Here is a 255965-nt window from a genome sequence, read left to right on the forward strand (position 1 = left end):
GTTCACAAGTTCTCTATGTATGATGTGGAGTATGATATGAAGTTGAAAGTTCAGATTTAATCACATAGCTTGGCCACTGAGCACAGATGTCATTTCAACATCTAGTTTCGATTTACATTTGGTTGAGTTGTCAACTAACATGAATTCAGCGTGAAATCAACAAAACATTTCACCATGTCATTGGATTTAGGTAAAAAGTTGTGAAAAAAATGCCCTTATGTTGTTGACTTTTTGCAAATCCAATCAGTTTTACATGTTGATTCATAGCCTGGTCCCATAGATTAAAATCCAAGACACTCAAATTAGTATGATATGTTAGGTTTGGTACGGTTAAATAAGACAGATTGTTACTTATGGCAAACACGTAAGTAGGGTTTTTGGTCGGGGTGGATGGGTTGGCGTAGAATGAGAACATCTAGCAACCCAAAGGTTGCAAGTTTGAATCTCATCACAGACAACTTTAGTATCTGAGCTAATTAGCAACTTTTCAACTACTTAATACTTTTTAGCTACTTTGCAACTACTTAGCATGTTAGCTAACCCTTCCCCTAACCCGAAACTTAAACCTAACTCCTAAACTTAACCCTAACCCTTAACCTAGATAACGTTAGCCAGCTAGCTAACATTAGGCACCTAGCTAGAATTCATAACATGACATAGGTTTTCAAAATTCGTAACATATAATACGTTTTCATGATTCGTAACATATGTTTTGCAAATTCGTAACATATAATATGAATTGTAATTCGTAACATATATGAAATGGGTGTTGAACATCCACAAATTAATATATACTATATGATACGTAACCAATCATACTAAATGGAGTGTTTCAGTTTTACATACAGTTGTTGTAGAGACAAATCACCAATTTGCCTTTGCTCTTAAAGAGCCACTGAACACGCCGATTGGCACGTGTGTTTTTCTGTTGCTCATTAGAAAAACAAGATTTCAGTCTTCGAGGTGTGTTTCCTGACCGATTTCCATGTTTGGTTAATGATGTTTGTCCCCCATGATAAACTGTAGATGCGGAAGCCTATTTCACTTCCTCAAAATCCCCAGAATGAATCTAAGATAACTCAAGAAATCTGTATTTATGTAAAATATACACTGGGAGTCAGGATGCAGTAGGTGAGTTTAATAAAGAAACGATGTTGATGAGCAAACATGAGCAGCGTACAGAAAGAGAGAAAACAATATTACATAATGACTGATGTCAACTGAGGGATAAATAAAGCGGGAGTAATCACAGTGTAAATGATGACCAGGTGTGCTTAATGATTGGGAACAGGTGTGCGTAATAATAGTTGCCAGGGCTGATGGTTAGTAGAACGGCGACTTCGAGCGCCGGAGGGAGGGAGCATGAGTCGGCGTGACAATTTAATTTGTACATTTTTGCCGAGGATGTTTTAGTTGAGCAATTTTACATCTAACTAAGGTGTTTGGTGCAGTATTTCTCAAGTAAAAAAAAAAATGCACAACGTGTTATCTTATGTAAACGTAGCTGCTGGGCAGGTCTGTCTCACTGTCTATGCTATTGGATAGAGAGCAATCACCGCAGCTGTTCACCACATGTTAGTGGGTCAATCAAAACCCAACCGTCATTTACCTGTTGTGACGCACAGGATGTTCCAAATTCCATTTTAGACGAGACTGACTTTATGACCAAAAGTATCCTATTTACACTAGTCAATTTTGACACTAGAATAACTGCTTCTGACTCATATGGATGCCACATAGACATTTTTCAAAAGGATTCATTGCTTTTTAAAGGCAGTCTCTCTTTAAGGGCACAAATGGGTACAAGTCTTACGAAATAGGCCTAGTAGCTGTTTATGTGGTTCAGGGTGGATTAAACTGAATGCCCCCACATTATATAATTCTCGCTACTTTTTCTGAGTAGTCCATGTAGAGTGTGGATTTGGGAAAACTTTAGTAATGTCAGACTGATTTAGACATCTGCCTTTTGTGTCCACACTGTGGCATACCGTGCCTTCAGAAAGTATTCATACCCCATGACTTATTCCACATTTTGTTGTGTAACAGCCTGAATTATAAATATATTAATTATGTATTTTTCTCCACCCATCTACACACTATACCACATTATCACAAAGTGAAACTATGATTTTAGAAATGTTTGCTAATTTATTGAAAATGAAATACTGAAATATCTCATTTATATAAGTATTCACACCCCTGAGTCAATACTTTGTATAAGCACCTTTGGCAGCGATTAGAGCTGTGAGTCTTTCTTGGTAAGTCTCTAAGAGCTTTCTACACCTGGATTGAGCAACATTTTCCCATTATTTTTTAAAAAATTATTCAACCTCTGTCAAATTGGTTATTGATCATTGCTAGACAACCATTTTCAGGTCTTGCCATATATTTTCAATTAGATTTAAGTCAAAACTGTAACTCAGCCACTCAGGAACATTCACTTTCTTCTTGGTAAGCAACTCAAGTGTTTAGGTGTGGTTTATTGGTTTAGGTTATTGTGCTGCTGAAAGGTGAATTCATCTCCCAGTGTCTGGTGGAAAGCAGAATGAACCATATTTTCCTCGGCGACATTGCCTGTGCTTAGCTCCATTCTGTTTATTTATTATCCTGAAAAACTCCCCAGTCCTTAACGATTACAAGCATACCCATAACATGATGCAGCCACCACTATGCTTGAAACTATGGAGAGTGGTACTCAGGGATGTGTTGAATTGGATTTGCCCCAAACATAACACTTTGTATTCAGGACAAAAAGTGAATTGCTTTGCCACATTTCTTGCAGTATTACTTTAGAGCCTTGTTGAAAACAGGATGCATGTTTTGGAATATTTGTATTCTGTACAGGCTTCCTTCTTTTCACAACGTCAATTGGTTTAGTATGGTGGAGTAACCACAATGTTGTTGATCCATGCTCAGTTTTCTCCTATCACACCCATTAAAGTCTAACTGTTTTAAAGTCACCATTGGCCTCATGGTGAAATCCTTGAGCGGTTTCCTTCCTCTCCGGCAACTGAGTTAGAAAGGACGTCTGTATCTTTGTAGTGACTGAGTGTATTGATACACTATAGAAAGTGTAATGAATAACTTCCCAAGTGAACCAGACTAAAAAGATAATACAAGCAACAATACAGTACACAGCAGTAGCTTTAAATAAATGTCAACTCATCTCCTACATGGAGTTAGTTTAGAACACCTGTGCCTTTCTTTTTTTTTGGTAAGATTTTATGAAATGTTTTGAAACAATACAAACATCAACTACATCACACCTGCCCAGACCAACATGCTCACACCCTCAGCATCACTCTCCGGCAACATGGCCTCCAACTGCACTATTTTGTTTTTTGCCATCGACATGACTCTGCCATTGTGCTGTTGAATTTGTAAAATTTGTCTCTTGTATAATTAATTCTATACATTAGTTAATAGTGGATTAAGTGCACATTTTCATTTACTGTAATTTCGTTAGCTATGTTCCAACATTCCCTCCATCTTGTGCTAATATTAGTTGCTTATAAGTCTTGGTTCCAATAGTTTATATTTTTTTCTAAGAGATTGTCAGTTGGATAGGCTCTCTGCAAGGTTTTATATATCTTACCTATCATATGAATATCCTTTTCTGACTCAAATAGGATTCCCTCAAGATTGCTCTGATGTATAAAAAAAAAGATTTCAAATTGAAATTTCGTGATATAAAACGTTTAAGTTACATGTACTTGAAAATATCTACATTGGTCAATTCAAAATTGCTTTTTAATGCTGTCATGGAAATACATTTATTTCCTATAACCAAGTCATTTACGGTTTCTATGCCTTTAGTTTTTCCATGTGGACCAATTTATTGGTGAATTCTGAAAAGCTATCCAAGGATTCTTCTATACGGTTGTGTTTTTTGGGAGTGATATTGTTACTTGTAGAATACGCTACGTTTTCTTCCATGTTTTTTTTCCTTAACTATGAAGAGGGTAATGTTCTTAGCTTTGTCCTTTGAAAATAGATACATGAAAAGATTTTGGGGATGAGCAGGTGCATCTTCAATATGCAGGCGCATCTTCCTCTTTAGCACATTTAACAATATAAGGCAAGTAAAAGCCTCAGCGAGTTGATACAATTCCAAGTCTGGAAGGTTAAAACCACCCTAAAGGGAGACTTTTGTTTATATTCTATGAGTTTTATTTGCCCATATAAAGTCTGTTGTGACCGAGTATACTTTCTGGGGAATTGGTATTACCTAGAATACGTACTAAAACTTTGGGAGCCATGCCATTCTGAAGAGGTGTATTCTACACTCTTAGAAAAAAAGGTGATATCTACAACCTAAAAGGGTACTTCGGCTGTCCCCATAGGAGAATCCTTTGAATAACCCTGTTTGGTTCCAGGTAAAACCCTTTTGGGTTCAATGTAGAACCCTTTCCACAGATGGTTCTAAATTGAACCCAAAGGGTCCTACCTGGAACCAAACAGGGTTCTCCTATGGAGACAGCTGAAGAACCCATTTGAAACCTTTTTTTCTTAGAGTGCTTTCAATTATGCAATATCTACTTTCCAGTTGACTCTAAGCATAAACAAAAATATTCCTTCCAGTCATTTTCAAAGAGAGAAAAGGTAAATTATTTTTCATCTAAATTAACACAGCAATTATATCCAGTTATTGTAATACTGTAACACATTTTACTGTACTATGTACTCTAGATAAATGAATGTTTAGACACAGTTTAGAATAATCATCATCAGATTAACAGTAGTCTAAATGTTGTCAAAGGCTGGTTTGTGTATGTCAACCATTTTTAAAACCTGAGTCTGTATCTAAACTGGATGTCTCTGGTTGGATGCATGGACCCAAAGCCCCAGCGCTTGGTGTCAATATCAGGTATCTTTTCATCTGGGTTCTTGAGCTCAAAGTCAAAGTATGTGAGCATGAGGAAGACAAACTGCTTCAGCTCGTTGGTGGCGAAGAAGCGTCCTGGGCACATAGTGATCCCAGCACCCCATGGCATGTTGTAGTATTTAATTTTTTTCCCACCTTTGTAAAAGTCAGTCTTTTTGCTCCCCTCTGCGGTCAGGAAGCGATCATATTTGTAGGTGAGTGGGTCGGGGTGGACCTCCGGGTCCATCTGGACAGCAGTGTAAGGAAACAGGGCTACTCTGTCTCCTTCTCTGATGTGGTACTCGTTTCCGTCGGCCATCTTGAGGGACATGTCCTGGAGCACGGCCCTGGTGAGGACGGGGGCGGAGGTGAGGCGGAGTGTCTCCTCCACGGCGCTGTCCAGGATGGGCGTCTTTTGCAGCATGTCCTGGGTCAGGTTGATGAAAGGGCCTTCGGGCTTCACCTCCTGGCCCGTCTCCTTCAGCACCTCCTCCACTTCCCCCTGCACGGCCCTCATGGCGTCTGGATTCTTCATGAGGTAGAAGAGGAGCCAGAAGGCAGCAGGGCCTGTGTTGCCCTGTGAGGCCCAAAGGAGAAGAAACATGTACCTGTCCTGCATGAAGTCTTCCATACCGTGCTCCTCCCTCTCCTGCTGCTGCTCACGCACCCAGACACTGATGTTCTCCTTGGTCTTCACCTTCTGCACTGACAGCATGTTCCAGAACAGCCGCTTCAGCCTCTCCGCCTCTCTCTTCTCCCCTGGAAGCAGGACCCCATAGGCCAGATTGGGGAAGAGCTGGTCATACTTACGGAACTCAAGGAAGAGCTCTTGGGACTCCACTCTGTCGACTTCTCTGGCTTTCTCCATGCTCCCTGTGGATTTTGGTGTCTCATTACCGAACAGAGCCAGGTAACCTGCCCGGAAGACAATGTTGTAGCTGTAGCTGAACAGACCGTCCTCATTCCAGGTCATATGGTTATTATCCCCTGTCCCTACACTGTGCAGCATCAGATTCTGTAGGTTGCTCATCATAGCCTGTGTCATGACTACTAAACCGTCCCCCATCAGGTGCTTGTTGCTGGACATCTGAGGAAACCTGTGGTCGGAGTGGTAACCAAACACTTTCTGCACCAGATGCTGTGCAAACTTGCTGAAGTCCAGTTTGGTGCGGGCCTCCTTCACAACCATCCCAAAGGACCTAGGGTCCATAAGGAATGTGAAGTAGAATCCTCCCAGCTGCACGGTGAAAATATCCCCATGCTTCCCCTTCATCCTCTCCAGGAACTTTGCTGTGTCCCTGCGGAACTCAAGGACATGGCCCAGCCAGGGGATGGGGCCCCGGTCCAGGGGGGGTTCCCCGGGTCGACGCTGCCTGACAGCCCCCAGGAGGTAGAAGCCCCCCAGGACAGAGGCTAGCAGAGCCAGAAGGATCAGCAGCAGAAAGCCCATGGTCCTTTCTTCTTTGTTCTCACACAGACAATCTGAGCCCCGGCTAGATTTCGTTTTTTTTATGGCGTGTCAGCAGTTAATGACTAACTCGATTGCACAATAACCAGAAACCACCGACAAACGGTACAGAACAGTCTTTGGTGTTTCCAGTTTAAACAAATGTTAATACGTATAAAGGTCAGAAAAATTCCAATAATTAATTTCATATTACAGGAAGTGCTAAATATTTTGTCATTTAGAGTCTGTATGTTTCATAATCTGGAGAAGACAGCCCAGAACAGAATGCAATGGAGAGGAATCGTCGATGGCCTATACTCCCAAAGTAGAAACAGTAGCAAAGTAGAAAAGTAGCTTCATAGTACATTCCGATCTCTATTTTGGGTGTGATGAAAGTAAAAATATAGCATATTCTTTTTTTCTCTCAACAATGTTAGGCCTAGTAGCTGTTTATGTCGTTCAGAGTGGATTAGACATAGCCACCAAATGATGTAATTCTAGCTACTTTCACCTCCTGAGCAGTCCATGTAGAGTGTGCATTTGAAAGCACCTTTAGTAACCTCAGACTGATTTTGACATTTTCCCTTTGTGTCCACATGATGGCCTATGACATTTGCAGGAGTATACATCACCCTTTTATGTGCACAGTAGCATTGCATACCACAAAGCTTCCTTCTATTTAGCTTACTAGTTTAGCTTTTGGGGAGCTGCTGAATCTTGGGGACGCTTCAACCCCAAATAACCACAGACAGTCTCTACCAAAGCATTGAATTGTCATTGAATTTACGTCTGTGCCCAGTTGAGATACACTAACTATATTGACAATAATACCTATTTCAGACAGAAGATGTGGTATAGTATGTGATTTTTGAATGACTACCACGTCTCTGTACCCCAAACATACAATTATCTGTAAGGCTCCTTAATCAAGAAGTGAATTTCTCTAGCACAGATTTAACCACAAAGTCCAGAGAGGTTTTCCAATGCCTAACAAACAAGGGCAATGATTGGTAGATTTGTAAAAAATAAAAAGTGAGTATGGTGAATTATTAATTAGGCTTTGGATGGTGTATACAAAGCTACAGGCGTCATTCCTAACTCAGTTGCCTAGTTACAGTTTTGACTTATATCTGCTTGAAAATCTACTTGAACATGTCTGTCTAGCAATGATCAACAACCAACTTGACAGAGCTTGAAGCATTTTTTAAATTATTAATCACATTAAATAAATAATAATCTCCCGAAATGACTTTGGCAAAGCAACAAAATAACTAGGGCTTTACAATTATGTTTTATTTAGTGAAATATTACATCTGTTTGGATTTCTTGCAGTCTATAAAAAAAAATGTAATTCAAGTTCTCATTAGTTAAAAAAAATGTTTTAAAAAACTTTTCCATTTTGACATTACAGAGTATGTTGTGTAGATTGTTGACAAAAAAATGACAATTATATCCATTTTAACCCCACTTTGTAATACAACAAAAAGTGGAAAAAGTGAAGGGTTGTCAATACTTTCTAAAGATACTTTACATGGGTCGTTCCACGAAAAGAGTGCCTTTTGCGTCCCTTTGATATGTTAAGTAGAAATTGTGCACCAAAATTGAATTTGAAAAGCCTGTTATATTACATGAAGTGCCCTTTAATATAGACCACATTGAGAATTCAATAAATCTGTTTTTAATATGAATAAAGACTTGCTAAAGTGCCAAATTTCCGCATGTCCCTCCTTAACCCCCAAAACTTAAAAAAGAAATGTAATCATCATTTTAAATCCCTAGTTATTTTGTTGTATTGACAAAGTCATTTCAGAATATTATTATTTATTTCATGTGATTAGTGAATCATTTACATCTTTCGCTCATTTTAAGTTCAACCCTGTTACATGAACTGAACCCTATTTAACATGGTGAAACTATTCCTTTAAATATTTATTTAGTCAAATAGTAGTGTAAAAGCTGGTGAGTTGGTAAATACTCTTTTTGACCATTTTCTGGTGTTTTGTGGTGGAAACTAAGTGGGTCTAGCTTAACATGTCAACCCTGTTATCTCTCGATTAACCTAACATAGCAGCCTGAGCGGCGTTTCTTTCTTTCTGGTCCTGACGAGAAAAAAATACTGTCTGGGGAGGTTCTCTTCTGCACTGTTGAACCAATCCAGTAAATGTGGAGGAGTTAAGATGGAGTGTCACCTTGTTAATGTTCAAAAGCGTAAGTCGCATCACAGGCTCTCTTTCTATTTCCCCTGAAAACCAGATGCAGGAGGGTGCCCATAGACAAGCAATTTTTTTAATTAAAGGCCCAGTGCAGTTAAAAACCTGATTTCCCGGTGTTTTTTATATATTTCCAAACTATGAGGTTGGAATAAGACCCGATACCTGTATTTTGGTTACAGGGTCTAAAAATGCAGGCTTCATGACTAGGACTCGAGGTAGGATTTAATATGCCATGTTTTCTTACCCCCTACCCCTTTCAGATATACAAAAACGCAGGTTCAAAAAAAGGTGGTATGGTAAAAAAAAAGTTGGATTTTTGTCTGTGTATGAAAGGGGTATAACACTTATACCACAACCAAGGCTTTATAAGGATATTTTATTATATTTGACAGGAGGAAAAACACAAAGATTCAATGCTTGACATTACAATGTTATAAAAACAGTAATGATTATTATAGTACAGGGTCAGAATATGAGTGAATCAGACTAAAAAGATAATAAAAGCAAGAATACAGTACACACAGTAGCTTTAAATACATGTAAATTCATCTCCTACATGGAATTGGTTTTGAACATCTGTGTGTTTCTTTTTTTGTTGTTGTAAGATTTTATGATAATTTTTTTAACAATACAAAATATACACATACAAATGACAACATCACACAAAAATCAACCGCATCACACCTGCCCTGACCCACATGCTCACCACCCAGCATCACTCTCCGGCAACATGGCCTCCAACTGCACCATTTTGTTTCTCTCCATTGCCCACACACTTTCAACATTTAGATAAGAAAGCATTTGACATTTCCATTGTGTTAAGGATGGAGGATTGGTTGATTTCAAGTTAAGTATATATTTTTTCAAGAAGATTGACAAGAAAAGTATTGTCCAACGCATTGGGTATTTCCAGTGGTGGAAAAAGTACCCAATTGTCATACTTCAGTAAAAGTAAAGATACCTTAATAGAAAATGACTCAAGTAAATGTGAAAGTTACCCAGGAAAAAATACTACTTGAGTAAAAGTCTAAAAGTATTTCATTTTAAATATACTTAAGTACCAAAAGTAAAAATATCTAATATTTCAAATACCTTATATTAAGCCAACCAGATGGCACCATTTTCTTTTTTTTATTCACAGATAGCCAGGAGATCACTCCAACACTGAGACATCACAAACGAAGCATGTGTGTTTAGTGAATGTGTCCGATCAGAGGCAGTAGGAAGGACCAGGGATGTTGGACCATTTTCATGTGTGTGAATTGGACCATTTTCCTGTCCTGCTAAGTATTCAAAATGTAACAAGTACTTTTGGTTGTCAGTAGTACTTTAAAATATTTGTATTTAAGTACTTTACATCACTGGGTATCTCACTGCACCCTCATATGCCATGTCTTTATAATACGCGGAAAGACGGATTAAAAGTAAATGTACATTGTAATACTTCCTATAACTTTTGGACGTTATAACATTCCCAGAAAGCATGGATCATTGAGTCATTGTTAGTTTTACAATTAAGGCATGATTATGCCATTGTGCTGTAGAATTTGTGAATTTTGTCTCTTGTATAATGCATTCTAAACATTAGTTTATACTGAATTAAGCGTACATTTTCATTAACTGTAATTTTGTTAGCTATGTTCCAACATTCCCTCCATCTTGTGCCAATATCAGTTCCTTTTAAGTCTTGGATCCAATAGTTTAGATTTTCTTTCTCAGAGATTGTCAGTTGGATAGGCTCTCTGCAAGGTTTTATATAGCTTTCCTATCATATGAAACTCATTTTCTCACTCAAATAGGATTCCCTCAAGATTGCTCTGATGCCCAAAAGATTTGAAATATACATTTTGTGAAAAAAACTTTTAAGTTGCATGTATTTGAAAATATCTACCTTGGTCAATCTAAAATTGCTTTTTAATGCAGTCATGGAAATAAATGAATTTCCTATTATCAAGTAATTTACGGTTTCAATCCCTGAAATTTTCCATGTGGACCAATTTATCTGTAAATTCAGAAAAGCTACCAAGGATTGTGTTTTTAGGGAGTGATATTGTTTCTTGAAGAATATGTCTCCAACACATCTGCTACATGTTTCTAATACTATCTGCAAACCATTTCCTCATGACTCATCACTCAAAAATATGATATAGTACCTGATTTCAAAATTCAAATGTAATATTTCCAGCTGATGGCAAAATTAGTAGATAATTAGTAGATAATTTTGCCTCTGAAAAAACAAAACAATTATATGCTGTTATTTTAATACTGTACCACTTGTTGCTGTACTATGTACTCTAGATACATTTATGTTTAGGCACAAGATAGTTTATAATAATCAAAATCGGATTAACAGCTCGTGAGATGGAAGTTTACACTCAAAGCGTTGTCAAAGGCTGGTTTGTCAGTCACTCAGTTTTAAAACCTAAGTCTGTATCTAAACTGGATGTCTCTGGTTGGCTGCATGGACCCAAAGCCCCAACGTTTGGTGTCAATATCAGGTATCTTTTCATTTGGGTTCTTGAGCTCAAAGTCAAAGTATGTGAGCATGAGGAAGACAAACTGCTTCAGCTCGTTGGTGGCGAAGAAGCGTCCTGGGCACATAGTGATCCCAGCACCCCATGGCATGTTGTAGTATTTAATTTTTTTCCCACCTTTGTAAAAGTCAGTCTTTTTGCCCCCCTCTGCGGTCAGGAAGCGGTCATACTTATAGGTGAGTGGGTCGGGGTGGACCTCTGGGTCCATCTGGACGGCAGTGTAAGGAAACAGGGCTACTCTGTCTCCTTCTCTGATGCGGTACTCGCTTCCGTCGGACATCTTGAGGGACATGTCCTGGAGCACGGCCCTGGTGAGGACGGGGGCGGTGGTGAGGCGGAGGGTCTCCTCCACGGCGCTGTCCAGGATGGGCGTCTTTTGCAGCATGTCCCGGGTCAGATCGATAAAGGGGCCTTTGTGCCTCCCCTCCTGGCCTGTCTCCTTCAGCACCTCCTCCACCTCCTTCTTCACGGCCCCCATTGCGTCTGGGTGCTTCATGAGGTAGAGGAGGAGCCAGAAGGCAGAAGGGCCTGTGTTGCCCTGTGAGGCCCAGAGGAGAAGAAACATGTACCTGTCCTGCATGAAGTCCTCCATGCCGTGCTCCTCCCTCTCCTGCTGCTGCTCACGCACCCAGACACTGATGTTCTCCTTGGTCTTCACCTTCTGCACTGACAGCATGTTCCAGAACAGCCGCTTCAGCCTCTCCGCCTCTCTCTTCTCCCCTGGAAGCAGGACCCCATAGGCCAGATCGGGGAAGAGCTGGTCATACTTACGGAACTCAAGGAAGAGCTTTTGGGACTCCACTCTGTCGACCTCTCTGGCTTTCTCCATGCTCCCTGTGGATTTTGGTGTCTCATTACCGAACAGAGCCAGGTAACCTGCCCTGAAGACAATGTTGTAGCTGTAGCTGAACAGACCGTCCTCATTCCAGGTCATATGGTTATTATCCCCTGTCCCTACACTGTGCAGCATCAGATTCTGTAGGTTGCTCATCATAGCCTGTGTCATGACCACTAAACCGTCCCCCATCAGGTGCTTGTTGCTGGACATCTGAGGAAACCTATGGTCGGAGTGATAACTGAACACTCTCTGAACCAGCTTTTCTGCAAACTTGCTGAAGTCCAGTTTGGTGCGGGCCTCCTTCACAATTGTCCCGAAGGACCGAGGGTCCATAAGGAATGTGAAGTAGAATCCTCCCAGCTGCACAGTGAAAATATCCCCATGCTTCCTCTTCATCCTCTCCAGGAACTTTGCTGTATCCCTGCGGAACTCAAGGACGTGGCCCAGCCAGGGAATGGGGCCCCGGTCCAAGGGGGGTTCCCCTGGTCGACACCACCTGAAGGCCCCCAGGAGGTAGAGTCCCCCCAAGACAGAGGCTAACAGAGCCAGAAGGATCGGCAGCAGAAAGCCCATTGTCCTTTCCTCTTTGTTCTTTCAGAGCACATCTGCGCCACAGCTGAAGTGTATTTTGTGTTTTCAATACCCATGACTCATGCTCCTCCCCAATTCTATTCACAGTGAGAGTGCCATTAGTATTCTAAGCACTAAGAACTTATACAGACTCAGTAAGGATGTAAGCATTGTTTGGTTTTTTGACACTTCATTTTATAGCACAAAATGCTCATATATGTTGCACTTTCCCATGAAACTTTAATAGAACATTAATATCTTATATTGTATGTTTGGTGTGACACTGATGGAATATTCTCCTATCCCTCTAAACAGGACACAGGAATGTTCTTGCAATGTTCCTATGAAACATGTCTAGAATATTAATATCAAGGAAAAGCATTGTTTATACATAGCTCTGCCTCAAGCATATGTATTTAGATGGCTCAGGGCCAGGACCATGCAGGTTTCAGCTGGTTTCAGTCAGGAGACTACAGAGAGATTTTGAGATTTTGAAAACTTAATAGATCACATGTGCAGAGAGAACTTCTCTCAGATTTGTAATAGTGTTGCATTTTGGGCCTTTATGCTGTATCATACCATAAAGAGCAGTGGAGCCAGCCCCAAAACAAGATAATTGAGAAGAGAGGTAAGATTGAAGAAGACATGCGCATACCCAAGATATACCCAAGATATACCCAAGTCCTCCTGAATCCCTAACAAGGCATGAGTGCAAAAATAAAACAATAACCCCAAAATGGTCATGCCATCTATTTGCAACTATTTAAAGCTTTGATGAAATCTGATGATTTTATGGACAGAGGCATACAACTATAATGGCCATGCTCCTTTAAACCATTCATCATTCATATAGACTTTTGTTGTTTCTATGTTTCTTCATTGTGACTAGAAGTGACTTTTCGTAGCAGATTAGGAGAGCATTATAGCTAACTATTTTCCTAACCTTAACCTAATTCTCCTAACCGGCTACATGAATTATTCTAACCTGCTGCATAAGTTTTCCTAACATGCTACGTTAATTCTTCTAACCTGCTGCGTAAGTTCTCCTAACCTGCTACATTAATTATTCTAACCTGCTATGTTAATTCTTCTAACCTCCTGTGTAAGTTCTCCTAACCTGCAACGAAAAACTCACTTCTGGTCTTAGTTGTATACTACCTAGTCAGAACCATGTTTCTCAACCTACGACTTTTGTAACATTCAAACCTTGTTGTGTAGGCTACAGTTCTCTACATCCGTTGTTGTTTTACTGTACCTTTGTATTCTCTTTCGACCTCGTTCCCACAAAACGTTCAAAAGAAAACCACACAAACATTCTGAGCGATGTGTAACTTGAGTCACTGACAAAACACACCAGCCTCTCTGCAACTAACCCCCACGCCCTTCCTCCTCCTAAAATCAAAAGGAATTCAGAAAAAAAAAGAAAGTCGGCTTCCACCTTTTGTCTCAGGGATTATGGAACAGATCCTGCTTTACAGAATTGTGGGTTTGCATCTTTTCTTAGTAGGAGCTTGGCTGTGAATCCTTTGGCCGTTCCCATCTGATTACTGAAAACTGTCATATTTCTTCAGCAAGTGTTTCAGTGTTTGGTCTGTGCCTTTTTCTCTAAGCTGGGAAATGTTAATTATGCATTTTCAAGTCATACCAGTTATATTTTATTTTGGACAGCCATTCCCTGACAAATAATGGGGGAATAGTTCCAGGCACTACATACTGCTGCTCTTTTTGCTCTTCATAGCTCACTCTGATCTGCAAAACCACCATTGGGATCAATCTCTCTCTTGAGTATGTCTTCAGCAACACATTTGTTTTCTTCAGCTTGATAACCTTAAAATGCTCATTGTAGACAGTTATAGACACTGCAGATCCTGTGTCAAGCTCCATTTTGAGGATTGTGCCTTTGTTTTCTGGTGCCGCCCATATTATGCTATTGCTGGGAGAAGTCACTGGTCGTGTCCGAATACCCATACCTGCGTTTTAAATAGTAGGCCATTTGAGTATGCGAAAACATTATGTTTAATAACGCTCTAAACACTAGGCTTTTATCCTATTTAAAAAGTACTAAAGATAGAAACATAATTTGGTTCCATTTAAACATATTTATTAGTAAAACCAAAATGTTGTAACATACAGTTGAAGTCGGAAGTTTACATACACTTAGGTTGGGGTCATTAAAACTCGTTGTTCAACCACTCCACAAATTTCTTGTTAATTAACAAACTATAGTTTTGGCAAGTCGGTTAGGACATCTACTTTGTGCGTGTTACCCTTCCAATGAGCTTATCATATAAACTGCAATGCGAAAAGTACGGTTTACTTCACTTTTAATCATGTCAGCACGGGTAACAGTCGTTTACAGTCTTTCTTTAGTTTTTCATTCTTACTCTCCCCAATTCACTTAAACTATATTTCTTTATTTCCCATGGGCTTCACCAGAGTACCCCCTAGTGGTTGGAATAAAACTGTATTAAGCCCCTTACAACACCCCCCTGTGTTGTCCCAAACATTTCACTGTCCTCAAAACAAACAGAGGATGTAAGTACTGGTAATGAGAACAACAGAGAAAACTGGCCTAACAGCCATATAACTATCTAGACATGTCCAGTCTGCCTTTATAGGCAAAGATGCAACCCCCACTAAACATTATCACACTGTGATTAGTAAAGGTAAACTAGAAAATATATACACATCAGAACATCTCTAGTTGGTATCCTGATAAGAGCTTGGCAGCCCTAATGTGTTATAGGTTAGAATGTCTCTGGGCCTCCTCTGCCGGGCTGAACGGCGGGGCAAGGTCATGGGTGACCCCAATGAATCAGTGTCCACTTCATCATGAGATGATTGAGTCTCTGAGCCCTCAGCTGTTTCCATATTTACCCCTGTCCTCTCCAGGCTCTCTCTGAGGACTGGCTGGCACTTCTTCACAGTGAAGTTTCTATCAGTCTGACCCCATTCCTCACTATTATCTGATACTAGCTGTGTGCTAATCTGTCTGCTCTCTTCATCCCTGCGTGGCCTATTGATGAATACTGGATAAGAATCCTCATCTGAGCTCTCAGACTCAGCGCTCTCCTCATTTTGCAGCTTTTGCTGGGGTGGTTCCCTTCTCCACAGACCTCTACTGAAGTGTTTCAACAGGTTCCTCAAATGGTAGGGAATTACATGACATGAGCATATTGCGATGCAGAACCCGGGCCCTGCCTGTACCCATCTCGGGTTTGACCTCATAGACAGGGCTGTCATCACCTTTCCTGGTTACCACCACATGTATTTGGTCCTCCCAGTGTGATCTTAGCTTTCCCGGCCCCCCACGTTCTGACATGTTCCTCATCAGTCCACGATCTCCTGAGACCAGAACCAAACTAATTTTCTTCCGATCGTAGTAGGCTTTTCCCTTTGCTGTTGATTTCTCCATGTTTCTACTGGCGATGTTATAGGCTTCCGCCATCTATTGCTGCCACTTCTTAGCATAATCCTGGTATGATTTCTCCTGTTCCTTTATCTGTAACCCAAAGACAAGGTCAACAGGTAGCAGTGGAGCCCTTCCAGATGGCAGGAAATATGGTGAGAACCCAGTAGCATCACTGGTGGTACAATTATATGCATGAATGATCTTGTTCAGATAATCACCCCAGTTGGCCTTTTTCTCTTCATCTAGTGTGCGCAACATTGACAACAGTGTACGGTTAAATCTCTCCACCGGATTCCCCTGTGGATGATATGGAGAGGTTCTGGAATTGGCTATTCCCGTACAGTTCTGCAAGGCTCTGAATAACTGATTTTCAAACTCTCTTCCCTGATCATGATGGATTTTTGACACAAAGCCAAACTTTGGGAAAAAAATCACTGAAAAGCTTTTTTGCTGCAGTTTTCCTTTACTTATTTCTGGTGGGGTAGGCTTTTGCAAATTTTGTAAAGTTATCTAAAATAACTCAAATGTACTCGTAGCCCCCTCTGCTTTTCTCCAAATGCAAATAGTCAATTGAAATCATCTGGAAAGGAGCTGTAGCTCAAACATGCTGCATTGGGGCCCTAGTTATTACACTGGGTTTCTTTTGTTTGATACACTTTGTTGATAAAGTGTTCAATGTCATGTTGCATGCGCGGCCAATAAAAGCGTTCCAGTGCTAAGTTCAACACTCTTTCTGTTCCTAGATGGGCCATTTCAGTGTGTAAGTACTTGTAGATCAGTGTTCTATACTGACTTGGTACGACAACTTGTGTCCTTTTTGCTGTTTTCCTTTGTAATAATCCATCTGGTGAAACATGGAGCCTGTTCCACTCTTGCAATAACTGTTTGACTTTGTATGACTCTTGTTGACATTCTGTTGGTTTAGGCTTAGTCCTTTGACTTTTCAGTTCCAAGATTCTCGATACAGCTGCATCGTTTATTAACTAAGCCTGCATGATATTGTGTGTAGACAGTCGGTCTGTAACTGTTCCCCCCCCACAATGACAGCTCAACCTTGCACTGATGGCCTTAGTGTGACCGCGGATATCCACATTACACAGTCATTCTGTTGTGTCTGAACATTATTGAGTGTAGCTTTTACCATCTCAAGTGAGTGTTTCTCTGTGCATTCTTCCATGTAATGTTCAGCATGCAAAGGAGAGCGTGACAGAAAGTCTGCGTCAGTGTTTACCTTTCCAGGACGATACTTCAGTGTGAGATTAAAGTCAGACAGCTCTGCCACCCAGCGATGACCGGTGGCATTCAGTCTTGCTGTAGAACAACCCAAAACACCCCCTGTCACGCCCTGACCTACTCTACTATAGAAAATGACATCTTACTAGGGTCAGAACGTGACAGTACCCCCCCCCAAAAGTGCAGACCCCGAATGCAACAAACAAAACCCAACAAAACAACCACAAAACACAAAGGGAGGGTAGGGGGGGTGACAAAAGTCTGGAGGTTCTGGGCTGCGGGCTGCCGCTGGAGGTTCTGGGCTGCGGGACGCCGCTAAAGACTCCGGGCTGGGGAGCGTCGCTGGAGGCTCCGGACTGGGGAGCGTCGCTGGAGGCTCCGGACTGGGGAGCGTCGCTGGAGGCTCCGGATGGAAAAGCGTCGCCGGAGGCTCTGGACTGGGAAGCGTCATAATAGGTTCCGGACTAGTGACCGTTGCTGCTGGCTCCATGCCATGGATCATCTCTACAGGTTACGCGCCAAGGATGATCACTGGAGGCTTCTTACCATGAATTATCTCTACAGGTGCCAGGCCATGGATTATTCCTACAGGCTTCGTGCCATGGTTTATCCCTACAGGCTCCGGACCATTTATAATCCCTCCAGGCTTTTTGCCAAGGATTACTTCTTCAGGTTCCGGGCCAGGGATTACCTCTTCAGGCTTCGTGCCATGGAATATCCCTACAGGCTCTGGGCCATGGATCATCACTAGAAGGCTTAGTGCCATGGATCATCTCTACAGGCGTCGGACCATCAATTATCACTGGAGGCTTTGTACGTGGAGCAGGAACCGGTCTCACCGGACTGGGGAGACGCACTGAGGACCGAGTGCTCAAAGCAGGCACCGGCCGTACTGGTTTATGGATGCGCACTGGAGGGAGAGTGCGAAGAACAGGCACAGGACATACTGGATTCTGGAGGCGCACTGGAGGGAGAGCGCGAGGAGCAGGCACAGGACGTACTGGATTCTGGAGGAGCGCTGGAGGGAGAGCGCGAGGAGCAGGCACAGGACGTACTGTGCTATGGAGGCGCACTGGAGAGAGAGTGCGAGAGGCAGGCACATGCTCACCACAAAAAGCACGGGGAATTGGCTCAGGTCCCAGTCCTGGCCCAGCCAAACTACCCTTGTGCCCCCCCCAAAAAAGGTTTTTGGGGCTGCCTCTCATTCTTCCCAGGTAGGCTCCGATATCGCTTGATTACCTGTCCCCAAGTCCAGTCTCTCCTCTCAATCCACTCCTGATGTGACCAGGTGTCCATTTCTGCCCGGGCACGACGCTTGATCCAATCATGGTGGGTAGTTCTGTAACGTGGGTCGTATAAAGGGGACCAAGGCGCAGCGTGTAGAGTGCTCATATTTACTTTTAATGAATATACTTAAACAAAACGACCGACAACAGTTCCGTCCGGTGACATACACTAAACAGAAAACAACTACCCACAAACCCAGGAAGAAAAACCCCTACTTAAATATGATCTCTAATTAGAGGCAACGAGGATCAGCTGCCTCCAATTAGAGATCAACCCAAACAATCCCAACATAGAAATAGAAAAACTAGAACTTAAACATAGAAATAGAAAACATAGAACAACCCAAAACACCCGCTGTCACGCCTTGACCTCCCTCTACTATAGAAAATGACATCTTACTAGGGTCAGGACGTGACACTCACGTTTGTTGGTGGCCTGTTTACCAGTTCTTGCACTGCTACAATTTCTTTAACATACATTCTGTAACCCTCAGCAGAAATTATTTTTCCTAAATAACGGACCTCATTCTTGAATAGGTCACACTTATCAGCTCTGAGTTTAATACCCCATTTATTTTGCTGCCTGAGTACCTGATGGATATCTTCCACATGTTGTTCGAATGACTCACTAAAAATAAGAACGTCATCCAAATATGGTATAAAGATTCTATCTCTTATCGCCTCTAAACTTTCCTCCATGCTTCGTTGGAAGGCAGAGGGACTGTTTGATAAGCCAAAGGGAATTCTATTCCATTCATATAAGGCCCAAGGGGTGCTGAAGGCAGTGTATTTTCTGGACTACTCTCCCACAAAGCCTTGGTAATATGCCTTTCCTTGATCTAAAACTGTAAACCATGAGTTTCCTCCCAAACCATCAAGAATTTCCTGTATACGGGGTATGGGATGACTGTCCAGAACAGTCTTCTGGTTCAATCCCCTGTAATCAACACAAAGTCTTAAACTCCCATCCTTTTTCCGTACGCAGACCAGATGTAATGAGTATGATGAAGTTGACTTCCTGATGAAGTTTTTGTTCAGGAGCCCCTGAAGGTGGCTTTTCACCTCAGCATACAAGGGGCGTGGCACACCGTTGTATCTCTTTGCCACTGGTATGTTATCAGTCAATGTTATCTCCATTTTGAGATTTTCAATACACCCTATGTCCATGCCATCTTTGGCGAAAACAGCTGATTCCTCTCGGAGCATCCGTTTGACTAATTCTTGTTGTTCTTGGCTCAAATGCTGAACCTCTACGGGTGGGTCCCACCACTCTATGTGACCGTAGTCAGGGCCAGGCTCCGGGGGGGATCTGTCATGAACCTGTGCTACAGTAACCTTTTCTCCACTGGGCACAGGAACCAGGTGACACGCTACTACTCTCTGTAATGTCCCTATCACTGTTTGTCTTGGTAAGGTAATGTCATGTTTGGTGGTATTCACTACTGCAATGTCAACTTTTTGAGATGGCCATTTTGATGTTTTCCCGACCTGACTTTGTAGGTCCAGGCCACAGATCACTCTCACGTCCGGTTCAAATAACACAATTTCATAATTGAAGGGGGCCTCTCTTGGGATACAGGGATGAATCCATTTTGTTTGTCCACCTGGAATGACAACGTCACGCCTGCCTGCTGTAAGCAAGCATTCCTCCGTGTACTCTGAGTGCTGAAGCAGATTGAGTAGAGTCTTTGCCTTTCCCTGTCCTAGCTTAAGTGCACTTCTAAGCATCTTTACTGTATACATCAGCTCTGAGGGCTCCTTGTTACTTTTTGTTTTAACTATTTCTTCAATTACATTAAACCCAATGATTGGTTTCTCCAGGCTTTCATTTGTGACTAATATCGGAATCCTCAACTGTTTTCCTGCAATGACCTCAGCTTTGGGATCAAGCAAACCTAAGAAAATGTCCATCCAAATTCCAAGGGAATTTCAGTGCCATTGGCTGCCCTCAGATCCAGTTTCTCTGTATTGCCCATGATTTCTGCCAGTGGTCTAATTTGTGTGCATGGCAAATTACGTTTTCTCCATTCCTCACTTACGATGGATACCTGAGCCCCTTTGTCCCATAGTGCTAGGGTCTTTACCCTCTCCATATAACACCACACTTGACATGTTTTACCAATGAGCTGTGCTATATTACAATGTCCTGTGGTAGCTGGGGAAGTTGGCCCCCACTCTCCCTGTGTCATGGGACCAGGGGAGTTGTGTTCAGTCTTGCGGGCAGTCTTACATGTAGGTTGGTGCTGTTTCCAATAATCCTGTTGGCACACTTTGGAACAATAGGCAGCTTTATGACACAATGAACACAACTTCAACTCTGAGATTCTCTCTACCTTTGCACTGCAGCCACTGCAACACTGGATGGAACTAAATGTATCGGAGATCACTCCTCGTTCCATGGTTGTGACCCCCAGGCGTTTCCCGATGGATGTGCGTTGCCCCTGATTCTACATCCTACTGCCCAATGGCTATCACTGCCACATTTGTAGCAATGATAGCAAGTCTGTTGACCAGTCTCATAACAACTTTTGCATTTTCTAATCTCCCTGTTGGTTGGACTTGGTTTTCTGTTGGAGCGATTCCTAACTGAACAGTCACCCTGGCCCTGCACTGACTGTACTAATGAGGCAACCTGACAGGTCAGTTCTTTGATTGCTTCATTGCTCGCATCAATTTTACTCAGGAGAGGATTATATTTATTTTGTTTTCGGACTGTGGTCTGTGAGGGCTCTGCCTGTGCACATTCCTCTCCGCTATCCTCCCTCTGTACTGCGTTCACTCGTGTGGGTGTGAATTTACGTGAAATCCTGGCCTTTTGCATGCATTTTCTCAAGCAACGGTTCATCACTAGTGTTAATATTCTGGAGATGCACTCTCATCTCTGCCCTGACATTATCATTTGTTAATCCTGTAATAATGGCCTGCAGGCATTGACTCCTGACTAACTCTGTGTCATATTTCAGTCCTGATTGGGCACGAGCTGAGGCTGATAACACTTTCTGTCTCAGGTCAAAGACTTGGACTAGAAAGTCCAAGGCAGACTCTCCCGGCTCTTGTGTTGCTTTAGTCAACTTGTGATACAGTTCAGTAGCATCCTTCTCTGCATAATGTGTCCTCAAGATTTGCCTTAGTGTGTAGATTGTCATGTCTGTTTTTCCCTCCAGATAACTCCTCATCTTAAGCCCTGGGCTCACAGCTCTGATTACTGCTTCTATGATTTCTAATTCATGGTACCCTTTTCTCCATCCATTTTCAATCTGATGTTCTAGGCTGCTGAAGCTGAGCTTTATCTTTTTGATTCTGATCTCCTATCTGTCCATGGATTTTAAAGTCTTTAAAACTGAACATACTCACTCCATTCTCTCTCTGTGGCGGGTGCCTTTCTGGAGCTGAGACCACTCTGCTGCTGTGCTGAGGAGCCCCTCCCTCTTCTTTTCGTTCTGCCACAGCTCCCGTCTCTTCGCTGGGTTCGCTGTCCACCTGCATTGTTAGCGCCGACTGGCTGGGACTTGTAGGCAGACTTTTAACAGTGTCCGATATTCCTTTGATTTCGTCTTTCAGTTGAAGCAGCCAAGACATTCCCTCATCCTCTGATTCCATTAAATCCTCCTTCTCACTGTTAGGTATGCGTAACTGGCTGTAATGGAGTCAGGCGCAGGAGAGCAGAAGATGGGTAGCCAAAGGAGCCTTTTATTTCGGCGAACAAACACACGGCACTAAGAACACTAAACACAAGATGGGTTGACATAACCCAACACAAACCAGTCTAGCGTGTACATACACGAAACCACAAACAATTCCACACAAAGACATGGGGGGGAACAGAGGGTTAAATACACAACACTTAAATGAGGGAAATGAGAATCAGGTATGTAGGAAAACAAGACAAAACAAATGGAAAATGAAAAGTGGATCGACGATGGCTAGAAGACCGGTGACACCGACCGCCGAACGCCGCCCAAAAAGGAGAGGAACCGACTTCGGTGGAAGTCGTGACACTCACAGTAATCTTCCATCAATTTGTGCCGCATAGCGCGATGGCTCTTTTACTTCAGAGTCATCTACATCTCCTATTCCACAACGTACACACAAGTGCCGCAAATTGTCCTCAGTTAAAGTCCATAAACTCTGTTCGATTTCATCCAACAACGTTTCCCTCTCTCGACTCATATTGTCCTACTCACGTGGCAATAACGACAATGCAGGCAATGGCAAGATAGCTGCAATCCGTTAGGTGATTAGCCTGCTAATGTTAGCTAGCTAGCTACTCTCCCAATGTCTCTCACTCGTTGTCCATTCCAGGAATATGGGCCGGTGCTCACATGAAAATAAATCTCAGAATTTGTTACCCTTCCAATGAGCTTTTCAAATATAAACTACAACGCGAAAAGTACGGTTTACTTCACTTTTAATTGTGTCAGCACAGGTAACATGTTTACAGTCTTTCTTTAGTTTTTCATTCTTACTCTCCCCAATTCACTTAAACTATATTTCTTTATTTCCCATGGGCTTCACCAGTGGCTGGAATACAACTGTATTAAGCCCCTTACACATAACACAAGTAATTTTTCCAACAATTGTTTACAGACAGATTATTTCACTTAAAATCCACTGTATCACAATTCCAGTGGGTCAGAAAATTACATACATTAAATTGACTGTGCCTTTAAACAGCTTGGAAAATTCCAGAAACCGATGTCATGGCTTTAGAAGCTTCTGATAGGCTAATTGACATCATTTGAGTCAATTGGAGGTGTACCTGTGGATGTATTTCAAGGCCTACCTTCAAACAGTGACTCTTTGCTTGACATCATGGGAAAATGAAAAGAAATCAGCCAAGACCTCAGAAAAGAAATTGTTGACCTCAATTTCCAAATGCCTGAAGGTACCACGTTCATCTATACAAACAATAGTACGCAAGTATAAACACCATGGGACCACGCAGCCGTCATACCGCTCAGGAAGGAGACGCGTTCTGTCTCCTAGAGATGAACGTACTTTGGTGAGAAAAGTGCAAATAAATCACTGAACAACAGCAAAGGACCTTGTGAAGATTCTGGAGGAAACAGGTACAAAAGTATCTATATCCACAGTAAAACGAGTCCTATATCGACATAACCTGAAAGGCCGCTCAGCAAGGAAGAAGCCACTGCTCCAAAACCGCCATAAAAAAGCCAGACTATGGTTTGCAACTGCACATGGGGACAAAGATCGTATTTTTGGGAGAAATATCCTCTGGTCTGATGAAACAGAAATAGAACTGTTTGGCCATAATGACCATCGTTATGTTTGGAGGAGAAAGGGGGAGCCTTGCAAGCCGAAGACACCATCCCAATCGTGAAGCACGGGGGTGGCAGCATCATGTTGTGGGGGTGTTTTGCTGCAGGAGGGACATCAGTCAGGAAGTTAAAGCTTGGTCGCAAATGGGTCTTCCAAATGGACAATGACTCCAAGCATACTTCCAAAGTTGGGGCAAAATGGCTTAAGTACAACAAAGTCAAGGTATTGGAGTGGCCATCACAAAGCCCTGACCTCAATCCCATAAAACATTTGTGGCCAGAACTGAAAAAGCGTGTGGGAGCAAGGAATCCTACAAACCTGACTCAGTTACACCAGCTCTGTCAGAAGAAATGGGCAAAAATTCACCCAATTTATTGTAGGAAGCTTTGTGGAAGGCTACACGAAACATTTGATCCAAGTTAAACAATTTAAAGGCAATGCTACCAAATACTAATTGAGTGTATGTAAACTTCTGACCCACTGGGAATGTGATGAAATAAAAAAACACTGAAATAAATCATTCTCTCTACTATTATTCTGACATTTCACATCCTTAAAATATAGTGCTGATCCTATCTGACCTAAGACAGGGAATTTTTACTAGGATTAAATGTCAGGAATTGTGAAAAACTGAGTTTAAATGTATTTGGCTAAGGTGTATGTAAACCTCCGACTTCAACTGTATATAAATTAAATCGTATAGCCTAGTACACACAGCAACATTTTTCAAATGTTCAAAAAAGCTTTTGCACAGAAAAACTTTGATAGTCGGGAGCATAGCAAATTCAGAACTTGTTCCTAACTGACTTGCCTAGTTAAATAAAGGTTAAATAAAAAATATGGTATTGTATGGTATAGGTGGAATGTGATAGTCTACCTATAGACAGCCCACATGACCCACTTAACCCCCAAAACTTTTTTCCAAGTTTTCACCATTATTTTAAATCACTAGTTTTTTTGTTATATTGGCAAAGTCATTTCGGAAGATTATTATTTATTTCATGTGATTAGTGAATCATTTACGTCTTTTGCTAATTTTAAGTTCAACCCTGTTACATGAACTGTACTCTCTACTTAACATGGTGAAACTATTCCTTTAAAATATCTAAGAAAAAAACATTGAATAGCCAAATAGTAGTTTAAAAGACGGATTAAAAGTAAATGTACATTGTAATACTTCTGACAGTTAACTTTCAAACTCCTCCTATAACTTTAGAACTTTATAACATTTCCGAAAGGCATGGATCATTGACTCATTGTTAGTGCCCTTGACCCTGAGCCCGCCTGCCGACCCGTACCTTTGCCCCACCTCTGGATTATTGACCTCTGCCTACCCTGACCCTGAGCCTGCCTGCCGTCTGGTACCGTTGCCCCACCTCTGGTTTTCTGACCCCTGCCTGCCTTTACCTGTCTATTGCCTGCCCCTGTTGGATTATTTAACCATTGTTAATTCGATGTTGTCTGCATCTGGGTCTTACCTTCATACCTGATAGTACGACCTGGCCATGACTGACCCAGCAGACCCGGGCCAGCTGCGCAACACCATCTCCTCCCAAGGAGCCTCCATTAGTAGGCACAAGGAATTTCTTCGTGGTCTTATGGAGGGGGTCAAAACGTTGGCTGAGCATCATGACCGGACATTAGACATGCTGCTGGAGCAATTCTGCGGGTTGTCTGTGGGAAGCCTGCCACAGTGGTAACCACACCACCCCTCAGTAACTCACCAGTTAGCAGCGCTGCCCCACCGGCCACTCCACCTTGACTCCCTCATTGCTTTGACCATCCACATCGATGGGCGATTGTGGGAACGACAGATGGAGAGAAAATTCGATTTCGCTCACATGTCCAGGGATTCCACCTTGCCTCCGAGTCATCCCAGAAGTCTTCGACAGTCCCATTGACTAGAGCACCCAAGGTTTCTCGACCTTCCTCAAGAGTCACCGAAGACGGCCGAGGCACTGTTTCCCGAGCCTATGCAACTAGGCAGGGCTGGGCCAGCAGAACGGCAACACAGGATCAACACAAGGTGCTGTCTGTATTGCGGGACTTTTGGTCATTTCGTGTCGTCTTGCCCGGTAAAAGTCCAGGCTCACCGGTAGGAGCGAGTACTCTGGTGGGCCATATGGAGAACTTTTCTGTTTTCCTTACCCGCACCCCTTTTCATGACAATCTGCTGTGGGGAAACCAGTCCAAATCTCTCCGGGTCCTCATCTGGGGCCGATGAGAGCTTTTTGGATGCCACACTGGCTTCCGAGCTGAACATCCCCATTCAGCCTCTCTCCATTCCCATGGATGTTAGAGCACTGGACGGACGCTCTATAGATCGGGTCACCCATAACACCACTCCCATCAACCTACGTATGTCAGGGAATCACAGCGAGACAATTCAATTCCTGCTCATCAAGTCCCCCCAGATTCCCATGGTTTTGGGATTCTCCTGGCGCCAGTGACACAATCCACTCATCAACTGGTCTACGGGTGCTCTCATGGTCCGTTCTGCCATGCCCATTGTCTGAAGTTGGTGCATCCTGCCCCGGTTGTCTTCCTGGGGGCTTGGAAGTTGCTCCGGACCTCTCCATCATTCCCGCGGAGTACCAGGACCACCGGGAGGTGTCCGGGGCCTGCAAATCTGGGGCCACCTGGCTTCCGCCGCACCGCCCCTATGACTGCGGGATTGACCTTCTCCCCAGCACCACGCTGCCCCAGGGACGTCTGTACTCTCTGTTGGGACCAGAGACCAAGGCTATGGAGACCTACATTGGGGACTCCTTAGCTACAGGATTTATCCGTCCCTCTTCCTCTCCCACGGGCGCAGGGTTCTTCTTCATGGAGAAAAATGAAAAGACCCTGCACCCGTGATTGACTACCGGGGACTCAATGACATTACTGTGAAGAACCGTTATCCTCTACCACTCATTTCCTCGGCCTTCGAGCCGCTCCAGAGGGCCACTATTTTCTCCAAGCTGGATCTACGAAACGCCTACCACCTGGTGCGGATACGAGAGGGGGACGAGTGGAAGATCGCCTTCAACACGGCCTGCGGCCACTACGAATATCTGGTCATGCCCTTTGGCCTCACCAACGCCCCTGCCGTGTTCCAGGCTCTGGTGAATGATGTTCTCCGCGACATCCTCGTCTTCTCCCGCTCCCCCCAAGAACACGTGCTCCACGTCCGACAGGTTCTCCAGCGCCTTCTGTGGAACCAGTTGTTTGTTCACCCTGACCCTTCCTGTCAGTTTGTGTCTGAGTGGGGGCTGTCCTGTCCCAACACTCTGCCCTGGCCCATAAGCCAGATAACCGGGCACAGATAACCAGATGTTTGTGCCTGACACTATCCGCTACACGGTCCTGGAGTGGGCCCATTTCTCCAGGCTTGCCTGTCACCCGGGCTCTCGTCGGACCCTGGCCTTCGTGCAACAACTCTTTTTGTGGCCTACATGGTTCCAGATGTTGTCGCCTTTGTCGCTGCCTGCACGGTCTGCGCACAGAACAAGACTCCTCGGCAAGCTCCGGCTGGTCTTCTCCAACCACTGCCTGTCCCTCACCGTCCCTGGTCCCACATATCCCTGGATTTCGTCACGGGTCTCCCCCCGTCTGAGGGCAACACTGCCATCCTGACTGTGGTCGACCGGTTTTCCAAAGCCGCCCACTTCATTCCTCTCCCCAAACTACCCTTGACCAAGGAGACAGAGCAGCTTATGGTGCAGCACGTCTTCCGGATCCACGGACTCCCGGTGGACATGGTCTCATTTTGGCACACTTTTCCAAAATGCATTAGAAGAGGTGGACTTCGAGCGATAGCCCTAGATCTCTTGAAGTAGCTAAACAACAAAACTAAGGCGCCATAATTGGGAAGATGCCCAACGCTTCTGCAGTGTTGTTCAAATGTAGGCTAAGTAGTTTTTGTTCTCTTCAAAATTAGCACAGGTATTGCGTCGTAGGCCACATTTTTGAAAACAGAAGTATTTTAAATGTATTTTAATCTAAAGTGGATTTCTGTTTTAACGAACTACATTTATCAATGTCACGCCCTGACCTTAGAGAGCCTTTTTATTTCTCTATTTGGTTAGGTCAGGGTGTGATTTGGGTGGGAATTCTAGTTTTTCTATTTCTTTGTTTGCCGGGTATGGTTCCCAATCAGAGGCAGCTGTCTATCGTTGTCTCTGATTGGGGATCATATTTAGGCAGCCTTTTTCCCACCTTAGTTTGTGGGATCTTGATTTTGTATAGCTGCTGTATAGCCTGCAGAACTTTACGTTCGTTTTTGTATTTTGTTGTTTTGTCGGTGGTCATTTTAATAAAAGTAAAATGTTCGCCTACCACGCTGCACCTTGGTCCGATCATTCTAACGAACGTAACAATCAATCTGACTCCATTATTATGTGAATAAATGCAACAGGCCCTATGCGTCTCTGGAGGATCTAGCAAGATAGCGAATCATTGCATCACCAACTCAGTATGAGTCGCCAGCTAATCCTGGCGACCAATGTTCTACCATTCATTTATTGAGGCAAGCAGCTCAGGGTTGTCAAGTTGGTACCCAAGCATGTACTGTGTATAGAATAATTAACAATTATCAAATTGTAGGCATATAGTCAATCAAATAATTACTCTTTAAAATGAGGAATGCATTTACTCAATTCAACTAACAGAATGTATTAGTCCAAAAATAATTGACACTCAAACAATTAGTGTACATGAAATGCATGATACATCACAGAATAACACAGGGTTTATTCATATTTGTTAGTTTTTTTTCTATTTTGTTTTAGTAGGTTATTCACGGGTTAAAAAGGATGCACCTTAAAGGGCATCTATTGTCTGAATTTCGGTTGAGCACATGTTAGTTCTCCTGATAAGAAATGTACTGAAAAATGCAATGTCAACTTGGTATAGAGAATGTTTTAAATGTTTTAAAACAATGAGTCTGAAGTAAAGGGAAATAACAGACTCACTTAATGGTTTTGAATTACCTCTGTTCTGACTTTCTGATGAGGTCTGATCACCCTCAATTTAAATGTAATATGTAAACACTGATAATTGGAAAGAAGTTTATAATATAATATTTCTAATTGTGATTCGGACCTCGAGAAGGAGAGAGAGCGCCGCCCCTGAATAGTGTATTTTACAATTGCTTGAATTCCCTTATGGGAATAATTCAAATTGTATTTGTTATTCTGATTACTTTATTTTTAATTTAGCCGACAGTGTTGTTGTTTTTTGGATGCATGAATCACGGTGTCCAAAGGGGGAATGGTAAGTGCTTGTAATGGTAAGTGCTTGTAGAATAGAATGGTATGCACCCAAATTTACCATGATCGCCGCACAAATCTGTGCCCAATGTCTAATTGGTCAAGAACACAACGCAGGAAAGCAAGTACCGACCTCTTTGTCAAGCCTACTAGTCCACTGGGGCCCTTTTCTAAATATGCAAAATATGTTCTCATAGCCTTGTTTTCAATGCGTTAACTGTATTCGAGCTGTTCACTCACAGGTCTCTGCTGCCCAAACTCCCCCAGACGACCGTCCCCATCACAATCTCTAGCCTGGAGATTGGGTAATGGTCAGGAGGCACGACAGAGGTAATAACCCTTTGAAACCCATGTGGAAAGGACCACATCAGATCGCTCTCATCACCCCAACGGCAGTAAAGTGCTAAGGGAAAGACACCTGGATCCACAGCTCCCACTGTAAGCAGGTAGCAGAACCAGAAGAAGATGTTACAACGTATACTCCTACAACCCAGTAGGGAAATTATGCTTACCCTGGGACCTCCTACAACCCAGTAAGGGCACTCTGCTTACCCTGGGACTCGCAGTCATTGTGGCTGTGGGCATCGTCTGGGTGGTAGCAGACTCCGAGCAAGAGGAGGGTGAATGTGCTAGTAACCTCTCTGCTCCAATGAGGCCTGGCTTCCACAGGAGGAAGGCCAGAATTAGATGACACCGCCAACCTGAACCAGGACTCTGATGACCCCACCGACCTGAAGAGGAGAAAAAGAGGACATGAACATTATGGGGTTTTCCCCGGGTCAAACACTTTCTTACAATAAGCTAGTAATGTCTCTGTACTACAGAATGTATCAGATTGTTGGGGTTGTGGATTGTTACCAGACAGTGCTGAGACTATGCCATTATTAGCTATACCCCTTGGGGCTTATGGAATATTGATGTGGACCAAAGCTGGTAACCTTTGTGGTGGCTAATTTCTGCATTACCAAATGAGGAGAGTTACAAACACACCAGTCCGAGTTAACTACATCTTTAATAATTAAGATTCTTTTGCAAAAGCACTTGACCTTCAATGATGCCATTGAAAAAGGTGACTACACCTTCAATACAAAGAGCTTTTATACTCATGAATCCACCCCTTCAACGTACATTGACGAACCACAGATAGTTAGGAACGGTTCACAAAGAAAGACTGTTTACTTTAGAGAGGAGTATCTACAGCCAGATAGCATTCGCTATAAATTATCGTTCAGTTTGGTCCCTAATGACGAGATTCTAATCTCGTCCCTGGTACTTCATAGAACAAAAACACAATTTCATCCAATGGCATATATCAATTGTCAACTCTAGATACTCCCATCCCAAGCAAACCCCCTCTTGACCCCACTCCTGGACAGGCTCACTGGGGGGAGTGGCCTGCGCACAGACATTGTGGAGACAAATAATTGGATCCCCATTAATCACGCCATCCCTTCACATGGTTTAAGAATAGGTAAAGACACTCACATACGAAGACAATATTTCATTCTGTCCTCCTCTCTTGCTGATATTCTGCATAGCAACAGAGACATGTAGAAAACAAGTCTGACCTCTCCCCTCTCTGGGCCCCAAGTGACTGAGCCCCAGCTAAGGGAAACGTGCAACTGAAAGACACCAGTGTCCAAAGGAAACTTTATAATGACAAAAATCTCACAGAAGCATATTATACTAATAAAACATCTTAATTATCTATGTTACCAAACTAATTCTGATTCATCCACCACACCTTACAGACAGGAAGCTTGACTGGGTGGAGGATAGGGTGTTTTATATGAGAAGATTTTATTTTAATAAATCCCAACTCACTGCCCAAGCAACCCATCACCCTGGCCTACTCTCCCCCTGGTTATTTGTGTTATATAGCAAACATTACCCTGCTCTTACTGTTGAAAAATGTAACATTCCACCCTAACATGTCGTTGGGAATGGCATGACAACTGTTCTTGATTCCATTCGAGAAGTAGCCCATGTAGAAATAATGGAGAATGCTACTACCACTGCTTTGGAAGCGATGACTGCTGAACTATTTGCTACACATACCATGGTCTTACAAAATAGATTGGCTTTGGATATGCTCCTAGCGGATAGGGGGGTTGTGCAGTGGTGGGGGCAGAGTGTTACCACTGTTTCACCCTTTAATGGGGATCCAAATTACCCTAATGGATATGATAGTACCTGCTTCCCTCGAAATGACCCCGATCCCTATGAACCTCCCTTTTCCCTGCATTGTTATTATTAAATGACCTTTTCAGAGTTTCACGCAGACCACCCTTTTCTGTGTAAAATGCCAATTTCTCTGAAACCAAAAGGTTTTCAATTCTGTCTGACAACTCTCAGATATGTCATGTATGGTGATGCCCATAGTTTTCATGGCATCAAAGGGGGAATTGTGGTGGCAGAATTTGGGGTGAGCAGATGTAACTTCTCAAGGGATATGTTCTGTGTTGTACTGTGATGTTATGCCTTTCATAGACTCCTGTTATGTCTTCACCCTAACACAAGGCCATTGTGTTCCGGAACTGTTGAATTGAAAGAACTGTTGTGTAAACAATATGATTATATTATCACCTCTCACTATATAAGGGACAAGTAACCATTTCTTCCTTGAGTTCTTCCCCGTGAAATCAGTGGTGGATCTCCTCTGCAGCTGCTCATATTAAAGATTTTTCTATTATATCATTAAATAGTCTCTGCCTTAATCTTTGGATCGAATTTTCCACAACAGACTGTAAACTACATCAAACCACATCCACTGCACACATGCCTTTTCACAAAACTATGTGAAGATATGGGATCAGAGCATGACAATGTTCTACTTCACACCGAGGCTTGGTGGTTATGGAGGGGGAGTGTAGGAAAGATTTTTTGCATTGAGAGAGGAACTGTTGTCATTCACAATGGATATAAAAAAAACAGACTTGGTTGACTTTTTTGTAATGAAAATAAAAAGGTCTCCTTGCCGATGTAACAGACATATTTGGAAAACTGAACGAACTGAACGCAAGCATGCAGGGGAAATTCAAAAACACTCTACAGATGAGTGACCGAATCAGTAGATTCTGAGGAAATAATTCTTATTGGAGAGAGAGAGTCTTTCAAAAGTGAACCATGCACCCCTTCCCTAAGCTGTGCATGTTTCTAACAGAAAACAGCATCAGTAAGTGTCCCACACGTGTGATGACTGTACTTGCTGGTTGCATGCGGCACTGTGGCAGGATGACTGCTTCTACTCAAACGCAGTGGTGAAAGCGTTGCTGAGAGCACATTGGCTATCGACCAGCCTATAGAGTAAGGCGTGGGTCTTGATGGCTTGGGAGCTTCTTCGAAGGAATATTCATGTTCGCTGCGTCACAAGCTTGCTATCTCTCAGGTTACCATGACAAGTATCATAACAACATGGTCAAAGTTGAATGTATCTTGTTCCATCCCAGCAAAAGCAATGGGGATATAAAAATCGAATGCCTTTCACGCAACATGCCTTTCACGCTTTTATTTTGAAATGTTTTTTACCCTCTACCCATTTCAGATATACAAAAAATATTTTATTAAAATGCAGGCATGGTCAATTAGTGGGATTTTGGTCTGTGTATGAAAGGGATATAAGTAAGTAGCTTTTGGGCTAGATTCAATCCGTAGTGCTGGAAGATCCGTGTTAAAATGTAAAGGGTTATTTCGATTTAGCTGACATTTGCATCGTTTGCCGGTGAAAGCAGTCTCCGGAAATGCCAGAATTTTGCCTTTAAATTTCAATCCCGCAATTGTGCTGATCTTCCACCCCCCTGGATTCAACAGCCTGGTTTCATAAAGTAGATGTAACATAGTAAACGTGTTTGTAACGCCAGGGTTGTGGGTTCGATTGCCACGGGGGACCAGTACGGGGGGAAAAAATGTATGAAATGTATGCATTCACTACTGTAAGTCGCTCTGGATAAGAGCGTCTGTTAAATGACTTAAATGTAAATGTAAACAACCCTACTCCTCGGCCAGAGCGTCAGCGAAACACTATGAATTTACTGATGGTCAATCTGACAACACTGAATTTACAAACGCCCAGAGCACACTGAGCACACTCTGGCACTCCAGACTGAATTGACATACCTACCTGCCTTACAGTACATTAATATCTCTATTTTGATTGTGATAAAAGTAAAAATATAGTTTCAATTTTTATTTTACGTCAGAGGTCAGTGATAAAGATCTAATGATTAGAATATTGTGTATGGTAAGCTGTTCTATTTCATCTTCTGAGCATTTAATTGGCCTGTAAAAGTGAACTCTTTAATAAGGCACGTGTCGAACTCATTCCATGGAGGTCAGAGTGTGTGCGGGTTTTCGCTCCACCCTTGTACTTGATTGCTGAATTAAGGTCACTAATTAGTAAGGGACTCCCCTCACCTGGTTGTCTAGGTCTTAATTGAAAGGAAAAAACAAAGACCCGCAGACACTCTGCCCTCCGTGGAATGAGTTTGACATCCCTGCTTTCGTGGAATGAGTTTGACGTCCCTGCTATGTTTCATCTAAAAGATAAGAGTATTGTGAAATACTGTCTGCTATCCTTCTAAAGGGCAACTAACTCTAGGCCACTGACATCAACTTTCAGGTGGTGCACAAGAATAAACAATTCATGACACATTGATGGATGTTCTGGATATTTGTTAATACCGTCTCTAATACCACAATGTCTTTCTGAACCTCACAAACATCAGTGCGGTAACGATGTAGAGGATTTGATTTGGCGTTGAAATGTAGACACAGGAAAAGTAACAAAGTCAAAATATTTTGGATCTAAAAACAGTAATTTGGGAAAAGTTGAAGACACACCCTTCAAGTTTACATTTCACTACAGTGTACGTATTGGATGTGTGAAAGTCCATGGGCTTGATTACTGTAGGGCAGCAACCTACTACAGTACTAAGCACATACTATCTCTTATCTTGTCACTGAGGAGCCTAGAAACACATTTTTAAAATGATCTGTGTACTACAGGATAACGGTGTTAACCTCTCTTGCCTCATGCCGCCCCCATCTGGCCAATTAATAGTAGTATGCATTTGTTCTATATACCACCACTGACCATTAGTCAGTGGGCATTCCGAGTCTTTCCTTCAAAATGCTTAAAAGTCAGCCTAGAAACATGAATATTTTTCAAATATCCAATGGAAAGCCCAAAAGGTAGGCTACCGTTAGGACAGATCGTGAAGCGCACGTTCAAATACATTTTTACCTGGCCAAGTTATTAGATTATTATTATTAGATTTTTTTTAACGTATTGAACTAGATTGATGTGCTTTTCTCACAATTTATTGTTTCTGCAGTGTGGATTTACACTCTTTGGATAATCATTTTGTAAGTAATAGCAGTATGCAAAGAAGGGAGCCAAATGAATGGCTCTTTCACAGATGCAATTCAGTTCCCCACACCAAAAAGATCTGTTCAAAAAGAGCTGTTCGTTCGCAAACGACCCATCACTACTGACCATACATTCTTCTTGACAAAGGGGTCGCAGTAAAATGGTCCATGTTGTTTGCCTATTGGCAGTCTTCTAGGGGGTATTTTTAAGTAGTCCAATCTGTCTGAGTCTACTTATCAATGATTGTGTCCTGTTGTGGCAAGAATTAGAGTGGAAAGTTTGATCGGTCAAAGATGTTTCCTGTTTAATGGGGAAACAAACAAAAATGTTGACTACTTTAATACACATAAGTGAATTTGTCCCAATACTTTAGTTCCCATAAAATTGGGGGACTATGTATAAAAAGTGCTGTAATTTCTAAACGGTTCACACGATATGGATGAAGATATGCACTTTAACCTCATAGTCATTGTATAATTTCAAATTTCCCCACAATTGTCATTGTCCCAATACTTTTGGAGCTCACTGTATATGTTATCATCAAGAAGAATAAACCACTTTCTTGTATGATGTATTAGAGTAGACGTAACTCTGGGGAAAAAAGAGTTTCTGAAATCCTAAAACCCATTATTAAATGTGCTATTCTTGCAAAGCAAACCTGCTTTTGAGTAAGCACTATGATAAAGTCAGCATTTAGTCTGTAGTTATTAGGCATTCCTCCGTTTCCTGGTATTTGTCATAATCTTTTCCTATTCTTATTCCCCTGTTTAAAGCAGCAAAGTAGCCTATTAGTATCATTTATGTAAAATCATAACTGGGATTGTAACTGTTTAAATGGAAACACTATAGCGTGCAGCTCACAGATATTACAGCATTTGTTGAACTGATGTTTTTTTTGCCATCATGTACACTTTGTAGCCTTTTACCGCTGAGGTAGGCTACCATCCCCCGCATCAGGCTGACCCAAATGTCCGTTGGCAGAGGCCATGTCACACCTCTGTGTTACGGACCAGGTTGCCAGGGAACTCAGTCAGCTGAGCTGGTCAGCCAAGGAAAAGTAAAAGCTGAGGAAAAGCCTCCATCCTGGACTTCCTTAACGTGTGTTAGTGCATCACTAACCATACGACCACTTACACTATCACTTTGACGACTACCATCAGTCCAATTTCTATCGCTGTGTGTGAGTGTGCCTGTCTGTCTTGAGTGTGGAATAAAGCACGTTCGGTACATTTGTCTCCTAATGGTCATTATCCGCGTTCTAACAGAGGCGCTGGGACAGTTGTACCTATATATTAAAGCAGCACCTCTATCAGAGTCCACCACCAGTTGGTGGCTCTCTTTTTCATTAGGCCTAGTGTAAATCTCATATCTGGTTGTAATTTTGGCCCTATATCCCTTAAAGCCACTCTAAATCTTCTTGCAAACATCTGAGTTAATCTGAATTCACATTTTAGTTAGGTTTGAACTCAATAGACTTCACTCATATAGAGGCTTATGAAATGTTACTTAATTGACTGCTATAGCCTATCTATATAGACCTCTAATCGTAAAACGTTATTTATGGATAGGAAACAGCCTAGAAATAGATATTACAGAATATTATAGCATGAAATCAAATCTAATTTTATTTGTCACATGGTTCACAGACAACAGGTATAGACTAACATTGAAATGCTTACTGTTAATGAACCAAGTGTGTCTGTCTGTTGGTCAGTTCCATCTATGTAGAATATATAGGTCTAGTATAGATAGGTGAGTTGAATAAAATAATCAGATTCATGAAAATCCATTCATATCATCAGATCCGAATCGAGTGACTCTGGTACATTCTGTTCGGTCCTTGCTAGCAGATATCCTTTGGACATTCAACTCTGACATCACTGAAGATGACATTTAAAATGGTTAAGGTTAGTTAAGGGTTATGGTTAAGGTTAGAGTTTAGGGTATGGACATCCCAAGGATCTTTTATAGCACTAACCCTTTATGTTCCAGCAAGCAGTGCATGCCCATAGAGATAGTTAGAGGACTAATATTTATATCTGTGCCATTATAGCACCTGTGACAGCATGCGGAGCTCCATTGAGGCTAGAATCCATAGGAATCCCCACCCAATTGACGACTTTGACTACTTCGACATGGTGGAAGCATGGTGGAAGCCCTCAATGGCGCTGCCCCTGCTATAACAGCCTTTTGGCCACTCCTTATCCCAGTCTGCTGTTCCCACATGCTTCAAGAGGGCCACCATTGTTCCTGTTCCCAAGAAAGCTAAGGTAACTGAGCTAAATGACTACCGCCCCGTAGCACTCACTTCCGTCATCATGAAGTGCTTTGAGAGACTAGTCAAGGACCATATCACCTCCACCCTACCTGACACCCTAGACCCACTCCAATTTGCTTACCGCCCCAATACGTCCACAGACGACTCAATCCCAATCACACTGCAAACTGCCCTAACCCATCTGGACAAGAGGAATACCTATGTAAGAATGCTGTTCATCGACTACAGCTCAGCATTTAACACCATAGTACCCTTCAAACTCGTCATTAAGCTCGAGACCCTGGGTTTCGACCCCGCCCTGTGCAACTGGGTCCTGGACTTCCTGATGGGCCGCCCCCAGGTGATGAGGGTAGGTAACAACATCTCCACCCACTGATCCTCAACACTGGGGCCCCACAAGGGTGCGTTTTCAGCCCTCTCCTGTACTCCCTGTTCACCCATGACTGCGTGGCCATGCACGCCTCCAACTCAATCATCAAGTTTGCAAACGACACTACAGTGGTAGGCTTGATTACCAACAACAACGAGACGGCCTACAGGGAGGAGGTGAGGGCCCTCGGAGTGTGGTGTCAGGAAAATAACCTCACACTCAATGTCAATAAAACAAAGGAGATGATCGTGGACTTCAGGAAACAGCAGAGGGAGCAGCCCCCTATCCACATCGATGGGACAGTAGTGGAGAAGGTGGAAAGTTTTAAGTTCCTTGGCGTACACATCACAGACAAACTGAAACGGTCCACCCACACAGACAGCGTGGTGAGGAAGGCACAGCAGCGCCTCTTCAACCTCAGGAGGCTGAAGAAATTTGGCTTGTCACCAAAAACACTCAAACTTTTACAGATGCACAATCGAGAGCATCCTGTCGGGCTGTGTCCCCGCCTGGTATGGCAACTGCTCCGCCCACAACCGTAAGGCTCTCCAGAGGGTAGTGAGGTCTGCACAACGCATCACCGGGGGAAAACTACCTGCCTTCCAGGACACCTACACCACCCGATGTCACAGGAAGGCCAAAAATATCATCAAGGACAACAACCATCCGAGCGACTGCCTGTCCACCCTGGTATCATCCAGAAGGCGAGGTCAATACAGGTGCATCAAAGCGGGGACCGAGAGACTGAAAAACAGCTTCTATCTCAAGGCCATCAGACTGTTAAACAGCCATCACTAACATTGAGTGGCTGCTGCCAACATACTGACTCAAAAATGTATGGAATAAATGTATCACTAGCCACTTTAAACAATGCCATTTTATATAATGTTTACATACCCTACATTACTCATCTCATATGTATATACTGTACTCTATACCATCTATTGCATCTTGCCTATGCCGTTCGGCCATCACTCATTAATATATTTTTATGTACATATTCTTATTCATTCCTTTACAATTGTTAGGTTAGATTACTTGTTAGATATTACTGCATAGTCGGAACTAGAAGCACAAGCATTTCGCTACACTCGCATTAACATCTGCTAACCATGTGTATGTGATGAATAAAATTTGATTTGATAAGAATTGTTAAATTGCTGCAATCTCCGATATATTTTCTAATGTAAAGATGACGTCAAGGTTTCACTGTACTTTCCAATACAATGTAATGCTTTAGTAGAAGAAGTGTCGGAGTCAGGCGCAGGACACATGGATGAGTATAAACAATAACGTGTTTACTAAAATCATAATCAAACTTCTTCCACATCCAAATACAGGGTTAGGAGAAAACACCTCCAACAATCACAAAACAGGAAACAATCACGGACAAGACAAACAGGGAAGCCAGAGGGTTAAATAATGAACATAATCAGGGAATCAAAAACAGGTGTGAATAATAAAGACAAAAGCAAACGAACAGGGAAACATAGATCGATGGCAACTAGTAAGCCGGTGACGTCGACCGCCGAATGCCACCCGAACAAGAAGAGGGGCCGACTTCGGTGGAAGTCGTGACGCAGCGCGCCAACACCGGCCTCGGGGATGACTCGGGGGATGGGGAACAGGGCGATCCGGACGGAAGCGGTGAAACTCCTGGATTAACGATGGGTCCAGGATGTCCTCCGCCGGTACCCAGCTTCGCTCCTCCGGGCCGTACCCCTCCCAATCCACGAGGTACTGAAGGCCCCTCGCCCGACGTCTGGAGTCCATAATGGCTCGTACTGTATACGCCGGGGCCCCCTCGATGTCCAGAGGGGGTGGAGGAACACACATGGAACGAGGGGTTAATATGATAATCAGGGGGGAGTTGTAACCTATAACAAACCTCGTTCAATCTCCTCAGGACTTTGAATGGCCCCACAAACCGCGGACCCAGCTTCCGGCAGGGCAGGTGAAGGGGCAGGTGAAGGGTCAAGAGCCAGACCCGAGCCTCACTGCGGTGGCTGTCGGCACTCGCCTTTTGCCGCCTGATGGCTCGTTGTAGTCGGACATGGGCAGCGTTCCATGTCTCCTCCGAGTACTAAGTACTCCTCCGAGTACTAAGTCAGGTTTTTCCACCAAGTACTAAGTCATGTTTTGCAGAGGGGTCAAATACTTATTTCCCTCATTAAAATGCAAATCATTTTATAACATTTTTGACATGCGTTTTTCTGGATTTTTTTTGTCTCTCACTGTTCAAATAAACCTAACATTGAAATTATAGACTGATAATTTCTTTGTCAGTGGGAAAACGTACAAGAATCAGCAGGGGATCAAATAGTTTTTTCCCTCACTGTACTTCGGAAAGTAATCAGACCCCTTGACTTTTTCTACATTTTGTTACGTTACAGCCTTATTCTATTTTTTTTATATCTCAGCAATCTACACACAATACCCCATAATGACAAATCGAAACGTATTAAAAATAAAAAACAGATATTATTATTTCCATAAGTATTCAGCCCCTTTTTTCGAGCTCTGGTGCAACCAGTTTCCATTGATCATCCTTGTTTCTACAACTTCATTGGAGTCTAAATTCAATTGAAGATTTGGAACATTAAAAATCCGAGATCGGGGGGAAAAGAAACTGCAGCATTGAAGGTCCCCATGAATACAGTGGCCTCCATCATTTTTAAATGGAAGATGTTTGAAACCATCAAGACTCTTCCTAGAGCTGGCCGCCTGGTCAAACTGAGCAATCGAGGAAGAAGGGCCTAGGTCAGGGAGGTGACCAAGAACCTGATGATTCACTCTGACAGAGCTCTAGAGTTCCTCTGTGGAGATGGGAGAACCTTCCAGAAGGACAACCATCTCTGCAGCACTCCACCAATCAGGCCTTTATGGTAGAGTGGCCAGACGGTAAAAAGCAAATGACAGCCCGCTTGGAGTTTTCCAAAAGGCACCTAAAGACTTTCAGACCATGAGAAACAAGATTCTCTGGTCTGATGAAATCAAGATTGAACTCTTGACCTGAATTCCAAGCGTCACGAAACCTAGCACCATCCCTACGGTGAAGCATGGTGGTGGCAGCATCCTGTTCCAGAGTGCTCAGAACCTCAGAGTGGGGCTAAGGTTCATCTTCCAAAAAGACAACGACACTAAGCACACAGCCAAGACATCGCAGGAGTGGCTTCGGGTCAAGTCTCTGAATGTCTTTGAGTGGCCCAGTCAGAGACCGGACTTGAACACGATCGAACATCTCTGGAGAGACCTGAAAATACCTGTATAGCAACGCTCCCCATCCAACCTGACAGCGCTTGAAAGAATCTGCAGAGAATAATATATTTTTGTGTCTACACACATTACCTTTTTTGTGGAATGTATCCACATTTTGATCGGATGTGGTTGGAATGGTGTATAACGTTACAACCACCAATTTACAGACCCATGCAAAATAATAATATTTTGGCACAGTGTTGCGGGGTTTGTGGCAAAATACACTATATATTCAAAAGTATGTGGACACCACTTCAAATTAGTGGATTCAGCTTTTTCAGCCAAATCTGTTGCTGAAAGGTGTATAAAATCGAGCACACAGCCATGCAATCTCCATAGACAAATATTGACCACTCAGTGACTTTTCAACGTGGCACCATTATAGGATGCCACCTTTCCAACAAGTCGGTTAGTCAAATTTCTGCCCTGCTAGAGCTGCCCGGTCAACTGAAAGTGATGTTATTGTCAAGAGGAAATGTCTAGGATCAACAATGGCTCAGCTGTGAAGTGGTAGGCCACACAAGCTCACAGAACGAGACTGCCAAGTGCTGAAGCACGTAACGTGTAAAAATCGTCGGTCCTCGGTTTCAACACTCACTACCCAGTTCCAAACTGCCTCTGGAAGTAACATTAGCACAACAACTGTTCGTCGGGAGCTTCATGAAATGGGTTTCCATGACCAAGCAGCCGCACACAAGCCTAAAGATCATCATGACCGATGCCAAGCGTCGGCTGGAGTGGTGTAAATCTTGCTGCCATTGGACTCTTGAGTAGTGGAAACGCGTTCTCTGGGGTGATGAATCAAGCTTCACTATCTGGTAATCCGACGGACAAATCTGAGTTAGGTGGATGCCAGGAGAACGCTACCTACCCTAATGCATAGTGTCGACTGTAAAGTTTGGTGGAGGAGGAATAATGGTCTGGGGCTGTTTTTCATGATTCGGGCTCGGCCCCTTAGTTCCAGTGAAGGGGAATCATAACACTACAGCATACAATAACATTCTAGACAATTCTGTGCTTCCAACTTTGTGGCAACAGTTTGGGGAAGGCCCTTTCCTGTTTTAGCATGACAATTCCCTGTGCACACAGTGAGGTCCATACAGAAATGGTTTGTCGAGATCGGTGTGGAAGAACTTGACTGGCCTGCACAGAGCCCTGACCTCAACCCCATCGAACACTTTTGGGATGAATTGGAACGCCGACTGCGAGCCAGGCCTTATCGCCCAACATGAGTGCCCGACCTTACTAATTTCTCTTGTGGCTTAATCGAAGCAAGTCCCCGCAGCAATGTTTTAACATCTCGTGGAATGCCTTCGCAGAAGAGTGGAGGCTATATTATCAGCAAAGGGGGGGACCAACTCCATATTAATAACCATGATTTTGGAATGAGATGTTCGACGAGCAGGTGTCCACATACTTCTGGTCATGTAGTTTATGCCCTAAAACAGATTTGGCCACTCATCAAATCAGATTGTATTTGCCACCGAATACAACAGGTGCAGACCTTACCATAAACTGCTTTCTTACAAGCCCTTAACCAACAATGCAGTTTTAAGAAAAATAAGAGTTAAGAAAAATATTTACTGAACAAACTAAAGTAAAAAAAAAAAAGAGCAACAATAAAATAACAATAAGGAGGAAATATACAGGGGGCACCGGTACCGAGTCAATGTGAGGAGGTATAGGTTAGTTGAGATAATTAAGGTAATATGTAGGTAGGGGTAAAGTGATAGGCTAAATCTCCACTGAAGTTGCTTACCAAGAAGACAGTGAGAGGCTGAGTTACAGTTTTGACTTAAATCTACTTGAAAATCTATGGCAAGACCTGCAAATGGTTGTCTAGCAATGATCAACAACTAATTTGACAGAGCTTGAATAACTTTGAAAAGAATAATGGGCAAATGTTGCTCAATCCAGGTGTGGAAAGCTCTTAGAGATTTACCAAGAAAGACTCACAGCTGTAATGGCTGTCAAAGGTGCTTCTACAAAGTATTGACTCAATGGTGTGAATACTTATGTAAATGAGATATTTCTGTATTTCATTTTCAATAAATGTGTTAATATTTCTAAAAACATGTTTTCAATTACTCATTATGGTGTAGTAGACTTGCATGTGTCACCGCTTGCGTTCTCCCCACCTCCATGCTCCCCCCACCTGTTGCGCGGTGCGTGCCTCCAAGGAGGAACACGTTGCCATGGATACACTAGCGTTCGATCGGACGAGGAAGTGTACCAATACCAAAACAGCTCTACACACGTTTCGTGAACTGTGACATGTCAAGCTTATAACCACAGATATCGCAATTGTTCAGCAACCTGTGTATTGTTATGTTGTAGCTCAACACAGAACGTTGTTACGAAGGTGAGTTTAAACTATTCATTTAAATTTCCTGCCTGTTATAACAGCTAACGTTAGCTAGCTAAGTTAGCTAAACTAACGTTAGTTAGCTAACCTTAATAACGTCCTTAGCCAACGCCGAGCTATCTTAAAATATGATGCTAGTGAGGTTTAAAACCTCTGAGACTAGGCCTAAGCATACTTTACACGAAGTGAGTTGTTAATTACTCAAACATATTTTGTTTGGATGTAGGTCTAGTGTCTTGTAACCATAACCACCCCACCCCTCCTCTCTCCACCAAGTTACAGTTTATACAACCGTTGTAGACCGCGGTAAAATTTGTTTTAGGATATTCGGTGAATATTAGGTTTTCTCTCATCAATAACAATTGAACAAAGCATGCCATGGCTATAAGATGGTATGTTCTGAATCGGCTGGATGGAGAAATATCCACACCTTTATTATTATTTTTGTAATAATACGATTTCGGATTTCAATCTTCAAAGTGTACAAAGTGTGCCGTGGCTATTAAAATGACATGTTCAGAATCAGGGAAGGATGGACAAAAATCAAAAGCTTTATTTAGGTAGATTTATTTATCTTCCTTTTTTTTAGCTTTCAATCTTCAATAGCTCTTACACAAAGGGAGAGATTGTTATGTGCCATGTGTATTTCATTTTCTTTTTATAATACATTTGCAAAAATCTCTAAAAACCTGTTTTCGCTTTGTCATTATGGGGTATTGTGTGTAAATTGATGAGCAAAACAGTTAATTCAATCAATTTCAGAATAAGGCTGTAACATGTTGAAAAGGGGAAGGGGTTTGAATACTTTCCGAATGCACTGTATACTTTTCTTAGTCATGGCACGCTTTGTGTAAGAGCTATTGAACATAAAAAATAAATACAAATGCAATTTCTAGAGAGAAAAAAAGCAAAGGAGCTTTGTCCGTCCTCCCCCCATTCTGAATATATCATTGTCATAGTCATGGCATGCTTTGTGTAAGAGCTATTGAAGATTGAAAGCTACAAATAATAATAAAAAAATACATTTCAACCAAAACAAAGCTGTGGATTTTTCTCTCCATCCACCCCTGATTCAGAATCTACCATCTTCATAGTCATGGCATGCTTGATTCAAAAGCTATTGACGAGAGAAAACCGAATATCTACAGGATATCCAATATAAAACAAATTTTACCTTGATCTGTTCTAGCTCCTGTTTGTGTTTCATGGAAATTAGCATGTAACTGTAACCTTACACATTGACATTTCAAATTCAGGTCTATCTCAACTGTACCTGCCTGTGTAACTACCATGTAAATACATATCATTAAGAATGCATTACATAATTTAAATGGCCCCCAAAATAACAGTGTTAGTTAGCTAACTACCCTTTTTTGTTCTGTCAGCCAAATTAAGTGTTAACATTTATTTTCAACACCAAGGGACTGCAATTTCTGGGTTGGACCTTTCTGTACAACATGGAAGAAGATGATGGACTAAAGGATAACCTTCGTCTACAGTTCCAGGCTCTGCAGGAGCAGCATGAGAAGCGTCTCCAAAGACTAGAGAAACAGAAGAAGGAGCAGAAGGCCACTGAGATCCAGGACAATCTGAACCTGTCCCAGCTAGACATTCATCACACGGATGATTGTAGTAAAAAGTGAGCTCTTTGAAATATTATTAGGTTAGGTCTATATTATTAAAGTTAGACAACGTTTCCTCCCCCAATACAGCCTAACATTATGCTTACCGTAGGCATTGTAGCATTATGAATTAGTTATATGTACCTATCTCATTATTACCCAAATGGATTAGTGTTTGGAGCAATTGTTTTGGACAAAGGCGTTCATTAGCTTTGAAATAGCAATTGTAGCAATATGCAAGTTGTGGGTCTTTAGGGGAGAACTTTCATAAACCTAAATATGACTGTGTTGTTATTGTCGTTTGTAATTGGAGGAAATTTATCATCCTCCATATTAAAATGTTGACTTTAATGGGTTTTTAATCCCCACAGACTGTTACAGAATGAAAATGAACAGTTGCAGGACCAGGTGAGGGAGCTGAGGGATGAAAATGGCCGACTATTCAAACTAGTGAGCGAGAAAGACTTTGAGATTAAACATCTGAAGAAGAAGAGGGAGGAAGACAGGCTGGCTTTAGCAGGTATTGTACAGTATATGAAAAAACTTGAATGAACAAATCATCTTTTGGGTTGATAAGCATTGGATTTGACTACATTCTGAGTAAAATTATGATATATGTTGTTGTCTTTGTTTTATTCTTACTTTCAGAGCTCCATTTGACTTTGGGAATGTTGTCTAAAGTGGCATGTGTCCTTTTTTATTGATTTTATGACTATCTTGTCCAAGGCACATCTGGCTTGGCGGGTGATGCGGCAGCTACCAAGATTGTTGAGCTTTCTAAGAGGAATCGAGAGTGTGCTTCTGAAATGGAACGAGAAAAAGTTAAAGCAAAACAAACTAGCAACAGAGTGAAACAGCTTGAGAAAGAGGTAAATGGGATGTTTAAAGAACTTATCATTTCACATTGCTATAACAAAGAATCAGCAACTGTAACAAACCCGAATTCCATCTCATATCCAGTCTGTCAATTGACAATGACATTTGGATACAAAATCCCAATTTTATACATAAATGCCCGAGACTTTCCACTTCTTGACCCAATTGGCCATTTGTCAGCGGTATTGCTTTATAGACTGATGATGTAAGCTCTTGACTGGATGGGTAAGTAATTAAAATAATTGCAATTATGCTAAATCCTCTAGCTCCAGGCTGCTTTGTTGCTTAGTCCTCCTGGGAAGAAAATGGATGTAAAGCCACAAGACATGAGGTCATCCCAGGACTTCCAGGAGGTAATTAGTCTTAATGACTGATCATCATTTTTAAGCCGTGAACAAATATGAGCCAATACTCAAGGGAACTCTGCCACATATGCTTATGTTGTTGTAGCAGGTTAGGAAAAACTTTTATACATGTTTATTCTAAGCAAACCTGGCAAATTGAATTTGTGTCAATATTGTGACTTTTCAATGACAGCTATGACTGTGTTCCTCTCACCAATAGAACAGTCCAGTGGTAAAATCTCTACAGGAAAAACTATCTGCTGCCCAATTCAAGATGACAGAATATCGAAACCAGATTCAAGCTGTCAAGCAGGAATTGAAAATAGCTCAGAAGGTCCGTATACAGCCGTTTGTTAAAAGTTCAAACATTTCAAAGGTTATGGCATACTATTCCAGGCATGTTTTTGTTCCTACTGTAGGTGTTATCCAGTGAGGTAGGAGAGGAAGTCAGCATCCAGCAGCTACTGACCAGCCCAGGTAACTGGAGAGGTCGCTCCCAGCAGATACTGGCTCTCCAGATTCGGGTGAGCTGACTGCCTGCTGTCATTGGAAGAACTTTCGAGGCACAGAATATTGATCACACAATAAGCTGTTAAAATACATACAAGGTGATTTGTTGACTGCAATGTTGCCATCTTAATGTTTCTCTGTTGTTTTTTTGTCCCCAGGTTCGGGACCTGGAGCAGCAGCTGAGCCAATCAGCTCAGAGGAAGCAGCCGTCATTCGTCACCGTGGAAGAGGAGCTACTGTGGAGCGGGGCCCTGCAGAAAACACCCCCCCAGGACAGGAACCTCACCTACATTCGCAATATGGAGAGGGAGAAGAGAGAAACTCTGGAGGTAGGAAGAGCCGGACTTGATTGACAATTGATTGACAGTTCAATCAAACCTGCATTGTGGTATTCACACAGTAGCTCTTTTGAGATTTTGAGGTTTAATTGAACTCCAGCCTTAGTTATGCTTCTCTCCTCCTGGCATGTGTGGTTAGAGGATGACTGGGGACTATGATTCCCTCATGAAGGACCACAATGATGTGAAGAAGAAGCTGGAGGGCTCCAAGGCCAGAAACAAAAACCTGAGCACTGAGGTGAAATCACTGAAGGCCCAGATCTCCACCCTGCTGGACAAAGGAAAGCATGATGATGAGCTGGTGGATGCCTTACTGGTATGTTAGCAGACCTCGGTTCAAATAGTTTTCTTTGAACTGCTTTGAGCGTTTGATTGAGCCTGTCTCAAGTGCCAGATGGGCATGGTTTGCACTTTTGCGACTTTTCCATTCTATAGATAAGTTTCAAATACTAGTATGAACCCATGTACTGTATATTGGTATATCATATTAGAACTTTGAGGGCATCATGGGAAGAACTTCAACCTGAGTTAAGCGCTAAATGGAACATAATTGCCTTTTTATGCACTTTTCGCTCTACGCATATTCTGACCTTGAACTTAAACATGAGAATAGCATGCTATTCACCCGCTATTCGTTTGGTGGTGGAGATCAAAGAAATGAAGGTGTGGCGGAGGTGTGTCTTCTGATACTGATACAGATACGATATTCTGATCTTGACTTAATTCCCTCATAATTCAACCGCATTTACGCGCGATGAAACAATGAATAAGGTCGCGCAACAATGAATAAGGTCGCGCAACCAAGTGGAACAACATCTACTTTCTTTTTTCTGATAGAAATAACACCATCCTCCACGCGTTGTGGTTTACAAATTGATAAAAGGTAGGTAAATGAGTAAGCCGTTTGGCTAAGGCGATTGTAAATATAAATGACAATTGTTTTAGATCCTTATGATCGCTGGAGACCAGTCATATGGCAGCAAACTGAAGCATATCAACATATCACCTTTTCCACAGTGAAGTTTATGAAATGCTGGCTTTATAACTTGCAAGGATGACATTTGGAGACCCAGTCTATAGGCTTCTGTAGCCATACAGTATAGCGCCAAACCTACCTATTTGATTTCTAGAATGTTTTAATTATATGCCCAGACTTTTCACTGTATTTTTTTAATTTTCACTGTATTTTTTCCTTTTTGTATCATGTTAAATATCACCAACTATTTGTAGCCACCGTCAGTTATACCCAAATACTATTATTATATACATTTATAACTGTCACTTTGGTGTTAGTATCCTTACATTTGCATCATTCCATTACATCGTTAGTTTACCTTTCTTTCCTCTTGTCACGTTCGTGTGGTTGATCCTGAGGATCTCTAGCAATAGTGGGTCATATTAGGCTAACGCATAACAAGCAATAATTTGGGACATGTAGCCTATTTGAATAATTATGGAACGCACACCATGCGTAGCAGTTTAAACCTGGACCCTGGCGCACGGTTCACGACAACTGTACCATTGTCATCACAGTCCTCTGATTAGTGATTATTATGGTAGATTTATAGGACTACTGTTCAACCCCTATTGTACACTTTTTTCACCTTCCAATATTTCATGGATTGAACAATGAAATATGGCAATTTCAAGGTGAATCAAACCACCATTTTTTTATTCACCAACATATTTTGTGACTAAAGGCTCTCCAACCCTGTTTTTAAAAAATTATTCATAAATACTTTCCTAACCCTAAATAATATACACGATCAGAGTATTTTTACATCTAAAAAGGAGATATGTATTTTCATGGTTTTCTTTCATTGATCACTTATATTCTGAACCGTTCTCTCTTTATCTACTTCCCCAGAGTCAGGTGAACTCGTGGACACCATTTTTATGTTTCTGTGTGCAGTTTGAAGGGAGTTGCTAACTAGCGCTAGTGCAATTGCTAACTAGTGTTAGCACAATGACTGGAAGTTTATGGTATCTGACACTGGGGAAGTAGATATATTTGCCAAAATCCCAAAGGATCCCATGTTTTCAAGTTCTCATAACATTGTCTCAGATGGATTACATCTTCACTCATCGTATTGATTTATAATTGAACGAGTCCCTGCATACAAATAACTTGGTATTTGGATTGACACTGATTTATCGTTTGAAAAACATAGAAGGACCTTGTTAGATTTACATTTTTTTTTTTACATTTTTTACAGAAACAGACCTTGTCTCTCACTAGTCAGCAGGAAGCAGTCAACCTTTCTACATGTTCTTGATTATGATGATTCTATTTATAAAAGTGCAGTTGCCTTTTTCATAGCACCCTTCGTTTTATCACAGGAGTGTTTTTTTACTCTTTACTGTATTCTTTACTAAAAGGTTGGCTGGACCTCTTTGAAGTCCCGTAGATCACATCATTACTCTCTTTTTGTTTACAAAGCCCTGCTCCACAAGCTTCCGACTTACCTAACTTCACTATTAAGATTTAAAATGACAAGTTATCAAACCCGTTTACAGGGTTGGTTAAGTCTGGAGACTCCTTTGGTGTCTGCAGAGTTAGGTAAGTCAGCCTTTAGTTTTCTTTATTCCACATGTTTGGAATGATCACCAAAATACATTTCAAATAGATGTCTTAGTGTCCTAGGTCAGTTCAGGCAGGGGACGTATGATTTTTATAATAAAGAATGTGTTTGTTTTAGTTGACTGTGTTTTATGTATATTGTGTATATGTATGTTTGTCTGTGCAATATGTGTTGTGCTGTATTTTATTTTGTTTTATATTGTATTTTATTTTTGATGTATTTTATTAAATATACAGGGCTCCCTTGTAAAAGAGACACTGGTCTCAATGGTGACTACCTGATGATTAAATATAGGTAAATAAATAATACTGTAGACCTACTGCATTTGCCAACGTCAAATACATATACATATCACAGAATAATCAGTTTGATGCATCAGTTACTCTTAGTTAGTAATATGCTGATGCTTCTCTTCACTTACCAACACATACAGTAGTACACATAAGTTTCTAGAGTGAAGTGTCCCTTGACATGTCCTCCCCTAACCCTGTCCCCTTAATCCTGTCCCCCTAATCCTGTCTCCCTCTTCACCTGTCCCCTGCCCCCTCTCCTGCCCCTGTCCCCCTGTCTGTCCTGTCGTGAGTACCGTAGAAGCAGCAGAGCCAGCTGCAGGAGGTGCTGGGTAGGCTGAGCCAACAGGATGCGCAGACCAAGGAGAGCCAGCAGAACCTGGGGCAGCAGCTGAGCAGCGAGGCCCAGAGACACACATCCCTCATCCAGCAGCTCAAACACATGGTCTCCGAGAGGGAGGCCAAAGTGAAAGAGCTGGAAGACGAGATACAGCAACTGTCCTTTAAGGTAAACTGACTGTGATTCTGCAAGGAGATAAAAATACTTCTAGTGATGTCATTGCTATTGACTGAGAGTTTTGGCTTCAGCGCTTTGGGCTAGTTCCATTTATTTCCAGTCGCTACCAATTTAGAAAAATGTAGCAATGATGCTTTATGGTAGCATTCTTTCAAATGCAACTGAACGATGGAATTCAGGACTGGAATTTAAACAGAATGGATTTTGTAAATGTGTTGCAGAGAGAGGAAGGCGGTCAATTAGGCCCAAAGACTACCACTGGCAGTTTCTGGCCTTTGACAGCAGGGGGAGACAGCAGTAAGAGGATTAGCTCAGCCCGGTATGTGTGCAAGTGGGAGTCATAAATATAAGATAATCTTGTGTCATAAATGTCAAATATTATAGTACATTCATGAATATATCACTCATCTACCTTGCCTACAAATTATTCAATTATCAGTTGATAGTGTCATTGATTGTGCAATGACTATATTGATATATTATTTATCTAAATGTATGTTTTTTTTTTTATCTCTCATATAGTTCAGTATCTAAACTTGGACATAAACTAGTGGAGTCAGCAGCTGGGGTCAGTTTAGAGGTCAGGTAAGTCTTAGCCTCCATAACATCTGGTACAAATCATCTGATCTTTTTAACTGTTATTCGATGTACAGTAAAACCTGTTTGTGGTGGACTACACCTACTGATACAATTTACCACTATCTCAGAGATGCAGGCGCTCCTTCGTGTTGTCAGAACTGTTCAGAGGAGGTGAGGTACCTGAAGGCAGAGTGTACAGAGTTTCGGACCCTTTGTGAGGCTGCCTGTGTGGAGAGAGATAGGCTCTTAGAGCTAGTCAAGCTCCAGCAATCCAGGTATTACATACATCAACTACCAATGGATTTAATTTCTGCAACACAAATTTCCGGGTGTATTGTGTACATTACATTAGTTTAGTTTCTTTTCCTGTCCTTTACTAAATCATATGGGTGGGTGTTTAGATTGCTAATATTGGGTGTGTGCCTTTTGTAATTTTTTTTATTTATTACTGATTTCAAACCATTGCATGAGTGTTTTCTCTCAACCTCTCTGTTAACCTTTGTGTTTATACATCTTTCCGGCATGGAAATGTAAGCCTCCTTACTTTGTAATGACCAGATTACAGTACCTGATGGGAATTTTCATGATGATCATGCAGTTTTTAAACATAATACCGCAATCATGACTACCTCGGTTGGCAGAAATAAAAGTACAGGCCTTGTTACTGGCTTCACTTTTCAGATATATAAAAAGAACACAGCATTTTAAAATTGGCAGGTTTTTGTTTTTGGTATGAATGGGATATAGTAGTAAGAGACTGGGCTGGTGTGTTTGATGTGACAGGGAGGGGGAAGGGATGCAGAGGTGCCTAGGGGCAGAGCAAAAATTCCAAGGAGAACGCAGAAGGGCCGTAGCCCTAGAGCAGCAGCTAGAAAAAGCAAAGCTGGATCTGGGCAAAGGATTGACTCCCAGAAAAACTAGCAACAAGGGCACTGGAGGTAAGTCTCAGGGTAGGCACACTGGTCTATAACAGTAACACAGTGACAAGACTGAGAATGGGATTTATATTGATCCATAACTGCTATTTCTGTCTTATTTTTGTTGTTATTTTTTTTCTACCATCCCAGGAGCCTCGTCTAGTGGGAGACAGAGGGAATCATCATCCCCTCGAAGCCCTCCTGACCTTTCCAGGGAGGCCCAAGTCATTGAACTAAGTACACAGTGAGTCTGACTTAATGTTTTTTTGTCTTCTGTTCTGTCTCTCCTGGAACTCCTGGTGGGGGACTCTGTCTGTTACAGTCTGGAGATACAAACTGTCAATCTATGTTCAATTCTAATAAGATTGAAAGTCTTCAGTGAGATCACACACAAGAATAGAGAATATAACATACTAGAAACTCACAGAATACTGAGTATGACATACTAGAAATATTGTACATGTACTGTAAAAGCCAAAATGGGGTGTCAGATACATTGTGCATGTATACATTGGAGTTTTACTTTCTATGAAGATTGAGAACAGCTCGAAAAATGCAGAGGGTATTCATACATTACAAACTCCTAAATGACTGAAGCACACAACCATGTTGACGTGTTGTTGTGTGTTTCTCTCCCTCTGTCCCCCAGGCTGGCGGTGCTGCAGGGGGAGAACGAGGCTCTGAGGGCTGAGCTGAGGAGCACTCTCCAGGCCAAGGCTGAGGACCTGCAGCTCTGCAGTGACATGATGAACCAAGTCAAGCACGTCTTTCTGCAGGCGCTGCGACAACACAAGCAGGACAGAGACACAAACCAGTAGAATTAGTTAGCTAGCTGTATTAAAGGCCCTGGCTGCTGAACCTGCTGGACTTGAACCATGTCCCCAAAAAACCTTAAGTTCCTCTTGTCCAGTCATATCAACTCTGAGGAAGGACAGGAATGGAGCAGGCCTGTCTGCTTCAGCAATACAATGTAATTACTGGTTCTTGGTTTCCTGACTGCTTCCTGCTAACTCTGTTGACCAGGAAAAAACAAAAACCTGCTTTGACTGCCCCCATGTAGTGACTATGAGCAAGCCAATCAAAGCCAACTTGGCACCTGCGGACCAAAAGGTTTATCAACTTTGACATGAACATGTCACACAGTGTCTCCTACTGTTGATTGCATGACTGGTCAGCGCATATGGAATGTGTCTGCATTATTTGATGTGTATGCATGGACCATAGGTGTTTTTCTTTTCTAAATGTCACTGTCATATCAAAATAGTGTCGTCGTCTTAGCACCTGTGTTTGTAAGATATAGTATAGAGGGCCGCAGTGTGTTTGTAAGATATAGCATAGAGGGCCGCAGTGTGTTTTTAATAAGATATAGCATAGAGGGCCGCAGTGTGTTTGTAAGATATAGCATAGAGGGCCGCAGTGTGTTTGTAAGATATAGCATAGAGGGCCGCAGTGTGTTTGTAAGATATAGCATAGAGGGCCGCAGTGTGTTTGTAAGATATAGTATAGAGGGCCGCAGTGTGTTTGTAAGATATAGTATAGAGGGCCGCAGTGTGTTTGTAAGATATAGTATAGAGGGCCGCAGTGTGTTTGTAAGATATAGTATAGAGGGCCGCAGTGTGTTTGTAAGATATAGTATAGAGGGCCGCAGTGTGTTTGTAAGATATAGTATAGAGGGCCGCAGTGTGTTTGCTTTCCACTAATAGAGTCATCAACATGTGACAATGAAATATAACTTCTTTTTTTTCACCGTCACAGCTAAGATGCTAATGTTTAGTTTGGGCTCTATTCAATCCATAGCGCTGAAGATCTGCTTCATAACACATTGATAATTAAAGGCAATGTTCCTTAACATTCATGGTAAACGCTGCATATCAAATCACATTTTATTTGCCACATATGCCAAATACAACAGGTGTAGGTAGACCTTATCGTGAAATGCTTACTTACAATCCCTTAACCAACAATGCAGTTCAAGAAATAGATTTAAGAAAATATTTAGTAAGTAAACTAAAGTAAAAAAAATGAAATACAATCAAAAAGTAACATAAGAAAATTACATAACAATAATGAGGCTATATACAGGGGTACCGATACCGAATCAATGTGCGGGGGTACAGGTTAGTCGAGGTAATTTGTAAAGTGACTATGCATACATAATAAACAGCATGTAGGAGCAGTGTAAAAACAAAGAGTGGGGTCAATGTAAATAGTCCGGGTAGCCATTTAATTAATTGTTCAGCAGTCTTATGGCTTGGTGGTAGAAGCTATTTTGATCCTAGACTTGGCGCTCTGGTACTGCTTGCCGTGCGGTAGCAGAGAGAACAGTCTATGACTTGGGTGACTGGAGTCTTACACAATTTTTTTATGTCGGCTCAATCTGAAATGACCTTTACATTTCAACATGGATCCTCCGAGATACTTGTATCCAGGCTACAGTATCACACATAAATATTTAACAGCCCCAAACCAAATAGTAAATAAAGTAAAGTCCCTCAATAGTTCAACATTATTCAAAGCTATCGTGGCTAATCACTTCTGACTTAAAACCAGATGTGGGGGAATAGTGGTTGAAAACGAATGCAGACTTTAAGCTACACAAACTCCCCACTCTGCCACTCTATTCTGTCGGTTCCTTGGAGCGTGTTCCCAATGCTTACTGTATATACAGTGATCTCCAAAACTATTGGGACAGTGACACATTTTTTGTTGTTTTGGATCTGTACTCCAGCACTTTGGATTTGAAATGATACCATGAGGTTAAAGTGCAGACTCAGCTTTAATTTCGAGGGTATTTTCATCCATATCGGGTGAACCGTTGGAAGTTACAGCACTTTTTGTACATAGTCCCCACATTTTAGGGAACCAAAAGTATTGGGTCAAATTCAATTACATGTGTATTCAAGTAGTCAAAAGTTTAGTATTTGGTCCCATATTCCTAGCACGCAATGATTACATCAAGCTTGTGACTCTACAACCGTGTTGGATGCATTTGCTGTTTGTTTTGGTTGTGTTTCAGATTATTTTGTGTCTAATAGAAATTAATGATAAATAATGTATTGTGTCATTTTGGAGTCACATTTATTGTAAATAATAATAGAATGTAGTTCTAAACACTTCTACATGAATGTGGATGCTGCCTTGGTTACGGATAGTCCTGAATGAATCGTGAATAATGATGAGTGAGAAAGTTCACCCTATAAACGGTTCACCCGATATGAATGAAAATACCCTCAAATTAAACCTAACAGTCTGCACTTTAACCTCATCGTCATTGTATCATTTCAAATCCTAAAGTGCTGGAGTACAGAGCCAAAACAACAAAAAATGTGTCACTGTCCCAATACTTTTGGAGCTCACTGTATATATAATATATGACCTGTGCATCTCATTCCACTAGTGGATTCCAAAAAGCTGTCTACTGGACTGTGTATCCTTGTGGGAGTGGCCCCTACCCCTAACCTAACATCCGAGTTATTTTCTTACTATGTTAGCCAAAAGGATTTCAGCAGAACCCCCTGCTCCCCCTCTACTCTCCCTCCCTCCACCCCTCCACATCACGCTTAATTTAAACCCATGGCTGAGTTAGTGTGCTGCTTGAAATACCACACTATTTCTCCCAGAACCCTGTGGGAGATTGGCGGGTCCCGGCTGGACTGAGCGAAAGAGAGAAAAAGTGCCACAAGACAAAAATATCAGACTTTGGGACGTGATGAAGAAAGCCTTTATACTGCGAGAAACAAAAAACTGCTTGTGTTGCAATGCACACCTCCTAGGATTGAAGGTGAGGCACTCTCTCTATGTAGTGTTCTACTACCAGAGTTTTAGTTAGCTGTGACTTTGACTAGGTAAGACAGCAAACGTCTTTACTTGCTACTTTTGGCTCTCACTGCAACGGTGCTGGTTTTGTATAAAATAAACTTCACAGCTTTTGTTGATAGAGCAAATAGTTGTTATATCCAATAAATGCATCACAACAATACAGAAACATCCTCAAACGATGCTACTACTCAGTGGATGATGTGAGCATTCTGACTATTCCTCAATAACCAATTTACATTTGACACTTGGGCTGTACCAAACATGCATGATCATGTTTGGAATCCCTTTTGAAGTCAATCTGCACAAATTAAACCATAATTTCCTCTAAAGTTATTGCTCACTTCAGTTAGTGACTGACAGCTCATATAAGCTGCTAAGGAATACAATTATATATAATATTAAATTGTATTCATATGCAACTTAAATGAGCTGTCAGTCACTCCTGTGTCACCAAGGAATAAACAAACCCCCGTGTAGCCTTAGTATTAATATGCCTATTCCTGATGACTTTAGAAATTAAAGGGGTGTCATCACTTTCAAATAAATTACATTTAAACCAAACAGTTTTTATATTGTTGTATGAAAGTTGGATTACGCAGAAAGGTGTAGATTTATTCCAAAATACCCAATAACCCACCAAGCCAAACACAAACTTGTGTAAACACAGCAGTACATAAACAGGCTGACCTATTTGTCATTCCAGGTTTCAATGACTCCTTTCTCCATCCTTCTCCTCAGAGGTATTCCCCCTCGTTCTGGACCAGTGCTACCTCCAGACCATTGACTGCATCCAGAAACTAAAGTCAACAACCCAAGCTGTGAACGCAGAGGTTAAAGTTAGCCGTCAGTATTTGAGGGATACTGTGTATGTGTGTGTGTGAACATTTCTCTAGGCCCTGAAAACGAACGGACAGTATGTGTGCCCCTCTATGAGTCCATTCATTCCCACTGTAGCAACTTTCTCAAACACACTGCTTCAGCTGACTCCTAATCTGTTCATTTACAGTAAGTAGGGAGGAAAGCAAGCCAAGGCCGTGGTTTTACAACAAAGGTGTAGGCTACACTGTAACAGAAAACGAATTTATACGGTAATGTTAGGTATTATCAACAGCGAAAATAACTAACGTTTTACTGCAGCATGCTGTAAATTATGGTGCATTGTGGGGAAATTGTTGTATTTCGAATGGTGCTGCAATTCCACCCCACAGAATACAGTACTGTACCTTATCTTTGGAGTGGCAAAACCCTTTTGACCACTAGTGGGTGCATGGTATTGTTGATTCTGGCTCATTAATATATTTTAAGGTGTGCCTTGTAAGACAATATATTTGTTGCACCCGTGAGTGAGAATGCTGTACCAATTTAATTTGTGTGGTTATAGTGCCCCTTCAATTTAAAATGTATAGATGGGTTAGCTGACAATGTGAAGGGTCCCAATTTACATTCGGTGCATGTCACTAGATGGCAGTATGGTCAATTCTGTTTCCATTTTCGACCCCTGATGAAATGAGGTTGACAATGAATTATCATTTAATTAACATTTTATCTGATTTCACTACAGACAAAATATATTAATTTGTGCAGCTTTATTTTCTATACAAAACAATTATCCCTTCCGTTGTCACTTTTTATTCATAACCTCCCACTGGGCAAGATGGCAATTCAGCAACTATTCCACGTTGGTTCAATGTAATTGCATTGAAATTACGTGGAAACAACATTGATTCCACCAGTGTGTACCCAGTGGGCTTTGTGTTCCAGACTAATCTTTTGACATGTACATGCACTGCTTTAATTTCCAGGAAGAACACATTTCTCAAAAATAATCAAAGATTAGATGTTTTCTCAGCATTCACCTAATGGCAAACCTGCCAGCCTACAAATAAACATATTTATTCTGAAAATGAATGGAAGCACAACATTTTGTGTGATTTACCAATTTGGTCAAATTGTCATTGGGCACACACCTTGTCAGCTAAAAACCAACTCTATCATAGTAGCCTGTGACAGAAGCTACTATCATAGTAATCTTTATGGAAAATGTAACCTATTTCACCTTTCACTGAGCAGACTCCACACACGTTATTACCAATAATCTCACTCATGTCAAAGTGGCATGTACTTTTCATGGCTGATGATTTAAGGATGATCAAGCTGCCTGGAAGTCTGAATCACTGACTTCTTTATGTCTGACACAGGAATTGCCATAGCCACTGACGCAGAAGTCCTTTTTACCCCAGTTGATGTCTGAAAGCAGCCAAGAGTCATCTCTTATCAAGTTAAGCTGGGTAGATGGGAATCAGGCCTAACGACCGTTTTCGCTCAACTCCTCCGCACACCGCTCCATGGCACCACACCGACAGATGTCTGGCGGATATGATCGGTGTTGTGTTATATCACGGTGCCATGGTAAAACAGATACAGGGGGTATTGTTTATGACAGGAAGAGTAGCATTGAGGGAATACTCTCTTTTACGTTTAGATTTGAGTCATTTAGCAGAAGATATTACCCAAAGCAGTGGTTCCCAAACTTTTTATAGCCCCGAACCCCTTCATACATTCAACCTCCAGATGCGTACCCCCTCTAGCACCAGGGTCAGCGCACTCTCAAATGTTGTTTTTTGCCATCATTGTAAGCCTGCCACACACACACACTATACGATACATTTATTAAACATAAGAATGAGTGTGAATTTTTGTCACAACCCGGCTCGTGGGAAGTGACAAAGAGCTCTTATACGACCAGGGCACAAATAATAATATAATAATAATCAACAATTTTGCTCTTTATTTAGCTATCTTACATATAAAACCTTATTTGTATATCAAAAATGGTGAATAACTCACCACAGGTTAATGAAAAGTGTGTGCTTGAAAGGAGGCACATAACTCTGCAATGTTGGGTTGTATTAGAGAGAGTCTCAGTCTTAAATCATTTTACACACACAGTCTGTGCCTGTATTTAGTTTTCATGCTAGTGAGGGCCGAGAATCCACTCTCACATAGGTACGTTGTTGCAAAGGGCATCAGTGTCTTAACAGCGCGATTTGCCAAGGCAAGAAGCTCTGAGCGCAGCCCTATCCAGAAATCTGGTAGTGGCTTCTGATTAAATTAAATTTTCACAGAACTGCTTGTTGCAATTTCGATGAGGCTCTCTTGTTCAGATATCGATAAGTGGACTGGAGACATGGCATGAAAGGGATAACGAATCCAGTTGTTTCTGTCATCCGTTTCGGGAATGTATCTGCGTAATTGCGCACCCAACTCACTCAGGTGCTTTGCTATATCACATTTGACATTGTCTGTAAGCTTGAGTTCATTTGCACACAAAAAACCCCAGTGTGTTGTCCTTGTTGACACAGACAGAAAAGAGCTCCAACTTCTTAATCATAGCCTCAATTTTGTCCTGCACATTGAATATAGTTGCGGAGAGTTCCTGTAATCCTAGATTCAGATCATTCAGGTGACAAAAAACATCACCCAGATAGGCCAGTTGTGTGAGAAACTCGTCATCATGTGAGCAGTCAGACTAGTGAAAAACATGGTCAGTAAATTAAACTTTTAAGCTTGTCTCTCAATTTAAAAAAAATGTGTCAATACTTTGCCCCGTGATTACCAGCGCACTTCTGTATGTTGTAAAAGCGTTACATGGTCGCTGCCCATATTATTGCATAATGCAGAAAATACACGAGAGTTCAGGGACCTCGCTTTAACAAAGTGAACCATTTTCACTGTAGTGTTCAAAATGTCTTTCAAGCAGTCAGGCATTCCCTTGGCAGCAAGAGCCTCTCGGTGGATGCTGCAGTGTACCCAAGTGGCATCGTGAGCAACTGCTTGCCCGTGTGTTTCCACTCCACTGTGTTTCCCTGTCATGGCTTTTGCGCCATCAGTACAGATACCAACACATCTTGACCACCAAAGTCCATTTGATGTCACAAAGCTATCCAGTACTGTAAACATATCCTCTCATGTTGTCCTGGTTTCCAGTGGCTTGCAGAAGAGGATGTCTTCCTTAATTGACCCCCTATAAACGTAACAGCCATATACCAGGAGCTGTGCCAGGCCCGCCTCGTCTGTTGATTCATCCAGCTGTAACGCATATAATTCACTGGCTTGTATGCGAAGCAGTAATTGTTTCAAAACATCTCCTGCCATGTCACTGATGCGTCGTGAAACAGTGTTGTTAGATGCAGGCATTGTCTATATAGTTTTTTGGGCCTTTTCCCCCAGCATTGTCAGCCATATCCGCGGCAGGAGGAAAAATTAAGTCCTCCACAATAGTATGGGGCTTGCCTGTTCAAGCCACTCGGTAGCATACCATATAAGACGCTTCTAGTCCCTTCTTATTAATGGTATCTGTTGCTTTTATACATGTCTTACTACTCAAAAAACTCTGTGGCTTATTTTTGTAATTGTCATGTTTCATTTCTAAATGTCTGCGCAAGAGTGAAGGTTTCCCGCGAGAGCGTAACGGTTAACCTCTTTTTAAAATTTTCACCAAAAATAACATACCCAAATCTAACTGCCTGTAGCTCAGGCCCTGAAGCAAGGATATGCATTTCTTGGTACCATTTGAAAGGAAACACTTTGAAGTTTGTGGAAATGTGAAAGGAATGTAGGAGAATATAACACATTAGATCTGGTAAAAGATAATACAAAGGAAAAACCAACCATTTTTTGTATTTTTTTTTGTACCATCATCTTTGAAATGCAATAGAGAAAGGCCATAATGTATTATTCCAGCCCAGGTGCAATTTAGATATTGGATGGCAGCAGTGTATGTGCAAAGTTTTAATCTGATCCAATGAACCATTGCATTTCTGTTCAAAATGTTGTATCAAGACTGCCCAAATGTGCCTAATTTGTTTTTTAATAACTTTTCATGTTCAAAACTGTGCACTCTCTTCAAACAACAGCATGGTACTCTTTCACTGTAATAGCTACTGTAAATTGGACAGTGCAGTTAGATTAACAAGAATTTAAGCTTTCTGCCAAAATCAGATATGTCTATGTCCTGGGAAATGTTCTTGTTTCTTACAACCGCATGCAAATTGCATTAGCCTACATTAGCTCAACCGTCCCGCAGGGGACCCACCAATCCTGAAGAAGCTTTAGTGATTGGATGTTAATTCTTTGACTCAGATACCTGTATTTGACATTGTGTTGTTATTTCGCTGAACACTAGATGGTTTAATTTTATTTTTGGCAGTGAAACGAGGCTATTCAGGCAAGAAGAAAACTTCACCCAAATGTATAACCCCGTTGGAAAATATAAATGTACTGTTTGAAAATGTGAAGAAAAAAAGAAAAAAATATATTTAAAAAAATTCGGAATAACATTTTTATTTGGCGTACCCCAGTTTAGGAATATCTGATCCAGAGCATGCTCAAGAATTTTGGAAAGAAAAGAAAGAAGGGATACAGCTCTGTAGTTTTCAGAGTGGTCAAGTGTTGGTTTCTTGAGGAGTGGAGCAACTCTGGCCATATAGAAGTCAGCGGGTCAGTGATGAGTTGATGAGGGAAGTGATGAATGGGAGGTCTACAGAGGTAGTCTGGAGAAGGATAGAGGGGTTGGGGTCGAGTGGACAGGTTGTCGGGTGGCTGGACATCACTAGTAGCAGGATTTCACCTGGACAGAGAGGGGAGAAAAAGGTCAAGTCGTAGAGTAGCTCTGTGTGAGTGGGACCTGTGGACTCAGTAGGCTGAGGGAATGAGGGGTGGATGTCATCAACCTTTGTTTCAAAGTGGTTGACAAGGTCTAAAGTTATTTTCATTTGTATTTTAAGAATATAGGCTAGAGGTCTTTTTTTAGTTTTTGCATGTTTCTCTTGATATTTTCTTTGGTTATTTTGGCTTCTTAAGCTCTATCAGGCATCCTACACACTAAGAAAATAGGGTTCCTCCAGTATTCTTTGGGAAGGGTGAACGGTTCTATGTGGATCAATAATGACTCAAAGCTGTTTTAGTGATAATGAAGAATTAGGGATGGTGTCTCATTAGCATATTTTGGGTGTGGTTTGCGCACAGCTCTATTTGTTCAACAGTGCGTGAGAATGTCATTCCAGTTAATGTAATCTGTTGTGTTATGCCATTACATGTTAAATATGACTATGGCCAGTGTCAGTGTCTTGAGAAATACATATATGGCCTTGTGTCATTTAAGAACTGATGTCTAAATCAGTGGTTCTCAAATCTCTCCTCGGGGACCTTCTGCAGTTCCAGATCTAGCACACCTGATTCAACTTGTCAATTAACACAATAATATAGCCTATAGGATTTTAACAATACTGTTTGATATGGCTAAGCAGAAAATATGACCCTTTATGGATCTTCAAAAGTTATTTCTAGAACCTTTGAGATTGAGAAAGGTTCTTTATAGAACCATTCTTCATAATGGTTCTATAAAGAACCGTTAAATAGGGTACTATATACAGAAGCCCTAAAAAGGATTCTAACCACCCTATTTTGGTGCTATATAGAACATTTTATTAATGGTTCTTCATAGGACCTTAGGAAAAGGGTTCTTGATAGCATCCTAAAGGTTCCATTTCTAACCTTAAAAAAAAAGGTTTCTGATTATCACAGCTGTGACTAATGAAGTTACATTTTATTATATTCTATAGGTTTCCCAAGTCTCTCCCCGTAGCATGCGGAACCTAACTTGCTGATACAAATAAACCACAGGAACCTGAACAGCTTCTACCCCCAAGCATAAGACTGCTAAACAAGACTGCTAAATAGTTAATCAAATGGTTACCCGGACTACCTCCATTGACCCTTATTTGCACACACTGGACTCTACCCACACATTCACTCATACTTACATTGACACCCCAACATGCACACACAGGCACGCACGCACGCACGCACGCACACACACACACACACACACACACACACACACACACACACACACACACACACATGCACTATAAGCCCACACACAGATGACGTGTTTACACATGCAAACTGACGCTACACACACACACACACACAACAGGAGGTTAGTGGCACCTTAATTGGGAGGACGGGGTCATAGTAATGGCTGGAACGGAATCAATGGAATGGTTTCGGACTCATTAAACACATGGTTCATTAAAGAGTGATTGTTATTTGTTATTCACTGTGTATTTATTCCTCGTGTCAGTATTTCTATTTGAATTTTATATTTATCTTTAACTCTGCATTGTTGGAAAATGACCCATAAGTAAGCATTTCACTGTTAGTCTACACCTGTTGTTTACAAAGCATGTGACAAATAAAATGTGATTTGATTTGATTTAATGGAAGGAGTCTTCAACATGCTGGCGTTACTGGGAACAACACATCGAATCAGCTGTGCTACAGTATGCCTACTAATCATTGTGAAATGTTCGTATATGTCCAGTGTGTAGCCTTTGTGAGACATGCAGTCTGAGTTTAAGTGAGGTAGACAAGCGGCAGATATAATTATTATCAGGAAGTGTTAGGAGCAGGTGATGGGAGAGAAGCAGGCAGACATGCTGTCATTGTGCTTTTTCTTATCCACCTATAACAGCCCCACAATAGCAGATAGACTAGTGTTTCGTGTCTGTAATGCTTTTACATGTTTCATCTGATTAAATCTATTTCAGTTTTCAGAATTGAACACAATGGGTTATGGGGTTGGGAAGATTTCACTGAATTAGAGTAGTGATGCAGGTTTTTGACCCGTCCCACAAAGAAAATCACCAGTAATGACCCTTCAACCAATTTGCTGGTGTCGTTTAGGTTATTTTAATCCAATTATTCTCCCATCGAAAGCCTTTTTCACATTTCAGTTTGAAATGACTCAAATCCTATTTTTTTGCATATTCGATTCTAATTTGAAATTTTTCCTGCAATCTGAACACCCAAAAAGCACATGGAATCGGATATTTCAAGCCACATTTCAAACCACCTTCGTAGGGGGTTTGAAGCCAGAATAGAAATCTGATTCCTGTCCATGTGACGTATCTGAATGGTCAAATCAGATTTATTTGCCCTGAAGTGATTTTTAGACTGTTATTTCATATATCTTGAAAATGGCCTATGTGGCATCGATTCGAGTCAGAAGCAGTTATTCTATTGTCAAAAGTGACTACAAAGTGTAAATAAGATCATTTTGGTCATAAAGTCAGTCATGTCTAAAATGGAGTTTGGAACATCCGTGCATCACAATAGGTAAATGAAGGTTGGGTTTTGATTTTACAATGTCTATTTGACCTCTAACATGGGGTGAACAGCTGCAGTGATTGCTCTGTATCCAATAGCATAGACAGTGAGACAGACCTGCCCAGTAGCTCTGACTTTCTTTACATAAGACAACACGTGTCACATCTTTCAACTTAAAAAATACTGCACCAAACACCTTAGTTACATGTAAAATTGCGCAACTAAAACACCCTCGGCAAAAACGTAGAAATGTATTACAGATTTCTTGAGTTATCTTAGATTCATTCTGGTTATTTTGAGGAAGTGAAATTGGCTTCCGCATCTACAGTGTCTCATCGGGGACAAACATAATTAACCATACACGGAATCGGTCAGGAAACACACCTCCATGACTGAAATCTCGTTTTTGGAATGAGCAACAGAAAAACTCATGCCAATTGGGGTGTTCAGTGGCTCTTTAACAAAAGCCACATCTCAATAGGTGGTCCAGGTAAGTCATGACATAACACAAGTGGGAGGTGGGCCTTTCCTTTATTGTTTTCTATTGCTCCTCTATTGTTCCTTAAGCAAGAGGGGAGGCCGATGACATCATGGGTTCCCATCTGACCAACTTGAATGCCCTACTCCTTAAAGTTTGAAGATGTGTAAAAAAATAATAATAATAACTTTAGCTCAAAACATATTTTTTGTACCCTTTAGTGTGTGTACTTTAATGTATTTATGCTTGGGAGATTAGCTTTTCTACAGTAAATGTTAACTAATAGCTGGAGGACGTCTGTAAACCTCTTTGTTTTGTGTTCCAGGTGTCCAGAGGCTGTCCAGAGGTATTGGTGCAGCATGGAGAATCATTGGTGTCAGAGCTAACACGGCAGTGATGTTGGGCAGCCATTTGAGATTCCCAAACCACAAGAAGATCATTAAGATCAGCTTATTGGTATGTCCTAGGACACAAAACACTCAAAATGGTTAGAGTCATTTATTGCAGTTATTTACCACATTGTAAGCTAATTGCGTGTCAGAGAGAGGTATTGGATCATTACAAAGGCTGAGAAAAGAAACTGTTGGACACCTTTATGAAATCTTTAATTGTGGCCAGATGCAACCTATTTCAAACGAAGAGCATCACATTCAACTCAATATTAGGAAGGTGTTCCTAATGTTTGGTATACTCAGTGTACTGTAAATGACTCCTTAGCCAGACAAATAAAGACTCAGGAGTATTACAGTGCCTTGCAAAAGTATTCCCCCCTGGTGTTTTTCCTATTTTGTTGCATTACAACCTGTAATTGAAATGGATTTTTATTTGGATTTCATCTAATGGACACATAAAAATAGTCCAAATTGGTGAATTGAAATGAAAAAAATTACTTGTTTCAAAAAAGTTACAAAATAAATAAAACGGAAAACTGGTATGTGCATATATATTTACCCCCTTTGCTATGAAGCCCCTAAATAAGATCTGGTGCAACCAATTACCTTCAGAAGTCACATAATTAGTTTAATAAAGTCCACCTGTGTGCAATCTAAGTGTCACATTATCTGTCACATGATCTCAGTATAGATACACCTGTTCTGAAAGGCCCCAGAGTCTGCAACACCACTAAGAAAGGGGCACCACCAAGCAAGCGGCACCATTAAGACCAAGGAGCTCTCCAAACAGGTCAGGGACAAAGTTGTGGAGAAGCACAGATCAGGGTTGGGCTATAAAAAAAATATATCAGAAACTTGAACATCCCACAGAGAAACATGAAATCCATTATTTAAAAATGGAAAGAATATGGCACCACAACAAACCTGCCAAATCCACCAAAACTCACAGACTAGGCAAGGAGGGCATTAATCAGAGGCAACAAAGAGACCAAAGTTAACCCTGAAGGAGCTGCAAGCTCCACAGTGGAGATTGGAGTATCTGTTCACAGGACCACTTTAACCTGTCTGGGATAGGGGGCAGTATTTTCACGGCCGGTTAAAAAACGTACCCGATTTAAACTGGTTACTACTCTTGCCCAGAAATGAGAATATGCATATTATTAGTAGATTTGGATAGAAAACACTCTAAAGTTTCTAAAACTGTTTGAATGGTGTCTGTGAGAATAAGACAACTCATATTGCAGGCAAAAACCTAAGAAGATTCCAAGCAGGAAGTGGCCTGTCTGACAGTTTGTAGTCCTTCTGTTGCATCTCTATCGAAATTACAGTATCTGTGCTGTTACGTGACACTTTCTAAGGCTTCCATTGGCTCTCTAAAGCCTTCCATTGGCTCTCTAAAGCCTTCAGAAACCGGATTGACGCGTCTCCTGTCTCTGGGCAGATAACAGCAGCTTAGTTTGTCAGTGGACTGCCTGGTGACAGAAAGGCTGGAGATGCGCGTTCACGAGACCTCGCCATTTTTTTCTTTCCCTCTTTGAATGAATACAACGTTGTCCGGTTGGAATAGTATCGCTATTTTACGAGAAACATTTTTAAAAAGCGTTTGACATGCTTCTAAGTACGGTAAAGGAACATTTTGACATTTATTGTCACGAAATGCGCTCGCACGTTACCCTTTGGATAGTGACCTGAACGCACGAACAAAACGGAGGTATTTGGATATAACTATGGATTATTTGGAACCAAAACAACATTTGTTGTGCATTCTGACGAAGAACACCAAAGGTAATCCAATTTTTCTAATAGTAATTCTGAGTTTAGTGAGCCCCGAAGTTGGCGGGTGTCTGAATAGCTAGCCTGTGATGGCTGAGCTATGTACTCAGAATATTGCAAAATGTGCTTTCGCCGAAAAGCTATTTTAAAATCTGACATAGCGATTGCATAAAGGAGTTCTGTATCTATAATTCTTAAAATAATTGTTATGTATTTTGTTAACGTTTATGATGAGTAATTTAGTAAATTCACCGGAAGTTTTCGGTGGGTATGCTAATTCTGAACATCACATGCTAATGTAAAAAGCTGTTTTTTGATATAAATATGAACTTGATTGAACAAAATATGCATGTATTGTATAACATAATGTCCTAGGAGTGTCATCTGATCATCATCAAAGGTTAGTGCTGCATTTAGCTGTGGTTTGGGTTTTTGTGACATATATGCTTGCTTTGAAAATGGCTGTGTGATTATTTTTGGCTGGGTACTCTCCTGACATAATCTAATGTTTTGCTTTCGCTGTAAAGCCTTTTTGAAATCGGACAATGTGGTTGGATTAATGAGAGTCTTATCTTTCAAATGGTGTAAAATAGTCACATGTTTGAGAAATTGAAGTTATAGCATTTTTGAGGTATTTGTATTTCGCGCCACGCGATTCCACTGGCTGTTGAATAGAGTGGGACGCTAATGTCCCACCTAGCCCAGAGAGGTTTTAAGCCGTACACTCTACAGAGCTGGACTTTACAGAAGAGTGGCCAGAAAAAAATCCATTGCTTAAAGAAAAAATAAGCAAACACGTTTGGTGTTCGCCAAAAGTCATGTGGGAGACTCCCCAATCATATGGAAGAAGGTACTCTGGTCAGATGAGATTCAAATTCAGCTTTTTGGCCATCAAGGAAAACGCTATGTCTGGCGCAAACCCAACACCTCTCATCATCCCGAGAACACCATCCGTGAAGCATGGTTGTGGCAGCATCATGCTGTCGGGATGTTTTTCATTGGCAGGGACTGGGAAAGAATTGAAGGAATGATGGATGGCGCTAAATACAGAGAAATTCTTGAAGGAAACCTGTTTCAGTCTTCCAGAGATTTGAGACTGGGCCGGAGGTTCACCTTCCAGCACAATGACAGGACAATGACCCTAAGCATACTGCTAAAGCAACACTCAAGTGGTATAAGGGGAAACATTTAAATGTTTTGGAATGGCCTAGTCAAAGCCCAGACCTCAATCCAATTGAGAATCTGTGGTATGACTTAAAGATTGCTCTACACCAGCGGAACCCATCCAACTTGCAGGAGCTGGAGCAGTTTTGCCTTGAAGAACGGGCAAAATCCCATTGACTAGATGTGCCAAGCTTATAGAGACATACCCCAAGAGACATGCAGCTGTAATTGCTGCAAAAGGTGGCTCTAACAAAGTTTTGACTTTGAGTGGGTGAATAGTTATGCACGCTCAAGTTTTTATTTTTTTGTCTTATTTGCATCTTCAAAGTGGTAGGCATGTTGTGTAATTGAATTAATATATATATATATTTAAATCCAGGTTGTAAGGCAACAAAATAGGAAAAATGCCAAGGGGTTGAATACTTTCGCAAGCCACTGTATCCCTGTTGGACTAATGGATATCTTAATAAAGCCAACTAAATGAACCAGAAGATGTCTTCCTGTGATGTGGATGTGAGCCTGGGAGTTATGGGAAAGGGATCCTCCTTCATACTGCTGCTTCAGTAACAGTCACTCTGCCTCAGTTTTCTTGTGTAACTAAGCTGTCATCAGTGTGTTCCATGAGAACAAGCTAACCACTTTTGTCTGCTTACTGTAGAGGTGTTGGTGTAAACATATGGCCATAACAGCATATACAGTAGCTTGAACTGATTTAACATAACTTTTAGCTATAGACACAGCAACCAAACCTCTGAAATGGACCAGTCTGGCTTGTTTGAATATCTGGTCACTTTATTTCAGTATATTGCCCAAGTATTTATCCTTCTGTAATTTCAGCAGAACATACCTGTCATCAGCTCATTGGCAAACACAGTGTCCGTTCGAACGCTGTATTCTGAAGTCAGACACCTATGCTTCTGTATTACATCCTGCCACACAGAGGACAAGGACAATATAACTGAAAGATTGTCATTCACCGCTCTATGTTCCCTTGACCGTCCTACACAAGCCACTGCCCTCACAAGCAGGCAGCTCCCTCCCATCCCCCACACAGAGCAGTGCTATAACCTACCTACCTCCCTTTCCAGAATGGGCTGTAAACTACACCAGTCCTATTAATTAATTAATGACCCTGACTGAAGGGGCTGGCTAGTGGAACTGTCTACAGGAATATGGTGTGATGTATTTAGTGGTGTATGGTACTCTGTGTAGGGAGGGAAGACAACAGGGTAGGGGAGGCAGAGGCAGTGCACCAGATGAGAGGAGAGAGGACGCACCCTGTCCCCGCCAGCAGCCCTCACTGACCATCAATCACCCAGGGCCATTTGGTCCTGTCCAGGGTAGCCTACGGCACAGCCACTCAGCCCAGCCACCCAGCCAGACAGGCAGAGGAGAGGAGAGGAGAGAGGGGGCAGGGAGCTGTAGCCTGCAGGGAGAAAGTAAGAGGGAAAGAATGGCAGCCGGGGAACGGCCTTCTTCGTGTTCCTCTCCCCAGCCGGCATTGCTGGGCTTGGGGGCAGCTCTGCTCTCTTTCTGCATCTCCGCTGTGCTCTCCCAGGTCCCGGATCCAGAGGTAAGAACGCTTTCGTTCATACAGGTCTCTGTCCACAGTGGCTCATCCCCACTCGTTCCCTCCACTGTTTAAAGGATGGTTGCTTGTTTTCATGTGATTAATAAATGGGGCTTATTCGCTATGGAGCTATGGTGTTGGGCAGCCCCATAGACAATAGTCAATCTACATGTCTAGTAGCTCAATATTTTATGGTGTAGTGTTCTTCCCAGAGTAGCATGGACGGGTTGTTACAGCATGTGCAGATGTAATGATCACCATGTGCGGCCATTTGTATTTTCGGATGCCAGGAGCAATGCCATAATCCCCGGTGTCAGAAATGAAATACTGTGGCAGGCTCTTAAGAGCACTAATGCATTGTTTTAAAATGTGAGACCTCATGTTGTACTGCGTACAGGGAGTTGTACAAAACAAGCAGCAGTATTCCATGCTAGATCAGAGAATAGACATGAGAGTTTCAGAGACATCTGTCTGGAAATAGTGACAACACATGCACTGTTCTCTCTGACGGATACACAGACTCACAATTAGTAAGAGAGAAAGATGAGACTGAATCATTTCTGTGTTAATATGCTGCACCAGCAGGGTCAGCAACATTGGAAGTTTGTGGGCGTTTAGTGATGAAATCCTCAGGTGAGGAAGTGCAGCTTGGATATTGATGGACAGTATATCCCTGACTTTGCTTCAAAGGATAAATGCATTCAGAAAACTCCAGAGTTCTCTCATAGTTTTCCCAAGGTGCATTGATCTGCATTTATCAGTCTCTAATATTCAGATGTTGATTTCAGAAGATTTCAGCAGAGGGCTTTTTATAGGAGTGACAGATCCAGTAAGAAAAGCTGATTCATGGACTGCAATAAAATAAATGTCATAAGCTGAATTATGGGGGGGAATTGATTGCAGTAATGAAATTGGAAATTGGAACCAAGATCTATAATAATTGTCTTTGAAAGCAATTACTGGAATTGTGAGTTCCAGTATAGTTTGTGGGTTGTCTTATTTTCAGATTGTTAAAACTAATATATCTTCATTTGACTTAGGAGGGAGAGTTCATTATGTTTCTGACAGGGAGTTAAGTAATGGAAAATCTTGGAGATATATTCTTTTTATTTAGATAAATTACAGAGAAAGAGAAATGGCATGCACATGGCTAGTTTGAATCCTTGAGGCGACAAGGTGAACAATCTATCGATCTGGCCTTGAGCAAGGCACTTAACCTTAATTTCTCCAGGGCTGCCATCAATAATGGCTGATCCCTGGATGTGACCCCACTCTCAGAGGGAGTTGGGATATGCAAAAAGATAAGAATAATAATTCCATCTCACACATGTACAGGTTTCCCACTTGTACATGCAATGAAACAGGACAAACATAATCATCCCCCTATTTGACCTTTGTGGTGTGTACTTGCTTGAAGAAAGACATCTGGTTCGGTTTTGTATTAGGACAGAATTATCTCAACTAAGCCTATGTGTCTCGAGGCCGGTTTGACACTGAAACTTCAACAACCATAGCAACTGCAAGCTTCAGCCAGAGTCAACTCTCCCACTGGATCTGAGTTGTTTGAATATGTCTACCAAAGTTCTGGCTTATCCACTAATCCCAACACATAAAATAGGAGAGCGAGGGAGGATATTAAGTAGTACATAATCATGGTGAACTACTATGAATTCCCTACTTTGTATTAACGGCAGCAGAGTTACAATCACTTGTCCCCTGGGCCAACATATTACCTCCCCCCCGCTAAAGTGCCATTACACTTGAGAGTAAAGTCATATCAGGCTACAATCTTAGTCAAAAATGCATGATTTGTTTTTGTTTTTTGGCAACAACACCCTATGCCCCTGATGGCCTTGGCAGATGGAGGACATACTCATACAGTACACTGAAATGTGGAGATTTGGTGAGAAGTCAGCCAAGGTCAGGCCCATGACATATTTTTAACATGCTGACTCACAAAAGCCAATCAGCTCCCAAAAGAGCCCACTCTAACACTCAGCCCTGGCTGTGTCAGAAATGGCACCCTATTCTCTGTACAGAGCCCAAGGGCCCTAGTTTAAAAGTAGTACAATATGTATGGAATACAGTGTACATGAGCTTTTGTCAAAAGTAGTGCACTGTATTAATTCTGTGCCTTTTCGGAACCATGCCTGTCTGTCACACTGTAAATGAGAGACAACATACCAAGAAACATTACAATATTTTTAATCGTATAGCCCAAAAGTGGTTAATTAAATTCTTCGAATTTTTCATGACTTTGTCAATCAACTTGTGTCACGGCTGTTTGAAGGAGCGGACCAAAATGCAGCGTCGGTTTCGTTCCACATATTTATTAAACGTGAAACTTAATGCAATACATAAATAACTTGAAAACACAAGACAACAAACCATGACGCAGAGAGGACAACACACTACTCAAAAGACAATAACCCACAAACAACAGAGAAAAACCCCTACTTAAATATGATCTCTAATCAGAGGCAATGAGGATCAGCTGCCTCCAATTAGAGATCAACCCCAAACAATCCCAACATAGAAATAGACAAACTAGAATTTAAACATAGAAATAGAAAACATAGATCAGCCCAAAACACCCCCTGTCACGCCCTGCCCTACATTAGAAAATGACATCTTACTAGGGTCAGGACGTGACAGACCCCCCCCCCAAAGGTGCAGACTCCGAATGTAAAAAAAACCCAAAAAAAAACAACCACAAAACACAAAGGGAGGGTAGGGTGGGTGACTAATGTCTATGGCGTCGGCTCTGGTTCCGGGCGTAGTACTCCCACCGCCCGCTGATCCCCCCCGCTTCTGTATGTCCGGAGGAACCAGACCATGGATCATCACCGGAGGCTTCGGACCGCCAAACCGACACTGAAAACACTGGGCTGCAGACCGTCGTTGAAAACTCTGGGCTACAGACCGCCGCTGAAGGCTTTGGGTTGCAGACCACCGCTGAATGCTCTGGGTTGCAGACCACCACTGAAGGCTCTGGGTTGCAGACCACCGCTGAAGGCTCTGGGTTGCAGACCACCGCTGAAGGCTCTGGGCTGCAGACCACCGCTGAAGGCTCTTGGCTGTAGACCGTCGCTGAGGGCGCCGGGCTGAGGAGCATCGCTGGAGGCTCCAGACTGGGGAGCGTCGCTGGAGACTGCAGACTGGGGAGCGTCGCTGGAGGCTCCGAGCTGAGGAGTGTCGCTGGAGGCTCCGGGCTAAGGAGCGTTGCTGGAGGCTCCGGACTAGGGATGCGCACTGGAGGTCCGATGCGTGGGACTGGCATAGGTGGCGCCAGACTGGAAACACGCACCTCAGGTCGAGTGCGGGGAGCAGGAACAGGACACCCCGGACTGGGCAGGCGCACTGGAGGCCTGATGCATGGAGCTGGCATAGGAGGTGCCAGACTAGTAACACGCACCTCAGGGCGAGTGCGGGGAGCAGGCACAGGACGTACTGGGCTATGGAGGCGCACTGGAGGGAGAGTGCGAGGAGCAGGCACAGGACGTACTGGAGGTACCACGTTCATCTGTACAAACAATAGTACGCAAGTATAAACATCATGGGACCACGCAGCCATCATACTGCTCAGGAAGGAGATGCGTTCTGTCTCCTAGAGATGAATTTACTTTGGTGCGAAAAGTGCAAATCAATCCCAGAACAACAGCAAAGGACCTTGTGAAGATGCTGGAGGAAACAGGTACAAAAGTATCTATATCCACAGTAAAACATGTCCTATATCACCTGAAAGGCCGCTCAGCAAGGAAGAAGCCACTTGCTCCAAAACTGCCATATAAAAGCCAGACTACGGTTTGCAACTGCACATGGGGACAAAGATCGGACTTTTTGGAGAAATGTCCTCTGGTCTGATGAAACAAAAATAGAACCGTTTGGCCATAATGAGCATTGTTATGTTTGGAGGAAAAAGGGGGAGGCTTGCAGGCCGAAGAGCACCATCCCAACAGTGAAGCACGAGGGTGGCAGCATCATGTTGGGGGGTGCTTTGCTGCAGGAGGGACTGGTGCACTTCACAAAATAGATGGCATTATGAGGTTGGAAAATTATGTGGATATATTGAAGCATCATCTCAAGACATCAATCAGGAAGTTAAAACTTGGTCGCAAATGGGTCTTCCAAATGGACAATGACCCCAAGCATACTTCCAAAGTTGTGGAAAAATGGCTTAAGGACAACAAAGTCAAGGTATTGGAGTGGCCATCACAAAGCCCTGACCTCAATCCTATAGAAAATTTGTGGGCAGATCTGAAAAAGTATATGCGAGCAAGGAGTCCTACAAATCTGACTCAGTTACACCAGCTCTGTCAGGAGAAATGGGCCAAAATTCACCCAACTTATTGTGGGAAGCTTATGGAAGGCTACCCAAATCGTTTGACCCAAGTTAAACAATTTAAAGGCAATGCTACCAAATACTAATTGAGTGTATGTAAACTTCTGACCCACTGGGAATGTGATGAAAGAAATAAAAGCTGAAAGAAATAATTCTCTCTACTATTTTTCTGACATTTCACGTTCTTACAATAAAGTGGAGATCCTAACTGACCTAAGACAGGGACTTTTTACTAGGATTAAATGTCAGGAATTGTGATAAACTTAGTTAAAATGTATTTGGCTAAGGTGTATGTAAACTTCCAACTTCAACTGTACATTCCTCCGCAAATAATTTGCCAATCAATACTTTAAACTTCCCGAATGACACCAGAACATTACTGAGAATTTTGTTCCAACAATACGGTGCATTAAAACTAAAAGCAGATTTAGCTAGCTCGGTGGAGACCCTAGGAACATCAAGAGTTAACCAATCCTGTGAACGGGTTAGGCAACTTAGGTGTCTATACTTCAACAGAAAAGTTAGATAAGATGAAAGTTAATGAAGTAGGGCCTTGTAGGGCCTTGTAAAAAAAGGGAGTAATGTAGAGATCTACGGGTCTTTAGCAAAGTCCAGCCAGCATTTTGATATCAGATGCAGTGATGAGTATCCCAACTGTCACCTGTAACAAAACAAAGGGCACTATGGTAGGTTTAAGAGTAGTAGCAGCTGCACAATGATAAATAATATCACCATAATTAAGAACTGATAAAAAGGTTGACTGATCTGCTTCCTACTGCTTAGAGAAAAGCACAATCTGTTTCTGTAGAAAAAGCCAACTTGAATCTTACCTTCTTAACCAGCTCATCTATATGTTTTTAAACATCAAATCCATGTCAGTCGAAATGCCTAAGTATTTATATACAGAAACACCTCAATTGGAGAACCATCCAGTGAGTGAACATGTAGCTCATCTGAAACATTCTTACAAGAGTTTAAAAACAGCATGTATTTTGTGTTGCCCATATTAAACACAAGTTTTAAATCAGCAAGGAATTCCTGCATAGCTATAAAATCTGACTGTAGTTTTAACACAGCCAGATCAAAGGTTGGGGCAATAGCCGACATAATAGCATCATCCGCATACAGATAAAGTTAAAATTTTTTAACAGATTGACCAATGGTGTTTATATAAATAGTGAAGAGAACAGGTCCCAAAATCTACCCCTGTGGTACACCTTTATGCACTTCAAGAAATTCAGGCTTAACCCCATCAGTCACGAACGCCTGAGTTCTGTAACTAAGATAGTCATGAAACCATGAACAGGCGTCAGAGCTCAGGCCTATTGAGGACAACTTATTCAATAAAATAGCATGATCAACAGTATCAAAAGCTTTTGAAAGGTCCACAAACAAAGCAGCACATTTCATTTTAGTGTCTAAAGCATTGAAGGATCATTAACAACTAAAATGGTTGCTGTAATAGTGCTGTGCCCAGGCCTAAACCATGATTGGTTTACATCAAAATACATTTCTCAGATAAAAAAGAGCAAAGTTGTACATTTACCAAGGATTGTAGAATCTTAGCTAGACACGGAAGCCTTGTAATGGGGCAACAGTTATTAACATCACTACTATCCCCACCCTTATGGAGTGGCAGGATAAGAGCTGATTTCCATACTTTTGGAATATGTCCTGATAACAATGTTAAATAAAAAATGTGGGTTATTGAGCCAACAATGATGGGCACTGCACACTTAAGCAGACCGGGTTCCAATTGGTCGGCCCCTGTGGATTTTTTGTTGTCTATTGCTAGCAAAGCATCCACAACTTATTTTTCTATAAAAAGCCTAAAAGAAAAGCTTTGACTATGAATTCTTTGACCATTCAGCAAGTTTCCTCTATCAGAAAGAGAGAGGGAGAGAGAAACAGATAAACCTAGAGGAGGTACAGTCATTGTTGACATTTTTATTGATGTTCTGAGTGTTGCCATTAAAAGAGAGTGTGCTGTTGATGATGGTTCCCAGGTACTTCAAACTCCTACTCTCTATACTTCTTCACCACCCAGGACTAGGTGGCTCACTGGGTCTGCCTTCCTCTAGAAATCAATGACCAGTTATTTTGTTTTGTTGATGTTGAGTGTGAGGTAGTTGTTAACGCACCAGTGATGAACTCTGTTTACTTCTGTTTGGTAACGCAGTGTGTTATCTGAGCTGTTGACAAGGGAGGTGTCATCTGCATATTTCACTGCCAAGCAGTCCCTGTCGGAGCCTCTCAGGTCATTGGTGTATATGAAGAATAGCACTGGAGAGATTATAGTTCCTTGGGGGGAACCGGTAGATGTACAGTGAGGGAAGAAATATTTCATCCCCTGCTGATTTTGTACGTTTGCCCAATGACAAAGAAATGATCAGTCTATAATTTTAATGGTAGGTTTATTTGAACAGTGAGAGACAGAATAACAACAAAAAATCCAGAAAAACACAGGTCAAAAATGTTATATAATGATTTGTATTTGAATGAGGGAAATAAGTATTTGACCCCTCTGCAAAACATGACTTCGTACTTGGTGGCAAAACCCTTGTTGGCAATCACAGAGGTCAGACTTTTCTTGTAGTTGGCCACCAGGTTTGCACACATCTCAGGAGGGATTTTGTCCCACTCCTCTTTACAGATCTTCTCCAAGTCATTAAGGTTTCGAGGCTGACGTTTGGCAACTCGAACCTTCAGCTCCCTCCACAGATTTTCTATGGGATTAAGGTCTGGAGACTGGCTAGGCCACTCCAGGACCTTAATGTGCTTCTTCTTGAGCCACTCCTTTGTTGCCTTGGCCGTGTGTTTTGGATCATTGTCATGCTGGAATACCCATCCACGACCCATTTTCAATGCCCTGGCTGAGGGAAGGAGGTTCTCACCCAAGATTTGACGGTACATGGCCCCGTCCATCGTCCCTTTGATATGGTGAAGTTGTCCTGTCCCCTTAGCAGAAAAACACCCCCAAAGCATAATGTTTCCACCTCCATGTTTGACGGTGGAGATGGTGTTCTTGGGGTCATAGGCAGCATTCCTCCTCCTCCAAACACGGCGAGTTGAGTTGATGTCAAAGAGCTCCATTTTGGTCTCATCTGACCACAACACTTTCACCCAGTTGTCCTCTGAATCATTCAGATGTTCATTGGCAAACTTCAGACAGCCATGTATATGTGCTTTCTTGAGCAGGGGGACCTTGCGGGCGCTGAAGGATTTCAGTCCTTCACGGCGTAGTGTGTTACCAATTGTTTTCTTGGTGACTATGGTCCCAGCTGCCTTGAGATCATTGACAAGATCCTCCCATGTAGTTCTGGGCTGATTCCTCACCGTTCTCATGATCATTGCAACTCCACGAGGTGAGATCTTGCATGGAGCCCCAGGCCGAGAGAGATTGACAATTCTTTTGTGTTTCTTCCATTTGCGAATAATCACACCAACTGTTGTCACCTTCTCACCAAACTGCTTGGCGATGGTCTTGTAGCCCATTCCAGCCTTGTGTAGGTCTACAATCCTGTCCCTGACATCCTTGGAGAGCTCTTTGGTCTTGGCCATGGTGGAGAGTTTGGAATCTGATTGATTGATTGCTTCTGTGGACAGGTGTCTTTTATACAGGTAACAAACTGAGATTTGGAGCTCCTAATCTCTGAGTGTGCTCCTAATCTCAGCTCGTTACCTGTATAAAAGACACCTGGGAGCCAGAAATCTTTCTGATTGAGAGGGGGTCAAATACTTATTTCCCTCATTAAAATGCAAATAAATTTATAACATTCTTGACATGGATTTTTCTGGATTTTTTTGTTGTTATTCTGTCTCTCACTGTTCAAATAAACCTATCATTAAAATTATAGACTGATAATTTCTTTGTCAGTGGGCAAATGTAGAAAATCAGCAGGGGATCAAATATTTTTTCCCCTCACTGTACAAAAAAGAAGGAATGTTGTGTTGTTGAACTTGACATACTGCCCCCTGTTCAGCAGGAAGTCCAGCACCCACAAGGTATTACTGGGGTCCACCTGTAGGTGGGAGAGTGTCACAGAAAAGGTGAGGCTGCATGCAGTTAAAAGCAGAGAAGTCCAGGAAAAGGATGCACACATAAGAATGAGGCCTCTCCAGGTGTTTCACGGCACTGCGCAACCGTCAGTACTGCGTTGTCGACTGATCTGTTCTTCCTGTATACAAACTGCATTGGGTCAAGGGCTCCATCCACATGAGACCTGAGACGTGTGAGTATCAAGTGCTCAAGGCACTTCACAACGACTGAAGTTAACGCCACAGGATGAAAGTCAGACAATGTTTTGATAAGATCAAAGTTTTACATTGTTCCCATCTGGTTTCATTGACCTTTACATGACATTGCACTGGTCAAATGGTGTACTGTAATATTCCATTTTGATTGTTATTGGAAAAGCATCCTCCTTGCCAAGTTCAATGAAATTGTACTGAAAAAATCTATAGAAATTGTTTTTGCTGAAAGGATATCCTTCTGTGAATGTTTCAATTATTGCACTCTGAATTTCAAAAAATAAATAGTTATCTAATATTTCACATAAAAGCCCCATTTGCTTGAAAGTCATCTTGACTAATGCACAAGTGTTATTTGGCCCTCTTCCCAGATGTATTGTTCTGTGAGATGAGATTGTTTACAATGACAGGAAACTTAATAAGTGTCTGTATCCTGACCCATCATATATTGATCTGTACACATGAACTATGTTGCTGCTAGATGTAACCCTTGCTTGTTGTTCCTTCAAAACAAGGCGTGATAGAGGAAGGAAGGATACCTCCAGGGCTGGCCCTAGCCTTTTGGGGGCCCTAGGCGAGATTTGGTTGGGGGGGCCCACCCATCGCGCGGGCAAAACATGTTAGTGGTCCCCCTCTTGACAGTGGAGTGAAGAAAATGCAGTTACAGTTAATTACCTACAATTCTACACATTTTGCCATGGGGTGGAGATCATTTTTTTGCATTTGTAAAGCAAATTTCTTGAAATTTTAACCTGTTATGGTGTAAGAGGTTAACATATTTTGCCATGACTTTTGCCATGTTAAAACCTCTTACATCTAGATGTTCCGCTAGCGGAACACCTGCTCCAATATCCAATGATAGGCGTGGCGCAAATTACAAATTCCTCAAAAAACCCAAAACTTCAATTTTTCAAACATATGACTATTCTACACCATTTTAAAGACAAGACTCTCCTTTATCTAACCACACTGTCCGATTTCAAAAAGGCTTTACAGTGAAAGCAAAACATTAGATTATGTCAGCAGAGTACCCAGCCAGAAATAATCAGACACCCATTTTTCAAGCTAGCATATAATGTCACAAAAAACAAAACCACAGCTAAATGCAGCACTAACCTTTGATGATCTTCATCAGATGACACGCCTAGGACATTATGTTATACAATACATGCATGTTTTGTTCAATCAAGTTCATATTTATATCAAATACCAGCTTTTTACATTAGCATGTGACGTTCAGAACTAGCATACCCACCGAACACTTCCGGTGAATTTACTAAATTACTCACGATAAACGTTCACAAAAAACATAACAATTATTTGAAGAATTATAGATACAGAACTCCTTTGTGCAATCGAAGTGTCCGATTTTAAAATAGCTTTTCGGTGAAAGCACATTTTGCAATATTCTGAGTAGATAGCCCAGCCATCACGGCTAGCTATTTTGACACCCACCAAGTTTGACCCTCACCAAACTCCGATTTACTATTAGAAAAGTTTGATTACCTTTGGTGTTCTTCGTCAGAATGCACTCCCAGGACTGCTACTTCAATAACAAATGTTGGTTTGGTTCAAAATAATCCATAGTTATATCCAAATAGCGGCGTTTTGTTCGTGCGTTCAAGACACTATCCAAGGGTGACGAAGGGTTACGCGCCCGACGCGTTTCGTGACCAAAAAAATCTAAATATTCCATTACCGTACTTCGAAGCAGGTCAACCGCTGTTTAAAATCAATTTTTATGCCATTTTTCTCATAAAAAAGCGATAATATTCCGACCGGGAGTGGTTGTTTTCGTTCAAAGAGAGAGAAAGTAAACATGGAGTCGACTCGTGCACGAGCCTCAGTCGCATAGTACTCTGACCGGCCACTATCCAAACGCGCTAATGTTTTTCAGCCAGGGCCTGCAAAGCCACGATTCAGCTTTTTGCCGCCTTCTGAGAGCCCATGGGAGCCGTAGGAAGTGTCACGTAACAGCGGAGATCCCCTGTTTTGGATAGAGATAATCAAGAAGGCCAAGAAATGGTCAGACAGGGTACTTCCTGTACAGAATCTTCTTAGGTTTTGGCCTGCCAAATGAGTTCTGTTATACTCACAGACACCATTCAAACAGTTTTAGAAACTTTGGAGTGTTTTCTATCCAAAGCTAATAATTATATGCATATTGTAGTTTCTGGGCAGGAGTAATAATCAGTTTAAATCGGGTACGTTTTTTATCCGGCCGTGAAAATACTGCCCCCTATCCATAACAGGTTAATATGAGTGAGAGTGACTAATAAAATCAATGGCTCTTGCTGCCAAGGGAATGCCTGACAGCTTGAAATAAGTTTTGGACACTACAGTGAAAATGGTTCACTTTGTTAAAGCAAGGCCCCTGAACTCTTGTGTATTTTCTGCATTACGCAATAATATGGGCAGCGACCATGTAACGCTTTTACAACATACAGAAGTGTACTGGTAATCAAGGGGCAAAGTATTGACACATTTTTTGAATTGAGAGACAAGCTTAAAGTTGTCTTTACTGACCATAATTTTTGGTTGTCTGACCGCTTGCATGATGACGAGTTTCTCACACAACTGGGCTATCTGGGTGATGTTTTTTGGCACCTGAATGATCTGAATCTAGGATTACAGGGTCTCTCCGCAACTATATTCAATGTGCGGGACAAAATTGAGGATATGATTAAGAAATTGGAGCTCTTCTCTGTCTGCATTAATAAGGACAACACACTGGTCTTTCCATCATTCTATGAATTTTTTTGTGTGCAAATTAACTCAAGCTTACAGACAATGTCAACTGTGATATAGCAAAGCACCTGAGTGAGCTGGGTGCGCGATTACGCAGGCACAGGCGAGAGCTGCCCAGTGACACGAGCCTACCAGACGAGCTAAATAACTTCTTTGCTCGCTTCGAGGCAAGTAACACTGAAACATGCATGAGAGCATCTGCTGTTCCGGACGACTGTGTGATCACGCTCTCCGCAGCCGATATAAGTAAGACCGTTAAACAAGTCAGTCAACATTCACAAGGTTGCAGGGCCAGATGGATTACCAGGTGTACTCCGAGCACGTGTACTCCGAGCATGCACTGACCACCTGGCAAGTGTCTTCATTGACATTTTCAAACTCTCCCTGTCTGAGTCTGTAAAACTAGCATGTTTCAAGCAGACCACCATAGTCCCTGTGCCCAAGAACACTAAGGTAACCTGCCTAAATGACTACCGACCCATAGCACTCACATCTGTAGCCATGAAATGCTTTGAAAGGCTGGTCATGGCTCGCATCTACACCACTGTCCCAGAAACCCTAGACCCACCCTAATTTGCATACTGCCCCAACAGATCCACAGATGATGCAATCTCTATTGCACTCCACACTGCCCTTTCACACCTGGACAAAAGGAACACCTACAGTTGAAGTCGGAAGTTTACATACACCTTAGCCAAATATACACTGCTCAAAAAAATAAAGGGAACACTAAAATAACACATCCTAGATCTGAATGAATGAAATAATCTTATTAAATACTTTTTTGTTTACATAGTTGAATGTGCTGACAACAAAATCACACAAAAATAATCAATGGAAATCCAATTTATCAACCCATGGAGGTCTGGATTTGGAGTCACACTCAAAATTAAAGTGGAAAACCACACTACAGGCTGATACAACTTTGATGTAATGTCCTTAAAACAAGTCAAAATGAGGTTCAGTAGTGTGTGTGGCCTCCACGTGCCTGTATGACCTCCCTACAATGCCTGGGCATGCTCCTGATGAGGTGGCGGATGGTCTCCTGAGGGATCTCCTCCCAGACTTGGACTAAAGCATCCGCCAACTCCTGGACAGTCTGTGGTGCAACGTGGCGTTGGTGGATGGAGCGAGACATGATGTCCCAGATGTGCTCAATTGGATTCAGGTCTGGGGAACGGGCGGGCCAGTCCATAGCATCAATGCCTTCCTCTTGCAGGAACTGCTGACACACTCCAGCCACATAAGGTCTAGCATTAGGAGGAACCCAGGGCCAACCGCACCAGCATATGGTCTCACAAGGGGTCTGAGGATCTCATCTCGGTACCTAATGGCAGTCAGGCTACCTCTGGCGAGCACATGGAGGGCTGTGCGGCTCCCCAAAGAAATGCCACCCCACACCATGACTGACCCACCGCCAAACCGGTCATGCTGGAGGATGTTGCAGGCAGCAGAACGTTCTCCACGGCGTCTCCAGACTCTGTCACATCTGTCACATGTGCTCAGTGTGAACCTGCTTTCATCTGTGAAGAGCACACGGCGCCAGTGGCGAATTTGCCAATCTTGGTGTTCTCTGGCAAATGCCAAACGTCCTGCACGGTGTTGGGCTGTAAGCACAACCCCAACCTGTGGACGTCGGGCCCTCATACCACCCTCATGGAGTCTGTTTCTGACCGTTTGAGCAGACACATGCACATTTGTGGCCTGCTGGAGGTCATTTTGCAGGGCTCTGGCAGTGCTCCTCCTTGCACAAAGGCGGAGGTAGCGGTCCTGCTGCTGGGTTGTTGCCCTCCTACGGCCTCCTCCACGTCTCCTGATGTACTGGCCTGTCTCCTGGTAGCGCCTCCATGCTCTGGACTCTACGCTGACAGACACAGCAAACCTTCTTGCCACAGCCCACATTGATGTGCCATCTTGGATGAGCTGCACTACCTGAGCCACTTGTGTGGGTTGTAGACTCCGTCTCATGCTACCACTAGAGTGAAAGCACCGCCAGCATTTAAAAGTGACCAAAACATCAGCCAGGAAGCATAGGAACTGAGAAGTGGTCTGTGGTCCCCACCTGCAGAACCACTCCTTTTTTGGGGGTGTCTTGCTAATTGCCTATAATTTCCACCTGTTGTCTATTCCATTTGCACAACAGCATGTGAAATTTATTGTCAATCAGTGTTGCTTCCTAAGTGGACAGTTTGATTTCACAGAAGTGTGATTGACTTGGAGTTACATTGTGTTGTTTAAGTGATCCCTTTATTTTTTTGAGCAGTATATTTAAACTCAGTTTTTCACAATTACTGTCATTTAATCCTAGTAAAAATTCCCTGTCTTAGGTCAGTTAGGATCAACACTTTATTTTAAGAATGTGAAATGTCAGAATAATAGTAGAGAGAATGATTTATTTCAGCTTTTATTTCTTCCATCACATTCCCAGTGGGTCAGAAGTTTACATACACTCATTATTATTTGGTAGCATTGCCTTTAAATTGTTTAACTTGGGTCAAACATTTCGGGTAGCCTTCCACAAGCTTCCCACAACAAGTTGGGGGAATTTTGGCCCATTCCTCCTGACAGAGCTGGTGTAACTGAGTCAGGTTTGTAGGCCTCTTTGCTCGGACACGCTTTTTCAGTTCTGCCCACAAAAATTCTATAGGATTGAGGTCAGGGCTTTGTGATGGCCACTCCAATATCTTGACTTAGTTGTCCTTAAGCCATTTTGACACAGCTTTGGCAGTATGCTTGGGGTCATTGTCCATTTGGAAGACCCATTTGTGACCAAGCTTTAACTTCCTGACTGATGTCTTGAGATGTTGCTTCAATATATCCACGTAATTTTCTATCCTCATGATGCCATCTATTTTGTGAAGTGCAGCAGTCCCTCTTGCAGCAAAGCACCACCACAACATGATGCTGCCACCCCCGTGCTTCACGGTTGGGATGGTGTTCTTTCGGCTTGCAAGCCTCCCCCTTATTCCTCCAAACATAACGATGGTCATTATGGCCAAACAGTTATATTTTTGTTTCATCAGACCACAGAACATTTCTCCAAAAAGTACGATCCTTGTTCCCATGTGCAGTTGCAAACCGTAGTCTGGCTTTTTTATGGCGGTTTTGGAGCAGTGGCTTCTTCTTTGCTGAGCGGCCTTTCAGGTTATGTCGATATAGGACTCGTTTTACTGTGGATATAGATATTTTTGTACGTGTTTCCTCCATCATCTTCACAGTGTCCTTTGCTGTTGTTCTGGGATTAATTTGCACTTTTCGCACCAAAGTACGTTCATCTCTAGGAGATCGAACGCGTTTCCTTCCTAAGCGGTATGACGTGGTCCCATGGTGTTTCTACTTGCGTACCATTGTTTGTACAGATGAACGTGGTACCTTCATGCATTTGGAAATTGCTCCCAAGGATGAACCAGACTTGTGGAGGTCAAAAAAAAGAAAATTCTGGCGTCTTGGCTGATTTCTTTAGATTTTCCCATGATGTCAAGCAAAGAGGCACTGAGTTTGAAGGTAGGCCTTGAAATACATCCACAGGTACACCTCCAATTGACTCAAATGATGTCAATTAGCCTATCAGAAGCTTCTAAAGCCATGACATCATTTTCTGGAATTTTCCAAGCTGTTTAAAGGCACAGTCAACTTAGTGGATGTAAACTTCTGACCCACTGGAATTGTGAAACAGTGAATTATAAGTGAAATAATCTGTCTGTAAACAATTGTTGGAAAAATTACTTGTGTCATGCACAAAGTAGATGTCCTAACCGATTTGCCAAAACTATAGTTTGTTAACAAGATATTTGTGGAGTGGTTGAAAAACGAGTTTTATTGACTCCAACCTAAGTATATGTAAACTTCCGACTTCAACTGTACATGTGAGAATACTATTCATTGACTACAGCTCAGCGTTCAACACCATAGTGCCCTCAAAGCTCATCACTGAGCTAAGGGACTAAACACCTTGCTCTGCAACTGGATCCTGGACTTTCTGACGGGCCACACCCAGTTGGTAAGGGTATCTAACAACACATCCGCCACACTGATCCTCAACACGGGGGACCCTCAGGGGTTAATGCTCAGTCCTCTCCTGTACTCCCTGTTCACTCATGACTGCACGGCCAGGCACGTCTTCAACACCATCATTAAGTTTGTTGATGACACAACAGTGGTAGGCCTGATCACCAACAACGATGAGACAGCCAATAGGGAGGAGGTCGGAGACTTGGTCAGAGACAAGGACAGCAACCTCTGCCTCATCATGATCATAAAGGAGATTGCCGTGGACTACAGGAAAAGGACGACCGAGCACGCCCCCATTCTCATTGACGGGTCTGTAGTGGAGCAGGTTGACAGCTTCAAGTTCCTTGGTGTCCACGTCACCAACAAACTAACATGGTCCAAGCACACCAAGACAGCCATGAAGAGGGGACGACAAAACCTATTCCCTCACCGGAAACTGAAAAGATTTGGCATGGGTCCTCAGATCCTAAAAACGGTTTTACAGCTGCACCATCGAGAGCATCCTGACAGGTTGTGTCACTGGTTGGTATGGCAACTGCTCGGCCTCCGACCGCAAGGCACTGCAGAGGGTAGTGCGTACGGCCCAGTACATCACTGGGGCCAAGGTTCCTGCCATCCAGGACCTCTATACCAGGCGGTATCAGAGGAAGGCCATAAAAATTGTCAAAGACTCCAGCCACCCTAGTATTAGACTGTTCTCTCTGCTACCGCACGACAAGCGGTACCGGAGCGCCAAGTCTAAGTCCAAGAGGCTTCTAAACAGCTTCTACACCCAAGCCATAAAACACCTGAACAGCTAATCAAATGGCAACCCGGACTATTTGCATTGCCCCCCACCCCCCCCCACCCATGTGCCCCCGCACATTGACTCTGTACTGGTACCCCCTGTGTATAGTCTCGCTATTGTTATTTACTGCTGCTCTTTAATTATTTGTTATTCTTATCTCACATTTTTTTGGTATTTTTTGTTGTTGTTGTGGGTATTTTCTTTAAACCTCATTGCTGGTTAAGGGCTTGCAAGAAAGCATTTTACTGTAAGGTCTACACCTGTTGTATTCGGCACATGTGACAAATACAATCTGATTTGATCTGGATTCGTTATCCCTTTCATGCCATGACTCCAGTCCACTTACCGATATCTGAACAATGGAGCCTCATCAAAATTGCAACAAGCGGTTCTGTGAAAATGTTATTTAATCAGAAGCCACCGCCAGATTTCTGGATAGGGCTGCGCTCAGAGTATTGTGCCTTGGCAAATCGTGCTCTTAAAACACTGATGCCCTTTGAAACCACGTACCTATTTGAGAGTGGATTCTCGGCCCACACTAGCATGAAAACGAAATACAAGCACAGACTGTGTGTGGAAAATGACCTGTGGTGAGTTATTCACAATTTTTGATGAACAAATAAGCTTTTATATGTAAGATGGCTAAATAAAGAGCAAAATGTTGTATTATTGTATTATTATTTGTGCCCTGGTCCTACAAGAGCTCTTTGTCACTTCCCACAAGCTGGTTTGTGACAAAACCTCACACCCATTCTTATGTTTAATAAATGTATTGTATAGTGTGTGTGTGTGTGGCAGGCTTATAATGATGGCAAAAAACAACATTTGAGAGTGCGCTGACCCTGGTGCTAGAGGGGGTAAGCAGCTGGAGGTTGAATGATTGAAGGGGTACGGGACTAATACAAGTTTGGGAACCACTGCTCTAGAGTCTAGACAATCCTATCCGCCAATCAGGGCTGTGTATCTAAATATGTTTACATTTGTATCAACACGCCCACACAATCAGACTGAGCATTTCAATGGCAATGACAGGGTCAAGGAAATGATACAAAAATATTTTGAGGTTCTTTTATGAAATAAAAGTGATTTATTTGAAATGTATTAGTGATGATTTAAAAATAAAATAAAAAGACTGCATGGGGGCTCTAAGGCTTATCACAGGGCTTTGAATTCATCATAATGATGATTCTTAATAATACAGCATAACCTCGGATTGTAGCCTAATTGTGATGTCAAGGATGTGGACTACAAACTTTGAGGCAGCTCTAAGAGCGTTGATATCTTATCTTTCTTGATTAATGTCATGTTGTTTAATATTTATAGTTTCTTCATAATGCGTCTTGTACTGTGTATGAATAGTTTGACCTACATTACGAAACCCCAGTCAGTATTATTTAAATCATCCTTAGGAAATTTAAATGAGCCTCATGATTTACATACATTCACAAAAAAACTGCAAGTCTCTTTCTCTCACTTGATCTCACACCTAAACTATAGCCTACCATAGCCTATCAAAACAAATTTCCTTGTTAGAAATGTTTACTTTTTCGTTGAATAATCAAATCCTCCTTCTGCAAGATAATTTTACTCCTGCAACAAAACTGGTCAAATTAAGATCTAACATCTGTATTTGTGGGGTAAACAATATTCATTAAAGTCTTTCCTTTTTTTACCTTCACTCTGTGCCATGATGTGTGATTCATTTTCCTCAATCATTGCCATTTACTCAGTGAGACAATTATTTTGTTTTCATTATGTTCTTGTAGTATTTCTCAGCATTCAGTGGCTTTCCAGCATTTTATTACCAGCTTTTCAGACAAAGTTATGAAAAAGGTGAAAGAGTCGACATAACAAATTGGAACAAGACAGGAGATAGTGTCTAGTGTTCAAAGAGATTGGTCTATTTTGTGGTTTGATGTTCTTTTTCAGTTCAACGCTGTTGTTTTGTTTTCCCTTTTTCTTCTTCAGATAGTCATCTTTCTATTTCAACCCATTGTTCTCCATTGTTGAGATGGTTTTTGAGGCAGATTTAAGTTCATTTTTTAGGCTTAAGGTGGTAGCACTCCCCCACTAGTGTCCTGACTGACATGTCCTGACATGTCCTCATGTCCTGACTGACATATTCAGAGGACTAAGAGGTCATGAGTGATAACACCCGACTAGCATGTTTCACATTCTGCATGATCTACGAAATCCTCTATTTCAGGGTTTTATTCCAAGCCAAGCCCTTCTTCCCTGTTTCAGGGTTTTCCATATCCATACAGTGACATCAATTTTTCTTTTACACTTCTGTATTTCCTCCAATTGTCTTTTACACTTCTGTATTTCCTCCAATTGTCTTTTACACTTCTGTATTTCCTCCAATTGTCTTGCCACTGTGTGTCTCTTCAGAAACTGAGCGGAAGAGAAGAATATTATTCTCTCAATCAGATTGATATTAGCATCAATTGCGGTATTTGTCCAAATAGCATTTAACTAACTGTCAAACAGCAGAGTGATTTGAAGAGTACCTGTCTAGATGACACAATAATGTACTCATGCATATATTGTCTCTTTTTCCCCCCTACAGCTTTTACCGACAGATCCCCCAAAGAAGCCAGACCCAGTCACTTCAGAAACAGTCGTATTCTGGGGACTGCGGTTATGGCAAGTCATTGGTATCTTCTCTATGTTTATTCTAGCAGTCAGTAAGTATTTCTCTAAACCTGTCATAGTAGTATATCTGCCAGACATTCAAGACTATTTATGAAATAAATATTTACATAAATATACAAATACCTAGCAATTTCACATCAATCCTCCATCTTCCAATTCTATTTATATAAATCACATTAGTAAAATGAATGTACAAATCAGTCAGTCAGTCAAGGTACAATGCTTCAGCCCAGCATAGACCAACTAATTTTCATACAGAACAGATTGATCGCATGACACATTGAAATGCATATCATTTGCTGAATTGTCATGATGGTTATTGTGAGGGAGGGCTCCAAATGGTCATGGTATTGTCTGTTTATGTTTGCTTTATCGACCACATGATGCATGGTTCAATAAGGGGAGGAGGAGGACAACACTACACAAGATAAAAATGACATTCTACTTTAGTCATAATTCATCGGACATCTAAACAGTAATAACTAAACCATGTCATGACAGAAAACCGAATCAACAAAAAGGAAAGTAGTTTGATAATAGCTGATATTGAAGTGTCACTATACAGTAATATACAGTGAGCTCCAAAAGTATTGGGACAGTGACCAATTTTAATTGTTGTTTTGGCTCTGTACTCCAGAACTTTGGAATTTGAAATGATAGTCCTAAATGAATCGTGAACAATGATGAGTGAGAAAGTTAGACGCACAAATATCATACCCCGAAGACATGCTAACCTCTCACCATTACAGTTACGGGGAGGTTAGCATTTTTTGGGGGGTATGACATTTGTGCATCTGTAACTTTCTCACTCATCATTATTCACAATTCATTCAGGATTATCTGTAAACATGGTAGCATCCACATTAATGTAGAAGTGTTTAGAAACATATTCTATTCTTTATAAAAGTGACTCCAAAATGACACAATACATGATTTACCATTAATTTCTATTGGGCACAAAATAATCTGAAACACAACCAAAACAAACAGCAAATGCATCCAACAAGTTTGTAGAGACACAAGCTTGATGTAGTCATTGCGGGCTAAGAATTTGGGACCAAATACTTAACTGTTGACTACTTTAATACACATAAGTGAATGAAGGGACTAAATAGAAACGGTTCACCAAATATGGATGAACATACCCCAAAATTAAAGCTGATAGTTGCACTTTAACCTCAGTCACTGTATCGTATAAAATTCAAAATGCTGGAGTACAGAGCCAAAGCAACAGAAAATGGTTCACTGTCCCAGTACTTTTGTAGCTCACTGTAAATGCTAATAGCTGTAAAACTGCAATGTCACAACGTTGTGATAGTAGTGTCTAGTTAAATACATATTCATATGTACTTCAGATACAAGCAAATAATATTCCACATGGGAAATACATTTATCTTTTATCTCTCTCTTTCTCGCCCACCTTCTCCATTTGCAAGTCATCACCCTATGCTGCATCTTCAAATGCCGTATCCCCAGGACGAAGAAGGAGATTGAGGCGCGACATGCTCAGAGAGTAGCAGCTAAGGACTACGCCAACACACTGGAGACTGTGCCTCCTCTCAACGAGCTCACAGAGATCCCAGGAGGTAAGTAATGCACTTCTCAGACCCTCTCTACCTCAACAACAGTGCGATGCACATTTTAGGACATCCCTACTCCCTATGACAAAAGTCCCTAGGACGTTGGCGTGGTGTACATTTTAGGATATCCCTTCTGCCTATGACAGAAGTCCCTGGGAGGTAGGTGCAGTGTACATTTTAGGAAATCCCTATGACAACAGTTCCTAGGAGGTAGGTGTGGTGTACATTTTAGGACATCCCTACTTCCTATGACAAAAGTCCCTACTCTCAACTTCCTATGAACTTTAGCACTTTTTAAAAATCCACAGCAAGGTTAGATTAAAGTGTGAGACTTTATTTCTAATTTGTAACATTTACCTTCCATTAGTAAGCACCTCAACTAGAGGTGTTTGCACCTTTTATTTACTTACTCTACTCTAAGAACTACCCTGTTTTTGATTTCAGAGAGTTTTTCAAAGGAGAGTAGACAGGGAACTGCTGAGTTTTATATGCTATTGATGAAATGTCATCTGCTAGGCCTTTTGATAAAGTAGGAGATCAATAACGGCTTGACACGGTTTTAACACGACTGGGCCCCTGACAGCTTTTGTATTCATTAGTTTGAATGTTTCTCTCAGATTTCATCACATTATGCTAATGGTTCGTCACGTTCTAACCATGCAGAGCTAAGATATATTTTTCTCTTATTTCCGACGGATAACACAGATCTCTGTCTGACCCTCTGGATACAAACAGTGTTTTGAATTAGTTTAGGGTGACATATTTTTCCTGTCTTATCTGATTGAAGATGAAGATTGGTCAACATAGTCAGATAAATAGTCTTGGCCTCACAGGGTGATAAAAAAAAACTCTCTGGATGAGTGAATGCAGGAAAATATACTCTGAGTGTACAAAACATTAGGAACCTGTTCTTTCCATGACATAGACTGACCCAGTGAATCCAGGTGAAAGCTATCATCCCTTATTGATGTCACTTGTTAAATCCACTTCAATCAGTGTAGATGAAGGGGAGGAGACAGGTTAAATAAGGATTTTTAAACCTTGAGACAATTGAGACATGGATTGTGTATTGTGTGTGCCATTCAGATGGTGAATGGGCAAGACAAATAATTTATCAGTTTGAACCAGTTTGAGTGTGTCAAGAACTGCAACGCTGCTGGGTTTCCTGTGTGTATCAAGAATGGTCCACCACCCAAAGGACATCCAGCCAACTTGACACAACAGCGGGAAGCATTGGAGTCAAAATGGCCCAGCATCCCTGTGGAACGCATTCGACACCTTGTAGAGTCCATGCCCAGAAGAATTGAGGCAGTTCTGAGGGCAAAAGGGGGTGCAACTCAATACTAACAAGGTGTTCCTAATATTTTGAACACTGTGCATAAATAATATATGCCATTTAGCAGACACTTTTATCAAAAGCGACTTATACCATGCGCAGACCGGATGCGCGCGTGCGGCATCATGTGCAAATGGATTTTGTCCCCCCACACCAAACGCGATCACGAGACACAGGTTGAAATATCAAAACAAACTCTGAACCAATTATATTAATTTGGGTACAGGTCGAAAAGCATTAAACATTTATGGCAATTTAGCTAGCTAGCTTGCAATTGCTAGCTAATTTGTGATATGGGATATGAATTTGGGATATGAATGTTGAGTTGTTATTTTACCTGAAATGAACAAGGTCCTCTACTCCGACAATTAATCCACACATAAAACGGTCAACCGAATCGTTTCTAGTCATCTCTCCTCCTTCCAGGCTTTTTCTTCTTTGGACTTTATATGGCGATTGGCAACTAACTTTCGTAATAAGGTGAATTACCACAACCAACCCCAGTTCATCTTTCAATCACCCACGTGGGTATAACCAGTGAGGAGATGGCACGTGGGTATCTGCTTCTATAAACCAATAAGGAGATGGGAGAGGCAGGACTTGCACCGCGTTCAGCGTCACAAATAGAACTGACTTCTATTTTAGCAACGCAGATGCTCGTTAGCGCGCGAGCTGTGTGGGTGCAATGATTGAATAACATGTATGTGTACATTTATTTTGCAACGCTTGTGCGCGCGACGCTAGCGGTGTGGTCAGCATGTTAGTCATACGTGCATACATATTACAGATGGGTGGTCCTGGAAATCGATCCAACTATCCTGATGTTGCAAGCACCATGCTCTACCAACTGAGCTACAGAGGACCACAGGAATATAGGATATCTAAACTTCCATTGGATTAACAGTATAGCTTTAATTATAGGGCCTCTATGTCAGTGTCTGTCTCTTAATTTTCAACGGTTCTAACTTTCATGCCTTCTCTTTGGCTTCTTCCTCCTTCAATCTTTCATCTTCCAACCCTATCCCTTCCCTTTGACCTGTACCTTCCTCTCAAAACCCTGTCTTTCATCCTCTCTTCCGTTCTTCCCTTTTCTTCCTCCTCCCTTGCTTCATCCTCCCTATTTTCCTCCCCCTCTCTCTCCTCCCTGACCTCTTTCTCCTCTCCATCCTCCCCCTCCCCCTCCTCCTCTTCATCCTGTCCCTCCAGCCCTCCCGGACACTGCATCCCTCCCGACGGTCTCTGAGCAGGTCCAGGCTCGCAGCGCCAGCAGCAGCCAGCTCCCAGTGGTGAGAGAGGAGGAGGAGCTCACTGGCCCCCTAACTCAGCCCGAGACAGGATGACATTCCTCCCTCCTTCTCCTTCTCCTCTCTCCTTTCGCCCTCACTCAGCCTGAGACTGGATTACCTCCCTCCTTATCTCTTCTCACCTTCCCTCTCTCCACATTCCTATTTATATACTGACAAAGAGGGCAATCCACTAGAGGGAACATTGGAACATGCAGCTCAGGATTCAGTAAATCACAGAAAAGCATTGAATAGTTGAATAGAATAGTTCATTTAATAGATCAGCATTCATCGCTACTTCCTAGAAAGAAGAGCATGGACATTGTGGAGAATGTTGCCTGCTGAAGAGTAGTAGTTGCATGCGTTACGTACTTAAAATGCTCTTTGTTGATATACTCATCCTTGTCGATCACACATTGATTGTACATTGGACACAGAACTGCAAGTCCAGTATTTAGTAGGCAAATGTGGATGATGATAAAGTAGAGATTAATCTTAAGGCTTCTGTCGTTGATGTTGCATGTCTACGGCTGTCCTTCGTTGTTTTTCGTCTTTTTCTCTTTCTCCTTCTCTGACTCAATCTGTAATCTTGGCTTTATATAAATATATATATGATCTTTTATTTAAGCTTATACAGTAACACCCATGACAACCAACCCTGGTCCTGGAGAGCTACAAGGCATACAGGCTTTTTTCTCAACCTTGCACCAACAACGTCTTAATTATTAGTTGAATCGCATGTTTTAGTATGGGGGGAACAAATGCCTGCACACCATGTCTAAGGTTGGTGGTCACTGACATACTGTACTGTACTTGTCATTTATCTCTGTCTTTCTATCTGATCCAGGTGTGTGTGTTTCTGTACATGCCATCTGTTCTCTTGAAGTATCACACAGGCTTACATGGACATACATAGGTCTGGAATGAGAGACACCACAATATCAAATCAAATTTGATTTGTCACATGCGCCAAATACAACAGGTGTAAACCTTACAGTGAAATGCTTACTTACAAGCCCTTAACCAACAATGCAGTTTTAAGAAAAAATAAGTGTTAAGTAAAAAATAGATAAGTAAAACATTTTAATAAATAGTTCAAGAGCAGCAGTAAAATGACAATAGCGAGGATATATACAGGTGGTACCGGTACAGAGTCAATGTGCGGGGGCACCGGTTAGTCGAGGTAATTGAGGTAATTTGTACATGTAGGTAGACTTATTAAAGTGACTATTCATAGATAATAATCAGAGAGAAGCAGCAGCGTAAAAGAGGGGAGTGGGGTGGCAATGCAAATAGTCTGGGTAGCAATTTGATTAGCTGTTCAAGAGTCTTATGGCTTATGGCTAGAAGCCTTTTGGACCTAGACTTGGCGCTCAGCTACCTCTTGCCGTGCGATAGCAGAGAGAACAGTCTATGACTAGGGTGGCTGGAGTCTTTGACAATTTTTAGGGCCTTCCTCTGATGCCTCCTGGTATAGAGGTCCTGGATGGCAGGAAGCTTGGCCCCAGTGATGTACTGGGCCATACACACTACCCTCTGCAGTGCCTTGCGGTCGGAGGCCGAGCAGTTGCCTTACCAAGCAGTGACGCAACCTGCCAGGATGCTCTCGATGGTGCAGCTGTAGAACATTTTGAGGATCTGAGGACCCATGCCAAATCTTTTCAGTCTCCTGTGAGGGAATAGGCTTTGTCGTGCCCTTTTCATGACTGTCTTGGTGTGTTTAGACCATGTTAGTTTGTTGGTGATGTAGACACCAAGGAACTTGAAGCTCTCAACCTGCTCCGCTACAGCCCCGTTGAGGAGAATGGGGGCGTGCTCGGTCGTCCTTTTCCTGTAGTCCACAATCATCTCCTTTTTCTTGATCACGTTGAGGGAGAGGTTGTTATTCTGGCACCACATGGCCAGGTCTCTGACCTCCTTCCTGTCTCGTCATTGTCGGTGATCAGGCCTACCACAGTTGTGTCGTCGGCAAACTTAATGATGCTGTTGGAGTCATGCCTGGACGTGCAGTCATGGGTGAACCGGGAGTACAGGAGGGGACTGTCTTATTATTTTACAATTATTATGGATAAAATGTATTTTGGGACTGACTGTGTATTGGGATTACTACCATAATGAGCGTGTCAGTCAGAGACAAGCTTAATCCATTAGAGAAATCATAATCTATTTGAAAGAGTACATAATGTCACATCCAGCTGTATATTATAATGCAGCATCAGGGGATACTGGGGTTAATATGCATTTATTTCCGCACCAAAACCTCTGCCGTGAACTTATAAGTATCAACCATGTGCTGAGAGACAGAGCGTAAGGGAGAGAGCGAAAGGGAGAGAGAGTGTGGAGAGAGCGAGAAAGAGGGGGTTTGGCATTTATAAAGGAAAAGGATAAACAGATATGTTTTATAAATCGTGGAGACTCATGAACCCCACACAGCTGTTTACCCCTGGATACATCCACAAGAGATAGTGAATTTTCCAGCAAATAGTAAGTGTTCCAGGGCCGCCTTCCACTAATTAAGAAATGAGTGAAGTATGCAATTTAAAATATGCATCTCTGTAACGCCTGACCTGATAGCTCTGTGCTGCTGTGTGCAAGTATTTGTGGAGAGAATGTATGCGAATTTCCTGGCCATATAATCCAACATATTATTGAGAATATATTCAGTTGGAAACAGAAATGACTATAATATGAATTAGTTATTACTTTATACTTGTGGTTACTGCATCTCCTGATCCATAAGATTCCATTCTGGGCATTGACAACAATGTTTAACCGAATAATTCATCTGCAACAAAGTGTCTCTGAGAATACTGACATAACTTCACTCTCAGAAGTTTTACTCACCACTTTACCTACATGACCTAAAATCAATATCGTTTCAGGCAACCTGGATAAAAGTGTTAATGAAAAAGATAATCATGTCTGTGAGAACATTTGACATTCGTAGGAGATAGGTAGAGCAAAAACCGGACAGGAGGCAACGCTCAGGGGAGGACTAGGGACGAAGTGCAACTTCCCACTCCCAATTCTTTGTCATATGGATAAAGCTATTAAAATGAAAAGTAGACATTGTTCCAGCACACTTTGATCTGTCATGCTCTGAGTTGTGTCAGTTCTCTGGTGGCTCAAGAGCCTCCTGAGGCATGCTGTCAGACAGGGTCCACTTAGAACTGACTGATGCAACCTTCTCACTTCCTCACACCTTTCTCTATACAGTAAGAGAAATGCAGGAAGGACGGACACTCGCGCATACATATGCACAAGCACAAACACACGCAGGCACACATGCATAGTCACAGATCCACACGCACACCTTTCTTACACATCTTAGTCCCACAAAGAGGCGTAGGGTCATCTGAGAGAGATCACGTTACCCCAGGAAACCCAATGCAGGTGTAAAAAGTCTATACTTTATTCCAGGATACCCATTATGGGCGTCGGTATCTTTAGAAACAAGGTTGCCATATTCATGTCAGGGGAATTTAGCTAAAAGTGTCAGCCTATTTTCAATGCATCTCCTTGTTATTGCATTTCTATTTTAGTTGTTGTGTGTTCCACTTGGATTTAGTAGCGTCTATGAACAACATGATTATGAAGCCATGCATGTATGAAAGCGTGTATACTTACTGTATTTAAAATGTATGTAGGTCCATCCTTGTGATGTACTTGTCTATTAATGTTCTGTACTATGTCATGTTTTTTTGTTTTCTGTGGACCCCAGGAAGAGTAGCTGCTGCTTTAGCAGTAGCTAATGGGGGAGCCTAATAAAATACTAATTCTGAGGGTTATTCTGGTTGCCAAACGATATCCTCATGCATAGAGGGGTCAGGAGTGTGAGCGTGCATGTTGCACCTCAGCCTCCGCCGGACTGAATATCACCACCAGAGAGAGTGTTTTGTGTGAGTGTGTGTCTTCTCGGATTGAGAAAATAACACCATCAGTGAGAGGAGTCGTAGCCTTAGGTCGTCACAGCAGGATGGAGGACGATAAAGTGGTCACAATTGACATCAAGTGGCTTGACTCTATTTACACGGTAATTACATCGGCTGGTACAGTGGAATTGAACATGTGGGTACAGGGTACACACAGTGGATTGTATTTGACTGTTTGCGCAATTTAATGGATTTTGTAGTTCATTCATCTGAAATCTAAAGCAATAATTCTGGGGTGATAAAAGGCGGTGATTCGTTTGAGTATGTTCATGAATCTAAAATGATGTGTGTGACATATTCCACAGATGGGTATTACAGATAATCATTTCTAGTCAGAATTGAACAATGTACTTACTCTACCCTGTACCCATGTAAGGTACAATATAAACACATAATTAATAGAGACACTTAATGTGAAGCGTTACCCAAAAGGGTTGTCTACACTCTCTAGTGCAATGTTCCCCAACTCCTGTTCTTGTGTGTGTCTTATACCCTCAACAGCACACATTTTTGTTGTAGCACCAGACAACTTGTCAACTAATAATCAAGTCCTCAATGAGTTGAATCAGGCGAGTTTGTCCGGGGCTACAACAAACGTGTGCTGTTGGGGGTACTGGTGGACTGGAGTTGGGAACCACTGCTCTAGTGGTGATGTATAAAGACAATCGCCCCTGCTTCCCTAGAAGCGGTTCCCTTGCCTGCCTAGTCTATTTAGTGTCTACAGATGTCTGCCCCTGCTACTGTAGTAAGAAGGTGTGGTATAAAAGCAGCAGTATCATCTCCCTCTCAGCAGTGGTTCTCCCGAGAGCAGGAACTAGCACACTGGGGGTTCACCATGGGTGTCATGGAGGGGAGGAAGGGAGGCATGGGGAGGAAATCCTCACAGCTCTAGATTGTGACAAGTGGGAGCTGTTGAATTTCTCATTGTAGAAGTCATTGTAAGGCATGCACACAGTCTCGGTCTTCATGCTGTTTCAAATGCTTGGTTATAACTGATTGCATGTAAACCTCTGTCTCCAAAGGATGTTTGCCTTAGAAAAAAAATGATATCCACATACGTGTATGGATATGCTGGATTACGGAAGGGATATACCCATCTACCTTTTCAATTATTTCCATATGTTTTAGATCTATTTGCTTTGCAGTAAAGTCTCATTCCTTGACTTGTGCAAACAAAACTCATTGCATAGAACAAACATGGTTATTTTGATGTTGTGCAGTAGAGGCCATCTAGATTGTGATGTTTGTCATTATCAATCACCAGGATTATGAAATCCTCTGGAGGGCAGCGTGCCTATAGTCCTTGACAGCCTTCTGGTAGATTGAAACTTCCATTCATCAAATATTTGTTGATTTCAAATCCCCATAATTTGTTTCCCAACCAGCCCAGTACACTTATGAAACCTCATTAGTAGACAAAATAGGCTACGTTCATTAGAATGTAGAGAGACAGATGCACATTCATTAGAATACTATGACCCACTTTGCCGGGATTATATATTTTCCTTACCACATATTATTGCAGGAAGGGGTCTTGATGATAACAAATGTTGTTGTCGCGGCCTCCAAGTGATTGTTTCCCCTTGTGCTTTTGTCCTTCCTCCAGCTGTAGTTGTGGAGAAAAAAGAAGAGGTGACAACAGTCTCAGGAAAAATGGACGGTGAAAAGGGGGAAAAGAAGACCAAGGAGAAGAAAGAGGGCAAGGGTGCCAAGGAGGGAAAGGATGATGAAAAGGAGGGATCTGCTAACAAAAAAGGAGAAAAAGGGGAAAAGGGGGAAAAAGGGGGAGGAAAGAAAGGAGAAGCAAGTGAAGGAAAAGGGAAGAAGAGTAGAGAAGGGGAGAAAGGAGGAGGTGATAAAGGAGGAGGTGCAAAAGGAGGTGCAAAGGGGGGAGCCAAGAAACCTCCTTCGAAAAAGTAAACACTGGGTCGGAAACACAAATTGTGCTAAACAACTTTTCATAAGTAATTTTTTTAGTTGTCAATTTTGTATTTTTAGTTTTTGTAAAAATGATTGTACATAATGACAAAAAGTACATTAACTATAAAACAATATTTAACCCTTGTGTTGTCTTAAGGGTCAAAAATGACCCGCCACTATGTTTAACAGCAGAGAGAACCCCCTAAATTATATTTTTTCAACTTGAAATGTGATTACTTTTCCTAAGAAAAAGTGAAACATTGTCTTTGTTCATATTTCCATGAAAGCTGTACACCACCAGGGTACAAAGATTGTCTTTGGGTCAATTTTGACCCTGCAGTTATAAAATAATTTACACACCACATAAACCACAAAGACACACACACACACACACACACACACACACACGAGAAATTGAGATAGTGTACTACTGATTGAATTCAGACAAAACGAAAAAGTTATTGTGCATGTGCAGCATCTCCCCTCCACAACCCCACACATGACTCAAGTTCACAGACAAAATTAAAACAATTTCAGACAAAATGAACAACATTTCAGACAAAATGAACAACATTTCTTGAAAGCATTGTTTACTAATGGGGAATGCAGTCAGAGGCTATAAAGGTGCTGCAGATGACAGTCCCCCCAGTTCTCTCTTTGCTGAAGCCATGAGTGCACATTTCAGTGCCCAACAGGTCGTAGATCAGATGTCCAGGAGGAACAAGAGAACAATGATTTAGAAGAGGAAGAGGTATCTGAAGAAGATGGGGAAGAATACAACCCAGAGCACGATGCATCATCTTCAGATGAAGAAGAAATCCCCCAAGCTGAAAGAGAGACATTTTTGTCAAATAACAGCAAAATAACATGGTCCTTGTCACCATATGACAACCAGGGCAGGATGGCAGCACAAAATGGCATAAGGATGACCCCAGGGCCCACAAGACATGCAGTTGCCCAGGACATCGCCCAAACATTCTACATGTTCATCACACCAGCCATCGAAAAAATCATCCTGGAGATGACAAATTTGGAGGGTTTCCGTAAGTATGGAGACAACTGGAAAAGGATGGATGAGATTGACCTGCGTGCCTACATTGGGCTGCTAATCTTAGGGAGTGTGTATAGGTCCCGAGGCGAGGCTACATGTAGTCTCTGGGATGCAGAGAGTGGAAGGGCGATTTTCAGTGCCACGATGCCACTGAAAGTCTTCACACTTTCTCAAGAATGCTACGATTTGATAACCGTGAGTCAAGACCTGCAAGACGTGTGAGACAAATTGGCGGCCATAAGAGAGGTCTGGGAGAAGTGGGTGGAGCGTCTACCATACCTCTACAACCCTGGGCCTGAAGTAACAGTGGATGAGCAACTGGTTCCATCCATCTGTAATGTAAGTGATTTTCACTGTTAATTTTATTATGTATTGCTGTAATTTCATTGATTTATGTGATTGTTTTCTGTGACACTGATACTAATTAGTGATAGTAATCTCCTTTGTCAACAGGTCGCTGTCCTTTCTGGCAGTATATGCCCAGCAAGCCAGCAAAGTATGGCATCAAGATATGGGTGGCCTGTGACACACAATCCAGCTACGCTTGAAAGATGCAAGTCTACACAGGGAAGCCGACCAGTGGAGGCCCAGACAAGAACCATGGGATGCGGGTTGTGCTCGATGTGACAGATTGACTGAGGGGGCACAATGTCACGTGACAATTTCTTCCCCTCTTATGAACTCAGCCAGCAGCTCCTGAAGAGGAATATCGCCATGGTTGGCACAGTTAGAAAGAACAAGCCTGAGCTCCCCCCTGCACTCCTCGCAACAAGGGGGAGAGAGGCCTTCTCATCAAAGTTTGCCTTCACCTCCACCACCACTCTAGTTTCTTACCTCCCAAAGAGGAACAAGAACGTGGTCCTTCTGAGCACAGTGCACAAAATGGCTGAGATAAGTGATTGTGAGGACAGGAAGCCAGCCGTCATCCTGGACTACAACCACAACAAAGGAGGCATGGACAACCTGGACAAGGTGATTGGAACTTACAGCTGCAGGAGGATGACTGCCTGGTGGCCCCTGGTCATTTTCCATAACATCATTGATGTGTCCTCATACAATGCCTTCGTGATATGGAACAAGATCAACCCTACCTGGATGCCTGATAAGCAGAACAAGAGGAGGGTGTTCCTGGAGCAGCTGGGAAAGGCACTTGTAACCCCACACATTCAAAGACGGGAGTGCCTCACCCACACAGTAGCCTTTGCAGCGCTTGTGGAAGTTGTTCAGGGAGCTGAATCTTGTCCTGATCCACCTGAGGCTGCAGCTGGGGCAGGCAAGAAGAGGAGATGCCAATTCTGTCCGCTAAAGAAGTACTGTAAAACAAATACTATGTGCAGAGCATGTGAGAAATATGTCTGCAAAGTCCATGCAGACACACTTGCATGCTGTCCTACATGTGCTAATTGGAGTTGATTGATTTATGTTCTTCACGTTTTTGTTTTGTATCTATTATCATATTTTATTCTTATTTATTGTTGTTTATACACTTTGTGGGTGTGTGAAATGGTAAAAAAAAAATGGGAGAAGACTAGCATTTTGTAGTTGAATTCCTCATTGTACAGTATATAAGAATATATCACTATGTTGCCAACAAAAGTTAGACTTATTGTTTCCCTTCAATAAAATGCATTCAAAACTACTTTCTGCACATTTCTGCTACTTTCTTAGGCTATACAAGTGCTATCTCTTGCTACAAAAAATATGTTTACACCTACGCAGTACCTTTAGCAATAATAATAAACCTTTACTTTATTAAAGAATACAATTATGAAAGGTGTGTTGTAATAACAACGAGTGGTGTCCACTGATTAAATGCAGTCTTTCTGCATTGTGAAGAGGGAAAACCCAGATATTCACAAAATGTGATGAATGACAGGTTGTTTCTTCATGCAAAATAGGGGTTTAAAATTCAAATAAGCTGCTTTATTTTAGGGGTTTAGTGAAGGCAGGCCATTTTTTACCCTAAGGACAAGGGAGTATACAGTACAGAATGTTAAGACTACAGAAGGGTTAAACTGTATTTACTTACAGTGTTCTTGGTCAACAAGAACATAATTAGTATGGTGCAAATTCAATGGACACTTAATCTACAATAGAATTGTACATTTTAATGTCTTATTCACAATACAATGATGAACATCAGACTGAAAAAACATTCTCCTCTTAAACCCACGTTTACATTTACAACATTGACTTCACACAACCGACATGGAGTGAAATCAACCAGGCATGGTGTCCTATTTCAAACAAAACAGTCACACCCTCTCCACACATGGCATATACAGTAGACTATTAACACAAAATACCAACTCCTATCTCTCTGAGGACAGATACATTTGCAATATGAGATAAATAAAAAAACAACGAAAATATCATAGGTGATTTTATATACTTCCATGAGAGGTAAAAAAAAAAATGTGTACAATATTATCTCTGTAAAGTAATGGCCTTTTTACATATCGAATTCAAAAACACAATTTACATGATACAATCAATATGAAATGGAATAGGGTATTAAAGTGCGCATAAATCTACATTTTTTTTTTTTAAATGATATTTTCCCATCAACACTGGTTCTAGTGTCGCCCCCTTCTAAACAAACACGGACAGTTAAAGGCCAGACTAGCGTATCTACTATACACAATACTACCAAGCTTATTTACTAGTGGCATGTTCGTTGGCTGTAGGTGGGTGTAAGATAACCACTGTATAAGAAAATGTGGATATTCTACTTTATTTTTCATTTCCTTGCTGGCTTAGATGGCATCTTATGGTAACACGTTCTCTAATAGTATCCTTATATCACGCTTACATGTACAGTTGAAGTCGGAAGTTTACATACACTTAGGTTGGAGTCATTAAAACTAATTTTTCAACCACTCCACAGATTTCTTGTTAACAAACTATAGTTTTGGCAAGTCGGTTAGGACATTACTTTGTGCATGACAAGTAATTTTACAACAATTGTTTACAGACAGATTATTTCACTTATAATTCACTGTATCACAATTCCAGTGGGTCAGAAGTTTACATACACTAAGTTGACTGTGCCTTTAAACAGCTTGGAAAACTCCCGAAAATTATGTCATTGCTATAGAAGCTTCTGATAGGCTAATTGACATCATTTGAGTCAATTGGAGGTGTACCTGTGGATGTATTTCAAGGCCTACCTTCAAACTAAGTGCCTCTTTGCTTGACATCATTGGAAAATCAAAAGAAATCAGCCAAGACCTAAGAAAAAAAATTGTAGACCTCCACAAATCTGGTTCATCCTAGGGAGCAAATTCCAAATGCCTGAAGGTGCCACGTTCATCTGTACAAACAATAGTACGCAAGTATAAACACCATGGGACCATGCAGCTGTCATACCGCTCAGGAAGGAGACGCGTTCGGTCTCCTAGAAATGAACGTACTGTGGTGCAAATCAACCTTGAGAAGATGCTGGAGGAAACAGGTACAAAAGAATCTATATCCACAGTAAAACGAGTCATATATCGACATAATCTGAAAGGCCGCTCAGGAAGGAAGAAGCCACTGCTCCAAAACCGCGATAAAAAAGCCAGACTACGGTTTGCAATTGCACATGGGGACAAAGATCATACTTTTTGGAGAAATTTCCTCTGGTCTGATGAAACAAAAATAGAACTGTTTGGCCATAATGACCATCGTTATGTTTGGAGGAAAAAGGGGAAGGCTTGCAAGCCGAAGAACACCATCCCAACCGTGAAGCACGGGGGTGGCAGCATCATGTTGTGGGGGTGCTTTGGTGCAGGAGGGACTGGTGCACTTCACAAAATAGATGGCATCATGAGGATGAAAACTAATATGTATATATATGGAAGCAACATCTCAAGACATCAGTCAGGAAGTTAAAGCTTGGTCGCAAATGAGTCTTCCAAATGGACAGTGACCCCAAGCATACTGCCAAAGTTGTGGCAAAATGGCTTAAGGACAACAAAGTCAAGGTATAGGAGTGGCCATTACAAAGCCTTGACCTCATTCCTATAGAAAATTTGTGGGCAGAACTGAAAAAGGATGTGCGAGCAAGGACGCCTACAAACCTGACTCAGTTACACCAGCTCTGTCATGGGCCAAAATTCACCCAACTTATTGTGGGAAGCTTGTGGAAGGCTACCCGAAACGTTTGACCCAAGTTAAACAATTTAAAGGCAATGCTACCAAATACTAATTGAGTGTATGTAAACTTCTGACCCACTGGGAATTTGATGAAATAAATAAAAAGCTGAAATAAATCATTCTCTCTACTATTATTTGGACATTTCACATTCTTAAAATAAAGTGGTGATCCTTACTGACCTAAGACAGGGAATTTTTACTAGGATTAAATGTCAGGAATTGTGAAAAACTGAGCTAAATGTATTTGGTTAAGGTGTATGCAAACTTCCGACTTCAATAGTATATCACGCAACAGATCTTTGTAAGGCAGAAAATGAACTCTGCCTCTATATTTGCTCTACTTTTTGGTGTAAAAGGTAATGTGCCCTAACCATATAAGACCATGACAATAAATAGGAAACCACAAAGATTAGGAATGAAATTTGGAGGGAAGGTTTCAACCGTATATGAACTATTCAGCCTGGCCGCTCAGACTAGAAGTAACATAGTAAACGTAAATGTGTTACTCTAAAAATGAAAGGGAAATATGTGGGAGTATAATGCAAACATCTTGCAACCCAAAGGTTGCATGTTCCAATCACATCACAGACAACTTTCGTATTTTAGCTAATTAGTAACTTTGCAACCTCAAAAAGGGTTCTTCGGCTGGTAGAACCCTTTTGGGTTCCATGTGGTAGAAGCCTCTGTGAAAAGAGTTATACTTGGAAACCAAAAGGGTTCTACCTGGAACCAAAAAAGGTTTTCCAAAAGGGTTCTCCTAATAAATACATTTCATACTAAAATGGAGGAACACAAAATGTATGTTTACTATGTTAAGTCAATCCTTGAAACCACGTTGAAATATTGGGATGGATAGGAATGAAACGTACTGTACATTAACTATTGGGACAGATAAGGTTGAAACAAAGTATTGGATCTGTGACATCTTTACACAAAGCCTGGTGTTCCAGTCTGTTTGTGCTTTAGTAAACTCCTCTATGCGTTTTTTTATTTTCATGCCAAACATAAGGCATGACAATGATAGAAGCATTGGCTACAGCACATAGAGTATAGGACAAGGCTACTTTTACAGAGCGTAAAGACACAAATACTGGTTCTGTGACAAACTAACTAACAAACAAACAAACAAACAAATTATTTTAACCCTTCAATTCCCTCTGAGAACATTGGCTGGAAAACAAACTGCTGTGTGATGGAAGTGAACTTGTAAAGTTGGGGTATTTCAAATCAAAATCAAATTTGATTTGTCACATGCTTTGTAAACAACACGTTTAGACTAACAGTGAAACGCTTACTTACGGGCCCTTCATAACAATGCAGAGAGAGAGAGAGAAAAGAATAATATGAATAATAAATATACAGTATATATATATATATATATATATATAAAGTGTAGCTAAACATATTTTCACAAAAGTTTCTTGAGTGTAGAAATGTGGATATACAGTGGTGGGGGAGGAAACTGTAGGGTAAAAGTGCAATTTAGTTCTTGAATCAAATAATTATATGTGAGTGTAAATAACTATCTAATGTTCTGTCAATACTGTACCTTTGTTAGGCATTCTACTGAAATCTTATTTTAACGGTCCTGATACATACAGTATTGTCCCTCACCTACAGTATATTCTCCAGTTTCTATACATTTAATACTATATACAATATAACATATTTCAAATATCAAACATCCCTTACATTTTTGAACAGTCTGTACAAACATCAAATTATATTTAGAATACATTTCCATGACCCTTGATGCTATTTTAGCTCACAACTAGAATGGATTTTTATTATCATTGTAAACATTGTGACTTCTATGCAAATGCATACATACTGTATATACAAAAAGAGCAGCATAACACGTGACCATATAAAACATAACAGTTGTGTGCTATTTAGTTCTAGTGTTCCTTCATACCGTTTCTTCACGAGTCTCCTTTGGAATTCTTCCTTGGAATTTTCCTGTGAAATTTGAGAATTCCTTGGAATTCCTCATTTAAATAACATTTTATTTCGAAAATGTAACTGTTTCCTGCACCCTGAGTTTTGGAGAGGGTGCCTCCCTTTGAAACATTAATAAAGTACTGCTTGCTACAATTACAGTGCCTTCAGAAAGTATTCATACCCTTTGACCTTTTCCACATTTTGTTGTGTTACAGCCTGAATTTAAAATGGATTAAATGTCGATTTTTTTGTCACTGACCTAACACACAATATCCCATAATATCAAAGTGGACTTATGTTTTTAGAAATGTTTAGAAATTACTGGTAGATGGGTAACAAAAAAGCAGACATTGAATATCCCTATGAGCATGGTGAAGTTATTAATTACACTTTGGATGGTGTATCAATACACCCAGTCACTACAATGATACAGGCGTCCTTCCTAACTCAGTTGCCGGATAGGAAGAAAAATGCTCAGGGATTTCACCATGAGGCCAATGGTGACTTTAAAACAGTTACAGAGATGAATGGCTGTGATATGAGAAAACTGAGGATGGATCAACAACATCGTAGTTACTCCACAATACTAACGTAATTGACAGAGTGAAAAGAAGGAAGCCTTTACAGAATAAAAAATATTCCAAAACATGCTTTCCTGTTTGCAACAAGGCACTAAAGTAATACTGCAAAAAAAGCAATTCACTTTTTGTCCTAAATACAAAGTGTTATGTTTGGGGCAAATCCAACAACACATCACTGAGTACCATTCTCCATATTTTCAAGCATACTGGTGGCTGCATCAAGTTATGGGTATGCTTGTAATCGTTAAGGACTGGGGAGTTTTTCAGGATAAAAAAAGAAATGGAATAGAGCTAAGCACAGGCAAAGTCTGAGGTAAACCTGGTTCAGTCTGCTTTCCACCAGACACAGATTAATTCACCTTTCAGCAGGACAATAACCTAAAACACAAGTCTACACTGGAATTGCTTACCAAGAAGACAATGAATGTCCTGGGTGGCCGAGTTACAGTTTTGACTTAAATCTGCTTGAAAATCTATGGCAAGACTTGAAAATGGTTGTGTAGCAATGATCAATACTAAATTTGACAGAGCTTGAATCATTTTTAAAATAATAATTGACAAATATTGTACAATCCAAGTGTGCAAAGCCCTTACGAGAAAGCTCCAGAAAGACTCACAGCTGTAATCGCTGCCAAAGGTGATTCTAACATGTATTGACTCAGAGGCGTGAATATTTATGTAAATTACATATTTCTGTATTTCAATTTCAATAAATTAGCTACATTTTCTAAAAACTTGTTTTCAATTTGTCATTATGGGGTATATTGTGTAGATGGGTAAGATTTTATTTATTTAAACCATTTTAAATTCAGGGTGTAATACAACAAAATGTGGAATAAGTCAAGGGGTATGAATACTTTCGGGAAGGCACTGTACAGTATATAAAAGCTTCTTATTTTTAATCCTCTTAACGCTGTCTCTCCCACTCCATTGATAAGTTTCGGTTACTTTTATGGTATTATATATTGTGAAAGAGAATATTATCATTGAAGAATTGAATCAGCACATCATGGAAACAACATAACCTTCCATAGTCATTACACTATTGAATATCAAGATAGTATCTTTTAAATAGCAAAAAATAAAAACTGTACAAAAAGTTGATAATCATGGAGAAAAGTCTTCCATTGGCCTTCCTCCATATAAATCAACACTAGAAGCCAGCACACCTCTGAAACTACAGTACAGACTAGCTCAAACTGATGCACTAGAATGGTGGGTTTGGAGTACCTGAGTTTTATTCCCTTTTACATCAAAGTGGGTTAGGTTTTCTGAATTGATATCCATATTTAAAACCAATCGAAATGTAGTGAGATCTCCCCAACCATGTAGGCAGAGTCAACTGCAGCCAGGCATTTCCTCATATAACTAGGAGTTCCTAATGTAACAGATGTAAGCTAGTGAGCTGTATGCTAACTTATCCATCCGCTACACTAACATAAGCTAACATGCTCCTGCCAGAATGAGGACCTACATATACTGTTAGACACCTTCAACCACAGGACCTGTGGACCATCAATGCTGTAGGTTTCAGACAGACACATTAGCCTACCGTCCATCCACAGACCATTCATGATCCACAAGTTTTATAATAGCTTTAGAATGTGAAAAAGCTACATCTGCAAGTTGGTTTTCATCAATTATAAAGTACCTGCTGCAACTCATTGAAGTCAGTGAAATAAAACAAAACAGATACGAATTTTTGTCCGTATGGCAGGTGGAAATGGTATCAGAAAGAGCGGTGGTGTTTGCTACAGTACAATAGAGAAGGTGATTGTCTGTGTTGGTGGCTCACCTCAAACACTGAGGTACCCTTTTAGCCTTGAGCCTTTGTCCTCCAGTCTTTATCCACCCACTAAAATCCTGGCTCGATTCACAGGAGAAAAACTGGCAGTGTCGACAAAAGACAGCTATCCTCCTACTTTATAACATCCTGAGAATACTGACTGGTGCTATGTTCTATAACTCATTCCTACAAAGATCGTCCTCACAACGGAGGGGCTATTGACATGACTGTCTTTCACTAGAGGTCACATGAACATCACATAACGGTCTCCCGCTCCTCCTCCACTACAGGCGAGGGTTTCTCCTCCTCAACAGAATGCGGTGGCGTGTTATTGGATAGCTGCTCCTCCTCGGGAATGTGTAACTCCTGTCCCGAGGAAGGGATAGAGTGCTCGGAGACGGAACCGTTCTTCACATAACCTGGGAGGTTCCGGTGCCCGTTGACGGTGACTGGGGCCCCAAGGCGCGTGGTGAGATGGAGGGCCAGGGGCCCCCGGGCAGTGACGTTGGTTACACTGGTGTGAGACACCATAGGTCCATAACTATACGTGTTACTGCCACTACGGGCTTTACGTTTAAAGTCCAACGCTAGTGTCCTCCTGCTCCAGGTTTTCTTAATTTCTGCCTGGACCTAAAGGAAGATGGAAAGAAAGTACATCTAAACCGACAGTGGCATATAATCAGGCACGTGCACCGATATGTGTCTACCTGTGGCCGAGCATCTTCCCCTTTGCCCTCCCACTCGTCAAGTACCCTTTTGGGTGTTGGTCTAACGTTTTCTAATACAGTTTTAGTCGTCGTTGTTCTGAACCCACTGCCCCCAAGTCGTCGAGACGTCGTCAAGTTCGGCACCCCCCATCCGTTGGTCTGGCCTGTACGGAGCTCACGTGCGCCCGGTGTCCAAACATGCATGGCTTGTGATGCAGGTCACCGGTTGAGTGTGTGTGTGTGTAGTAAGCTACCTAGTTTAAATATAAACAGTACTGCATAACATTTGATTAACCCTTGATAACACTTGATTTACATCATCAATATCTGTCTGGTTGGCAGCAGCCCTTCACAATTTATTTCCTTATAGAATCATAGCCGCGGGAAGGGTGCTGGTGTTGCAGCACTCCCGATAAATTGAAATAAATTTGCCAAAGTTATAGAATTACTGCTGTCTGTTCAGAAATTAATTCAATAATTCTCAATAGCCTACTACACCATGAGTAGGCCTATAAGTTAGCCACAGAGGATCAATAGCTTCTTTTAAAAAAATTGCCTAGCTGCGGATTGTGTGTAGCCCAATAACAAGGCAGTCGGGAACACACGGCAAATCTATCAGTGAACAGCATGCAGTCAAAACAGGCCTTTCACAATATTTCAAATACAATCGTGGGAGAACACAGGTTGGAAAGCAAATGGCTCCTGCAGAAAAGAGAAGAGTAATCTTTCAACTTCCAAATGGGCCTATTGAGTGAACATTGTTTACAAGAGACGGGTGAGTCAGTGAAACTGGAAAGCTTTTTTAAGACTCTAATTTCCTCCTCATATTGTACCATATGTGTGTCTCCGCACACCTAGGCCTCTCAGTTAGTCACTGTCAAAGTAGCTTGTCATTTTGATCATTTGTGTGGTATTAAACATAATTCTGATAAAGTCTCCAGTCATGTTAAATTATGTAGAATTGCAGAAAATGCATTTATAAAAAAGGCACAAACTGTTGTCTGACCCTAGGCTACTAAAAATGTTCACCATATGTGCAACTTCTGTGTGCACCTCTACTCTAGGCTACTTCTCTATGCCACTATGCAAATGCGATGATATGCATGCAATGCTTCATTATAGCCGCAAGGTCATTTTCTAAGGCGTTCCGGTACCTCAGAGCTCCCTAGGTGACCCACCTCTCTCGCTCACTTTTTGTTCCTCCCAAATGAACAAATGAAGCACTGAACACAGGTAGTCTAGACTCCAGCTAACCACCATATACTAAAATAACAATGAACATTAGGCTATATTATGAAGTTATTATTTAAGAGCATTGAAGATAAAAATCACAATCAGTAATAAAAAAACGAGCAGCTTTACATCAATAATCAGCTGATCGCCTACCCTCTATTCCTAATGTCAATCATGCCTTCAAGAGGCACTGTAACTAACTTGCTTACAATGTGTGATGAGTAAGTGTGTTGCATAAATAAATATACCTTTTTTTCATTTTGAGAACCTGCCCCCTGAAAGGTCTGTGCACATCCCTGCATAAGATAATTGAGTCTGAGGTTTTTTTGTGTGCATACTGTGTGCATGCTGTGACTGCAATTAATCATGAGCATAATATTATATATCAGGATTACATAGTGTCTTAAATAATATACTATAATCTATTAGGATTTCCTTTAAGACATTTTCACAGATAAATCTTCATAAAATTGTTCAACGTTGTCCTTACCTCCCCATTGCAGAAACAATATATAATTGCCACAAAGAATCCCTGAAAAGAAGACAAACCATTATTACAAGTTTGCGTATGACTCAAAGTACACAGGTTGACCTGAGCATCTATCCAGAGCACTTTAGAAGAATGTCATGCAAAATAAAGTGACGATTCAAGTCATTGACACCAGCTGCTTACTCTGAAGATACTGAGCTGTGCAGCTCACGCTAATTTTACTGATAAAAGTTTCATCACAACTCAATACTTAATTATGTTTAGCACACCACTACAGCATATGCAGTGCCCCATAGTGGACTTTGGCCGATTTATATATCTCCTTTTTACAGTGCTGTAGCAGCTCATCATTTCAGATCCATTGCTGGCTGCCTGTGACTAAACCCACATGCAGTAAAACATAATTTGGTTGTTCGTTCATTCATCCATGTTGTACAAGACCAGTCAGTACCTGGAATGAATTGAAGAGCATCTCGTAGTGCATCTGTATCTGCCAGGGGACTCCAGTTACCTCAGTATAAGGCATGGCCATGAACACAATGTAGTGAACGCCAAACAGTGGCATCAGGACCAAAGTAGACTTCAACAGTTTCCTGTGGAGGGAATGAATAATAGCAGTGATTAATTTTACATTTACTGTGTGTTACAGTTGCGATGGGGAGATTCAATTTGATATTATCATGGACATTCACTGTATTATTCTTTTTTTTACATACTGTATTACTGACATGACTGCCCCACTTGGCACACCATTTCAACGTGGATATTTGGGTAATATTTGGTTGAGACGTTGATCAATGAGATGTCAACCTTTATTCACCCACTCAAAAAGACATCCAGCAGTTTGTTGAATTATCATGTTATCACTGTTTTCAACCATCTAAATGCATAACCAAATTCCAAATGGAAAAAGTATGTAAGATTTTTGGTTTAGTTGTCATCTAAATATTTTATCATTGAGCTTTCAACCATTTAAAAGCACATCAAAGTTCAGATATCTGTTCAGATATTTTGTATTTATACAACTTAATTAATCAAATGTGCTTCCTCTAAAAGCACAAGCAAATAACCTGGATTGCAGCTGAGATAACGTTATAAGTACAGTGCAAGTGATCAATGCTGTTCGAGATTCTGCACAGATTATTATAGCAATTGTGAAGCTCTCCACAGACCTGCAACCGTTGCATGCGATCTTGAACATACACACTTTCTATGATTACATAAGAAGACTTATATAGTTACAGTAACCTCAAAATGTGGCCATGGATGTGTTACTCATTTTAAAATGTAATAAATAGTGTTACATTAGTTTCTAAGATAACTTTTAACAGTATTACAAAAGTAGTATTGAACTGTGTTTGGTTGACAACTCAACCAAATATCAACATTTAAAGGAGATGCATCTAAATGATTGGCTAGTTTCATCTGAGCCACTGGCTTAATCATGTTCTTTAACTTTTATTTTTGGTTTAGTTGGAGACGTGAATCCAACATATCATTTTTTAGTTGTTGACACGTTAATAAGCTATTTACATCTCTATGGGGTCAATTTCACACCATATGAATTGAATTCAAAATAAAATAAATTGTGAACATGAAAAATAAAGTTGAGAATGTAAACACATTTTTGAGGACGGGTAAAATAATGGATGTTGAAATCAAAAACCAAACAATTGAAATCAAAATGTATAGAATTGTAAATAAAAGACATCAAAAGCAAAACCCAAAAACGTGTAAGCAAATAATTTTAAAGCGAGAGCAAAAAGCTTTGACAAATTATAAAAAAATATATTTGAAAAACTAATGCAAAAATCATTTTTCGGTTAAACTGTCCCAGCAACCAATGCTATTGAATAGATTTTGCCTACACTTTCAATTGTTTGGTTTTGATTTCAACATCCATTATTTTACCCGTCCTCAAAAATATGTTTACATTCTCATCTTTATCTTCATGTTCACGATTTATTTTATTTTGAATTCAATACATATGGCGTGAAATTGACCCCATACATCTCTAGCTCAATCAAAAATCTAAGGTAAAGTATGTGACAAGATCAAATTAAACTTGATTTAAAGTGCATTTAAAGTTTGATTTTATATTATTTAGTCCAATTCATTAACTTGGATATTTGGTTGAGATGGAGACGTAAATCTAACATATTTTACATTTGTAGACAAACTGGAACTAAAGCCACACTAAGTCAGTGGCACAGATGGAACTATCAAAGCAGAGGACACAGTACATTTCCTTCAAATGTTGATATTTGGATGCGTTGACAACCAAACACAGTTCCATATCCAGTTTTTCTTCAAATAAATAATTGGTATGTTGGATACACTTCTCCATCTCAACCAAAGATCAAAGTTAAAGAATAGGACTAAATCAAATCAAAGAAAACTTAAAATGCACTTTAAATAAAGTTTGATTTACTGTAGTCCTAATCTTTAACTTTGACTTTTGGTTGAGATGGAGATGTGAATCCAACATATTCATTATAAACTTGTATATTACATTTGAAATCAACCAAAGCTTGAAACCCTAGGGGCTCTATTTTAACAAACCTAACGCAACGATGAATCTTAGCGCTGGCGGTAGCGCTATAGCTTCAGGGGTGTGTCAGAAATATTTTAGCTAATTTCACAACAGGAATTATGGGTGCAGTAGCTGGCGGTGGCGCGAAAGAGCTGGGATTTGATGAATTGTCAAACGGTCGGTGTAGCTGTTGCATGGAAGTCAGGCGCAGGAGAGCAGAGATGAGTGGACAAAGCACTTTACTGAGGCAATTATTAGAACAGAACGCAACCTCGTCACAAAAACAAATGCCCAAAGAACAAGTGAGGCAGCACAAAGTACAACAACCAAGTACAAAGTACCGGCGACCACAAAGCACGGGTACAAAACAAAACCCGGCACAAACCAGCCAGAAGCGTGCCAACCTTGACAATAAACAATACCCCATACAGACATGGAGGGAACAGAGGGCTAAATACACATAGTAATTATGAGGAGATGTAAACCAGGTGTGCAGGAAAACAAGACAAAACAAATGGAAAATTAAAGGTGGAGCGGCGATGGCTAGAAGACTGGTGACGTCGACCTCCTAACGCCACCCGAACAAGGAGAGGGACCGACTTCGGTGGAAGTCGTGACATGAATAAACAAGTTGTGGCTGTGTCGGGGCTTAACACCTCACTGGCCAATCAGAACGTGGTCCATGGCTTAATATGTGGATGCTTGTGTACTTGTGTATTTACAGTCTTTTATGTATTGTGTCGTCATTAACTCCAATTAGAATATTAGTCTGCTATAGCCTAGTTTGTTAAATAGCCTGCCTCATATTTGCTTAATATGTTGAACATGTTTGCAGTCAACATTTTTCTAATTGTATTGCTTCAATATGGGAATACATTGTTAAACAGACTATAGCATTCACACTGATATAGGGGCTACGCCTACTGTAAATTGCAGTCTGGACATGCCAAACATAGTTAATAAGCAAAATTAAATTCACTAAGCTTTTGATAAGGCCTAAAAATACAGTGCATAATCAAATCCTACTAATAATTAAACAACAACCTGTCATAAATAGGCCATGTCTAAATACAGTTACAGGCACCATAATTGCTTATATTGGGCATATACAACAAACAAGGCAACTTAGAATATGGATGGTTTTAAGCACATGCAAACTTTTCACAGGAGCTGGACAAAGAACCAATATAAAGAGAAAGTGGGAATGTCCACTCACCAGTATACTGACCCCAAATGTAATGTTTTATAAACACCATGGAACCATCTTACAAATCATGTTTGCATTTCTCCAGAAATAGACAAAATTGCATTGCCTTCGAGTTCTTAACATAAACACATGGACCGTTAATCTTTCTAATTAGTTTGTTCTTTAATCAAATTAAATGAAAAACAATTCATCCGTTTTTTTAAACAACAACAATATTTCTGAATAGGATCGGGTCAGAAGCATGATATAATAAATTGCATCTCTCGTTCCATGAGCATAAGGCAATGTGTGCACACGTAGGCCTAAGGGCTCTTCGGCAGGCGGAATTGATGTCCTATCCAAGATAGTTCATTAAATAGTATATAGTAACCCTACAATAGGCATAGTTATAACAAACATGTAGCCGATCAAGTTTTTATTGGTTTCAACATGCAAATATTCATCTACACACATTGCATTCACATTTTGAAAATGCACTACATGTTCGAGCCATAGACAATTGGACATTGCCCAAACGTTGGAATAAGATTAGCCTCCCATCGCCGTTCATATGGCCCGTTAGTGACTTTGCCACGTCAAAGGTAAACAAACAAACTGGAAAATAGTCTAGGATACAAGTGGATTCAGCACCAAGGACAGCGATCAGAATTCCTGCGAGTTGACAGTTGAAAACAGACGAAAGTGCAAGATGCTTTTTTTAAAACAAAATGAGAAAGGAAAAACAATAAGCAGTCTATTGTAATAACTTCATCTTCCTAAACAGACTTCCTACAGTCACTGACACCTTTCATTCAATGGGCATTGAACATAGGCCTAATGAGTCCAAACTTTTCACAGAAGCTGCATGGACAAAAATAATGTTCAATATAAAGAAAAAAATGGGAATGTCAGTTGACTGTTCTGTTGTTTATGATATTTTAATAAAACATTGGTTATAGGTTACTGATTAAACTGTGCGCCTCCACTGGCAAAAATCGATGCCATAACCAATCGCATTACCGCTAAGACCAGAGTCTTAAATATCACTAGTAGTGCTGCTTGAAATTGGCACATTGGTGCACATTTTTAAGGACACACATCTCAAATATTTCCACCCCTCTCACCTCAGCGCAAGCGAGCTGATATAAGACAGGTAAATTACCAACCCTGGCACCAGGTTTGTAAAATAGCAGAGTTCTGGCTTTTACAAGTTGAAATTGCCAAACTGTGCGTTTGACACTAGTGTCGCCTTAACGCCAGCCCTAGGACTATATGTATGCTCTATTTTTACTTGAACCCTGGGTTAAATTGAAATAGTTTCATTAAGGTGCTCTATTAAACATACCGTTTGGAATGACTTTGATAGCAACAATGAACCTATTTAGTTATTAAATGATCTCTCAATAATCCTTCTCATCTTTAAGTTTGTTAAAATCCTGGATGGGAGACCAAAGGGATAGCTGTAGACAGATCAACTCTCCAGTAGGAGGTGCTGCCCAACCTATAGTTTTTTTCTGATAATGGATATAACATTGAAAATCTGAAGTTGTTTCATATGTATAAATTCAACATACGTTTTGTCTAGCTTGAAAATTGGTAACCATGATGACATAATCCTGTGGTTGAAATGTCACCTTCAAAACAACATTGATGACTTTTTGCAAACCCAATGTATTTTCCTTGTAAATTCCATGTCACAATACGTTGACAAATTACACTGAAACAACGTTGATTTAACCAGTTTGTGCCCAGCGGTTGGTGGCATGTTTTGGTGTGATAAAGATGAAATACTTCTATCAGCATGCTGGAAATAACACAGAATACATCTGTAGGCTACCTTACAGTACATTTTTATTTGTATTTATTAAGGATCCCCATTAGCTGCTGCTCTTCCTAGAGTCCAGCAACATGAAGGCAGTTATATACAATTTAAAATATTACATGACATTACACTTCATAACACTTTTCACAATACATTAAGTGTTTTCCCTCAGGCAGTGACTTTCACATATCTACAATACAAAATCCATGTGTACGTGTGTGTAGAGTGCGTGTCTTATCATGTGTATTTGTGTCTGTGCCTGTGTGTCTCTTCACAGTCCCCGCTGTTCCATAAAGTGTATTTTTATCCGTTTTTTAAATCTGATTCTACTGCTTGCATTAGTTACCTGATGTGGAATAGAGTTCCATGTAGCAATGGCTCTATGTAGTACTGTGCACCTCCCATAGTCTGTTCTTGACTTGGGGATTGTGAAGAGACCTTTGGCGGCATGTCTTCTGGGGTATACATGGGTGTCCGAGCTGTGTGCTCGTAGTTTAAACAGACACCTTGGTCCATTCATCATGTCAACACTTCTTACAAAAACAAGTAGTGATGAAGTCAATCTCTCCTCCAATTTGAGCCATGAGAGATTTACATGTATATTATTAAATGTTATCTCTCCGTATACATTTAAGGGCCAGCAGTGCTGCCCTGTTCTGAGCCAATTGTAATTTTCCTAAGTACCTCTTCGTGGCACCTTACTACACGACTGAACAGTAATCCAGGTTTGACAAAACTAGGGCCTATAGGACCTGCCTTGTTGATAGTGTTGTTAAAAAGGCAGAGCAGCACTTTATTATGGACAGACATCTCCCCATTTTAGCTACTGTTGTATCAACATATTTTGACAGTTTACAATCCAGGGTCATGCCAAGCAGTTTAGTCACCTCGACTTGCTCAATTTCCACATTATTTATTACAAGATTTAGTTGAGGTTTAGGGTTAATGAATGATTTGTCCCAAATACAGTGCTTTTAGTTTTTTAAATATTTAGGACTAATTTATTCCTTGCCACCCATTCTGAAACTAACTGCAGCTCTTTGTTAAGTGTTGCAGTCATTTCAGTCGCTGTAGTAGCTGATGTGTATAGTGTTGAGTCATCCGTATACATAAACACACTGGCTTTACTCAAATCCAGTGGCGTGTCATTAGTAAATATTGAAAAAAGTAAGGGGCCTAGACAGCTGCCCTGGGGAATTCCTGATTATACCTGCATTATGTTGGATATGCTTCCATTAAATAACACCCTGTGTGTTCTGTTAGATAGGTAACTCTTTATCCACAATATAGCAGGGGGTGTAAAGCCATAACACATGTTTTTCCATCAGCAGACTATGATCGATAATGGCAAAAGCCGCACTGAAGTCTAACAAAACAGCTCCCACAATCTTTTTATCATAAATTTCTCACAGCCATCAGTCATTTGTGTAAGTGCTGTGCTGAATGTTGACTGTCCTTTCCTATAAGCATGCTGAAAGTGTGTTGTCTATTTGTTTACAGTAAAATAGCATTCTATCTGGTCAAACAACATTTTTCTCAAAAGTTTACTAAGGGTTGGTAACAGGCTGATTGGTCAGCTATTTGAGCCAGTAAAGGGAGCTTTACTATTCTTGGGTAGCGGAAATAATTTTGCTTCCCTCCAGGCCTAAGGGCAAACACTTTCTCGTAGGCTTAGATTGAAGATATGGCAAATAGGAGTGGCAATATCGTCCACTATTATCCTTAGTAATTTTCCATTCATTCTCAGACCCCGGTGGCTTGTCATTGTTGATAGACAACAATACTTTTTTCACCTCTTCCACACTCATTTTACGGAATTCAAAATTACATTTACATTTTAGTCATTTAGCAGACGCTCTTATCCAGAGCGACTTACAGTAGTGAATAGATACATTTCATGCATTTTTATTATTCTTTTTTAATTTTTTTGTACTGCTTGTCTTTCATAATTTGATCAGTTATACTTGGATGTGTAGTGTCAGCGTTTGATTTTGGCATGCCATGCGAATCTTGCCAATGAAAAACGAATTAATTAATAATAATCAATATCAGTGTGTTTCGTGATGAATGAGCCATCTGATTCAATGAATGATGAGTTTGCCTTTTTGCCCAAAATGTAATCTAAGGTGCTCCAAAGATTTTTACTATCATTCTCGATATAATTTATCTATGTTTCATAGTGTAGTTTCTTCTTTTTATTCAGTTTAGTCACATGATTTTTCAATTTGAAGTATGTTTGCCAATCGGTTGTGCAGCCAGACTTATTTGCCATTCCTTTTGCCTCATCCTTCTCAACAATACAATTTTTCAATTCCTCATCATGCTTATTAGTAACTACAATAAAACAATTTCATAAATGTTTCAAGTGCAGCATCTGGGTTGCTCCTCATTACAGACCAACAAGTATTATTTACATAAACAACATAGGAATCACTACAAAACATCTTGTATAACCTCTTATACACTATATTAGGCCCAGCCTTTGGAACTAGATATGGCTATTATATTCCAATGGATTTGGATACAGCTCTAAAGCACATTTTTGCAGCATTAGTAAAGATGTGATCAATACATGTTGACGATTTAATTCCTGTGCTGTTTGTAACTACCCTGGTAGGTTGACTGATAAGAAGCTTTTTCTTGTGTGGGCAGCTTGATGAAAGCCAGTCAATATTTAAATCATCCAGATAATATGGTGATATCACATACATTATCAAGCCTTTCAGACATGTTATCCAGATACTGACTATTAGCAGCTTGCCAACAGGAATAGGCTTTAGGTGAGGCATATGAACCTGTAGCCATATTACTTCAACAGTATTTAACAGGAGATCCTCTCTAAGCTTTACAGGAATGTGGTTCTGAATATAAACAGCAACACCTCCACCATTGGCATTTCTGTTGCTACCACTGTATCAAAGGTATTATCTAAGTGAGTTTCAGAGATTGATCTGTTTCTAGCAAATTATTGATTTCATTAACCTTGTTCTTAAGCTACATATATTAACATAGGCTATTTTTAGCACTTTTCTGGGATGCTTGATTGTTTTCATTGCTTTACTGGGAAGCGTAGCAGGAGTAGACATTCTCATGTTATTTATGTTAGTGGAAGGTGAGCTGCACAGTGGACTTCCTACTAGGGCACACCACCTCAGTGCTAACAGTATAATTCTGGTTCATAGGCACATGATTGCTGTATACAATAGCTGTAGGATCAGCAGAGGTATTCAAGGCAGTTAAAGGGATATACAGTGCATTCGGGAAAGTATTCAGACCCCTTGCCTTTTTACACATTTTGTTACGTTACAGCTTATTCTAAAATGTATGTTTTTTTTAATCAATCTACTCACAATACCCCATAATGACAAAGCAAAACCTGTTTTTTACAATTCTTTTCAAATGTATAAAAAAAACTGGAAATATCACATTTAAGTAAGTATTCAGACCCTTTACTCTGTACTTTGCTGAAGCACCTTTGGCAGCGTTTACGGCCTTGAGTCTTCTTGGATATGACACTACAAGCTTGGCACACCTGTATTTGTGGGAGCTTCTCCCATTATTCTCTGCAGATCCTCTCAAGCTCTATCAGGTTGGATGGGGAGTGTCGCTGCACAGCTATTTTCAGGTCTCTTCAGAGATGTTCTGTCGGGTTCAAGTCTGTGCTCTGGCTGGGCCACTCAAGGACATTTAGAGACTTGTCCCGTAGCAACTCCTGCGTTGTCTTGGCTGTGTCCTGAGGGTTGTTGTCATGTTGGAAGGTGAATCTTCACCCCAGTCTGAGGTCCTGAGCACCCTGGAGCAGGTTTTCATCAAGGATCTCTCTGTACTTTGCTCCATTCATCTTTGCCTCGATCCTGACTAGTCTCCCAGTCAGTGCCGCTGAAAAACATCCTCACAGCATGATGCTGCCACCACCATGCTTCACCATAGGGATGGTGCCAGGTTTCCTCCAGACGTGACGCTTGGTATTCAGGCCAAAGAGTTCAATCTTGGTTTCATCAGACCAGAGAATCTTGTTTCTCATGGTCTGTGAGTCCTTTAGGTGCCTTTTGGCAAACTCCAAGCGGGCTGCTAACTAAAAGGCCTGATTAGGAGAGTGCTGCAGAGATGATTGCCCTTCTGGAAGGGTCGCCCATCTCCATAGAGGAACTCTGGAGCTCTGTCAGAGTGACCATTGGGTTCTTGGTCACCTCACTGACCAAGGGACTTCTCCCCTGATTGCTCAGTTTGGCCGGGCGGCCAGCTCTAGGAAGTCTTGGTGGTTACAAACTTCTTCCATTTTTAACCTGTTAGGGCTAGGGGGCAGCATTTGCACGTCTGGATAAAAAAAATGTACCCGATTTAATCTGGTTACTAATCCTACCCAGTAACTAGAATATGCATATACTTATTATATATGGATAGAAAACACTCTAAAGTTTCTAAAACTGTTTGAATGGTGTCTGTGAGTATAACAGAACTCATTTGGCAGGCAAAACCCTGAGACATTTTCTGACAGGAAGTGGATACCTGATGTGTTGTATTGACTTTAAACCTATCCCATTGAAAAACACAGGGGTTTAGGAATATTTTGGCACTTCCTATTGCTTCCACTAGATGTCACCAGCCTTTACAAAGTGTTTTGAGTCTTCTGGAGGGAGATCTGACCGAACAAGAGCCATGGAACGATGATGTCCCATTAGACACCTGGCGCGCGAGTTCATGTTGGGTACCCTCGTTCCAATACGTTATAAAAGAGTATGCATTCGTCCACCTTGAATATTATTCATGTTCTGGTTAAAAAGGCCCTAATGATTTATGCTATACAACGTTTGACATGTTTGAACGAACGGAAATATATTTTTCCCGTCGTTCATGACGAGAAGTCCGGCTGGCTTAGATCATGTGCGAACAAGACGGAGATTTTTGGACATAAATGATGAGCTTTTTTGAACAAAACTACATTCGTTATGGACCTGTGATACCTGGAAGTGACATCTGATGAAGAGAATCAAAGGTAATGGATTATTTACATAGTATTTTCGATTTTAGATCTCCCCAACATGACGTCTAGTCTGTATCGCAACACGTATTTTTCTGGGCGCAGTGCTCAGATTATTGCAAAGTGTGATTTCCCAGTAAGGTTATTTTTAAATCTGGCAAGTTGATTGCGTTCAAGAGATGTAAATCTATAATTCTTTAAATGACAATATAATATTTTACCAATGTTTTCTAATTTTAATTATTTAATTTGTGACGCTGACTTGACTGCCGGTTATTGGAGGGAAACGATTTCCTCAACATCAATGCCATAGTAAAACGCTGTTTTTGGATATAAATATGAACTTGATAGAACTAAAAATGCATGCATTGTCTAACATAATGTCCTAGGAGTGTCATCTGATGGAGATTGTAAAAGGTTAGTTCATCATTTTAGCTGGTTTTATGGTTTTGGTGACCCTGTCTTTGACTTGACAAAACATTACACACAACTCTTGTAAATGTACTGTCCTAACATACTCTAAATTTATGCTTTCGCCGTAAAACCTTTTTGAAATCGTAAAACGTGGTTAGATTAAGGAGATGTTTATCTTTCAAATGGTGTAAAATAGTTGTATTTTTGAAAAATTTGAATTTTGACATTTATTTGGATTCAAATTTGCCGCTCTTGAAATGCACCTGCTGTTGATGGAGTGCACCACGGGTGGCACGCTAGCGTCCCACCTAGCCCATAGAGGTTAAGAATGATGGAGGCCACTGTTCTTGGGGACCTTCAATGCTGCAGAAATGTTTTGGTTCCCTTCCCCAGATCTGTGCCTTGGCACAATCCTGTCTCAAAGCTATACGGACAATTACTACAACCTCATGGCTTGGTTTTTGCTCTGACATGCACTGTGAACTGTGGGATCTTATGTGCCTTTCCAAATCATGTCCAATCAATTTAATTTACTACAGGTGGACTCCAATCAAGTTGCAGAAACATCTCAAGGATGATCAATGGAAACAGGATGCACCTGAGCTACATTTCGGTCTGAATACTTATGTAAATAAGGTATCTGTTTTATATTTTTAATACATTTGCAAAAACTTAGAGAAACCTGTTTTCAGGTCGTCATTATGGGTATTGTGTGTAGGTTGATGAGGGAAAGAAAATTATTGTATACATTTTGAAAGAAGGCTGTAACGTAACAAAATGTGGAAAAAGGGAAGGGGTCCGAACACTTTCCGAATGCACTGTACATTAGGTTACTTACATTGTGTCTACCAACGCCCCTGGGATAATGTACATTTGCTGAAGCATTATGACAACTCAGCAACACAATGGTAGGTATTAACTGTGTTGGGCTTGGGCATACATGTCATGATAAAGTAGTCAGGGAAGGAACAGTCAGAGTATGGCTTCTTACCTGTACTGCTGTCTTGTGTCACATCTGCCAGCATTTGTCTCTCGAAGTTTAGTGGCCAGAACTCGGATTATATTCAGGAACAGCATAAAATTCACCTTTGATAACAGACAATGACACAATGTAGCACACCAAAGCCCAATATCTCAACTACTAAGTCTCTCAGAAAGCAGATAGTTGTAATAGTGGTCAGTAATTGTGATAATTAAACGTGTCAATTGAAAATGTTAAATGCCATTATGCCAATTAACATTTTCAATTGACATGTTTACTTACCACTATTGCTGTTAGAATGGGCACTTGTACAATCCACTTCAGATTGCCTGCACTTAGGTCCCAGCATCTGTAAGTGATAAACAGGGAATTTATGAAAAACGAATATAGATACGCATGATTGTGGAACGAATCTATTTCGGTATATCCTAGTGTAACAACAACAACACATGGGCAAGTTGGCAACCCTTAGAGACTGGTCTTAGGCTCTAAAGTATTGGCTGGAATTCAACCCAACCTGCCATAGCAATGTTTTACGCATGGTCCTTGTGTACAAGCTGCTGCCTGCGCGCACACAATTCTTATTCTGAAAACGGTCAGAATCTACCTTTGAGTGGAGTCAACGTGATAGGCTTGTAGTAGTATGTTTCTACAGTCCTCAAAGTCATTCTGTGATTTTATATAATCATGTGGAAATAGTTACTACTGTGTAAATACTGCAATGTGGGTTTCGATTAAATTGAAGACATAGACTCTGCCTTTAAACATTCAATGAACCTAAGGGGATTCTTGAACACGTTCTAAGGTTCTGTCTCACATTTATTTTGAATTTAACTCGGCAAGTCAGTTAAGAACAAATTCTTATTTTCAATGACAGCCTAGGAACATTGGGTTAACTGCCTTGTTCAGGGGCAGAACAACAGATTTGTACCTTGTCAGCTTGGGGATTTGAACTTGCAACCTTTTGGTTACTAGTCCAACACTCTAACCACTAGGCTACGTTGCCGCCCCAAATAAAAAGATTCATGAAAGAGTCTGGCAAATGTACAGTACTTTGTGTTCAGAGCCAACATCAATGATGACAAATTGGGATTACAGCGCAATACTTACTCTGTGTCTGCCAAGGTGGCTCTCACACTTGCCCACACTGTCACAAACATTGCTGGAACCCCTGCAAATCAACAACGAACATCAAGATAGATCTCAAAACAACTTGACAGCTGAAACCCCTGCAAAACATATTATAGTGATCTATAAATCACACAAATAATGATTAAACACAAAATACAGCAATTTACTTCCAATTATTATAGTGGGTTCAAGTCAAAATTAGCCTTGTAATATATTGTTAATATAGCGAGGCAATTTGGCGACACAGCATCCACATTGTATGCGCTGTGCTTACATAAGTTACGCACAGTGTGTACAATGCAGGAGCCGTACAGCCTAGCTCTCTGAACTATTCTTGAGTTCTGCGTATAACAGTATTCACACCGTATGTGTGAAAACATTGAATAGTTAATAATTGTTGATCAATCAAAAATCAGCTGTCTGTGAAATATTATACGAAACATTATGACATAGGAAATGCTTTTCAAATGAATTGATTAATACAGTTGAAGTCGGAAGTTTACATACACTTAGGTTGGAGTCATTAAAACTTGTTTTTCAACCACTCCGCAAATTTCCTGTTAACAAACTATAGTTTCGGCAAGGTGGTTAGGACATCTACTTTGTGCATGACACAAGTCAACTGTTTACAGACATATTATTTCACTGAACCACAATTCCAGTGGATCAGAAGTTTACATACACTAAGTTGACTGTGCCTTCCTGAAAATGATGTCATGGCTTTAGAAGCTTCTGATAGGCTAATTGACATCATTTGAGTCAATTGGAGCTGTACCTGTGGATGTATTTCAAGGCCTACCTTCAAACTCAGTGCCTCTTTGCTTGACACCATGGGAAAATCAAAAGAAAATCAGCCAAGAGCTCAGAAAACAATTGTAGACCTACACAAGTCTAGTTCATCCTTGGGAGCAATTTCCAAACGCCTGAAGGTACCACGTTCATCTGTACAAACAATAGTATGCAAGTATAAACACCATGGGACCACGCAGCCGTCATACCGCTCAGGAAGGAGACGAGTTCTGTCTCCTAGAGATTAACGTACTGTGGTGCTAAAAGTGCAAAACAATCCCAGAACAACAGCAAAGGACCTTATGAAGATGCTGGAGGAAACAGGTACAAAAGTATCTATATCCACAGTAAAACAAGTCCTATATCGACATAACCTGAAAGGCCGCTCAGCAAGGAAGAAGCCACTGCTCCAAAACCGACATTAAAAAAAACAGACTACGGTTTGCAACTGCACATGGGGACAAAGATCGTACTTCTTAGAAAAATGTCCTCTGGTCTGATGAAACAAAAATAGAACCGTTTGGCCATAATGACCATCGTTATGTTTGGAGGAAAAATGGGGAGGCTTGCAAGCCAAAGAATGCAATCCCAACCGTGAAGCACGGGGCTGGCAGCATCATGTTGTGGGGTGCTTTGCTGCAGGAGGGACTGGTGCACTTCACAAAATAGATGGCATCATGAGGCGGGAAAATTATGTGGATTATGTGGATAAGCAACATCAAGACATCAGTCAGGAAGTTAAAGCTTGGTCGCAAATGGGCCTTCCAAATGGACAATGACCCCAAGCATACTTCCAAAGTTGTGGCAAAATGGCTTAACTTCATCGGGGTAGGGGGCAGTATTTTGATGTCCGGATGAAAAGCGTGCCCTTAGTAAACCGCCTGCTACTCAGGCCCAGAAGGTAGGTTATGCATATTATTAGTAGATGTAGATAGAAAACACTCTGAGGTTTCTAAAACTGTTTGAATGATGTCTGTGAGTATAACAGAACTCATATGGCAGGCAAAAACCTGCGAAAAAATCCACCCAGAAAGTGTGGAAATCTGAGGTTTGTAGATTTTCAAGTGATTCCCTATCCAGTATACAGTGTATATGGGGTCATATTGCACTTCCTAAGGTTTCCACTAGATGTCAACAGTCTTTAGAACGTTGTTTCATGCTTCTAATGTGACTGGGGAGAGAATAAGAGCCATTGGAATCAGATGACTGAGAAAATGACATGAGCTCAATCGCGCGCCCTCACGTGAGCGTTAGCTGTGTTCCTTTTCATTTCTGAAGACAAAGGAATCGTCCAGTTGGAATATTATGGAAGATTTATGATAAAAACATCCCAAAGATTGATTCTATACATCATTTGACGTGTTTCTACGAACTGTAATAAAACTTTTTTTACTTTTCGTCTGAACTCACTGCGCGAGCACAGTGGATTTGGATTACTCGACTGAACGCACGAACAAAATGGAGGTATTTGGACATAAAGATGAACTTTATCGAACAAAACAAGCATTTATTCTGGAACTGGGATTCCTGGGAGTGCATTCCGATGAAGATCATCAAAGGTAAGTGAATATTTATAATGTAATTTTTGTAATTTCTGTTGACTCCAAAATGGCGGGTATCTGTATGGCTTGTTTTGATATCTGAGCGCTGTACTCAGATTATTGCAAAGTTTGCTTTCGCCGTAAAGCTTTTTTGAAATCTGACACAGCGGTTGCATTAAGGAGAAGTGTATCTATAATTCTTTGAATAACAGTTGAATACTTTATCAACGTTTATGATGAGTATTTCTGTAAATTGATGTGCTCATTCACAATAGTTTTGGAAGGCAAAACATTTCTGAACATTACACGCCAATGTAAAATGGGGTTTTTGGATATAAATATGAACTTCATCGAGCAAAACATACATGTATTGTGTAACATGAAGTCCTATGAGTGACATCTGATGAAGATCAAAGGTTAGTCATTAATTTTAGCTGTATTTCTGGTTTTTGTGACGCCTCTCCTTGCTTGGAAAATGGCTGTGTGGTTTTTCTTGTCTAGGCGCTGTCCTAACATAATCTAATGTTATGCTTTCGCCGTAAAGCCTTTTTGAAATCAAACAATGTGGTTGGATTAACGAGGAGTGTATCTTTAAAATGGGATATAATAGTTGTATGTTTGAGAAATTTGAATTATGAGATATTTTTGTTTAGCATCCCACATACCCCAGAGAGGTTAAGGACAACAAAGTCAAGGTATTGGAGTGGCCATCACAAAGCCCTGACCTCAATCCTATAGAAAACTTGTGGGCAGAACTGAAAAAGGGTATGTGAGTAAGGACGCCTACAAACCTGACTCAGTTACACCAGCTCTGTCAGGAGGAATGGGCCAAAATTCACCCAACTTATTGTGGGAAGCTTGTGGAAGGCTACCCAAAACGTTTCACCAAAGTTAAACAATTTAAAAGGCAATGCTACCAAATACTAATTGAGTGTATGTAAACTTCTGATCCACTGGGAATGTGATGAAAGAAATAAAAGCTGAAATAAATCATTCTCTCTACTATTATTCTGACATTTCACATTATTAAAATAAAGTGTTGATCCTAACTGACCTAAGACAGGGCATTTTTACTAGGATTAAATGTCAGGAATTGTGAAAAACTGAGTTTAAATGTATTTGTCACGGTTGTCATAGGAAGGAGCGGACGGACCAAAGTGCAGCGTGTGTGTCGTTCCACATTTTATTTTCACTGTGAAACTTTGCAAACCATACACAATAAACTGAACGAACAAAAACAACAAACTGTGACGCAGAGTAGAAACATACACTAACTCAGAAACAATCTCCCACAAATCCAGGTAGAAAGAAACCCTACTTAAGTATGATCTCCAATTAGAGACAACGAGGACCAGCTGCCTCTAACTGGAGATCATCCCAAACAAAACCCAACATAGAAATACAAAACTATAACATGACAACATAGAAAAACTAAACTAGAAAACCCTCCCTGTCACGCCCTGACCTACTCTACCATAGAAGATAACAGCTTTCTATGGTCAGGACGTGACAGTATTGGCTAACGTGTATGTACCCTTCCGACTTCAACTGTATGTGTTTTTTAAAGGGGTTCATTAGTAGCAGTGCATCTGCAGTAAAAATGTGTTTTCTATGACATCACATACCCCATCCAATCAAAGTGAATCCCCAGAGGTACTTCCTGTCTGAGAAGAAGGTCATGAAGATGAGGCTGTGGAGGTACAAGCCCTCTACTAGGATCCAGTAGTAGTTGGTGGCCAGGAAATACAGGAACAGGGTCACTGCTAATTTACAGCCAATCTAAAGGAAACACAACAGACAAATACATCTAATATACTGAATTTACTAAATACAATAGGCTATTTCATGGTCACAAGCACAAGGTTCTTCTTGTAGTGACCTGAAGCCATACATTTTGAATCTTTAGAATCCACTCTTGCTTTGCACTGTTATATACTGCTTGGCTTGTGTGACATACAGAAACACTAAGGGTAGTGTGTACAATGACAAATGTGTATTCACTTTGCAGGGAGTAAACCAACATTCAAGCCTCTCCATAATGAAACTTCTAGGTTCCAAGCACGGTTTGTACAATGAAAGATTTATTCTAATCCAAGTAATACTGTGTGTTGCTCAAACCTGGAGAGGTTGATAAAATATACAGGGAATTTAACAACAGGCAATTCCTGGTAGTTTAGCCTGTGTATGTCCCAAAGGATGCCAACCTCTATGCCTCTGTCTGTCCTACTCAGTGGTGTAGTGGTGCCTGGAGAAGTGGGTATACTCAAATTTTGCCATTTCCCCCCCCCAAACGGCCCGCCCGAAGATGTTTAAGCCTATCATTAGCGTCACTATATTTTCCCGGTTCCTTAAAATGTATGAAACCTGGACGTTTTACTTCATATTATGAGGCATGTCTTACCTTGCTTCAAAGTAACCTAAAGCCAAAATCTCACCATAGAAACGTGGAGGCAATTATTCTATAAAGACTTCTCATTTCCGCTCTCCTGTTCTATTGTTTTTCAAATCAACTTTCATTGTCTGGCAGCCAAAGATATTATCCTTGTCATATTAGTAACCCATAATAGTTGTTGCATTGTTAGATCTCCCCTCTTTCTAAATGTCCATCTCTGTCCAGGACAGAGTGCAATTTTCCCGCAAAATGCATTTTGGAACATTTGCGCGAAGGCCTACCGCTGTGTGCACATTGCTGCGCTTAAAACGTGAAGAACTAAAAGTTTATCAACATTTTAAGCTAAACATTCTGATCGGTTCCATCAGGCTTAATAATTGATAAGGCGTATACCTACACTACTGGTCCTAATGTACCAGTCAAAAGTTTGGACACACCTACTCATTCAAGGGTTTTTCTTTATTTTTACTATTTTATACATTGTAGAATAATAGTGAAGACATCAAAACTATGAAATAACACATATGGAATCATGTAGTAACCAAAAACATTTTCAACAAATCAAAATATGTTTTAGATTTTAGATTCTTCAAAGTAGCCACCCATTGCGTTGATGACAGCTTTGCACACTCTTGGCATTCTCTCAACCAGCTTCATTAGAAAAGCTTCTCCAACAGTCTTGAAGGAGTTCCCACATATGCTGAGCACTTGTTGGCTGCTTTTCCTTCACTTTGTGGTCCAACTCATCCCAAACCATCTCAATTGGGTTGAGGTTGGGTGATTCTGGAGGCCAGGTCATCTGATGTAGCACTCCATCACTCTACTTGGTCAAACAGCCCTAACATAGCCGGAAGGTGTGTTTTGGGTCATTGTCCTGTTGAAAAACAAATGATAGTCCCACTAAGTGCAAACCAGATGGGATGGCGTATCGCTGCAGAATGCTGTGGTAGCTATACTGGTTAAGTGTGCCTTGAATTCTATATAAATTACTGACAGTGTCACCAGCAAAGCCCCCCACACCTCCTCCTCCATGCTTCACGGTGGGAACTATACATGCGAGATCATCTGTTCACCTACTCTGCGTCTCACAAAGACATGGCTGTTGGAACCAAAAATCTCAAATTTGGACTCATCAGACCAAAGGACAAATTTACACCAGTCTAATGTCCATTGCTCGTGTTTCTTGGCCCAAGCAACTCTCTTCTTCTTATTGGTGTCCTTTAGTAGTGGTTTCTTTGCAGCAATTCGGCCATGAAAGCCTGATTTCCGGAATGACTGATCATCATGTCTTAAAGTATTGGACTGTCGTTTCTCTTTGCTTATTTGAGCTGTGCTTGCCATAATATGGACTTGGTATTTTACCAAATAGGGCTATCTTCTGTATACTACCCCTACCTTGTCACAACACAACTGATTGGCTCAAAAAAATCCACAAATTAACTTTTAACAAGGCACACCTGTTAATTGAAATGCATTCCAGGTGACGACCTCATGAAGCTGGTTGAGAGAGTGCCACGAGTGTGCAAACCTGTTATCAAGGCAAAATGTGGCAAATTTAAGAATCTGAAATATAACATATATTTTGATTTCTTTAACACTTTTTGGGTTACGACATGATTCCATATGTGTTATATCATAGTTTTGATGTCTTCACTATTATTCTACAATGTAGAAAATAGTAAAAATAAAGAAAAACCCTGGAATGAGTAGGTGTGCCCACACTTTTGACTGGTACTGTACGTGGCTACTTCCTTCAGCCTGGCTTGCACACTAACTATTGATAATATGCGCGAGCCAAGAGACTTATCCTCTTAGCTTTTTCTCCTACTACCCGCTCTTTCTTATCCAGTTTTATAAATCAGACTTTCTTTGTGGCAAGTCTTTACAAATAGCATTGATTTAGCTTATTTAGAAATGCTGCGAGAGACAGTAATAAAACAATCATAATGAAAAGCCTCAAGAGTCACGTGTACCGAATGCTGGAACGACTTTAGCAACTCATATCGAATAGTCCCTGGATAACATTGATCACTATGTCCTCAGAGGATGGCCTTTTACAATGAGCCAACAAATTTAGAACAGACATTTCACAAAAACAGTCAGAACCACATTTATGAAAATATGTTCTACGTAAATAATTACACAGGTGCCTTGGTCAATAACTTCACTACCTTAGCCTGGTACTTACTATTCTCACGTATTAAACCTCCTATAGTCTGGGGACAAAGTTAGGTACTTACAAACTGGGTTTTGTTAGCTGGAGGAGCCTCAGTGATGGACTTGAGATCTTCCACACTGACTCTTTCCATGTCCTCTAGGGCAGAACCAGAGTATAGCACCACATCCTTTATGAAGATGCTGATGCCTCGCAGCATGAACGACACAAACAGGTGCATGTGGATGTAGTTCCTGGTACAATGCAACCGCCTGGATGAGTGGAGGAGATAAATATATATATTAAAAAAGATATCATCTTCACAGTGACAAGCAATAGTCGTGTTGTGATAATACTAGGTCATACTATTGGCTTACTCAAACCAAAGACAATCATTGAAAAAAATACAGAAATGCTTGTACAAAACTTCTGAGAAACTGACGCTACTAAGCCGTTAATACACTAGGAACCCATGTTTACATCTTATCAAGGTAGTAAGTGTGTGGAGGGGGGAAGAGTTTTCCACAGTGAGTGTGTTTGTATGTACAGTACCAGTCAAACATTTGGACACAGCTACTCATTCCAGGGTTTTTCTTTATTTTTTAAATTTTTCTACATTGTAGAATAATAGTAAAGACATCAAAACCATGAAATAACACATATGGAATCATGTAATAACCAAAAAAGTGTTAAACAAATCAAAATATATTTTATATTTGAGATTCTTCAAAGTAGACACCCTTTCTGCAAAGCTGTCATCAAAGCACTCTTGGCATTCTCTCAACCAGCTTCATGGGTTAGTCAACTGGAATGCATTTCAATTAACAGGTGTGCCTTGTTAAAAGTTAATTTGTGGAATTTCTTTCTTTCTTAATGCGTTTGGGCCAATCAGTTGTGTTGTGACAAGGTAGGGGTGGTATACAGATGATAGCCCTATTTGGTAAAAGACCAAATCCATAATAAGGCAAGAACAGCTCAAATAAGCAAAGAGAAACGACAGTCCATCAGTACTTTATGACATGAAGGTCAGTCAATACGGAAAATTTCAAGAACTTTTAACGTTTCTTCAAGTGCTGTCACAAAAGCCATCACACGCTATGATGAAACTGGCTCTCACGAGGACCGCCACAGGAATGGAAGACCCAGAGTTACCACTGCTGCAGAGGATACGTTCATTAGAGTTAACTGCATCTCAGATTGCAGCCCCAATAATTGCTTGACAGAGTTCAAGTAACAGACACATCTCAACATCAACTGTTCAGAGGAGACTACGTGAATCAGGCCTTAATGGTCGAATTGCTGCAACAAAAAGAACACTACTAAAGGACACCAGTAAGAAGAAGAGACTTCCTTTGGCTAATAAACACGAGGAATAGACATTAGACCAGTGGAAATCTGTCCTTCAGTCTGATGAGTCCAAATTTGAGATTTTTGGTTCCAACAGCCGTGTCTTTGTGAGACGCAGAGTAGGTGAACGGATGATCTGCGCATGTGTGGTTCCCACCATGAATCATGGAGGAGGAGGTGTGATGGTGCTTTGCTGGTGATAGTGTCGGTTATTTATTTAGAATTCAAGGCACACTTAACCAGTATGGTTACCACAGCATTCTGCAATGACACGCCAACCCATCTGGTTTGCGCTTCGTAGGACTATCATTTGTTTTGCAACAGGACATTGACCCAACACACCTCCAGGCTGTGTAAGGGCTGTTTGACCAAGAAAGAGAGTGATGGAGTGCAGCATCAGATGACCTGGCCTCCACAATCACCCAACCTCAACCCAATTGAGATGGTTTGGCATGAGTTGGACCGCAGAGTGAAGGAAAAGCAGCCAACAAGTGCTCAGCATATGTGGGAACACCTTCAATACTTTTGGAAAAGCATTCCAGGTGAAGCTGGTTGAGAGAATGCCAAGAGAGTGCAAAGCTGTCATCAACGCAAAGGGTGGCTACTTTGAAGAATCTAAAATATATTTTGATTTGTTTAACACTTTTTCATATGTGTTATTTCATAGTTTCGATGTCTTCACTATTATTCTACAATGTAGAAAATAGTAAAGATAAAGAAAAACCCTTGAATGAGTAGGTGTGTCCAAACTTTTGACTGGTACTGTATGTGTGCGTGATGTGTGTGCGTGCACACGTACTTGTGCGTATATATATGTGTCTGTGTGTGCACGTGTGTTTGTATTTTCACACTCTTCAGAACAATACTCATCCTAATTAGAGCCAGCTGAATTCCGCGCTGACTATAACACATTCTTGAGATTTAGGGGCTTGAAAAGCACAAATATTGAATTGCAGGGCTGAAAGTGAGCTGTAAAAACAAAATTGCAAGCATGTGTTGAGCAGATCCAAGAGCATGCGTATTTCCTCCCAGACAAGCAAAAGTTTATCTGTCACATTATCCTCAAAACATCCCTTGCCAACATTGAAGGGAGCATTTGATGAAGTTGGAGTCAGGTTGTATTGTGTTGTCGATACACAGACTATACCAAACTAGAAACGGTTATCTATATTCTGACATTTGCTTTCATGTAAATCCAAGCATTTCTCAGACACCCAATGTTGGCAACAAATGTTAACCTCCAGCGACATAAAATTATTATTGATCATGAAGCCAATTTGGCTACGAATATTCTAAAAACCCTTATCAGTGTAGTGATGGGGGAACAAATCGATACAGTTACATATTATTTTGGACAATATTTTATTGATACTTTGACTCCAAGTATCGATTGCTAGGTAGCGTTATTTGGCTCTAGTCGGCTGTACCTGCACCAAAATTCTGGTATTTTTCATTGCATAGCTTGTTCTCCATCTTTTAAATAACGAGCCATTATGTTTTCATATTTCCATGACTGATCAAAACTAATTTCCTCATGTTCTCACGTCTCTCTGCAGCAGACATATAGTGAGCATTCTTTTTGGAACATCAAATCGCAATAACATGTCAGTATTGAATCGCAATACACATAAAATTGTGAGAATCGCAATATATATTGTATCGGCATGTAAGTATCGTGATAATATCATACTGTGAGGTCCCTGGCAATTCCCAGCCCTATATCAGTGTAGGCCTACAGTGTATTACTGTGGCAAGCAGTGAGTATACATAACAAGTAACCGCAGAAAACTCATGAATCATTATTTGCTTGTGTCTAACCTCTGCAGTCAAACCCATTACTACATTTTAGTCATTTAGCAGACGCTCTTATCCAAACCAACTTAAAAGAGCAATTAAGGTTAAGTGCCTTGCTCAAGGGTACATCGGCCGATTTTTCACCTAATTGGCTTAGGGATTGCTGGCCCAACGCTCTTAACCACTAAGCTACCTGCCACCTCTCAACTGGCTATTAAGATATTGGACAAGCTCTCCTTTGGGGAATTTTGATTTGTGAAGTGGTGAGGGAAACTAATTTATGAACAGGAAGAGGAAAAACACCAGTGCTAATGTGCAGTATGTATCCCTCGGTCTCTCCACAGAAAACATTTCTGAACCTGCCTCTCCTGTGTCTGAGGGTTTTAAAAGCCTGACATGTTAAAGGGAAGAGGGAGACGTAGCTGGAGTGCTCCTGAATGCGCTGCTGGGACGTCAGCCCAGACCCCCGGGGACCTCCGAGACGTGTGATTAGACTAATTTGGCCTGTAGATTTCCTGGTGCCAGTTTAGGATCTCTCTCTCTCTTAAAACATTTACTCCCTTCTGAGAAGCCTGGCTTAGGCTCTAAGTCACGTTGAGCGCAATGTTTGTAAACACGACTTTACACCAATTCCTGGACTTGACACTCTCCCTCCACTAAACAAAAATTTGTAAATAATGGGGAGGTTTCCTTGCATTAATCACCTAAAAGAAAAATGAAACGATTCAATGTAAAATGTCAAACAAATTCAACCTTGTGTGCAAGGATTAGTGTTCATGCTGCTGAATTTGAGTAATTAGTTTTTTGGCTAAGGCAATGATAAGAACAAAGTAACTGTCTCTAGAAAATCCAACCAAATTCACTACATATCAAATTGACTGTGAGAATTAATTTACCAATCTATTTCTCTTTCAGCCTGCCTTAAAGGCTTCTGCCCGGACATGACAGAATATTAATTAGGCTGAAACTGCACACCAATATATTAGTGATATTTATTTAACTAGCCAAGTCAGTTAAGAACAAATTCTTATTTACAATGATGGCTTACCGGGGAACAAGGGTTAACTGCCTTGTTCTGGGGTAGAACGTCAGATTTTTACCTTGTCAGCTCAGGGATTCGATCCAGCAACCTTTCGGTTACTGGCCCAATGCTCTAACCACTAGGCTACCTGCCGCCCATTTCCTCATGTAACCATACCACCAAGTAAATATAATAACAATACGCACTAACCACGGATCTCTCAGGTCTGAGATGAATAAGTATGAAAATAACAAAGAATATACTGTAAATGCCAGCAAGATGAGGCACGGTTTACAATTACACGCTGGCTCTAAGGCAACAACCTCAAAGGCAGCCACCTCTAATCCTTTTAAAAGTCAAACGCTCATGGAAAAGCAAAGGTAAAACATTATACAAACACATTTTGCAGGCTTTGTCTCTCTGTTTCACCACACAAAACATTTGATGAGAGATTTGGTGGGAGATCAAATATGGACTGAGGAAGGAATTTTCCCAATGACAACAAGTACTACTCACCGGAAATAACCCAGGATGATCACAGCCACCATAAGTGATCCCAGAGAGATGGAGTAGCCCACTGTGTAGATGAGGTACAAACGGTCAAATACTTCCTGTTGAGCGAGACAAGGTCGTATGAAGGAGGAATGTTAAGAGAGACGGAGTAGCCCACTGTGTAGATAAGGTACAGAGGTTCAAATACTTCCTGTTGAGAGAGACAAGGTCATATGAAGGAGAGATATTGTTAGTCATATCAGGTGGCAGGTCAGGAGTGAACTGTCTACTCAAAGGTGTCGGCCTACTTACAGTAGCCTGTTTGAGGAAGTGCTAGATGTTTGATAAGTGTGCCTGGTGTGCTACATAGATTGTTTTACAACATAAAAGTCATTGACCCAGGACATTCCAATTACACAATATTGTCCCCATAAATCTGCTGAAATCAATCATAGGGTCTCTGTGCCTCACTGTTTAACCTTTATAAAGGCACTGAGGATAATGTTACTCATGACAAAAATGACTCACAGTTGCAGGCTACGCATTACTAAACAGAAAACTGCTGCAGACCAAAAACAAAACACCATGCATCTTAAAGCTCAAAGAAGGTGCTATCATGGTGTGCGACCATTCCAAGATCTAAGGTCATTTCATGGTGTGCGACCATCCCAGGCCTCTGATTATTTTCTGAATAAAATATGGTGCGTAACTTCTGACAGTGAGCTGCCCACCAGAGGACTGACGCCCACCAGGCAATGGGCTTCCCGCCAAGTGTCAAACTGAGATAGAGATTTCTAATAAACAGAATATTTGGCTTGAGAGATGTGCCGCACTGACAAAAGCCCTGGGTGGGGTGGGGTGTGGTGCGTGCTGGGGCTTCCAGCTGGAGATTACAGCACAGAGCAGGCAACCAGAGGACATACTGCTGGAGAGGTGAGACGCTAAAAAACCTGGCTTCAAATAGGATTTGTTTTATTTCAAATATTTTAGCTGCACTTGATTGAGCTTGCCTGGCTAAAATAAATCCTGTTCACCTGGCACTCCAGGCAGGACTCAATCAAACTCTCAAAGTATTTGAAATACTGTTTGAATCCAGGTCTGGCCTCTAGCTAGCTACCCGTGGTTGCTGGATCAACACAGCCTAGTGGAGAGGCTCCTTTGGGGCCTGCTGTAACCAGAGCCTACTCCACTGCTGTTATCATTTAGGGATGGGGACCCAGTGCCAAACCCAAGGGTTCCTAAGTTGTGGTGCACGGCTGAAGGGTTTAATTTGGTGCATATGCATTTTTCATTAACTATAGCTGCTGCTATGAGTCCTGGGACCGGGAGACCATCAGCATAAACATTTGAAGTCTAAGAAGAAATAAAGCAGGGGCCCTCTCCTCAAAATGTTGATGGAAGGATACCCATGACATCCTCTGCCCACAACCGTAATGTTGAGACCCACATTTAAATGGAGGAGAGTAGAATGCATGTGTGGGGAGAGACCAGAGAAGTTTAGTTTAATATTCATATGAAGCCAGATATTTTGGGTTGCAGTAAGCTGTCTCTGGTGCAAGTTATTATGAAAGTAAGCCCAAAAGCAGATATCCTGGTTAAACCAGACTGAATCCAACCTACAGTACTCAGGATGACCTTTTCTGAACCTTGGCTGGAGCTAACCGCTAAGTAACCTTGCTCAGGTTAAGAGTGGGGAGTAGCGTTCAACAATTTCCTGCTTAGCGCCCTCGACTTGTCATTCAGGGACTGATTACTTACCGCCTCCTTTTACATGGCCCAGTGTTGCCCATGGCAACTTGCTGACCACTAGACTTGGGCTCAATTCGAATTGAAGGCAGTCAATTCAGGAAGTGATTTGAATTAAAAATTCAGAAATGTCTAAACTTCTTAAATAGCTTCTACTTTTCAGTTTATTGAGAAGTCATTGAAAATAAATGATATTTTTTTCGATTATTGAAATGTAATTTTTGCTTGCTTCCTGAATTTACTGCCTTCAATTCAAATGGAGCCCAACCTTGTTGTATATTGGCCCAGAACTGAGTGTAACAGGCAATCCATTTGATCAATGAGCACCTCAAATAACAGTTGAGGGCAGAGGATATAATTGAATGAATGGAATTGGAATGACCTCTGTGATGATAACGGAATTAGTAAAGACATAACAGTATCAGTAATCTTTCTATGATTAAAGTTACTTTAAAGTCTTTAAGACATTTTTCTTACATTTTCCACGTGTTGAATCTTTTCCTCTAAATCCTGGCTACAGCACTCATTTTTGGAGAGATGTGCCGGTCATATAACCTTTATTCCGATATCCAATTCAGCTCCAATACATTTAAGTCAGAGGAAGAAGCCTATCATATCAGATTGTAAGAAGGGGTTCAATGGAGGTAACGCTTCGCTTAATCTAGCAATAGATTCTTTGGTCCAAACACAAGTATAATCATTCCAAACATTGTTCACATAATCTCCAAGGGGGAAATAAGTCAATAGTAAAGAATTGGCATGTCTGCTTTTCATTTGAAGTAGCCTCACATTTCTGAGGGGACACATCTTTTGTTCCATTTGGCGACATTCTTCATCTAAATGATAAACAGGGTTTTTAATGTTGATCTTCTAAATATCTTTTGTTATTGTTAGGTTTCCTGCAAATGAGTAGAAGCATCAGAAAAAGCAGAATGTAAACGAGTCTAACAATGGGGATGGCAGACACACAATGAAAACGGTAGAGGTTCAAGAAGTTACAGACATGTGAGGTTAGAGAATGATTGAGCCCTCAGAGAGCAGTAGCTAGCTACCTCCTGCAGTATACTCACACACAAATCCCCCTACAGCTCCATCTGAATTGTGACAGAAATGAAAAGCGGCCTAGCCTACACCAGTAAAAAGGGCCTAGTTTCTTACCAATCAGATCACGCGCCCAATATCATACACATTCCAATACCTCCACATTGATTGTGTAGGCTAATGCTAGAACTGCCCTCAAACAATAGAATAGATTGAAATAGACTTAAAATGTCACACTTTTTTTCAGAAAAGACACAATGGCCATTGTCCCTGTCCACTGCTATTGTGTCACGTCTCTGACAAAGTTGGCATTGTCTAATGTTGTGAAGAAATGCATGCTAGGATAGACATGACCCTCACCTTCTCATTATTTTGGTTATAGTGTGAGAGGAATTTTGCACATTCGCTGTAGTTGGCCCATGTCTTGTTGTTGGTAGTGGTCAGCTCCCACGTCCCATTGTTGTCACAGCGACGATAGGCTAGTCCTGTAGAATACAACACATAGAATACAACAGAATGACAATGCACATGTCATTTCTTTTCACCTGTAAGTACATATTGGTGTTGTATACTATGATACTAGGATATACTGCGCGTGACAACTTCCTAGAATAAATGTCCATGCCCATTTTTTTGTATTTTTTTTAAACACGCTGTTGGCATTTTCTAGGAAACAAAGTGAATAGTATGTTAAGAGTTTGGTAGAATTTTAGCACATCAGAAATCATGTGTATTTTTTCCAGTGTAGCAGCCTTGTTAGATGAAGAACTCAAGTTTTAAAAAGATCAAATCTTGTTGCGTCGATGTAACTATAGAAATGCATTCAAAAGCAACGCCCCATGCTGTCTTCCAGAGTAAAGCAGATACAAGAGGTTGTTTTCAAATTTTACAATAGTGAACACCATTACCTATAATATATGCCATTTAGCAGACGCTTTTATCCAAAGCGACTTACAGTCATGCGTGCGTACATTTGACGTAAAACTGAAAATGAGCTCAGTGAAAGAGAACTGTTGAACTGCAGGCTACCCAGGGCCTGTCTTACCTTTATGGTTGAAGTCGTAAATGTACTCTGGACAGGCAGTGGACACCAGCTTTCCAGGAGACCCCTCAGGCCAACAAACAATGCCATCCCACTCTGGCGAGCAGTAACCATCTGCAGGAATAGAGCCAAAGCAGTAGTGACATTTAAGCCTAGTGACTTTGACTGTTCACTGCCTTGGCTCCAACATTACATCGCCTTAGGCTTCGTTATATTCCAAGACACCAATGAGTAGCTGTTTTTAGATTGTGTTGTCCCCTGAAAAGGATACACAAATGAACTTTAACCTAATGGCATGATCATAAATAGCATGTAGAGAAAGATGGCCCCAGTAGCCTGTTAATTGGTGGGTAGGTAGGAAATGGATATAATGCCCCTTGTTCACAACACCAGTCATCTATAGCAGTGATGTCTTCTGTCTGCTGGATATGTTTGATCATCCAGAGAAGATTTGTGGCTGCTGCTCTCCATCAAAACTACAATTAAGGCTAAACAAACAAACAAACATATAATTCCCAAAATACCTCAAAATGTCAACATTTTCTAGCAAATGTGTGTCATACTTCAATGTTTTTATTGTACTTTGTTTTGGCATGAATCTGCTTCCACTTTACGTCCACCTCACAAGAAAGACTTTCCTGTTGGTCTATGTTGCTTCCGCCGCATGAAAAGGAGACTTGCAATGTTGCAGTCAGGAAATAACTGAGTAGGACTATGCAGGCATGTTTCTAATGATCCATAGGAGGGGCATAGGCCTAAATGCACTATTTATTGAATGTTTATGATCTTACCGCAGCACTCACACACTTTAACATAAAGTGCATCTCTTCTGTTAAAGTGGATCTTATTTGTGGAAATTCCATGCAAAATCAAGAAAACAACAGCAATGGTGCAGGGTTCTGGATCCCTTGGGGAAAAAACAAAGATACTATGGTACACCACTGAAGACTGAGTCTAGTTCACCAGAGTGGAAGAGCAGAGTCAAGCAGTTAGCAATTCTGCTGACCTCTCTTATTTCCACCCTCTTGTAAAATCTTTCTTCCTCACCCCCTGGGAATGCCTACAGCGCGGTAAAGTTGCTGTTTGTACACTTTAAGCAAGTTTGCAAAAAACGCCTTCGACTCACAAGGAATTGTTGCTTTGGAAAACAGAACGTTGATAGATGTCAAGCAACCTTATGTTCATTGATACATACGGGCAGCAGTAGCATTTTAGAACAAAATGATTCTGAATTGTTAGCTATACCAAATGGTGCAGAAATCCTAGCCCTCCGACAGTGGGAATGTAGTACCCTCTCCCCACAGATCCCTGGCAGAAGGCATTTTCTGGCTACGCTTTCATTTTGGATTATTGAAAACATCTTCCCAACACTCACCACTAATAACTAGATAAGGATAAAACAAAAACGGTTTTCTCTTCGCTATGAAATCTATTACTTTCTCATTCTTGTAATCAATGTTACAAAGAGGCTATGACGACATTTTTATGTGCCTACAAAATCGCCCGTCATTCGGAGATCATAATTAGAGAGCACACTTTGTATTTCTTCCAACTGATTTTGGATTGAGAGAGAAGCCTAAGATGCTTCACGTTTTTTTTTACATCAATGACCACATGTCCTGGGAGTGAAATCGGTCTTAGGTTTGAGGTTTTTTCACTGTACTTTTATAACCCATCGGACCACCTACCAACAGGCTCAAATTAAACACAGAACACACACATATATAATTTCCTATAAATTCCATGACCATGATTTAAATATAAATGTGACTATGAGGGAGTGGGGGATTTTGGTATTGGTGATGTAATTGAGGTTTATAATAACGCTTTCTTTTCCCTCCAGTCATTTGATTCAAGTCTTGGAGATGTCAAAACACATCGCAGTAGAGTTTTGATAGTTGCAAGCTTTTATGATTTTACACCAACACCACAGGTTTGAATGCTGAGCTATTTTCACACACTGCAAGGTCTGGGGTATTGAGCCCACATCCCTCCACTGACCTAACCAGGCAAACCTCAGTGTCTCCCTCAATGAAAACGTTGTCTCGGGGAAGTAATGGAGAACTCATGTGTATTTAAGGCACAAATGAGAAATAATAACAAATAGATGGGACTTCACAGTGAAACACTGCAACTCTAAACAAGACCCTGGCCTTGGGCTGAGGTTGGCCCACCACCCTACCAGCCACCACTTTCAAAATAGCTAGAAAATAAAGATCAGTTCATTACCATTTGCTAATTTCACCACACGGTGCAAACCATTTGAAACAGTCATCCCTCCACAGTTCTAATAATAGTTTGGCTAACCACAAGTTTACAGTGGCACATAACACCAAGGGGTGCTCACATAAGACATGGTCAAGGCAAATCTGGAAGAAAAGCCAAACGCCTAAAAAATGTATTCAGTTGCTATTCTTTGAGTTTGAGTCAGCATGCAAGATTCAAGGTTTTTCCACAATAGAGGAGACCAAAATGAGCTTTAGCATATTCCAAATAAAGGGCACACTTTTCTTAGCCAATGTCGTCAACATTTCAAAAATAAAAACTATTCATAAAACATAATGGCCAGTTAACAGCAAAAGTTTCCACCATCATTTTGTCACGTATACTCCCTCTCTGGCCTCTAGGTCACCACACTGCTGATTATTACACGCACCTATCATCATCATCATCATCATCATCATCATCATCATGTGCACCAGTGCTTATTGACACTCACCTGCACTCCATCACCTCCTTGATTACATGCCCTATTTATGTCACTCCCTTTGGTTCCTTCCCTAGGCGTTATTGTTTCTGTATCTGTCGGTGCGCTATTAGTGTTTCTTCTTTTGTTCAAATTAGTTTATTTATTTAACGTATTCACTGACTGAACTTCCTGACTCTCAGCGTACATCATTCCAAATTTCTACAGGGTCATCATGAGACTAACTACAACATAGGCTATACTGTACAGAACATAATGATGTGATAGTATTTGCCACATAAACAATGTGCACATTAGGTTGAAATGAAGTTCAAATGAAAATGCTCAAATTATAAAGTAAAAAGAATACTGAATTAATCAAGCACACCAAATAAGGTATTAAAAGCTTTTTCAGGCAGAAAGTACACCAGAGCCTTTCCTCTCTCTTTGAGAGGTAGGTAATATGCATACCCAAATTTCAGCTTCAGCTGAGCTATGACTGTAAATACGTGTGTCACGCCCTGATTTGTTTCACCTGTCCTTGTGATTGTCTCCACCCCCTCCAGGTGTCGCTTATTTTTCCCAGTGTATTTATCCCTGTGTTTCCTGTCTCTCTATGCCAGTTTGTCTTGTATGTTTCCAAGTCAACCTGCGGTTTTCCCGGTCGCCTGTTTTTTTTGCATTTGCCTTTTTCTAGTCCTCCTGGTTTTAACCCTTGCCTGTTTCTGGACTTTGTACCCGCCTGCCTGACCATTCTGCCTGCCTTGACCATGAGCCTGTCACTCTGAGCATGAGCCTGCCACTCTGTACCTCCTGGACTCTGATCTGGTTTTGACGTTTTTGCCTGTCCACTACCATTCTCTTGCCTACCCCTTTGGATTAATAAACATTTGTAGGACTCCATCTGCCTCCTGTGTTTGCATTTGGGTCTCGCCTTGTGCCTTGATAGTGTGCAACCTTTCAAAAAGGGGTCAGGATACAGCCACCAGGCTAAGTCGATTTTACTACTCTCTGACAGTGTCACCAGGTATACAGGTTAAGTAGTCATCTGATGCACCCACCGTGGTTCAAAGTAATTTCATTGAAATGATGTGGGGATAAAAACATTGATTGTTTGGGTGGTGATAAAATATTTGCGCTGATGTGGTAAATAAGAAGCATTACTACCATATGGGTACACTCATAAGGGCAGGCTGAGCTGAGTGATTTTGAAGCATAAATTAAAAAACACAGAATAATAGAACTTTATGAGTCACATTAGTCACACGTGCAGCGAAATGCTTACTTATGAGCCCCTAACCAACAATGCAGTTAAAAAAAATGATAATATACGGAGAATAAGAGAAAAGTAACAAGTAATTAAAGAGCAGCAGCAAAATAACTATAGCGACTATATAAAAGGGGGTACCAATAGTCAATGTGCGGGGGCACCGGTTAATTGAGGTAGGACATATACTTTGTGCGTGACACAAGTCATTTTTCCAATCAATTGTTTACAGACAGATTATTTCACTTATAATTCACTATCACAACTCCAGTGGGTCAGAAATGTACATACACTAAGTTGACCGTGCCTTTAAACAGCTTGGAAAATTCCTTAAAATGATGTCATGGCTTTAGAAGTTTCTGATAGGCTAATTGACATCATTTGAGTCAATTGGAGGTGTAGCTGTGGATGTATTTCAAGGCCTACCTTCAAACTCAGTGCCTCTTTGCTTGACATCATGGGAAAATCAAAAGAAATCAGCCAAGACCTCAGAAAAAAAGTCTGGTTCATCCTTGAGAGCAATTTCCAAACACCTGAAGGTACCACGTTCATCTGTACAAACAATAGTACGCAAGTATAAAGACCATGGGACCACGCAGCTGTCATACTGCTCAGGAAGGAGATGCGTTCGGTCTCCTAGAGATGAACGTACTTGTGCGAAAAGTGCAAATCAACCCCAGAACAACAGCAAAGGACCTTGTGAAGATGCTGGAGGAAACAGGTACAAAAGTATCTGCATCCACAGTAAAACAAGTCCTATATTGACATAACCTGAAAGGCCGCTCAGCAAGGAAGAAGAAACCGCCATAAAAAAGCCAGACTACAGTTTGCAATAGCACATGGGGACAAAGATCATACTTTTTGGAGAAAAGTCCTCTGGTCTGATGAAACAGAAATAGAACTGTTTGGCCATAATGACCATCGTTATGTTTGGAGGAAAAAGGGGGAGGCTTGCAAGCCGAAGAACACCATCCCAACCGTGAAGCAAGGGGGTGGCAGCATCATGTTGTGGGGGTGCTTTGCTGCAGGAGGGACTGGTGCACTTCAGAAAATATATGGCACCATGAGGATGGAAAATTATGTGGATATATTGAAGCAACATCTCAAGACATCAGTCATGAAGTTAAAGCTTGGTCGTAAATGGGTCTTCCAAATGGACAATGACCCCAAGCATACTTCCAAAGTTGTGGCAAAATGGCCTAAGGACAACAAAGTCAAGGTATTTGAGTGGCCATCACAAAGCGCTGACCTCAATCCTATAGAAAATGTGTGGGCAGAACTGAAAAAGTGTATGCGAGCAAGGAGGCCTACAAACCTGACTCAGTTAAACCAGCTCTGTCAGGAGGAATGGGCCAAAATTCACCCAACTTATTGTGGGAAGCTTGTGGAAGGCTACCTGAAACGTTTGACCCAAGTTAAACAATTTAAAGGCAATGCTACCAAATACTAATTGAGTGTATGTAAACTTCTGACCTACTAGGAATGTGATGAAAGAAATAAATAAAAGCTGAAATAAATCATTCTCTCCACTATTATTCTGACATTTCACATTCTTAAAATAAAGTGTTGATCCTAACTGACCTAAGACAGGGAATTTTTACTCGGATTAAATGTCAGGAATTGTGAAAAACTGAGTTTAAATGTATTTTGCTAATGTAAACTTCCGACTTCAACTGTACATGTAGGTAGAGTTAAAGTGACTATGCATAGATGACAACAGAGAGCAGCAGTGGTGTAAAGAGAGGGAGGCGGGCAATGCAAATAGTCTGGGTATCCATTTGACTAGCTGTTAAAGAGTCTTATGGCTTGTGGGTAGAAGCTGTTTGCAAGCCTCTTGGACCTAGACTTGGTGCTCCGGTACCGCTTGCCGTGCGGTAGCAAAGAGTACAGTCTATGACTAGGGTGGCTGGAGTCTTAGACAATTTTTAGGGCCTTCCTCTGACCGCCTGGTATAGAGGTCCTGGATGGCAGGAAGCCTGGCCCCAGTGATGTACTGGGCCGTTCGCACTACCCTCTGTAATGCCTTGCGGTCGGAGGCCCGAGCAGTTGCCATACCAGGCAGTGATGCAACCAGTCAGGATGCTCTCGATGGTGCAGCTTTCAGTTAATACACACTGAAAGCCGGGACTTCACAGATCATGAGGATATATTATTTGTCTGCCTGTGACCTACCGTTATTGAGCACCAGCACTCAGCGTCAAAATATTTATATTACACAACGTTTTCACTAAACAGCAAACATCTTACAAGGTAAGCTTCCATTTGGTCTGTGTTTGACCTATAGATACATGGGGGTATCAAATGAATCCTTAGGTTGGTAGAAACAAATCTAGCCTATGTCATCTGATGACCTATGACTTAATGGCAACATCAAATGTCCACCAATTGACTATATCTTTGCGCATCCAAAATATGTTGCCTGCTTACGCGATGTAGGCATCCATATCCCCTGTATGTCCCCCGACAACACCACAATGTTTGAGAGAGGTTGGCGCTGTAGAACTTTAGTTTTATAGCGAACAATAACTTTTAGGCACATCCAGTGTGCGAAAACAGTTCAAATACCACTTTCGGACACTTGGAGAGGTTGAAAGGACACTTGAATGTATCCTGGATACCCCATAACACCACCACAATGTTTGAGTGAGGTTGATATGGTAGAAATTATGTTTTTATACTGAACAAATTGCATTTAGGGATTTCAAATATGTAATAGCACTGGAATTATCTAATTTACAGACATATCCCTAAACCTCTCCAAAGCGGTTTAGGGACACTTGGAAGTGTCCCGTGACCACACCTGACACCACTTACTAAAACATCTGCCCATTTCTAGTTGTTAGGTCTATCAATTCCATTTTTTTCTGATATTGTTCACATGTTGTGGAAGCCATCTGATGTGTTTCCAGCTCTAGTCATCAATAATTCAACTAAAATAACAAAAAGAACAGGGTGTGCTTTGTGTGTGTTTGATCTTGTGTATTCTGAACTATGTAACTCCAAACTATCTTCTGATAATTTCCTCATAATCTCCCAGATGTCTTCTTTCATCTCCCAGATGTCTTCTTTCCAAATATACCATGCCAGAATCATGTAATTATACAGGACTATTACTTACTTTTGGGTATGTCTATTTAGGCACACATCTACATTTTGCCATTACATTTAAGAAGTTATTAATTAGAACTGTTAAGACTTCATGGATTGAGGAGGAATTGAAAAACTTTATGGTTGAAAAAGATTGGGCAAAAGGAGTGTCTAATAAGTCTGGCTGGACATCTGACTGGCTGACTTACTGCAAATTAAGAATTTATGTGACTAAACTCAACAAAAAGAAGAAGAAACAATTATGAAGCCAAGATCTATGACACACTATACAGTATATGCAAAAGTATGTGGACACCCCTTCAAATGAATGAATTTGGGTATTTCAGCCACACCCGTTACTGACAGGTGTATAAAATCCAGCACACAGCCATGCAATCTCCATAGACAAACATTGGCAGAAGAATGGCCTTACTGAAGAGCTCAATGACTTTTGACGTGGCACCGTCATAGGATGCCACCTTTCCAACAAGTCAGTTCCTCAAATGTCTGCCCTGCTAGAGCTGCCCCGGTCAACTGTAAGTGATGTTATTGTGAAGTGAAAACATCTACGAGCCACACAAGCTCACAGAACAGGTTCCAAACTGCCTCTGGAAGCAACGTCAGCATTAAAAACTACTCGTCAGGAGCTTCATGAAATGGGTTTCCATGGCCAAGCAACCGCACACAAGTCTAAGATCACCATGCACAATGCCAAACGTCGGCTGGAGTGGTGTAAAACTCGCCACCATTGGACTCTGGAGCAGTGGAAATGCTTTCTCTGGAGTGATGAACCATGCTTCACCATCTTGCAGTCTGACGGACGAATCTGGGTTTGGGATGCCAGGAGAACGCTACCTGCCCCAATGCATAGTGACAACTGTAAAGTTTTGTGAAGGAGGAATAATGGTCTGGGGCTGTTTTTCATGGTTCAGGCTATGACCCTTAGGTCCAGTGAAGGGAAATCTTAACGCTACAGCATACAATGACATTCTAGACAATTCTGTGTTCCAACTTTGTGGCAACAGTTTGGGGAATGCCCTTTCCTGTTTCAGCATGACAATGCCCCCATGCACAAAGCGAGGTCCATACAGAAATGGTTTGTCAAGATTGGTGTGGAAGAACTTGACTGGCCTGCACAGAGCCTTGACCTCAACCCCATTGAACACCTTTGGAATGCCGACTATGAGCCAGGCCTGATCGCCCAACATCAGTGCCTGACCTCACTAATGCTCGTGGCTGAATGGAAGCAAGTCCCCGCAGCAATGTTTCAATATCTAGTGGAAAGCCTTCCCAGAAGAGTGGAGGCTGTTATAGCACCAAAGGGGGGGAACAACTCCATATTAATACCCATGATTTTGGAATGAGATGTTCGACAAGCAGGTGTCCACATACATTTGGTCATGTAGTGTATAATGAATGATGTACTTTAAATGAAATTATTGGCAGAAAGACAAATTCAACTCATCAAATCAGATGGCTTATTAATCACAAAACTATTTGATGTTGCCAATTCTTTTTATGATTACTTCATTGGCAAAATGGGAAAACCTAGGCAGGAAATGCCAACAATGAACAGTGAGCCATCCTAATTCATGCATAAAAAAACGAACAATGAAAAAAATGCATTGTAAGTTAGTGTGGGGGAGGTGGGAAAATGATTGTTATCGATCAATAATGGCAAACCTCCTGGCAATGACAACTTAGATGGATAGCTACTGAGGATGGTAGCTGACTTTATAGCCACTCCTATCTGTCATATATTTATTCTGAGCCTAGAGGAATGTCTTTGTCCTCGGGCCTACATAGAAGGGCACTCAACATGTACTGCACTGACACAAATGGCTGATGATTGGTTAAAATACATTCATAATAAGAAGATTGTGGGAGCTGTACTGTTATATTTCAGTGCAGCCTTTGATATTATTGACCATAACCTGTTGTTAAGAAAACGTATGTATTATGACTTTTCAACCTCAGCTCTGAATCCATGATATGGCAATCTATCTAATAGAACTCAGGAGGTTGTTTTTTAAATGGAAGCTTCTCTAATGTCAAACATGTAAACTGTGTTGTACCGCATGGCAGCTCTTTAGGCCCTCTACTGTTTTCTATTTTTACCAATGACCTGCCACTGGCATTAAAACAAAGCATATGTGTCCATGTATGCTCCTGATTCAACCATATACGCATCAGCAACCACAGCTAATGAATTCACTGAAGCCCTTAAATAGTTGCAGTCTGTTTTGGAATGGGTGGCCAGTAATAAACTGGTCCTGAACATCTCTACAACTATGAGCATTGTATTTGGTAAAACTCATGCCCTAAATTCTAGCTGAATCTGGTAATGAATGGTATGGCTGTTGAACAAGTTGAGGAGACTAAATTACTTGGTTTTACCTTAGATTGTAAACTGTCATGGTTAAAACATATAGATGCAATGGTTGTAAAGATGGGCAGAGGGCTTTCCATAATAAAGAGATGCTCTGCTTTTTTGACACCACACTCCACAAAGCAAGTCCTGCAGGCTTTAGTTTTATCTTATTTTATTGTCCAGTCATATGGTCAAGTGCTGCAAAAAAAGACCTAGTTAAGCTGTAGCTGGCCCAGAACAGAGCGGCACGTCTTGCTCTTCATTGTAATCAGAGGGGTAATAGTAATACTATGCATGCCAGTCTCTCTTGGCTAAGAGTTGAGGAAAGACTGACTGCGTCACTTCTTGTTTTTATAACATGCTGACCAGACCGCTCGCGGATTTGCATTCAACCACACTAGATGTGATCAGGACACGCAGGTTGAAATATCAAAAAGAACTATGAACCAACTGTATTAATTTGGGGACAGGTCGAAAAGCATTAAACATTTATGGCAATTTAGCTAGCTAGCTTGCTGTTGCTAGCTTGGGTTGTTATTTTACATGAAATGCACAAGGTCCTCTACTCCGACATTTAATACACAGATAAAAGGGTAAACCGAGTTTGTTTCTAGTAATCTCTCTTCCTTCAGGCTACTTCTTCGTCTTTGGATTTTATATGGTCCCCCCGACCAACTGGACTGGATTGTGGACCTCAGTTCATCATTCAATCACCCACGTGGGTATATGCTCCTAAAAACCAATGAGGAGATGGGAGAGGCAGGACTTGCAGCGCGTCAAGCGTTACAAATAAACTCAGCAAAAAAAGAAACGTCCCTTTTTCAGGACCTTGTCTTTCAAAGATAATCCAAATAACTTCAAAGATCTTCATTGTAAAGGGTTGAAAGACTGTCTCCCATGCTTGTTCAATGAACCATAAACAATTAATGAACATGCACCTTTGGAACGGTCATTAATACACTAATAGCATACAGACGGTAGGCAATTAAGGTCACAGTTATGAAAACTTAGGACACTAAAGAGGCCTTTCTACTGACTCTGAAAAACACCAAAAGAAAGATCCCCAGGGTCCCTGCTCATCTGTGTGAAGGTGCCTTAGGCATGCTGCAAGGAGGCACGAGGACTGCAGATGTGGCCAGGGCAATAAATTGCAATGTTCGTACTGTGAGAAGCCTAAGACAGAGCTACAGGGAGACAGGATGGACAGCTGATCGTCCTCGCAGTGGCAGACCACATGTAACAACACCTGCACAGGATCGGTACATCCGAACATCACACCTCCGGGACAGGTACAGGATGGCAACATCAACTGTCTGAGTTACACCAAAAACACACAATCCCTCCATCAGTGCTCAGACTGTCCGCAATAGGCAGGACCAGACAGGACTGGCAAAAAGTGCTCTTCACTGACGAGTCGTGGTTTTGTCTCACCAGGAGTGATGGCAGATTCGTGTTTATTGTCGAAGGAATGAGCGTTACACCGAGGCCTGTACTCTGGAGCAGGATTGATATGGAGGTGGAGGGTCCGTCATGGTCTGGGGCGGTGTGTCACAGCATCATTGGACTGAGCTTGTTGTCATTGCAGGCAATCTCAACGCTGTGCGTTACAGGGAAGACATCCTCCTCCCTCATGTTGTACCCTTCCTGCAGGCTCATGCTGACATGACCCTTCAGCATGACAATGCCACCAGCCATACTGCTTGTTCTGTACGTGATTTCCTGCAAGACAGGAATATCAGTGTTCTGCTCTGGCCAGCGAAGAGCCCGGATCTCAATCCCATTGAGCACGTCTGGGACCTGTTGGATCGGAGGGTGAAGGCTAGGGCTAGGGCCATTCCCCCCAGAAATGTCCGGGAACTTGCAGGTGCCTTGGTGGAAGAGTGGGGTAACATCTCACAGCAAGAACTGGCAACTCTGGTGCAGTCCATGAGGAGGAGATGCACTGCAGTACTTAATGCAGCTGGTGGCCACACCAGATACTGACTGTTACTTTTGATTTTGACCCCCATCTTTTTTCAGGGATACATTATTCAATTTCTGTTAGCCACATGTCTGTGGAACTTGTTCAGTTTATGTTTCAGTTGTTGAATCTTGTTATGTTCATACAAATATTTACACATGTTAAGTTTACTGAAAATAAACACAGTTGACAGTGTGAGGACGTTTCTTCTTTTGCTGAGATTAGAAACAAGTTCTATTTTAGCGCCTGGCTACACAGACGCTCGTTGATGTGCGTGAGCACTGTGGGTGCAATGATTGAATAACATGTATGTGTACATTTATTTTGCGACACGAGTGGTGTGGTCAGCATATCAAAAACATTAATGTGTTGGAAATTCCAAATTGTTTGCATAGTCAACTTACACACTTCCCCACCAGGCATGCCACCAGGGTTCTTTTCACAGTCCCCAGGTCCAGAACAGATTCAAGGAAACATAGAGTACTATATAGAGCCATGAGTGCATGCAACTGCTTTCCATCTTATATAGCGCAAGTTAACAGCAAACCTGGTTTCAAAAAACAAATAAAGAAACACCTCACGGCACAATGCCTCTCCCCCATGTGACCTACTTGCTGTGTGTATGTATTAAAACCTCTACAGGATCGGTGGGTCCCCTGCGGGACAGTTGAGCTAACGTAGGCTAATGCGATTACCATGAGGTTGTATGTAACAAGAACATTTCCCAGGACATAGACATATCTGATATTGGCAGAAAGCTTAAATTATTGTTCACCTAACTGCACTGTCCAATTTACAGTAGCTATTACAGTGAAATAATACCATGCTATTGTTTGAGGAGAGAGCACAGTTATGAACTTGAAAAGTTATTAATAAACCAATTAGCCACATTTGGGCAGTCTTGATACAAACATTTTAACAGAAATGCAATGTGTCATTGGATCAGTCCAACACTTTGCACATACACTGCTGCCATCTAGTGGCCTAAATGTTAATTGCACCTGGCCTGGAATAATACATTATGGCCTTTTTCTTGCATTCCAAAGATGATGGTACAAAAAAAACATGTTTTTTTCTTTCTATTATCTTTTACCAGATCTAATGTGTTATATTCTCCTACATTAATTTAACATTTCCACAAACGTCAATGTGTTTCCTTTCAAATGGTATCAAGAATGTGTATATCCTTACTTCAGGTCCTGAGCTACAGGCAGTTACATTTGGGTATATCATTTTAGGCGAAAATTGAAAAAAGGGTCCGATCCATAAGAGGTTTTTAAAGACAATTATTTCAATTTGTGATTTGCATTTCTGTCCATTTCACAAATTGACTAATTTAAAAAGAAACCGACCACAACTGGAAGTAAGATGTGTATTCTCCATGGTAATAAAATATTAGGCCGACTCAACACATATTTCATTTAAAATGTCAAATACTCTCCCAAATGACGAAGAAGGAAGCTGTTGAAGGATGAAATCTACCCTGGAATTGTACCCCCAGCTACCTGGAAAAATAATAACGCCTCATACGACAGACATGTCAAGCTGCATTAGGGCTGATGGTGGTCAGAGGTGGTAAGGAGACTCATTTTAGACAGCTCTAATGTGGCTCCAAGTGCTCTGCTTAGTGTTAGTGTCTGGGATCATTCTGATCAATACACTTTGAGGAACCACAGGCATGCCCTTTCCCTTTTAAACACTGAAACCATCTCGTACAAACAAGTCTTTTGATGATTGATGATGATCTTAAAAAGGTGTTCTTTTAAGTTCTATTTCAAGTTAAGCCTGAAAGCTGTGAACACTTGCAGAATCTGTGCACATTTGGGGAATATTGTGAGAGATAATATAACTCCTGGGAATCCATCAACAATACCCTTTGTATTTCTTAGTTCTACAGTACAATACAAATTTGTAATGGTGTGTTTAATTTACGGAGAAAGAATGTGTCTGTTTCCAACACAGAAAGAACACAAGAAGACCACAATGAACCGGGGTTAAAGAGAAAATAATATGACTGTCTGGATATGAAATCCAAAACCTCTTTAGAATAATCAAACTGAAAAAAATATACTGACCACAGAGACGGGAAATCTGTGGTCTGCCTGAAAGTGACGGTCTTCACACAACCACAAGTAAACAAATACGGACCGGATCAGATTCTCTCAAAAATCCCCCCGACCACCCTAACCATACAGGAAGAACTATAATAAATGTTCCACTCTTAATTTCAAACTATAGTCCAGCCGTAATTGTCCTGAATGAACGCTCCATATTAAAGCTACAATCTGGGATTGGATCAATGCCATCAGCATTCACACTAATTTGACTTATATGATTCAAATAGTGACAAAGGAAACCATTTTCTCCACAAGATAATTCATTAATAAGTGTACATTTTCCGGCGTTCTGTCAGAGTCAAATCATTATTCCTACAGAATGCCTGTTTAAGTTCTGACTCGCTCAATAATCTATACATCTCAGCCTCTTAAATCGACTGTTTCCTCTGCTCTGTGTGTTATTTTTTCTGCTGAGACAACACACAGTAGTAGACAAAATAATGCTTATACTTATGATATGCCCTCAGGTGTCAATGTGATATAACTACATTCGTGCCTGGTTAACAGAGCAGGCAGTGAACCAACAGAGATTAATTTAACTGTGCAGGGAGCCACATATGTAATTTATCCTATATCAACAGGACAGGACCATTTTCATGTCAATAAAAAAAAGAGGGTAGGCTGATACATCAGGTTTAAAGAACTTTTATCTGAGAAAAAGAACATTTAAAAATCAATTTTAAAACTCACCACCAGGCTTGTGTTTGTTCCTGATGGCTACCTCACACTTGCGTTTGGCTTTGAACAGCAGGCCGATCTGTTCCTCTTTGGTGAGCACATCATCTGCCTCTACCTGCATCAAGAAGGACAATGACACCGAGTTAGTAGACTGAGGAGCAATCGTTCTTCCATAAACACAATGGAAAAGTTTGTAACAAACATCAGATAGCAGAGCAGGAATGCATTGTTGTGAAACCACATCTAATTTCCCATATCAATAAGCATTTTATGCTAGGTTGACAACATTATTTTATGCGAGGTTGACCCAAACAGTTTGTAACAAACATCAGATAGCAGAGCAGGAAAGCATTGTTGTGAAACCACATTTATTTTCCCATATCAATAAGCATTTTATGTTAGGTTGACAGCACTATTTTATGTGAGGTTGTACACACACCCACCCCATCCTCATACTGTATACAAACAACAAGCCTAGCCAACAGCAGTAGGTGGTAGACTTGTAGCATGTGTAATGTGTACATAGACGCAATACAACCCGATTATCAAAACCCCATTCCTCTCATTGTCCCAGCCTAACAGTTTCCTAAAACACAAAAAAACGCATTTTCTTTCACAGTACAATTAAGATTAACCAACTAAGAGGTCTTTAACCAACTGTGAGTCACGGTGGTTTAGGTAAACGTAAAGTCGGTTACATATTTTTATTCCTGTCTTAACTGCCCATGAAGGCAAGGGGTTATAAAAGACCTTGCGGTTTCTGTTTCTTGTCTAAACAGTATCAGTTTCGCTCTTTGTTTATAGTCCCAGCTGGTACTCCTGTGATTTTAGTCACTCTGTGGCTGGTGTACCATTAAGCACTAATCAGATATGACCAAACCTTTTCCTCTTACACCTCGCAACATTTGCTCAACTTTCAAACAGCGCTGGAGACAGAGCCATAATATCCCAGGTGGGGTTTTCTCATTCAATGAAATGTCTGCACTTTAGAGATTACTACACTGACTACCCATACATCCAACCCTTACACACAAATGTACACACAAATACACACACTTAGAACTCACACACATACACACTCAAAGGCTTTTCAATTATACTGTATACTATTTATTCTACTGCATGTCCAATTCACTACCCACTATATATTTGTAAAAAATAAAAAATACAGTCATTAGATAATTATTTTGTAAATACAGTCCATTATTACATCATAATACCTCTTCTATTACTTATTATTTTTTAACTTGATTCTTTTATTCTTATCAATAGCTAGGTTTCCATCCAATTTGCGACAGATTTTCATGCAAATACTCTAGAATCCGGATAAAGAAAATATGCGCGTTTTCCCACCAGTGGTGTGTTTCCCCCAAATGGACTTTTTGCTAATAAAAATCTGTGCGTGATGAAATGTAATTGAAAAATGTCATTTTTCGCTCAAGTTTTCATGTACCGAATAAAAATCAAGTTCAATATGATGATCAATGCTTGACTGCCCTTTAACAAACAAAAGTATTCTCGCTGTTATCCATACAAATCTCATCATGTAGACTACCCGCACAACTTACCTGCATTGTAGCTGCGAGTTAATGGCTAGAGTGCACGTGCCAAGACCAGAGTAGGCCCATTTGCTATTTAACGCAACAGTTTTTGTGGCAAAATTATCGGTGGAGTTGAAAATGCGATGGGAACACATTGAACTTTAGATTTGTATTCGGTACATGAAAACTTATGCAAAAAAGTCAATTTTGTGTGCACTACATCACCACGTGCTGATTTTCCGTTTGGTGGAAACACACCACTGGTGGGTAAATTTGCATATTTTAGTATATTCACATAAAAATCTGTTGCCAATTGGATGGGAACCTAGCTACTGTGACTAAAGAAGTGATACAACTTTCATCCCTCAGCCAGTGTCAGAATCTCAGCATGTGGTACTGTATGTCAGCGTAGGTCTTACACAGATATCGATATAAACCGCATTAAAAGCTGGCATGCTCCAATGTGCCACCAAGTTGCCCCAAAGGAGACATTTGACTAAATGTAGGCCTACTCCCAGGAGAAAGTGAACTTGAGTCTTAATTAATAATAGGTATCAGAGTACAGCCTATAATGCTTACTCCAGTTGTCTGTATATCTAAACAACATACTGTGACTTCAATCTACCTTATATCATTAGGGAAATAAGATATGTGAGTTTTGTCTCTGAAGCCATGTGATTCAGGGGATATACTATTACATGACAAATGCCAGGCCCTCTCCACTGCAGCACTTGAAACCATAATGCTTGATCCATCAATATTTTCACTAGTTTAAGGCTTGAAATAAGGATGTCCATTTTGAGAGCTGAATGGGGTTATAGAGGAAAGAAGACATTTATGGCCTAAATGTAAACAACCACAGATGGAACAACATTTCACCACACAGCGACAAGGATAGATACAACCTGTTTACTGTACTGGCTATGCCAATATAGAATATTCCACAGGTCTATTCCAAAGAAGCGAAGATCATTTTCACATCTAAATCACTGCTGACTTATGTAACTTTATGCAGGGGTAATGCCAGTGACAGGCCAGAAAAACAACAAAACTGAGCTTGCTGACGTCAGCCCTTGAAAAGACTGGTGTCTTCATCATCTTCGTTCCAAATCTAAAGATGGCATATTCAGAAAATAATTAAGTTTGACATTAAGTAGCCATCTGAGGTCTTTAAAGAAACTATGCACAAGGAAGTTGAAGAACAAAGATCTTAAACATAACTGTATAGACCATTTTTACTTTGCAATTTGATTCTGCAGGTAAGAGAGAGGGCAGTGTTTTACCTTAGTTTCATGCAATGTGTTTTTAAGGCTTCCTGGAAGAAAACAGCTTTTTTAATCTAAATATATATATATATATATATATTTTATTATTTTATCTAAGTCTGCCCCTGAACTACAAATGACAGTTTGATAAATACCTTCAAGCCAGGAATTGATGGGGATTTGTCACCTTTAAAATGTTGTCTCTATATAATGGATAAATAAAGCTATATTCTACTGTGGACCTTTCTGGTATGGCTTAGTTTTGTGACCCTGTTGCATGGAAGAGTAATTGGGGTTACATTTGGGGCTGTGTGTTAAGACAGAAATAGGTAAAAGAGAATGAGAGACCCCCAGGTATAATGGAATTGCCCACAGACTCAAGAAGACAGTGCAGCTGGCACACGACTTGGTAAAGAAGAAATAATCCCTCTTTATAATGTCAAGATATCATGACATATCAATTCAGATTAGAGCCATCCTTTAGAGGAGTATCTTGGGTAATAAGCCTGAGCCTTACGATAGTTTTCAAAAACTGTTCCTTCTCCACTGGCCAGGCTCCAAACCACCAAAACAAACATAACTCTTACAGGGAGAAGCTTTGCACATTCTTATTTATCTGAATTTCATAAAAAAAATACAGTATTCTTTTTGTTAAATATTTTTGACAGCGTGCCAAAAAGAAAAATGAGGAAAGTACACACCATATAAATATGAGTTTTCATCATTGGTCCTCTAAATACAAACACTACTTGAATGAACAGACTCAAGAAAATTAATTAAATAAAATCTATTTTCAAGGAACTGTGCAGACCAATATTGAGTTTTCTGCATATAGACTGAAGGGACAAGACCATTGAAACAGTCAGTGTTGTACCACTATGGCTATTGCCTGTTGATGAATATACAGTACAATTGGATCCACTCTTGCTTTATTAAGTTTATAGACTAAATAAAACTGTACCCATTTACCGCACACTCAAAGTTGTCATCAATGCTGTTTGAGTAACACGAGAGAATAGATTTGGTTTCTGTTGAAATACTGCAGAAAGTAAAGATTGATTATTTTTGTTTTGTTGCAAATGCACATATACAGTGCATTCGGAAAGTATTCAGACCCCTTTACTTTTTCCACATTTTGTTACGTCACAGCCTTATTCTAAAATGTATTAAATAGTTTTTTCCCCTAATCAATCTACACACAATACCCGATAATAACAAAGCAAAAACAGTTTAGAATTTTTTGCAAATGTATTAAAATAAAAAACGGAAATATCAAATGTACATACAAGTATTAAGACCCCTTGCTATGAGACTCAAAATTGAGCTCAGGTGCATCCTGTTTCCATTGATCATCCTTGAGATGTTTCTCCAACTTGACTGGAGTCCACCTGTGGTAAATTCAATTGAATGGACACGATTTGGAAAGGCACACACCTGTCTATATAAGGTCCCACAGTTGACAGTGCATGTCAGAGCAAAAACCAAGCCATGAGGTCGAAGTAATTGTCTGTAGAGCTCCGAGACAGCATTGTGTTGAGGCACAGATCTGGGGAAGGCTACCAAAGAAATTCTGCAGCATTGAAGGTCCCCAAGAACAAAGTGGCCTCCATCATTCTTAAATGGAAGAAGTTTGGAACCACCAAGTCTCTTTCTAGAGCTGGCTGCCCGTCCAAATTGAGCAATCGGGGGAGAAGGGCCTTGGTCAGGGAGGTGACCAAAAACCTGATGGTCACTCTGACAGAGCTCCAGAGTTCCTCTGTGGAGAGGAGAGAACCTTCCAGAAGGACAACCATCTCTGCAGCACTCCCCCAATCAGGCCTTTATGGTAGAGTGGACAGACGGATGCCACTCCTCAGTGAAAGGCACATGACAGCCCGCTCGGAGTTTGCCAAAAGGCACCTAAAGGACTCTCAGACCATGAGAAACAAGATTCTCTGGTCTGATGAAACCAAGATTGAACTCTTTGGCCTGAATGCCAAACATAACATCTGAAGGAAACCTGGCACCATCCCTAAGGGGAAAAATGGTGGTGGCAGCATCATGCTGCAGGGATGTTTTTCAGCTGCAGGGACTGGGAGACTAGTCAGGTTTGAGAGAAAGATGAACTGAGCAAGGTACAGAGAGATCCTTGATAAACTGGCTCCAGAGCGCTCAGGAATTCAGACTGGGGTTAAGGTTCACCTTGCAACATGACAACGACCCTAAGCACACAGCCAAGACAACGCAGGAGTGGCGTCGGTACAAGTCCCTGAATGTCCTTGAGTGGCCCAGCCAGAGCCCGGACTTGAACCTGATCAAACATCTCTGGAGAGACCTAAAAATAACCTTGCAGTGACGCTCCCCATGCAACCTGAGAGCTTGAAAGGATCTGCAGGGAAGAATACAGGTGTGCCAAGCATGTAGCATCATACCCAAGAAGACTCAAGGCTGAAATTCTGCCAAAGGTGATTCAACAAACTACTGAATAAAGGGTCTGAATACTTATGTAAATGTGATATTTCCTGTTTTGCTTTAGTCATTCATTTAATCCATTTCAGAATAAGTCTAATGTAACAAAATGTGGAAAAAGTCAAGGGGTCTGAGTGATGACAAGAGTGCAAAAAGAATGAGTTGAGCTCAGAGTGGAGACAGTGGGTTCCACTACATTACCCATAGTCTTGATTACAGACATATAGTATTCTACAATGGCAAAAAGCATTTTCTGAAATCATTCCCTCTGTATATTTGTGACTAAAATGCTGAAAGTGGAAGTTTTCCCATCCAAAAACTGAACAACAATGCCTGTATATGTTCCAAGATGATTAAATGAACATGTATAAATTATATAAAATAAAAACAACAGACAAGTAAGTCGTTACTGAAATCATGTTTTCCACAAATAAAAAAGCAGGAAATTCTGAACACTTACAGTTGAAGTCTGAAGTTTACATTCACCTTAGCCAAATGGATTTAAACTCCGTTTTTCACAATTCCTGACATTTAATCCTAGTAGAATATCCCTGTCTTAAGTCAGTTAGGATCACCACTTTATTTAAAGAGTGTGAAATGTCAGAATAATAGTAGAGAGAATGATTTATTTCAGCTTTTATTTCTTTCATCACATTCCCAGTGGGTCAAAAGTATACATACACTCAATTAATATTTGGTAGCATTGCCTTTAAATTGATTAACTTGGGTCAAACGTTTCGGGTAGCCTTCCACAAGCTTCCCACAATAAGTTGGGTGAATTTTGGCCCATTCCTCCTGACAGAGCTGGTGTACCTGAGTCAGGTTTGTAGGCCTCCTTGCTCGCAGACGCTTTTTCAGTTCCGCCCACAAATTTTCTATGGGGTTGAGGTCAGGGCTTTGTAATGGCCACTCCAATATCTTGACTTTATTGTCATTAAGCAATTTTGCCACAACTTTGGAAGTATGCTTGGGGTCATTGTCCATTTGGAAGACCCATTTGCGACCAAGCTTTAACTTCCTGACTGATGTCTTGAGATGTTGCTTCAAGATACCCACATCATTTTCCTACCTCATGGTGCCATCTATTTTGTTTAGTTCACCAGTCCCTCCTACAGTAAAGCACACCCACAACATGATGCTGCCACCCCTGTCCTTCACGGTTGGGATGGTGTTCTTCAGCTTGTAAGCCCCCCCCCTTTTCCTCCAAACATAACAATGGTCATTCTCTAGGAGACAGAACGTGTCTCCTTCCTGAGCGGTATGACGGCTGCGCAGTCGCATGGTGTTTATACTTGCGTACTGTTGTTTGTACAGATGAACGTGGTACCTTCAGGTGTTTGGAAATTGCTCTCAAGGATGAACCAGACTTGTGGAGGTCTACAATTTTGTTTCTGAGGTCTTGGCTGATTTCTTTGGATTTTCCCATGATGTCAAGCAAAGAGGCACTGAGTTTGAAGGTAGGCCCTGAATCAATCTCCAATTGACTCAAATGATGTCAATTAGCCTATCAGAAGCTTCTAAAGCCATGACAACATTTTCTGGAATTTTCCAAGCTGTTTAAAGGCACAGTCAACTTAGTGTATATAAACTTCTGACCCACTGGAATTGTGAAATAATAATAATAATAATTGTGAAATAAGTGAAATATTCTGTCTGTAAACAATTGTTGGAAAAATTACTTGTGTCATGCATAAAGTAGACATCCTAACCGACTTGCCAAAACTATAGTTTGTTAACAAGAAATTTGTGGAGTGGTTGAAAAATGTGTTTTAATGACTCCAACCGAAGTGTATGTAAACTTCCGACTTCATCTGTATGTGGATGGACATGCATTTAATACATTAACCTTAACCTGGGATGGTTAAGATTAAGAAAGTTGAAAGTGAGAGATACAATAGCCTACTGCAGACAAATATGCCACAAGCTGTGTTCCAAATGTTCATGATGTGTATTTTGGGCAATTTGTAGGTTTGGGGTGTTCAAACATAAAGACAGACAAAGTATCATTCAATACACACAGCTAGGCCATTATAGTCGGAAATATAAATGTAAGGAAATATAACATACACTGACTATAGGAACAATTTATATTAGTGTTAAATGCATGTATTGCTTGTAAGAATAATGCTTGTTTTCTTGTGAAAGAAAATCTGCTCCCCTAAACCTTAAATTGTTAAGAATAAAGGTTAATAGCGGCTTCCTCATTATGAAGATTTAGAGTATCCATTGTGCTTTCTGCTCAGCTATAGGTGTGAATAACCGACATCCCAACATACACAAGGGAACGTTTTTATATCTCACTGTTGCTTTTCATTTCATGGCAAATTACACTTGATGGATTTTCAAAAACGTAGGTCATTTAGGGATAAGTCCAGCCACCAAACCATTAAATCATTTTTAATGCTGGGGGAGAAAAAGGCAAACACTGTATATTATTGACACAAAAGTCCTATGTCTACTTTCAGACGTCCAACTCCAGTTTCTGTGATTTGCCTGTCAACACCAAACTCCTGATCAGTAGGCGTTTTGATTGAAAACGTGCTTCAGATCAATTTCCTGAATGCTTAAGTAGTCTAGTAATAATCCTCCTTCTGTTGGTTAGTAAATAACTGAGGATGGGATTCTTGGTTAAACGTAAAGTGAGACTTTCCGCTCCAGATCACACTTCGTCACATAGATGATAAATAATATACAGATAATATTTACCCTGTTGCACCCGTAAAGCGCCTGAATTATGGGAATACAGGTATATGTTTGTTTTTTGTACTTGTTTTGGTCATTTGCCCTTCTTTACACCAGAGCCTAACATTTCCTTCCTTGTTGTTGGCTTATTTTCAAAATGCGATCCCAAGGGCTTTTTCGACTTTCCCTCCACACTTAAAAAAAGAAAAAAAAAAGAAGAAGGATCTTGTAAATTATAGCTCCGCTGAATCTTGTTTTTAATGGCCCGTCCACTATCTGGGAAAAAAACATGAATATGTTACTTTTGACATATTGCACCGCATGAATGTTTTAGCGTACGCGAGTTCCTGGATATTATAAACTCTATGAGTCAGTGCCACTCCTCTTCAACTGTGCAATTTGCATTTGATGATAAAATCCACAGACCACAAAACTGGTTGTCCTTTGGAAATGCTCTGCAAACCACATTCTGACTTAAAGCAGCATTCAGCTCCTAATTATACCCTGGCCTGGCCAGATATGCCTGAAGAACAGCACTTTTGTCCCTGATGGAAACATTGTGTGTGCTGCAGCAGAGCCTTACATATCATGGGACCAGAAGAGGTCTGTCTATGTGTGTTGTTGTCTCTAATTGGAAATTGAGCACTTTTTTATAATTTTTTTGAAAGTTATATAAGTACTTTGCCTATCATACAGAGTGTGCAAGAGTTCTCTGTCTCGCTGTCACTAAAGCAATACCAGTCAGGATGACAGCATTTTAATTTTCATCAAAAGCTTAAAAACTACTAATGGTTATATAACACTTAAAGACACCAGACATTTCATAATATCCTAATGGACGTTTCAGATATGACTAACATGGGGAGGGATGGATGGAGGGTGGAGGTGGCCAGCATGACAATAGGTTATATTTACATGCATCTAGGGAATGCAGTATATGCAAAGTATGTTGTTAAGGGAAGTGGTTCTTTTGACATACACATTCCAGATTATCTAGATTATGGATTAAATATGTATTTATTTTAAATTCTCCTAAGAGGTTTCTATTTTGAGATACTGCAACAGAACCTGTTCGTTTTACTCTTGATACTGTGACACTTTAATCAAATCAAATCTTATTGGTCACATTCACGTGTTTAGCAGATGTTATTGCGGGTGTAGCGAAATGCTTGTGTTTCTAGCTCCAACAGTGCAGAAATATCTAAGTAATATCTAACAATCTCACAACAATACACACAAATCTAAGTAGAGGAATGGAATTAAGAATATATAAATATTTGAATGAGCAACGTCAGAGTGGCATAGACTAAGATACAGTAGAATATAATAAAATAAAATATATTTTTTCAGATCATACAGCTCTGAGTGTAACTTCTGATATAAATTACATATTTTTTTTATTTTTTTTCTTAGACACAGTAACCTGTCAACTCATAAGGCAACCTGCAAATTACATTGTTCATACAGGTTAGTGTGTTATCTATTCCATGCAAATATTCATTATTTAAAAATCATGAACACTGTGTGAAAGATACATACAATTTTTTTTTTAACCGCTAGACCCCATTACTATGCAATTAAGCAAATGTAATCTTTATTCTGAAATAAGTATAATGTTAATACATAAGTATAAGAGAAACTTAGTGGAAAGTTTTACAGATGTATATGATGTACATTGTAGAGCCTACTGTATCGTTCACCGATGTATCATTTCCAGTGTTGGGGTAATGCGTTACAAAAGTAAGGCATTATGTAATCAGATCACTTTTATGAGTAATTGAGTAAAGTCATGTGTTACTTTTTCAAATTGGGTAATATTATTAGTTACTTTCTCAAACAACGTGTGTGTTACTTTCAGAATCGTATCACTACCGAACGCGTGTTTCCATGATCCGATCTCGACTTTCTTCCTCATTTAGTTCTTGAGCGAGCGGAGGAAGGCTGTTTGGGGAAATGTCATGATACTGTAGCTGCAGTCCATAGAAACATATAGAGGGCGTACCTCTAATCTTTGCCATTGATCGCTTCTCTGACAGCAAAGCCCATAGAGAGAATTTCCCGTCTAGTGGCATGTACAGTATATACATCTTAATGGGTCCGTGTATTTGCGGTCTGTAACCAGAACTGACGGTTTGAGAGAAGACTTTGAATGAAAAGATAGGAAATCTGTACAGATGTTTAGCTTACAGTATACACTGAGTATACAAAATATAAAGAACACCTGCTCTTTCCATGACAGACTGACCAGGTGAAAGCTATGATCCCTTATTGATGTCACTTGTAAAGAAAATAGTCGATATCCGCGCCCCTCGGGAATCTAATCCCAAAGAAATCAGTCAATTTAAGCTAGAGATATCAGTTTGACACTGGATGCATCTCAATCCACCACATCAGCCGATGTCGCACTTCCGCATCTGCAGTGAAAGGTGACAGAGCTAGAGCGGTGTTTGTCAGACCATGAGACATCCTCACATAATCGTCTGTAGCGTCCGAATAGTTTTGCTTAAAAACAAACTATAATGCACACAGGCCTCACAAGACCCGTCCCATGGTACTAGTTGAAATAAATGTATGGAAGTGTGTAGGGAGACCATTTACTGACAAAACTAAGGTGTTAAACACATGTAAAAATCTTTCTTATATCTCTCAGATATAGAACACACACTTCAGAACAAACTCCCTTTTTCATTTTTTGGGGACTATCTGTTGTTCCATGTCGTGAATCTATTATTCAATGCATTTGTAAGGGCTAATAGCAGTAAGGCCCCCAAAAAATTTCATCAATTACATTTTTTTTAGTTTTACACTATATAGCAAAAAATATGTGGACACCTGCTCGTCGAACAACTCATTCCAAAATCATGGGCATTAATATGGAGTTGGTCCTCCCTTTGCTGCTATAACAGCCTCCACTCTTCTGGGAAGGCTTTCAACTAGATGTTGGAACATTGCTGCGGGGACTTGCTTCCATTCAGCCACAAGAGCATTAGAGGTCAGTTACTGATTTTGGGCGATTAGGCCTGGCTCGCAGTCAGCGTTACAATTCATCACAAAGGTGTTCGATGGGGTTGAGGTCTCTGTGCAGGCCAGTCAAGTTCTTCCACACCGATCTCAACAAACCATTTCTGTATGGACCTCGCTTTGTGCATGGGGCATTGTCATGCTGAAACAGGAAAGGGCCTTCCCCAAACTGTTGCCACAAAGTTGGAACACAGAATCGTCTAGAATGTGCTACATGCTGTAGCTTTAAGATTTCCCTTCACTGGAACTAAGGGGCCTAGTCTGAACCATGAAAAACAGCCCCAGACCATTACTCCTCCTCTACCAAACTTTACAGTTGGCACTATGCATTCGGGCAGGTAGCGTTCTCCTGGCATCCGCCAAACCCAGATTGGTCCGTCGGACTGCCAGATGGTGAAGCGTGACTCATCACTCTAGAGAACACATTTCCACTGCTCCAGAGTCCAATGGTGGCATGCTTTACACCACTCCAGCCGACACTCGGCATTGCGCATGGTGATCTTAGGTTTGATTGCGGCTGCTCTGCCATAGAAACACATTTCATGAAGCTCCCAACGAACAGTTCTTGTGCTGACATTTTGTGCTGACATTACTTCCAGAGGCAGTTTGGAACTGACGTTTTTTACACGCTATGCACTTCAGCACTCAGCGGTCCTGTTCTGTGAGCTTGTGTGGCCTACCACTTCACGGCTGAGCCGTTGTTGCTCCTAGAAGTTTCCACTTCACAATAACAGCACTTACAATTGACTGGGGCAGCTCTAGCAGGTCAGAAATTTGACAGACTGACTTGTTGGAAAGGCGGTGACCTTCTAAAAACAATTCCATATAACTTAGTAGAACCCCCCACCCTGGCTTAGACAGAGCTTAGAATGTTATGGGTTAAATCCACTTCAATTTGTGTAGAGGAGACAGGTTAAAGAAAGATTTTTCTTGAGTCTTGAGACAGTTGAGACATGGATTGTATATGTGTGCCATTCAGAGGGTGAACGGGTAAGTCAAAATATTTAAGTGCCTTTGAATGGGGTATGGTGGTGGGTGCCAGGCACACTGTTTTGTGTCAAGAACTGCAACGCCCTGATGAATTGTGGCTGTTCTGAGGGTTAAAGGGGTGGGGTGCAACTCAATATTAGGATGGTGTTCCTAATGTTTGGTATAGTCAGTGTATATGGCTAATTAAGCAGCCCAGAAACTAGTGATCAAACCTGAGTTAGTAAGTAGCCTATCTTTGGTAGAGCACGCGCGGCTCGCCTTGCTCCCTACGACAGTCAGACAAATAGTGAGATTTTTTCCCCCCTTTTTTCATTAAAGTAACGCAAAGTAATATAACGTGTTGCTTTCCACACAAAGTAATATTGTAATGTAATGTGCTACTTATTTTAAATGGAATGAGTAATAAGTAATATGTAATATATATATAACAGGGGAAAGAGACTATTGTGGACCAAACTCATTGAATCGCTTGCACATAGCCATAACCTTATTGTGAAAAAAGACAAGGTGAGTCAGGAAGCCAGACGCAACAATATTTACCATGGATGGACAACAAATGTGTTCTAATGGATTCATACATTTTTTAAAGTTAGTTACATAAAAAAAATAAGAAAAATAACACATCAAGAGGGGAAGGAAGACTCCTGAAATGTCTAAAAGCTTTCCACAGGTACTGTTTTTTTTTTACCTAATAAAAAATACCATAAATGAATGATGACAGTGAAAGAACGTTTAGTGCCAGGACAGGGGAACTCAAAAGGTCCATCACAATCCAGTTTAAAATATCCCAAACTGGTTCAAGTTTCTTCATGACTTGTTTTCAACATTCACATTTACAGCTTTGTTATAATTTGAGACCAATGTCTTTCACTTTCTTTTTCATTCCAGCAAATTTCCCATAACGCCAATCTAAGTCCACAATGTGACCAATCAACATTCTGCTGCTAGCTAAGTCTAATTCAATAGGTTTTGTACTGTACGTGGGGCAAAAACACATTAACATCCCATTATCATTCCAGGTTGGTCTCTTAGTTGTGATTGGTTTGTCTTCAACACAATGGATTGAATGAGAGGGTTGCTGCTTTGTTTAAAACGGACATACTGTACAGTAGTTTGTCGCACTTCGGCATCTCATGTATAGCCTCTCTCTACTCTGTCATATCCTGATCTGTTTCACCTGTCTTTGTGATTGTCTCCATCCCCCTCCAGGTGTTGCCCATCTTCCCCATTATCCCCTGTGTATTTATACCTGTGTTCTCTATTGGTCTGTTGCCAGTATGTCTTGTTTGTCAAGTAAACCAGCGTTTTAATTCTCAGCTCCTGCTTTTCCCAGTCTCTCTTTTTCCTCGCCCTCCTGGTTTTTACCCTTGCCTGTCCTGACTCTGAGCCTGCCTGACCACTCTGCCTGCCCCTGAGCCTGCCTGCCGACCTGTACCTTTGCCCCACCTCTGGATTATTGACCTCTGCCTACCCTGACCCCACCTGCCATCCGGTACCGTTGCCCCACCTCTGGTTTTCTGACCCCTGCCTGCCTTTACCTGTCTATTGCCTGCCCCTGTTGGATTATTAAACCATTGTTAATTCAACGTTGTCTGCATCTGGGTCTTACCTTCATACCTGATAACCTCTACCGCTCTGAAAGTGATTCTGAAAGATTTGTCAGCATTGTTACTACAATAGAGGGTTGTCGTGCCAGATACTACAATAGAGAGGTGTCTCAGGCAGCACCGCAACACCTTTTAGAAGACTAAATGTCATCCAGTGTCGACCCTTTAACCATATGAAAAGGCCTCCAACGGCCATGGCAGCTGAGCGGAATCATAGTGATTACTCACGCTTGTCATTTTTAGTGGGGATTTTACACATTTCTAGGATGCCTGATTTTAAAAGCTTGGTAACAGTTTCAACTGTTAAAGCCAACAATTATAAATAATTTTCTACATGGAGACATACTATTATAAGCCTCATAATTATACATTATAAAGGCCTCTAAATGGGGTGGCATGTAGCCTAGTGGTTAGAGTGTTGGACTTGTAACCAAAAGGTTGCAAGATCAAATCCCCAAGCTGACAAGGTAAAAATCTGTTGTTCTGCCCCTGAACAAGGCAGTTAACCCATTGAAAATAAGAATTTGTTCTTAACTGACTTGCTTAGTTAAATAAAGGTAAAATAAAAAAAGCCTAGAACAAGTAATAATGTTCTGACCTCTCAGTGTTAAGTAAAGTGTTGTTAAAGTGACCCAAAAGCTTGCTTTGTCTGTTCTTTGGGCAGTCAGTGTTTATAAAAGATGGTTCAGACAACATGTGTGGTCAGGTAGGATTAACCAGAGGAAGAACACTGTAGGACATTCTAAAATGTTAAGCTATTTTCCCCCTGAGAGCATTAGGTCATGCTCCAGAGAAGATTCCAGATCAATGAACAACTACCTACAGTACATTAAGGTTGATTTAATTCAAGCATGCTGTTTCAGTTCATATTTATTAGAACATTCCTCAGAATGTGTTCGATGTTCTCTTGGTTCATGCTTCTCAGAATACATGGATTGCACATGTCCAAAAGTAGAATTCAGCATAGAAAAATGTAAATATATTGGCAGTGACCCCATAGCTGAGCTAGTACTAAAATGGCACCCAAAACTAACATAATATAGTAAGATTTTTGCACATACAAAAGTTTGCTGGCAATCTCAACTTTTTCCCCCTATTATGCATTTTGTGCTAAACACATTAGTAACGGTCTGTGTGGAATATTTGATTAGCGATAACCCACAAAACCCAACAGTGCGATGCCAAATTGCCCAAGCCCATAATGGAGAAAAATGACTGTGTTGGAATGATTTGCACCATCTATCTTTATCCTCCACAATCCTCACATGAAACTGTCATATGAATCAAGACATGTTGTAGACGTCTTCACCATCACCATATCTTTCTTTGAATGGGCCAAGTACATGGCACAATCAATTCCCTGAAATGGTTTGACGCCCCCACCCTTGCATGAAAAATTGGGAATTTGCACTGTCATACAAATGCACAACCTCCAGCAAAGGAGCAGAGTAGGATCAGGCGTTTGTGTAATGCTCCTAATTGTGACTGCCTGCATCGCATATTGGAGGATAATCAGCGTCTGCTTAATTATCCGAGGTGTCTCTTGTTCCCCAAACATCCCGCCCCTTTGATTAGCTTGTTGAAGGGTCTTTTGCAAGTGAACCTTGATGGCAAGGTCAAACGGAGCCTGGAGTGCTGGCAGAGGAGTTGTGATACATCCACTAAAACTGAGGAGCCAAATCAAAAAAGGGTTTACTTATGTGAAAGCTCAAATTGAGAAAGAGCGCAAAGCTCAGCAGGACAGCTATGCATGTTCCTTCAGTCTGTTGTCTGTTTTCTGAAATGTTTTCCCTTTATTTTATCAGGGAGTCATACTGAGACCAAGGTTTATTTTACAGATGAGCCCTGAATACACATAAATTAGAGAAAATACACACATCAAAATATACAAAATGCAAGCAGAAAGAAAAACAGTCATAAAAAAACAAACACATTCGTCAGTAATACGGTCCTCAATCAGCTTTCTGAATTTGCCATAGAGGCACCAGAACATAAAATGTGAGAACATTTTGAAGAATGTTCGACAAATAAGATGCAAGAGACTAAAAGTTGATTTACCCAAATCAGTAAAGACGAGAGGAATTTCCAGAGTTAACCACCCCAGTATCTGTTTATACTGTGGTAACTCGTATATCTAAAGTTTAGTAAAGATGTTAGGTACAGTGGGACTTTTTGTAAAGGGCTTTATAAATGAAAACGTAGCAATATATCAACCTACGTGGCATCAAAAGAGGGCCAACCAACTTTCTGGTATTCCGCCCGTAATAAAGCTCAGTGTGCTACGATCAATTCGATTTCTGATATTTGACTCTAATAGATGTTGACCATGGAGAGTAAACACAACGGGGTTCAATGCTACAATTACAGATGCATTGCATCAGGTGTTCATTATCGGCAGTATTGGCCAAAAGTCATTTTTATAGCCTATATTCTATGTCAATATTGTACAAAATGACCAAAATGATCTGCCACCAGTGCACTTATTGTATCGGCCCAGAATTTCCTTACTGATGCATCCATGGTTAAAACTGGAATGTATTTGTGATACATTTAGCAAACTGCAGATAATCACCTGTTAAGTCCTATGCTCTTGTTGAAGCAAATGAAGAGGACATTTTATCTCAAGAATAAGATAAACAACCACTGTAGCAATGTTAAGACAGGGTGGCATGTAAGCTCTACAGAGACAAGTAACTCCAAAATGTGCATATGTTGCATCAGCCCTATGGCATTACTAGAGGGGCCAGGTAAAAATAGCTTGGCTATTAGGAGAAAGCATGGAGTTACTAAACATGATAGAAAACAACATTTCAGACATGCTATCAAACGATAACACTCAAACTATTCGATGCCTTCGATGAATCTTCATGGGATAATATCTCCCTGAAGGCCAGAAAACTGAGTGCAACGGTTGTCATGTTTTGACCTGACAGCACTACAGCCAGGCATTGAAACATGGACGAGCTGTGATGGTGGGAAACAGCCGACCATATAGAGGGAGAAGATGCATTGTCACCCAACTTGAGATGCGTAACAAAGAAGACGGGGCCATTAGTAGATTATCATCACTAGCCTAACGGTAAACAAAGAAATCATCACATGTAAATCTATTGGCAGAGTTTGCAAAAATCCTATTAAATGTATAATTAATCATATTTATTCATTTTTATTTCAAATGAGAATTGATTCAAAACATCAGGCGGCTGAAGAAATTCGTCAAGGCCCCTAAAACCCACACAAACTTCTACAGATGAACCATTGAGATAATTCTGTCAGGCTGCATCACCGCCTGGTATGGAAACTGCACCACCCTCAACAGCATCGCTCTCCAGAGGGTGGTGTGGTCAGCCCAACGCATCACTGGGGGCACACTGCCTGCCTTCCAGGACATTTACAGCACTTGGCGTCAAAGCAATGCCAAGAAGATCATTAAGGACCTCAGCCACCTCAGCCACTGTTCACTCTGCTACCATCTAGCAGACAGAGACAGTACAGGTGCATCAGAGCTGAGACTGAGAAACAGCTACTATCACCAGGCCATCTGATGAACAGCTCATCAGTAGCCAGCTACTCAGCCCTGCACCTTGAGGCTATTTCCCCATGCAGATGTATATAGTAATTGAATGCTGGTCACCTCATATTCTGTTTATACTGTACAATTAATTATCTGTAAGGTCCCTCATTCGAGCAGATGGTTCACACAGATTCAACCACATAGACCAGATTGTTTTTTCAATGCCTCGCAAAGAAGGGCACCAATTGTTAGATGGGTAAAAAAAGCAGACATTGAATATCCATTTGAGCATGTTGAAGTTATTATTTACATTTTGGATGATGCATCAACACACCCAGTCACTACAAAGATACAGGCATCCTTCCTAACTCAGTTGCCGGAGAGGAAGGAAACAGATCAGGGATTTCACCATGAGGACAACCCTAACCCTTACAGAGTTGAATGGCTGTGATAGAAGACTGGGGATGGATCAACAACATTGTAGTTACTCCACAATACCAACCTAATTGATAGAGTGAAAAGGAAGCAAGCCTGTACAGAATAAACATTTTTCAAAACATGCATCCTGTTTGCAAAAATGCACTAAAGGAAAACCGCAAAAAATGTGGCAAAGAAATTAACTTTGTCTTGAAAACAAAGTGTTATGTTTGGAGCAAATCCAACACATCACTGAGAACCACAAGCATGGTGGTGGCTGCATCACGTTATGGCTGTGCTTGTCACGGGCAAGGAAGGGAGGTTTTTGGGATAAAAAGAAACGGAATAGAGCTAAGCACAGGCAAAATCCTAGAGGAAAACTTGCTTCGGTCTGTTTTTCCAACAGACACTGGGAGACAAATTCACCTTTCAATAGGACAATAACCTAAAACACAAAGACAAATATACACAGGAGGGTCTTACCAAGATGACATTGTATGTTCCTGAGTGGCCTAGTAACACTTTTGACTTAAATCGGCTTGAAAATCTATGGCAAGACCTGAAAATGGCTGTCTAACAATGATCAACAACCAACTTGACGGAGCTTGAAGAATTTTTAACAGAATAAATGTGCAACTATTGTACAACCCAGGTGTGAAAAGCTCTTAGAGACTTACCCAGAAAACACTCACAGCTGTTATCACCGCCAAAGGTGATTCTACAATTTATTGACTCAGGGGTGTGACTACAGTGCCTTGCAAAAGTACTCATCCCCCTTGGCGTTTTTCCTATTTTGTTGCATTACAACCTGTAATTTAAATTGATTTTTATTTGGATTACATGTAATGGACATACACAAAATAGTCCAAATTGGTGAAGTGAAATGAAAAAAATTACTTGTTTCAAAAAAGTCTAAAAAATAACAAACGGAAAAGTGGTGCGTGCATATATATTCACCCCCTTTGCTGTGAAGCCCCTAAATAAGATCTGGTGCAACCAATTACCTTCAGAAGTCACATAATTACTTAAATAAAGTCCACCTGTGTGCAATCTAAGTGTCACATGATCTGTCACATGATCTCAGTGTATTTACACCTGTTCTGAAAGGCCCCAGAGTCTGCAACACCACTAAGCAAGGGGCACCACCAAGGTAGCGGAACTATGAAGACCAAGGAGCTCTCCAAACAGGTCAGGGACAACGTTTTTGGAAAAGTATAGATCAGGGTTGGGTTATAAAAAAATATCCGAAACGTTGAACATCCCACAGAGCAACATTAACTCCGTTATTAAAAAATTGAAAAAATATGGCACTACAACAAACCTGCCAAGAGAGAGCCGCCCACCAAAACTCACAGACCAGGCAAGGAGGGCATTAATCAGAGAGGCAACAAAGATACCAAAGATAACCCTGAAGGAACTGCAAAGCTCCACAGCGGAGATTGGAGTATCTGTCCATAGGACCACTTTAAGCCTACACTCCACAGAGCTGGGCTTTACGGAAGAGCGGCCTGAAAAAAGCCATTGCTTAAAGAATAAAATAAGCAAACACGTTTGATGTTCGCCAAAAGGCATGTGGGAGACTCCTCAAACATATGGAAGAAGGTACTTTGGTCAGATGAGACTAAAACTGAGCTTTTTGGCCATCAAGGAAAACGCTATGTCTGCACAAACCCAACACCTCGCATCACCCCCAGAACACCATCCCCACAGTGAAGCATGGTGGTGGCAGCATCATGCTGTGGGGATGTTTTTCATGGGCAGGGACTGGGAAACTGGTCAGAATTGAAGGAATGATGGATGGTGCTAAATACAGGGAAATTCTTGAAGGAAACCTGTTTCAGTCTTCCAGAGATTTGAGACTGGGACAGAGGTTCACCTTCCAGCAGGACAAGTGGTTTAAGGGGAAACATTTAAATGTCTTGGAATGGCCTAGTCAAAGCCCTGACCTCAATCCAATTGAGAATCTGTGGTATGACTTAAAGATTGTTGTACACCATTGGAACCCATCCAACTTGAAGGAGCTGGAGCAGCTTTGCTTTGAAGAATTGGCAAAAATCCCAGTGGCTTGATGTGCCAAGCTTATAGAGACATACCCCAAGAGACTTGCAGGTGAAATTGCTGCAAAGGGTGGCTTTAACAGAGTATTGACTTTGGGTGGGTGAATAGTTATGCACGCTATATTTTCTATTTTTCTCAGCTAAGTTCTAGTTCTACCTGGAACCAAAACGGATTGTCCTATGGGGACAGCCGAAGAACCATTTTGGAACCCTTTTTTCTAAGAGTGTACATACAGCATTGAATGCTTGAACTGTACATAGCAGATTCCAATTAAGTGCTCTGCTAAAAGTCCTTTCAGCATAGGCTTTTCCACTTTCCATATACTACAAGGCCACTGGTATTGAGGCCTTTGAAACCTTGTATTTATAATTGAGTAGAAATAACTAGGGTTCCTAGAGAAAAAGCAGCAGAGTCTAATTCAAAAGGCAAAAGTATGCTGGAACGTGTTCTTCGAGGTACTGGACAAGTTGATAACACAAATGTACAGTACACTGTATGGTCTGAGCATACATTCATGTCTAGGCATGAAGCCTCCCACTGTCCAGTATAAATGAGACTCCGTGTTTTCCTACAACATCACAACTATGTGGTCTTTCTGGGTTGTTCCACGAAATGAGTGCCTTTTGCAATACTTTGATATTTTAAATAGAAATTGTTCAACAATATTGCATTTTTAAAGCCTGTTATATTAAATAAAGTGCCCTTTAATATAGACCACATGGATAATTCATTTTAATATGAATAAAGGCATGCTAAAGTGCCAAAATTCAGCATTTTGACATGTCCTTTCGTCAACCCTGTGTCACTTCTAGGAAGATTTAAACCCACTTAAATCAACAAAATCTCCAGGTTTCACCATCATGGTGAAGCCCTAATTATTTTGTTGCTTTGACAAAATCATTTCTGAATATTATTATTTATTTCATGTGACTAGTGAGTCCTTTACGTATTTCCCTCATTCTGCTGTAAGGTCAATCCTGTGACGTGAACTGAATTCTTGTTTTAATATGGTGAAACTATTCCTTCTTAAATATTTGTTTTAAGAAACATTGATCTAACATTGATCTATCTAATAGTCAAATCACAGTGCAAGTTTGGCAATTTTGTCGTGGAAAACTGAGTGGGTTGAGCCTAACACGTCAACCCTGTTATCATAGGCTAGAAATGTTTTATGAATTTCATATTTTTTTGTGAAGCTTGCATTCAATTGCCACTCTTTGTTGCACACAAGAGGCTTCCATTGCCCCTGTCATGAGGGGATTTATGGCTGATTTAAGATGAAATCATAGACCCTGTTATGGTCAACCCTGTTACTTTATTTGGCACTTACTATAGTCTTTTATTTTATTTAACCTCTTGAGATGGGAACACTTATTTTTTTATTAAGTTGAACATAGTTTATTTACAAAATGCTATATCCACCAACTATTCGCATGCTTTTTTTCATCAGAAAGTATTGCTTATGAGTACCTTCATGTGTGTATAGAATATTGCTGTTCTCAGATTTTTTATTCCTAGAATTTAGATGTACATTATTTTATTTTTGTTTGCATTGTTTACCTCTAATGGAATGTTTGTATCCTGTATATTTGACTGTGATACAGTTGAAGTCGGAAGTTGACATACACTTAGGTTGGAGTCATTAAAACTCATTTTTCAACCATTCCACAAATTTCTTGTTAACAAACTATAGTTTTGGCAAGTTGGTAAGGACATCTACTTTGTGCATGACACAAGTAAGTTTTCCAACAATTGTTTACAGACAGATTATTTCACTTATAATTCACTGTATCACAATTCCAGTGGGTCAGAAGTTTGCATACACTAAGTTGACTGTGCCTTTAAACAGTCAACTTAGTCAACTTAGTGTTATGGCTTCAGAAGCTTCTGATAGGCTAATTGACATCATTTGAGTCAATTGGAGGTGTACCTGTGGATGTGTTTTAAGGCCTACCTTCAAACTCAGTGCCTCTTTGCTTGACATCATGGGAAAATCTAAATAAATCAGCCAAGACCTCAGAAAAAAAGTTGTATACTTCCACAAGTCTGGTTCATCCTTGGGAGCAATTTCCAAACAGCTGAAGGTACCACGTCCATCTGTACAAAGAATAGTACGCAAGTATAAACACCATGGGACCACGCAGCTGTCATACCGCTCAGGAAGGAGACGTGTTCTGTCTCCTAAAGATGAATGTACTTTGGTGCAAAAAGTGCAAATCAATCCAAGAACAACAGCAAAGGACCTTGTGAAGATGCTGGAGGAAACAGGTACAAAAGTATCTATATCCACAGTAAAATGAGTCCTATATCGACATAACCTGAAAGGCCGCTCAGCAAGGAAGAAGCCACTGCTCCAAAACCGACATTAAAAAGCCAGACTACGGTTTGCTACTGCACATGGAGAGAAAGATCGTACTTTTTGGAGAAATGTCCTCTGGTCTGATGAAACAAAAATAGAACTGTTTGGCCATAATGACCATTGTTATGTTTGGAGGAAAAAGGGGGAGGCTTGCAAGCTGAAGAACACCATCCCAACAGTGAAGCACGGGGGTGGCAGCATCATGTTGTGGGGGTGTTTTGCTGCAGGAGGGACTGGTGCACTTCACAAAATAGATGGCTTCATGAGGATGGAAAATTACATGGATATATTGAAGCAACATCTCAAGACATCAGTCAGGAAGTTAAAGCTTGGTCACAAATGGGTCTTCCAAATGGACAATGACCCCAAGCATACTTCCAAAGTGGGGCAAAATGGCCTAAGGACAACAAAGTCAAGGTATTTGAGTGGCCATCACAAAGTGCTGACCTTAATCCTATAGAAAATGTGTGGGCAGAACTGAAAAAGCGTGTGCGAGCAAGGAGGCCTACAACCTGACTCAGTTACACCAACTCTGTCAGGAGGAATGGGCCAAAATTCACCCAACTTATTGTGGGAAGCTTGTGGAAGGCCACCCGAAACATTTAACCCAAGTTAAACAATGTAAAGGCAATGCTACCAAATACTAATTGAGTGTATGTTAACTTCTGACCCACTAGGAATGTGATGAAAGAAATAAAAGCTTAAAGAAATCATTCTCTATACTATTATTCTGACATTTCACATTCTTAAAATAAAGTGGTGATCCTAACTGACCTAAAACAGGGAATTTTTACTAGGATTAAATGGTAGGAATTGTGAAAAACTGAGTTTAAATGTATTTGGCTAAGGTGTATGTAAACTTCCAACTTCAACTGTATGTGGGTGTCTCACCTATCTATCTTAAGATGAATGCACTTACCGTAAGTCGCTCTGGATAAGAGCATATGATAAAATGCCAAAATGTCAAATATAAATGTTTTACATAAAGATCTCATTACTGTATTGAATTGTTTGTTTTATTCATTTTTTAATATTGATGTAAAAAATTTAGCATTTGTACATTTCTTTATTTAAAAAAAAAATGTTATTTTTTACATTTGACTGTGCAAAATCTAGCAGTACTACTCATTTCTCTTAGATATATAGCATTTTGCTAAAAAACATGATAGATTTTAAACAAATACATGTCTGTCATTAAACAACCCCATGCCAACATTAGATAAGTGAAAAAACAGAATGTAATTTCTTTAAACAATAAAATCAAAATCAGCAACATTTCTGAAAATGGATATATAGTGTTTTGTAATTAAACTTTCATGTGCTCTTCATGATAGAATGTTAAAAATCAAAGTATTTTTTTTAAACCAAGTAACACTTCTCAAAGGGCACCGAATCGGTGGAATGACCCTTCTCACGACCACGACCCACACAACCATTATATTGACAAATGTATTTTCAAACCTGTTTGTGCATCACAAGTGGTTGCTCCCTTTGATTCAAGGACTCATTCATTGTCACAGGGATTATGTGTCTTCCCCACAGAGAGGGAGCACTTCAAATTGTGTTTGGAACGTTTGTCATGCAATGCACCATCCTGATCATTCATATTTTTAACATAATGCTATTTAAGTATAGCCTAGCTTATGCGACTCATGTGACTCACAGCAGATGAAGAGCTGTGACAAACTGGTCTGGACAGGAGGTCAATTGTAAATGCAGTATTTGCTCTGTAATTTAGCTGAAGCATTGATTGGTTCTCTCAAAGGTTGTTTTTTTCCTGGGGGGGTGGTTGAGACAGCTCATTGTTTGGAAAATCCAACAGTTGTAATGGAAAGGGTGGAGCTCAGGGGCTGTGTATGGCTATGCGTGTTAGTGTTTGAGTGAGAAAGACACAACAAAAAAAAAACCAGTAAAAGCACATCCCCCTCCATTATCGATGCATTGTGCCGACAACATCAAAACAGCCTTTCCAGATTCTGAAGTCAGGAGGACTTGGAGTTAGGTGTTAGCCAGACTAATGTAAGTACCATTTAACCCTAGAAATTACAATATATTCCCCAGACAAAACCATGGATCACCAGATCAGACTGTAAGCTTTGAAACAGCTTGGAGATTTTCTGTTCTCATTGGATCATGCACTAAATGCCATGGAGCTTTTGCAGCAATCTAGGCAAAACCTCGCTGTTACCTGAATTTGACTTGGCTCAATGTGCTGAAAAGAGAGGATTTCTTACTCTTGCCACTGATGGAAAATCTTGGAGCTGTGAACTGCATACTTACAAACCCATAAGCCCCAGAGGTCTGCAATGAAAGTAATAAAGGTCCTTTTAAGAAATGCTCCCTGCATATAAGCCATGAACCTGCCAAGGAGAGAGGGTTGGTCCTGCCCAAAACTAGAACTGCATGCAAATCACGTCAACAACTGGATCACAACTGAAGAGGATTCCTAGTAACGACAGATCTCAGCAGCTGCCTTGATCTGAGAAATTGATTATTTGAAAGCCCATTTGATGTTGTGATGAGGGCTGTGTGGTGGATATGTCAGTATATGTCATGCGTCACCCTGATTGTTTGAAATGTTATCCCTTGCACCGCCGGTGACGGAGGGTGTTGCAAGATGTTATGTCAATGGGGAAGGCAGCAACACGGCTGAGAATCTTCACAAGTCAACGCAATTGAGGTACCCTGGGAGTTGTGGAATGCTCACCACATAGAATTCTACAATTCTATAGCAGAATATGCCTACTGTCGCTGGATAGAGGGAAGAAGAATCCCAAAGAACAATATATTTACTTAGTGATTATTAAAAACTTATCAAATGTTTTTTTCATGGTCAAATACACAAATGTCATATATCTTGTGGTTCATGTTATAACACAAGATAACACTGTTCATAGGTATCTTGGGAACAATGTTGAGGTAATTCAAACCTGGATCGAGGAGAAGAAGATGGTGCCGACAGACACTGTTGCTACCTCCTACTTTAAGCATTTCACTGCACCTGTCATACCTGCTGTAAACTGTGTACGTGACAAATACAGTTTGATAGGCTGTGTTATCAAATGTTGGCACTGAAAGAGTGTTAATTCCTGCAGGTTGGTTAAACCATTTGACAGACGCCTACACTTTCAAACACAACCACTGCACATATTTTTGTCTCTTGATATGCATTTGAAACTTGGCAGCTGCCCACATGTGACAAAATCCCTCTTTTCATTTCTTTTACCAGGCCTTCATGAAAAACCAAGAACATACCTCCAATAGGTTGTCTGTACAAAAGATCAGTACACTCATATTCACTATATATTTTCCTATTTACATACTCTGCTTCATATAGTTAATAATAAAGACAGTTGCCTTTCCTGGCCTTTAAAATGCATGATGTTCAAACTGTGATTCAGGTATTAACTCTGTAAATGACCCGATGCAGAGAGTTATGATTATGGGAACGTAAAATATTAGAGCAGGCATGATTTAACATAATTATGTGCAGTGCAGTCAGTGGCGGTGGAAATACAAGAAATGACATATGACAATATGGAAGCACAGTGTCATGTAGTTCAGTGACTTTACTTTCTGGTAGGTAGACCATCGGCACTATTCTTGCTGTACTGATTTCAGCAGCAACATCTCTCCAAAATGTATACTGAAATAAAATATATGAATTGCATTGGCTCATGAACACTTTTTAGTCAGTTATTTAGTAAGTTATTTCCAAAATAAAGCATGGTATTACGCGTAATCCTGTCAAGAAATGTCAATACGTGTATACTATAAAATGTAAATGGTCCATTCAAAACTCCAAATAACAGGTTTATCTTTGCTAGAAAGAGCATTAGAGACCCGCCAAAAGTCCTATGGAAAAAAGAGACACATCACTAAAATAGCTGTGTTAGTAGCTAGGTTTCCATCTAAATACATTTACATATTTAGCAGACGCTCTTATCCAGAGCGACTTACAGTAGTGAATGCATACATTTCATACATTTTTTCCCCCGTACTGGTCCCCCGTGGGAATCGAACCCACAACTCTGGCGTTGCAAACACCATGCTCTACCAACTGAGCCACACGGGACCATAAATGGTGGCATTTTCCCACCAGGGATGTGTTTCCATCAAATTGACTTGTTGCAGATAAAAGGCTGAGTGTGATGATGTAGTGCACATACAAATACCTTCTGCGGCTACATTTCCATGTATTGAATAAAAAAATCCAAGTTAAATGGGTTTCCATCAAATGTTCAATATATATAGCGACTGTGCCTACTCTGGTATTGGCACGTGTGATCTAGCCAACAGCTCGCAGACGCAGGATACCTATACGATGAGATTATTATGAACAAAAGAGCAAGATTATTTTTATTTGTCGAACGGCAGCCAAGCATCAATGATCATGTCACCAGAATAAGACTATCAATATTTATTGGAAAGGAGAATCAAGTTCATCACCTTGCTCTTTCACCACCCTGTGAAGTTCATCATAATTTATTTAATCTGTAGCCTAGTAAACTGCATGCATTCCTGAGTCATAATGGGAGGACAACACAACATGTCATCGCGTGACTCCAAGTTTACTTATAATATCAATAATTGCGTATGAAAGTGTTTTCACCAACATTTCTCGCTTAATTAATTTTGCAGACAAAGAGATCCCCACCTTGTCTAGCGTATTTTGTTTTGTCGACATTTGGAAAGTTTACCATCAGGCCTGTCATGACATTTTTTTTATCCGACATGTAAGTTACTCGCATAAAAAGTTTGGGTGGAAACCTGATTAGTGGTGTAACTTTTTCAGTGAGGTGTAAAAGTGGCATTGAGTTACTCACACTCCTGCATTCTTTAAGTGGAAAAGTTGAGAGAAAAAAAGCGAAGGTCAAAAAAAGTCAAGAAAACAAGCTCTTTCCTGAGTCAAACACAGCCATGGTATAACTTTACCATGCCAACGAAACTAAAGACTTGACTATTAACAGGCCCGTTATGAGACTGAGTCACAGCCCTTTTCAAAAGCCCTGCTATGGGTCAGTCAACATAAAATAAATGTATGGTAGATAGATACATTTTGAATATAAGAAATGTCAAAGATACATTTTCTTAATAGAGAATTTCAAATATAAGGAAACTGCATAAAAAACTATTTGATTGGGATAAGGATGTGTAAGGGGTGTTTTTAGCCCCTAAAAGTGTACTTATGTGTGAAGAATCTCAAATTAATCCCAGGAAGAAAAATAAATCACACAAACACACTTTTCGAAGAAACCAGGCAATGACGACAGTGGTTGACCTTCTCACACCGACTGGAATGAGAAGAAATGTCCTCAACCATGAATATTTAGTATGTTTAAAGCAGTAGCCCACAACTAACTCTCAATATACAGTGTAAAATCACTATTTGGCACTCAGATTTATAGCCCCGAAATGCACTAAAATTAAGATCATACATTACGAACCAATAAGCTATAATGGTTCATTATGATTCATGAATTTACATGTTAACTAGGAAAATGACTTATAAACCTTTTGCAATTCCCCTTAAGTCTTGTACTACTTAAAATGTTAGGCTGGAGGGGTGTGAATTAAATAATTGTAGTGGTTCAGTGTCACATCCATTAAAGACTACCTCGTTTCCTACTGCCCTCTTCACATTCTCAGTAGTTTATCACGCTCGTGCACACACATACACACAAAATATTAGGCATTTCTCATACCGCAAAACCCTCCAATGTCAACACAATGTCTCAGTGCGTCTTGGTGACTGGGAAAAAAGGGGTACTTCTGAAGGGAATGTGAGGAAGCAGTCCCGGTTTAAAGTGTTAATGTCACGTGCACAAGTACAGTGAAATGCCTTTCATGGAAGCTCCAAACCCACCAATCTATATCAATTTAGCACTAGATCAATGTTAACAATGGTAATACATACAGTGCCTTTAGAAAATATTCCACATTTTTGTTGTGTTACAGCTTGAGGGAAAAATATTTTTTTAATTCTCACCAGTCTACACACAATAGCCCACAATGGCAAAGTGAACACATTTCTAGACGTTTTTGAAAATGTATTGAAAATTAAATACAGAAATATATCATTTACACTCCCGAGTCAATCCTTTGTAGAAGCACCTTACAGCTGTGTGTCTTTCTGGGTAAGTCTCTAAGACCTTTCCACACCGGGATTGTGAATTTGTGGCTTCAAGCTCTGTAAAATTGGTTGTTGATCATTGCTAGACAACCATTTTCAGGTCTTTCCATAGATTTAAGTAAAAACTGTAACTAGGACACTGTAACATTGATTGTCTTCTTCGTAAGCAACTCCGGTGTAGATTTGGCCTTGTGTTTAAAGTTATTGTCCTGCTGAAAGAAGAATTCCTCTCCCAGTGTCTGGTGGAAAGCAGAACGAACCAGGGTTTCCTCTAGGATTTAGCCTGTGCTTAGTTCCATTCCGTTTCTTTTGTATCCTGAAAAGCTCCACAGTCCTTAATGATTACAAGCATACCAATAACATTATGCAGCCACCACTATGCTTGAAAACAAGGAGAGTGGTACTCAGTAATGTGTTGTATTGGATTTCTATTCGGGGCAGAACGTGAATTGCTTTGCCACATTTTTTGCAGTATTACTTTAGTGCCTTGTTGCAAACAGGATGCATGGTTTGGAATATTTATATTCAGTACAGGCTTCCTTCTTTTCACTCTATCAATTAGGTTAGTATTGTGGAGTAACTACAATGTTGTTGATCCATGCACAGTTTTATCCTATCACAAACTCTTTAACTGTTTTAAAGTCACCATTGGCCTCAAGGTGAAATCCCTGAAAGGTTTCCTTCCTCTCCGGCAACCGAGTTAGGAAGGACGCCTGTATATTTGTAGTGATTGAGTGTATTTATACACCATCCAAAGTGTAATTAATAACATCCCCAAGCTCAAATGGATATTCAATGTCTTGTTTTTTTTGTTGTTTTACTAATCTACCAATAGGTGCCCTTCTTTGTGAGGCCTTGGAAAACATCCCTGGTCTTTCTGGTTGAATCTGTATTTGAAATTCACTGCTCAACTGAGGGACCTTACAGTTAATTGTACGTCTTGGGTACAGTGATGAGGTAGTTGTTAAAAATCATGCTAAACACTATTATTATACACAGAGTGAGTCAATGCAACTCATTATGTGACTTGTTAAGCAAATTTCTTCTTAACTTATTTAGCCTTGCCAAACAAAGGGGTTGAGTACTTATCGACTCAAGACATTTCAACTTTGACATTATGGGATATTGTGTGTAGGCCAGTGACAAAAAAAATAAAATTGCGGAGGGCCGAGTATCTGCAGGTTTTGTTTTTTCCTTTCAATTAAGACCTAGACAACCAGGTAAGAGGAGTTCCTTACTAATTAGTGACCTTAATTCATCAATCAAGTACAAGGGAGGAGCGAAAACCCGCAGACACTCTGCCCTCCGGAGAATGAGTTTGACACGTGCTGTAACACAACAAAATGTAGAACAAGTCAAGGGGTGTGAATACTTTCTGAAGGCACTGTAAGTGTCTGCAATGAATGACACACATAGAGTGTAACACATTTGTGTGCCAGCCAGGACATTTGCTAGTACAATTTAGTGTTGTCACGATACAATCATTTTTACTTTGATACCGATACCAGGTTTAGTATCACGATACTTGATACCATCACGATACTACACACTAAAATCAATTTCCACACAATACCCATAATGACAAAAAGAAAACAGGTTTTTGAAATTTTGGCAAATGTATTAAAAACAAAAAACACATGTTTTTTATATAAGTATTCAGACCCTCAATTGAGCTCAGGTGCATCCTGTTTCCATTGATCATCCTTGAGATGTTTCTACAACTTGATTGGAGTCCATCTGTGGTAAATTCAATTGATTAGACATGATTTGGAAAGGCACACAGTTGACAGTGCGTGTCAGACCAAAAACCAAGCCATGAGGTCAAAGGAATTGTCCATAGAGCTTCGAGACAGGATTGTGTCAAGCCACAGATCTGGGAACCAAATGTCTGCAGCATTGAAGGTCCACAAGAACACAGTGGCCTCCATCATTCTTAAATGGAAGAAGTTTGGACACACCAAGACTCTCCCTAGAGCTGGACGCCCAGCCAAACTGAGCAATCGGGAGAGAAGGGCCTTGGTCAGGGAGATGACCAAAAACCCGATGGTCACTGACAAAGCTCTAGAGTTCCTCCGTGGAGATGGGAGAAACTTCTAGAAGGACAACCATCTCTGCAGCACTCCACCAATCAGAGCTTTATGGTAGAACGGCCAGACGCAAGCCAGTCCTCAGTAAAAGGCACATGACAGCCCACTTGGAGTTTGCCAAAAGGCACCTAAAGGACTCTCAGACTGAGAAACAAGATCCTTTGATCTGATGAAACCAAGATTGAACTCTTTGGCCTGAATGCCAAGCATCACATCTGGAGCAAACCTGGCCCCATCACTACGGTGAAGCCTGGTGGTGGCAGCATCATGCTGTGGGGATGTTTTTCAGCTGCAGGGACTTGGAGACTAGTCAAGATCTAGGGAAAGATGAACGGATCCAAAGTACAGAGAGATCGTTGATGAAAACCTGCTCCAGAGCACTCAAGACCTCAGACTGGGGCGAAGGTTCACCTTCCAACAGGACAACGACCCTAAGCACACAGACAAGACAACACAGGAGTGGCTTCGGGACAAGTCTCTGAATGTCCTTGAGTGGCCCAGCCAGAGCCCAGGCTTTAACCCGATTCAACATCTCTGGAGAGACCTGAAAATAGCTGTGCAGTGACGCTCCCCATCCAACCTGACAGAGCTTGAGAGGATCTGCAGAGAAGAATGGGAGAAACTCCCGAAATACAGGTTTGCCAAACTTGTAGCGTCATAACCAAGACTCAAGACTGTAATCGCTGCTAAAGGTGCTTCAACAAAGTACTGAGTAAAGGTTCTGAATACTTATGTAAATGTGATATTTCAGATATTTTTGTTTTTTTAACGTGCAAAATTTCTTAAAAACAGTTTTGGATTTGTCATTATGGGGTACTGTGAGTCGATTGATGGAGGGGGGAAAACAGTTTAGAATATGGTTCTAATGTAACAAAATGTGGAAAAAAGTGAAGGGGTCTGAATACTTTCCGAATGCACAATAGCTATAGTATCTTCAACCTAGCCTACACTCTTGAAAATGCTTGGTTGTTTGGATGACCCAACTGGTCACTTATTTGGATTGTTTTCTTTAAAAACAGCCAGGTTGTGTTGTTGATGCTGGGTTATCAAAATATGACTCAGCAGGTCAGATCAGAAGACTAGAGACATGGCTCATTAGGGGCGTGGCTTTCAGATATTTATTTTTGGCCACACGCTAGAGTAAATGTAGTTCCGGACAATCTGTTCTGTTGTATTGTCATTACATGTTAATATTGAACACTAACAGTTTTTCAGTAATGAGGCTTACAGAGGTGTATGAGTTCCTCAAGAGCCTATACAAATCCCAATGTTGGAATAGTTACCATTTTATTACCATATATAATCAGCAATGTTAAAGGGATACTTGTGGATTTTGGCTATGACGCCATTAATCAACTTCCCCAAAGTCAGATGAACTTATGGATACTATTCTCTGCATCCAGTATGAAGGACGTTAGAGCTAACTAGTGTTAGCGCAATGACTGGAAGTCTATGGTATCTACTAGCACACAATAAATTACTAGAGGTCTATGGTACAGTTGAAGTCGGAAGTTTACATACACTTAGGTTGGAGTTCCTTGATTTCTTGTTAACAAACTATAGTTTTGGCAAGTTGGTAAGGACATCTACTTTGTGCATGACACAAGTACTTTTTCCAACAATTGTTTACAGACAGATTATTTCACTTATAATTCACTGTATCACAATTCCAGTGGGTCAGAAGTTTACATACACAAAGTTGACTGTGCCCTTAAACAGCTTGGAAAATTCCAGAAAAATATGTCATGGCTTTAGAAGCTTCTGTTAGGCTAATTGACATCCTTTGAGTCAATTGGAGGTGTACCTGTGGATGTATTTCAAGGTCTACCTTCAAACTCAGTGCCTCTTTGCTTGACATCATGGGAAAATCAAAAGATATCAGCCAAGACCTCAGAAAAAAAATTGTAGACCACCACAAGTCTGGTTCATCCTTGGGAGCAATTTCCAAATGCCTGAAGGTACCACGTTCATCTGTACAAACAATAGTATGCAAGTATAAAAACCATGGGACCACGCAGTCGTCATACCGCTCAGGAAGGAGACGCGTTCTGTCTCCTAGAGATGAACGTACTTTGGTATGAAAAGTGCAAATCAATCCCAGAACAACAGCAAAGGACCTTGTGAAGATGCTGGAGGAAACGGGTACAAAAGTATCTATATCCACAGTAAAACGAGTCCTATATCGACATAACCTGAAAGGCCGCTCAGCAAGGAAGAAGCCACTGCTCCAAAACCGTCATAAAAAAGCCAGACTACGGTTTGCAACTGCACATGAGGACAAAGATCGTACTTTTTGGAGAAATGTCCTCTGGTCTGATGAAACAAAAATAGAACTGTTTGGCCATAATGACCATCGTTATGTTTGGAGGGAAAAGGGGAAGGCTTGCAAGCCAAAGAACACCATCCCAACCGTGAAGCAAGATGGTGGCAGCATCATGTTGTGGGGGTGTTTTGCTGCAGGAGGGACTGCTGCACACTAGTTAGCAATTTCGTCAAACTGCACTCAGACATAAAAATGGTATTGATGAGTTCATTTTACTCTGGGGAAGTAAATAAATGGCTTCATTGCTAAAATCCTGAAGTAGCCATTTAATATTATATTAGAATAATGTACAGTAATATGCATACATATTCAAGGACATTTTTATTTCGTAGTGTAAAAAAGTAATATGATGAACAGGAATGACATTTACTCTCACGGACGGCCAAAATAACTATCTGAAAGCCACGCCTCCAATCTTATGATAGGCTGCCACAGCTATAATATATTATTAAAAAGGTAAAAAATTGAACCCCTCCCATAAAAAAACGGGTTCCTGTTTGAAACTTTACACAGGCAGCCCAGTATCAGCATATAAAAATCAATCTGCGACACTTTGCTAAAATATATGCATAATGTCACAGCGATTCCTCTAAGAACCTTTTCTGAGGGGTTCCTGAATGAACCTTTTTGACCTGAAAAGGTTACCCCACAGTGACAATCTTTTGAACCCCAAAAGGTTATTGAATGCTCCTTTATTTCTTTATGCACTTGAAAAGTTGACTTATTCACATAATACAGAATGAAAAAGCTATGAGACAATAATATCTGTCTAATGCACATCTGATGATACTGCTTTCTCTTCCTGCATCAGATGAAATGACAACAACCAATCCAGGTAGCTAATCTGTATATAATACAGGGAAACATATTTTGCCAATCATACGTCTGCTGCACAGTGGATCCCATTTCAGCACTCAAGTGGATCCCATTTTAGCACTGTATTATGAAGCCAAGAGCAATTATATAAAGAATGATGGGGAAAAAACATTGACGTACTTTAAATGAAATTATGGGCAGAAAGACAAATTCGCCTCCATCTTTCATCAAATCAGGATGGCTTATTTATCACAAAACCATTTGATGTTGCCAATTATTTTAATGATTACTTAATTGGCAAAGTGGGAAAACTTAAGCAGGAAATGCCAACAATGAACAGTGAGCCACAGTATCCATGCATAAAAAAACTAAATAATGAAAGCATTTTATTTTTGAATTTTGTCAGGTGGGAAAATGATTTATCGATCAATATTGGCAAACCGCCTGGCATTGACAACTTAGATGGAAGGCTACTGAGGACAGTCGCAGACTCTATAGCAACTCTTATCTGTCATATCTTTCATCTAAATCTAGAGGAAGGTGTTTGTTCTAAGGCCTTTAGGGAAGCCAAAGTCATTCCACTACAGAGAAGGGCATTCAACATGTACTGCAGTGACACAAATGACTGATGATTGGTTTAAAGAAATTGACAAAAAGAACATTGAGGGAACTGCACTGCAGCCTTTGATATATTGAACATAACCCGTTGTTAAGAAAACGTATGTTTCATGGTATTTCAACCTCTGCCATATCGTGGATTCAGAGCAATACATCTAATAAAACTCAGAGGGTTTTCTTTAATGGAAGCTTCTCTAATGTCAAATGTAGGGTATGGTGTCCCGCAGGGCAGTTCTCTAGGCCCTTTACCCTCTACTCTATTTTTGTCACTGGCATTAAAGAAAGCCTGTGTGTCCACTTGTGCTGATGATTCAACCATATATGTGTCAGAAACCACAGCTGTCACATATACTCCCTCTCTGGCCTCTAGGTCACCAGACTTCTGATTATTATGCGCACCTGTCACCATCGTCACGTGCACCAGCGCTTATTGACACTCACCTGGACTCCATCACCTCCTTGATTACCTGCCCTTGTTTCTGTTTCATGTCGGTGCGCTGTTAGTGTTTCTCGTTTTGTTAATTTATTTATTACATTTATTCACTCCCTGAACTTGCTTCCCGACTCTCAGCATACATCGTTACAGAATAACGCCTCACCAAAGGGAAGCATTAGGGAGTGTTTTTTGTTTTTGTGTTGGAGGTGACGTCGGGTCTGGGTTCCGCTGCCGGAGCAACCGAAGGATGCCTCAGCCGGCTCTTCAGGCTTACATGCCTCAGCTGGTACATTGGGTGTCAAGACTCGGTTGGTGGGTCAAGCGTCTGTTGCTGAGTCTACCGAGGATGCCTCAGCTAGCTCGTCAGGCTTCCATGCCTTAGCTAGCTCGTCAGGTTTTTAAGACTCGGCAGGCTCCCATGCGACAGCTGGCTTGCTAGGCTCCGGCGCTTCAGGCTGCTCGTCAGGTTCCTGTGCCTCTACGGAGGCGACCGGTCCGCTCTTGATCCCCGGGAACGTCTCTCTGGTTGGCGTCCTGCGGCTGGAGCCGCACGTCGGAGAGGGGGGTGCTGTTTCGTCTGCTCCTACTTCGGCGCTCTAGGTCCCCGGCCTCCTGCGCCCCAGCCGGTTTCAACAGGTTCCCGCGCTTCAGCAGAGGTGGCCGACTTTCACCTTTTACCTGAGTAATTTTCTATTAAGGTATCTTTACTTTTACTCAAGTATGATTTGGGCACTTTTTCCACTACTAGATACATGTACTGTATGTAAACTACAGCAAGCATCATCAGTATACATTTGTTTTAAAGGATTTCAAATGACAAAGTACAGCTTAAAGCCAGTCTTAGCAAGTCCAAAATAAAATGTCACTTTTTTTCTTGTTTTAATATCTCAATGTCAAGATGAAAGATGAATTTCTCATTTGGGTCACTTCAAAGTGATAAGTTAAGGTTTCACGAATTATAAGTACAACAGCTTTGTTTACAAATTACAGGTCAGATTTCTCAAGGTAATTATGACACATAGGCCTATTGATAATTTATCTCGCACACGTTCTATCTGTTCCTCTGATCCATCCACGACTACAGCAACACATCAACAACACATATCTTGCTATCTCAATCTCATTACAAACAAGACTCATTATACATGAGAATTGAGTGATACAGAAGGGTAACTTAGCTGACAAATGCATGTCTTATTAGTAAATAATATTGGCTCCTGGCTGTCAGTGTGTCAGCCCGTCTGTGCAACAGTTGACTATGCGCAGGGGCACAGATTAGAAAATACTGGCTGGTCTCTTGTTACAAAGTTGCTTTGATGTTGCTAGCTTGATATTCTGAATGAAAACTGGAATTGTGGGCAATTTTCATTCAGCAAGGGATTGAGAATATTTTCCTAGTGCAACACTTGCTAGTTGGACCATATTTGAGATTCCTCAGCACGTCCAGTGCCCGCATGCTGCACACTATAGATAATAAGCACGAAAGCCAGCTCTGTCTACTGGTAATTGAAGAAACTAACTAGCTAATTTAGCTGGCTAGTAAACAGATAGATCCACACATACATTGCTTGCAAATGTGTATAGCCTACCGGTGGGTGATTAGCCCACAAACAAATAAACGTTACAGGTACATGCAAACTTTGCTGGAGTTGCTAGCTGGCTAATTGTTTTCCTCTTGGATGTTGCGTTTACTGTTGCAACCTTTTGATGTCTAATTTATTTTATAATTCAACCCTATAGTTTGAGTGTCGGCTTTTCCAGGCAAGTGTTTGCACCGCAAGATATAGCTGATACAGTGCTACCTTTGCCCCGCAGTTGGCGACCAATATTGTTTAAGCTAAGTAAATTGGAATTACATTTTACTGCTGTAACGTTCATAGCTGACTCCACTTATAAATTGTAATTTGTATAATACAGTATAGTGGTCTACATGCTTGTTATAGGCTACAAGCAAACGAGAACACCTGCAGTCTGATACTGACTGATCATGGGCGGCTGGCCCTGCGGCCGCATGAGAACTCTCAGATAGAGCACGTTATTACGTCTTGCCTGGGTGTGTTTACATTACGTCTTGCCTGGGTGTGTTTACATTACGTCTTGCCTGGGTGTGTTTACATTATGTCTTGCCTGGGTTTGTGACCCCGACAGTTTGATATTTCATAATGACAAATTACGCAAATGAGACCTAAGTCTGGCTTTAATGGAAGGATACACACTAACTGGATTAGTTAGGATTTAGACATTCCTAATACAGTTATAGATGTTGTTCTCAGTGGTTCATTACTCTGCCTTCATAAACTGGGGGGTGGGATCTGTCATCTTTGGTCATACACTATAAAAAAAAAAAACTCTTAAAGGGAACTTTTTAGAACACAAACAAAACATCAAAACTGTAAGGGTAAACACAATTCACAGACACAGCCTTTAACGACTGAATGTTGAATCAGCTATAAATACGCAGTTAGCTATGTTATAATTGTTTTCCCTTGCCATCTAAACCAATGAGGCCAGCAGTCCAGTGACTGCGGCACAGTGATGTACCACATCACTAGGGAAAGGCACTGACAGCCCCAGCCAACTGCCTGTTGAACGCTCAACACACTCAGCCAAAAAACACAGAACAACCAGGACCAGAACTGCTCATTGCAGTTGCCTGTAATGCTGTCGGCAAGGCCACTGTGTAGGCTATGGAGTAGAGCTACAGTTATACTGACATTATCTGACATTTGTAAATACCATCATCAACCTTGTGGCATTACAAAATAAGTCAGCATTACCTATCCACATAAAATACCTGCATGACATTACACAGACATAAAATGTTAACGAGCATTTGCCCCCTATGTGGTACATGTACACTAACATTCTAACTTAGAAAGTGCCACACTGAAGTGACATGGCAAGTAATTACAAGTGAATGCATGTTATAATGAATATAATAGATACCATGCCGGATGCAAAGTATGGTAACAAAAAGCTACATTTGTATTTAGACTCTCCCCACTGATGAAGTATTTAGGCACTGTATAGACATGTCAACATTACTAAGGATTAGCATAGCGATTTAACACAAGCACTCTTATCGCTCAGTCTGATGGGGCTCCATGTATGATTCATGCATTATTCAAATGACACACCATTATAGTCTACCGCAGTGAAAAAAATTCTTCATATAACGAAGTAAATGTCTACCTTGTAAGAGGTGCTTTAATAGCATGAATTCAAGGAAATAGCACTGCATAGAATGAATGGCCTGACCTATTATCTTCATGGCACAACCATAAGTGAATGCAATGCAATGAGTGGGTTTGTATCTATCCACAGCATCCTCTGTGGAGGGTGAGGAACCTACTGCACTGCCTCTGGGCAGAGGAATAGTTAAGAATATCATATTGCAGGTAAAATGTCTATTGAAACACTCTTGCTCTACCTGCACTATGGGAAGAGATGTTCAAGAAGGTGTCCATTTTATTTGTGCCATTATTGACTATTCATGTAAACGCATTCTCTAGACAGTTTATTCAGATGGTTGATCAGCTGTCAAAATGATTCCAGCTTTAATGGGCTGGATGTTCAATGAAATTCAGAATTATTTCAAAAGATAAAGCCCAGTTAGTAAAGTAGCTTCAATCTATTACGACTGAATAGACATAAAGCACGAGCAAAAAAGATTGCAGTTTTGAAACTGCAGTAGAAGTGCAGCAACTGCAGTCTACTGTGGTATTTTGGACGCAGTAATTGCAGAACAAATGCAGTGTACTGCAGTTGTACTGCACTCTAACTGCAGTTACACTGCAAAGTTACTGCTGTAAAGAAACTGTTATTTTGGACGCAGTATTTGCAGAATACTCTAGGTATATTATTCTGCACTCTGACTGGAATATTTTTTCGTAAGGGTGAGGTTAGCCGCCTACATACACAGATGACATGCAGAACGTGTTCTATAATGAAAATAACTTACCAGACAGACACGACTTAGGACCAAGCTGAAGAGAAGAAAGCGCAAACTGTGGAACACTAGAGTGGCTCCCATCCCGTTTCAGAAAGCAATTTTTAAAGAGGTTGATTCTTCAGTTAAAATGACTTCATCTACTTTTAACTGTCTCCAAAAGCGCTAGTCATGTTTCACTCCATCTGTCCTCTCATTATGGGCTTGATAGTGGCTTGTAAAATCATAACTATAATCTCTTCGCTTTCCCTCCCTCTTTTTAAATCCGCAACACGTTCAAACTGAGCCCACTCACTTTATTTCTCTGCATCTGTCTGTTTTTTTTCTTCTTCTGAAATTACATCCACATGTCAGAACTATTTATGTCGCTCTCGTTCTGCGGTGGGAAGTTCAAATGATTCTTTGTGGAGAAGAAACCAGCGCGGTATTTTTAGGTCTTTTTAGTCCTTCAGACTAACTTAAACACTTCAGTATGGAGCTGTGCGCCTTTATGCCATACCCCAAACGTTCCTTCTCACTAACTCCGTCCAAATGTTAATTGGTAAGTGGTCAAAATCATACGAAAAGACGTAGCTAACTTATTAAAAGATGTGTCCTAAGTTAATTTAATGTGCATATAGTGCACAAACGCATGGCTCATCATGTCATCTATCACAGTAAATAACTATAACCAAACTAATTCTATAATGATTTGACAAAAGACGCGTGTTTATAATGACAGATTTTAGCATACAAAGTGCATCTCAAGACAAACCATCACGTCAGTCATAAAATTATGAACTTTTCCCTAATAAGATTCTTGCTTTGGCGAAACATCTTATCGTTGGCTGTCCCCCCCAGACATTAATTTCGGAACAGAATAGTTGGCCCATTCACACTAATTATCAATCTATACATTGTATCGAACTATAAACAGTTTAACTTCAGTTATACCAGTCTATGTGGATGTATCAAATCCCAAAACGTAACGCGATTTACGCATGGTGATTTAGACAGTCCAAGGAAAACGCCAACTCGGCTATCAAGATCACACTTACGCTATTTGAGAGAAAACAAACGGATTCATTTCACCTATTTCAGAACCACCTACTTCTAAAAAAAAACGGCAGCTTCCTTTCAAAGAGTTATCCCTAATATTCAACGCGGCTCCAAATGTTGACGGCAGCGGCTAGAGATCAGTTGTGAGTAATGTGGATGAAAAGGGGGATGGAAAGAGGCAGGTATTAGACAGGCGCGTGAAAGGATCTCATTGGTCCGCGCTCTCTTGCTTTAGATTAAACCACGACTCTTAAAACGACATATTTTGTCACCCCTTCAACACAATCTCCACATTCAACCGATTTCCGAGTGTTGCCAATTAATTTCCGCAAACATCTTTAACTGTATTTGCTATCGACACATAATCCATAGGAGGAGTAAAATGTTCCACAAACATTTTACACTTTTTCTTCTTTTTTTTAAAAACTAGTAGCCTACTATACATATCCTCTACATCAGGGTTCCCCTAATCGCGGCCTGCGGGCCAAATTCGGCCAGCTGGTGATTCTATCTCACTCATCATTATTCATGATTTATTCAGGACTATCTGTGGTTGCATTCACATTATCATAGAAGTGTTTAGAAACATATTCTATTTTAATTTACAATAAAAGTGACTCAAATGACACAATACAAGATTTACAATTCATTTCTATTGGGCACAAAATAATCTGAAACACAAGCAAAACCAACAGCAAATGCATCGGTTTGTGTCAAGAACTGCAACGCTGCAAGGTTTTTCATGCTTAACAGTTTCCCGTGTGTATCAAGAATAGTCCACCACCCGAAGGACACCCAGCCAATTTGACACAACTGTGGAAAGCATTGGAGTCAACATGGGCCAGCATCCCTGTGGAATGCGTTCGACACCTTGTAAAGTCCATGCAGAAACGAATTGACGATTTTCTCAGGGCAAAAAGGGGGAGGAAGAATAAGCAAAATGTCTGACACTGTTGGTTCATCAAATGGTTTTGTTAGAGGAGCATCTGTAATCTATCTATTGCAGTTCTCTTTCATTGTTAGAATGTCAACACATTCAGATGACAAATTCAAAGAAATATTACATCGGTCGAGGTCAGTAGCTACGTCGGCCTACTGTACGATCACAGCCGTAAATCTTACTGCTTACTCATTAGAACAGATAGGCAAATAACTACAGTATCACTTTATAAGAAAACTTGCCAATTCATGTGGTAAAAAAAGTACTGAGTCAAAGCGTATTTTTATAGAAGCTTGCATGTAGCCTACCACACACAAAGTGACAAGGAAATGTGTGTAGTGAGTAAGTAATTGTCTTGGGACATGCTGTGAAGGACTGTTGATTTGGATTAAGATGCCATCCAGTCCATATCTATTATAAATGGGAGAGAATTCTTCTGTGCCACAGAAACTCTCAACCATATGTCACACTGAGAGAGATTGTAACACAGCACAGATTTTGCATCTACCTCTAATAGAACATCTCACCACCCCAATGTACATTACCAGTCAAAAGTTTGGACACACCTACTCATTCCAGGGTTTTTCTTTATTTTTACTATTTTCTGTAGAGTAATAGTGAAGACATCAAAACTATGAAATAACACATGTAATCATGTAGTAACCAAAAAGTGATCAACAAATCAAAATATATTTTATATTTAGAGATTTTTCAAAGTAGCCACCCTTTGCATTGATGACAGCTTTCCACACTCATTGAGCTGTAGTCAATGAACAGCATTCTCACAGTGTTCCTTTTGTCCAGGTGGGAAAGGGCAGTGCAGATTGCAATAGAGATTGAAATAGAGATTGTGTCATCTGTGGATCTGTTGTGGCGGTATGCGAATTGGAGTGGTCTAGGGTTTCTGGGATGATGGTGTTGATGTGAGCCATGACCAGCCTTTCAAAGCACTTCATGGCTACAGACGTGAGTCCTACGGGTCGGTAGTTATTTAGGCAGGTTACCTTGAAACATGTAGGTATTACAGACTTGGTCAGGGACAGGTTGAAAATGTCAGTGAAGACACTTGCCAGTTGGTTAGCGCATGCTCTGAGTACACATCCTGCCTGTTTAAAGGCCTGGTCCGGTATTAGCAGTAAATTGTTTGCTTCCGACTCATTAAATAAAACAAATCCATCCAATTCAAGGCGAGTAAACGCTGTTCTGATATCCAGAAGCTCTTTTTGGTCATAAGAGATGGTGGCAAAAACATTATGTACAAAATAAAAAATATTGTTGTTTCAGCTGTTTGAACCTGGTGTACAAAACTGAAAAGTAAAACATGCAAAAACAAAACTCATGAACGGGAAGCATAGATCTAGCGCACATAGAGCATATCTACAGCTTCTTAGACTTGCTAAAGCAATCAAGTAGAGTGATAGATCTATAACTTACATTACATGAATTTGGCCGGGTTCTACTATGCTATATGTGTCACGACTTCCGCAGAAGTTGGCTCCTCTCCTTGTTTGGGCGGCGTTCGGCCGTCGACGTCACCGGATTTCTAGCCATCGCCGCTCCATTTTTCATGAATCCATTTGTTTTGTCTTGTTCCCTGCTCACCTGGTTTTCATTCCCCAATCAATCTACATGTATTTATTCCTCTGTTCCCCATCATGTCTTTGTGAAAGATTGTTTGTGTTATTTGTTGACGCACCAGACTGGTTTGTTTTTTCCGTGGTATTTCACGAAGATGTTTATTGTTAAACATAATGCTTGTGACTGTTTTGCACGTTTTGCACTTTTGCCTCAATAAAATGTGCGCCTGTTAACAAATCTCTTCTCTCCTGCACCTGACTTCACTACCAGTACGCACACACCTGACAATATGGAATTGTTTTTATGCCCCTAGCTGCACAATGTGATACAAGGCACAGTTTATTAGCTTGACAGACTCATAGTCTTTTCACATTAATTTATCATCATTGAAAGAGTTCATTTATACACTTTATTTGATCAATTTATGACTTTTGTTGTCTTTTAGAGAAATATGTACTCATAATTGTCACGACTTCCGCCGAAGTCAGCTCCTCTCCTTGTTCGGGCGGCATTCGGCGATCGACGTCACCGGCTTTCTAGCGATCGCCACTCCATTTGTCATATTTCCATTTGTTTTGTCTTGTTCCATACACACCTGGTTTTAATTCCCTAATCACACTGCATGTATTTAGTCCTCCGTTCCCCTCCATGTCTTTGTGTGAAATTGTTGGATGTTAAGTGGGTATTTACCACGCGCCTGATTTTTGTTCATGTTCCGCGTTTTGGGCACGTTTTATTGTATTCTGTGCTGTCGTTTTGGAACGGAATAAGTGTGCCTGTTACTACACGCTACTCTCCTGCACCTGACTTCGCCTCCCTTACACACCCGTAACAATAATAAAGTGATTTGAAATAATATGCTCTGAGAACTTTCCTTGATTCTTTCTACCAAGGTCTCTTTTACATATGAACCCTGTGTACACATCAATACATGTCAATATACTCTAAACATATCAATATACACATCAACATTCACATCAATACACAAAAGGCAAAATACAATCTTTCAAAATTCGTCATTGGACCTCCAATGTTGACTTTTAACCTTCTAAACATTTCCTTCTGATCCAACCCTGAGGCTTTCTTTCCACATACTAAAGCATCATGCTTACCACACGTCGGCTAATAGGACTGTCTTTTTTGTCAATGACATTGGTATTTTATTAGGATCCCCGTTAGTTGTTGCAAAAGCAGCAACTACTTATTCTGGGGTCCACACAAAACATTAAACATAATACAGAAATATATAATACAGAACATTAATAGACAAGAACAGCTCAAGGGCAGAACTACAACAACAAAAAAATTACGGTGGGCTTAAATCATTGACACCATGATAAAGATGAGCAAAAATGACTGTATAAAATAAATAATTCAAATAGTGAGCTATATTGTATGCTCAAAAACATCAGGAAATGATATTCAATTGCTCAGAGAAAGATATTTTGTTTAACAACTAATCTTTTTTTTCTAAAAAAGGTAGCAGTCCTGGGGCCCTTGTTAAGATCAACGGCATCATGAACTTTACCCAGTACCAACATATTTTATTTAAAAACCTGGTTGCCTCTGCCAGGATGCTGAAACTTGGCCGCAAATGTATCTTCCAGCAAGACAGTAACCTCAAGCACACAACAAAATCCACAAATAAATGGTTATGGAAACAAAAGCAACACTTTGCAATGGCCATCTCAGTCTCCGGACTTGAAACCAATGGAAAATCTGTGGTTTGAATTGAAGAGGGCAGTCCATAAATGCAGACGAAGGATATCAAAGATTTGGAAGGATTCTGTATGTGTCAAACTGTGGGTAACTGGTGCGTGGAATCAGGCGCAGGAGAGCAGAGATGAGTGTACAAGGTAATTTATTCCACAAACAGCACCAGTATAAAACAAATACTAAAAGGTGGGTGAAATACCGGTTACTTGTAAATTAAATGCGTAGTAACGAACCCGGCAAACAATACCAGCCAACAAGTAACGACCAGAACAATATATACAAACACGCACACAAACATGTGGGAAACAGAGGGTTAAATAATGAACATGTAATTGGGGAATAGAAACCAGGTGTGTAGAAAACAAAGACAAAACAAATGGAAAATGAAAAGTGGATCGGCTATGGCAAGAAAGCCGGTGAAGTCGACCGCTGAATGCCGCACAAACAAGGAGAGGGACCGACTTCGGCGGAAGTCGTGACAGTATGCAGGAATGGTCAAAGATCCCTCCTAATGTGTTCTCTAACAAAAAAAATGTAAAGGCTCAGTGTCATTATCCTCTCAAGGTGAGTAATTGAAAGGTATTGAAAACAGGGGTGTCAACAATTTGACCCATACCTTTTTGAGAAATACTTGATGACTTGTTAAACAAAATATCTTTCTCTGAGCAATTGTATTATTATAAAGGAATATAATGTCCCTATTTTTTGGGAGAATACAATATAGTTCAGTACTTTACTTATTTATTTTATAGTCATTTTTGCTCATCTTTATCAAGTGTCAATAATTCCGGACCCCAGTGTACATATGTTTCCAATATACATTATGTTGAAGTTACAGTAAAAGCTCATGGTCCGCCAGTTTCCTTCATCCCCTCTAATGCTTTGTTTTGGCATTATTTCTCTGCCACAGAAATATGAGGTAATAGATGGTAATAAACCTTTAATTACAACATAATACTTTGGCTTTGGCTTATCTCTCTAATTATGATTTCATTATTGTTCCAGAACAACAAACGAGGTGGGGGGACACTCTCTCTGAACACCACAGAACAATAGTTGAGTCACACCTCCAGGGAATGAGGACCTAGGTCAACTCAATCTCATATGAAGGCAATTCATATTGCCTTGGCAGCTCACCACTCTGATCTCCCAATGGGAAATGAAGAAACAGGAAATAAGATCCAAGCCGGACAGGAATCTCTGAATCTTCCCCCAAGCTGGAAAAAATACTATGTGTTTCAAACAACCTGATTATTTCATTAATTTATTATGGCAGCCTATTCTGTTGAGTTCTTTACCCATCAATAATTGATTTTTACCCAACAACCATTTTCCTCATAGGCTTATTGGAGGTCAGCTGTAGCCGATAGCCTGGCACTAACTTGATTATATCCAAATATGCAGCAATTTAAATATGGTTAGGGAAAACATTAATAGGGTACAACATGCAACCCTTAACTAAACTGATTTAATTGTAGTTTTCTCTGTGAACTTCATTTGGAGGCAGAATGCGTATTGCTTACTGAACCAGTAAACTGTATACTAGAGAGTGAATATTTATTTAGTGGTATCAGTAATGAGACATCAGTTAATTTACCATATCCTGCCCAGACATCCAGACAGATGCGTTAAACACCCACACCAGCTAAAATCTTTTTTCAGCTGGAAAACGATGCCTAGAGCTTACCCATCATGTTGCACAACAAAATAAGTAGTCATTTGAGTCTAAGTATGATATCTTTGGGCTTGAAGTGGAAAATCCAAAGTGAGAACTTAAAGTAAGAAAATACAGTGCCTTGCAAAAGTACTCAACCCCCTTGGCGTTTTTCCTATTTTCTTTCATTACAGCTCTCACGCCCTGACCTGAGAGAGCCGTTTTTCTCTGTTTAGTTAGGTCGGGGTGTTATATGGGGTGGGCATTCTATGTATTGTATTTCTTTGTTTTGGCCGAGTATGGTTCCTAATCAGAGGCAGCTGTCTATCGTTGTCTCTGACTGGGAATCATACTTAGGCAGCCTTTTCCCACCTGTGTTTGTGGGTAGTTGTTTTCCGTTTAGTTATCTGTTGCCTGACGGAACTGTTTGCTTTCGTTTTGTTTCTTTGTTTAAGTGTTTCGTTATAGAAATAAATATGAGCACCTACCACGCTGCGTTTTGGTCCCCTTCTCAGTACGACGAAAGCCATTACAACAGCCTGCAATTTAAATGGATTTTTATTTGGATTTCATGTAATGGACATACACAAAATAGTCCAAATTGGTGAAGTGAAATTAAATAAATTACTTGTTTCAAAAAAATTCAACAACAAAAAAAACGGAAAAGTGGTGGTGCATATGTATTCAACCCCTTTGCTATGAAGCCCCTAAATAAGATCTGGTGCAACCAAGTACCTTCAGAAGTTACATAATTAGTTAAATAAAGGCCACCTGTGTGCAATCTAAGTGTCACATTATCTGTCACATGATCTCAGTATGTATATACACCTGTTCTGAAAGGCCCCAGAGTCTGCAACACCACTAACAAGGGGCACCACTAAGCAAGCGGCACTATGAAGACCAAGGAACTCTCCAAACAGGTCAGGGACAAAGTTGTGGAGAAGTACAAATCAGAGGTGGGTTCTAAAAAATATCTGAAACTTTGAACATCCCAAGGAACACCATTAAATATGTTATTTAAAAATGGAAAGAATATGGCACCACAACAAACCTGCCCAGAGAGGGCCGCCCATCAAAACTCATGGACCATGCAAGGAGGCCATTAATCAGAGAGGCAACAAAGAGACCAAAGATAAGCCTGAAGGTGCTGCAAAGCTCCACAGTGGAGATTGGAGTATCTGTCCATAGGACCACTTTAAGATGTACACTCCACATAGCTGGGCTTTACGGGAAGAGCAGCCAGAAAAAAAGCCATTGCTTAAAGAAAAAAATAAGCAAACACATTTGGTGTTCGCCAAAAGGGATGTGGGAGACTCCGCAAATATATGGAAGAAGGTACTCTGGTCAGATGAGACTACAATTAAGCTTTTTGGCCATCAAGGAAAATGCTGTCTGGCACAAACCCAACACCTCGCATCACCCCGAGAACACCATCCCCACAGTGAAGCATGGTGGTGACAGCATCATGCTGTGGGGATGTTTTCATTGGCTGGGACTGGGAAACTGGTCAGAATTGAAGGAATGATGGATGGCACTAAATACAGGGAACTTCTTGAGGGAAACCTGTTTCAGTCTTCCAGAGATTTGAGACTGGTACAGAGGTTCACCTTCCAGCAGGACAATTACCTTAAGCAAACTGCTAAAGCAACACTCAAGTGATTTAAGGGGAAATGGCCTAGTCAAAGCCCAGACCTCAATCCAATTGGGAATCTGTGGTATGACTTAAAGATCTCTGTACACCAGTGGAACCCATCCAACTTGAAGGAGCTGGAGCAGTTTTGCCTTGAAGAATGGGCAAAAATCCCAGTGGCTAGATGTGCCAAGCTTACAGAGACATACCCCAAGAGACTTGCAGCTGTAATTGCTGCAAAAGGTGGCTCTACAAAGTATTGACTTTTTTTTGGGGGGGGGAATGAATAGTTATGCACGCTCCAGTTTTCTTTTTCTTTTTTTCTTATTTCTTGTTTGTTTCACAAGAAAAAATATTTTGCATCTTCAAAGTGGTAGGCAAGTTGTGTAAATAAAATGATACAAACCCCCCCAAAAATCCAGTTTGATTCCAGGTTGTAAGGCAACAAAATAGGAAATATGCCAAGGGGGTGAATACTTTCGCAAGCCACTGTAGCTATTTTATTCTGATGAGTGGATGAAGTGGACCGATGAAATGTCAACACAGCTGGGACACCTCATTGTTTCTGGAGACACATTGTGCATGGCGGCGCTACAGCAAGAGTACAAGTAGCAGTTGCTCGCTAACTATACAAGTTTGGCTGGCTGGCTAGCTAGCAATAGCTAGCATAGCTAACTGTGCAGTGAAGTAAATCCACATGAATGAAGTTAATTTATAACTCATTGAGTAAATCACTGTTTTACCAATACTAACACTATCGCATCGGCTTAGCTTTGTCAGCAAACGCAAAGTTGCGTCATAATTATGTCTTGTCCTTACAACAACTTACCTGAACTCTAGTTTGCAAATTTTGATATTAATTTGCAGCATTGTGTATCACATTGGCCAGTCAGCACATTCCCTTTGACAGCTAGGTTTATTACTGTAGAGACTCCTTTCAGTTTTGGTTTTAATTACTGTAGCTAGCTAGCTTGCTTTCAAAGTTGAGAGATTGGATGTATGTAGTGAAATGTGTTCATCCCTCAATTTTTGCACTTCTGTGTTTAGCAGAGTAACATTCTGTCCTATCCAACAATCACCAAATGTGAGAACTAATATTGTAGTTGCCTATATTCCATTTTCTCTTAGGCTACCCATCCCCCCCTCTGCTCTGCATGGCTACAGAAGTAAAACCATGTCCAGACAGACACCTTCCCTCTCCACTGAGAATGTTTGAGTATTTCATTGTATGCCATTGTCAAGTTCATAGAATTTAGATTGTATTTAGATTTAGATTGTAAGATTGTCTGTCTGTCATGATCCATGACAGACAGACAATCTTACAATGTGACTATTCACTTACTCCCCTTTTGTGTCTGTGTTTCAGGAGTCAACAGACAAAAACAATTAATCCTCACCGAAGTTTTTCCAGAAAAATGCAGTGTACACATTTATTTGAGTAGCTTATTGTGAAAGTAGGCCTATTTCACTGTAAATAACATCATAACTCGCAAACGCCCAGGATTCTCTCTCTCCCAAAAATCAGGTCACCGTCCATAATTATCCAACCCTGCTAAAATCCCTACACCACCTACGTGAAGTAAAGTATAGTCAGGACTATGACAAGGCTGCACAATTATGGGTGGCCTGACCCGGGTATTGATGTGCACAGTGGGTAGGTACCTGACAGCATTGTCTTGACTGTATACAGAGAGCAAGAATCCCTACCTGATTCTGGAGACACATTGTGCATGGCTAAATAGTAATGTATGGACAAGATCCATGACAGACATAATGACAATTCAACAACCTACTGAATGTGTTTCATGTGTCTTACAGAACTGAGGACTCCTGGGCTGTGTGATGCAGACCAAGCACATAGCCTGAACCAAGCAGAGGCTGAGCAAGCTGGCAATATTGTAATATTGACATAAAGGGAGGATGTGGATGAAATTGTAAAAAAAATAAACACAGAATGGTCCATGTTTATATAACCAACTACAATTACAAGCTAAGCAAACAATGGAATGGAAAATAAATTATTATAATGTACAGAAAGCCCAGATGTTCGTTTTAGTCTACTCCTGCGCTCAGGGTCCTATCACACATTGACCACATGAGGGTTTCCTATGTTACAATATGTTTGAGGGGGGCCACATTGACATTTGAATTGTTATGGGGATCCTCATGAGCACCACTGAAATTATAACCATGTCTGTGTTCTAACAAGCCACAACTTCCTCCTCTCTTGGCTATAACCTTTATTTGAGTATACACATTCTGTTACAGGAACACTGGTGTTATTGTTTGGCGAATACAAGATAACTAGTGGTTTTGTACTCCGTACACATCAACAGTGTAATATCTGGACGAAGTTTGATAATACTAACTAAATAATAAGGAACATAAAGAATGTTTTTCAAAATGCATACTACTGTGCTCCGAGCACCCATATTGGAGCACGGGAGAGTCGGAGTATGAGTCAAAATCAAAGTATACGAAACGGAGAACAGAGGGCACTTCTCGAATGCGTACTATGTTTGTACATATTTTAAAGAATGTATCGATGCAAGCTTCAATGTTAAGTACGCAAACAAATATGACGCAACCATAAAACAATTATTCAAAATTTGGTGAAATCAATGGCGGCCATTACTGTAGCAGAAGCGAGAGAAAATAAACTCAGACTTTGGAATTACATTTTTTATTTTTTTATTGGGCTCCCCATTAGCCGACGTCAATGGTGACAGCTAGTCTGCCTGGGGTTCGACACATAGCAATAACAAACTTTACAGACCAAATACTTACCAATTTACATACATTACAACTAGGTCAGATAAGGGAGAGGTGTTGTGAGGTGTTGTTCTATTTGTTTTTTAAAGCTCATTTTGCTGTTTGCTTGAGTAATTTGAGCTGGAATTCATTTAGGATTTGGGGACTGTAAAAAGAAAGCTGGTGGCATGTCTTGTGGGGTAAGTTTGTCTGTAATAAGAGCTATATGTAAATTGATTATACAGAAAATGTTGACATTTCAACATAATAATAATATAATATATATATATATATATTGTATATATATAAATACTTGATGAAGTTAATCTCTCATCAACCCTCAACTAGGAAAGACATGCATGCATGTTGTTGATGTTAGCTCTGTATGTGCAGGGTTGCCTAGTGGTTAGAGCATTGGACTAGCAACCAAAAGGTTGCAAGTTCAAATCCCTGAGCTGTCAAGGTACAAATCTGTTGTTCTGAACAGGCAGTTAACCCACTGTTCCTAGGCCATCATTGAAAATAAGAAGCTGTTCTTAACTGACTTGCCTAGTTAAATAAAGGTAAACAAATAATAATGCTGAGCCATTTTTGCTAGGTCTTTCTTTGCTGCACTTGACCATATTAGCAGACAGTAATCAAGATGGGACAAGACCAGATCCTGAACAACTAGTACAGTTGATTTGTGTCAAAAACGCAGAACTTCTTTGCATAACAGATATACCCCTCCACATCTTCACAACAACTTTAGCAATATTACTTGACCATGATAATTGACCATCCGATTTTATACCTAGGAGTTTAGCTTCCTCAACTTGCTCAATGGTCACACCCTTTATACACAACTCCAGCTGAGGTATGGGTCTTGGATAATGTTTTGAACCAAATACAATGCTTTAGTTTTAGCTGTATTTAAGACCAGATTATTTGTAACACCCATTCTGATACTGACTGTAACTCCTTATTTAGAATTTCAGTGAACTCACTGGCTTTGGATGCTGACATGTAGCGTGTGGAATCATCCGCATACATAGTCTTTCTAGATTTGTGTAAGACCAGTGGCAAATAATTTGTAAAAGCAGAGAAGAGTAATGGCCCAAGACAACTGCCTTGAGGGACACCGCACTGGACATGCAGTATCTGATGTTAGTGAAGCTTCCATTGAAGAACACTCTCAGAGTTCTATTGGCTAAATAACTGTCCAACCATGTGATGGCAGGTGATGTAAAACCATAGAAAGTGAGTTTCTTCATTAACAATTTATGATGAATAACATCAAAGGCTGCAATGAAATCTAACAATACAGCTCGAACTATCATCTTATTATCCATGTATTTTAACCAATACTTCTCTATGCATGTTGAAAGTCAGTAGCTAACTTGTTCTCTAAAAAATAAAATACCATTGTATTTGGTCAAACACAATTCTCTCTATCAGTTCAATAAGAACAGGCAGAAAACTGATTGGGCGGCTGTTGGAACCAGCAAAGGGTCCTTTACTATTTTTGGCAGTGGAATTACATGAGCTTTTTTCCAAGCCTGTTTTTCCACCTCTCCCTCAAGAACTTGAGTTAATTCAAAACAGTAATCCGTCTCTTTTATCATTTGATATTTTATACAAAAATATGATCGTTGGCAATGTTGTCATTTCACTTCTTGAAAGGTTTTGTTATTGTCACGCCCTGACCAGGTGAACTCGGGTATATTGGGTCAGGGTGTGTCATGTTAGGTATTTTTCATTGGTTTGTGTTTGGTTTACGTTTTAGCCTTGTGTAGGCTCTAGGTGGGTTTATTTCTATGTTGGGTTCTAACGATTCCCAATCAGAGACAGCTGTCGCTAATTGTCTCTGATTGGGATCACATTTAAGTTGCTGTTTTCCCCACGCTGTTTGTGGGGTGTTGTCTCTTTGTTTGAGCACGTAACGTATCTGCATTTTTCTTGATTTTGTGTACATGTTTAATTCCAGTGTGTTGAATAAACATGTGTTCGCTCCCAGCTGTGTTTTGGTCCGCTTCCTCGTCACCAGGCGATGCACGTTACACAACACCCCACCGAACCAGGACCAAGCAGCGGGAGGAAAAGGAGCGCGAGAGATGGGCTCGCGAGGGGAAGGAGTTCTGGACCTGGGAGGAGATCATGTCGGGGAAAGGACCCTGGCGGAAGGATTCCCAGGTCGAGGAGGTAAAGCCAGCCGGTAGACGGAGTCGCAGGCGGCGGTCGAGGAGGCCCGGAAAACACCCCCAAGAATTTTTTTGGGGGGGGCTAATGGGGTGGTCCGGAAGGGCAGAGGAAGAGCCCAGACCACTGCTCTCGTGGGGGATGACGGCGGAGGAAGAGACGAAGATGATGAGGCAGTTGATTGAGGACCTGCAGAGGGAAGATCTGGAGGAGGAACCATGGTATGCGGAGTTGCGCGCTGTGTCGCCAGTGCGCCCGCACAGCCCGGTGCGTCCGGTGGACATGCCCAGCACATGCCGTGCTAGGATGGGCATCCAGCCAGGACGAGTGGCTAAACCGGCTCCACGCTTCAGGTCACCAGTACGTGTTCACAGTCCTGTCTGGCCCGTCCCTGCTCCCCGCACCAGGCTAGTGGTGCGTGTCCACAGTCCTGCCCGGCCCGTCCCTGCTCCCCGCACCAGGTTAGTGGTGCGTGTCCCCAGTCCTGTCCGGCCCGTTCCTGCTCCCCGCACCAGGTTAGTGGTGCATGTCCCCAGTCCTGTCCGGCCCGTTCCTGCTCCCCACACCAGGTTAGTGGTGCGTGTCCCCAGTCCTGTCCGGCCCGTCCCTGCTCCCCGCACCAGGTTAGTGGTGCGTGTCCCCAGTCCTGTCCGGCCCGTCCCTGTTCCCCGCACCAGGTTGGTGGTGCGTGTCCCCAGTCCGGCCCGGCCCGTTCCTGCTCCCCGCACCAAGTCAGTGGTGCGTGTCCCCAGTCCTGTCCGGCCCGTCACTGCTCCCCGCACCAAGTCAGTGGTGCGTGTCCCCAGTCCTGTCCGGCCCGTCCCTGCTCCCCGCACCAGGTTAGTGGTGCGTGTCCCCAGTCCTGTCCGGCCCGTTCCTGCTCCCCACACCAGGTTAGTGGTGCGTGTCCCCAGTCCTGTCCGGCCCGTCCCTGCTCCCCGCACCAGGTTAGTGGTGCGTGTCCCCAGTCCTGTCCGGCCCGTCCCTGTTCCCCGCACCAGGTTGGTGGTGCGTGTCCCCAGTCCGGCCCGGCCCGTTCCTGCTCCCCGCACCAAGTCAGTGGTGCGTGTCCCCAGTCCTGTCCGGCCCGTCCCTGCTCCCCGCACCAAGTCAGTGGTGCGTGTCCCCAGTCCTGTCCGGCCCGTCCCTGCTCCCCGCACCAGGTTAGTGGTGCGTGTCCCCAGTCCTGTCCGGCCCGTCCCTGTTCCCCGCACCAGGTTGGTGGTGCGTGTCCCCAGTCCGGCCCGGCCTGTTCCTGCTCCCCGCACCAAGTCAGTGGTGCGTGTCCCCAGTCCTGTCCGGCCCGTCCCTGCTCCCCGCACCAAGTCAGTGGTGCGTGTCCCCAGTCCTGTCCGGCCCGTCCCTGCTCCCCGCACCAGGTTAGTGGTGCGTGTCCCCAATCCTGTTCCGGTCGACGGCTCCGCTCCGGAGCCTGAGCATGCCGCTCCACAGTGGTCCAGTCCGGGCCAGAGGGGTAGGGTTAAGGTGAAGGCGGGGGAGAGAACATGCCCGGGGCCAGAGCCTCCACCGAGGGTGAGGCGCCCACCCGGGTCCCCCCCCCAATAGAGCAGTGGCTGGAGCAGTGGCTTCTTCCTTGCTGAGCGGCCTTTCAGGTTATGTCGATATAGGACTTGTTTTACTGTGGATATAGATACTTTTGTAACTATTTCCTCCAGCATCTTCACAAGGTCCTTTGCTGTTGTTCTGGGATTGATTTGCACTTTTCGCACCAAAGTACGTTCATCTCTAAGAGACAGAATGCGTCTCCTTCCTGAGCGGTATGATGGCTGTGTGGTCCCATGGTGTTTTTACTTGCATACTATTGTTTGTACATATGAACGTGGTACCTTCAAGCGTTTAGAAATTGCTCCCAAGGATGAACCAGACTTGTGGAGGTCTACAATTTTTTTCTGATATCTTGGCTGATTTCTTTTGATTTTTTCCATGATGTCAAGGAAAGAGGCACTGAGTTTGAAGGTAGGCCTTGAAATACATCCACAGGTACACCTCCAATTGACTAAAATTATGTCATTTAGCCTATCAGAAGCTTCTAAAGCCATGACATCATTTTCTGAAAATGTTCAAGCTGTTTAAAGGCACTGTCAACTTAGTGTATGTAAACTTCTGACCCACTGGAATTGTGATATAGTTAATTATAAGAGAAATAATCTGTCTGTAAACAATTTTTGGAAAAATGACTTGTGTTATGCACAAAGTAGATGTCCTAACCGACTTGCCAAAACTATAGTTTGTTGACAAGAAATCTCTGGAGTGGTTTAAAAACGAGTTTTAATGACTCCAACCTAAGTGCATGTAAACTTCCAACTTCAACTGTACGTTGCAGCAGTAGCTAGCGATCTTTGTCCCATTCCTGATATTTCTGTTACTGATATTTCTGTTGTTAGCTGCCTAACTAGTTAGGTAGCTAACAACAGAAATATCAGGAATATAGTGACAAAGCAAAGGACACCAACGACTCACACTTGTGAAATAATCAGTCTGCATTTATTGCTGTTGGTAAGGTGCCCTAGTAGTTCCATCGTGCTTATCCACATCCTGAATCCATCCATGTTATTTGACTTGGGGGACTCTGCCCAACTCAGTGCCCGCACGTGGGAGATAATTTTAATATTCAAGTGTATGCGTGTCTTAATGGCTGAGCTATGAAATATTTTTACCAGTATACGGCCTAACCCATCCTGATCCTATTTAATGATTGAATTCCACACTGTTGTTTCCTCACATGCCAAGAAGGGGCACCAAGAAAAACTGCTTTTCAACATCATTAATTATCATTTTCTGGAAGGACATCTATTTAATTCATATTGTAATTAATTTGAGGTAATATTTCATACAAAATATGGAACACTGGACAGATACTGACAGAAGACGTAGGAAAAAGGGTGCACTCTCCTCGAGCAACCGAGGGTGGTGCGCACAGGCACGCATGTCCCCATCGCTATGTTAGATAAATTCAACAGTAGTGTTGCTTGAAATGTTTCATATGATAGGTCATTAGTATGGTGTAAATGGATACAACGAAGGCATGTGGAGTTGTGCCCAGTAAATGTGTATTAAAGGCCTTTCTATAGTTTAGGGAGGGAGGCTGTGAAAACTAGGCAGATGGTAAATATGACAAAATAGCATTAGCTACGATTTAAGCAATGAAATTAAAACCCAGATTTGTGTCACTCACTCCCTGCAGGTGTCTCAGGGGGAATTGGGATATGCAAGAAACAGATGTCCATTACATCCTTGTACAAGTGTGTAACAGGAGAAATATATGCCCCTCCCCCTAGTTGAATGCACCGATTATAAGTCACTCTAACTGTAGGCTACACCATTTGCTAAATGACAAAAATATAGGCTAAATGTAAATCTAAAGGGTTCATAGTTCATCTCATTCCCACAATGTGAAAAGGTAAGCATGTCTTACAGTCTTAATAAGGGCATGCAGCAGGCAGGCATGAGGCAAAATTGTGGTTTCATTCACAAAATAAGGATAGTGACGGTAGCAGTGGTGAGATTAGATAATAATGTTGGCAAAATAGGCAAAAGGAATTACAAAAACAAACCGGCGATGAACCCCCAAAAAATCATCAAAATAAATCTAAATCAAAATGAACTCAATCCAGGATATTTCCTGATTTAGGAAACGGTATACTGTTGGATAAATCTACAGCCTAGTAGCCTACCCACAAGGATACTCTTCTCATCAGAGCTTTACACTGCCCAAGTGTAAAATGACATTGAGAATCTGGAGGAGCATGGGCCTTATTAGAGCACTGCAGGGGCGTTTGGTCCCTTTTGAGCACTGCCCAAGTGTAAAATGACATAGAGAACCTGGAGGAGCATGGTTTGAGGTTGGAAGGCAATCAACAGGACCGGCCCTAGCTTTTTGGGGGCCCTAAACTAGATTTAGTTTCTGGGTCCCCCCCACCTTGCTTGTAAAATATTTTTGTGGCCCCCCTCTTTACACCGGAGAGAAGAAATGTATGTTTTAAAGTAAATTTCCTGCAATTCTCCACATTTTGCATGGGGCATAGAGAACATTTGGTAGTTTTAAAGTACATGTTCTGCAATTCTACAGATTATGCCATGGGGCAGAGAGAAAATGTTGCCGTTTTAAAACTAACTTTGTGCAATTCTGCTCATTGAGCCATGGGGCGGACAGAACATGTAGCAGTTTTACAGCTGATTTCCAGCTATTCTAAATATGTTATTATGGGGTGGAGACAAAATGTTGCAGTTTTTTAAAATGCATTTCATGCAATTCTACACATTTTGCCATGACTTATGCCATGTCCATATGATAACAGGGCCCCTGGGCACATGCACTGTAGTCCTGGTCATTAATTTGGCCATGATAACTACCAGGTGTAGATAACTGGCTAGACTAAACAACAACAACAACAAAATAATTGCTGACATAGGCTAATTGAGTAACTGCCAGTGACTTACATTACAAGAGAAAAACTGCTGATGCACTACCAAATGTTGAAATTGCACCTTGTGTATTCTACTATTCTAGCTCTAAACAGTAAATTGAGACCCAAACTAAGTTTTGGTTGGAGGCCTGTCATGCCACATAGTGTCCCTCTGCCCAAAAAGTGCCCCCCGCCCCCAAAGCGTCCGTTGCTATGCTGGTTGCTTGGCTCTATTTTACCTTGTAGCAGTCTCGAAGGAAGGAGGACACTGGCAGTTCTAGTTCTATTTCACCTCATAAATGTTCGCTAAGTCCAAGCAAAATTATTATTTCAGAATTGCTCTCCAAGGACGTTGTTTTTGATGGTGATAACCTGCTGACTACCTGCTGCTTCAGAGGACCGAAAAGACTGGAAAGAGAACTCTTTCTTTACCATATATTTGTCTTTATATAAGTAAATATTGTTAAATAGGAAGAAATCATTTAAGCTGTTTTTAGATTGATGTTGCTAGCTACTGTACTTATTTTTCTCAGCCTGCCTAGTCAGCTCGCCAGCTACAGTAGCTGGCTAGCTAGCCAGCTAGCTTGCCAGACAGTTTTATTTAGCTAACGTTAGCTAGCTAGCTACTGTAACTGTTATTGTAGCTTTCTGTTTGTTTGCACTTCAATGGCAACCCTCGAGGAGATTTTATTTGATCTTTCCAACCAGGCGAAATACTATGAAGGCACCACTGATCTCGACAAGAGGCGCTACGTTCAGGGTAACGTTAAGCAGTTAACTACTATTAGATAACTGGACAGATATAACTATGTACAACCATTTTTCAAGTACCATTTTTCATCTAGTTGTTGGTCATCTACATGTTGCTAGCTATACATATAGTTCAGTTGAGGCTGATGAGGGGAGGATGGCTGTCACATTCGTCGTAATGAGCGGACCAAGGCGCAGCATGAGTATAGTTCCACATATTTTTAATCTCTGTGAAACAAACAAAACAATAAAGAAAAAACGAAAGGTGAAGTCATGACGTGCACACAGGCAACCAAACACAAACAATATTCCACAAACACAGGTGGGAAAAATAGCTACTTAAATATGATCCCCAATTAGAGGCAACGATTACCAGCTGCCTCTAATTGGGAACCATACAAAACCACCAACATAGAAATACACATTCTAGAACACCCCCTAGTCCAAGGGCTCTCTATGGTCAGGGCGTGACAATGGCTCATAATAATGTCTAGAATGGAGTCAAACACGTGGTTTCAATGTGATTCCATTCAATTGCAAAAGTCACTGAAGCTGGAGACTTATATCTCCCTCACTAAATATAAGCATCAGCTGTCAGAGCAGCTTACCAATCACTGCACCTGTACACAGCCCATCTGTAAATAGCCCACCCAACTACCTCATCCCCATATTGTTCTTTTTTTGCTCTTTTGCACCCCAGTATCTCTACTTGCACATCATCATCTGCACATCTATCACTCCAGTGTTAATGCGATATTGTAATTATTTTGCCACTATGGCCTATTTATTGCCTTACCTCCCTAATCTTACTACATTTGCACACACTGTATATAGAGTTTTCTATTGTGTTATTGACTGTATGTCTGTTTATCCCATGTGTAACTATGTGTTGTTGTTTTTGTTGTACTGCTTTGCTTTATCTTGGCGAGGTTGTAGTTGTAAATGAGAACTTGTTCTCAACTGGCCTACTTCGTTAAATAAAGGAGAAATATATATATATATATATATATATATATTATATTTTTACTCCATTCCAGCCATTATTATGAGCCATTCTCCCCTCAGAAGCCTCCACTGATATAGCTATATGTCTGTCATACTGAGGTGTCTAGCTATAAGTTAAACCTGATCAATCAAATGGATAGGTGTAAGCAATTATGGTGATTTAAAATGCTCTTTACTAGGTTTCTTCACTAGACAGACACACAGAGAGAGAGGAAGAGGAAGAAAGAAAGGATACAAGGGAGAGAGGGAGAGAGAGGTGGGAACAGAGTGGAAGACAGATGGAGAGAGAGAAACAGAGAGAGAAAGCCAGCAGTGCAAATGTCCTTAGACTTGAGTATTTCAACAACTCCTCTTACAACTTGACAGGCAATCATATGTACCTACGGGGGAAGGATGGCCAGCCACACAGGAGGGTGATTTTTACTAAGGAGAAGGAGGCCGTGCTGACCGAGATGCATGCTCGCCATTTCGAAGTTAAGCGTATGATTGCCAAAATCAACCTACGCTTCTTCTGACGGAATTGTCAAGGAGGTGGAAAGCCGGGCAAATGAAATAACCTTTTGTTTATCAATCACATTCTATTATATCTGAAATTATTATGATTTCAAAAAATGTCACATCAGAGAGCACACAATGTTTCAATTTGTCACTTTTTGCTTAAAGGTCAGTACCCTGTCTAGTTAGGTCAGTAAAGGAAGAGTACATGCTTAACTCTAAATTCCCTTCTGTAACCCATTAAAAATAGTGCTTGGAACCATTAATAGATTTTTGTTTTGTTTGATACCCAATAAGGACGAGACTGGCGAGGCCACCTCCAAGGCGATGGTGGACATCTTCACCACCCACGGTTCTCTTGAGGTCATCTTGAGTGACCGAGGTCATGAACACTGGAACAAGGTTTGAATGTTATAGGATTAAAAGCCAACTGACACTTACTCTTGTGTTACTGACTTGTTGCACCCTCGACAACTACTATGATTATTATTATTTGACAATGCTGGTCATTTATGAACATTTGAACATCTAGGCCATGTGCTGTTATAATCTCCACCTGGCACAGCCAGAAGAGGACTGGCCACCCCTCATAGCCTGGTTCCTCTCTAGGTTTCTTCCTAGGTTTTGGCCTTTCTAGGGTGTTTTTCCTAGCCACCGTGCTTCTACACCTGCATTGCTTGCTGTTTGGGGTTTTAGGCTGGGTTTCTGTACAGCACTTTGAGATATCAGCTGATGTAAGAAGGGCTATATAAATACATTTGATTTGATTTGATTATATTCTGTCACCAATGGTTTGTTTTATTTATTTTTTTGCTTTTTTTTCATGGTACATAATCAGATATATTTAAATATCTTACACTGTCAATAGATATTGCTTTCCTACCCCCTCCTCCAGGTTTAGTGAATGGAACAAACAGACCCTCAAGACTGCCATGGGCAAGACCCTTGATTTGTAGCAGGAACGGTGGGAGAACAATCTGAATGTAATTATTTTTGCACACAAAAGCAGCATCCAGGTCTCTGTATGGACGGGAGCCACAGCTGTTGACTGAGGTAAACGATGCAATTGTATATACAATGTATTGCATATACGGTAGTCTTTCAAATTTGTGATTGACTTAGTGTTGTTTGTCTATTGCTATTTTTGTATAACGTACTTTCAGATCACTAAAGCTCCACCTGATGTGGTGGAAGTTGTCGAACCAGATCAGAAAGCCTTCAAGGACCACCTTCAAGCACGGACTGAGAAGGATGTGGAGTTTTTTGTTGTTGTTGCTCTGAGTCGGAGGGGTACCAGCTTGAGGTAGGCTATACCTTCCAAAAGTGTTGAAAAGTACATAACTCCCATTTATAACACTGCGCTAATCCATCAAATTTTCTCACAGTAAAGTGTAACCTGTGTTTTTGTTTGTTTACGTCTCCTACCCAGTTCCCTTTAACTCTGTTCCTCTTCTCCAGGAGCTAGGGGTTCTGCCCAACACCCAGATGTGGATCCACCTGATGTCCTCCAATACCAACCACCTTCCAACTTTTCATTACATCATCTACAGCTACTGTTATTGTCATGTTGTCATTATCTGCTAAGAAAGTTTTTTTGCTCTATTATACTGGGCACACAATATGTGAGATACACAGCTTAACCAAAAACACTAGCACTGCAAACATTCAGAACAAAGAGAGCAGTAGTGCCTGGACTTTGCCGTCTCCCTCTTCAAGTCCCCCTTCTGAGACTGGCTGTCTGTTGAGAACAACCCAGGTAACAAGGAACGTAACTGAGACATTTGTAACATTCCCCTTAAGTCTTCCAGAGGTACTGAATGTCATAGCCCGTTTGGGACATTATAGGCACATTCATAACGTTTCTAATAAGTATTATAGATGTTATAAATATCCGGTCGATATACAGACATCATGGGAACATTAAAAACGTTCCTTGGTAGTCCATGAAAGGTTCTGAATATCATGTTATTTTGGAGATATTCTAGGAACATTTCATAAGGTTACATTTAGAGCTATGGTTTTTGTCTTCATATAACGTTACAATCGGAATAATAGAAATACATTTTGGAACGTCGTCTGTAAGTCAAGTGGTGGTACACTTGTAACGTTGTCTTTCTAATTGTGTAGGAACATTTGTTACATTCTAAATAAGTATTTTAGATCCCAAGATATTGGGGCCAGCATACTTGTGCTTGGAGTAAAGGAAGTGGATCCAGCTCTTCCTCTCCGCAATTTATTTTTCCATAATTCTACCGATTTAATAAATGTATGGAAATTCTTAATGCAATTTTGACCTCAGTATAGGCCTATGGAAGAGGGAACGATACATACAAATAATATTATTTTATTATATTCATTTATGAATGTAGCCTATAACAATAATAATAATTTTTAAAAATCATTATAAAGCAGCTAGCAGTAGTGGTGGCCTGACGACGGTTCATCCTGAATATTCCTTTTGACTCCATTATCCGTCATTGCAAATATCAAAGCGGGTGTGGCAACTAACAATACTGAGGCTGGAGCCAGAAAGAAACACCTACGTTACTAATTGGTAAAAGTGAAACAACACAGCTGAACAGCGAAGACGCCATCGACTCCGACTGACCGAACACAGTTCACCTCTTGGAAGTTTTTACGAAAGTAAGTTATCCAGTGTGTACTATTTAAACCAAGTAAGTTAGTGTACTCCCAGCTCCCCAGATAAAGACATTTTGAATGACGTCAGGCTATCTAACTAGCGAGGAAACTTGCCAGTTAGCTAATTAGCCAGTTGGCTAATGAATAGTTTAGCCTAGCTACATTACTTGGATAGTGCCGCGTGTAACCACAGCCTGTGTTACAGGGTTCAGTAATCGTGTTCTTAGGTCCTGATGAAAAACATTTTTACATTTACATTTTAGTCATTTAGCAGACGCTCTTATCCAGAGCGACTTACAAATTGGTGCATTCACCTATAATATCCAGTGGAACAACCACTTTACAATAGTGCATCTAAATCTTTTTAAGGGGGGGTTAGAAGGATTACTTTATCCTATCCCAGGTATTCCTTGAAGAGGTGGGGTTTCAGGTGTCTCCGGAAGGTGGTGATTGACTCCGCTGTCCTGGCGTCGTGAGGGAGCTTGTTCCACCATTGGGGTGCCAGAGCAGCGAACAGTTTTGACTGGGCTGAGCGGGAACTGTGCTTCCTCAGAGGTAGGGAGGCGAGCAGGCCAGAGGTGGATGAACGGAGTGCCCTTGTTTGGGTGTAGGGCCTGATCAGAGCCTGAAGGTACGGAGGTGCCGTTCCCCTCACAGCTCCGTAGGCAAGCACCATGGTCTTGTAGCGGATGCGAGCTTCGACTGGAAGCCAGTGGAGAGAGCGGAGGAGCGGGGTGACGTGAGAGAACTTGGGAAGGTTGAACACCAGATGGGCTGCGGCGTTCTGGATGAGTTGTAGGGGTTTAATGGCACAGGCAGGGAGCCCAGCCAACAGCGAGTTGCAGTAATCCAGACGGGAGATGACAAGTGCCTGGATTAGGACCTGCGCCGCTTCCTGTGTGAGGCAGGGTCGTACTCTGCGAATGTTGTAGAGCATGAACCTACAGGATCGGGTCACCGCCTTGATGTTGGTGGAGAACGACAGGGTGTTGTCCAGGTTCACGCCAAGGCTCTTAGCACTCTGGGAGGAGGACACAAGGGAGTTGTCAACCGTGATGGCGAGATCATGGAACGGGCAGTCCTTCCCCGGGAGGAAGAGCAGCTCCGTCTTGCCGAGGTTCAGCTTGAGGTGGTGATCCGTCATCCACACTGATATGTCTGCCAGACATGCAGAGATGCGATTCGCCACCTGGTTGTCAGAAGGGGGAAAGGAGAAGATTAATTGTGTGTCGTCTGCATAGCAATGATATGAGAGACCATGTGAGGATATGACAGAGCCAAGTGACTTGGTGTATAGCGAGAATAGGAGTGGGCCAAGAACAGAGCCCTGGGGGACACCAGTGGTGAGAGCACGTGGTGCGGAGACAGATTCTCGCCACGCCACCTGGTAGGAGCGACCTGTCAGGTAGGACGCAATCCAAGCGTGCGCGGTGCCGGAGATGCCCAGCTCGGAGAGGGTGGAGAGGAGGATCTGATGGTTCACGGTATCAAAGGCAGCAGATAGGTCTAGAAGGATGAGAGCAGAGGAGAGAGAGTTAGCTTTAGCAGTGCGGAGAGCCTCCGTGACACAGAGAAGAGCAGTCTCAGTTGAATGCCCAGTCTTGAAACCTGACTGATTAGGATCAAGAAGGTCATTCTGAGAGAGATAGCAAGAGAGCTGGCCAAGCACGGCGCGTTCAAGAGTTTTGGAGAGAAAGGAAAGAAGGGATACTGGCCTGTAGTTGTTGACATCGGAGGGATCGAGTGTAGGTTTTTTCAGAAGGGGTGCAACTCTCGCTCTCTTGAAGACGGAAGGGACGTAGCCAGCGGTCAAGGATGCGTTGATGAGCGAGGTGAGGTAGGGGAGAAGGTCTCCGGAAATGGTCTGGAGAAGAGAGGAGGGGATAGGGTCAAGTGGGCAGGTTGTTGGGCGGCCGGCCGTCACAAGACGCGAGAGTTCATCTGGAGAGAGAGGGGAGAAAGAGGTCAAAGCACAGGGTAGGGCAGTGTGAGCAGGACCAGCAGTGTCGTTTGACTTAGCAACGAGGATCGGATGTCGTCAACCTTCTTTTCAAAATGGTTGACGAAGTCATCCGCAGAGAGGGAGGAGGGGGGGAGGAGGATTAAGGAGGGGAGGAGAAGGTAGCAAAGAGCTTCCTAGGGTTAGAGGCAGATGCTTGGAGTTTAGAGTGGTAGAAAGTGGCTTTAGCAGCAGAGACAGAAGAGGAAAATGTAGAGAGGAGGGAGTGAAAGGATGCCAGGTCCGCAGGGGAGGCGAGTTTTCCTCCATTTCCGCTCGGCTGCCCGGAGCCCTGTTCTGTGAGCTCGCAGTGAGTCGTCGAGCCACGGAGCAGGAGGGGAGGACCGAGCCGGCCTGGAGGATAGGGGACAGAGGAAATCAAAGGATGCAGAGAGGGAGGAGAGGAGGGTTGAGGAGGCAGAATCAGGAGATAGGTTGGAGAAGGTTTGAGCAGAGGGAAGAGATGATAGGATGGAAGAGGAGAGAGTAGCGGGAGAGAGAGAGCGAAGGTTGGGACGGCGCAATACCATCCGAGTAGGGGGAGAGTGAGAAGTGTTGGATGAGAGCGAGAGGGAAAAGGATACAAGGTAGTGGTCGGAGACTTGGAGGGGTGTTGCAATGAGATTAGTGGAAGAACAGCATCTAGTAAAGATGAGGTCAAGCGTATTGCCTGCCTTGTGAGTAGGGGGGGAAGGTGAGAGGGTGAGGTCGAAAGAGGAGAGGAGTGGAAAGAAGGAGGCAGAGAGGAATGAGTCGAAGGTAGACGTGGGGAGGTTAAAGTCACCCAGAACTGTGAGAGGTGAGCCATCCTCAGGAAAGGAACTTATCAAGGCGTCAAGCTCATTGATGAACTCTCCAAGGGAACCTGGAGGGCGATAAATGATAAGGATGTTAAGCTTGAAAGGGCTGGTAACTGTGACAGCATGGAATTCAAATGAGGAGATAGACAGATGGGTCAGGGGAGAAAGAGAGAATGTCCACTTGGGAGAGATGAGGATTCCAGTGCCACCACCCCGCTGGCTCGATGCTCTAGGGGTATGCGAGAACACGTAGTCAGACGAGGAGAGAGCAGTAGGAGTAGCAGTGTTATCTGTGGTGATCCATGTTTCCGTCAGCGCCAGGAAGTCTAGGGACTGGAGGGTAGCATAGGCTGAGATGAACTCAGCCTTGTTGGCCGCAGACCGGCAGTTCCAGAGGCTGCCGGAGACCTGGAACTCCACGTGGGTCGTGCGCGCTGGGACCACCAGGTTAGAGCGGCAGCGGCCACGCGGTGTGGAGCGTTTGTATGGCCTGTGCAGAGGAGAGAGAACAGGGATAGGCGGACACATAGTAGACAAGCTACAGAAGAGGCTACGCTAATGCAAATGAGATTGGAGTGACAAGTGGACTACGCGTCTTGAATGTTCAGGAAGTTAAGCTTTACGTTGCAAAAATGTTATTGACTAAAATGATACAGTACTGCTGGCTGGTGGAGTAGGCTAGCTAGCAGTGGCTGCGTTGTTGACTTTGAACGTGTAGCTGGCTAGGTAACCTCGGTAGTTTCAGTACAACATTAACAAGTGTTCTTGGTCTATTACTAGCATATGCACGTAAAAATATATAATGCAGTATATGGATTGATACATTTTTACTAAAGGGCTGACAAAATTTGCACAATCCAGATAATGAAAAGTGCAATTTATCCGTTCTATAACACCAACATTATTCAAATGCCTTGCAGTGTCACGATAGCCTGCGAAGCTGTAGTCACCTCTTTCCTCATTTAAGTTCTGATTCAAGATGGATATTATGGATAACGTCTTGCGTAGTAGAGATTAATGTTCTTTCTGTTTCTTTACGTAGTGTTCTGAAGATTGAAAATGTCTTCAAAAAAGGGAAACCTATGTGTTGTCTAACTGGTTATTCATTTTAAATGGACAAGTAAGGCAGTCCAATTTCATTTTGTACTGTATGTATAGAGCCATTGTCATATCATTTTTTAAACATTTTCAGACTGTTAATAACCTGTTAGGGACAGACATTCCGCTAGCGGAATGCCTCACCAATATCCAATGGTAGAGCGTGGTGCGAAATACAAATACCTCAAAAATGCTATAACTTCAATTTCTCAAACATATGACTATTTTACACCATTTTAAAGACAAGACTCTCGTTAATCTAACCACATTGTCCGATTTCAAAAAGGCTTTACTGCGAAAGCAAAACATTAGATTATGTCAGGAGAGTACCCTGCCAAAAATAATCACACAGCCATTTTCAAAGCAAGCATATATGTCACAAAAACCACAGCTAAATGCAGCACTAACCTTTGATGATCTTCATCAGATGACACTCCCAGGACATTTTGTTATACAATACATGGGAGGATGATGTACCCTCAGGTAAAAAAAACCCTGTGTCTCAGAACTGACAAATCCTTTAGGGAATTGGTACAGCCAGAACATCACCATAAAGGGAAAACCTCTCCTTTTTGCATCCTCCCCATTGATTATGGTGAAGTCATTCCCAATTGACTATATGCACCTTTGTTGCCTCGGAATAACCCGGAAGCTCTTGATGATGTCGACTAGGGGAAAGACTGGGGCCAGGTTGTCGTTGGTGCAAGTCAAGGAGGTAAGTCAACGACTAAACCGACTAAAGGATTCAATTCCAGACTGCTTTGCTCGCAAACCACGGGGATTGGATGACCTTGACCGTTGGAAGGCCACAGAATTCAGACAGTTTCTACTCTATACTGGGAAAGTAGTGCTGAGAAGAATCTTGTCTAAAGAACAGTACACACACTTCATGGCCTTCAGTGTTGCCATGTGCATTTTGGTTTCTCCTCAACTTTCTTCAATCCACAGTGCCTATGCTCATGCTTTACTGAACTTCTTTGTGGAGCAGGGAAGTGTTTTGTATGGAGACACATTTCTCGTGTATAATGTTCACTCCCTTCTACACCTCACTGCTGAAGAACATGGCTGCCTGGACAACTGTAGTGCTTTCAAGTTTGAGAACTACTTGCAACAACTAAAGAAGATGGTCCGTTCAGGGAGGCGGCCACTTGTGCAAATTTGTAAAAGAGTGCAAGAACGCACTGATACTTAACTCTGCAGGGTGTTTCAGCATCTGGAATCTGACACGCTGAGTCCTTGTGACTCAAGACTGTATTGGACTTTCCGCACCACTACGAGGAGCACACAAATGCATCTCATTGCAAAGAGCAGTCTTGTTAAGCAAGCTATTATACTTGAGGAGGACCATGGCACTCGTGTTGTGCTTACCATCTTGCACAGCCTGTAGCAAGCCCCATTTAGCTACAGCTAAGTTCAAAAGCTGTATTAGTTTTGCAAACTATCTTGGCTGGTAAATCAAGAGACTGAACAGTGTGGAATTGGTGTTTTGTTTTTCTGCACAGGGCACACAGCGTTATTATGTTGTACATTTGGTAAAAGAGAACACTGTTGAAGTTGTACCAGAGCAGTGGGTGGAGAAGAGAGATGGGGTGAGTTGATCAGTTAAATGGTTTACCCTTTTCAGGCAAAGGGATGGATAAATAGTTAACTTTAAACAGTGTCTCATATCTTGCAGGTCCTGTGTTGCTACTGGCCAAGAAATGCCAGCGCAACAATGATTAAGAGAGGAGACCAGCCTGACAAAATATTATGGGAGAAGTACAGAATTTCCATCTTTTCATCCACTGGTAAAATAATATTTTACTGTATCCATCTACTCCTGTTTATATTGCAATGTATGCTTGGTTGTGTGGCTCTGGAGCAGGTTGCATCAGTTGAACATACTCCTATACGTACTCCTAGTTCCAACGTAGAATATGTTCTAAGCCAGGCGTAAACCTGTGTCACCACCTGGTTGTAAGTAATAGCTTTTGCTACGCCAGGGTGTAAAAAGCATGTGTAATGTGGAGTAGACGTATAGTATAAATCTATAACTAGTTTCCAAGGTAAGTGTTTCATGACTAGTCATGTCGCGTCTTGTTCAATTTTCTAAATCATTATGTCGGGCGTAGGTAGGCCCAACTTATCTCTTTCACCTTATTTGCGTCAAACTGGTGCAACCCACTCCTGGTCAGTAGAGTCAGGAACTTCCCCCTCTTAAGTACTATATGTATTTGCTGAAAGTATTACTATGTGAATTACAAATACTCAATACCCTATTTTGCCAGTGTTAATAGGAAAGTATTTATGACTATGTTTATTGCACGTACAGACAATTACTCTGTGGCAGAGCAACGAGCCAAACGGGGGGTTGACACCTCCAATGTTGAATCTGACGAGGAACCAGCGAAGAGGGTGGTGACTAAACCAATCAGATTCCATGTGGAGCCACCTGGTGAGGATTTCTTAACAACTCTTATTCCATTGTTTGTATTACATGCATCAGGAAGTAGATTAAATAGATTTCAATTTTTTTATCATTAGATGATGATGATGGAAGTGAAGCACTCCAGAAACAGACAAATGAACCCAGACAAGTCCAGCTTCCAGTGCCCCAGCTTCCACCAGCCCCCAGTGGTAAGAACCTGCATTAGGCTACTAGGTCATTAAATGTATTATCAGCAAGTTGATGGGAAGTTTGACACACATTCAAGTATGTGGGTGAAGAAAAGCTTACAGTTAATGCAAGTACTAGTCTTAAATTGAGACGGCATGAAATCATAACCTAATGACAGTTGATATGACAAGAAATTACCACAACCATCTGATCTTGACATACTTGATTATTAGTCACATTACCAAAGTGTAACAATTCTTTATTTTATTAGCAACTTCAAGAGCCAGTGTCTTTGAAAAGACCCTACAAGGTACATAATGTTTCAAGTCTGATAAACAAGCCTACTTTCTAAAAGTTCTGTTCCCACCAACTGTATGGGATGAACAGGGAAATATGTTAAGTGTGTACTGTAAATGTGGTAACGGTTTGACATCTGTGATATTCTCTGAAGTTGCAGAGGACTTGAGGCCATGTGCCACCTCAAGCCAGAGCGACAGTAAGTGTCTGGTTGTAGTTTGTTAGGGTAAACAATTGAATTGTATGAAGTATTATAGCTTTACAAACCTTTCAAAGTCACTCAATAGAATACAATTACCATCACATTTCTGCATATTAGGTTATTTCAAGTCTTATTTCTACTTTGTGCATACTGTTAGAACTTTCCAAATACTTGTAGTGCTGTGTATGGGTGAAACTTGTATTTACAACAGTAGTGAAATCACCATATTCTTCTTGGGTAAAACACAAGTGTGATGCCATGTTTGTAAATATATGTATGTATTTGCCATCAAACTAAAAGCATTATTTAAAACAACAAATTATGCTTAGCATTTATTTTTGTTGGGATTCATTAACCTTCCCACTGAGCTCCTGACTGAGATCCCTTCACTCTTGGTTCTGTGCCAGTTTCAAAAGCATGCAAAGTATGTTTTAATTTTTTTCCTTCTGTTTTCTCAGTTAGTCAAAGTGGCAGCCAGGAAGAAGCTGGCCAAGACAGAGCATCAGAATCAGGTTTCTTTAGCCATCAAGATATTGATCTTGAAGTCGTAAATGTAGAAAGTTTAATTAACAGCATGATTTTTTACTTATATTTTAGACCAAGAGCTGCCATCCCTGCTTGATGAGCTTGTGGCTTCTGAGATGCCCGCTGGATACATTAAAGGTATATTATGTTAGCCTATATGTTACAAAATGTTGCTTCTCTTGTATTATCAACATAAATTCCAAATTGTATGGCTGTCAGCAGCTATATGGTTATCAATACTACTAATATATATGAAGGGTGGATATTTTGATCGAGGTACTTCACATGGCCTTGATACATGTCCTGCCTGGTAATCATGGCTTCTATCGTCACGCTGCTTGCAGCAAACCTGCTGAGTCTTTTATTATTTTGCAGATCTTCAAGCAGTGGAGATGAGGATAATGGTGAAACTGGAGATGATCGGTACAGAGTTCAAGACTGTTCTGAACCAAGTTATGGAGGCCATAGAGGCCCGGCAGCCAAAGGAGTCGGAATACTTGGGGCAACTTGAAATGCTGCAAAACCCTGCAGAAACAAATGAGGAACTGAAGGATATCTGTGAAACACTTAAAGACTCCCACTATCGAAAGAAAATGGTAAGGATGGCCATTTAAAATGTATCTGTTTGTAAAAAATGGGAAATCTACATCAAGTATTTTAACAGCAATTGCCAAAAATAAGTTAGCTGTTTATCAAGAGCCACTTGAATGCGTCCAGATTTGAGAGAAGATTGCAACCTGCAATATTATTGAATCTAAATATCTTAATGTCAACGAAATGCAGTTGTCATATATGTCTATTTAGTGTTTGGATTGATTTCCCAATTAACACTTAACTTACCTTAAGAAGAAACGATCAGCCCTCTGCCTGTTTACACAAGTTTTAGCCCATGATTACATGATACACTACAAAAATTATTTCTCATTACTATCAATCAGAACTTTATGGCCAGCTGTTTTAGCTGAGGAACACACAAATGAGTGGGATTTAAAAATATATATATATATTTTTTTATCAGATCCGATACCTGACCTTCTGCTGTGGCCTGGACCTGGGCTCAGGAATCAGACGAACGATGAGAAAAATTGGAACAGAGGAGCTGTGGACAGGCTACTCCTTGAAGGGCAGGAAGGGGAAGAGGGCCTTTAATTAGCTATCAATCTATGATGCTGTCACAAGTAAGTAAATGCACAAGTTTAGATACTATTATTGGTCAAGTGATGGTAAGTCAAATGTGTATTTATTAACATTTCAAATTAATTAAATCAGTAACAAGACAGTTACAAAATAAATGTGAAATCCTACCACTTGTTAAGATCGGCGAGAGGACAACGGAAAGGTGAAGGAGAGAGGTCTCATGGCCAAAACTGCCTATGAGGGATGAGAGGGACAATACCCAACCTCTGTCTCAGCCAGCATAGGTGGAAAAGTAATGATATGACATGGAATGTACCATTTCAATTATTTTTCACAACATAGGAGCGTCCCTGAAAGCACACCCCAAGGCTACCTACCAAGAGGTAGATGACAAAATAGCAGACGCTCTCAAACATGCACCAGCTCGGCTCAAGAGGAAGAGAAAGGTATGATAAAAAATAACACTTTTTTTTTTTTTTTTGCTTCACCTTTATCCAGTCGGTCAGTATAGGTAAATGATTGTGCTAGTGCAAAAGGAATGTAGTAGGGAGTCAACGTTAAACCGGTATTTTGATCATTTGTTTACGGAAAATAATGACCAATTTGTGTTATTGTGACTTCCAGGAGCGGGTCGAGGAAGCAGTGGATGAGGATGGCGCAGCAGCACCTGAATAAACATAACATAGTTATTCACTTCTAGCTTTAAGCAGTTTTACACTTCTTGATTGGAGTGCAGTGTTCATGTTTTTACTGACTTGTTATTTTGTGAGCTTATTGCTGTGATTTTGTTTACGAATCTATTGTGATACAGTTTAAGTAAAAAAAAAAATGTTTTAAATTATTTTCTGGAATTTTGCATATTTCGTCAGTGGACACCTACTGACAGGATAGGCGGTGGAAATCAGCGATGAGGGCCGGGTCCAAGATGTCTTTAGCAGGAACCCAGCACCTCTCCTCTGGGCCATAACCCTCCCAGTCAACCAGGTACTGGAAACCCCTGGCCCGTGGTCGAACCCTCAGGAAGCGTCTCGCCTTATACGCTGGCTGGCCATCGATTACCCGGGGAGGAGGAAAGGGCCTGGATACAGAAGACAAGGATACATGGGCTTAATTCTGAAAGTAGGGTGGATACGGAGGGTACGGGGTAACACAAGACGGGACAGCAGTGGAACTAAGGACTCTAGAGATGGGAAAAGGACCAATAAAATGGGGAGACAGTTTGTGGGACTCTACCCACAGGGGCAGGTCCCGAAAGGAAAGCCATACCCTCTGCCCAATGCGGTAGCGGGGAGCTGGGGGTCCGGCAACGGTCCGCTTGTCGGCGATACCTGGAGTTGGTCTTGAGAATAGCCGCCCTGGCTCTTCCCCAGGTATGTGGACAGTGGCGGACAAACATCTGGGCCGAGGGTACACTGACCTCCTGATCTTGTTCTGAGAAGAGTGGAGGCTGATACCCCATGGAGCACTCGAAAGGGGAGAGTCCTGTGGCAGAACAGGGAATTGTGTTCCGGGCATACTCCACCCAGAACCAGTTGACGGCTCCAGGTAGTGGGGTTGGTTGAGACCAGGCATCTCAAGGTGGTTTCCAGGTCTTGATTGGCTCGCTTCGACTGACCGTTGGTTTGGGGATGGAATCCAGATGACAGGCTGGCCGACGACCCAATAAGGGTGCAGAATGACTTTGCGTTGCACCTTGTGAACTAGGTTCTCAATACCCCAATCCACAGTGGCAGCAAGGCATGAGGTATGGAGAATCGTTTCAGAGGTCGAGGATGTGGCAGAGGAACTGTATAGGCGGGAGAGAGCATCAGGCTTCACATGTTTGACCCTGGGCAGTAGGAAATGGTGAAGTTGACTCTGGTAAACAAGAGGGCCCACCGGGCCTGCCTGGAGTTGAGGCGCTTGGCTGTACGGAGATATTCCAAGTTTTTATGGTCGGTCCAGACCAAGAAAGGCTGTTCTGCTCCTTCCAGGCAGTGCCTCCACTCTTCTAAGTTCCTCTCTGCAGGATGGAGACGATGGGACAGGAAGGTACAGGGATGAAGCTTTTGGTCCTGGGCAGATCGCTGGGACAGGATGGCCCCCACTCCAACATCCGAAGCATCAACTTCCACCACAAATTTACACAAGGGGTCCGGATGGATGAGGATGGGTGCTGTTGTGAACCGATGCTTCAGGTTCACAAAGGCTTTGTCGACAGCTGAGACCATTTGAATGGTACCTTGGGAGAGGTGAGTGCCGAGAGGGGGGCCGCCGGGGTGCTGTAATCCCAAATGAAACGGTGGTAGAAGTTAGCAAAACCAAGAAACCGTTGCAACTGCACCCTGGACATTGGCTGAGGCCAATCCACCACTGCTTTCACTTTTCCAGGATCCATCTGAACATTGCCCTCAGCAATGACATATCCCAGAAAGGTGATAGTAGAGCGGTGGAACTCACACTTCATGGCTTTCACGAACAATTGGTTCTCTAGGAGGCGCTGAAGGACCTGTCTGACATGAAGTACATGTTCTTGGGCAGATCGGCAAAAAAACAGGATATCATCAAGGTAAACAAACACAAAACGGTTCAGCATGTCCCGGAGCACATCGTTAACCAAAGTTTGGAAAACAGCGGAGGTGTTGGTGTGTCCAAATGGCATGACCTAGTACTCATAATGTCCACCGGCTGTGTTGAATGCTGTCTCCCACTCGTCCCCCTCGCGTATTCGAACCAGATGGTAGGCACTCCGAAGGTCCAACTTGGAAAACATGGTGGCCCCCTGGAGAGATTCAAACGCCGAGGAGGGGAGAGGTAGGGGGAAGTCATCAAATAAAGTCTCTCTGACATTTGGTTTCCGTTTTATTAATTTTAAAAGTTTTGCCCATTTTTCCGCTGTTTCGGAAAATTCCACCAGATGGCGACTGGCTGCTTATTGCAAATGGACAAAACATCACCAAACGGAAATGACCATTTCTCCTAAATGGAAAAGACTTCAAACACGAAACTCGGTGAGCACAGGTTTGGCCAAATGGGCTTTTAGCCTAGAAACAAGAGAGATAAGGCACATCTTTGAGATAAGGCACATTTTCTGGGAATAAAGGTCAAAAACGGTAATAGAGTGCTAATTTGACTGCTTCATGTCAAAGTACATGAACCCACAGTGTAAAGAAAAAAAGAACCAGCCATTTATCTATCGTACTTTAAGAGAAATAATTCAATGTCCGTTAGGTGATGGTTAAAGAAATGTGTTTCTTTTCCAAAAATGTTATAGATCCAGTTGCGGCATGTTCAGACGAATCCGTTAAGGCGGGCTTCGGAGCTCTACGTGATTTCTGTGATTTTCTGAACTCACACACACACACACACACACACACACACAGTCAATGGGGAGTGACATAGTGTGAGGCTTAGAGAGACACAGAGCCTGCAATAGTTACCTGCATTCAAACTGTCAAAGAACCGTGAGACCTAGAGCTCTGAAACGTTATATACAGTGGGTTAAAAAAGTATTTGATCCCCTGCTGATTTTGTATGTTTGCCCACTGACAAAGAAAGGATCAGTCTATAATTTTAATGGTAGGTTTATTTGAACAGTGAGAGACAGAATAACAACAACAAAAAATTCATAAAAACGCATGTCAAAAATGTTATAAATTGATTTGCATTTTAATGAGGGAAATAAATATTTGACCCCCTCTCAATCAGGAAGATTTCTGACTCCCAGGTGTCTTTTATACAGGTAAGGAGCTGAGATTAGGAGCACACTCTTAAAGGGTGTGCTCCTAACCGCAGCTTGTTACCTGTAAAAAAAGACACCTGTCTACAGAAGCAATCAATCAGATTCCAAACTCTCCACCATGGCCAAGACCAAAGAGCTCTCCAAGGATGTCAGGGACAAGATTGTAGACCTACACAAGGCTGGGATGGGCTACAAGACCATCGCCAAGCAGTTTGGTGAGAAGGTGACAGCATTTGGTGTGATTATTCGCAAATGGAAGAAACACAAAAGAACTGTCAATATCCCTTGGCCTGGGGCTCCATGCAAGATCTCACCTCATGGAGTTGCAATGATCATGAGAATGGTGAGGAATCAGCCCAGAACTACACGGGATGATCTTGTCAATGATCTCAAGGCAGCTGGGACCATAGTCACCAAGAAAACAATTGGTAACACTATGCCGTGAAGGACTGAAATCCTGCAGCGCCCGCAAGGTCCCCCTGCTCAAGAATACATATACATGCCTGTCTGAAGTTTGCCAATGAACATCTGAATGACTCAGAGGACAACTGGTGAAAGTGTTGTGGTCAGATGAGACCAAAATGGAGCTCTTTGACATCAACTCAACTCGCCGTGTTTGGAGGAGGAATGCTGCCTATGACACCAAGAACACCATCTCCAACGTTAAACATGGAGTTGGAAACATTATGCTTTGGGGGTGTTTTTCTGCTAAGGGGACAGGACAACTTCACCGCATCAAAGGGACGATGGACGGGGCCATGTACGTCAAATCTTGGGTGAGAACCTCCTTCCCTCAGCCAGGGCATTGAAAATGGGTCGTGGGTGGGTATTCCAGCATGACAATGACCCAAAACACACGGCCAAGGCAACAAAGGAGTGGCTCAAGAAGAAGCACATTAAGGAGTTGCCAAATGTCAGCCTCAAAACCTTAATGACTTGGACAAGATCTGCAAAGAGGAGTGGGACAAAATCCCTCCTGAGATGTGTGCAAACCTGGTGGCCAACTACAACAAACGTCTGACCTCTGTGATTGCCAACAAGGGTTTTGCCACCAAGTACTAAGTCATGTTTTGCAGAGGGGTCAAATACTTATTTCCCTCATTAAAATGCAAATCAATTTATAAAATTTTTGACATGCGTTTTTATGGAGTTTATTGTTGTTATTATGTCTCTCACTGTTCAAATAAACCTACCATTAAAATTATAGACTGATCATTTCTTTGTCAGTGGGCAAACGTACAAAATCAGCAGGGGATCAAATACTTTTTTCCCTCACTCTATATAAGGTCCCACAGTTGAAAGCGCATGTCAGAGCAAAAACCAAGCCATGTGGTCGAAGGAATTGTCCGTAGAGCTTCGAGACAGGCTTGTGTCGAAGCACAGATCTGGGGAAGGGTACCAAAACATTACTGCAGAATTGAAGGTCTCTAAGAACACAGTGGCCTCCATCATTCTTAAATGGAAGAAGTTTGAAACCACCAAGACTCTTCCTATAACTGGTCGCCCGGCCAAACTATAAACCTACTATTAAAATTATAGACCGATCATTTCTTTGTAAGTGGGCAAACGTACAAAATCAGAAGGGGATCAAATACTTTTTTCCCCCACTGTACATGTTCTTGAGCTTAAAACCTCTTACACCTGCTCCAATATCCAATGATGGGCGAAATACAAAGTCCTCGAAAATCCGAAAACTTCAATTTTTCAAACATATGACTATTTTACACCATTTTAAAGACAAGACTCTCCTTTATCTAACCACACTGTCCGATTTCAAAAAGGCTTTACAGCGAAAGCAAAACATTAGATTATGTCAGCAGAGTACCCAGCCAGAAATAATCAGACACCCATTTTTCAAGCTAGCATATAATGTCACAAAAAACAAAACCACAGCTAAATGCAGCACTAACCTTTGATCTTCACCAGATGACACTCCTAGGACATTATGTTATACAATACATGCATGTTTTGTTCAATCAAGTTCATATTTATATCAAAAACCAGCTTTTTACATTAGCATGTGACGTTCAGAACTAGTATTCCCACCGAACACTTCCGGTGAATTTACTAAATTACTCACGATAAACGTTCACAAAAAACATAACAATTATTTTAAGAATTATAGATACAGAACTCATTTATGCAATCGCGGTGTCAGATTTTAAAATAGCTTTTCGGCAAAAGCACATTTTGCAATATTCTGAGTAGATAGCTCGCCATCACGGGCTAGCTATTTTGACACCCACCAAGTTTGGTACTCACCAAACTCAGATTTACTATAAGAAAAATTGGATTACCTTTGCTGTTCTTCGTCAGAATGCACTCCCAGGACTTCTACTTCAATAACAAATGTTGGTTTGGTTCCAAATAATCCATAGTTATATCCAAATACCGGCGTTTTGTTGTGCGTTTCGTGACAAAAAAAAATCAAAATATTCCATTACCGTACTTCGAAGCATGTCAAACGCTGTTTAAAATCAATTTTTATGCGATTCTCGTAAAAAAGCGATAATATTCCGACCGGGAGTCGTTGTTTTCGTTCAAAGACTGAAAATGTAAACATGGAGTCGTCTCGTGCACGCGCGCACCAGTCTCATTGTTCTCAGATCGACCACTATCCAAATGCGCTACTGTTTTTCAGCCATGGCCTGCAAAGTCATCATTCAACGTTCTGGCGCCTTCTGAGAGCCTATCGGAGCGTTAGAAAATGTCACGTTACAGCAGAGATCCCCTGTTTTGGATAGAGATAACAAAGAAGGCCAAGAAATGGTCAGAGAGGGCGCTTCCTGTTTGGAATCTTCTCAGGTTTTGGCCTGCCAAATGAGTTCTGTTATACTCACAGACACCATTCAAACAGTTTTAGAAACTTTGGATTGTTTTCTATCCAAAGCTAATAATTATATGCATATTCTAGTTTCTGGGCAGGAGTAATAATCAGATTAAATCGGGTACGTTTTTTATCCGGCCGTGAAAATACTGCCCCCTATCCATAAAAAGTTAAGTCGATAGTGCATGGTGAGTTATTTGGCTCTAGAAGGTTCTCAGGCCGAGAAACAGCCTTGTCCGTTTGCAATGGCTTCAATTCATTTTGATCATTGCAAAAATGACGACATTCAGAAAAGTCCCAGAATCACAAGACTAGGTCCATTGAAACCACCTCGGCCCATAGAGACGGGCCCTAAAGTTTCTGTCCGATAGATCATTCAGGGACCCCGTAGCAACACCCAGAAAAAGGATTTTCAGCACTAAATAAGGTCTCTGCTCGGGCTCCTAATGACCAAAACTCGGGATTCGGGGTCGCCTCAGCTAAGCCTACACATAATGTCAGAACTGGACCCGCAACTATAACGTAACTACGTGTTGTAATTTTTTATTAAGGTTTAACGTCATTAGGCTAGGGGGGACTATTTTCAACTCCGGATTTTTTTATTTTTGTAGTTGTCTATTGAATGCCATTACAGTATCCATTGACTTAGGACTCAAATTGCACTTCCTATGGCTTCCACTAGATGTCAACAATCTTTAGAAATTGTTTCAGGCTTGTATTCTGAAAAATGAGGGAGTAAGACCACTTTGAATGAGTGGACTATTCAGTGTCCCAGAGGTTTTTCATGCGAGCGACCGAGAGCATGCCTTTCTTGTTTTCCTTTTATATTGACAAAGCTTTTGTCCGGTTGAAATGGTATTGATTATTATGACTAAAAACAACCTGAGGATTGATTATAAACATCATTTGACATGTTTCTATGAACTTTACTGATACTTTTCGGATTTTTCGTCTGTCTGTTGTGACTGCCTTTGAGCCTGTGGATTACTGAACAAAACTGAGGTTTTTGGATATAAAGAGGGACTTTATCAAACAAAACAAACATTTATTGAGTAAATGGGAGTCTTGTGAGTGCAACCATATGAAGATCATCAAAGGTAAGTGATTCATTTTATCACTAATGATTTGTCTGCTGGGCGCTGTTCTCAGATAATCGCATGGTATGCTTTCGCCGTAAAGCCTTTTTGAAATCTGACACAGTGGTTGGATTAACAAGAAGGTAATCTTTAAACCGATATATAAAACTTGTATGTTTTATGAATTCTTATAATGAGTATTTCTGTTTTTGAATTTGGCGCTCTGCAATTTCACTGGATGTTGGCCAGGTTGGACGGTAGCATCCCACACCCCCTAGAGAGGTTAAAAAGAAGGCGATGTGAATTTTGGGCCTGCTCTGAAATATATGATAGTTGGCTTCTAAACGTGTTGGACAAAGTGGGTTTGGTATCAGTATGTATCAGTTTGGTGTCAGAATGATATCTTATTGACTGACGGACGCTGACTTGATGGCAGACTTTTGTCCATTTGCAATATACTGTGATGAACCATCACCAAATTGACAGGCTGAAATCAACACCAAAGAGCGATGGAGAGGAACCACTATCACTGCAACGGCCATCCCAAGTTCAACGGGCCAGTCAATTGGGCATTTCTGCAGTATATTAGAACGTGAAATTCGTGATGGTAAATGCCCATTGTAAGACATTGCAAATGGACAGCCGTGCACCTGGTTACCTGAACGGGTTACCAGTAGCACATTTTTGAAATTCTTTTTAATGCCTTTAGGGGGGTGCAAGGGGTCCATGGCCGGGTAGGGAGCACCCCCCACCCATGCCCATCCTGGTCCTTTTGGGCGTTTTTCCAAAAATCTTTTAAAAATCCACAGTCCCACTTCTCTCTCTCATTGCACCAAATTCTTACTTCCTATGACTTCCTATGATCAAACATGACAAATAGACCTTCTAGGTTGATTCAGTATAAATGCCATTTGGACATTTCTTATGCCATTTGGACATGGTTTACTGACTTTTGGGTTCGGAAGCCGACTTCCTATGATCATATATGGCAAATGGACATAACATTCTGATTTGGTACTTTCAATACTTATGTATGGCATTTGGCCATTTCTTATGCCATTTGATCATGGTTCACTGACTTCTGGGTTCGGAAGCCGACTTCCTATGATCATATATTGCAAATGGACAAAACATAGGCCTTATGGACAAACTCAAAAAAATAACACAGATGTATGTTCATACGGTTATTACATATGTATAACTGACAACAACAAAAAAATAAGAAAATTGAAAAACGGTCCAGAAAGCACTTTTAGATTTATTAGATTTTCGAAATTTGACCCTTGGGTCTTGACTTTGTGACCATTTGCCAAATAAAAAACTACGGTAGAGCGAGCTCGCCATCTTTGGGATTTTTGGGGTATTACACTTGGCATCTGCCATATTCCACTTTCCATATGGTTTGGATGAACTGCCGTCCATTTGAGTGGTATTTGCGATTGTGTATATGGTTCGCCCAATGGCAATAAGTTGCCATTCATTTTTGTCCATTTCATGGGGGTCTTCCTTTCAACATTAGCGTAATAATATATGCTATCTTCGATCGGTCTGAAGGAAACGAAGATGGTTGTAGCTCAAAAATAAGCAAGCACTGAGAAAGAAAACACAGGCAGGTACCAAGATTCCCCAAATATCGCTCCGGAGGTGGTACTCGGGGAGCCAGGATAGGCTGTGCAAACTGACCACACATAGGGAAAAATTACTGGGTGAATGGGGTTTTTCACAGGTGGCAGGCAGCTTTGAGCTAACTCCCTGATTTGCTCCATAACTTCTTTTGGGTAGGGGGCAGTATTTTCAAGTCCGGATGAAAAGCGTGCCCAGAGTAAACTGCCTGGTACTCAGGCCCAGAAGCTAGGATATGCATATTATTAGATTTGGATAGAAAACACTCTGAAGTTTCTAAAAATGTTTGAATGATGTCTGTGAGTATAACAGAACTCATATGGCAGGCAAAACCTGAGACAAATCCAACCAGGAAGTGGGAAATCTGAGGTTTGTAGTTTTTCAAGTGATTGCCTATCCAATATACAGTGTCTGTGGGGTCATATTGCACTTCCAAAGGCTTCCACTAGATGTCAACAGTCTTTAGAACGTTGTTTCAGGCTTCTATTGTAAAGGGGGAGCGAATAAGACCACCTAGAGTAAGTGGACCAGCTGAAAGTTATGAGTTGTTTATCGCGCGGCCGTGTGCACGAGCTCCGTTCTCTTTAATTTCTAAAGACAAAGGAATTGTCCTGTTGGAATATTATTGAAGATTTATGATAAAAACCTCCTAAAGAGTGATTCTATACATCGTTTGACATGTTTCTACAAACTGTAATAGAACTTTTTTGACTTTTCGTCTGGACTTAGTGCGTGCGCCTTGTGCATTTGGAATAGTGAACCTAACGCGTGAACAAAATGGAGGTATTTGGACATAAAGATTAACTTTATCGAACAAAACGAACATTTATTGTGGAACTGGGATTCCAGGGAGTGCATTCCGATGAAGATCATCAAAGGTAAGTGAATATTTATAACACTATTTCTGACTTTTGTTGACTCCCCAACATGGCGGGTATCTGTATGGCTTGTTTTGGTGGCTGAGCGCTCTACTCAGATTATCGCATGGTGTGCTTTCACTGTAAATCCTTTTTAAAATCTGACAGAGCGGTTGCATTAAGCAGAAGTGTATCTATAATCCTATGCATAACACTTGTATCTTTCATCAAAGTTTATGATGAGTATTTCTGTAAATTGATGTGGCTCTCTGCAAAGTCACCGGATGTTTTTTAGAGGCAAAACATTACTGAACATAACGCGCCAATGTAAACAGAGATTTTTGGATATAAATATGAACTTTATCGAACAAAACATACATGTATTGTGTAACATGAAGTCCTAGGAGTGCCATCTGATGAAGATCATCAAAGGTTAGTGATACATTTTATCTCTATTTCTGCTTTTGTGACTCCTCTCTTTGGCTGGAAAATGGCTGTATGTTTTTTTGTGACTAGGCGCTGAGCTAACATAATCATATGGTATGCTTTCACCGTAAAGCCTTTTTGAAATCAGACACTGTGGCTGGATTAACAAGAAGTTTATCTTTAAAATGGTGTATAATACTTGTATGTTTGAGGAATGTTAATTATGAGATTTCTGTTGTTTTGAATTTGGCGCCCTGCAATTTCACTGGCTGTTGTCGAGTGGGACACTAGCGTCCCACATACCCCAGAGAAGATAAAAGCCTTTAACCCATGGTCGTGGCGTCCGTCAAGGAACTGAGCCCTTTCAAAAGGACCTGTAACAACTCTTCATGTCTCTCAATTGTGGCTCCCTGCAGGGAGACAGCGTGGTCTGTCATGGCCAGTTCGTACTATCAAGGCACAAGGCGAGACCCAGATGCAGACACAGGAGGCAGATGGTCTTACAATGTTTATTAATCCAAAAAGGGGTAGGCAAGAGAATGGTCGTGTACAGGCAAAAGGTCAAAACCAGTTCAGAGTCCAATAGGTATGGAAGGGTAGGCAGATTCAAGGTCAGGGCAGGCAGGATGATCAGGCAGGCGGGAAAGTAGTCCAGAGTCAGGCAGTGGTCAAAACTGTGAAGACTAGCAAAAGAGAATAGAAAAGGAGTAAGGGAAAAAACATTCTGTTTGACTTGACTAAACATACAAGACGAACTGGCACAGAGAGACAGGAAACACAGGGATAAATACACTGGGGAAAATAAGCGACACCTGGAGGGGGTGGAGACAATCATAAGGACAGGTGAAACAGATCAGGGCGTGACAATAATCTTAAATATTGCCAAGTTGGTTTTCACAGCTGTTTCACAAGGTGTTCATTATTGTAAGTTGTAATGTATCCTTTGACGGTATTTATATTTATTTGTTCCACATTATTAATTGTATCCTAGGATCTACAATATGTATCTACAATAGATACATATATATTCAACCACAAGGGTGTACTAATGAGCTATACGAGATAGATTTTTTTAAAATCATAATAGAGGACTACTGAAATGATATTATTTCAGTGTAGATAAGGGAAGGCCATGTTAAAATAAAAACATGACAGCCAGACAAGCTGGTGTATGAATCAGGCGGATTTACATAAGAATGGAGTGGAAATTAGCTGACTTTGTAATCTGTGAGGTAAGTAACTTTAATGTGTCAAGCAGATTACACGTTTTTTTTGTTGCCATTTCCAAAACGAAGCAACATTTAAGACATGGTTTTCATGTTGTAATGTTAACAAGGTACCCAAAAGTAGTTTGAAGTAATGTTTTCATTTTATTAGCTAAACAAAACTTGTTTAAACAGCGAAATTGTTGCAGAGATCAGCCTTGTTTGCATAGCGATGATGAAAATAACATAATTTAGGCTGTAATGATCTCCAAAATTCTAATCATTAGGTCATCCCACCGTTGATATAGCAACGTACGCTAATAGTTCATTAAATACCATTGTGATGCAGAGGGGGACACTTTTTGGCCGGGGGACATTATTTGGCATGACAGGCCCCCTAGCAGCCACTTATGTCGCTTATGTCCAGGGCCAGCCTTGGCAATCAAGGAACCACTTTGGCTTCAATCAGAGCCCTCAACTAGAAGGATCTGAGGACAGCGAGAATACCTGCTAAGTTTCTGGAGCTCTCAGGCGAGGGTTGTGCAGGTAGTCTTTGTTTTGATGTAGATTCAAGTTTGTTCAAGTGATGCCATTGTAAGATTGAATAGAGCTCTTGTAAAGTTTTCTTCAGATACTTTCTACAATAATTATAATGAGTGGGTAATTTAATCACACTTTCATTTATTCTACAGCTTTCATTCATATAAAATTGTACAGCTTGTTCCTCATCTATCACATAGAAAGTAAGTGGGTGTTGACTCCATCTCACACATTTATCTTTTTAGCCAAAGGAGGGCACTGTGGTCCAGTTGTTCCTGGTGACAGTGTGGCGCTTGCCTCATAGCAGCAGGTTCCAGTTCAGTGAATATTTTTTTCTCTTCAGTGCTGCTCTATGTTGTATGGTTTGAAATACTCATAATTACCAGACAATGTACTGTACATACCATACAATTCACTGTTTTCAGGGAGTTTAAAATTGTGATTTTTTTTAATAAAGAAAAAATTTCTTCTTCATATATTAATCTAATCAGGAATCCTGAGGTCTAGTCCTATCACTGAATGTATAATACCGCCATATTGGACATAAGTGGACTTCAATGGTCAGAGAGGAACAGAGGGGAAAAGAGACAATCAGATCTGAGTACAGAGTTCCTGTAGAAAACATAAACTGACAGTACAAAAGATTAGACTGATCAGGTGAATCCAGGTGAAAGCTATGATCCCTTATTGATGTCACCTGTTAAATCCACTTCAAGCAGTGTAGATGAAGGGGAGGAGACAGGTTAATCTAGGATAGGTGGCACCAAATCGTCCCACCTACGTAACAGCCAGTGTAATCCCGTGGCGCGTTATTCAAAAACCTTAGAAATTGAAAAACTTCAATTTTTCAAACATATGACTATTTTACACCATTTTAAAGACAAGACTCTCGTTAATCTAGCCACACTGTCCGATTTCAAAAAGGCTTTACAATGAAAGCAAAACATTAGATTATGTCAGCAGAGTACCCAGCCAGAAATAATCAGACACCCATTTTTCAAGCTAGCATATAATGTCACATAAACCCAAACCACAGCTAAATGCAGCACTAACCTTTGATGATCTTCATCAGATGACAATCCTAGGACATTATGTTATACAATACATGCATGTTTTGTTCAATCAAGTTCATATTTATATCAAAAACCAGCTTTTTACATTAGCATGTGAGTAGCATTCCCACCGAACACTTCCGGTGAATTTACTAAATTACTCACGATAAACGTTCACAAAAACATAACAATTATTTTAAGAATTATAGATACAGAACTCCTTTATGCACTCGCTATGTCCGATTTTAAAATAGCTTTTCAGTGAAAGCACATTTTGCAATTTTCTGAGTAGATAGCCCGGCCATCACAGGCTAGCTATTTAGACACCCACCAAGTGTGGTACTCACCAAACTCCGATTTACTATTAGAAAAGTTTGATTACCTTTGCTGTTCTTCGTCAGAATGCACTCCCAGGACTTCTACTTCAATAACAAATGTTGGTTTGGTCCCAAATAATCCATAGTTATATCCAAATAGCGGCGTTTTGTTCGTGCGTTCAAGACACTATCCGAAGGGTAAAGAAGGGTGATGCGCCCGACGCGTTTCGTGACAAAAAAATTATAAATATTCCATTACCGTACTTCGAAGCATGTCAACCGCTGTTTAAAATCTATTTTTATGCGATTTTTCTCGTAAAAAAGCGATAATATTCCGACCGGGAATCTGCATTTAGGTAAACAGAGGAAAGAAAATAAAGCATTCGGTCGACTCGGGCACGCGCCTAAGCCCACAGTACTCTGAGCGGCCACTTGCCAAACGCGATAATGTGTTTCAGCCAGAGCCTGCCTCGATATCCTTCAGCTTTTTCCCGGGCTCTGAGAGCCTATGGGAGCCGTAGGAAGTGTCACGTTATTGCAAAGATCCCAAATCTTCAATAAAAAGAGCCCAGATGAAACACAACTTGTCAGACAGGCCACTTCCTGCATGGAATCTTCTCAGGTTTTGGCCTGCCATATGAGTTCTGTTATACTCACAGACACCATTCAAACAGTTTTAGAAACTTTAGGGTGTTTTCTATCCAAAGCCAATAATTATATGCATATTCTAGTTACTGGGCAGGAGTAGTAACCAGATTAAATCGGGTACGTTTTTATCCAGCTGTGTCAATACTGCCCCCTAGCCCTAACAGGTTAAAGAAAGATTGTTAAGCCTTGAGACAATTGAGACATGGGTTGTGAATGTAGGCAATTCAGAGGGTGAATGGGCAAGACTAAAGGTGTAAGTGCCTTTGAACAGGTATGGTAGCAGGTTGCCAGGCGCATGGGTTTGAGTGTGTCAAGAACTGCAAACCTGGGCCTCCCGAGTGGCGCAGTGGTCTAAGGCACTGAATCTCAGTGCTAGCTTTGCCACTAGAGATTCTGGGTTTGTGTCCAGGCTCTGTCTCAGCCGGCCGCGACCCGGGAGACCCATGAGGCGGCGCACAATTGGCCCAGCGTCGTCCGGGTTAGGGGAGAGTTTGGTCGGTAGGGATGTCCTTGTCCCATTGCGCACTAGCGACTCCTGTGGCGGGCCAGGTGCAGTGCACGCTGACACGGTAGCCAGGTGTACAGTGTTTCCACAGACACGTTGGTGCGGCTGGCTTCCGGGTTAATTGACCATTGTGTCAAGAAGCAGTGCGGCTTGGTTGGGTTGTGTTTCGGAGGACGCACGGCTCTCGACCTTCGCCTCTCCTGTACGGGAGGTGCAGCGATGTGACAATAACTACCAATTGGTTACCACAAAAAAAAAAGAAAAAAGAACTGCAAACCTGCTGGGTGTTTCACACTCGTGTGTTTCAAGAATGGTCCGCAACCCAAAGGACATCCAGCCAACTTGACACAACTGTGGGAAGCATTGGAGTCAACATGTGCCAGTATCCCTGTGGAACGCTTTCGACACCTTGTAGTCCATGCCACAACAAATTGAGGCTGTTCTAAGGGCAATGTGGGTGCAACTCAATATTAGGGAGGTGTTACAAATGTTTTGTACAGTCAGTGTATGCCTGATAGCAACTTACTTTCAAATATCTGATCGTCTTAGGGATGTGGACTGGAGACAATTTACAGCTCAGATGAAGCGTCAGACAAATTTGCTGGGAGAACATTAGGTACAAAATTGATTGGCTGAATGGATTCTGTAGCCTTTGTTTTTTTAGTATGCTCTACCTTGTGTTACCATCCAACCCTTACTTTGCTAAAGTAAGATTCAAAAGGATCAACACAAATCTATGTAGCCAGTGTTTGTTACTGGTTTCTCGATCGAAAATGAGACCCTAACTTCAATCAATTTCTTAATAAAAGTACAGTAGCATGATAAGCACATTTGGTATTTTCCGATATTACAGCACACTGCTAAAAGACAATGCCTTTTCGGAAACTGTAAAGAGATCCGGTAATAGGTAACTGTCTCTATTTAGACAACCTTTAGACCGTTGAGCTGGCCCATAATAGTTTTACGTTCTTTAAGTGACAGCATAAAATATTGCTTTCAATACTGCAGGTCTTCAGCAAATACATATTGTATATGATATACATTCATCCATGCTATGTTGTAACAATAAATCTGAATAACTTGTGAGTTCCATCAAAACATCCCTATAGGAGAGGCCGAGGGCAATTGGTACATTGCAATTGGAACACCTTGAATTACTCCAATCAGAAACAAGCAAATCCAAATTAAAGACCCCACTGACAAATAAATATACAAGAAAGTTGATAAACTCATAAAGTAATATATGTTCAGCTTGTTGGGTTAAACCTATAATATCCCTCAGGATGTGAAATTACTTTTTGTGTCATCCTCTTTATTTTGAAATATGCTTCTTTATTTTATTTGTTTCTCTTTCAGTAAAGGACAATACACAGAGGAGCTGAGCCTTGTACCATGAGTCAGTTGTTTCTATGAGCACTGAAAGACCAATTTGGGGGAATAATTTTTCCAGAGGTAAATGCCAACCACATAAGGACATTCATTGTCATCAACATAAAGTTCATTCTGAACATGATGCGGTTGCACATGTGAAGGTTACAAAAAGTTCACAAAAGTGCACTGAAAGTGGATCAATCTTAACTATTACCATTACATTTCCACAGTAGGATGGCACAGTGTGATGACTATGATTTCATTATAGATGCCACCCACTAGTGTACTCCAAACTGTGCTCGTACCATCATTTCTTATAACCTACTATCTGATTGGAGACTTGGTTCAACATTATTCAACAATGCATGTGTACAACATGCTACAGCAAGGCAAATTGAATTGTCTTTAAAAGTTTGTCAGCGCAATTGACCATTGTGACTCTCAATATACAAACATGTAAAACATGAGTTTCACATTAGTAAAATTAGTTTATTTCACTTAAGTAGTTCTTCAGAAAATGTGGATTTCCGGTGAGGGAAAGCTCTAATTAGCCAGTCTCGTCCTGGCCATTTAACTATTATGCAAATTATTATTCTTTACAATAATCAACTCTCTTCCTCCCTGAGAAGAGGGCTTGTCAGAATGTTCAAGGAAGCAGGAGGGTTGAAGTCAGGCGCAGGAGACACAAGTCTGTGAACACTCGTCTTTAATAAACGATCCACACTTGCCAAAAACAGGTAGGGCAGGGCAAGGTAAAACAAATACCCATAAACAGCCCGAACACAGCGTAGGGACACACTGCCAGCCCAAAACACACTGCCACAAAACCCACAGGCAGAAGGGAAAAAACACCTGTTCCCCAGACGTACAACCTGACGAAAATAATCATGCACAAACACAGACATACCTTGCTAGACCAAAACAGGTGCGTGCCTACCTAGACCTAACCAACAGAAAGTGAAACAAAAAGGATCGATAGCAGCTAGTAGGCCGGCGACGACGACCGCCGAGTGCTGCCCGGTCGAGGAGGGGCGCCACCTAAAATAGTTATTTGGCTGTCTCCATAGGCAAACCCTTTGAAGAAAACTTTTTTGTTCCTTGTAGAACCTTTTTTGGTTCCATGTAGAACTCATTCCACAGAGGGTTCTACATGGAACCCAAAAGGGTTCAACCTGGAACCAAAAAGGGTTATCCTATGGGGACAGCTGAATAACCCTTTTGGAAGAGTGTACAGTTGTTAATATACAGTGTACATCTCATAAATGAATGAATCTTAGTTGGTACCCTTCTCTGTGATTCCCTACAGGATTAAAGGAATGTTACTGTGTTTCATTCTCTTGTAATTGAATCCAACCAGTAACGTCCAAACTACGTTTATGTGTCTATACTTACTTATGACTTTAGTTTGCTAAACTAAACTGCCCCTGTTACAGCTGCACTGAAGGTTGCTTCGCTTTGTTTGGGGGTCAAATAACAATTGGCATTGTAAATCGTCTGGAGCCTTTCCAAGGTACATACCAGAGCGAACAACGGGCAGGCACCAAAATAGCAAACATGACAGGACCTGAATGGTTTACGAGCCTCCCATGGGGTGGACATACTGGGATGGTTGCATTAGCTCTCTTCAATGACAATGTTTATGGGATGGCAGTTAGAGCTATGCAGGGCTTGATCCATTTATAAACTGACTGACACACTGAGCTTCCATCTGTGTCTCTATGTAGGTTGACACTCATTGACTGGCTGGGGTTCTCGTTCAAGTGCAAGTGCAAGCCAGCAATAACAATACTAGAGTTCGTTACATCATTTAGCAGACGCTCATATCCAGAGAATAGTGAGTGCATACATTTTCATACTGGTCCCCCGTGGAAATCATACCCACAACCCTGGCGTTGCAAGTGCCATGCTCTACCAACTGAGCCACATGGGACAGTTCATCATCAGTGTATAATGTTTGGCACAATAATGCAACAATTAATTATAAACGTTTAATTATATTTCATATTCACATTTTTGTGGGTTATCTCAACTGGTGTTAATGAAATCAGCAGTGTTGGCCTTAAAGGGTCAATCAGCAGTTGCTGCATACATTTTTGGACTTATAATTTAATGCTATGATTCTTGAAGAATATAACTTATAAATGTCTCATGAGCTTAGTTCCACTGTTGTACACCATCAGAACCCAAAATATAAACTTGTTTAACTCCAATGTTTGTAAACAAAGTAAATGTAAATAAACACTATATAGCCTCAAAACATGGTTAAAACTATAATGTTGATATCATGGAGGGTCAGTCCTTGCATCCATAGCTCTGACTATGAATTTGAGTGGTTACATTTCTCCAAACCCATCCCTCAGCTTTTTACCGAAATGGGGGTAGAGAAAACACTTTGTTATTGTTTCTACTGCTGATTGCTGCTTTAAGTCTACCTTGCCTCTTTCACACAGGGCTCTGTGGTGTTATTAACTTTATTTGACTTTTATTTGATAGGTAGGTAGATTGAGCTTCCTTGCAAACCTCCCAGAAGTTAAAGGCAAATTTTCTGCAAACTAAATAGTGTGGAACAAAAATGTTGCCAGAAGTTAGTGGAGAATCTGTGGTAAACCTTTGGCAACAATAATATGTATTGCTACTAGAGGCAAACAGTTTGCCAGAGGTTTGTTTCTGGCAGGCAATTCTCCCAAGATTCAATTTGAATTTGTGGCAAACCTGTACAACAAGTTCCAAGACCAGTATGAGTTGATTTCACATTGATAGACAAAGCAAAACTTCACTTTTGCAGATGTATACCCTTCCCCTACACATGGTGTTGGGGAAGAGGCTAGAATGATGATGCATCAACACCCAGCGGTGGAAAAAGTACCCAATTGTCATTCTTGAGTGAAAGTGAAATTCACCCAATAAAGTACTACAAGTAAAAGTAAAAAATTATTTGGATTTAGATATACTTAAGTATCAAAAGTAAATGTAATTGCAAACCATTCGGCATCATTTGCTTGTTTTTTTATTTATTTACAGATAGCCAGGGGCATGCTCCAACACTCAGACATAATTTACAAACGAAGCATGTGTTTAGTGAGTCCGCCAGATCAGAGGCAGTAGGGATGACCAGGGATGTTCTCTTGATAAGTCTGTGAATTAGACAATTTTCCTGTTCCACTAAGCATTCAAAATGTAACGAGAACTTTTGGGTGTCAGGGAAATTGTATGGAGTAAAAAGTACATCATTTTCTTTAGGAATGTAGTGAAGTAAAAGTAAAATGTGTCAAAATATAAATAGTAAAGTAAAGTACAGTTACCCCCCAAAAATACTTAACTAGTACTTTAAAGTATTTTTACTTAAGTAATTTATACCACTGTCAACACACTTGAAATATGTTTGTGGTGCAATCACTCATAACACTCTTTTTCAGTGATAAATCGGTATGCTGTCTTCAAGATTGCCACGGTGAGCAAATGCATGTATTCTCAAATGTAGCCCATGCATTAATTATCTGTAACAATTAGATCTTTCATTGCTTTAAACTATACTGAACAACAATATAAATGCAACATGTAAAGTGTTGGTCCCATGTTTCATCAGCTGAAATAAAAGATCTCAGAAATGTCCAATACACACAAAAAGCTTATTTCTCTCAAATGTTATGCACAAATTTGTTTACATCCCTGTTACTGAGCATAACTCCTTTGCCAATATAATTCATCAATCTGACAGGTGTGGCATATCAAAAAGCTGATTAAATAGCATGATAATTACACAGGTGTATCTTGTGCTGGGGACAATAAAAGGCCACTCTAAAATGTGCAGTTTTGTCACACATCACAATGCCACAAAAGTCTCAAGTTTTGAGGGAGTGTGCAATTGGCATGCTGACTACAGGAATGTCCAGGCAGTACGTCCAACTAGCCTCACAACGTCAGACCACGTGTAACCACGCAAGACCAGGACTTTCACATCCGGCTTCGTCACCTACGGGATTGTCTGAGGAAGGTGATGAGGGGTTTTTCTGTCTGTAATAAAGTCCTTTTGTCGGGAAAACTCATTCTGATTGACTGGGCCTGGCTCCTCAGTTAGTGGGCCTGGCTCACAAGTGGGTGGGCCTGCCCAGTCATGTGAAATCCATAAATTAGGGCATAATGAATTAATTTCAATTGACTGATTTCCTTCTATGAAAATTTTTACAATGTTGCATGTTGTGTTTTTATTTTTGACTGTATAGTAGTAGCTAGCCTATCTTGATCATGTTGTTCCTTCTCTCTTTATAGAAGCAATCCGTTACAAGGCCTTTAATCAAACTAAGAACAGAGAAATGTATGTGCAACAGACAGGTCAAGGCTTCTTTTGTGAATGGCTTTGAGATTCTGCTACACTGCTGGGTTGCAGGCATTGGCTAAATAGTTGGGTTGTTTTCTGTGAAAACAGCTAGGTTGGGTTGATGGTGGGGGGTCAAGGTGAGGAGGAGGATTGTTTAAGATACTATTTGAAGGTAGGCTTTCAAATGTTTTTGGAAGACGAGCAGGGATACTGCTGTCCGAGCTTAACGGGGAAGCTGGTCCCACCATTGGGGTCCAGCTTGGACTGGGCTGAGCGAGAGCTGCCCTCCCGTAGTGGGCCAAGAGACCTGAGGTGGCAGAACGGAGTGCTCAAGTTGGGGTGTAGGGTTTGAGCACAGCCTGAAGGCAGGGAGGGGCAGTTCCTCTTGGTAGTGCGTAGGTAAGCACCATGGTCTTGTAATGGATGCAAGCTCAACTGGAAGCCAAAGGAGGGTGCGGAAGAGCAGGGTGACATGAGAGAACTTGGGAAGGTTGAAAACCAGCTGCAGTGTTCTGGGTAAATTGCAGGGGTTTGACAGCACAAGCGGGGAGCCCAGCCAACAGCGAGTTGCAGTAGTCCAGACGGGAGAAGACAAGTGCCTGGATTAGGACCTCCGCCACTTCCTGTGTGAGGTAGGTTCATACTCTACAGATGTTGTAGAGCATGAACCTGCAGGAGTGGGTCACTGCTTTGATGTTTACAGAGAATGACAGGGTATTATGCAGGGTCACACAAGGTTCTTTGCACTCTGGGAGGGCGACACTGTGGAGTTGTCAACTGTGATGGAGAGGTCTTTTAGCGGGCAGGCCTTCCCCGGTAGGAAGAGCAACTCCGTCTTGTCGAGGTTGAGCTTGAGGTGGTGGGCCCTCATCCAAGTTAAAATATCTGCCAGGGACGCAGAGATGCGTGTTGCCACCTGGGTGTCAGAAGGGGTGAAGGACAAAAAATAATTGAGTGTCATCCGCATAGCATTGACAGGAGAGACCATGTGAGGATATGAAGGAGCCAAGTTACGTGGGACATATAGAAAAGAGGAGAGGGCCTAGAACCGAGCCCTGGGGGACACCAGTAGTGAGAGTACGTGGTGCAGGAGCAGCCTGCCAGGTAGGATGTAATCCAAGAGTGTGCAGCGCCTGAGATGCCCAGCCCTGAGAGAGTGAAGAGGAGGATCTGATGGTTCACGGTGTCAGATAGGTAGATCTAGGAGAATACAAACAGAGGAGAGAGAGTCAACTTTGGCAATGCGGAGAGCCTCCGTGATATAGAGAAGAGCAGTTTCGGTTGAGTGATCCATCTTGAAGCCTGATTGGTTAGGGTCAAGAAGATTGTTCTGAGAGAGATAATGAGAAAGTTGATCAGAGACAGCATGCTAAGTTTAGTTTTCCTTTATTTTTGCTCAGCTGCCCACAGCCATGTTCTGTAAGCTCGCAATGAGTCACTCAGGGGGGTTGGGGGAGTTGCATTGAGATTAGTAGGTAAGCAGCCTCTAGTAAAGATGAGGTCAAGGATATTGTAAGCCTTGTGAGTTGGAGGGGATTGGGAAATTGTGAGGTCAAAAGAGGCAAGGAGGGGAAAGAGAGAGTTGGAAAGAAATGAATTGAAGGCAGACGTCAGGAGGTTGAAGTCGCAAAGTACGAAGAGCGGTGAGCCATCGTCAGGAAATGAGCTTATCAAAGTGCCAAGCTCATTGAGGAACTCTCCAAGGAAACTTGGTTGGCGATAGATGACAATAATGTTAAGCTTGAGTGGACAAGTGACTGTGACAGAATGGAATTCAAATGAGGAGATGGACAGGTGAGAGAGGGAGAAAATACAAAATCTCCGCTTAGGAGAAATACGTAGACCTGTGCCACCACCGCGACGACCAGATGCTCTCGGAGAGTCAGATAAAGAAAGTGCAGCTGGAGTGGCAGTGTTCTTTGGGGTGATCCATGTCTCCGTCAGTGCCAGCATGTCAAGGGACTGAAGGGTAGCATAGGCTAAGAGGAACTCCCCATTCTTGACCGCATATCGGCATTTCAAAATACTGCCTGGAATTCCACATGAGTTGTGTACACAGGGTACACTAAATTAGAAGGTGTGGGGAGTGTCTGTAAAGCCTACAGGGAGAGTTGCGAACAGATATAGAAAACACACACATCATTGACAAAGATGCAAAATGAGAATCCTGTAAATAACTTGGTAAGATACTCAAGTGAGAGAGTGGTGTGGAGCCTTCTTCTCTTTCCTTTTTCGAACAACTCCACAGAACCGTTTTTGTTTCGGCAACCGTCATAGTTTTGCGACAAAACCGCTACTGACACGACCGCCACTTACAGCTGCCGCAGAGAAACCAGGGGAGGCTGAAAAACGAACACGAATTGCTAATTGCTTAGCAGAGGTGGAGAGAGCACCTCTGTGTACTATTTGCTGATTGCCTAGGAGAGGTGAAACCACCCCCCACCCCCGAAATACAGCCACTGATTACCAAAACAAGTCACAAAATGCCCTGCCTGTTGATCCTGATTGATGTGTCAACAACTATCTGCAGTATATGAGCAGTCAGCAATTCACACACCAAGTAGACAACTGGGAAGACAGGCAGCACTTAAAGTTGATAGCCCTAGCTAGCAAAAAGACAATACTAGACCACAACAGATAAAGACCAAAAAATTATAGTAATCACTCCTGGGGATATCAGGAGTCATCTAGCTATAGAATGAAGCATGGCCATTTGAATGCAAGGAGATAGCATGGCGAGATCCTGAGGCCCATTGTTGTGACATTCTTCCACGGCCGTCACCTCATGTTTCAGCGTAACGCATGGCCCCGTGTCACAAGGATCTGTAGACAATTCTTCGAAGCTGAAAATATCCCAGTTCTTCCATGACCTACATACTCACCAAACATGTCACCCATTGAGCATGTTTGGGATGCTTTGGATCGACATGTACGACATCGTGTTCCAGTTCCCGCCAATATCCAGAAACTTCCCACAGCCATTGAAGAAGAGTGGGACAACATTCCACAGGCCACAATCAACAGCCTCATCAACTCTATGCGAAGGAGCTGCAGACCGGATACTGACTGGTATTCTAATTCACGCCCCTAGCTTTTTTCTTAATGTACTGTATCTGTGACCAACAGATGCATATCTGTATTCCTTAGTCATGTGAAATCCATAGTTTAGGGCCTAATGAATTCATTTCAATTGACTGATTTTCTTATATGAACTGTAACTCAGTAAAATCTATGAAATTGTTGCATGTTACATTTATATTGTTCAGTGCAGTTATTCCTTGTCTTTTTGTGTTAGGCAAGCTGAGCAGTCAGTATGAAATAAATCAGATTAATCATGCATGTGAACTACAGTATAGGGGAAAATACATGATGCTGTGGATTTATTTTTTGAAGCTGTTCAGAGAGAGATGATCACTATCAGTAAACTACTTAGGTTATGGTGACATCTGCATCTTATCATGGATGAAGCAAGACATGTTTTATTCTAGCAGGTCCATAAACTGCCATCTGAAAAGTCCAGCCGAAGAGAAATGTATATGCCGTCAGGCCTACTGCCCGCAGAGTGACTATTCAAATGTCTCCCCCCTCTGTCACTAACACTCTGTAAATCCCTGCAGATAGGAACATCTGTCCCATAAATATATAATAATCTCACAGACCCGCCATGCTTGCCACACACACGTCCTCCGGTCCTGTTCTATCCTTGGGGGACACTACTCAGTCATTAGACAATATTTAATCTGAGTGTAGAGTATTTGCAGGGTATTATTAATATTATTATGGCGGATAATTTGAGTCGCATTCACCGTCTGTTTCTCAGATGACCACCTGCCCTCAGTGAACACCTTTAGCTCAATTAACTGGTAGATCAAAGCACTTCAGATACAACACAGTGATTAACTTTTAAACAGACCGGAACACATAAATGGACTAAATAGAAATCGCTGGATTCAGGGATGAGGATCCAGGCGGGGGAATTCTATCCAATTTGGTTTCCTAGTAGCCTTCTTGATGATGTGCATCCACAGCCTGTTGTATGTCTTAAATAGAAGCACAAAGCATGGCCTTTTATAGTAGTCCCCCTATTGTTGGCAGCATTGCAGCTAGGGAGGGGGTGACGAAAGAATAAAGGGCCCCAGCCACTCCAGAACACCTCTACCCAGTGTGTGTTAGCAGTGTCATTCCTCCTGTGTCCCCTGAGTATAGTCGTGCATCACAATGGCACCCAAGAAGAAGGAAGAGCCCAAAGAAGCACCCAAACCCAAGGCCCCAGAGCCTGAGCCAGTCAAGATCCCGGAGTTTAACCCCACAGAAGTCGTGGTACAGAAAAACTCCTATTTTCACTGGTTTGCATGAAGGGAATAGGAAAAATATGATGAGCTTTGGATGTGGGTGTTGGATGGGGGAAACATCAACATAACAATGTTTTTATTTTATTATTTGTTATCTTCGAATGTGTTTAAAATGATTTGTTTATTAGGGATTTATTCAAGATTAAAAAGTTGTGTTAGTCATGTATTTATTAGATGCTAAAATTGTAACTGGGCTATCATACAGCACATAATTTCACTATCATTTGGGTGAGGTTCCATTCTTTTCATATTCATCAAATTGATAAGAAAAATGTAATACTCTTAATCTCAACATCAAGCCATCTATCCACTTGAGGACAACATGGACCTTTCAAGGAGATGGTAATAACAGTTTGGTCTTCCATTGATAGTCAGCTGTGTTTTTCAAGAACATCAGAGACACCATGTGACGTGAACAGTGCAGTGCATGCAAATAGGAGTCCTACATATCAGCAGTTTGGACATGGTTTGATTAAAGGTCCAATGCAGACATTTTTAAGTCACTATCAAAAACTGTCTGTGTAACAATTATAGTACCTTACTAACCACGTTTCCATCCATAGTTTTTTTATGTGAATGAAGTCATCGTAGATAAAAAAAAATAAAAAAATAATCACAACAGCTATGATGGAAACAGGTAGTTAAGGTAGAATTTCGTAAATGCCGACAGATCATTTGTTCGTTTGACATGGTGGGATCGTTTTGTGTAGGTAAAATGTATTATGCGAGAAATGGTGGTGGAAATGCTTTTATGTGCAAATATTGATATAATAACCATCATATCGAAGTAAACTTGGAGTCACGCGATGGTATAGTGTGTGGTCCTACCACTATGACTCGGGAAACCATGCAGTGTTTTAGGCTACAGATTAGATCAATTATGATGAACTTCACAGGGTGGTGAAAGTAATTGGTAATGAGCTTGATGCTCATTTTCATAAATAGCGAGGGTCATATTCTGGTGACATGATGATTGATGCTTGACTGCCATTTGACAAATAAACATATTCTCGTTCTTATCCATAATAAACTCACCATGTAGACCATGCTATACCTGCGAACTGTTGGCTAAAGCGCACGTGCGAAGACAAGAGTAGACATTTTATATTTAACGCAACAGTTTTTGTGACAAAACTATCGGTAGAGTTGAACATATGATGGAAACACATTGAACTTTAGATTTGTATTCGGGACATGAAAACATAAGAAAAAAATAACATATTGTGTGCACTACATCATCACTCACTGACTTTTCCGCAACAAGTCAGTTTGGTGGAAACACACCACTGTTGGGAAAAGGCCATATTTTCTTCATGCGGATTTTAGAATATTCAGAATATTCTGTCGCCAATTGGATGGAAACCTAGCTAGTGTGACTGTTTTCAATTAAAATGGCCCCCCAAACAATCTAAATGCTTAGCAAAGAGTGGTCGGACGGAGTGGGTAAGGTAAAATTTAACTAGCTGTTATTGGTATAGAGGTTTGGAACCCTCTTTCTTATTGGTCTTTTAACTAATTTACCGCATGGTGATGTCACAAGTCAGGCCAAAACTCCATCCCACCAAAACAGGCTGACATTTCAGGCAGTCATTTCAAACATCTCTTACACTAAAAGGGCATCATCATAATTGTCACAATTTCAGAGTACTATTCCAACCTCATATTGTGGAAATATATATAAAGTCAAGTTTTTACTGCACTGGTCCTTTAAAGATAAGATAATATGAGTAGCATGACTGATTGAAGAGGAACAATGATAATTAACATGACAGGCAAATATCTACATGCATTTCAAGACCTTTATAGAGCATTTTATCTTCATACTACTATTTACATCATCACAAGCCACATTATTTTGTACTTAAGCAACAGTAGCTTGAACTTGATGGAGCTTAAAGTTGGTAGAATATTGGCTTACACAAGACAAAGTTTGTTTCTTGCTGACTCTGCCTCTTCTATATAAGTAAACATTTTACTGGTTGAGGGAACAGCTGTATTATGCAGTGAGGTTAAAGCCACTCAATGTGATTTTAATTATGGCCATGCATAGCAGACCACCCAAATCGGAATGCCTTATTTGTGCATAAAAATAAGAAGTGCAAAGATAGTGTAAAGATAAATACATATATTTCTAACCAAGGCCATATATTTTAAAACATGCAAAAATGTGGGGTTTGAAAATATTTTCGCACAACATACACAGTAGGAAAACCGTCAAGAGAGGTCACGATTGTGAACATGTGCAAGTGGGACATTCCTTTCCTGTCCTCATTACATGAACGATATCAAATGAATATAAATAGGATTTTAATACAGTTTTAGGTTAGACCTTTGAAGTTTTTCAGATAACCTGAAAGGTTTGTGAAGCACAATTACATTTTCATGTCCTTCTCCTCCTATACTCCTCCATTTTCCATTCACTCTATATTTAGGTTCGTTCAGAGTGGGGGTACTACTACCATCAAGGCCAAAGAGTCATGCCTTATGTATTTGACTTCAGTTTTTTTTTAAAGTAATTTTCACTGTTGCTCACAACATGCAGTTAACTATGTTGTTGGCCATTTTAAATCACTCCTTTGTGTCCACATTCTGAACAAAATTGTTAATTTTGTTTTCCCTTTCAGCTTGAATTCACTCCTGAGCAGATTGAGGGTAAGATTGAGACTGTAGTTACAGTTGTGACCTGGAATGGTACACTTATTATAATAGAGGTTGTTTTGGGGTTGTATTTTAGTATTTTAGTATTTTTGAACATGAGAATACCAAGAAGTGCCTCATACAGTTGAGATGACTAATTGGAGACAATATCAATTTAGATTCATTTACAATGTTGTGTGACAGATGACAACAGCGATAACTTGATAACTTTTTGACAGTATTGTTTTTAAGTGGACAGATGTATATGAAAGTGCAAGAGATAGGTCCTTGTAGCTCAGTTGGTAGAGCATGATGCTTAAATTGCCATGATGGTGGGTTCAATTCCCAGGACCACCCACATGCAAAATGTGTCCATGCATGACTGTAAGTTGCTTTGGATAAATGTGTCTGCTAAGTGGCTTATTACATACAGAAAAAGTTATATATTGAAAGCAGGAGGCAATCACCCTTTGATTTCCTCACCTCTTCAGTACGTGGTGTCACACTGTTAGCATACAACAAATTGTGGCATTTCCAGCCTCTCCTCAAGTTGAGATCTGCATGCAATGAGACCTGCCTGCTTTTAGGGCCCTGCCAGACACTCACTGCACTCAGAAAGCTAAGCGGAATAGATTTTAGACACACAATGATACTTTCGTGTTGCTCTCTCCACAGATTTCAAGGATGCTTTCCAGCTGTTTGACAGGACACCACTCAATGAGATGAAAATCACATACGGACAGTGTGGTGATGTGATCAGGGCACTGGGGCAGAACCCCACCAACGCTGAAATCATGTACGTCCTTGGAAAGCCCAAGGCTGAGGGTAAGTCCATGCAACAATCTATGATCAGTTTTATATTTGTGTTTTTCTAAAATAAAAACATACTGCTCAGTTTGCTTTCTTCGATGTTTCATCAATAAGCTTTTAACATTTAGCTATTATTACTTTTTATATTTGAAATCTAATAGAGGTAATCATATATTTAATATGTATTATTTTCATTCAATCTAAGTCAATGTTATACATTTCTAACCCCTGTGTTGGTGATGGTATGGATGGTTTCAATGACATTTGATTTTGTTTTTCATACACAGAGATGGCGACAAAGATGATGGACTTCGACAGCTTCCTGCCAATCCATCAACACATCTGCAAAGCCAAGGACCGCGGCACATATGAGGATTTTGTTGAGGGTCTGAGGGTATTCGACAAACTGGGCGATGGCACGGTCATGGGCGCTGAGCTCAGGCACGTCCTGGCTTCACTGGGTGAGTCCAACGCCTCAGACATTTTTAACATACACCATACAATAATGCAGACAAAAATAGTTTGACCTTCCCTGGTCCCACAATGTATGTGCTGTAGCCAACTCTTTATTGTCATACCGTTGACAACGTTAGAAGAGTTGGCCACAGCACATTCATTATGGGACCAGGCTAAAGTAGGCTATAAAGTTTTTAGGGCAGACTCAATTTCAATGGTATTAGAAAAAGGAATTGAACAGTATTGTTGATTGGTTGAAGGTGAGAAGATGAAGGAGGATGAGGTTGAGCAGCTCATGACAAATCAGGAGGACGCCAACGGCTGTGTAAACTACGAAGGTAAGAAATGATACCCTCTTCTTGTTATCGTTGACTAAACATTCCAAAACATAGCTTTTAAATCAATCAAGATTTCTGGATGTAATTCCCTTGTCTATTTTTCCTCACAGCTTTTGTAAAACACGTCATGGCATCTTAAAAAGGCTGCCAAGACACCCGATAGTTAAAGACAGGTGATTGTTCATATGTTTATGGACAGTCCACACCATGTCCCTGATCCCATGTGCTCATCTCATGTGCTCATCCCTACGTGCCCAATTGGATTACTATTCCATCAGGTGACAGGACCGATTAACTTCAACTAATTGTTCATTGTTTTCATTTGCTCCACTTCTTGTTTACTCAAATAACAAATGTGATTGTACTATTCATTTGTCGATCAAAACTTGTGATTAAACAGAATGATTCATTATTATAGTATTTTGCAATACTTTACTTCCGAATTTTACCTATCGCAACTGATTTTCCTCAGTCATATTTTCCTTGCCATGTGACAGTATACTGTATTGGGGTCTAAGGTCAATGCAGCCTCATGTAGCCTACATCCAATAGAGGGTGTCATTGGTCTAACTAATATACTTTACCAAACAATCAGCTCAGAGTGATACATGAAAAGAAACTGCTAAAAAACTAAATAGAGAAAAGGAACAGGCAAACTCCATATGGAGGTCCATATTCATACATCAACAATGACAATTCTTCTTACTGCATCAAGATACGCTTTATGAACAATCTTAAGAAATCTTTATGAACAAAAGAGATGGACTCAGTTTGACATGTGTGCTCTGTATTGTAATATATTTCACACACAGTCAGTAGCCATTGTAGTCCCTCTATGACATACATTCACATTCCAGGCAGACACTATGTTTAATGAATCATGTGGCCAAAGAAGTGAAGTCACTGTTCTTCCGTTGTCTGGTCTGTCAAGACATCTTTGCATGCTTTACTTAAGTCAATTTCACTTGGAAGGAATAACCCCGCTTAAAGTTACAGCAAAAGTCAGAGCTGATTAATTCTGTCAGTGTCCACACAGAACAAAGCCACCTTTTTACGTCTCCATTCTTCTCTTCTTTGGTTCGTCAAACCACACATCCTATGGCCCGTTAACGATGCCACTTGATTTTCCTGGTTGCAGACACAAGAGGGCAGACATGTATCAAGCACTGAAAGAAAAATTATATTAATATGTCCGAAAAATACCAAATTGATATATTATCAGGATGGATAAGAGCTTCATTTCAAATATAAACTGTAAAAAAAATCAAGGTAGTTTATAAAAAGTAAATAGTTTGTTATGAATAATCCAATGTAGTGTATAGGCCTACATTATATTAATTGGCTTCTTATCTTCAATAAATAGATTAAGCCAGTAGTCTGAAAACCAGAGACCTTTCAGCGGCTGTGTTTGGTTTGTGTAATTGATTGTTTTCAGCAGGAAAACACGCCATAATCACCTGGTATTACAAATTGGATTTAAGATGATTGGACAACTGTCCGATTACAGATGAGTAGGTCTACGTCAGTCACCAGTGTCCACATGATGTCCTTTTTCTTTTTCAATATTTCCATTTCAGTATACATTGTAACTTATTTACCTTTCATGTGGATAAAATGTCTTGCCAATTTGATTATCTGACTCCTAGGAAGAGTAGAGTGAACAGCAGTCTCTCAACTCATTGTCCTAATGTACTGTAGCACTTCGGACATGTTGTTTTAGCCCCAGTCCCCATGGCTCAACCCCAGGAAGACCCCCTGAATGCTGCTCTCTGTATTAACTGACATTGAAAGTGAATGCTGCTCTCTGTAATAACTAACATTGAGATTCATTAAGCCTGAATGACTTGATAGACAAACCTGCTCTGGATGGGACATCTCCCGTCACTCGTTTCCTGGAGGTACTGTACATTGTGAACCAAATACTGCTATATAGCACATATGGTATAGTGTGCTACTATGACCTTTATACTGACTACTATTTTACTGTTACAGCTATAGATGTAGCATCTTAATTTGAGCCAGTTATTTTGGGCTCCTGAGCCACTGGCTTGTTGGTGCCCCTTGCTTAGTGGTGTTGCAGACTTTGGGGCTTTTCAGAACAGGTGTATCTATACTGAGATCATGTGACACTTAGATTGCACACAGGTGGACTTTATTTAACTAATTATGTGACTTCTGAAGGTAATTGGTTGCACCAGATTTTATTTAGGGGCTTCATAGCAAAGGGGGTGAATACATATGCACACACCACTTTTCCCTTTTATTTGAAACTAGTAATTATTCGCATTTCACTTCACAAATTTGGACTATTTTGTGTATGTCCATTACATGCAATCAAAATAAAAAATCAATTAAATTTACAGGTTGGAATGCAACAAAATAGGGAAAGAATCAGGGGGATGAATACTTTTGCAAGGCACTGTATCATACCCCTTTCTTCCCTTACCACTTTTTTCTCCACCAAAAAAAGGTTGATTTGCTCCCTCTCCTGACCTTGTTCTGCTATCTTTCCTCTCTCATCTTGAGAAACATTTATAGATCATCACCATCATCATTTCATTTTCCCAGCATCTTCCATCATACATTTGAAGTCGGAAGTTTATATACACCTTAGCCAAATACATTTAAAATCAGTTTTTCAATAATCCTAGTAACAATTCTCTGTTTTAGGTCAGTTAGGATCAACACTTTATTTTAAGAATGTGAAATGTCAGAATATTTGTAGAGAGAATGATTTATTTCAGCTTTTATTTCTATCATCAAATTCCCATGGGGTCAGAAGTTTACATACACTCAATTAGTATTTGGTAGCATTGCCATTAAATTGTTTAACTTAGGTCAAACGTTTTGGGTAGCCTTCCACAAGCTTCCCACACAAAGTTGGGTGAATTTTGGCCCATTCCTCCTGACAGAGCTGGTGTAACTGAGTCAGGTTTGTAGGCCTCCTTGCGCGCACACACTTTTTCAGTTCTGCCCACAAATGTTCTATACGATTGAGGTCAAGGCTTTGTGATGGCCAATCCAATACCTTGACTTTGTTGTCTTTAAGCCATTTTGCCACAACTTTGGAAGTATGCTTGGGGTCATTGTCCATTTGGAAGACCCATTTGCAACCAAGCTTTACCTTCCTGACTGATGCCTTGAGATGTTGCTTCAATATATCCACATCATTTTCCTCCCTCATGATGCCATCTATTTTGTGAAGTGCACCAGTCCCTCTTGCAGCAAAACACTCCCACAACATGATGCTACCACACCCATGTTTCACAGTTGGGATGGTGTTCTTTCACTTGCAAGCCTCCCTCTTTTTCCTCCAAACATAACGATGGTCATTATGGCCAAACAGTTCTATTTTTGTTTCATCAGACCAGAGGACATTTCTCCAAAAAGTTGGATATTTTTCCCTGTGTGCAGTTGCAAACCGTGGTCTGGCTTTTTTATGGCAGTTTTGGAGCTTCTTCCTTGCTGAGCGGCCTTTCAGGTTATGTCTATATAGGACTCGTTTTACTGTGGATATAGATACTTTTTAGATACCTCCAGTATCTTCACAAGGTCCTTTGCTGTTGTTCTTGGATTGATTTGCACTTTTTGCACCAAAGTACGTTCATCTCTAGGAGACAGAACGCGTCTCCTTCCTGAGGGGTATGACGGCTGCGTGGTCCCATGGTGTTTATACTTGCGTACTATTGTTTGTACAGATGAACGTGGTACCTTCAGGCATTTGGAAATTGCTCCCAAGGATGAACGAGACTTGCTTGTGGAGGTCTACAATTCTTTTTCTGAGGTCTTAGCTGATTTTTGGGGATTCTCTAATTTTTGGGATTCTCCCATCAGCAAAGAGGCACTGAGTTTGAAGGTAGGCCTTGAAATACATCCACAGGTACACCTCCAATTGACTCAAATGATGTCAATTAGCCTATCAGAATCTTCTAAAGCCATGACATCATTTTCTGGAATTTTCCAAGCTGTTTCAAAGCACAGTCAAGTTAGTGTATGTAAACTTCTGACCCACTGGAATTGTGATACAGTGAATTATAAGTGAAGTAATCTGTCTGTAAACAATTGTTGGACAAATTACTTGTGTCATGCACAAAGTAGATGTCCTAACCGACTTGCCAAAACTATAGTTTGTTATCAAGAAATTTGTGGAGTGGATGAAAAACACGTTTTAATGACTCCAACCTAAGTGTATGTAATCTTCCGACTTCAACTGTATATGATTTTTTGCATAACCAATGTTAATAGGCCACATTCATATTAATCTGAAATATTGCTCCAGAAAACATTGAGCTGATTGAAGGTCCTAAGCATCCTTAGATAAGCTTCATTCATGTTGATATTTAGGGCAACTTTTCGATCTGCAAAACTCATAATATCTAAAATGATCGTTTAAGTTTGATGGAGATGCATTGTTGAGGCCCCTTCGCTCCAATTTAAGTGAAAGCGACTGAGTCAAGCTATCAAGGCACAAAGCGAGACCCAGATGCAGACACAGGAGGCAGATGGTTGGAGTCTTACAATTTTTATTAATCCAAAAAGGGGTAGTAGGCAAGAGAATGGTCGTGTACAGGCAATAGGTCAAAACCAGTTCAGTCCAATAGGTACTGAATGGCAGGCAGATTCAAGGTCAGGGCAGGCAGGATGATCAGGCAGGCAGGAAAGTAGTCCAGAGTCAGGCAGTGGTCAAAACCAGGAAGACTAGCAAAAGAGAATAGAGAAGGAGTATGGGGAAAACCACACTGGTTGACTTGACTAAACATACAAGACGAATTAGCACAGAGAGACAGGAAACAGAAGGATAAATACACTGGGGAAAATAAGCGACACCTGGAGGGGGTGGAGACAATCACAGAGACAGGTGAAACAGATCAGGGTGTGACACAAGCAAGCACAAGGAACCCTGTGATATTAATTTAGTTCAGTTTGTGTGAGGTAAGCAATGTCAGATGATGACTAAGTAAAGTATATATTTCATGTAAAGACATCTAATCATAACATACAGTATGTCATAACTTTTACTCTACATGCAGTTATGACATCATTTATTATTAGCCAAGTTAATGATTGGTGAAATGTGACTGTCAAGCAACAGGAGCATTACTTTTAACAACAAGCCTTTATTGGCTTGAATCAGAGATGCAGCTAATTGTTAGGGCTATATAACTCACAGCGAGTACAGTGAGAGTGCTGCTACACCTCATTCCATCCAACTACAGTAAGAATAGTAGGAAACCCAATCCACATGTACAGTCTATTATTTAACCTGGCACTCTTCCTTAGGCCATCTTCAGATAATCCAATGAGTCTAG

General features: G+C 41.2%; 7 protein-coding genes and 2 long non-coding RNA genes across 11 annotated transcripts; 6 read left to right on the forward strand and 3 right to left on the reverse strand.

The window, feature by feature from the left end:
* Positions 1 to 1123: 1123 nt before the first annotated feature.
* Positions 1124 to 6359, reverse strand: LOC106599887 (5-beta-cholestane-3-alpha,7-alpha-diol 12-alpha-hydroxylase). The gene has a single exon (XM_014191239.2). The coding sequence runs from the start codon at positions 6312 to 6314 to the stop codon at positions 4785 to 4787; it is 1530 nt and encodes a 509-aa protein (XP_014046714.1). The 5' UTR covers positions 6315 to 6359; the 3' UTR covers positions 1124 to 4784.
* Positions 6360 to 8885: 2526 nt separating this feature from the next.
* On the reverse strand, positions 8886 to 12518 carry LOC106599889 (5-beta-cholestane-3-alpha,7-alpha-diol 12-alpha-hydroxylase). The gene has a single exon (XM_014191240.2). It carries the CDS (start codon positions 12467 to 12469, stop codon positions 10940 to 10942), a length of 1530 nt encoding a protein of 509 aa, XP_014046715.1. The 5' UTR covers positions 12470 to 12518; the 3' UTR covers positions 8886 to 10939.
* A 29905-nt stretch (positions 12519 to 42423) lies between these two features.
* On the forward strand, positions 42424 to 53009 carry ccdc13 (coiled-coil domain containing 13). Of its 2 annotated transcripts, none has more exons than XM_014191242.2 (16): positions 42424 to 42565; positions 43990 to 44207; positions 44562 to 44710; positions 44917 to 45059; positions 45333 to 45419; positions 45631 to 45744; positions 45830 to 45934; positions 46079 to 46249; positions 46398 to 46574; positions 49432 to 49638; positions 49869 to 49966; positions 50170 to 50232; positions 50355 to 50501; positions 51010 to 51164; positions 51294 to 51387; positions 51793 to 53009. In XM_014191242.2, the coding sequence occupies exons 2-16, from the start codon at positions 44026 to 44028 to the stop codon at positions 51959 to 51961; spliced, it is 2061 nt and encodes a 686-aa protein (XP_014046717.1). In that variant the 5' UTR covers positions 42424 to 42565; positions 43990 to 44025; the 3' UTR covers positions 51962 to 53009. The 2 variants fall into 2 exon arrangements, with proteins under 2 accessions (XP_014046717.1, XP_014046719.1); XM_014191244.2 differs by having other exon boundaries at positions 46431 to 46574.
* A 15052-nt stretch (positions 53010 to 68061) lies between these two features.
* Positions 68062 to 97908, forward strand: LOC106599657 (uncharacterized). Of its 2 annotated transcripts, none has more exons than XM_014190943.2 (4): positions 68062 to 68514; positions 87220 to 87337; positions 88742 to 88891; positions 97043 to 97908. In XM_014190943.2, the coding sequence occupies exons 1-4, from the start codon at positions 68122 to 68124 to the stop codon at positions 97354 to 97356; spliced, it is 975 nt and encodes a 324-aa protein (XP_014046418.2). In that variant the 5' UTR covers positions 68062 to 68121; the 3' UTR covers positions 97357 to 97908. The 2 variants fall into 2 exon arrangements, with proteins under 2 accessions (XP_014046418.2, XP_045570706.1); XM_045714750.1 differs by lacking the exon at positions 97043 to 97908 and adding an exon at positions 91428 to 92553 and having other exon boundaries at positions 68081 to 68514.
* Positions 97909 to 98693: 785 nt separating this feature from the next.
* On the forward strand, positions 98694 to 99846 carry LOC123741892 (piggyBac transposable element-derived protein 4-like). Its single transcript, XM_045716174.1, has 2 exons — positions 98694 to 98746; positions 98861 to 99846. Exon 2 carries the CDS (start codon positions 99056 to 99058, stop codon positions 99818 to 99820), a length of 765 nt encoding a protein of 254 aa, XP_045572130.1. The 5' UTR covers positions 98694 to 98746; positions 98861 to 99055; the 3' UTR covers positions 99821 to 99846.
* A 5984-nt stretch (positions 99847 to 105830) lies between these two features.
* pth1r (parathyroid hormone 1 receptor) lies at positions 105831 to 191292 on the reverse strand. Its single transcript, XM_014191246.2, has 13 exons — positions 190134 to 191292; positions 151870 to 151972; positions 137695 to 137805; positions 137010 to 137134; positions 133887 to 133981; positions 129294 to 129480; positions 126287 to 126440; positions 122311 to 122371; positions 121483 to 121549; positions 121210 to 121304; positions 109734 to 109875; positions 109283 to 109324; positions 105831 to 107482 (listed from the first exon to the last, which is right to left on the reverse strand). Exons 1-13 carry the CDS (start codon positions 190203 to 190205, stop codon positions 107108 to 107110), a joined length of 1629 nt encoding a protein of 542 aa, XP_014046721.1. The 5' UTR covers positions 190206 to 191292; the 3' UTR covers positions 105831 to 107107.
* Positions 191293 to 210000: 18708 nt separating this feature from the next.
* Positions 210001 to 212498, forward strand: LOC123741893 (uncharacterized). The gene is made up of 5 exons (XR_006769417.1): positions 210001 to 210044; positions 210155 to 210685; positions 211179 to 211336; positions 211447 to 211586; positions 211742 to 212498. It is a non-coding gene; the product is annotated as an uncharacterized lncRNA (long non-coding RNA).
* A 210-nt stretch (positions 212499 to 212708) lies between these two features.
* On the forward strand, positions 212709 to 222330 carry LOC106599900 (uncharacterized). The gene is made up of 10 exons (XR_006769418.1): positions 212709 to 212926; positions 218323 to 218409; positions 218496 to 218607; positions 219132 to 219254; positions 219344 to 220427; positions 220513 to 220578; positions 220816 to 221036; positions 221459 to 221618; positions 221920 to 222023; positions 222202 to 222330. It is a non-coding gene; the product is annotated as an uncharacterized lncRNA (long non-coding RNA).
* Positions 222331 to 246240: 23910 nt separating this feature from the next.
* On the forward strand, positions 246241 to 251068 carry LOC100194663 (myosin light chain 1-3). Its single transcript, NM_001139747.1, has 6 exons — positions 246241 to 246383; positions 249040 to 249067; positions 249728 to 249877; positions 250150 to 250323; positions 250579 to 250656; positions 250767 to 251068. Exons 1-6 carry the CDS (start codon positions 246282 to 246284, stop codon positions 250793 to 250795), a joined length of 561 nt encoding a protein of 186 aa, NP_001133219.1. The 5' UTR covers positions 246241 to 246281; the 3' UTR covers positions 250796 to 251068.
* Positions 251069 to 255965: the final 4897 nt, after the last annotated feature.

Source organism: Salmo salar, chromosome ssa03 (assembly GCF_905237065.1).
Source record: "Salmo salar chromosome ssa03, Ssal_v3.1, whole genome shotgun sequence".
In the NCBI taxonomy this organism is placed as follows: domain Eukaryota; kingdom Metazoa; phylum Chordata; class Actinopteri; order Salmoniformes; family Salmonidae; genus Salmo; species Salmo salar.

Bases quoted from the DNA above. Each gene is read 5' to 3' on its own strand.
- ccdc13 (XM_014191242.2), top strand. From the start codon at position 44,026: ATGGAAGAAGATGATGGACTAAAGGATAACCTTCGTCTACAGTTCCAG. The intron at 45,420-45,630 runs GTAATTAGTCTT...TCTCACCAATAG, and splicing joins CATCCCAGGACTTCCAGGAG to AACAGTCCAGTGGTAAAATC. The intron at 51,388-51,792 runs GTGAGTCTGACT...TCTGTCCCCCAG, and splicing joins GTCATTGAACTAAGTACACA to GCTGGCGGTGCTGCAGGGGG.
- LOC106599887 (XM_014191239.2), bottom strand. From the start codon at position 6,314: ATGGGCTTTCTGCTGCTGATCCTTCTGGCTCTGCTAGCCTCTGTCCTG.
- pth1r (XM_014191246.2), bottom strand. From the start codon at position 190,205: ATGGGAGCCACTCTAGTGTTCCACAGTTTGCGCTTTCTTCTCTTCAGC. The intron at 137,135-137,694 runs GTAAGACAGGCC...TGTATTCTACAG, and splicing joins TTACGACTTCAACCATAAAG to GACTAGCCTATCGTCGCTGT. The intron at 109,876-121,209 runs GTAAGAAGCCAT...TTCCCTCCACAG, and splicing joins GACACAAGACAGCAGTACAG to GAAACTGTTGAAGTCTACTT.
- LOC100194663 (NM_001139747.1), top strand. From the start codon at position 246,282: ATGGCACCCAAGAAGAAGGAAGAGCCCAAAGAAGCACCCAAACCCAAG. The intron at 249,068-249,727 runs GTAAGATTGAGA...CTCTCTCCACAG, and splicing joins CACTCCTGAGCAGATTGAGG to ATTTCAAGGATGCTTTCCAG. The intron at 249,878-250,149 runs GTAAGTCCATGC...TTTCATACACAG, and splicing joins TGGAAAGCCCAAGGCTGAGG to AGATGGCGACAAAGATGATG.
- LOC123741892 (XM_045716174.1), top strand. From the start codon at position 99,056: ATGTCACGTGACAATTTCTTCCCCTCTTATGAACTCAGCCAGCAGCTC.
- LOC106599657 (XM_014190943.2), top strand. From the start codon at position 68,122: ATGTATTTAGTGGTGTATGGTACTCTGTGTAGGGAGGGAAGACAACAG. The intron at 87,338-88,741 runs GTAAGTATTTCT...TCCATTTGCAAG, and splicing joins TATGTTTATTCTAGCAGTCA to TCATCACCCTATGCTGCATC. The intron at 88,892-97,042 runs GTAAGTAATGCA...TCCTTCCTCCAG, and splicing joins GCTCACAGAGATCCCAGGAG to CTGTAGTTGTGGAGAAAAAA.
- LOC106599889 (XM_014191240.2), bottom strand. From the start codon at position 12,469: ATGGGCTTTCTGCTGCCGATCCTTCTGGCTCTGTTAGCCTCTGTCTTG.